The sequence below is a fragment of the Salminus brasiliensis genome, chromosome 13 (assembly GCF_030463535.1).
Source record: "Salminus brasiliensis chromosome 13, fSalBra1.hap2, whole genome shotgun sequence".
NCBI classification, from domain to species: Eukaryota; Metazoa; Chordata; class Actinopteri; order Characiformes; family Bryconidae; genus Salminus; species Salminus brasiliensis.
In genome coordinates, this window is record NC_132890.1 from 9,899,597 (window position 1) to 10,180,869 (window position 281,273).

At 41.5% G+C, this 281,273-nt stretch overlaps 23 protein-coding genes and 2 long non-coding RNA genes across 40 annotated transcripts; 16 read left to right on the forward strand and 9 right to left on the reverse strand.

Moving 5' to 3' along the window:
- Window positions 1-4,175: 4,175 nt before the first annotated feature.
- foxl1 (forkhead box L1) lies at window positions 4,176-5,913 on the reverse strand. The gene has a single exon (XM_072695317.1). It carries the CDS (start codon window positions 5,852-5,854, stop codon window positions 4,751-4,753), a length of 1,104 nt encoding a protein of 367 aa, XP_072551418.1. The 5' UTR covers window positions 5,855-5,913; the 3' UTR covers window positions 4,176-4,750.
- Window positions 5,914-9,742: 3,829 nt separating this feature from the next.
- On the forward strand, window positions 9,743-24,548 carry phaf1 (phagosome assembly factor 1). The gene is made up of 16 exons (XM_072695734.1): window positions 9,743-10,997; window positions 11,191-11,273; window positions 11,471-11,554; window positions 11,789-11,832; window positions 12,186-12,265; window positions 12,647-12,741; window positions 14,626-14,690; window positions 15,327-15,439; window positions 15,663-15,796; window positions 15,905-15,988; window positions 17,540-17,622; window positions 18,015-18,058; window positions 18,203-18,252; window positions 19,049-19,107; window positions 19,690-19,762; window positions 20,485-24,548. The coding sequence occupies exons 1-16, from the start codon at window positions 10,934-10,936 to the stop codon at window positions 20,572-20,574; spliced, it is 1,245 nt and encodes a 414-aa protein (XP_072551835.1). The 5' UTR covers window positions 9,743-10,933; the 3' UTR covers window positions 20,575-24,548.
- Window positions 24,250-30,571, reverse strand: b3gnt9 (UDP-GlcNAc:betaGal beta-1,3-N-acetylglucosaminyltransferase 9). Its single transcript, XM_072695733.1, has 2 exons — window positions 30,377-30,571; window positions 24,250-28,430 (listed from the first exon to the last, which is right to left on the reverse strand). Exon 2 carries the CDS (start codon window positions 28,103-28,105, stop codon window positions 26,744-26,746), a length of 1,362 nt encoding a protein of 453 aa, XP_072551834.1. The 5' UTR covers window positions 28,106-28,430; window positions 30,377-30,571; the 3' UTR covers window positions 24,250-26,743.
- Window positions 30,572-32,101: 1,530 nt separating this feature from the next.
- On the reverse strand, window positions 32,102-40,147 carry bbs2 (Bardet-Biedl syndrome 2). The gene is made up of 18 exons (XM_072695732.1): window positions 40,051-40,147; window positions 39,324-39,477; window positions 38,776-39,003; window positions 38,029-38,154; window positions 37,878-37,940; window positions 37,498-37,575; window positions 37,285-37,389; window positions 37,056-37,142; window positions 36,813-36,948; window positions 35,480-35,619; window positions 34,555-34,693; window positions 34,266-34,437; window positions 33,971-34,100; window positions 33,596-33,715; window positions 33,338-33,475; window positions 33,049-33,161; window positions 32,785-32,933; window positions 32,102-32,596 (listed from the first exon to the last, which is right to left on the reverse strand). Exons 2-18 carry the CDS (start codon window positions 39,438-39,440, stop codon window positions 32,490-32,492), a joined length of 2,148 nt encoding a protein of 715 aa, XP_072551833.1. The 5' UTR covers window positions 39,441-39,477; window positions 40,051-40,147; the 3' UTR covers window positions 32,102-32,489.
- On the forward strand, window positions 34,778-36,257 carry LOC140575428 (uncharacterized). The gene is made up of 3 exons (XR_011980815.1): window positions 34,778-35,048; window positions 35,579-35,642; window positions 35,871-36,257. It is a non-coding gene; the product is annotated as an uncharacterized lncRNA (long non-coding RNA).
- A 3,237-nt stretch (window positions 40,148-43,384) lies between the features above and the next one.
- Window positions 43,385-43,894, reverse strand: LOC140574769 (metallothionein-like). Its single transcript, XM_072694725.1, has 3 exons — window positions 43,815-43,894; window positions 43,639-43,704; window positions 43,385-43,537 (listed from the first exon to the last, which is right to left on the reverse strand). The coding sequence occupies exons 1-3, from the start codon at window positions 43,837-43,839 to the stop codon at window positions 43,446-43,448; spliced, it is 183 nt and encodes a 60-aa protein (XP_072550826.1). The 5' UTR covers window positions 43,840-43,894; the 3' UTR covers window positions 43,385-43,445.
- Window positions 43,895-44,775: 881 nt separating this feature from the next.
- On the forward strand, window positions 44,776-45,402 carry LOC140575371 (metallothionein-like). Its single transcript, XM_072695669.1, has 3 exons — window positions 44,776-44,884; window positions 45,027-45,092; window positions 45,200-45,402. The coding sequence occupies exons 1-3, from the start codon at window positions 44,860-44,862 to the stop codon at window positions 45,289-45,291; spliced, it is 183 nt and encodes a 60-aa protein (XP_072551770.1). The 5' UTR covers window positions 44,776-44,859; the 3' UTR covers window positions 45,292-45,402.
- A 1,774-nt stretch (window positions 45,403-47,176) lies between these two features.
- On the reverse strand, window positions 47,177-47,670 carry LOC140575373 (metallothionein-like). The gene is made up of 3 exons (XM_072695670.1): window positions 47,591-47,670; window positions 47,410-47,475; window positions 47,177-47,302 (listed from the first exon to the last, which is right to left on the reverse strand). Exons 1-3 carry the CDS (start codon window positions 47,613-47,615, stop codon window positions 47,211-47,213), a joined length of 183 nt encoding a protein of 60 aa, XP_072551771.1. The 5' UTR covers window positions 47,616-47,670; the 3' UTR covers window positions 47,177-47,210.
- An 897-nt stretch (window positions 47,671-48,567) lies between these two features.
- Window positions 48,568-49,101, forward strand: LOC140575374 (metallothionein-like). Its single transcript, XM_072695671.1, has 3 exons — window positions 48,568-48,646; window positions 48,780-48,845; window positions 48,943-49,101. The coding sequence occupies exons 1-3, from the start codon at window positions 48,622-48,624 to the stop codon at window positions 49,032-49,034; spliced, it is 183 nt and encodes a 60-aa protein (XP_072551772.1). The 5' UTR covers window positions 48,568-48,621; the 3' UTR covers window positions 49,035-49,101.
- Window positions 49,102-53,656: 4,555 nt separating this feature from the next.
- LOC140575375 (metallothionein-like) lies at window positions 53,657-54,224 on the reverse strand. Its single transcript, XM_072695672.1, has 3 exons — window positions 54,153-54,224; window positions 53,959-54,024; window positions 53,657-53,851 (listed from the first exon to the last, which is right to left on the reverse strand). Exons 1-3 carry the CDS (start codon window positions 54,175-54,177, stop codon window positions 53,760-53,762), a joined length of 183 nt encoding a protein of 60 aa, XP_072551773.1. The 5' UTR covers window positions 54,178-54,224; the 3' UTR covers window positions 53,657-53,759.
- Window positions 54,225-55,546: 1,322 nt separating this feature from the next.
- On the forward strand, window positions 55,547-56,187 carry LOC140574756 (metallothionein-like). Its single transcript, XM_072694705.1, has 3 exons — window positions 55,547-55,651; window positions 55,794-55,859; window positions 55,961-56,187. Exons 1-3 carry the CDS (start codon window positions 55,627-55,629, stop codon window positions 56,050-56,052), a joined length of 183 nt encoding a protein of 60 aa, XP_072550806.1. The 5' UTR covers window positions 55,547-55,626; the 3' UTR covers window positions 56,053-56,187.
- Window positions 56,188-59,005: 2,818 nt separating this feature from the next.
- LOC140574726 (metallothionein-like) lies at window positions 59,006-59,563 on the forward strand. The gene is made up of 3 exons (XM_072694657.1): window positions 59,006-59,111; window positions 59,211-59,276; window positions 59,384-59,563. The coding sequence occupies exons 1-3, from the start codon at window positions 59,087-59,089 to the stop codon at window positions 59,473-59,475; spliced, it is 183 nt and encodes a 60-aa protein (XP_072550758.1). The 5' UTR covers window positions 59,006-59,086; the 3' UTR covers window positions 59,476-59,563.
- Window positions 59,564-65,091: 5,528 nt separating this feature from the next.
- Window positions 65,092-65,693, forward strand: LOC140574727 (metallothionein-like). Its single transcript, XM_072694658.1, has 3 exons — window positions 65,092-65,189; window positions 65,307-65,372; window positions 65,480-65,693. Exons 1-3 carry the CDS (start codon window positions 65,165-65,167, stop codon window positions 65,569-65,571), a joined length of 183 nt encoding a protein of 60 aa, XP_072550759.1. The 5' UTR covers window positions 65,092-65,164; the 3' UTR covers window positions 65,572-65,693.
- Window positions 65,694-68,055: 2,362 nt separating this feature from the next.
- Window positions 68,056-68,651, forward strand: LOC140574758 (metallothionein). Its single transcript, XM_072694708.1, has 3 exons — window positions 68,056-68,164; window positions 68,262-68,327; window positions 68,435-68,651. The coding sequence occupies exons 1-3, from the start codon at window positions 68,140-68,142 to the stop codon at window positions 68,524-68,526; spliced, it is 183 nt and encodes a 60-aa protein (XP_072550809.1). The 5' UTR covers window positions 68,056-68,139; the 3' UTR covers window positions 68,527-68,651.
- Window positions 68,652-69,694: 1,043 nt separating this feature from the next.
- Window positions 69,695-92,991, forward strand: nup93 (nucleoporin 93). Its single transcript, XM_072695654.1, has 22 exons — window positions 69,695-69,783; window positions 71,307-71,495; window positions 71,844-71,961; window positions 82,029-82,091; window positions 83,389-83,517; window positions 85,755-85,829; window positions 86,672-86,764; window positions 86,932-87,071; window positions 87,226-87,358; window positions 87,646-87,803; window positions 88,247-88,412; window positions 88,549-88,642; window positions 89,807-89,998; window positions 90,211-90,337; window positions 90,793-90,865; window positions 90,977-91,021; window positions 91,325-91,441; window positions 91,528-91,646; window positions 91,891-92,008; window positions 92,108-92,191; window positions 92,285-92,413; window positions 92,705-92,991. Exons 2-22 carry the CDS (start codon window positions 71,317-71,319, stop codon window positions 92,813-92,815), a joined length of 2,463 nt encoding a protein of 820 aa, XP_072551755.1. The 5' UTR covers window positions 69,695-69,783; window positions 71,307-71,316; the 3' UTR covers window positions 92,816-92,991.
- A 2,259-nt stretch (window positions 92,992-95,250) lies between these two features.
- Window positions 95,251-107,848, forward strand: slc12a3 (solute carrier family 12 member 3). Of its 2 annotated transcripts, none has more exons than XM_072695737.1 (26): window positions 95,251-95,535; window positions 95,707-95,826; window positions 96,078-96,153; window positions 97,010-97,105; window positions 97,239-97,378; window positions 97,492-97,602; window positions 98,553-98,664; window positions 98,838-98,968; window positions 99,210-99,294; window positions 99,803-99,963; window positions 100,174-100,281; window positions 101,485-101,608; window positions 101,747-101,848; window positions 102,007-102,162; window positions 102,257-102,356; window positions 102,472-102,583; window positions 103,497-103,634; window positions 103,804-103,910; window positions 104,001-104,089; window positions 104,185-104,247; window positions 105,291-105,392; window positions 105,561-105,672; window positions 106,093-106,179; window positions 106,338-106,473; window positions 107,444-107,511; window positions 107,707-107,848. In XM_072695737.1, the coding sequence occupies exons 1-26, from the start codon at window positions 95,251-95,253 to the stop codon at window positions 107,846-107,848; spliced, it is 3,063 nt and encodes a 1,020-aa protein (XP_072551838.1). The 2 variants fall into 2 exon arrangements, with proteins under 2 accessions (XP_072551838.1, XP_072551839.1); XM_072695738.1 differs by having other exon boundaries at window positions 104,001-104,083.
- A 2,211-nt stretch (window positions 107,849-110,059) lies between these two features.
- Window positions 110,060-118,733, forward strand: herpud1 (homocysteine-inducible, endoplasmic reticulum stress-inducible, ubiquitin-like domain member 1). Its single transcript, XM_072694855.1, has 8 exons — window positions 110,060-110,465; window positions 111,406-111,483; window positions 113,183-113,260; window positions 113,739-113,932; window positions 114,148-114,258; window positions 114,642-115,001; window positions 115,932-116,055; window positions 117,505-118,733. Exons 1-8 carry the CDS (start codon window positions 110,310-110,312, stop codon window positions 117,682-117,684), a joined length of 1,281 nt encoding a protein of 426 aa, XP_072550956.1. The 5' UTR covers window positions 110,060-110,309; the 3' UTR covers window positions 117,685-118,733.
- On the reverse strand, window positions 113,308-132,425 carry LOC140574835 (uncharacterized). Of its 4 annotated transcripts, XR_011980777.1 has the most exons (8): window positions 132,234-132,422; window positions 123,314-123,475; window positions 120,437-120,526; window positions 117,482-117,696; window positions 115,909-116,022; window positions 114,635-114,999; window positions 113,689-114,006; window positions 113,308-113,596 (listed from the first exon to the last, which is right to left on the reverse strand). It is a non-coding gene; the product is annotated as an uncharacterized lncRNA (long non-coding RNA). The 4 variants fall into 4 exon arrangements; XR_011980775.1 differs by having other exon boundaries at window positions 113,308-114,006; window positions 114,635-115,011; window positions 132,234-132,425; XR_011980774.1 differs by having other exon boundaries at window positions 113,308-114,006; window positions 132,234-132,424.
- cetp (cholesteryl ester transfer protein, plasma) lies at window positions 119,300-129,693 on the forward strand. Of its 2 annotated transcripts, XM_072694853.1 has the most exons (16): window positions 119,300-119,531; window positions 120,269-120,383; window positions 120,665-120,796; window positions 122,537-122,607; window positions 123,369-123,456; window positions 124,435-124,504; window positions 124,625-124,685; window positions 124,805-124,896; window positions 125,191-125,370; window positions 127,001-127,051; window positions 127,254-127,403; window positions 128,003-128,070; window positions 128,154-128,193; window positions 128,319-128,388; window positions 128,497-128,582; window positions 128,719-129,693. In XM_072694853.1, the coding sequence occupies exons 1-16, from the start codon at window positions 119,387-119,389 to the stop codon at window positions 128,794-128,796; spliced, it is 1,497 nt and encodes a 498-aa protein (XP_072550954.1). In that variant the 5' UTR covers window positions 119,300-119,386; the 3' UTR covers window positions 128,797-129,693. The 2 variants fall into 2 exon arrangements, with proteins under 2 accessions (XP_072550954.1, XP_072550955.1); XM_072694854.1 differs by lacking the exons at window positions 119,300-119,531; window positions 120,269-120,383; window positions 120,665-120,796 and adding an exon at window positions 120,834-121,067.
- On the forward strand, window positions 131,990-158,585 carry nlrc5 (NLR family, CARD domain containing 5). Of its 6 annotated transcripts, none has more exons than XM_072694847.1 (44): window positions 131,990-132,148; window positions 133,389-133,702; window positions 134,209-134,286; window positions 135,797-137,519; window positions 139,340-139,423; window positions 139,513-139,596; window positions 140,227-140,310; window positions 140,447-140,536; window positions 140,715-140,765; window positions 141,402-141,449; window positions 141,846-141,929; window positions 142,374-142,457; window positions 142,588-142,677; window positions 144,188-144,235; window positions 144,507-144,554; window positions 145,155-145,238; window positions 145,327-145,410; window positions 145,490-145,579; window positions 145,664-145,723; window positions 145,859-145,942; window positions 147,165-147,248; window positions 147,679-147,768; window positions 147,940-148,005; window positions 148,299-148,382; window positions 148,506-148,589; window positions 149,334-149,417; window positions 149,502-149,588; window positions 150,590-150,640; window positions 150,765-150,815; window positions 150,967-151,050; window positions 151,153-151,236; window positions 151,322-151,402; window positions 151,612-151,695; window positions 152,178-152,264; window positions 152,793-152,876; window positions 153,059-153,151; window positions 153,296-153,379; window positions 153,654-153,737; window positions 153,958-154,041; window positions 154,455-154,538; window positions 154,716-154,793; window positions 154,898-154,981; window positions 155,066-155,149; window positions 155,309-158,585. In XM_072694847.1, the coding sequence occupies exons 2-44, from the start codon at window positions 133,396-133,398 to the stop codon at window positions 155,379-155,381; spliced, it is 5,238 nt and encodes a 1,745-aa protein (XP_072550948.1). In that variant the 5' UTR covers window positions 131,990-132,148; window positions 133,389-133,395; the 3' UTR covers window positions 155,382-158,585. The 6 variants fall into 6 exon arrangements, with proteins under 6 accessions (XP_072550948.1, XP_072550949.1, XP_072550953.1 ...); XM_072694848.1 differs by having other exon boundaries at window positions 133,392-133,702; XM_072694850.1 differs by lacking the exon at window positions 131,990-132,148 and adding an exon at window positions 132,435-132,456.
- A 1,004-nt stretch (window positions 158,586-159,589) lies between these two features.
- cpne2 (copine II) lies at window positions 159,590-207,502 on the forward strand. Its single transcript, XM_072695706.1, has 16 exons — window positions 159,590-160,195; window positions 167,792-167,994; window positions 176,594-176,773; window positions 179,273-179,347; window positions 179,433-179,504; window positions 179,628-179,711; window positions 181,836-181,925; window positions 183,152-183,250; window positions 184,751-184,837; window positions 185,390-185,449; window positions 192,740-192,873; window positions 193,704-193,758; window positions 194,456-194,507; window positions 195,618-195,751; window positions 206,083-206,319; window positions 206,953-207,502. The coding sequence occupies exons 2-16, from the start codon at window positions 167,821-167,823 to the stop codon at window positions 207,058-207,060; spliced, it is 1,641 nt and encodes a 546-aa protein (XP_072551807.1). The 5' UTR covers window positions 159,590-160,195; window positions 167,792-167,820; the 3' UTR covers window positions 207,061-207,502.
- Window positions 207,503-208,070: 568 nt separating this feature from the next.
- psme3ip1 (proteasome activator subunit 3 interacting protein 1) lies at window positions 208,071-217,156 on the reverse strand. 5 transcript variants are annotated; one of them, XM_072695788.1, is made up of 9 exons: window positions 217,140-217,156; window positions 216,217-216,279; window positions 214,160-214,239; window positions 213,914-214,039; window positions 213,673-213,771; window positions 213,017-213,139; window positions 210,803-210,938; window positions 210,304-210,398; window positions 208,531-208,989 (listed from the first exon to the last, which is right to left on the reverse strand). In XM_072695788.1, exons 4-9 carry the CDS (start codon window positions 214,026-214,028, stop codon window positions 208,781-208,783), a joined length of 777 nt encoding a protein of 258 aa, XP_072551889.1. In that variant the 5' UTR covers window positions 214,029-214,039; window positions 214,160-214,239; window positions 216,217-216,279; window positions 217,140-217,156; the 3' UTR covers window positions 208,531-208,780. The 5 variants fall into 5 exon arrangements, with proteins under 5 accessions (XP_072551892.1, XP_072551889.1, XP_072551891.1 ...); XM_072695791.1 differs by lacking the exons at window positions 216,217-216,279; window positions 217,140-217,156 and adding an exon at window positions 208,071-208,439 and having other exon boundaries at window positions 208,834-208,989; window positions 214,160-214,848; XM_072695790.1 differs by lacking the exons at window positions 216,217-216,279; window positions 217,140-217,156 and adding an exon at window positions 216,068-216,168.
- A 169-nt stretch (window positions 217,157-217,325) lies between these two features.
- On the forward strand, window positions 217,326-228,618 carry rspry1 (ring finger and SPRY domain containing 1). Of its 2 annotated transcripts, none has more exons than XM_072695784.1 (15): window positions 217,326-217,735; window positions 219,088-219,601; window positions 221,937-221,989; window positions 223,145-223,257; window positions 223,776-223,902; window positions 224,394-224,452; window positions 224,592-224,658; window positions 224,769-224,900; window positions 225,732-225,847; window positions 225,938-226,081; window positions 226,303-226,414; window positions 226,592-226,694; window positions 226,870-227,022; window positions 227,178-227,282; window positions 227,526-228,618. In XM_072695784.1, exons 2-15 carry the CDS (start codon window positions 219,240-219,242, stop codon window positions 227,620-227,622), a joined length of 1,743 nt encoding a protein of 580 aa, XP_072551885.1. In that variant the 5' UTR covers window positions 217,326-217,735; window positions 219,088-219,239; the 3' UTR covers window positions 227,623-228,618. The 2 variants fall into 2 exon arrangements, with proteins under 2 accessions (XP_072551885.1, XP_072551886.1); XM_072695785.1 differs by having other exon boundaries at window positions 217,327-217,735; window positions 219,278-219,601.
- Window positions 228,619-228,899: 281 nt separating this feature from the next.
- Window positions 228,900-237,539, forward strand: LOC140575416 (uncharacterized). Its single transcript, XM_072695721.1, has 10 exons — window positions 228,900-229,012; window positions 229,487-229,580; window positions 230,807-230,890; window positions 231,274-231,374; window positions 231,588-231,711; window positions 233,388-233,587; window positions 235,644-235,919; window positions 236,133-236,315; window positions 236,553-237,131; window positions 237,292-237,539. The coding sequence occupies exons 2-10, from the start codon at window positions 229,522-229,524 to the stop codon at window positions 237,327-237,329; spliced, it is 1,644 nt and encodes a 547-aa protein (XP_072551822.1). The 5' UTR covers window positions 228,900-229,012; window positions 229,487-229,521; the 3' UTR covers window positions 237,330-237,539.
- A 3,847-nt stretch (window positions 237,540-241,386) lies between these two features.
- Window positions 241,387-277,057, reverse strand: LOC140575456 (plasmanylethanolamine desaturase 1). The gene is made up of 6 exons (XM_072695786.1): window positions 276,526-277,057; window positions 260,104-260,223; window positions 258,712-258,803; window positions 252,600-252,744; window positions 250,009-250,221; window positions 241,387-244,214 (listed from the first exon to the last, which is right to left on the reverse strand). The coding sequence occupies exons 1-6, from the start codon at window positions 276,683-276,685 to the stop codon at window positions 244,093-244,095; spliced, it is 852 nt and encodes a 283-aa protein (XP_072551887.1). The 5' UTR covers window positions 276,686-277,057; the 3' UTR covers window positions 241,387-244,092.
- Between the last annotated feature and the right edge of the window lie 4,216 nt (window positions 277,058-281,273).

Sequence of the window (281,273 nt, forward strand, 5' to 3'; positions counted from 1 at the left end):
TATATATAGGTGATAAAGGTGTTAATGGTCAAGTGTATGAATCTGAGCAGCTTTGACAAAAGCCAAACTGTGACGTTAGATGACTGGGTCAGAACATCTCCAAACTTCAGGCAGGTCTTGTGGGGTTATCCCTTTCGGCCCGTCGGTGGTCCATAGGTGTTTTGAAAAACAAAAATCAACCATGGCGTATCAACTATGGACTAAGCAAAAGCCATCTGAGAAATAATCCTGTAAGTAAAGTTATTTATCTGGACAGCAAGTGCTTATTTATAAGTTCAGCAACCAAACCTATGTTCTAACCAATATCTCAACCACTTTACTGACACAAAAAAAAAGATTCATCTTCCTCCTAGCAAATACACACTGCTGATTATTATTTTTTAGTACTTGTCCTTGAATGGTGATTACAATGTTTAAGTTGATATGAGTAAAGTCTGTGCATTCACACACTGACACTTGCATAAACTTCCACAGAAGATTTTTGCCGAAGGTCCAACAGCACCACGGTTTCTAGGCCCAAATGCTTTTATCTGGTCTTTTCTTGCAATGAGTTTTCCACTGGAAAAGCCTATCTACCATTTTACTCCACTAAACAAACTTATATAAGCTATATTTGAATAATATAGCTATTTTTATTTTTTACTAAAACTCAAAAAAGAAAGGATTGCTGTTTTAACTGTCATAATGTTTGGCCTAAAATGAGTTTTAGCAAGCAGATTTGCTGGCCCATATTCCAGAAGACCTAATTTCCCTATTTTGAAAAGGATGGCATCCTACTACGATATTGTTAAAGTTTCAAAATGTACTTTATACCATATGTGTCAACTAAACAGCAAAATCAGGCTGTTCAAAAAGAACTGTTTTTATAAAAACTATATATACACACTTTATACACTGATCAGCATACACTGATAACAGCATGCACCATCTACCTAATATTATGTAGGTCTATTCAAGGCATGACTCCACAAGACCTCTGAAGGCGTTCTGTGGTATCTAGCACCAAGGCGCTTGCAGCAGATCTTTTAAGTCCATTTAGTTATGAGGTGGGCCTCTATGGAACTCTATGGTGTTGTAGGTACCCATGATGCTTTTGCTAGTTCACTGGTTTGGCAGGTGCTGACCACTGCATACCAAATAATGCAAACCTCTATTACCACAGAATAGCCCCACCAGTTTGTACAGAAGTCCCTGTAGATATTGAATAATACACCTTAGTGTAGCCTTGGAGTGATAAGGGGTTAAAGACGTTTTGAGTGTTTGGAAAGAACCACCCACAGTAGATGTCCTGCCTCAAAGAACCATTTTTTGGTACCTTTATTTTTAAAGGACCCAGACCCTATATTTTGATTGTGTGCATCTGAGGTTATGACATGTGCATGAATTTATGTAGTAAAAACTGTTAAGTCACTAATCACATCAAATCAGATTTATTTGTATAGTGCTTTTTACAACTGCTGTTGTCACAAAGCAGCTTTACAGAATCAGTAATAGAACAAGAGATCAAAACAAGACATAGCCAGGCAAGCCAAAGCCAAAGGCGACAGCCAAAAACTCCAAAACCCCAAAGCTGGAGCAAGAAACCTTGGTAGGAACAAGAGGGACCCATCCTCCTCTGATCAGAACTATTTCTAAATGATTAATAAAAGTCATGGTACCTCCACATATAATAACAAAATATAATATAACTAATATAATCATAGTAGAGATGGTAGGAATAATGAAAGTAATGGTGGTTAATGGTGGCAATAATAATAATAGTAGCAGATAGTTAGACTCCATGTAAATGAACAGGTATTAACCTCTGTTCTGATTGGATTCCTTATATTGTGGCAAATATGAAGATTGCTCTAGGCCTTAACACTGTTTATGACTTAAGCGTGGGGGGTGGTGTTAAACTGATGTAGGCTGAATAGGTGGATTTATGGAATTTTTGTAAATGAACTGTGTGAACTGGTTAGACTGATCTTCTTTATTTTACATAAAAATATAAAACAAGGTAAATACAGCTTTGCATGTAGTATACTGTAAGGTGGCTGTATCCTACAATGGTTACTTGAACTGGATGTGTGGTTCTAGGACAAACCTTAAATTTAAGACTAAATGAAAAATTCAGATAACCTTTAGATTGGTTCCTCCATCCTGGTATCACTCCAAATTACCCTTTTCAGCAGCTTTCTTCTTAAGTGTTTTATGTCCAACGAAATCAGGCTGGGGTCACTGTTTAAAAGCCTACTCTCACTGTTTATTAGAGTTGAAAATTCTAGGGCAGTCTCTACAATTTGTAGCCATGGGTGTAGGGCGTTAATGTTGACAACAAGTCCTAATGAGCTGAAATGACTATCATTTTCCTTTCATTACTGGCTTATGAGATCCTACTGGCCGACCGTGGAGTGGGCTTAGTGGTCCGGGCCTGGAGAGCAGCGAGCGTCACCGTCTGCTCCATCTAAGGAGCCCATCTGTGAGGAGGAGGACAGATGGGAGCCGCTGATTGAGAGACACTGCCTTTTTCTCTCTCTCTCTTTCTCTCGCTCTGTCTCTCTATCTCTTTCTCTCTCCCTCTCCAAACCTCGGGTGGATGTCGTTCTATTTACACTTCTGACCAAAAGAATCCTATACACAGGAAATGCTTGTGAATGTGAGTTCCCCTTTGCTCAAATGTGGGGAAGTTTATTTATTTCCACGAGCATTCCTGATTCGCACTCTCCGAGGCTGCAGTGTGAGGCCACTGCAGTGTGAGGCGCTGAGTGAGAATCATGGCTATATATAGTGGCAGTGAACACGGCGGCGGGTACCGAAGGGGCCGGTTTCTCGTTCTAAGATTAGACTTTGTCCTAAAGATAAATGTAATTAGTCGAGGGATTCTTTCTGAAAACGCTTTTGGCTTCGGTATTTTGGTCCCACAAAATAGGCCCCAGGCTTCAGGTTCAGGTCATGGAATTTTAGGCCTAAACTGTGAGCAAAGTGTCCTTGTCCTCGATAAGAACGTGTCCAGAAAAGCTGTTGTTGAAAACAAAGTGTAATGAAGTTTGCTAGGGTTCTAAAAGACAACTGTTGGGCTGTTTTCTTTAAAGGAAGAGTTCTGGTGGTGAATAATCTGAACACAGAGATTTTTATCAAATATCTTTACTTGTGTGAAAAAAGAACAAAACTTTATTCGTACAATAGAGGCATCAGTTGCGTCCGCGTCCCAGTCTTTCTTCCCTTTAACATTCGCATCAGAGAGGTTCACCCCTGCTGTGTTTCTTTTCCCCCCGAAAAGCTTCACAACTGTTTTCATCCATGAGGTACTTAAGGAGAGGAGAGAAGCTACGGCATTATACAATTTGTAATTTGTCTTGTATTCCTATTACAAGCGCAGAAAGGAGCATAATAAAAACCATAGTTCAAATAAACATTTACATTTACACAGCAACATCCGCGAGGGTTTGCGTCGGTCGGCTCTCCGCGGGTAATACATCAACCGGAGTAACTACTGTCAGCCATTCATGAACCTGCAAATGGGCCACCCAGGCTGTGCCAACCCTGAATAATAATAATAATAATAATAATAATAATAACAATGTTACATCATCATTATACGGAAGACACAATTCTTGTTTTTTTCAAGCGTTTCTGCATGATTGTCAAGAAAGGAAAACTGTTGAAGTTACTGAATCTCATCCAGTTATTACAATAATAAAGCCATGGCTGAAAGTTTACTAAAGAGTTCAGGCCTAAAGAGTTCCTGTGCTGTCTTAATTCCAAAGCCACAGCACGGGGTGGATTCAGGTACTGCAGGCCATCAGGTAACATGGGACAGTGTGTTACACGGTAATATGGGGCAAACTAATTGCAGGACATAAATGGTGCTGCTGCTGCGACACTTAGAGTGCATCAATCCACATATTGTCATAAACTGCACCAGCTGACATTACATGATAGAAGGGAGATTCGGGGCAATTTCTTAACACTGGGAACCATACATATATATATATATCGCTTCTGTCCAGTGAAAAACATCTATCTCCATTTTGGTCTATTTTTAGTTTAAACTGAACCATGTAGCTGCTTCTGTAGACTGTGTAAATAAATAATTCTGGATGAATAGACCAATAGAAATGCTAAATTACTTTGAATAAACTCTGATTCATTTTACACTGATTTCCATTCAAAGCAAAGAGCATTTTTGTACAGACTACATATATATATATATATATAGAAACACAAACAGCATTAATGTAAAAAGTGGTGGTTTTACATCACTGTGTTCATATAAACATCGCCAAAGTTCTCATCTGGTTTGGTAAATCAGAGCTTAGTGATGTAGTGATGTTAAATCAGGTGAGCTGCTGATGGATTTGAGCCCATCCATGCTCTTAAAAAAGGTTCCTCATGGAACCAAATGAGGTCCTTTTGTTGAACCTTTTGTTAGAATGCATGCTCTGATCAATCTGGAACTAAGCTTTGTTCTTTACACGAGTTTAAAAGATCTCAGCTACTTTCTTCACAGTGAGAAATACTCGCTCCTTTTACAGTATTTATGTTCACCTGCATCTGATGTGATCTGGAGTTTCTCCAAGCAAAAGGTCTCTTATTGCTCAGAGAAATGCTTTTACATGATGTGCTTAGCCTCTATTGGGCCTCCTAATCTGGTGATATGTGCTCGTTTAGAAACAGCACCCTATTAGCTCCGAGTGGCTTTCTAAACTGACCCCTATTACCTGATGGTCCATAACACCTCCGTCCAGCCTCTGTCCACAGCTGCTCATCAGTACAGTTTCTCTGCAGCCTCCTCGCTGTAGCGCGCGCTCTCAACAGGCCACGTCACGCGCACGTATGAGTGCAGCGGCTCGAGCACGAGCGGCGGCGGAGGCAGCGGCGGCGCGCGAGCCCCGTCTGTGCGTAAGCACGCGCAGTTCCGCTGGACGCCGCTGACCTTCCGCGCTAAGATGCTCTCGATGCTGAACGCCTTCGCCCTGTCCGTCGCCTTGCGCGCCTCTGGCTCTGGCGCGCTCCCGACCAGCGGGGCGCGCGGCACAGGGCTCACCGGGTCCGTTTTAGCCCTTTGCAGGAAACCAGGGTCTGACTGAGTTTCGGATGAACTCGGTCTCTCTGTCGGGGGGCCATAACGGAGCGCGCCACGGCCAGGCTTGCCAGCCGGGGAGCTCTTACGCACGGCCGTGTTCAGAGCGCGTCTGTCTTCATTACACCGGCCAGCAAGTTCGGGACTCTCTCCGTACTCCTCCTCCTCCTCCTCCTCCTCACGCGCCTCTTCTCCCGCCTCTCCCTTTGCCTCCGCCACAAGCCCCTCTTTCTTGTCGTGAAGTCTGGCGGCTGCGGCGACGGCGGCCGGACGCGCTCCCGTCGGCGCGTGACCCCGAGCCCTCTTGTGAGCCGCCTTGTCGTCACGCGTCTCCTGCCCCCTTCCCTTCCTTTTCCTCCGCCGGTAGTTGCCGTTCTCGAACATGTCCAGGCACTTAGGATCCAGCGTCCAGTAGCTGCCCTTGCCCGGGCGCCCCTTCTCGCGCGGAACTTTTACGAAGCAGTCGTTGAGCGACAGGTTGTGGCGGATGCTGTTCTGCCAACCCTGCTTGTTGTCGTGGTAGAACGGGAAGTTGTCCATGATGAACTGGTAGATGCCGCTGAGCGTAGCGCGCTCCTCGGGCGCGCTCTTGATGGCCATGGCGATCAGGGCGATGTAGCTGTAGGGCGGTTTCTGCGGGGGCTCCCGGCGCGCCGAGGCGAAGCTCAGCGCGGGGAACACGCCGCCCAGCTCGCCGCCGTACACGTAGATGAGTGGCGGCGAGCCGCTTAGGCCCAGCGCCGAGGCGCCCAGACCGGTCTGCGCTGACCGGTGGTGGTATAAACTCATGACCGGCTGCTGGACGAGAGTTTCAGCCCGCCAGAAGACACTGACATTGAGCCCATAGAGCTGCCGTGGTGGCCGAGCGGCTCGCGCTGCCTTCTCTCTGAGAAATGTTAAATAATCGTTGTACGTTTGCTGTTTTATGTTGACTTAGCGCTGGAAAATAAATCGACTATGATAAACACTCGCTGGCTTTTCAAGCCCACCCACATTAATTAAAAGTTTCATTGGGGAGAGCGGGAGAATGGGCTTTTTTGTTTCGCACCCGTATTGCGACAGACCCCGCCCACACCGAGCAAGCACACCCGCATTCGCTGTTTTCCCACCCATATTGCGGTAAGCCCTGCTCACAGGCTCATCTGTGATCGTCAGGCCCCTTTCAGAGCAAGTCTGAACTTCCAGCCAATACGAGCTCAGGCCTCCTAGCCAATCGTGGTCCAGAAAGGCGGAGCTTGCCGGAATACAGGTGGGAAACGCCCCAGCTCTCAGACCTCGTGCCCCCTTCCAGCCAGCCAATGGTGTGCTCGCTTATTCCCCTCATTTGTTTACAGAATTAGGCTGTTGATAAGTCTTGCCCACCCAAGTCGAATCAAGCTGTGTTTATTTGGAAAAATTTCCGGGCACCCAATACATAAACGCGCTGATCTGATGTTTGAAATATCACGTCCACCCCTCGACGCTGAGAGTTGCTCGCACAGAGAGAGAACAAGCAAACACGACCGCGACCGCTTTTTTTTCAGGGACTTTCTTTTTGGGACTGGCTGGAGAGAAAACAAGAGAATGTAAAGGGGGAAATAACCAGCACTTTCCCAGCTAACAGAGAACGTTATACGAACGTTCAGCAGCGCGTTTTTAAAGGTCACAGGAATGTTTGCCTGTAACGTTACGGAAATGGAAACTAGTATTGACGTAATAATTGGTTAGTAGAACGTTTCTCACACAACGTTAGACAAGTTACACAAATACTAACGTTATGGAAACGTTTTAAGTAACATTCTGAAAAAACTGATACATCATGTGACATCAAACGTTTTTTTTTAATTGAAATGTATCAATTTGAACATATCTGAATTTACAATGATAATATATATATATATATATATATATGTCCTATATGTCCTATAAATGAAATTTGAGAGGTATACAGATAACTTGACAGATTGAATATTTCAAGAATTAAACGTTTTTGGCTTTGTCAGCCACGGATCTTCTGAGTTTCATGGTTTTCACTGAAACCCTGGTGAGCACTCGCACCATCATTCATATCTTTTGATGTCATCGTATGAGTTCATATGTGTTGTTTGTGATTTGTTTGCAAAAGACTTGAGGAAAGGCTCTGTTCACAGGACGGTCAGCAGAGCTTTATCAAAAAAGCTTGTAGAAAGCTGAGCTGGACTCCAATTCTGCGTAAAGTTTTAACTAGGTACACATTTGATGTAGCATCCCAGTTGTGAGAATGGGGTGGAAGAAAGGGCCTATGACAGCAGCCATTTCCAAAAAAGGAGAACTTGGCTGGACACTGGGGTAAACTATATTATTTGTGGATGTGTGCATGATGCTTTATATTATGTATTTTCCTGTTTATAGGAGCGAGGGGGATTATAACAACTTTACAAGTGCACACAGCTGGCCCGTGATTACATTACGTGTTTGGAGGTTTCAATGGATAAACTTAGAAGTTTTCCTGAGTTTGACTTTTCCCTCCACAGACAGTGATTCATAAAGTTTCAGACCAAAATACCAGACCCAACAAGCAATGAGCCTCAACGTGTGGGGACCGAGCATGTTCTCCTGCTTGACAGCAGTCACTAACGTTACTCCTGAAGATGAGTTTGGCTTTGTATGGTGCTGTTCGTGTGTGAGTTATTCTACACAACTAGTACTACAAAACTTTTGGCAAAATCACAAAATGCCATCTTTGCCACTCCGGGCTGGAACACAGCTACTGCACTACAGAACTGCGTAACACTGTGTAATCCGTTATATTTGTGTAAAATATGGTAATATTACTTTATTCTTTAATGTTCACTTAGTTCTTTCACTTCTGATGTTGTCTTTGCCTGTTCTGGATCCTTGAGCTTGTCATCAAATGCATGTTTAAAAGCTGTCCATTAGTGCAGGTCAAACCACGATTTGTATTTACAACAGTGGTGTATAAGTTAATTGCACTCCCCAACTCTAGGGGGTTCATCCAGCACCAAAAATAAGATGTAAAACCGAAGTGCGTTTTATCCACAAGTGGTAGTTATGTTGGACGAGGCTGTAGCCGGCGTCCTAGAACTGGGGTAGTGATGTTGGACAAGGCCGGTAGCCGGCATGCTAGCACTGCGGTAGCGATGTTGTACAAGGCCAGTAGCTGATGTGCTAGCACTGCTGTAGCAATGTTGGACAAGGCCAGTAGCTGATGTGCTAGCACTGCTGTAGCAATGTTGGACAAGGCCAGTAGCTGATGTGCTAGCACTGCTGTAGCAATGTTGGACAAGGCCAGTAGCCAGCATGCTAGCGAGTGCACTTTCTGCTTTACTTTAGGACTATGCCAGCATTGGTTTGCTTCATGATGATGCTGAAGTTGTGGCATATTTGTAATAGTGCGCTTTAATGGGAGGGAAATTGAATGTAAGTGAAAGCTGCAATGCTAATGCTTTGAAATGACATACAGCTTCAACTTACTGTAAGGACTGTGTTAGCCTAATTTTATCTTTAGCTTGAAAATAGGTAGCTTTGCTGACTGTACAGTGACAGTGATCAATGACACTGTTCTCCTATTTTCTCCAAACATGTGAGCTTAAATAGGTTACTATTTTCATTTTATCGTCATATGATCAGGTTACAATTAACATTTACAGGTTTAAATCAGTCTTTCTTTACCCTGGAGACCACTGACCCTGCACAGCTCAAACCAGGGGGGCGAACTGTGGTCCAGCACAGCTTCCTGCTTTTAACTACTAAACAACTAAACATGGCAATTATCTGCTAAGTTGAATCTGTGAAACTGTTGTGAGCTCAGGCCCTCCAGGGCTGCAGCATTTCAACACATGGGATCCAGCTCATCAGCTGATCCAAAGCTCCTTATGAGCTTGACCAGGTGTGCTGAGGCAGGGAATAGTTGAAACTGTTCATGGCAAGTCCTCTTTAAGTGTGATTTGTTCTTTCAGCTACTTTCTCAAATGAGGAGTCGTGGACCTACCATAATACCTACCGGTCTGTTAAATGCTGCCCTCTGGTGGAGGAAGAGAGAGAGGGGGCTCTCCACAACCATTGTCAAAATGCCAACTGAGGAAATATCTTTAATATGCAATATGATTATTGTTTCGAGTATCAAGTATGTTGATAACAGCAACTCGTTAAGTAATTATTAACCCTTTCATGACACAAATTAATATACTGAGGCCACAAATTAATGCATTAAAACCACAAAATAATGTATTGTATCCACTAGATAATACATTGAGGTGACAAAATGTTATGCTGGTCACAAAATAATGTATTAAAGGCTACAAGATAATATTTTGAGGCGACAAGATAATATACCAAATTTACAAAATAATATGTTGAGTCATGACGTAATATATTATCTTGTGGCTTTAATATATTATCTATTATCTCATGGACTATCTCATTATTTTTGACGCATAGAAACGTAATTTGTGGCCTCATGATATTATCTAGTGGCCATGTCTTATGCTAAATAAGACAAGAAAAAATAAGGCATGTAAATGATAATCTATAAAATGGAGGTAGTTATATGTAGTTTAACTTTCAGTCGAACTGTTAAATATAATAGATTAAATTAAATGAAATTGTGGACATATCTAGCAGCCTCTGAAATGACTGTTAGTTTGAAAACGCACCGCAGGAAGTGCTCGTGCCGCCGCACAGGAAGCTGAAGCATCAGCTGATGTTGGTGTTTTTGATGGAAGTTGCGGTGGGAGCTGAGCGGGGCTCTTTATTCTTCTCTCCCCGAGTGGGCACTCGGCTTCGGACACACACTGAAACACGGCCCGGCTATACGCAGCACGGCGACAGCGCGGCGCAGAGCCCCTGAAGAAGGCGGAGAGGAGAGCGGTGTGATGAGGCGCGGGTTGTCGGTGTTGCCTGTCCGCCGCCGCCGCTGCTGCTGCTGCTGCTGCTGAATCCCGAGCTGAGAAAAGAGAAAAACAACAAGGCGAGGCGGCGCAGGGCTCCCAGACCTGTCTGCTCCGGGGCAGCTACTGTTAGCGGGTTTAGAGGAGCGGCGGTAGCCCGAACCTTCGAGCGGGGGGCAGAGCCAGTTGTGTTATTTATGTGAAGAAATGCGACAGGCTGAAGAATAGCGGTGTTTTTCTCATTGTTGGTGAGAAGCGACAGCTGCCGTGTTTTCAGTTTAGGAGACGGGGCTGGATTGCATCATCGGACTGGATATCTGGTTATAAGTTTGGCAGTCCTCGACTTCGGAGTTCAGAGCTGCCGTGTAACCGCCGACTTTCAGCGGGTTGGGTTTTTAAGCGGACTCGCTTGTTTTCTTTCACTGTAAGACTGTAAGATCGCCCATATTTAGCTAGTAGCTAGGATATAGTCTGGCAGGAGAGCAGACAACCTGCGCCGTTAAGTTAGCTATAGTTAGCTCGCTAGGTTAAGCTAAGTTTGCCGTTGGATTCCTGCTGGCGATCCGATCATATTTATTAACACGCTTTTATGTGTTTTTACAGAGTCGATCATTTTTGACCGTGTTTCTAGTACGTGGGTTTGGGTAGAGTAGTAATAGTAGTAGTAGTTACTTTCCCATCACGTTATTATTTATTTAGTTGAACGTGGGAAAGTGAAATAGGAGGGTAACTTGACGTTAACTTATTCGATTATTCGAGATTATTCGGACGTGTGTAGCATTTACAGTGTTGTCCACGACGCGACGTTGAGTGTTGTCTCCTATAAGAGAGGCGGAGCTAAAAGCTACTGTGTAACAGGAGTCCGTCTCTCTCTCTCTCTCTCTCTCTCTCACTCACTCACTCAGTCAGTCAGTCAGTCACTCAGTCACTCAGTCAGTCAGTGTTTAGTGAGAGGACAGGTCCAGATCTGGCACAGTCGGAGAACCTCGTTGAAAACCCAATGCTGGATCTGGAGGTGGTTCCTGAGCGATCTTTGGGAAATGAACAATGGGAATTCGCATTAGGTAAGAAAACGTGTTCAAGGCGACCGTGGAAATCCCACAGAACAAAGGTTGAAGTACCTCATGTCCCTCATGTCCCTCATGCACTCAGTGCTTCACATATTGCCTAACTGTTACTCTCTGTTGATCTGATCGCTTCTGTTCTGGTGCACATGTGTGCAAACACCTCACTGCCTGCCCCTGTATCTGTTTGAAGGGATGCCATTGGCCCAGGCCATTTCCATCTTACAGAAGCACTGCCGAATCATCAAGAATGTCCAGGTGCTCTACAGCGAACAAGTAAGACGTAGCAGAGCGTTATTAATGTGTGAGAAAAATGGATGGGCAAGCAAATCTGGTGTTTGGCCAGAAGTAGTTGCCGTTTAACAGGTTGAAGTGAAAATGAATAATACATAGCTGTGTGTCTAACTGGTGTCTCTGGCTGCCTCTTGACTCATTTGCATCCCCTCCCCCAGTCTAACCTGTTGTTCTTGCAGATGCCACTCAGTCACGACCTCATACTCAACTTGACTCAGGATGGAATTAAACTGCTGTTTGACGCCTGCAACCAGAGACTGAAGGTTGGGGACAAATTGTTTGTGTGTGTGTCTTAAAAAAAAAAAAAGAAGGTTGTCATACCGCCGCTGTCCAATGAAAATCATTTTAGTTTTCTCCATCATTCAAGCCCTGTGTCTGTTCTGTACACTGTGTCAATAATTCTGGATTAATGGACTAATAGAAATGCTCCAAATTACTCCAAATTACTTGTAATTGGACAGCAACGATATTCACTAAATGGGTGTTGGTGTTTGCAGGTAATTGAAGTGTACGACTTGAGCAAAGTGAAACTGAAATACTGGTAAGTGAATTTATTGAAAATGTCTATCTGTGAGCATATCAGTTTGAGGCCTAAATATTCTCTCCACCTGGAAGGAGGAGAAGAGCACCGCCAAGCAGAAATAGGTCACTGACAACGGTGCACTTGTGTGTAAAATGTTATCACCAAGACACGCTTGTTCATTCACTGGCCAGTGAAATGGCAACTTGTTCTATGTTAAACAGATCTTTTGAAAAATGCATGAGAGTCGCACAAGAGGCTTATTGGGATGCGGCACCATCTGCTGGACAAATGCTCATAGTTTTACTTCAAGTGTTGGTGTGTCGCCTCGGTACTGCACGGACAAACGTAACTGCTTCCTCCTTGTCTTACAGTGGAGTACATTTTAACTCTCAGGCAATAGCACCTACCATTGAGCAGATTGACCAATCCTTTGGCGCTACTCATCCAGGAGGTAAAGCTTTCAGTCTTTCTCTACTGGTCTTAAAGGGAAATCTCAAAACCCAAAGATTTTGTCATTCATTTCTGTGCAGGACAGTTGTTTACTGTTGCTTACTCTTAAATGTAGCATTGAAAAAACACGTACCGATGTTCTTAACAGTGGTGGTGATGGGAACAAAGGGCTTGAGGTCAATCATGCAAATATAGGCACTTAATTTATTATCCAAAACCCCACATTTTTAATGTATATATTTAATGTTGATGGTGATAAAATAGCTGTTTTAAAATGATCCTGTTTTACATGAGAATGCATGCTAACTGTTTCAGAGAGGAGGTTTTAATTTAGGTTTAATTTATTCTCTTTTTGTGTTTTGTGTTTTTGCTTTGTGCCCAGTCTACAATGCTGCAGAACAGCTCTTCCATCTGAACTTCCGCGGCCTCTCCTTTTCCTTTCAGCTAGATTCATGGAGTGAAGCCCCCAAGTATGAGGTAAGCTAGCCAAAAAACCCCAGTCGGCACTGCTCCAAATGTTTGTGGTCACCCATTCTAATGAATGCATTCAGCTGTTTAAGGTTGCACCCTTTGCTGACCCAAATGTCAAGAAAATGCACACACAGCTCGTCTAGTCCCTGTAGAGATGTATTGTCAATACTCTAGTGTGGGCTATGGGGGTATAAAGTCCCACAGCATTGAACTGTGAAGCAGTGGAAATGTGTCCTCTGGTGTTGAGAAATGAGAGGTGGTGCTCCATCCAATACTTTTGGGATGAGTTGGGTCTGAGAGGTGGTTGTGATCATCCAACATCCTGACCTCACTAGCACTCTTGTCACTGAATGCAGTCAAATCCTCACAGCAATGCACCAAAGCCTTTCCTGAACAGCTGAGACCAACAAAAGCATGATAAACTCAATAGTGGCTGCATGTTCTAACCAATTACTGTATATCTAATTTTTATTAAATATACAGTCAACAGGTCCTCCCCAGTTATAGGCTCTCATTCTTGATTATATTGCTTATAGATTCTTGTTACAGAAAAATCGTGAGAGGGACTTCTGCTTTGCATTTGCAGTTGCTTTTGTTTGTCTTCTGCTCATTGATTTACCAATAGGTCTCTTGTAAGCATAGCATGGTCTGATGAAGGTATTGCTTTAAAAGCATTCTAAAGCTACAAGCTAAAAGAGGGCCACAATCAGGGTTTCTCAACTAATAGATTAGATGATCTGTGTGAAAATGTCTGACGCTGATTTTGAGGATGCAGGAAAGGTTTTCTTTTTTTTCACACTTCCATTAATATTATTTATGCTCTCACTGGAGGGGGTTAACTTGCCTTTATAAAAGTCATACGGGTTAACAGCTATTTTAAAATTACACTACAAACTCTGGAGGACTCTGATACCTGAAAACGCCTTGCTATCTTCTAATTGCCTTTTTCTGCTTTGTGGGCATCAATTATTAAAATTTTCAGCTGCCCATGGCTGAGTTGAGAGTAGAACATAGAGTAGAACATTTGTGACATTATATTAAAAAACAAAACCACACATATATAATTTGAATAGCAATATGCTGTACATTCACAATTTTATTATATTTTAGTATTGTCCGCTTTCCAGTACCTTTTTTTTAGGTAAGGCTGTGTAAAACCAAAAATATTAAACAACAGTAAAACCAGACAATTCAAAATCAATTAAAAAAATGTGAGTTTCACAGTTTTCATGTTACCTAGCAAGCAAAGCTGTCAAAAAATCTGCTGCAAACTCAGTCCAGTTAGTCCAGCACTTATAACATTTTTCAGTCTGTAGATTTATGCGCTGTGATTTTCTCCATATCAAAAATGGTCTAGATTACATCTAAAACATCCTTTGTTGTTGATAGTTGTATTTGTAGCCATTTTCTTCTTGTAGATTCTTTTTTTTACTTGCTGCTGATATCATTATAAGCTGGTATTTATCTGTTGCTCTATTCGACACTATAGGCCGATAATACTGGCCAGCTAAAACTGTCACTCCAAGTCAAGCTTACTTATGTAGCGCTTTTATTAACAGCATTCTCACAAAGCAGTTTTAATGAGATTCGAGTCCAAGCCCCTAGTGAGCAGCTCGCAGGGGAAGTGGTGGGAAGAAACTTTGAGGGGAACAGGTGGCCACAGATTAGACCAAATATTGCCTTACTACAGACAGATGAAGAAATTAGTTTTTTATGCTTTTTAAATGCCTTTGCTAAAATTAGCTGCTTGATAATGCTACTCTGTGAATGTGCCAGCTTTTTTTTTCCTTGCCTTGTTTGCTATAAAGCAACACCTACACCAGCACACCATTACTCCTAGTTGTTTTGCCTTGACAGCCTAACTTTGCCCATGGCTTGGCCTCCCTGCAGATTCCTCATGGGGCTACAGTCAAACGGATGTACATTTACACTGGAAACAACCTTCAAGAGACCAAGTAAGAGCTCTGTGTGTGTGTGTGTGTGTGTGAGACAGAGACCAGATTCACTTGGATTAATTCCTTTTAGCAAATGATCTGAAATCCTTACTGTGTCTCATTGCTTTGATCCATGAAATGTGTGTTACATGTAGGGCTGTGGATTGGCAAGATTTGTGGTACTGTAAGCAGTCTTTGCATGCAAGCTATTAATTAAAAATCAATACTGTGTTTTTGAGAATTACTAAAGTACTACTGAGAAGTACTGCAAATACATTTTCACTACTTCGACATATCAGTTTTTTTTTGTACACCCCCAGTTATGAGGACAAATAAATACCCCAAAGCTCTATGTCTAGCACAATATCTAGTGGGATAGCTATGTGCACGAGTACAATCAAAGAGGGGCAAAGTAAAGCTACTGTATATATATTTTTTTTTATATATACACAGTACATTAGTTGCTGTGTGCAGTCATCAACTTTGGAGTAGTATTTGATTTGCTATTTGCTTTCAGGTGCTTAAATCACCAGGATGTTGAATTGTCTTAATGCAGCAAACACTTAAGCACACTCTCTTTCTCTTATTCTCTCTCGGATTGTGCTCTCTCTCTCTCTCTCTCTCTTTTTGCACTCTGTGTGTCTCTCTCTCCCTCAGGGCTCCAGTGATGCCCCTAGCCTGTTTTCTGGGTAATGTGTATGCTGAATGCGTAGATGTTCTGAGGGATGGGACGGGTCCACTGGGCCTGAGACTGCGACTCCTCACTGCAGGTACAAATGTTGCCATGTTGATGCTAATGATCTCTTGCTCACCTGCTTTCATACCGTGGTATTTTAAGGCATTGTAGTAGGTAAAGCAGGTAAAAGCAGTTTTATCTCTTAATGGTTCAAAATACTCACTAAAAGTGAGTTATCTAAAACATTTTGTTTCTTCCATGCCACTAAGAGGCGCTGTGCATCAAACAGTTTCCCAGAGTTGCCTGTTCTTTCTCAGGATGTGGTCCAGGAGTGATGGCTGATGCGAAAGTACGGGCCATGGAAAGGAACATCTACTTTGGGGATTCATGTCAAGACGTCCTGAGTGCTCTGGGCTCTCCACACAAGGTCTTCTACAAGTCTGAGGATAAGGTAGTGAAGCTAGGACAATTCAGTGCTAGTTTCAGCCTTTGTTTGGTTGAGAAGCATGTAGGGAGATTTCCATGTGTTTCTTCAACATCTTTCTACCTTGCATTTTAGATGAAGATCCACTCTCCTTCTCCTCACAAGCAAGTCCCGTCCAAGTGTAATGACTACTTCTTTAACTACTTCACCCTGGGAGTGGTGAGTGTTGTTGACAGAAATTTAGCAGTTTTCTTGTAGTGTCCTGGAGCTTGGACTCGGGATGCAACAATATGGAATGTTTTGGTCAACAGTAACTGATTTAAGTGACTGACTATAGACCCCATTTACGCTTGGTTCCTTCAACGCACCCAAGACGCATCTAAAACAGATACAAATCTGCATTGGAGCTACATATTATAGCAGTGTGAACACATCCGTCTCTCCAAAGCGCAGTTGACAACCAAAACCCCTCTCAATACAGCCAAAATGCTAGTAGTTATTGCAGTGCATCGAGTGTATTTGCATATTCCATTCCACACAGCATTAGGATTTCAATTTGACTAACCGGACTCATTGGACAACCAAGTGTAAACGCTTGTGTCTTCTTATTAGGACACAATCTAGATTCTAATCTCATTAAGTGACGGGTTTTTAAAAACGTTTTTGCATGTATGAGCGTTGTAATCCATATTTGAAGTGCACTGAGAAACAGAATTATGCTGTGTTTGTATGATGATACATGAGCAACAGCAAACTGGGTATTCCATATTGTTCAATGGATCAGCAATAGAAAATAGAAAGATGGCCACTTAATTGTTAGACCTCTAAATATACCTGGTTATGAACAGCAAACACACACTTTTGAACAATATTTCACAACATTATGTAACCTTACCATAGCAGCTTCAGTTACTGTGATGCTCCATAGACCTGTAAAAGGGTAAATAGCATCTCTATTGTTGCGGTTCTGGGCTTGGCACGCAGCTGACTGCACTATGTAACTTTGGTGAAACGGATAGGGCAACACTCATGTGAACCATGTAGTGCTGCATAATCCATATTTGCGTAAAATCCTGTAATTTTACCTTCAGTGATGGTTCTCCCGGCTTGTCTAGAAATGCATGTGCAAAGTATGTGAGGTTGAAGGGTTGCTCAATTGCTCAAATCCCAAATTACATGTTCTGATTGTAGGGGGAACCCTACATAATGCTCTTTTGGAATTTAAACAGTGGCCAAAACTGGCCAAAACTCCCACATTACAGCTACTTCAGTAATGCCATGGTAGTGCATGTCCCCATCTGTTGTGCATCACCATGTTCAGAGAATTACTTTTATTTTTAATGTAAACATAATATTAACTATGAAAAATGAAGTTCTTAATTTTACATGGTCATGACCGTTATATCAAATGAGTATAACATTGAGAATGTTGCCACCATATCTTAAATGCTGCTGTATACATTCTTGCCTGGATGGAAATCAAATCCGATCTTCTGCATACAGTGGTTTTATACACTACGCCATCCATTTTATTGAATTTGAACACCACTGTCTGGCTATAATTCCAATATTGGATGGAAAAGCTATTATCAGTTATACACCAATAACATTTGACACCAGATGTCAGACACACCACAGAGTGGCATCATTATTTTGTTATGGTTTTGTAAATGTTTTCTGAGCTGCTGTTGGCATTGACCCTGCAGCCAGTCAGTTCCAAATTCCCATTTTTGTCTAAATCATACTTTGTTGTCCTCTTTTTCCCCTCAGGACATACTGTTTGACTCTGTGACTCACCTGGTAAAGAAGTTTGTTCTTCACACCAACTACCCTGGCCATTACAATTTTAACATGTGAGTTGTTTTAGCTGTGTTGCTGCATCTGTTTGGACTGATGTTTGTTTCCCAAGGTGAGGGATGTGGAAGGCTAGTTGTGGGGTGTAGATCAAAAGTAGGAAATTGACAGAAACTTTTTCGGGATGTTTCTCTGGTGAAAATACTGAAGATAATGTTTCAGTATCGGAAGACAACAGATATTCCACATGCAACACTTGTACGCTAGTTAATATTTCCTAAAAATATTTATTTATTTATTATTAATCTTGAATAAGGCTTAAAACCTGAAGTCTTTATACAATACAATTCTTTATACAATTCACCATAATGTGCTGAATTGTTCAGTTTTGTTGATGACAGACTGTAACAAACTGCAGATAAATTGGTGTTTACCTTTTCCATGATTCTAGATACCATCGATGTGATTTTAAAATTCCACTCATCATAAAAAAAGGTGGGTGAAAATCTGTTGTGTTCATGCAGCTCTTTCTCTTAAGATATTTTTATGCATCCCCTAGAGCATTGACTCTAATAGCTACTAATGGACCAGATGTTCTGCCTGGACTGTGGTATGCTTAGCAGTGTGGTTGTTTTTCAGATGGAGCTGATGCTCAGGGGGAAGACTGCATCCTCACCACTTACAGCAAGGTGACGGCACCTAGCCCATACATATACACCATGTTTGTGGACACCCCTTCTAATGAATGTGTTTACCTAATTTAGGTTGCACTTCTTGCTGACACAGATGTGTAAATGCGCACAGCTACGACTTGTTTAGTCCCTGTAGAGACGTTTTCCCAATAGAATAGAACTCTCTGTAGCAGGTGAACATTCACTTTTAGGGTATTTAGCAGACACTTTCATCCAGAGCAAAAGTGTTTCACTGTTTACTCAGAAAAAAAATAGCTAGTTTGTATAGGTTAGAATCTTAAAGATACCCGAAGCTAGATACCAAATACAGAAGTCAGCATGGATACCACAGTTCTCATGAGCCTAATGCCTGGCGTGGACTAGTGGGGTCTAAGGCCCCCTAGCATTGAGCTGTGGAGCAGTGGAACTGTTTTCTCTGGAATGATGGTTGGCATGCCTTCCAATACTTTTGGGTTGAGTTGGGGGGTTTGGGATGAGGTAGGGTGGTGATCATCCAACATTCTGACCTACCTAACGCTCTTGTCGCTGAAGGCAATCAAATCCTCACAGCAATGATCCTCCAAAATCTAATAGAGAGCCTCCTAGGACAGTAGAGACAGTTACTCCAACAAAAGCAGAATAAAATCAGTACCCCTAATATAAGAGGAAATTGTGATTAAGCAGGTGTCCCAATACCAATGTCCATATAGTGTATGTCTGCAGTACTGAGTGGGGTTTCCCATGTTAGAGTAGCAGAAGCTTTGGGGTCTGTTATTAGGAATGTACTGAACCTGTTTTTTCCCCCCCCACTCAGTGGGATCAGATCCAGGAGTTACTGGGACACCCGATGGAGAAACCAGTGGTGCTTCATAGGTAAGATGCATTGCTTAACATCAAGGTCAGAGAGACCTTAAAAAAAAGCTTGGAAGGAAAGAAGGAAATAATCATGAATCTTAATCATGTTAATATATTGTAGAAATAATAATTAATCATATGTATTTAAAAAGGCAAATCTGAAATGTCATCTTTCTGACAAATTTACAGCATGTTGAGTATTCAGAATGGGGATAAGCCTGAAAATCACAAAATTGGCCAAAGCTCTTAAGGTCTACAGAATAAACAATATGAATGTTTTCCGTTAATCAAAAGAGCTGCTCATTCTTGTTCAATGATTATGATTTTATGCATGGACACTCTTGTCTGTGCCAGTATTCTGTGTAATAGGACTGGCTTTGCTCTCACCAACACCCAGAGTACTGGACATGTTACTGTTTCTAAATATAAACTTAAAATTACTGCCTGGCATTAATATGAAGTTGGTTTTACTACAGTGTTATAGTGTGTTAAACTGTGATGGATAAGGAACATAAAACCTTAAGAAAACTAAAAGGTTCTTTGTAATGTTTGTATTCTTTGGAAATGTAGTTTTGATCCTAATCATCCAATGCTTTTCAGGTCATCATCTGCGAATAACACCAACCCCTTTGGCTCCACATTCTGCTTTGGGCTGCAGAGGATGATCTTTGAGGTATATACAAGGGTATAGGTTTGATTGTTACAATAGTGAGGACAGAAAAGTGGTCCACAGGGGGCCCACTGGAAACTAAGGCCTTTTGCTGTTTATGACTTCTAACTGCAGTTTTATGTGGTCTAGAGTCTTTATAGATATGGAAGCCAACACACTCATACTGGCAAAATAAAAAATTCCTGAGACAATAATTAACCAACAGCATCACAGTTGGTTTTCTGTACCTTATAATAGGCATCTATGCAAGCAAACATTTATATTTGGAAAAATCAGGGACTTTTAGGTTTTTAGTCTATACTGAGTTCAGTCCTCAATTGACTTTACCTTTGACCCTGCCTCTCCACCTGTCTTTCCTCTGTTTGAGTTACTACGGGGTGGGTTACTCACAGATATGTCATATGAACAGTGAGCCTACCTGTGTAAGGTATTTCAAAAGCTCTGGTTAAGAGCATCAGGCAAATTCCATAAAATAATGGAAATGTAGCTAAAAATCTTAAAAGCACCCATATTGGAGTAAGCGTCTTTGTACTTTTCTTAAGATGCAATTTTAAGCAAGTGTGTAATGCTACATTGAGGCGAACAACAGGGCTTTTGCTGTTCTTCCCCCGCAACGTTAAAATGTCTGAAAATGTCTTTTTTTTACTCATTAGTTATTCATACTCAACTGTGGACAGACTGTGTGAAATATCCTCCTTTACAACTTAATCCCTCTTCCCTCTCAGGTGATGCAGAACAACCACATAGCATCAGTGACCCTGTACGGAGCCCCTCGCCCTGGAAACCTGCCCCGCGCCGAGTCTGGTACCCACTGAGGTGCCTGTGGAACCCGTCCCGCCCTGTAGGGCCCACCAGCGCAGTGTGCCTTCCATCACTGCAGTCGTAACACGAGCTAAAGAACTACATGCTGGGAGTTCTCCCTGAAGCACCCCTCCCTTACTACCACCACCACCCACCCACCCTAAAACTCTTCTGCTGCACGCCATCATGGATGCTCCTCCCTGGCAACCTACCCCTAACACACAGGCTGCTGGAAGCCTGTACCTCTCTCCTCCTACGTCCCTCGTCCCTCTAGCCAGCAAATGCCCTGCATCCGCAGGTTCAGCCCACCCCACGTACACCTGTGCCCGCACACATCTGGACATACTGATAGATGGCTTTCGATTTGTACATTTCTTTTTTCCCCCCACACACAAGACACTGACACCAAAGGGCAAACGTGACCTGCATTTCTTCACCATTTCCCCTGCTGCACATTAAACACTTTAAACGTTCGCACGTTCAGTTCAGTTCAGTTCAGTTGAGTTCATTTCAGCACAGCAGTGGCTGTGGGGTCAAACCCCTCCACACACACAAGTACAAGAACTTTTGCATCCATTGCATGAATAAAGTGTTGCTTTGTTTTGTTTTGTTTTTATTTGTTTGTTTTAAGATTAGCAGTGTGTCATACAGAATTACAAGCACAAATGAACTGCACAGTATGGGAGTGTACTGGTGGATTAATCGCTGCGAACGTGGTTATTTGGCACATGAGGTTTCTTGCATACTTTGGATGGACCTAACCGAGACCCAGACGTATACACCGTACATGGCCCAAGTCAACAGCACGGCTTACCTCCCAAACTTCAGCTTAACGTCAAGTTGGCAGTCATATTTCGTATTGCGAACTAAGGTGATTAGCATTATTATTGTTATTATTTTAAACATTTGCACTAAAGAAAACCACACCTTATTTACTTGACAGTTGTTTTCTATCCACTGAAGACTATTGGTATTTTGGGAGTGCGAGAGGGGAAAGTTGCGAGTGGTGGAACGGAGAGAACCATATCTTGTGAATTATGGAGCTCTTTACGCTGATCTTCTGGCAGGACAGAAAAGCCACTGATCCATCCCTTTTTTGCCACCTGGATCTCCAGCAGTTCTTTCTGCTCGTCTACCTTTCTCGCTCCCTTTCCGAGCCGTCTCGCTGTTTTCAGCCAGAGGATTTGATCTCATAACCTTCTCATAATCTCTCCCTCTCTCTCAGCTCATAATCTCTTCTTAGGATATTTTGTTTCTTGCCAAAATGTTAGCCAAAGAAATACCAACGATTATCTGTCCATTTTAAAAATATCCTCAGACTTTGACCTTAACGAACATTCCCTCTTTGTTTGTTTCTGTTGCCCCCTGGAATGCCCCCCCCCCCCCCTCCCTCTTGTTTTTATTATACTCTTTTACTCTTCAGTGCATTTTAATAGTGGATATGCCACGTTCTGTCGCTCTGTGCTTTCCGATTTCAAGCTTTTATCTCCTAGTTTCTGCTCTACAGAAGATGTCTGGTGTTGTTTCTGTACCAGATAGACGTGAGGCTTTCCGCAGCACTCTGCTGTGCTTCTGTGTATGTACAGATCTGTAAATAGTGTGCTCTCTTGTCTTGTCCGTTTAAGCTTGCGGTACCACATGGGTTCAGATTGAGTTGAAGTCTGAAACTTTCCTGTAGTTGTTAAATACGCCATGTATTGTCATTTGCTCGGCGAGAGTTGTGCGTGGTCCTCGAGTGGACACTGTGGCAGCAGCTATTCTCTCTAAATGTGGAGGAAAGAGGCCATGTTTGATCACTGATGGAGACTGATGGCCCAAATACGCTCCACAACAGTGGAGATGACTCAAGTGCTTACAGCACAGTCGGAGGTTCCGGGTATGCTCCTAACTCTACCATCACTGTGCCGTCAGAGCCTTCAGATGGACAGCTGTGTAATTCTATCAACCTCCACTAATGCTGACCACTACGCCACTCCACTGCATCTCCCCTCCTGACTTCTGCGGTGTGTGATGCAGGCTAGTCCTGGGCATTGTTGTCCTTTTTGCATTGACTTGGTCTATAATTTGCAATGGAAGGCTGCTGTTGATGCTGTTTTTTGGAATTTTATCAAACCAAGCGAAATAAAATGACAAAACTTTAAAAAGCGGAACCGCTGTTAACATTGTGCCTCATCTCCCACCGAGCCTGTCTTCTTCTGGGTTTTTCCTCTGTAACTGAAATTGTTTGAACTGCTTTGTGTATGGTTGCGCATGTACAACTAAACTGATGGACTGTCCGTTATAGATAGTGGCCGTCCTCTTGCTCCAGGAATATAGCTACATAATAAGGAAGTACAAGGAAAAGTCTCATAGACCTTGTTTACACCTGGTCACTTAATGTGACTTGTATTTGGATTGTATCGTGATACGATTTTGGCCAGATGCAATCACACTCTGCGGCCCCTCATAGTCAGACTAAAATCTAATCACTGTGTGAGACGGAATATGCAGATTTGCTCATTGCTAGACAGTTATTCCTGGTGTTTCTGCTGTACTGGGAGGAGTTTTGGTTGCAGAATGCTTCTTGGAGAGATGGATGCTTTAACATGTAGCTCAAATGCATCTCAGACCACCTCCTGAAGTGGTTTGAGTGATCGAATTTGGATCTGGTTTAAATACGTCTTGGCTGCGTTTACAGATCTAATCCTGATACTCCAGACGCATGAATTGGCCAGGTGTAAATGGGGCCATAGTCTCTGAACTCACTTCATGAAGGGCTAGCTTGGCATGCGTTGGAAATCCGATGATAATTTATTAATTTAGCTGAACTATGAAAGCAAAACCAATAGGTGTAATGCAGTTGTTTAGAGGGGGATGGAGGTTTGCATTCATTGCCCAAATTTGAAGGTTCTAGCCTGACAGCCCTCTATGACCTGAAGTTCAAACTGGTGGTTGTGATGTTTCTGCAGAACAAAATTTGCACTTTCCTAAAAAGAAAAATGTGTTTGAAATTCCTGTGAATAGCTTTTGCATTCATAAAGGTGCGCGTTGATTTGGCAACATATGATCTAACCTGTACGTGGTTATACTCTACCAGTGTCTGAGTCCTGAATGAGGACCCTCATGTCATGCACAACTGGAGTCTCAAGTTCGGAAATGTTCACTCTTCCAGGAATTTATGAAAAGAAGCAGCACAACCACTGCAGTCGTACCGTTTAGAGAATGTTACTGTTAGGAGAGTGTGGTTTGATGGGCTGATTGCCTGTCCAATTCTCAGGTGGATCTTTTTTAAATGCCAGGAGCAAGTGAATGCTTAACTTTCATCAAACTGGGTTCTGGCTCATTTTATTTCCTCTTCAGACTTTCTCCTATTTTTGCATCGGAATGAATGAATGAATGAATGAATGATTGTCCTTAAGATTGTATCTAGAAATGGACAAACTCCATTCAGTGTAATGTGCATATTAATGCTATGTATTGTATCCCTTATATATTGTATGTTCCTCCCCCCTCCCCCCATTCTACTTTCCTTTAAAGTGATTATTTTTTTGTGAATTTAGTACATTTTGACCCATTTCTGGAAATGGGATCCTTAATTAAAAATTGTGAATCCAGATTAACTGCAATGTGGTGTTTTGTATCTCTGATATTTTGTCATCAAAGAACATCGTTAGAAAATCAGTATTTATCAGACATGCATCTGTTGTTGTTTTTTTGTTTGTTTATTTGTTTTTAAAGCAATAACTATAGCTGTGGCAAATAATTCAATGAAAGGGTCAGCTATAAGCTTGCACAAGGCCTCTGAACCCATGCAAAAATGCTGTGACTAGTTTTTTTTTTCCTTTGTTGTTTTTGTTTTGGGTTTTTTTTTTTTTTTTTAGTCTAGTCTACTGAAACCACAATATTTGCAATTTTATAAACTGCATTGACTTTTGTTCATTAAACTGTTACAGTGTGTTCAACAAAAGTAACATTTGAAGACTGGATGTAATAAATATGGGGGAAATGATGGAGTTTTTTCTTTTCCTTCTTTTCCACGACAAGGTTAAATTAATACATACAAGCTTCATACAGGCTTCTCCACCTGGAACAGTTTCAGTGTTCTTGCATTAATGCACTTAGTTTTGGCTACAGATATCAATAGAATAGAAATACAGGAGAATTATCCTACAGCAGAGTGTCACAGATAAAGAACACAGTTTACAATATGAAAAACAGCAGATATGAAAACACCAATAAAATATACCATAACATCAGCCATAACTTTAAAACCTCCTGTTTAATCTTGTCATGATCCCTCTGCATGCTGCCAACGCAGCGCTGACCTGTTGGGGCCTGGACTCCATAAGACCTCCAAAGGCATCCTGTAGTATCTGGCACTAATACGTTAGCAGCAGCAAATCCTTTCAGTCCAGTAACTTGAGGTGGAGCATCAATGTGCTGCCTTAGGTCCACGTGACCCTGTCACTGGTTGTCCTTTTTGGACCACTTTTGGGACGTACTGACCACTGCATACCAAAATGCTCATTGAAGCTCATGCTTCCAACACGTCAACTTTTAACAACTGACTCTTCACTTTCTGCTTATATGTAGATCCTACCCCTTACCAGCTTCTCCACTTCACCTGGTAGTGGTTTTAATGTTATGGCTGATCAGTGTAAGCACACATTTACACTCACAGTGTTAATCAGTGGACTGATTCAGTTCTGAGAATAGTCAGGATCCAATATGTCATTAGAGCTCATAGTTGCTCAGCCAGTGGTTTTTGAGAAGGCAAAATGGGCTCAGTTCCCAGAGGCTTAACTGTCCTTATAAAATATGATCCGAGATGTCCTTGGACTCTGCAGTTTGTTTTTAGAAACTGTGGCAGTGTCGTTGTAGACCAAAATATTGCGTTGATGCCAAAATCCATAAACAATTTAGATGTAATATATTTCTTACCATCACTCTTTTCAAGTGCAACTCAATCTAACCAACACAAATCGGGGACCTGCTTACTATGTAAAATGAACATAAAAGGAACTTAGTAGTGGTGTAATGGATCACAAAACCCACAGTTAGGATTGGATCATTTTCGAAACAGCAAAAAGGAAAAATAGGAGAAAAATGAGAGACAGTCATTTTGGCTTATTATCATTAATACAATTATAATTAAAAGTATTTAGTGTTACTTTTTTGTTTGTATTAGTGACTTTAATTGTGATATTATTTTGTTTTGTGTTAATTATCTTTATTTTGACCGTTTGTTCTTTGCATTATTGACAAGTGTTCACTTGTATTAATGAACTTTTTTTGTATTCGTGACTTTACGGTTTGTGATTTATTTTGACACTGTATTAGTGACTTTCATTTTGACAGTTTGTTTTTTGTATTAGTGACTTTTATTTTGCCATGGTCTGTTTGTGATGTAGCAGCTGCGTGCAACTGCCTCGCTTGCGCTCCACAATAAAAGTTAATAGTGACGTTTGTCTTTTTGAGGTTGACTCACTTGAGGAGTTCTCAGCACGTGTCGAGTATGAGACTCCCACACCTCACACTAATATAACTCTGCTCTCCACTCACACACCAGAGTGATGTTGCTGCAGACATGTGGCTGTGTTGTCTTATGGCTCTCGTGGCTCAATGTAATAGACAGTCTTTGTGTTTTCACTAGAGCTCTGCATCCAGATTAAGAGAATTATTACTGTAAAAAGTAACAGCAGCAGTAAAATTGTATTCCACACTGTTATGGTTAAATTTCTGGCAAAAAAAAGTTAACGTGTGTCCCGATCAGTACACAACAGGGATTATCCGTGATCAGTTACACCACTAGCACTCAGTATAGCCTACAAAATACAAATACATTCATAATGACTAAACAGCACAGTGGTTACTAGTCCAGGCCAAACCTCAACCCTGGACAATTGTAAATCAACGAGTTCAAACCGTTACATCATTGATTTTTGTACCGTGCCGGTTTTTAAAAACACAATAGGACTACCAAGACCACTAGGGAGTTGCTCAGTCTGTCCTTATTTCACAACACCATACAGTAATGTATAGTTTACTGGGATGCCAAAATGTGATGTGGGATAAAAATTCCAGACAATTCTGGAAACTGGATTCAACCTCTGATATAAACCTTTAAACTGCAAATACCAATGAATGATTCAAGTCTTCGAACCTTCACCACTCAAATTTCACAGTATTCCAAGCCTCAAACGGTCAGTGCTTGACAAAGACTTGTATACCATAGTCATGTTTTCCAGGATCCTCGTTTGACTCTCTTTTAGCTACTGCAGAAATCCTACCTCTCCACTTAAAGGGCAGAGCTGTCGGACCCTGACTGGAATGGCAGCGTACACTAGGGTCATGCAGGAGGTTCCACATGAGCCAGATCTGTGGCACAGTTAAGCTGTGCACCACCATCAGTTCCCTGTAGAAACATGGGTCGAACACCTGCAGGTGGGGCGCTGCAGATGGTCGCACAATGCCGAAAGTACGGAAGCCCTCGTGGCGGCTCGGCTGAAGACCGATCCTGAGCAGACACATTCCCAGGAAGACGTCATCTATGGGGAAGAGTTCCACCTCCTTGCAGGCTTTGTGCAGTCTCAGAGCAGTGTGGCCTGACATGACAAAGCCTCCACCACCTGCATACGAAGGGTAAAGCCCTTGGCCATATATCAGTTCAGGCACAAAGTACTTACTGTTGCGCCTGCGAATGGGTTTTGCATGGACAATGATGTCCCCGACGAAAAGGTCCTCATCGATCTGTTTACCATCTAACATCTCAAGTATGTTCTCAATGTTCACGTAGACATCTGCATCGCCCTTGAAAATGAACTTCACTTTGGAGCAGCTTGTGTTGACCCACTGAAGGAAGTGGGTTTCTTTGAGCGTTAGGTTGAAGAACGTGTCCTCAAAGTCCCACAGCAAAATGTCCCTAAAATAGTGGCTCTCGTATTCCAGCAACCTGTCCCACAGTGGAAGCGCCGTAACATTTCGAGGCACTCCAAGAAGAAAAACGGTCTTAATGGTCTGTCCATGCTGCACTGTACCTTCTTGTCCCCAGGTACGTCGCACTACCTGACGCTTCTCAAAGTCTGCAGCAACAGATTTGATGGCAATCAGCAAGTAGGGTGCACCTTTAGGCCCAGAACACTTCTCTGGCTGGTCAATCAGAATCCTAAAGTCACGTTGGTCCTTCTTGCGAAGGTAATCCTCAAAGTCAAATTGTGGGTGAGTGGGCATGATATTGTCTTTTGTTGTGGTGGCTTTCCTTTTCTTGTCTTTTTGCTTTGATTTCGTTGTGTTCTTCTGACCTTTAGATTTACTCTGGGACTTAGATTTGCCTTGCACTGGCAGTTTTGGCTCGGGATTACACTGGGGCAAATTGGGAGGCTTAGAAGGAAGTGACCCTCCCCTCGATGGTGCTCCTAAGAGGGTTCTGGAGCTGGTAGAGCCATGCTCCATACGCATTGTCTCCCAGATGGGTGTTAAGGACTGGTGGGCGTACAACAATATGCAGAGAAGCCCCAACAGGACCAATGTGCAGAGCACGTCTCCCTTTATGTGGATTCTCCTCATTCTCAGTCTCTCAGTTACAACATTTAGGAACTAGGGAGTTTGTAATCTAATCATAATGTCAGGATTCCCTTATTGCTTGTGATTCCTATCCAATAAGAGTGCGTTTTGGAGCAATGTTTATCCATTTCTGTGAGTGTTATCTTGATTGCTTCCAGCTGGGATGACTTTCCTCTCCGTGCTTTTAAGTGACCAGTGCAAACAGTCTTGATGTTGTAAGACCTGTTGTAAGATCTGACCATTCCTCACAAAAGCAGGGCTGTCGGTGCTAAGATGTTTTCATTTAGTAATGAGTCGTTTCCCATGTCCTACACTTAAAATGCAGCACCTAGAACACATAAAACATAGTATCAGAAGAGGAGCAGATAATCAGACAACAATTTGCCATTAACAACTGTATGTCCAAGAGTTTTAATAGCTTTACAATACATTATAAGGTACAGACTTAATTACCTTGATCCTCTAAGTCGTGGCCACAACTTAATTATCTTGTTCCCACAAATTAGTTTTATTTCACCAGCAGGGCTTTGTAAGTTGTGGCTACGCCTTAATTATCTTGTTCCCATGACTTAGTTTTATTTATGTGGGATGTTACCAGCGGGGCTTTGTATTAAAAATATATAGTTATATGATGAGCTTTTAAAAATAGAAGAGTTATAGATATCGTTCGTGTAGTTTGTTCATTTTCAGCTGAACAAAACATCATTCAAAAATACAGCAGACTTTTAGAGATTCACATTGTGTTTGGGGTGGGTTTTGGAAAAATGCTGCAAAATCACAACAATGTTTTTTAAGATACATTAGATTTTTGTCATTCTGAAATAATGATGAAAGAGGGCTACCTCACAATCCTTCAGCATAACTTCAAACCCACAGCTAGACAGTTGAAACTCAGACACGATTAGGTGTGCCAACTTTCCCAATTTTGCCAAGAAGAATGGCTAGAAGTTTGCTGATGGCTACCAAAAGCTTCTGGTCAAGCTGCAACTTGCTAAGGAACAATTATCCAAAGGTAAGGTAAGGTAAGGTAAAGGTGCACATATTTGTCACTGTACAGTGTACAGCTAAATGTGTCCTCTGCATTTAACCCATCTGTAGTAGTGAACACACACACACTAGTGATCTAGGGGCAGTGAATACGCACACCCAGAGCGGTGGGCAGCCAACTCCAGCGCCCGGGGAGCAGAGAGGGTAAAGGGCCTTGCTCAAGGGCCCAACAGTGGCAGCTTGCCAAGCCCGGCAATCAAACCCACAACCCTGTTATCAATAGCCCGGCGCTCTAACCGCTGAGCCACCACTGCCAAATTAGGTAAGTTTGTTCTTGTTGATTTAAAAAAAATCTGAAACCCAATACTGCCATGTCATTTGTATAAGGCAACTGTATAAGGCAAAATGCATTTGATATCTCTAACAGTGGTATTTCTCTGTCTGGGTCTGGACAAACTTATTTCGCATGCTGTGCGTTACAGTATTGTAAAACCCATACAATGAGGTTTCTTTCTGTTTCACGAAAACCTTTTCATGATTCTGTGGCCAAACCATGAGTATCCCAACACAGGATATTACTTTCCCAAAAGTTCTGCCTCAGCAGATGCTTGCTTTTATCAACTCTATAATACAAGGTCTGTTATGCAGCCCCTGAAGCAACAAGTAGCCTATAGCCCTCATCTTTTTACAGTTATGATATTAATGTTTTGCTGTTGGATGTGCACAATTCATTTAAACAGAGGCAGATGTATCGTGAGGAAGTTTTGTGCTTTTCAAACTATCAAGCCCTGCAGATCTGACTACAGATGACTGTCTAAAACTGTAAACTAGCTTTTGCTTGTAAGTTTATCATTTTCTACTTTCCTTGTAAATCATCTTTTTTTTGGGGGGGGGGGGGGGGGGGCGTGTCAAACATCCTTTTCTTCATTTTTAGTCCAGAACTTTACTTCTACTAGTACAGACGAACTGCAGGTAAGAAGAAATCGTGCTTATTTGTTTTCCAGTGCAGTTTTTGGAGAATACAGGGTTCGGGGTAAAGCTGCTGTGGGCAGAGGAGCCAGATGTTCAATTTCCTGCTCGGGTCTTCAGCCAGAGGCGCTTAGACAGCAAGCTAACGTGTAAAGTTAGGCTTAACGTTGTCCAAAAACCTAAAGCTCTGAATGCACACATTTTAAAGCACTCTTCCTAACATTGCCCTCAAAATGCCGTGGCCTACTTGAGCCACCTTTTATGCTTTCGAGGTGTTTGCTGACAGAACCGAGAGAGCACAGCATCTTTAACACTCACCGAGAGAAGGGGAATCTCACCAAAGCCATTCCAGCCCAGTGCTGCGAAGTTGCTGCTCCCAACATCTGGATTCGGGGGTGGCTAGATCTGGAAGACTGGTTCTTACACCTCCAGGAACATCTCACTAACTCTCCAGGATCAGTACTGAGGTGACTCTTAACTCGGAGGAAACCCGTCAAGGAAAACCAGCAGTTTTTTCCCCCCCTGACGTTTTTAAGAGGCTGTGTTGGTCACGTGACCACATGCCAGCGCAGCAACCTCAGGGAGAAACACGGGCTGGATGAAGATCCCCAAAACTACACTGGCAGCTGAATTCCGATCAGGGGTGAGTCAGTGTCTGTATGCTCCTTTACTCAGTTAGCTATATGTTCAAGGGTTTGTACCTGAGAACTTGTGTTAGTGGCAGTATTTTACTTCTGCTCAAGTACAGTCTTGTCAATGAATAAAAATTTTAACATATTGAGAGATGGAGGTAAATAGGATCATTTCAAATCTGGGACTGAGCATCAGCAAAACATCAGGTCTTGTAGGTAGTTCCCAGTGTGCAGTGGTCAGTATCTACCAAAAGTGCTCCAGAGCCATGGGCTGTCAAGGGTCACTAATGTGCTCCATGGAGGCCCCACTTCACAACGTACAGGTCTTTAAGGATCTAAAGGGAAGAGGGTCATTTAAACCACTCTTCCATTAAATGTTGGTCTATTTTCTGCTGGCTGCCAAAAACACCCAGTTGGTTTGTAGTTGTGAAACGACAAAATATTTTATTCCATTATCCCATCTTTACTCTTCAATTACGCCTGATCAGCTAGGAATCTGGTAGAAATGCTCTGTTTATTGGATCGGATTGGGGGCACAAAACCTTGATTAGAACATCTGTCCTAATAAATAAGTCGGTAATTATCACAGCACTCATTTAAGATCAGAAGTTAAAGCTTGGATTCATAGTGTGGTCTATATACAGGTCTCTTTAAGGCAGGGCTAATCAATCCTGGTTCTGGAGATCTACCACCCTGCAGAATTTAGCTCCACCCCGAATCTAACACACCTGATCCAGATAATAAAGGCCTTCAGGAGCAACTGAACATTAGAGTCAGCTGTGTTGGATCTCCAGGACCAGGATTGAGCAGCCCTGCATTAAGGGGTTCAAATACTTGTTTGTGAAACAGAGAGGGGTATCATTTGTTCCATCATTCTTTTTCACTGACCAGCAGACAGTATGTCTTCATGATTGGTCACACTCTGGACATTTGAGATTTATCATTTAACAGTAGATGAAGACTGCAGATAGAGAAGAATGGCGCCCAACATGAGTTCCTATGCTGATAGGTGCTGGATGTACTAGGACGTTTCACTGCAGTCGTTTATTGAGCTGTTACTTCTGTAGTTTTACTAAAGTACCTTTTACTCTTATTGGAGACATTATGTCACCAAAGTTAACAATACATTGTTAGAAAAAGGGTACCAAAAGGTCAATGGGGTGGTATTTCCCAGTTATGCCGTAGGTACCTTTAATTTAGGAATGTAATCAAGTCATATTGTTGTTCTATATTAAAAAGTTATACACATGTAATGAAAACATAAATTTACCCTCTTTCCTCTAGGAAAGTGAATGTAATGTACCCTTAAAAGTCATTAAGGTACACAAATGCATATTAAGGATATTTGTGCACCTCTGAGGATATATTTTCATTGTATATGTATAAGCAGGACAGCAGTGTTATTGCAGTCTAGAAAAGCGTATTATATTTCCCCAATAATTTAATCAACTTTTACATCTTTCACATACACAAAGTCAATATTAAGTGCCTATAAAATGTAAACATCTCACCTATAAAATGTAAATATCATCATACATTCCACTGTTCCCTGAACAAACGAAGGACAGCTTAATCAGCTGCCACTTCTACAGCATCCAGTTAATCCTCTACATACAACTGCAGCCATAATAAGGCCTGGGGTACATATTCTCTCTGGCAACTTTCCTCTGGGATTACGGGGTTCCCATTCTCCACAGAATGGTTCGTTTCATACTCCTCCTCCAGGGGACTTAGTCTGATCTCCCTAGGGCCAGAATTCCCTTCATGTAACTTGCGTAGGTGACCACCAGAGGGCTTCCTCAGGATGAAGCAGTTCCTGCTCTCATGATCTTGAAGAGAGCATTTATGTTATTGTTCTTGATTGCGTCTCTGCAGGCAGTGATGACCTGGTTCTTTGGTTTCCCCACTGTGTGAGTGAGAGAGAGATACAGAGTGGGCGGCTATATTTGGACACTCTAAATGCAAATGAAATCTTGTGTATATATACTTTCCATTACAAATACAATTTATTTTACCTGCTCTCTGTATTTACAGAATTCAGAACAAGAAGAAAAAAAAAAGTTCCATTATGAACTTAATGAACCCTCTACCTACCTCTCAGCCTGCCTGCTCGCTGAATGGCTTGGTTGACAGCCTTAAGGCAAGCCAGGAGAGCATTGTGATTGTTGGAGCGTATTTTGTATTCATTAATCAGATCTCGGTTGAGGTCATACAGCTCAATATAACGCTTCTTCATGTTCCTTCTGTGAGACAAGAATGGAAAGGAAGTTATGTGTATGTGAGAGAATGCAAAAGAGAGAACAGAGAGAGAAACATAATTATGTTATCATGTGGGTGGATAAGCGATGAGACATTTACAAGTCTCCCATGAGCCGTGCGTCCTCTGCCTGCACCAGCATGTTTCTGATGTGGTTGGAGTGATCTGCCATGGCTGCTGTTAACTTCTGATGCACTGAGTGGAACTCATCCACCTAATATCACAGTAAAAAAAATACATGTTATAAACTATATGACTAAATGTTTTGGCATTCAGCTACATTTAGTTGCACCCATTCCTGACACAGATGTGCAAAGGCACACACATAACTTTATAACATATTCTTATCATTAACCCACAGCCTCTTGTGAATTTCTGCTATTTACTAACCTCTGTAAGAGTGACTCTGAGCTCCTCAAAGTAGGAGGGGAAATCAGCCTCAGCCTGTAAATCTTCAATGGCCAGAAAAGAAGCCAGTGACTGGACCAGATCTCCTGCCAGGTCAATGTCGTCTGTATTCAATGTTATCTAAGAATGCAGAAAAAGATCAGTTTAAAAAAGGTAGTGTATTCATTCTTGTGACATGCTGTGACAAGTGTGCTAGATTTCAGGCAGTTTGAAAGACAAAAATGAACACAGACAGCTTACCTCCCCACTAGAGCGCATACTGATGGTCAGGAGTCCTCCTCCACGCAATGAAGTGAACGTAACATCTGGGCTGTTGATGCCTTCTGGCAGCAGAAAGTTCTGGTTCAGCCACATTACTACCTGCATACAAATAAACTGCTTTAGCAATACCAGGAAAGTGCAGATAAATTGATGTGCTACTGGAGGAACTTAGAATCTAGCAGAAATCTTCAATTACAATAGCCTGTCTTAAATGCAGTAAAGCAGTAAAAATTAGGTACACAATTTATTTAAAAAAAAAACACTCCTCACTGTAAGCATTATGAGAACACTCTAATGTGAGTTTGTTTTAGTATCAGGAGATGAACTTCATTGATGTGTATGTATATGCATCACCCTTTGAGGCCTGTCGTTGATGCTGAATGTCACTCTTCCTGTGGGTTGTGAGGCTGAGGGTTCAGCATGAAGGTCATACATGGAGAAGCGAGGCAGCTGACGAGTTATCTCAAACACATGAAACTGTGTACTGAAAGGAGGAGGAACAAGAAATGGCTGACATCAGCATATCAACTCAATATTTCTACTTTTCGTTATCAAATGTTACTCTTTTATATAATCAACTCCCCACTGGACCCACTGCTTTTAGCTACATTAATTTCTGTCACAGATATGCAAACGCACACAAACACACCTGGTCCTCCCACCCACAAAGGCCTTGATGTGTAGATCCACAGGAATATCTTTAGGAGGAATTATGGGGACACAGACGCAGCCAGACAGGTTCTGAGTGCTGGGGTGCACCACATGACTTTCCCCTTCAAAAATCCCCTCAGCAAAAATGAGCACAGCCCGAATGATGGTATCTGAGTGAGGACAGAATGTAGATGGAAAAACATGCAAAGACACTCCAGTACTACTTTGAAAGTGATGCAGTTTGCAGGGTAGTCTAAGTGGGAGATGTGTGTGACAGAAAATTTTACCATTCGGTGTAGAGATACTAAGCTCTATGTGGGCTCTTTGGCTTTCAGTGGCTGCGCGCACAGACAGGGCTGTCTGCAGCTGTGTGTTGGCGGGAATGACACCCATTTGAGCTTCCCCTTCGGAGGCACCAGGTACAGCCTGAAACAGCAAACCATCTTCAGTGACAACTCTTCAACATATGCACCAATAGATCTCATCTGTGTGCTCTCTCCCCACTATTTTGCCACTGTACATCACAGTAGCTTTAAAATAATTTTTTTACATAGTCCCTCCATTTTGGACTGCTGACTGATAATCAGAGAGATTAGAAACTTTAGAAATGCCCAAATCTGCAATTTGGTACATTTTTTAAAAGACCAAATACACTGGTGAGCTCAGCAACACCAAAATGCCTGGAAGACCATGGATCGCAAATAAAGTAGATGATCGCAGAATTCTTTCCTTGGTGGAAAAAAGAACAGCATCTAGTCAAGTCAAGAACACTCTCAAGAAGGTAGGCATATTATTGTCAAAGTCTCCAATCATGAGACACCTTCATGTAATATGTAGCATGTAATATAAACACAACACTGTACCAGAATGATGCAAAGAGAAAAGTATGAAGAGTTCATGATCCAAAACATACCACATTATCTGTCAAACATGGTGGAGGCACTGTTAATGGCATGTATGTATGGCTGATAGAAGTAGCAGGATGAATTCTGAAGAGTATAGAGCTACACTTTCTGCATAGGTTCATAATACACAAATCCATGTAATTCCCAAGCAGAATGCAATGCAATATTTTGGTTAAACATCATCAGATTAAGACAGAAAGTTATGAGATTTCAATGAAAGTGGTCATTTTGGTTAAACATCATCAGATTAGGACAGAAAGTTATGAGATTTCAATGACAGTGGTGATATATGTGTACATATGTGGACCTTGGCATTTTCCTCATAGTTGCGTAGCTCCAGTAGCAAGTTTTGTTTGCGCTGGCTTAGCTCCCTAATAAGGTCTTGTTCCACACTTGCATCCATTAGGTTCCCCTTCATTTCCTTGCTGGCTGGCAGGTAGCCACGTACTGTGAGACAACATACCACAAAAGTAAGGTCAGATGCATTTACACTAAATGCACATTGTTTTACTTACCACAAATGCTATTTAAGAAAAGCAGTGAATAAATTATTCATTTTAGCAGTAGGATTTATATTGATGTGAAATATTAGCCTTCATGATTTTCTCTATTATTATATATTTGTCACAGTGAATTCTGGAAATACAATCTTAGCTTAATTATTATTGAGCTGGCCCCCCTTCTGCCTGTCACAACAGATCTGACCATTCGAGGCATGGACTCCACGAGACCTGTGGGATTTTGCACCAAGACATCAACAACAGATCCTTTAAGTCCTGTAAGTTGTGATGTGTGGCCTCAATGGATCACATCAATGAGCCTTAGGTGCCCATTACTCGGTCACTGGTTTACCAGTTATCCTTTCTCCTGGAGCACTTTTGGTAGGTATTGAACACTGCATACCAGAAAAAAACCCACAAGACGTGCATGATGTTTTGAAGATGTCCTGACCCAGTCAGTCGTCTAGCCATCACAATTTTGCCCTTGACAAAGTGGCTCAGATCCTTATGCTTGTCCATTTTTCCTGCTTTTTACACATCAACTTCAACAACTGACTGTTCACGTGCTGCATAACACCTTAACAGATGCCACTGTAATTGAAGATAATCAATGTTTTTCACAGCACCTGTCAGCAATGCTAATGCTAAGGCTGATCTGTGTAAAAGGAATGTTTAAAAACATATAAAAAGTTTTTTTTTCAAAAGACAGAGAAGCGCTGATGCTTCTCTTTCATGTTCTTCCTGGATGATTTGCCACATTTTGACGTTTTGGCAGGTCGTACACTTCTGGGAAGCATCATCAATGTTCCTAGGGTTTTGTGCCAATTACATCACTCTGATGGTAAACGTGAGTCAGTACGAGCAACACTTTTATTCATCTGGGCTGACAGCATTTAAATTTGGTTACTGTGTTGTTTGGGTAAATAAAGCGGAAATGACATGGATGAGTCGTGATTTGAATAACTTTATTCCTGAAATGAAAGATCATTAAAACAGCGTTTTGTGTTTGCTGTGATCCCCTTTGTTTAATATTACAATTCATAATTTTGCGACACTGCAAGAACAGTTTCTAGAAAGTTCGAGACCCGCTTACCTTTAAACAGTACACTTTTTTTATTCAGGTGATGTTAAAATACAGACCTTCTCCTTCTACTGAAGTGCAGATAAGCTGGATCTGTCCGTCCATGCGATAATCTCCTTCCACCACCCCAGCCACAGACGAGGAGAAGTTATCCTTGAAGATCACCTCACCAGTACGGTCACTGCGTGCATCAATCTAGACAACACAGCCAGAGAGATGAGCTCACAGCAACTGCAGAGAGCGACACAAAGCAAAATAGTCAGTTGAAAGTGTTAAAAAAAATAAACAAATAATAGCTTCACCTTCCCATTGGACCAGCCAGTTATAAGCTCCACAACTCCATCAGCATTCAGGTCAAAGGCATGAATACTCATTGCATGATTTTTTGACTGTGTAAAGGAGAAAGGAAAGACAAATCTAAATCATCCACCTTTAATAACTTCTAAATTACATTTTCTCTAAACTACAACAAAGGCAACTAATGTTTTGAGAAGTGAGCAGCATGTTCTGACTGGATGGCAAAAAAAGTACCTTGATTCTCCAGTAGCGGGCAGTGCGGTCATACACTCCCACTGTTCCGTTGGCCAAAGCATAACCAAATCTGCTGCCATGCATGTGACAGAGAGATGTTACTGTCTGTGGGGAACAGAAAACAACTAGTAAGCGCACAGTTACAATTTTCCCACAAATTTAACAGCCCAGAATGCTGCAAAAAAGAACTGTACACAAGTGCCACATGATTACCTCATTCTCAGCCATCTCAGAGAGCAGCTCGTCCTCTCTAAATACCCTAATGTCAAAGTCTTCTGATCCCACTAGAAGCTTTGGAAACATGTGTGAAAACGAGACTGACATCAAATATGTGGATCTACAATTTTAAAAATAAAGGCTTCTTTGAGTGATGCCACAGAAGAACCACTTTAGGTTTAATAAAGAATCATTATACTTGTAACAAAGATGTGTGAGTGTGAAGGAACTTCTTCACAATCATATACCTCTATTACAAACATTTTTATTGGACCAAAAGTGTTTTTTCTATGGCATCATCTTCTAGACCTCTGCAGAACCAACTCAACCGTATTGTGTGACACATCACATACAGACAATAGGAATAGGAAGCTTACCTCATTCTTCCCATCACCAGTGAAGTCACACAGCACCAGCGATCGCACATTATCTCCAGTCACCTGTCAGCACAAACACATCATTCAGAATGTTGATCTCTTCAAATATCCCCTAAGAATGAAGCCAGTTTGTCTTTGCTGTTAGCCTTACTGTCCAGAACTGGTCGTTTCCCTCATAGTCAAAGCCTTGAAGAGCACAATTCCCTCCAATAATGGCGAGAGGTGACTGGATGTCCCCTAACCGTCCCAGAACAATGGCATTGGCCCCATCTGTCACCTGCCACAAATCATCCATATAAGGTTATTTAGGGAACATTTCATAGGCTACATGACATCAGAGTGTTTCATTTCATTTATATATTGTACATACAATGTACAATACTTCTTCGAGTAAATGGCCACCCAGCCCGACCTCTTCGAGTAAATGGCCACCCAGCCCGACCTGCTGGAAGATTGCCCGCTGAGATCCCCTCTACCTGCGTCTAACCAGCTGCCACCTACCAGTCCGGCCAGCGGGTCTAATTTTTATCATTAATGTTTAAATATTCTGGCCAGAGGAGGATGGGTCCCCCTTGTGAGTCTTGGTTCCTCCCAAGGTTTCTTCCTCCAACTCTGAGGGAGTTTTTCCTTGCCACTGTCGCCGTTGGCTTGCTCACGGGGGTCTTTGACCCTTCATGTTATTTCTTCTTTCTTCTCTGTCTCTGTCCTTTATTAAGTACTAATTATGTAAAGCTGCTTTGTGACGACAACAGTTGTAAAAAGCGCTATACAAATAAATTTGACTTGACTTGACTTGACTTGATATAATATTGATGAGATTTATCAGATATTAACCTAGGAAGGTTTTAAAAATATTTCAGTTAAAGATGCTTGAAACTATTATGAGTACTTCACATACCTCTTTGTAGAATATGTCAGCATTGTCGTGTACATCGTAGGCCAGCAGATTGGTTTGCGAACCCACCAGAAGTGTGTCTCCTGTAGTGCTGGGCCCTAAAGTTCCTGCTGTCAGGCAGCTTACTGCCTGGTTAATGTTAAGCAAGGATATATCGGTGTCCTGGGTACTCTGACTGAGCCGATGAGATGTTTGCCTCTGGCCTCGAGTGTGAGGGTTATGGATGAACACCTGCAGAGTTAGACAGATTAAACAGGGACTTGTTTGTTTTCAATTATTTCTATTTTAACTTCATCTGTATTTCAGATTTATACACTATGTATTTCTTTGAAAAATTTAAAAATAATTCTAGGATTTAAAAGTTTTTTTTATATTCACTATCTATATGAGCTCTGATATCAAAATATTCAAACATGTCTGCTTAAGCTTACTGTCTATACTGTCTATGCAAACTCATCTCATCACAGCACAGCGATAACCACAAATGATATTTCGGACCAGCATACCTACAGATAAGTCCCACCACCCATTCATTAATTCACTGTTCTCACCTTGCCTGCTTGTGTAGCTGCAGTCAGACATGGATGAATTCCATCAAACTTCCCAATTGTAACCATACGAGGGTTAATCTTATGGTTAAGCTTGAGGGTGAAGATTGGGACCAACATGGTGGCAGGGTTTAAAGGGAAAGCAGACCTCTGCAGACTAAACACAAGCAAAGATTTAACCAATATGATGTTTTAATATTCAGTGACTTCGAGTTAAGGTCATTTGTGTACACAGTAACTGTAAAAACTATAATAATGCCAGCTGTCCTGCACATACCTGATCTGGCTCCTCTGTCTCTCTCTCTCTCTAATAGAATAAACAGCTTACTGTGCTGCTCTCTCTCCCACTGGGCTTCCGTTACCTAGCAACAGCCAGGAGCTTGTGCAGGCTTTTGCTAACGTGCTAGCAAGACAGCTAGCTAGCTAACTAGCGCTAATCCCTGCGACTTGCCCTTCTGTTCGCCTCTCTCTAAAAAGCAACAGTTCTTGATATTTAAGCGATTATAAGTTTTACTACATAACATCAGAAAACATTTGAAACATGCACCGACTGGAGGGTGAGGCTAGCCAGAACGGACCACCAGCGCTAAACTTAGGCAGCTGGAGATTAACGATACTTCAGCAACCTACAGCCGTCTACAGGTAGCAAACACAGGGCTTGTTAGGAGTAATCCAGTGAGTCACTACATTTTATTTACAGCAAAAAAAAAAAATACAAACAACCACCTACCACAATCCTTCGTTTTCTGACGGACGGGAGGTTTATTTGGGTAGTGACTAGCTAGCCTACTCGCTAACTAGCTAGGCTCCCTAGTTCTGACACTACAGTGGAGGTTCTTCGCGCATGTGCAGAATCGTAGAGTCCGTGAAGGGGGGAGAGACACCCCAGTGCCTGAAAAGTCGTGTATATGGATCTAGATTAGTATGCTGTTTGTACGTATGTATCTACGTTTATTAAACGGTATTAATTAGTCAATTTACCTAATGATATTTACAATGTGCTCAGAAAGAGAACATTATCTATGGCGGAAAAATGATCTGGGCAATATTACAGTTCTGTTACAGTTAAAACAGTGTAATTAGTCTGTTTTAACTGGACGAGGTGCAGCACATTTTGGATAAAAATCAATGTACAAAGTATGGGAGAGTATTTGAATAGTTTTTAAGAATCTGTAGCCACAGATGCAGATTTGTCTGTGATCATGTGTCACCTGTAATATTGTGTATCGTGAAAATGTCTTTAATAGTCCTTATAGAATATTTTTAACCTATTGCCCAGCCCTGGGATACAATAAATAGTCATATTGTCCGCTTTCATGCGTCTGTATCATCTGCCTTTTATTCTCTAAATTCTTATTTCTAAAGATGTTAAACCTTCATCCTGACTTCAGATTGAGTGCTAATCTAATCTGTAGCATTCCAGCCTTTAACAAACAAGACTTTCAACACGCTTCTCATTAGAATCTCATTGTAAATTTAGGCAAGTATGTGTAGTTTTTACCACAAGGTGGTACACAAGTAGCCTGCTAGAAATCACCATCAGGCAGTAGAGCATTATTGATTATTGTAAGAGAACAATGTTATAGGCACATCACATAATTGTATTATAGATTGTCACAGTATTACTGCAGACGTTTTGTAAAATACGCTTTTTAATGGATATTTAGCTGTTCTGGTGTTGTGACAGGCTTATTATTCCCATGTCTGGACTCTATGTGAGGGGGCATTTATCCAGATAGCACAGACAGCCCCTTACTTTTAGCCTGTAATACATGATAATCATTAACAATAGCACGTTTGCGTTTCTGTACGTCAATAACAAGACGATAATAAGTCGATCAGAGAGGAAAAGGGCGCTCAGTCGCAGACACTCAGCGCGTGCAGACACTACTGTTTTGGTTGGTGTACTCTGCTCTCGCGCGAACAAAGCGGGTGCACACGGTCTCAGAGCGCACGCGCTGCTTCACCACAGCGAGTCCAGTGGAAGTGTCGTGTGCAGTGTGCGACCACCAGCAGCACGATTGTCCGTTAAGTGTCTTTTCTATATAAAATGTGATTCTGACAGTCATGGAGAGCCGAGACTGATCTAGTCTACTCTCTCTTTCTCAGTTTATACTGGAGTAAATTGAGCCAAAGTGAAACAGTGAAACTATGGACATGCCTTGTCAAACGAGACAAACATCACCTTGTAGAGGGGTTCACACTTTTGCATACATCCATGAGATAAACATTTTTACATCTCATGAGATAAATCTGCATAGTTATTGGGGTACAGAAATGCTGGTGTGAGAATCTTACTTATTCATTTGTTTTAATATACACATTAAAATAATATGGGGCAGCCTAGACAGATACAACATAGGGAAATTCCCCCTCACATAAGACAACATGAGAATGATAAAGTCTTCTCAACCAAGTACAAAACCAGAAGTGCAAAATAACCAGTTAAAAAGTGCATGGTCAGTGCATGAAATGTATATTGTCAGATTGTCTTACAAAAATGTCTACAGTAAGATGTCTGTAGTGCTTTGTAACACTTGTGGGGCAGTGGTGGCTCAGCGGTTGGACCTCCGGGCTATTGATGACAGGGTTGTGGGTTTGATACCCGTGCTCTGCAAGCTGCCACTGTTGGGCCCTTGACCCTTTCTGCTCCCCGGGCAGACTGTGTGTGTTTCACTGATGTGTATGTGTGTGTTCACTGCACCAATGGGATAAAAGCGGAAGCCAAATTCCATCTCTGTCCATGACACATGGTAAATATAGATATAGTATACATGGTAAATATAGATATAAATATATAGATATAGTAAATATATTGTCTTATCATAGATAAATGATTGATTTCACCCCCTGTGATAGTGCTCTGCTGTCTGAGAGTCATCACTAGTAGACTACTTGTGTAGTATCCTGTAATAAACTGCATAGATTAAATTCATTGTACTCAGGTCACAGAGACACGGTACGTTTGAGGCAGAACGGTGGGTTGTGTATAACCAGAGTTCAGATACTCTCAAAATATGTCATAGAGGCCCAGAGGTGGACAAGATGGCAATATTATATGTATCATATCATGATACCTCACCTGGTCCCTGAACACCAGCTCTACAGCCAAGAAAGCCCAACAGCGTCTCTACTTCCTCCGGAAGCTGAGAAAGGCCCGTCTCCCTCCACCCATCCTCACCCTCTTCTATAGGGGAACCATAGAGAGCATCCTAAGCAGCTGCATCACTGCCTGGTTTGGGACCTGCACAGCCTCTGACCGCAAGTCCCTCCAACGCATTGTGAGGACAGCTGAGAAGATCATCGGAGTCTCTCTCCCCTCCGTCATGGATATTTACACCACCCGCTGCATCCGCAAAGCAACCAGCATTGTGGATGACTCCACCCACCCTTCACACAGACTGTTCTCCCTCCTGCCATCAGGAAGAAGTACCGCAGCATCCGGTCCAGCACGACCAGACTCTGCAATAGCTTCTTCCCTCAAGCCATCAGACTCCTCAACACAACTCAACTTCTGAACTGACATCTTTCTGGTACATGTACACTCTCCCTCTCTCTCTCTTTCCAACCATTTACCCCAGATAACATGGGAAGCATTTTTTGCACAAGCATTTGCACTAATAACTTTACTACCTCACTGGACTCTATTTATCGCACATTGCACAACTTGCACACTACAGTCATTATTTATTATCCTCTGTCTGTACTGTGTTGTTCTGTCCGCACTTGTTTGTTTGTTTGTGTTGCACTTGTGTCTTGTATGCACTGTCTATGTTGCACCATGGTCCTGGAGGAACGTTGTTTCGTTTCACTGTGTACTCTGTATGTAGTTGAAATGACAATAAACCCACTTGACTTGACTTGACTTGACTTGATACACCAAGTGCACAGCTATAGGAACGGACAAGTGTTTATGGTGCATACCAGATCCACTGGTGCATGAACCATTTAAGAGTTTAATGCAGATCAATACCAACCACACAACTAATACAAAGACTCCAGACAAGAGCAGGTACAGCTGAGTTATTTTATTGACATTTCTCTTTAAAAAATACCTCATTAGATTCTACAAACTACAATAGTGATACTAAATGTACATCCTGAGTGGCAGTAACTGTCCTGTCTTCATTTGCAGCATTTGGAGTCGCAGGCATTGCCCTTGCACACGCATCCAGAAGCACACTTGCTGCAGCCAGACGGACAGCAAGAGCAGCAACCTGGGAACGAGAAAGAGCACAGAGACACAAATGAGCTAACTGTGGATCAGAGAGAGAATCAAGTGAGGAGATCTTTATGGCTGGAGGAAATCAAAGCTTACTTTTCTGGCAGGTTGTACACTGGCAGTTTGTGCATTTGCAGCTCGCGCCACAGCTGCAGCTTCCAGCTATAGAAAGATTACAGTTACAGTTAATAAATAAAAATGCTACAACTTGCTCGCAGCCTATTAAAAGTCAGCATTTGTAAACATGACTAAAACATGAAGTAGCTACTTACTCTTGGTGCAGACACAGGGATCCATTTTTGTCAGGAGTGTCTGTTTCAGTGCTAGAAGTCTCGCTAAAGAAGCTCCTGTCGTGAGTGAAGGCTGAATGTGTTTGGTGAATGAACGTGGTGAATTTATAGGGAACTGAACTCACTCAGGACGAGTGCAAAACCACCCGCCCCTCCTCCTCCTTCTCCTCCCCATGAATCGTCCAGCTTGCACACAGTTTATCTAGTTGAGTCAGAGTAACACAATCACAACACCAACACTGGGTGCAAACCATCAGACAGTAATTAAGATTTTTCCACTGTGGTCTCACTATCAGACACTCGATTCATGACTTTGCCATCAGACATTAAAAAGCAGTCGGATCTTTGAATCTGAACAAGTCAATTATTTTCTTTTTCTATATGAATATGATGCTGACAGTCATAAACAGCTTAGATTGCCCTACTTTACTCTATATCCTCTAGTTTCTCTAGTCCAGCAAGTCATGTCCTGTCAGAAACTTTACTGTAAACTGTTAAAGCTATTTTACAGGTTTATTAACTGACTGTGTGAAGCGTGATTCACAGTGTTTCACACTGTCTGTGTGCAGTTGTGCTCAAGTTGCTAAATTAAATGGATAAAAAAGAGTAAAGTAGAAAAATCTCAGCTGTTTATGTATAATATTTTAGCAGTATTATATTTTATATAGAAATAGAAAATAAATGGCTTGTTCAGAAGATCCAACTGCTCTTTAGTGTCTGATGGTAAAACCAGGAAAATCAAAAGTCTTACAGTAAGACCACAGTACCTAAATCTTAATTATTGTCTGATGGTTTGCACCCAGTCTTTTTGTGTTGGTGATGTGATTGCGTCAACTAGATAAATGGTGTGCAGGCAGGAGGACTAAGAAGAAGGAGGAGGAGGGGCGGGTGGTTTTGCACTCGTCCTGAGAGAGTTCAGTTCCCTATAAATTCACCACATTCATTCACCAAACACATTCAGCCTTCACTCACGACAGGAGCTTCTTTAGCAAGACTTCTAGCACTGAAACAGACACTCCTGACAAAAATGGATCCCTGTGACTGCGCCAAGAGTAAGTAGCTACTTCTTGTCACTATTGTGTTTAGTTTAGCCTACTTTTTAGTTATATTTCCGAATTATTACATTTATTTTAATAGGCTATGAGCAAGTTGTAGCATTTTTATTTATTAACAGTACCTTTCATCTCTCTCTAGCTGGAAGCTGCAGCTGTGGTGCGAGCTGCAAATGCACAAACTGCCAGTGTACAACCTGCCAGAAAAGTAAGCTTTGATTTCCTCCAGGCATAAAGATCTCTTGACCCTCACTTGATTCTCTCTCTGATCCACAAGTAGATTATTTACATCTGTGTGCTCTTTCTCGTTCCCAGGTTGCTGCTCTTGCTGTCCGTCTGGCTGCAGCAAGTGTGCTTCTGGATGCGTGTGCAAGAGCAATCCCTGCGACTCCAAATGCTGCAAGTGAAGACAGGACAGTTACTGCCCCTCAGAGTGTACATTTTGTTTTGTATCACAATTGTAGATCGTAGTATCTAATGAAATGTATCTTTTTAAGGGAAATGTCAATAAAAGAACTCAGCTGTACCTAATGTTGTCTGAAGTCATGTGGTGTGTAGCTCTTCTCAGGCCCACCAGAGGTAGCCTTTTTACTAGTCTTAAACTTCCTTTACTCAGACTGTCTTATAAGTATACTGTGTAGTAAGAGGTGAGACTGTTATCTTGACTCTTAAACAATGGATCTGTGATGCAGCATAAACACTAGCCCATGCCTACAGTTATGAACTTGGTACTAGTCCAGATTCTTCTGAAGTGATAAGCCTGATTATTTTCCCAGGTTACATGGGTCCAGTAGCACCTGCACTTAAACTCTATGAAATGTAGTTCTGTTTCAAAGAAAAGGTTAAATTTCCCATATGTAACTTTAGTATGGGGCAAGTTCTTGACTATGCACCTGCCCTTGAGTTGCCTTTAACAAGCCTGATCACTTCTTATTAAATAAATAAATAAATAAATTATCTGGGTACACCATTTTGGAGCTCAAGTCCAAAACTGCAAGCCTACAACATGCATATGATATGCATTAACACCTACACCCACCCACTTTACCCATGAGTGCATACAACCTGTCTTCAATGGCCTTGAAGGGGGCATTCACAACCTCTTCTGACCGAAGGCAGAATGGCAAAACTTACAAATGAAAGTCATAGCAAACGACTAACATTATTCTTTACATTTGTGTCTGTTTATTGTATGAGAATACGACGACTGCTTTACAACTGCTTTGATAGTAACTGTTAAAACATGTAAAAATGTTTTTTTATTTAGTTTAGGTACTTTTTCTTGAGAAAGTACTTTGAATACTTTGAAGTTTTTCTTAACAAGTATATTCCAAAAAACTAAGTCTAAGTTGCTTTTTTGCTTTCTCTGTTTATAATTATTAAAACACGTTGGAGACTTCTTGGGCTGCATCTAAAACATCCTCTAGTATCAACTGTCTGATCCGTAGCACAGAGCCTCACTAAAGACAACTAAAGACACAGGTAGAAGGATAGTATTTGGGTATCACTGTTTTACATCTGCAGCTACTGGTGAGTTTTGTCTGTGTGTTAAAATAGCATGCTAAATATTCTGTATCATGGGAATGTCAATGAATATCACAATGCATTTTTACCAAATCGCCCACACCTATAGACCTACCTACCTCTACTCTTAACCATAACAACTATTTTAATGCAAAGCAGCAAACTCCAAGGCAATCTAGTAAATCCATATGAAACTCATTTGTGGGGGCTTTACTGTTGGGTTCTGTCAGAGGAGGTTGTGAATGCCCCTACAAGGCCCTTAAAGGTCATATGCACTCATGACTGGGTGGTCATGAGGTGGGTGGGTGTAGGTGTTAGTTCAAATCAGATGCATGTTGAATAGCTTTGAATATTGGGTTTGTGCTCAATTTAGCCTATATATCAGTTTCAGGGCTTTCTTCATTTTAAAGTTGTGTCCGACCGTTTTCTCCTTTTCTCCGAAACAGACATTTCACAGGGCTTACTTGCAGATGCTGCTGGACTTAATGATACCTGGAAGAATAAATCAGTATAAATCATAAATCATAAAACCCTTAGGAGCAGCCTGGACAAGCACCAAGTGCACAGTTTAAGGCATTGACTTGTGTTTATGGTGCATACTAGATCTATTGGTGCATGATTATGTCTTGACTCCCCAAACTCAATGCAAACCAATATTACCCACAAAACTAATACAAGGACTCCAGACAAGAGCAGGTACAGCTGAGTTATTTTATTGACATTTCTCTTTAAAAGATACTACGATCTACAATGGTGATACAGTGGTAAATGTACATCCTGAGTGGCAGTAACTGTCCTGTCTTCACTTGCAGCAGTTGGAGTCGCAGGCATTGCCCTTGCACACGCATCCAGAAGCACACTTGCTGCAGCCAGACGGACAGCAAGAGCAGCAACCTGGGAACGAGAAAGAGCACACAGACGTAAATAATCTACTTGTGGATCAGAGGGAGAATCAAGTGAGGGTCAAGAGATCTTTATGACTGGAGGAAATCAAAGCTTACTTTTCTGGCAGGTTGTACACTGGCAGTTTGTGCATTTGCAGCTCGCACCACAGCTGCAGCTTCCAGCTATAGAGGGATTAGAGTTACAGTTAATAAATAAAAATGCTACAACTTGCTCGTAGCCTATTAAAATAAAAGTCAGCATTTGTAAACATGACTAAGACATGAAGTAGCTACTTACTCTTGGCGCAGTCACAGGGATTCATTTTTGTCAGGAGTGTCTGTTTCAGTGCTAGAAGCCTCGCTAAAGAAGCTCCTGTCGTGAGTGAAGGCTGAATGTGTTTGGTGAATGAACGTGGTAAATTTATAGGGAACTGAACTCACTCAGGACGAGTGCAAAACCACCCGCCCCTCCTCCTCCTCCTCTTCCCCATGAATCGTCCAGCTTGCACACTGTTTATCTAGTTGAGTGACACAATCACAACACCAAGACTGGGTGCAAACCATCAGACAATAATTAAGATTTCTGTTCTGTGGTCTTCTTTTAAGGCTTTTGATTTTCCTGGTTTTACCATCAGACACTAAAGAGCAGTTGGATCTTCTAACCTGAACAAGCCATTTATTTTCTATTTCTATATAAAATATAATACTGATAAAATATGATACATAAACAGCTGAGATTATCCTATATCACTCTTTTTTATATATATATTAAGCAACTTGAGCACAACTGCACACAGACAGTGTGAAACACAGTGAATCATGCTTCACACAGTCAGTTAATAAATCTGTAAAATAGCTTTAACAACAAAGTTGAAAGGGCAATTTCTCACTTTACATTAAGTTGCTGACAGGACATGGCAATCTAAGCTGTTTTGACTATAAGCATCATATTCATATAGAAAAAGAAAATAATTGACTTGTTCAGATTCAAAGATCCGACTGCTTTTTAATGTCTGATGGCAAAGTCATAAATCGAGTGTCTGATAGTGAGACCACAGTGGAGAAATCTTAATTACTGTCTGATGGTTTGCACCCAGTGTTGGTGTTGTGATTGTGTTACTCTGACTCAACTAGATAAACTGTGTGCAAGCTGGACGATTCATGGAGAGGAGAAGGAGGAGGAGGGGCGGGTGGTTTTGCACTCGTCCTGAGTGAGTTCAGTTCCCTATAAATTCACCACATTCATTCACCAAACACATTCAGCCTTCACTCACGACAGGAGCTTCTTTAGCGAGACTTATAGGACTGAACCAAACACTTCTGACAAAAATGGATCCCTGTGACTGCACCAAGAGTAAGTAGCTACTTCTTGTCACTGTTGTGTTTAGTTTAGTCTGCTTTTTAGTTATATTTCCAAATGCTGACTTATTTTAATGAGCAAGTTGTAGCATTTTTATTCATTAACAGTAACTGTAATCTCTCTATAGCTGGAAGCTGCAGCTGTGGTGCGAGCTGCAAATGCATAAACTGCCAGTGTACAACCTGCCAGAAAAGTAAGCTTCAGCCATAAAGATCTCTTGACCCTCACTTGATTCTCTCTCTGATCCACAAGTAGCTTATTTGTGTCTGTGTGCTCTTTCTCGTTCCCAGGTTGCTGCTCTTGCTGTCCGTCTGGCTGCAGCAAGTGTGCTTCTGGATGCGTGTGCAAGGGCAATGCCTGCGACTCCAACTGCTGCCAATGAGGACAGGACAGTTACTGCCCCTCAGGATGTACATTTTGTATTGCCATTACAGTTTGTAGAATCTAACGAAATATGTCTTTTTAAGGGAAATGTAAATAAAAACTCAACTGTATCTGCTCTTGTCTGAAGTATTAGTTTTGTGGTGTGTAGTGTTTCTCAGGCCCACCAGCAGCAACAGTTTTCCCCTATAACTTGCCTGGTTCACATGCTTATCTAAGCGCATTGTGAATCTGTGAAAACATGCCTAAAAGCGCCTATCCTGATTATTGTACCAGGTGATGTGGGTCCAGTAACACCTGCACCTTAAGCCTCATGAAATAGCTCTGATTCTGAGAATAGGATAAAATAGTCATCCACAACTTTACAATAAGGCAAGTACACATTTAAACAAATTTCCCTACGATGCCTTATAAAAACAATAATAATGAGTATACCATGCTGGAGCACAACCCTAACAATTCAACATCTGATTTCTACTAACAAATACACCCACCCAGCTCAGCCATGCGTGCACACAATCAGTCCTCAAAGGTCCTGCAGGAAGGGTCCAGGGAACAGGTGGAAATAGTTCTCTGCTTTGTGTAACAAAAGAATGCTAAGTTTAATGCATCCACATTGAAACTAATCATGTAAAGCAAGATTCTTAATACAATTTTGCTGAATTAATTTTAGGGAAATTATTCTGCAGCAGCTCTAAAGGCTTTTTCAATCTTAATTTGCTTTGTTTTGCATTCTGTATTCATATTGTGCCAAAAATAGACATTATTAAATACAGTTTTTAGTTTTTGTTGGAATTAAATGATGAGATGGGATTTTAGTTGTTGTTAGTGCTTTGTAGGTCTCCATAAACAGAGGCAACTAATGGGGGGAGTTTGGACGATTCTACGGGCCTGTGACTGACTACCACCATAATAATAATGTATTATTGAGTATTCTGGCAAAACCGTTCGATTTTTGGGGCCCAGTGTAATATCTTTTCCTGGGGCCCAAAATCCCTGGCAGCGCCCCTGTCTATAGGTTTGAGCAATTTACTAAAAATATTATAGCACAATATTTAAAGAGGTTTTCATGATACAGTATAGTTAGTACAATATTTGGCACACTGGATGTCCAAATAGTACCCCATATTTGAGTTTTATTCAGAATTTGCTGAACTCAATCAAATAAACTTCCAACTGTTTTATATATATATATATATATATATATATATATATATATATATATAAGAATCTCATTGTGAATTTGGACAATTAAGCTTCTATGTATAGTTTACTACAGGATGCTAGTGATAACTAGCAGACAGTAGAGCAATTTTACAGAATGTAGAATCATGTATAGCAGTATTGCACAGCACTGCACGCATCTTACTGTGGCTTACAGTATTACTGTAGACAGTTTTGGAAAGGAAGCTTCTGATAGAAACTAATAATATGCTTTTCACTCAACCTAACATTATTCATTGCTTTTTTGTGGTTCTGGTGGTTCTCCTGGATGCCTTTTCAGTGTCATGTTTTTCAGGACTCTTTTGTGAGGGAAACCTTCTCCAGGTCATAGATCATTACCTAAGATCACCTCACGTTAGCGTCTCTGTACTCCAGTAACAGTGCAGATCTATCTCAGGTGATCCAATTGTCACTGAAGCCCTGATTTGATCAGAAATGTTCAAAGGTGTTGGTGATACCCGCACTTTACTTAGTGCGGGGGGATGGAAACGTGTGCTCAGTCACCAACACTCAGCGCGTGCACAAACCACTGTTTTGGTTTGTGTCCTCTGCTCTCGCGCGAACAAGGCGGGTGCGCACGATGATAGCGTGCACGCGCTGCTTCTCTAGAGCGAGCCCAGCAGAAGTGCCGTGTGGAGTGTGTGACCACCAGCAGCACGATTAGCCTACAGACGTTTCCCTCAGGAACTTCGGACCTGAACACGCTGTAGTCTGCCCTCTTTTTTTAGTTCATCTGAGAAAACCGAGCACAACAGCGAGCGAATAAAGCAAAACACAGACTGCAACTACGAATACGAAGCGCCAAAGAGGACATAATTCACACTGTAGAGGCGGTTCTGTAATAAAGCAGTTTTATTTATCATGTAATAATTTATTGTTACAATCAAATAAAAAAAAAGAATTCTAAAACATGTTTAACTGATCTTTTGTTTAAGCACTGATTTATTGATTTATTGATTTATTTTGCACGCGCTAGCTGCAGCCGAGGTAGGACTGTCCAATGAAGACTCCTTCTCAGTAGCCTATTGGTCACGCAAATGGAACATCACTAGAAAGGTCCCGCCTCTTATAATTGCGGGGCGTAACTTGGTGCCTCTTGCATTGTGGCTCTTGTATTTTTTTGTATAGTGGAGAAACGGTGGCTTACCATTTTCATGGTGCAGTTTGTACCCCTTAGTGTTCTGTGTGCACAACGAACTGGGATTAATGGGGAACTGAGGGCCAGAAAGCATATGCCAGTTGCATCTTCAAATTTGCCCCAAGCATAGGCTACATTTCTAGGCTGTATATGAAGGGTCCTTCTATGACAGGCTGATCCTAACAATATTTATTTCTCTGGTTCAAAGCACCACCACAAATTCCCACTCATACGATCATGTATCTTATATCAAACCACTCTGACAGACTTTATTTCCTAATGAATTAGATAATGTTTAATAATTTGAGTCTGAAATAAAACCTCTTTCACATGAGAAATCTGTATTGTAATGGTCATACTGTTGTATTTAATGATATGTTCTTCTTATAGACTAAGAGAATATGGGGTTGCCTAGACAGAGGCAATCTAGGAAGATTTCAGCAGGTTCGTTTCAGATGTCCTGGTCTTGGTCTAGATGTTCTCTGTAAAACAGTAGTCTAAGTCTGATGTTTTTTGCACACCTCTCATAAAAATCAAACGTGTGTGGTCTCTTTCTGATGGTAGATGCTGTACTTTGGCTTCAGCTGTAGCAAGGTAAGATATCTGTAGATTCCATGATGATATTCTGCTATTGAACTGAACTTGCTAGGGCGGCCTGTTGGCAGTTGTTGTTGTAAAATATTTTTATTTTATATAGCGGACAGTGGAAAGGCTGATTTCTAATTGTTCTGTGATCTTTTTAAACCCCTTTCCAGACTCATGTGCATCTACAGCCATTTTTCAGAGAGCTTCTTGGATCACGCCATGGTAATAACACTCACTTTACCAATCAAGAGCAAACCAGACTAAATGTCTGAGGTGTAAATAAGACAGGCTCCTCCGGAATCCTCTCTAACCATGTTCTAATCATCTGCAGGTAATGTGGTGCACCTGACTCTAATTTTAGATATTTTAAGTAGTAATTAATGTGGGGTGTCCTAACTACTATTTTGAGTATTTACATTTTATAGATGATTTAAGTATCCTAACTTTTTAACATGATTGCACAGTAAGATGTCTGTGGTTTTACGGAACACTTATATAATACTTTTAATAAAACACATTTTCTGTAATATTATTCTACTGTCTCATAGTAATCACTAGCGGACATCATACGGTAGATTAGCGGTCATTGGTCAGTGGTCATAAAGCAAAATCTTTATAAGATGTTAAAGATCGTGTAGTATTACTTTATTAGAGTGTGATAGCACAGTACAATTCCCAGCACACCATAACTTCCACAAAGGAATAAAAATGGTCATGTTTTCTCAGAGATTAAACCAATGTTTAACAACTGTAGACCCCAGAGTACTCAGGTCACAGACACAGTGAGTTTAAAGCAGATCTAGAGGATGGGCAAACCTGATTATAGAGGCCTAGTGGTGGGCAATATGACTACAATATATTGTATCCTATCATGAAAAAAAATGTTCTGCACTACACTTTTTCTGAGCATGTTGTGGCTCTCATAACTGCCCAAAGAACTCTGACCAACTGCATGTTTCATTACAAAGAGTGTAGTTAGCCCTGTTTAACTCAGTACAGCACAGTCTGGCAGTATGGCAGTATGGCATCAATTTGCAGCTACTGGTGCTATGTGCATTTAGTCTGTGTGTTAAAATATCATGTTAAATGCTGTTTATTATGGGAATGTCGTTAAATATCATGATGCATTTTCACCAAATCATTCACACCTATAGACCTGCCCCTAACCCCAGCAAACAACTACATAAACAACTACAAAAAGAAGGATATCACAACCTAGTAAATCCATTCAACTGTTGATGTTAAAGACTGGTTGCATGCACTCATGACTGGGTGGGTCATGAGGTGGGTGGGTGTAGGTGTTAGTTCAAATCAGATGCATGTTGAATAGCTTGGTGTATTGGGTTTGTGCTCAATTTAGCCTATATATCAGTTTCAGGGCTTTCTTCATTTTATAGTTGTGTCTGACCGTTTTCTCCTTTTCTCAGAAACAAACAGGGTTTACATGCAGATGCTGCTGGACTTAATCATACCTGGACTATTAAATTAGACTAGGTCCTTAGGAACAGCCTGGACAAACACCAAGTGCACAGTTTTAGGCATTGACTTGTGTTTATGGTGCATACTAGATCTATTGATATATTAGTCCAGATTACAGACTTGTACTCCCAAAACTAATGCAGAGCAAAGCTGGACACAAAATATGGACACAGATAAGGACTCCAGACAACAGCAGGTCCAGCTGAGTTATTTTATTTACTTCCCTTAAAAAAGCCATACTTCATTAGAGGCTATACAAATACAAAATGTACATCCTGAATGGCAGTAACAGTCCTGTCTTCACTTGCAGCATTTGGAGTCGCAGGCATTGCCCTTGCACACGCATCCAGAAGCACACTTGCTGCAGCCAGACGGACAGCAAGAGCAGCAACCTGGGAACGAGAAAGAGCACAGAGACACAAATGAGCTACCTGTGGATCAGACAGAGAATCAAGTGAGGATGAAGAGATCTTTATGACTGGAGGAAATCAAAGCTTACTTTTCTGGCAGGATGTACACTGGCAGTTTGTGCATTTGCAGCTTGTACCACAGCTGCAGCTTCCAGCTATAGAGGGATTACAGTTACAGTTAATTTGTATCTCATAGCCTGTTAAAATAAAAGTTATAATTCATAAATATCACTCAAAAGTAAAACTAAACTAAACAAATCAGTGACATTAAGTAGCTACTTACTCTTGGCGCAGTCACAGGGATCCATTTTTGTCAGAAGTGTCCGTTTCAGTGCTAGAAGTCTCGCTAAAGAAGCTCCTGTGTTTGGTGAATGAATGTGGTGAATTTATAGGGAACTGAACTCACTCAGGATGAGTGCAAAGCCACCCGCCCCTCCTCCTCCTCCTCCCCATGAATCTTCCAGCTTGCACACAGTTTATCTAGTTGAGTGACACAATCACAACACCAAGACTGGGTGCAAACCATCAGACAATAACTAAAACTTCTCCACTGTGATCTCACTATCAGATACTCGATGTTCCTGGTCTCACCATCAGACACTAAAGAAATGAGATCTTTAAACCTGAAGAAGTCATTTATATTTCTCTGAAATTCATTTACTGACTACATTTAATGACTTGATCATGATAGTGATAAACTAGGGGATATGTCAAAACTGTTGTCACCTAAATAACAGAAACATAATTTCTTAAACAAATAATACAAATAAACTCGACAAATGAAATTAAGGTTTATAACAGTGCAAGACTTGCTTAATCACATTATGCTGATTGTGTTTAGAACTAAAGCTAACTAAATCAGTCACTGAAGAATTAATAATTAGTGAACACCTCCAAAAAAGTCAGTAACATTGTCTGAAAGTAAGAATACTGACAGTTGCCACTTGTTTTGCCATAGATATGAAATATAACTGTTTTTGAACACAATCAGTATCACATGCCACAACAGGACATGTCCTGTCAGCAACATTACTGTATTACATAACATTACAGTAATGCAACAGCCTCAGTAATGGTTTTGTGTAGCTGTAGTTATTAAATATCCTATCATTTATAGGACATATGTGTGTGACACATGTGTGATAAGGAGAATTTCTGCTATTAGCTTTGTTGGCTATGTATATATCATGGCTATATTACAGATTTCAGTAACTTAACTGAGGTGACAATAGTTTTGAAATGTGGACTAGTTTCAACACAGTCAGCATCAAGTGGTACTGCAAGTCATGCCCTTTGTAAGGTGGTTTTACCATGTTTCACTCTCGCCGGGTGCAGTTGTGCTTAATTATTTAGCTTAAACGTAGGACAATCCCAGCTGTTTATCATATTTTATATAGAAATAAAAAAATAAATGGCTTGTTCAGGTTAGAGGATTTAACTGCTTATTAGTGTCTGATTATGAGACCAAGAAAATCAATTATCTGATAGTGAGACCACAGTGAAGAAATACAAATTATTAGTGATGGTTTGCACCCAGTCTGGGTGTTGTGATTGTGTCACTGAACTAGATAAACGGTGTGCAGGCAGGAGGACTAAGGAGAAGGAGGAGGAGGGGCGGGTGGTTTTGCACTCGTCCTGAGAGAGTTCAGTTCCCTATAAATTCACCACATTCATTCACCAAACACATTCAGCCTTCACTCACGACAGGAGCTTCTTTAGCAAGACTTCTAGCACTGAAACAGACACTCCTGACAAAAATGGATCCCTGTGACTGCGCCAAGAGTAAGTAGCTACTTCATGTCACTGTTGTGTTTAGTTTAGCCTGCTTTTTAGTTATATTTCCAAATGCTGACTTTTATTTTAATAGGCTGCGAGCAAGTTGTAGCATTTTTATTTATTAACTGTAACTGTAATCCCTCTATAGCTGGAAGCTGCAGCTGTGGTGCGAGCTGCAAATGCACAAACTGCCAGTGTACAACCTGCCAGAAAAGTAAGCTTTGATTTCCTCCAGCCATAAAGATCTCCTCACTTGATTCTCTCTCTGATCCACAGTTAGCTCATTTGTGTCTCTGTGCTCTTTCTCGTTCCCAGGCTGCTGCTCTTGCTGTCCGTCTGGCTGCAGCAAGTGTGCTTCTGGATGCGTGTGCAAGGGCAATCCCTGCGACTCCAAATGCTGCAAGTGAAGACAGGACTGTTACTGCCACTCAGGATGTACATTTTGTATTGCATCACCATTGTAGCATGTAGTATTGTGGCATTTAGTCTATAATGAAGTATGTATTTTTTTAAAGAACTGTCAATAAAAGAACTCAGCTGTACCTGCTGATGTCTGGGTGTTCTTATATTAGTTCTGTGGTGTGTATTGTACCTCAGGTCCACGGCAACCTGTCTGACTGTAATTACATGCCTTAACATGTCTACATTAGTTATTCTCCCAAGCCACGTGTCCAGTAGCACCTGCACTTACACCCTATTAAATGCAGCTCTGTTTCTGAGAACAGGATACAATGGTTTAAAACACTTTAAAATGCCAATGCTCTTATGAGACCTAATAAAAAACAACATGGGTATATACACCACGCTAAAGCACAAACCCAATACTCTAAACAATTCAACATCCAGAAATTACCATACACTACATCACAGTACATTATGTTTAAACTCAAAACAGACATTTTTTTGCTATGTCTATTTATATTATGCAAAAAAGAACTTACTTATTGTTTTCATATTATTTTACTATGTTGTGATTAGCTTTTATACATGTAGTTACAGGATGAGATGGATTTTGCAGCTTTGTATTAAAACGGTTGTTGGTGTTTTGTAGGCCTCTATAGGGGTGGGTGGTAAAAAAAAAATGATAAAAAATAATATCACAGTATCTAAAGGCATTTTCATGATACATGATATTTCTGTGATATTCTGACACAGACAAAAAAGCACCTGTAACAGCAGAATTTTTAAAATTGATATCCAAATTCTATCCCACACTTAGTACGGTGTTTTTTATTCAACTTTTTATTCAAATTAAACAAAGATATCTGCTTAGAAAAAGGACATTGTAAATCACAATTTGATAAAATATGGTTATATAGCCCCCAACCCCTACTTCTGCCTAAAACCCAGTAAGTTCTCTTCGACCCGAGCAGTCTGGTGTCATTTCTGTGTCCACAGTGACCTTACAGATATTACCTAAATTTGAGAGGGGATTGCTCTGCGCTATACTGTGCTGTATTTTAATTAATACCACATGGTTTTCAACCAGTTTCTTATAATAATAATAATAATATTAATTAATTAATTAATTAATAATAATCTCATAGTAAATTAGTCCAGTTCAGCTAGTGTGTAGCTCCAGTTCATAGGATGCTACACAAGTAGCCTATAAGCGATTACTCTCAGACAATAGAGCACTATTACAGGAGATGAGATGACATCTATTATAGAAGTGTTACACAGCACTTCAGACATCTTATAGTTTATTATAGCCATCAATAACTAAGATGACCCCATACCTGCATTTCTGTACGACAACAACAATACAGATCGCATCATTTGATATGGCAAACCCGTTAAGATGCAGCCAGCTACATAAAGCCCATCACAGCCGCTTTAATGCGGGGTAAGATAGGAACCTGATCTGTGAAGCATTGTTTGGAGCGGGCTGGTGGAAAAGTACCCTGAGTCAGCAGCACGGCGCGTGCAAACAATGCTGTTTTGGTTTGTGTACTCTGCTCTCGCGCGAACCAGGCGGGTGCACACGGCCTCAGCGCGCACGCGCCTCTTCGCCAGAGCGAGAACGGTGGAAGTGCCGTGTGCAGTGCGGGGCCGCCAGAGGCACGATACACTCAACTCACTATGAACATTAAAACGAGTGTATTTCTGACTACAATTACAAATAAGCGCTGATGTTTAATCTACATATATAAACACACAGATATAGAGTTGCAGTCAGAAGTTCATATACGCCAACTATCACCAACATACACATAAAATGTCACGGCAATATTGGGCATCTTCCAAACCATGGCAAACGGAATCCACCTGCAATGAACAATATGAACTGTGTGTTGGTCAATCCAGAGCTGCCATGCTGCCCCTTTTTATGTGAGCACAGGGAAACCTACCAGCTGTAGTCAATCATGATCACTAACAGCGAGTCAAGACACTTAAGCACCACTGGATTAATAATCTATTAAAAAATAAATAATAATTCATAGTTTAATTCTGTGTCTGTAGATTATGGACACTGGGCACTCATTCTATCCCTGAAAAAGAACCGTTCAAACAATTAACTAAAAGCTCAATATTGTAATGATATTCATTAGTTATCAAAGCCAATAGATTGGAAATAACAGAATTCACAGAATATATTATTATGCTATTTAAAAAAAAAAAAACATTTTACTGGCATTTTGACAGTATTTTTAAAGCATAAGCCAAATTCTCATCCAATCTATTTCTTCACTAAAGGACATCAAATAGAAAATTTGTTTCTGCTTAGACAAATGTTATGGATATGCTTATTATTACATTTCTCAATAAATATACAGTTCTGCTCCTAAAAAGCAAGGGGGCAACTGCATTATACCACTTTTTCAAGATTTTTCCATTTACATAAGTTTTAATGAGGTGAGGAAGGCCATCAAAAGTAGCTCTTATCATGTCAAGAGGCTTTTATTGTCATTTTAGCTCTATACAAGTACACAGTGAAATGAAATTATGTTTTTTCCAGAACAAGGGTGCAACATGGAACAAAACAAGAACAAAAACACTGTATAATACAGGAAAAATATGTTCAGTCATAAATCGCTCATATGAGATCACACTGCCATTTAGAAAAAAACATAAATTATTCCTAGTGGTTACATCCAAGTTATTCCATAACAATGTCTTATTTGGTGAAAATAGTACAAGCAAAGTCTCCAAGCAGGAAGAGCTTACTGATAAAACCTTTTTGTTACGGATACATTTTGTTACAAATACTACTGGGTCTCATAAACCCTCTCTTTATGCACCCAGCCTTGTGTCACTCAATGAGATAAACTGTGTGCACTGAGGAGGAGGAGGAGGAGCGGGTGGTTTTGCACTCGTCCTGAGTGAGTTCAGTTCCCTATAAATTTCCCACATTCATTCACCAAACACATTCAGCCTTCACTCACAACAAGAGCTTCTTTCTCGAGACTTCTAGCACTGCAACGAACTCTTCTGACGAACATGGATCCCTGTGACTGCGCCAAGAGTAAGTAGCTACTTCATGTCTTAGTTGTTTTTACAAATGATGACTTTTATTTTAATACACTACAAGCATTTATTAACAGTAACTGTAATCTCTCTATAGCTGGAAGCTGCAGCTGTGGTGCAAGCTGCAAATGCACAAACTGCCAGTGTACATCCTGCAAGAAAAGTAAGCTTTGATTTCCTCCAGGCATAAAGATCTCTTGACCCTCACTTGATTCTCCGTCTGATCCACAAGTAGCTTATTTGTGTCTGTGTGCTCTTTCTCGTTCCCAGGTTGCTGCTCTTGCTGTCCGTCTGGCTGCAGCAAGTGTGCTTCTGGATGCGTGTGCAAGGGCAATGCCTGCGACTCCAAATGCTGCAAGTGAAGACAGGACAGTTTCTGTTACTCAGAATGTACATTTTGTATTGAATCGTCTTTTTAAAGGGAAATGTAAATAAAATAATTCATCTATACCTGCTCTTGTCTGGAGTCCTTGTATTAGTGTTGTGGTGTGTAGTTTTTGACAGGCCCAGTACTAACCCCTTTTCACTAGTCTTGAACTTGCCTGAATAACACTCTAAACTAAGCTCACTGTGTAGCAAGATGTGAGACTGTGATCTTGACATATCATACACCAATGGATCTGTGATACACGGTAAACAATTGTCCATGCCTACAACTATGCACTTAGTGCCTGTCCACTCGGGTGTCAAAATTATCTCTAGAGATTATGAAATTCTATAATCCGATATCATGTGACACTACAGTAAACGTCATGAAATTCTTGCTTCCAAGACAAATAAAAAACAGGGTCAGACAGTCATTTTACTCACAACCGTCTGACCTGTTGCACACAGCCTCATCACAGTGGGTAGAGCTAAGTGGCATATAGATCCACACCACTAACACATCAGGCAAAGGTTTGTAAATAGTTACTAAAAATAGTTTGTAAAAATTTTGAAACCGTGTGCACATTCGGGTAGCATGCCCAAGCCAATCAGTGCTGCCTTGAAGTGCTGCCATGAAGTTAAATAGATACAAAGGTATGTTTGAAGAATAAAAGGGTTCAGAATGAAAAAAAAAATCAATAAAAAGAACACCTCTCCAACTGTTACACACAGGGTGGATCAATTATGCTGTGTTTTGTGTTGCAGCCAGTGGCATGGGAAATGAATCACTGCTAGAGGAAAGAATGGATTCGATGAATCATCAGCAAACTCTGGGGGCAAACATCACACTGTCTGTAAAACAGCTGACGATGAAAAGAGACAGGCTTCTACAGCAGAACAAAGATCCTAAACACATTTACATTTACATTTATGGCATTTAGCAGACGCTCTTATCCAGAGCGACTTACAAAGTGCTTTGCTATTTACCCAAGAAAACCCATCACACAACACACATTGCCAACATCTCAAAATCCATAATACATTATCTTAAGAGGCGCAAGCCGAAGGCTTCACCGGGGCCCTCACAGTCCCCCAATCTAAACATCATTAAAAATCTGTGGCTAAATTTCTGAAGAGCAGTGCAGCAAGATAGCCCAAGAATCTCACAGAACTTGCAAGAAAGACTTTTACAAGACAAATGGAAAAGAAAAAACACCCAAATAAGAACTTGGCAAAGGAGGTGTTACTAAGCATTGACCATTTAGAGCTCCTTGCATGTTCCCATTGAACGATGTGTTGGTCAATCCAATAAGTGCTGTCAAATAACCCCTTTTATGTGGGCACAGGGAACCTACCAGCAGTAGTCGATCATGATCAAGACTCAAATGAAAGATGAATGTTGGGCACTCATTCTGTCCCTGGATCAGAACGGTTTAAACAAGTAACTAAAAGCCCAATATCATAATGACAATTCATTAATAATTCATTTCATCAGTTGACAGTATTTTGACAGTATTGGTGTCAAGTGGGTTTTATTGTCATTTCAACTACATACAGAGTACACAGTGAAACGAAACAACGTTCCTCCAGGACCATGGTGCAACACAGACAGTGCATACAAGACACAAGTGCAACACAAACAAACAAGTGCGGACAGACAACACAACACAGTACAGACCAGAGAATAATAAATAATGACGGTAGTGTGCAAGTTGTGCAATGTGCAATAATAGAGTCCAGTGAGGTAGTAAAGTTATTAGTGCAAATGCTTGTGCAAAAAATGCTTCCCATGTTATCTGGGGTAAATGGTTGGAAAGAGAGAGAGAGGGAGAGTGTACATGTACCAGAAAGATATCAGTTCAGAAGTTGAGTTGTGTTGAGGAGTCTGATGGCTTGGGGGAAGAAGCTGTTGCAGAGTCTGGTCATGTTGGACCGTATCCAACACGATACGGTCCAACACGGTCTTGTTTAAACCGTTCTGATCCAGGGACAGAATGAGTGCCTAACATTCATCTTTCATTTGAGTCTTGATGATCTGACCACTTGGTGATCTGACCACTACCTTAAATCAATCAATACATCAACAGAACAGGTTTCTCTACATTTAACAATTCCACCATGAAAACACACTGAACGACTGTTTACATCTTAACTTGGTGGAACCCCCCTTTCATTCGAGCCGTGGTCCAATTTCTCAGTGTCATGCTGCTTCCACAGACTGCTTACATATTTAAGCCCTAGGCACAGAGCTGCAGCAGCAGCCTGGTCGAGTTTCAGATCTTTAATGTTTCTTCACAGAACAGGATTTCACAGATTGTTTGGGAAGCAATGGCTTCCTTTCCAGAGACACTGCTTTCTCTCAACAGCAACCTCGTGGTGGTGGTACGTTTTCTGGAGTGGGGGTAATGGAAAAGTACGCCCAGTCATCGCTACTCAGCGCGTGCAAAAACTACTGTTTTGGTTTGTTTACTCTGCTCTCGCGCGAACAAGGCGAGTGCACGCGGCCCCAGCGCGAGAACAGCGGAAGTGCCGTGTGCAGTGTGTGACCGCAGGCAACCCCATTACTGCACAGCACTGTATTACAGATAACTGCAGACATAAAATGTAATGATCATTAAAATTTACCGTATTTCTGCTGTAAAATCATAAATAAACAGGATGTAAAAACAAAAACAAAGCATATAAAGTGTTATCAACTATTAACAAATCTGACATTTTACTACTAAACATGTAGCTCTAAATATTGGTGATCAGCCTGTTCTTTAGCATACATATAAGTGGATTAATATTTAGGTTATTAAGGCTAAAACCAGATATCTCTAAGAACTTTTCATTCATTAATCAATAGATTTATACACATACATACATACATACACACACACACACACACACACACACACACATACATACATACATACATATATACACAGTCATGCCCGAAAGTATTCATACCCCTGTCAAAGTTTGACTTAAATTTACTTTTATTTAACCAGAAATTATATTTTTGCCTGGAAATGACACAGGCATCTCCCAGGAGATAACACGATGATGTACAAGAGGCATCATTGTGGGAAAAAAATATTTCTCAGCTTTTATACACATTTGAACAAAAAGTGGCATGTCCAAAATTATTCATACCCTTCTCAATAATTAATAGAAAAGCCTTTATTGGCTATTACAGCAATCAAACGCTTCCTGTAATTGCTGACCAGCTTTTTGCATGTCTCCACTGGTATTTTTGCCCATTCATCTTTAGTGATGAGCTCCAACTCTTTGAGGTTCGAGGGTCTCCTTGCCATCACCCTGAACTTTAGCTCCCTCCACAGATTCTCAATTGGATTCAAGTCAGGGCTCTGGCTGGGCCACTGCAAAACATTAATGTTTTTGTCTGCTAACCATTTCTTCACCACTTTGGCTGTGTGTTTTGGGTCGTTGTTGTGCTGAAATGTCCACCGGTTCCCAAGGCCAAGTTTCTCTGCAGACTGCCTGATGTTGTTGTTGAGAATCTTGATGTATTGCTCTTTTTTCATGGTGCCATTTACTGCGATCAAGTTCCCTGGTCCATTGGCTGAAAAACACCCCCAAAACATTAGGTTCCCCCCACCATGTTTGACAGTGGGGATGGTGTTCTTAGGGTTGAAGGCTTCTCCTTTTTCACGCCAAATGGTGCACACATCATTGTGGCCAAACAATTCAATTTTTGTTTCATCTGACCATAAAACAGAACACCAGAAGTCTTCTTCTTTGTCCAGATGAGCATTTGCAAAGGTCAAGCGGGCTTTTGTGTGCCTTTTCTGGAGAAGTGGTGTCCTCCTTGGCCTGCGTCCGTGGAACCCAGCAGTGTGCAGTGTCCGTTGAACTGTCTGCCTTGAGATGTCGCCACCAGCAGAGTCCAGATTCACCAGGATGGCCTTAGTGGTGATCCTTGGATTTTTCTTCACCTCTCTCACTATTCTCCTGGCCAGCACAGGTGTCACTTTTGGCTTCCGACCACATCTTCTGAGATTTTCCACAGTGCGGAACTTCTTGTATTTTTTAATAATACTTTGCACTGTAGCCACTGGAACTTGAAAACATTTTGATATGGCTTTATAGCCCTTTCCTGACTTGTGAGCGGCCACAATGCACAGCCGCAGGTCCTTAGTGAGCTCCTTTGTCTTAGCCATGACTGTCCACAAACCAACTGCAGAGAGCTGCTGTTTTTCTCCTGTTGAGTTGATTAAAACAGCTGTTCCCAATGAATCAGGGTAATTAGGATGCTTTAAAACAGCTTGGACTATTTGGAATGGTATAGAACTTTGGATTTTCCCATATACTGTGACAGTTTTCAAAGGGTATGAATAATTTTGGACATGCCACTTTTTGTTCAAATGTGTATAAAAGCTGAGAAATACTTTTTCCCACAATGATGCCTCTTGTACATCATCGTGTTATCTCCTGGGAGATGCCTGTGTCGTTTCAAGGCAAAAATATAACTTCTGGTTAAATAAAAGTAAATTTAAGTCAAACTTTGCCAGGGGTATGAATACTTTCGGGCATGACTGTATATATAGGCATACACACATGTTCAGACATTTGTCACCTCAGGCCTGTTTTCAACACTATTACATATATATTGCCCCTGGAAGGCCCACCGAAAAGGCCCACAACCAGATAGCATAACCTACTCATGCATTGCCTTCACCAGCCTTTATAACTGTACAGAGACATTTTTTGATGATTCCTCTTACCAGATTCTGCTGCTATCCTCTTTGGGTCCTTTCGGTGGCCAGGTGGTGCGGTGTGCAGTTAGCTTTCTGAAGAGACCGTAGTAAGGTCTGTTAGGGTTACATTTTAGTCTAAGGTTTAATTTAGTGGCCATTTCTCCGGCTGCTGCTAAGCTTTCTCCAATTGTTTCATCTGCGAGAAGTGCTTTACTCAGTGAGGTGTTAGCTCATAGCCTTTTATTAGCCTCGTATCCATATTGTCCCAAAGTAGCTGCTGCATGTAGCCTTAAAAGGCTTTTGCTGGTGGTCTGGGTGTATGTAACTTTTGGGGGGGGGGGGGTAAATATAGTGGGTGAAAACTGTTCCGTAACAGTTTAAGGGTTTGGGATTTGTACAGTTGTCCATTGTACAGCTCTGTGTTACTTACTTATGTTTTGCTGCTGTAAGGAAAGATTATTCAACTATGCTAGGCTAGGCTGTATGCTGCTGTAGATTGACATGGTGACGTAAAATCTGGGCAATTTTCATCTCAACCTAAGTCAGATATTATTGATATTATATTATTAGTCACAGAACAACTTTAAATACTATTAATAAATGCATTCGTTCAGAACTTGTAAAATGGGTGCATTAAGTTTCTGTTTAGGCTCACAAATGTCATGAGTAAGCTTAAGCCTGGTGAAATGTCCTGTATTTGCCACTGGTCTGAGTGACTCGTGATTGTTTGCCAAAACCACGTGACATCGTCACTGAAGGAATCTCCACACCGGGGTTCCCTTTTTAGTGACGTAATTTAGTCACTCATCTAGACTAACTGTGTGCAGGCAGGAGGAGGGGCGGGTGGCTTTGCACTCGTCCTGAGTGAGTTCAGTTCCCTATAAATTCACCACGTTCATTCACCAAACACATTCAGCCTTCACTCACGACAGGAGCTTCTTTCCCGAGACTTATAGGACTGAACCAAACACTTCTGACAAAAATGGATCCCTGTGACTGCACCAAGAGTAAGTAGCTAGCAACTTAATGTTGAGCCATGTTCACAAATGACGGTTTAGGTTTGGTAAACTACGAGCAAGTTGTAGCCTTTAATTTATTACCTGTACATTTTAACCCCCCTATAGCTGGAAGCTGCAGCTGTGGCGCGAGCTGCAAATGCACAAACTGCCAGTGTACAACCTGCCAGAAAAGTAAGCTTTGATTTCCTCCAGTCATAAAGATCTCTTCATCCTCACTTGATTCTCTCTCTGATCCACAGTTAGCTCATTTGTGTCTCTGTGCTCTTTCTCGTTCCCAGGCTGCTGCTCTTGCTGTCCGTCTGGCTGCAGCAAGTGTGCTTCTGGATGCGTGTGCAAGGGCAATGCCTGCGACTCCAACTGCTGCCAGTGAGGACAGGACAGTTACTGCCACTCAGGATGTACATTTTGTATTGTATCGCCACTGTAGCACGTAGTACCTAAGGAAGTGTATCTGTCTTTTTACGGGAAATGCCAATAAACAACTCGGCTGTACTTGTCTTTCTCTGGAGTCCTTGTATTTGTGGGTTGATTGGTCATCAGTCCATCACTAAACACAATAACCATCCACAACTTTAAAGTGATGTAAGGTAGCTATAACAGATGCAACTGCTGAAGTTCCTTTAAAATTGCTGAAGTGTTTTATTGTGCCAACAACTGCATCCAAAACCTCCCAGCAACTGTGTGAATTTTGCCAGATCTGTAGCACAGGGTGCCATTAAAAATACTGATGGGGCTGACTAGCGTTCAGAGCCACCTGCCTACTGATTAGGCGAAGTTGAGCGAGTTTTAAGAGGCGTTTTCAGCTTTGGGGGACTCAAGGGTTGTAAATAAAGTTATGGTGAAGGCGCGTGCACGTGCCGAGCCAATCAGCGTCGGCTGCGCTGCTGAGATCACTGTGTTTCAGTAAGCGGTGCAAACTAAAGACCACGAGGGAAACGTGATTATGTAATATTCAGTGACTTCGGGTCAAGCCACTTGTGTTAGTAGTCACTGTAAAAACTCCAATAAAGCCAACTGTACTGCGCATGCCTGATCTGTCTCTCTCTCTCATGGAATAAACCGCTTACTGTGCTGCTCTCTCTCCCTCTGGGCTCCCGTTACCTAGCAACGCGAGAGCTAGTGCAGGATTTTGCTAACGTGCTAGAAAGCCAGAGTTGCTCTTCTCTAAAAGTAACATAATTATATAGCGCTATATATATATTATATATATGATTATTATAAGCCATTATAAATCTTATCTAACCTCACAATACATTACAATTTAATCAGCTGGAGACTAGTAAACCATACTTCAGCAAACCTGGGTTGTCTATGGTTAGGAAACGCAGGGCTTTAAATGCTCACATTGCCCTCATTCAACTTGTTGCTTCCCTTTAGAACAACAAACTCACGATGCACAATATTTATGGCAATACTTTTGCGTGACCCTTAATTTATTCGGACATTGCCAACCACCAAGGTGTAGTTAGCACGAGCTAAAATAAAGTCTATCAGAGTGGCTTGATAGGAAATGTTGGAGCTGTTCAAAGTGGTGGTGATTTAGGGGGGAAATTCAAGCTTTTAAATGTTCCTAAAAAGATACACTAGTAAACACCACGAAACAAAATGGCTATATAAATATGTTCTGAGATCAGATTTGGGACTAAAACATATTTTTATAAATAGATGATCATGGTGGACAGATACGTTCATTGGGCAGTAAAGCAAATGGCATTATTAATAAACAGGCTTGCTGGTTGTTGGAGGTTTTAAAGTAAAACATTGTGACCTCTCTGGTTTCTATCACCGCCAAGAAGCATTCACCATCAAACCACACTGTAATTATTGAAATCGCAAAGAAATGTGGCGTTTTCTCTTTAAATGGAGCCAATATCTCAGTGTTATCCCGATTCTACTGACGAATCTGCTGCAGCAGAAGCAGCAGCAGGCTGTTAGCTGCAGTTGAGCTCTTTCACATTTCTCCCCAAAACAGGATTTCACAGTTTGTTTGGTGAGTGATAACTTCCTTTCCAAAGACACTGGGTTCTTTTCACAGCAGCCTCATGGTGGTACATTTTCTGCAGCCGGGATAATGGAAAAGTACGTGCAGCCATCTCCTCTCACCGAGTGCAAGAACTACTGTTTGGGTTTGCTTACTCTGCTCTCGCGCGAGCAAGGCGAGTGCACACGGCGCACGCGCTGCTTCCCCAGCGCGAGCCCAGTGGAAGTGCCGTGTGCAGTGTGTGACCACCAGCAGCACGAGCACAGCACAGCACAGCACAGCACTGTAGTACAGACAAACTCAACTCACTATTCACTGCAGTTATAAAATATAACGATCATTAAAGTTACATTACAAATACACGAAATAAAAAACAACAACAGCAGCCATATTAAGGCATAAAACGTTTTAGAAGAAACTTCTAGAGAAGTTTAGAGAAGTATGACTTTTTATCATTCAAGTAGTTGGTCTGGAGATCGATTCTCAGCCTTTTTTATTCAGCATACTGGTGCAAACTAACGCTTAGGCTAAGCCCAAATATCTCTGAGAACTTTTTATTATATTATTATTATTTATTATTATATAATCTTGTTTATAGGCTCACATTCTCCTGCTGAAAGACAGTTTTAGAAAATTAGAGCAGTTCTTATGTAACTACACAAACAATGCCGACATTTCAGAGGGGGGCGTGGATGAGGGGGGGGGGGGTCTTCATTATTGTCTAATAGTTTGCACCCAGTCGTGGCGTAACCGTGGCACTCAATGAGATAAACCGTGTGCAGGCAGGAAGGTGGGGAGGAGGAGAAGGAGGAGGGGCGGGTGGTTTTGCACTCGTCCTAAATGAGTTCAGTTCCCTATAAATTCCCCACGTTCATTCACCAGACACATTCAGCCTTCACTCACGACAGGAGCTTCTTTCGCGAGACTTCTAGGAGTGAAATAAACACTTTGAGAAAAATGGATCCCTGTGACTGCGCCAAGAGTAAGTACCTACTTAATGTCCCTGTTATCTTTTTTAAGAATTATTTATTTTAATACACTACAAGCATTTATTAACAGTACCTTTCATCTCTCTATAGCTGGAAGCTGCAGCTGTGGCGCGAGCTGCAAATGCACAAACTGCCAGTGTACAACCTGCCAGAAAAGTAAGCTTTGATTTCCTCCAGCCATAAAGATCTCTTCATCCTCACTTGATTCTCTCTCTGATCCACAAGTAGCTTATTTGTGTCTCTGTGCTCTTTCTCGTTCCCAGGCTGCTGCTCTTGCTGTCCGTCTGGCTGCAGCAAGTGTGCTTCTGGATGCGTGTGCAAGGGCAATGCCTGCGACTCCAACTGCTGCCAATGAGGACAGGACTGTTTCTGCCCCTCAGGATGTACATTTTGTATTGTAGCACGTAGTAACTAATGAAGTATGTGTTTCTTTTTTTTTTTTTTTTTTTACGGGATGTCTCAATAAATAACTCGGCTGTATGGATCTGTGTCTGCGGTCTTTATTAGTGTTGTGTAATGACCAGATTAACTGAATCAGGTGTGTGTGGTGGGAGCAGGACCTCTCTGTAGGGGCATCCAGCCCCAGTCTTCCAAACAAGTCACCATGCCTCTATTACCCACACTCCCACCTCGCTTATTTGGCCAGCTTTACCAGTGTTCAAGGGAGTTGAAGATACGTTCACAACTGAGAAACTTACGAGTTAAAAGACATGACGAACACGTGGACCTGTTCATCAAGGTGGTCTCATTAGTGTAATAGTCACCTCCACTACCCACCTTAGCAGTTGGGCCTCCCCTGTATCAGTGCTGGCAGGATAATGGCTGGCCCGTTCCCTCATACACATTATCACTAGCTTATTCAACCTTATTGGACAGCAGAGAGCACTAACTACCACGTGGGAACTGATGAGGAAGGGGCATCAAACCCACCCAGAGAAATCGAGGCCAGCTATGTCCTCTGGAACCCATTGCACTGATGGCCGGGGCATTCCCATGTTGCTGTTGATCAGCAGAACAATCTTGGTTGCTTTTTGCTCCCCAGGCAAATGTATTATATCTGTACATTTTAAATAACATTAAAATGTATATACATTTCTAAAATATCCAGATAAACAAACATCGAATAAATTAGTCGTTCCTTCAATTTAAAAACATTCCCTTACTATTAAATTGAGGCACTGCATTATTAACTGTAGGAAATGTAAGTATTTAAGTAGTATTTTTCTACTTTGATACTATCGAGGCTCCGTACTATTCATCTTGTGCAACAAAAAAAAAAACTTTGGAGGTGTCTTGGGCTTCCCATCAGCTGTTTTTTGATTTTACCTGATGTATAACTTACAGTCTCACTAAAGAGACCGGCTGGTCTGACTGGTATGTAGATCCACATGACTACCAGATCAGGCAAAGTCGAGCTCCTTACTACAGCAACAGGGTTGTAAATAAAGTTATTTTGAAGGCGCGTGCGCGTTGGGGGGGAGCGCTCAGCCAATCAGCGACGCCGCGGAGAAGAAACCGGGAGTGAAAGAGGAATGAGCGGCAGCTCCAGCTCCACTGTCAGAAACAGAGTTTGAGGATTAACCTGTGGACTGTAGGGCTTAGGAGCAAAGAGGTGAGGAGGAACTACTCGGTGTAACGATTCGTTAATGTTAAAGTAGTAGTTATCGGTCCAGGGGTAGTTTATTATGCTTCCCTGAGCTGAAGCATGTGCTCACAGTTAGCTTCAGCACCTTCATCCACACCGTGGTCATCGATGAGCTCCAGGCGAGCAGCCAGTTAGCCTGGCTCTTTACTGCTGTTGTGGTCGTCTCTCAAAATTCTGTCAGATATTAAAATTGAGTACTTTCATATAGGAAACGTAAGAACTGACAGCGACCGTGTCAGATAAGACCTCAGGGCTAGGAAGCAAAACACGTTAGCTTGAGGAACGACCACTGTGCTGCTGGTTAGCAGCCTTAGCATAACTTAGCTTAAGTTGGGTCTGTGGGTGGTGGGTCAGTGTAAACATAACTGTAATCAATTCAAAGTTAAGCTAGTGCATTAGATTCAGTAATCCCACCACTGTCTTCAGTCTGATATATCATTCTCTTAGCTTTGAGGGGACAACTTATACATTTGAGAGTCCAGTTAATTAAATTGAGGGAATGATTTGCTACATTTATTTTTTTTAACCTAAATGTTATTTTTCTACATTGATGATTTAGGGGCTCTTGTCATGACTGCAATAAAGAATCATATTTCATCTTTCACCCTATGTGATCTCAGTATTAGGTAGTTATAATAATTGTCTGTTATGGACCTGTGGTGACATGTTGTCCATGACTGTTGCATGTGTTTGTTAAATAAACAATGAAGATGTTTTGACACCTAAGATATTACATCTATTTGAACAGTAGTAGTATTCACGTTTTAAGGTTCACAGTTTTCAGTTTCAAGATTAACTTTAAGTGTTAAAATGGCAAAACTGCAACTTGATCGCAGTTAAATTAAGATAAGATAAGATAATCCTTTATTAGTCCCGAAATTCTCAGTGTCACAGCAGAAAGGGATAGCAAGACACTCAGTTACAAAAATGTAGATAAATAATTTACGCTATATACACAATATAAATAAGAATTTTAAAAAAAGCAATAACAATATTATTTACAGTAAATGACTCTTAATTGCACATGGGGGGGGGGGGATATTATGGATATTGCACCCATAACATAACTTTTCCAATGCCTCCCTCACCAGCCCTATAACAAAAAAAGTCCCCAAAATACTCTGATAACCTATAAACAACTTTAAAGTAAATGATTTGTGGGTGTGTACATTGCATAAGTATCCAGATACATAGTTTTTATTATTGATGACTAACAATTATCTCAATGAATGATTACATATGAAAGACCCAAAACAGACCAGGGATACCATATTAGCCGCACATTTTAAAATTCTCATATGCATTTCAGTACTGTATACAAAATAATAATGTCTTACCAGTAGTATGTTACAGTATATTACCCACTTTTTGGGTTATATATGCTGCAGTGCTGAAAGTAGGTGTATTTAATACCTTGGAAACATTTGTTTAAAGAAGTAAAAGTGTTTGCTAATAATTGACCAGATTAGATCTGTTTTGTGGGCCGCCAGGTGTTTGGGCATGGATGCCGAGGGCTTCGGAGAGCTCCTGCAGCAAGCAGAGCAGCTAGCAGCAGAAACGGAGGCAGTGTCTGAGTTGCCCCATGTGGAACGGAACCTGCAGGAACTTCAGCAGGCCGGAGAGAGGCTGCGCTCCCGCACCCTTACACGCACCTCTCAAGACACAGCCGATGTCAAAGCGTGAGTTTTCACCTGTTTGTCAGATTTTTTTGCTTTTTGCAAAACAGTGATTTAAGTTGTTTAGTTCAAGCAGACAGTGGGTGAGGAGAAAAAAGGTTATTTTGGTAAAATTTAACTCCAATTATCCATTTATGAGTCTGGTGCTGGTTAAAACCTCTCTGTTTCCTTTTATAAGCATTTTTGTTTATAAATAGTCCAAAGTTGGCTAGAACTATCTGCTCATTGGACAACTCTTTGACCTTTAAGAAAAAAAAGAGACATTTCACTGCCTCTTGTGGCAGGGGAGTGTATTTATTTGGGAATTAATGGAATAAGTTTTAATACACTCATTTCCTTTATTCCGTCCAGCTCTATTCTACTGGGCTCCAGGGGTCTGGATATCTTTCATATATCTCAGCGCCTGGAGAGTCTAAGTGCAGCCACAACCTTTGAGCCGCTGGAACCAGTGAAGGATGCAGATATCCAGGTAAGGAATGTGCATTTACGTAGAGGAAATGAAGGTATGGTAATGTTAGAAAGCTAGTTAGAAAGTATTTGACAGCGTCATGTAATCTACAATGTGGTTGAGATTCTGGATCATTCTAATTAAGGCTAAGAAAGCAATAAGCATTTATTTTCTTAGCAAATAAAATATTTTCTTATGCGCATATAAATGCATATAGTCTAGACATACCGTATATAGTATACTATAATACCGTGTATATTATCTTCTAGTCTGTTGAAGGAAACTGTGGCACTTGAAAATGTAAACACCGGATGAGTTGGCCATCACACTCTGCATTGTTTTGTAGACTTTTCACATTAAAATGTGTTAGAATGTCAGCTTGGTTTTGTCAGTTATTAGGAGCCTAATGAACATGACTGCAGAGATTGGCATTGCCATTGGAGACGGGAATTGGTGAATCTGTGTGTCCATTAATGTTGAATTTGAGGATGCACACCACAGCCTGGTTTAACTGATCTGAATAATATATATATGTGAACATTTTTGTGGCAGTTTTATGTAAGGCACAACCTGTATGACCTCTATTGGTTTACAACACTAAAATTCTGATTAATAGTTGACGGACATTGCATATGATATGAAAATATCATATACATATGATACAATGTTAAACAAATTCTAGTAGTTTAGTTAAACAGTGCTTTACTGATGAATGTCAATAGTTTGTGTTGCAAATGGTGAATTGTCAAATATGGCAGTCATTTCAATATTTTTCTTTTTATCCTTATATGGAAGGTGAGGTTTGGATGCATATTACATGCTATTATTATAACCATAATGTTTTTTTTTTTATATATAGGAATTGAACCTGAAACATCAGTGTTAAAACATGTGTGTGTACAAGCATATGTGTAAACATACAGGCATGCAAACATACTGCAGTACTGATGACTGATATAGCTCCCCACCACAGAAGGTCAGTTCTAAGTATTTGTTATGGATTTTTGTGGAAATACAGCTTAGGTGTTGCTTGGTTTTGGTTTTAATGGAGTGATTCTCATTACCTGGAGTATGTGGGGTTCTTGGGGTGATTTAGTTTGTTTTCAGCTGATGTCAAGATTATGGTTTTATGCAGCTCTCACATTGAAAGCTGTTTCTTACCATTCAGCCTTTCTGCTGTGCACACAATTCTTCTGTCTGGCATTTGAGAGGGAGGAGGCAGGGCTGAGCCACACAGTTATGGATGGCGTCAGGATTCTTTCGGTGGTGGGTGGCTCTATTGAACTGAGACAGAACTGTGTTGAGAAATGCTGTGTTTTTGCAGCCCTATGGGAGAGAATATTTTCTGATGAGCTTTTGTTCATGGCTCTAGTGTCCGTCCCCCATGTGAAGTGTTGACATTGTTGTGGCTAGTAATTTGAACACAGCTCTGAAAGGGTAGATGGAGAGGTGTGTTTCAGATAGGTGAGCTGGGATTCAGAACATTGCATAGTCAGACTGAATAGCTATCTCTAATATGCAGAGTCATTATTGTTGCTAATGAGGATTACTGGGGTTCTGTTGACTTGTTGGGTCACTGAAAGTCCACTTGTTGAAGTTCAAGGTGTAGAGAAGATGTGTAGAGAGCAAACAACCATGAGGTGCTTCGGTGCTGATGGGTAGACGTTCTGACAGGTAAGGGCTCAGCTGCACAAGCTGCCTCCTGTCTGAACAAATTGCACTGAAAGATGGAGGGGTCCAAGCCATGCAGCTGACCTGCCACAATCGTGTTAAAAGCAGAGCTACAAACAAGTCTCTGGCGGAGGAGCTAGAGTCTCCAGTTGACTAGTTCAACATGCATTGCTGTAAGACAAGTGAACAAGTGGTGCGTATAAGCTTAGCAGCCTCTGTAAAGACATAACTGTTGCTTTTGAAAGCTCCAGTTAAGTTAAAGCCCACTCTGTATATATTCTCTTTCTTAATGAGTGAACAAGGAATATTCTGCTGCCTAATCATGGAGAAATGGATATTTAAAGTAGATCCGCAACCATGAATAATACCTCAGTGATGTACAGCTGAATAGAGACTAGAAGATATTGGTGGCTGGTGCAGTTCTGCCACCTCCTCCTCACCTCTGTTGAGTGCCACTTACATTTCTTTAAGAGCACTTGTGTAACAAAGCAAGGAAAAGGTCCTTGAAGGAGCGGTTGGTCTGGATTGATTTCAACTAGGCTAAGAAATTCTCCATAAATGGATGGCAACTAATACTTTTACATTTTATTCTCTTGTTTTTGTCCCAGTGAAATAGTAGCTGCTGTAGATGTCTGCTGTAGATCTCTCATTCTATGTGATCCACCTCAACCTAGGAAGACAAGGCTTACAAGCTCTTCTTCTGTGAAGCGGTCACCTTTTCTATTTGAGCAGTGTCAGAGGACTGCAAAAAATTCCTGGGTCCTGGAGGAGAGCATTGATTGCTCTGTACTTTCTACATGAGCTCACAGACACCCTCTGTTGGTTCACGTCATTGCCATTAGAAATCAAACCCCAGGAAAAGTACCCAGCTTCTAGCTGTAGATCCTGAGCCTGTAGGCAATTATATGTAGTCAATGTGTGATTGGTCAGCACCTCCTTTAATGCGTGCTTCTTGTAATTTGCTGGCTGTAGATCTCAGCATGGTCCTTCAGTTGCAATGCAGCACGTCTTGTTCAATATGAAGGGCCTTCTGTTTTTCCACACAGCAGCTGTCTAATCTACTGTGTGCCCTCTCAACAGCACAAGGGGGCGTGAGGAGACACAGCACCAGGCTGTAGTGTGCACTGTGCAGTGTTCCCTGCCTCTGGAGAATAAGAGGGAGTTGAGGAGTTAACGGTAGCTTAAGCCTGTTTAGAAACACGAAGCATGTTTTTCTGCAGTAGGTTTAGCTACCTTTGTGGGGCGTTTCTAAAGCTATGTTCTAGTAGAGATGTAAAATAATAAATGGCAGTTAAATCAGTATTGGCAAAAAAACATGTTTAGATTTCACCAATATTTCAAACCCATATTTTGATATATTATCTTATTTTAGAAGAGCAGAATGTATAGTGTGTATTCATTTTGAAAACCAAAAATTAAAAGAATCTATCTGAATTACAGAATGTATCTGTAATGATAATCCAGGTGCATATAGCATCAGTTTCTATGTTTCATACTTGATTATGTATCAGAGTAAGCAGATATGCACATGAAAAATACTAAGCTTTGGCATTGCCCCATTCCACAATTCCCATATTGAACGTTTATATATATATATATATATATATATATATATATATATATATATTTGAATGTTATATATATATATGTATGTGTGTGTGTGTATAAATATTATATTTCTAGTTGTAAGTTTTCAGTGCCCTTTTGCTGTGCTCATGTTTACAATATCCTTTATAATTAACCACTAAACATGCTCAAGCAGTGTAGTTAGTCCTCCGGGACTAATGCCATCTTTTCAAAAAAGTGGCTACTTTACAGTAATCAAATAAAAATATACAAACCTTTTTGATAAGTTTGCAAAGAGCTTCTTTTTTTCCACTAGGATTTAAAAAAATCCCATTAAAACCAGAGAACCTATGTGCAAATGTACACACACACATAGCTTGTCAAATCCCTGTAAAGATGTATTGACAACACACACACATTAAACTGTAGAGCAGTGGATCGATGTTCTCTGGGATACTTTTGGGATGAGTTGGGGATGAGATGGGGTGGAGATCATTCAAAATGCTGACCTCACTAACGCTCTTTGAAAGCAATCAAATCTTTACAACAATGCTCCAAAATCTAGTATAAAGTCTTCCCTGGCCAGTAGAGACAGTTACTCCAACAAAAGCAGAATAAACTAAAAAATATTTTGGAAGAAACAATGAATGAGCAGGGGTCCCAAATACTTTTGTGCATACAGTGTATTTAGGTGCAGTTTCTTGAGGATATGAATGCTTTGAATGTTATTAATTGATACTCCGGATGGATAGATGGCGCTCTCCCCTAATCACTCTTGAGCAATGGTGGCCAGATGCTGAAGGCGTCTGGAGCTAGGGACCTTGCACTTTCCTCTGAGCGTGACAGCTGCCCGGCAATGCCACAGCCACAGTTTAAAAAGAGGCGGTGGCTAGCTTCGCATATTTTTTGAGGACATGCAAGGACATGCAAGTCCTTACCCTCCTAGTGTCGAGAGCATTGCTAGTTCTAGGGTGAGCTATGTAAGGTGGGTTAATTGGCAGTGCCAAATTGGGAGAAAAAGGGAAAAATTAATAAACAGATTTATAGAAATGAATGAATGAGTAGATCAACTCTCAGATGAAAAAACTGTCTGACATCTTTCCTTGGTCACATATGGACAGTTTTGATTTGATGACAGAAATCACATGCAGGGGTAAATGAAACCCTTCCAGAAGGGTGGTGCCCAGAATCCAGATAGTAGGCCCATTGCTTGGAAATCAAGGCTAGTCATGCTGTGACACAATAGTGACCACATAGTGAGCATGAAGTCATGTGTCTGGATGATCTGATATAATTAATAGACTCGATACGTCCTCAGGTGTTGTCTTCCAGCCAATACCTGAGGACCTGATGTGAATTTAACTAGGCTGTTGTATTTGTGTGTAGCATTTGGCCTAGTTTCCTGTCTCAGCTCTTAAAGCGCATCAGAAGCGGATGAATAATTACATCTAGACCATTTCTTTAGTGTCAGTCTTCTGGCTCCAGTCCTGTTCATCTTACATGCAGTAGGGAAGCTTAAAGTGGTGGCCTGGATGTGGAGTTGGTGGTGCAGACTTATACAGATTAAACGTTCCGTGTCTAGGTTTAACGAAACCGTGTGAAAGATTAGCCCCTGCATATCTATCCCGTATTCTCACTTTTAGGCTGTGTCCTACTCACTGCCCAGCAGCTGCGGTGTTTGGTGCATGATTTTCTCTTGTGTGAATGTATATAGGTTATACAGTGGAGGCTCTCGATATTTCTCTCCGTTATCTGTCATATGTGTGAATTATAAATGATGGACCATGGGATAGAAGCGGGACTGTGGACTTGGATTTGTGTTGATTCATCAGATTAGCTTATTGATCCCTTTATGTTTTTGTATCGTATCCTGAAGGCACAGTGCCTCCCCCTCCCATGCCTGCACCACCCTCCCTCCTCAGCCTCCTCAGCCTAGATATTTCTGTGGTAGGGCCTGCCAGAGTGTTCCTCTTACTGGAAGTGCACTTAGTGCCTGGCAGTGAAGCTCATTCCCTCCCTCTCTTTCTCTCTCTCACTCTCTCTTACCCTGGAGTCCCCCCCCCCCCACCCTGGATGGTCAGGATGGACTGTGTCTTTGATCCATTGCTAGTATTTCTCAGTGAAGCCTAATCAAACTTCACTGTGTGGCGAATGGGACTGCAAATTTGTTGTCTTTTATGTAACTGTTTAATCAGGATTGAATTCATTTGTATATTTAAATAAATTACTAGTATTCTCTTTGTGCATCTTAAATGACCCTAGTCCCTCTAGTCTGTTGAGTGTCTACAGTGGAGTCGGCTCCAATCTTCTCCTTCTATGCAATTTAATGAATGAGACCTTGCACATGCGACATTCTTTAGGATGTCATACAAGTGTATGTGTGTGTAGTAAGCCTGCTGGAGAGATCAATCGCTTGAAATCTATATATATTAAGTTATTGTGCTGTGTGCTGCTCTCTAAGGCTGCTGAGCTCCTTGTCTCAAGACAAAGAAAACGCGTGCTGCTGATGAGGCGTAGCCGCTCCTGTCTTTCTGCGTGCGTGCATGCATGCATGTGTGTGTTTCTGGTAAATTCGTAGCGTAACTTATTTTTGTCTTTGAGGTACGAGATGAGCTTGTGTATTGATCAATGATATGGGTCGCTGTGCAGCATAATATGATGTGTAATGGGTGCTATAGCGAGACAAAGAAGAAGAAGAAAGAGCTGGACTGATTGAGAGAAGGCACACCTATAGCGAGCCGGAACAGAGGGGTGGTTGAGAAACCCAGAATAAGCGATGGATAACGATGGACAGGAGCGAGTAGTGGAAGTGTGGAGAGATCTCTCACTATAGCGGACTAAGATGGCGGAATCATACCAATGCATCTCTTCTTTCAGTTTTACTCTCTTTTTCCCATCTCTCCAGCCTTCTGCTCCCCCCCCCCTTCTCTTTCACACACACTCTCTCACACTCTCACGCTCTCTCTCTCGGTCTCACTCACTCTCCCTGAGAGCAGCCCCTGTTGTCTGGTTCCACACAGTGATAAATGCAGGCGCTCCACCACAGAGGGTGAAATTGCTGCACATGTGGTTGTGTGTGCCCTGGCGAGCCCTGCTCCTCCGAAAGCCACTGCACTCTTCTCATTAACTAAACATGACTCTTAAGAGGATTATTAGCCCAATTTCTGGACAGGATGTCGGAAGCCATCAGGAGAGGGAGAAAAAATCCATTACCATAATTGCATTGCGCTAGGGGAGGGGGGGTGGTGGTGGTAGTGGTGGTGAGGGGGGTTGGAAAGGAAGGATGCAGAGATGTATAAAAAAGGAAGAAATGAGTGAGACTGAAAGAGGAGGACGGCAGGGATGCTGGAGGGGAGTGGAAAGAGGGAAGAGAGGAGGAGGAGGAGGAGGAGGAGGGGGGGGTGGATGGGTGATGGAGAGCGGCAGACGGCTGAGGTTGAATAATCGCTCCTCCTCGGCACCCCCCCTCGTCTGAGTGCCGACTTGGTACGCTCCTCCTCCGACAATAAAGCAGCCCACAGGAGCCCTGCTCGTGGCACATATCTGGGTTCAGACCACTGGGCCAGCGTAGGGTGGGAGGGTATGCATGGCAGGCGAGAGCGCAGGCCGGCGGCGAGCAAGCGAGGTCAGAAAACGCCCTCGAATGGCGCTGGCCCACTTCCTGAGGCGAGGCCAGGGGAGAGGAGAGCGAGGGCACTGGCGGCAGCGGCAGCAGCCACACACGCCGCTACCGGCTACCTGCGCCTCGCTGCACTTCTGCGCCGACAGGTTGAGTCGTGGCATGAGTAAGTATCGCCCACACACAGACACATGCGTGTTCTGCATATACAGTATATGCATATACTTGTGCAAATGTTCAGGAAAGACTGGGATAGTTGCATGTGCAGCGCAGAAGTCGGACAGATCACACAGATCCCACTTCTTCCTTCAGTTCTTTTGCACGTCGTGTTCTCCAAAGAGGAGGAGAAGGATGATTGCAATGATGAAGATGATGATGGTCATGATGGTGAAGGCTCATTCGCCATACAGGAAGTGGTGGCATTAGGGTGGGGTTTCTCTACTGTTCATTGTTCAGAAGTGAAAGCAGGGAAGTAGTGTTAAAGGGTATGGAGGTCTTCCTCCAAAAAAAAAAAAAGAATTCAATTTGATCCCATTGCATAAGCGCAGGTAAGGAGCATGACTGTGGTTCAGGATTATAGTCTACAAACTGATTGTCTTTGTGATTTTTAAGGGTTAAAACATTTTTTCCTGTGTGTCCGACAGTGCGTACAAGTTGCATGAAACCAATTAAGGGACCATCTTATAGAAATATAGGTTGATTGTCTGAAGAGGCTACTCCTGAAGAAAACCTGCGCAGTCTGTATGTGCTGTGCACCACGGACACAGTAGAATCATGTGTAGTATGTCAGCTCTGTGGAACACGTATGAACTATGAGCTTATGCTGCCAAACCGCTCTTGAGATCCGAAAACGCCTGTCCAGTGCAGGGCGTTATATATTGAACCTCCTAGAAAATCTCAGTAGCTTCTTGTGTGGGTTACTACACCCTTTTTCTTCCCCACCTACGTGCAGTGCTCTGTACGAGTGCATGGCTGCTTGGGTGTGAACTGCTGTCTTTGTGTGCCATATACATATTTCTCATGGTAAATGTGTGCATATTTTCAAATATGTGTAAGATAAGAAGGCAAGGATTTTAAGGTATGCAGTAATAGTTTGAATAAAGCACAACGCCCTAGTAATAACGTGATGCTGGAAGGATATATCTCTATAGTTTCTGCAGTTCTTCTGAGAAGCCAGCTGGTCCCTGCTGAGACCTCACCCAAGCCCCTATATATTTAAAAATGAAAGGAACAGAAAGAAAAGGGGGGGGGGGGGGCTCCAGGCTTTCAGACTGGGTAGAACCTGTTCTGTAATAGAGAAGCTTCGTGACCAGTGGGTGGCGCTAGTGTCTCCCTTGGCCCTGCTTGGAGGACAGGGCCACAATGACTGAGCAAGAAATTAGCTGTTCGAGAAACCAGCACTGGGTCGTTTTTTAATTTGATTCCACTTTTCCTCAGAGTGTAGAACGATGGAGAAGTCACATGCAGTCGTGGCCCCTGAGAAGAGAAGGTCTCTATCCAGCCACTCCAGCACACCCACCTCCCCCACCAGCTCCACTCCTTCATCCACACATGTCATTTAGACTACGTGTTCCCCAAGTCACAATAAATCAATCCTCATTTGCAGCTGTCCATCAAAGGGGCATCTGAGGCACCGGCAGGCTATGGGGGTCTGAGGGTTTGAGCCTTCCGGGGGGAGGGGGCTGGTGGAAGGAGAAGTAACAGAGTATGGAAGGGGGGGAGGGGAGAGATAGGCTTCAGCCTGGTTCTGAAGATGGAGGAGCAGAGAGAATGACTGGATGAATTCATACATTCATCAGCTGCTATTTCGCGCTGCTATCTTTTGTAGAACGTTGATTCAAGAAAATGCGCGAGGGGAAGCGTTTAAAAAAAAAAAAACGCCGTAGCAGAAGATGAGGATGGTCAGAAAGGGGTGTGGTACTTGTTAAGAAGGTAGTGCCTTGAATGACTCAGACCATGGAATGGCACAAGAGATGGCATGTGATGTGATGTGTGTAATGTCCCTCATTCTCGGCGGGTGCGGTGGATACCTGCTGAGAGCTTTGCAAGGGGTCCAAAAGGCGCGTGGCATGGCAGTATTCGATTGCTTTGCCATTCAACCCCACCCATCTGCATTCGGACTCTCTTTATTGTAACCTCCAAGCTGACCACTGCCAACTGCCCTCAGATATGTGTACCATTGCCTCCCCCAACCCCCACTGTGCATGTTGCAGATGGCTTTCTTGTGCCAGTGCGTGGCTCCGCTCTGAGAGTGAATGTGCTCATTTTGTCTGCAAAAATGTCTTCTTTTTTTCCCCTTCCTATCTTCAGGCACAGCAGACGGGTTTTCACTGCTCCATGCTCCGTCGAAATGAGCAAGCGAGCGAGTGTGCGTGCACGTATGTTCGGCCGCCTGCCTTGGTACATTTACTATACGTGTTTAATGTTAAAGCCACACGGTTTATTTATTTATTTTTCCTTTTTTTTTTTTTTTTTTTAACCGAATCTTACTGCGGCCAGCTATCTTCCAGTCCATCTGGTGTGACTTGTGTGGGTGACTTCCCATGATAAGTCTAGGTCCGCTGGGTAATAGCGTCCCTCTGTAACCCCTGAAGATGCAACTAAGCCAACATGCAATCATGTGTTTAAGTATTTTCATCTGTGGTTTATCCGAAGAGATATCATGACCCACCCAGAAACTGCAAGCAGATGCTTTGGAAACTCACCTATATAAAATGTCTCATTAAGCTCCCAATCCAGAAAGGATTGGTGGATCTTTGACTGAGTTTTACGGAGAAAGATCTTTTGTTCCTCTTGAGTCTCCCTAATCAGAGCTTTGTGGTAAAGCTTTTGTAGGCGTCAATTAAGACGCCCAGTGGGTAGCTCTTCATGTACGCTAATGCGTACATTTGCGTAAGAGCGGGTTTGTCGAAAGTGCGCAGTTCTTTTAGAACCTTCTCGAATGTAACTGAAGCTGTTCCAAAGTGGCCGAGGTTAGTCTGGCGCCGCCGGTTTGGAGGAATGGAATTGCAGTATGGCGCAGGGTCGATTCTAAGCACATTTTTAGCAGCGATCATGATAATGATGGCAATTCTCCATCTCTGGCCTGTGGCGCTCTCGCCCTGGAGGATGAAGCAGAGAGAGAGTGAAAGAGAGGGAGAGAGTGAGGGAGAGAGGGCGTGTGCTCTGCATGCGGAGAGGGGGAAAGTAGGTTGCGGTGCGTTTAACCTCTAGGCCGTGTCTCTTGTTCCAGGGCTTTCTGAAGAACGAGAGAGACAATGCGCTGCTGTCTGCCATCGAGGAGTCTCGACGCAGGGTAAGTCTGTTACTTTACTTCACGGTCAGACCATCTTTACTGCTTCATCCTAACTCTGTCAGGTTGATATCTGAATTTTATGTATTATCTGTATACTTTTTTTTTTTTTGTCTTGTCCTACCCAACCTGAACTGTGGACACAGGGTACAGCATCATGCATCGCTCTCTTTGTTTTAGAGAAGACTTTATGGGCATAGCTGATTTTAGGTCATTGCCTCTTCTGTCCATATTTTCTCCTCAGCAGCTATCAGAGGTAAAAATAGGAAGCGCCCGCCTGCCATTATCCCCCACTCAGAGTCGGGAGAGCAGACCTCTGCCGGGTCAATATCCCCTCTGTGTCTCCACTTAATCTATTCAGTCCTCTGATTTGGGAGGGGTGGAACACAGCCAGAGGAAAGCGGAAAGCAGAGGGCAGTCATAAGACCTGTGCTACCTCACTGCAACACAGAAGCGCTTTGTCAGATGCCTAAAGCGCAAAACTATCTGTCTTTCCTAACTTATCTGTTGTCTCATAAAGATGGGATTGATACAGAATAGTGCCTCATTTTAATTCTTCCACCATGTTTTAGTTGAACAATGTTGATAAATTAGAGCTGCAGTGATCGTATACGTGACTGCAGTTTTGATTAAAGAACCACAATTCTGCTATAGATGTAGTCAACAAGCCTGAGCTTCCCCTTAACTTGGCGGTAACTCGTCACCTTGCTGATGTTATCTCCTCCCCCCCACCCGCTGGTTCTCTACTCCAACATCATTTGCTTCGCAGTTCAGAAGCCGTTTTAATTAGAACACTCGCAATTATCACGCATAGATCCTTTGGGAGCAAGTAAAATAGACAAAAGGTCTTAGAATTTAATCAGGGCCTGGGCTAAATCTGTAGCAGGCGTGAAGGCAGACCCAGTTAGTGGCACACTTCCCTTAGACAGGCATCCACGCCATCAGGCTTTAGAGGAGCAGACCCAGATTGATGCTTTAAGCCATTGTCTTTCTTTCTCTGGCCTAGCCCTGGAAGGCATGGCCTGAATGTAGAGGAAGACAGTGATTTGATAGCTGTTAGTATTTATCGTACGCTGCAAACTCGCAGGTCCAGGCCGCTCCCTCTGCAAGCTATTTTTAATGCGTCACATGGTGGATAACCTATTTATTCAATGGGGCTTTTGAGTCTCTCTCATACTGTTCTCCTTCATGCATGTTCTTTCTCTGTCTCTCACTATCTCTCCCTCCCGCCCTCCTTCTGGCTTCCTCTCTCCCTCACCCTCTCTCCCTCACCCTCTCTCCCTCACCCTCTCTCTTTCAGACATTCCTGCTGGCAGAAGAGTACCACCGCGAGTCTATGTTGGTGCAGTGGGAGCAGGTGAAGCAGAGAGTGCTGCACACCCTGCTGGGAGCAGGAGAGGATGCATTGGACTTCAGCCAGGATGTGGAGGTCTGCAAACACACATACACACAAACACACACAAAGCTTACACATTGCACATGCATGTGTGGATATGATTCAAGCAGTGAATAAAACTCTATATAAAACTATACGTATACAGTACATGGCCTGGCATTATGGTATTATGTACGCAGCCTCTGGTTATGTGTGGCCTAGATCTTCCCTAGATTAAAACATGCATAAGTGAGCATGATGGAGTGTGAATGAAGAGCGTGCAAATTCTAAATGACCTCCTCTTATAGACATGTATCATGTTAACTTAATCACAAGGCCTCACTCAGACATTGCTTAAAAAAAAAAAAGCTAGTGCTGATTTGGTATATATAATCATTCCTGTTAGTAAGCCTAGAAAAAACGTGGCTTCACACTAAATGCAGGTTACAAGCAGCTTTATTATTGAGTGGATAGGAGAGAAACTGCAAGGTATAGGCTGAGCTCGTAAGTAATAGGCTGAGCTCTCAAGGAATGGTCTTTGACTTTGTGAGTCTAGGGTAATTCATTTGGCTGATTTCTTTAACTGTTGGAGTTTTGTACATGTGTTTGTTTATATGTCAGTGTGATCAAAATAATCCATTTAAATTACTGTTATATTACTATGTTATTGTACACATATATTTCATACTTAAAGGACCAAATGCTCCAGAATGATTTGGAATTAAATCTTTATACATTTACTTCTCTTGTAAAGTTGTAAAGGAAAATCAGGTCCAGACATTTTTCACTGTTGCCCTTTCACACATCAAAAGTACATCAATGAGCTCATTTTCACTACAGGATATGTTCTGAAAAGTTTAGGTAAGGGACCGTGTGCAGGAAGAGCAGCATGACCCACTGTGAATTCCCAGGAAACACCTCTGTACACACTTGGGCTCACTCTGACATCACCCGGACTTTGTGCTTGGGGGCTGGCAGAATAAAGTCTGGGTAATATCCAGCACAAATAATTTGGACATTTGTGTTCACACATGCAGCTCCTCCGGGTAATGTCTGGAAAAGTTCTAGGTTATCGTACATGTATGAATGAGGCTCAATTGAAATGCTCCAAAATGCCTTGGAATAAAATCTTCGATAATTAAGGTTTTGTCCTTCTTCTGTATTGGCAATAAGTGTGTTAAAACATTGTTGGACAGACATTATGGTTTAGCAGATAATTTAAACCTATTTGAGGACATTCGATAAAACGGGGCTCCTGACGCCTTGCTTTGATTTATTATACTGCATTCATGACCCTCTGTGATAGTGTTACTTTGATAAAATGGTAATTTCTGAAGTTCCTATTTCGACTACATTTGGTCCAAAAAATTGTATTGGTATCTCCATGGACCAGGAATATGGCCAGGAATTCATGTAATGGTGAATTCCTGTTTTTGATATTAGTACAGCATGTGATGTACTGGACATAATAAAAAGAAAATGCATGTCATGACTAGTATAAGGCAGACTACTCCCAAATCGGTCCTACTGTGAACAACTAAAATGGCTGCCATTATCTTCCAAATGGTCAGACGGAGAGAAAGAAAACACTGTGAAACATTTTTTTTTTATTATCATGCGTTTGTCTCTTTTGGGGGGGGGGGGTGTTTTTCTTGTATGTGTTCTGCATTTTTCTTGCGGCTTCAATTATTAAGCAGCAGTTAAATTTTCCATGTATGACCTGCTGTTCACTTTCTGTGCCAGGATCATCCCCTATCCCAGAAAAACCCAGTCTGCTCCTCTGTTTTCCTTTCCTTTTCTTCTTTTCCTCACTGACCTGAGGTGTTTCCATGGCTGTCCTTCTATAGATATCCACACAAACATCTAAAGACTCTCTGCATTTAACTGCAGGTTGCAAATTCTTTGATTCCTTCCAAGCTTTCCTCCGGAGAAATTGTTGATTTTTCTTCTTTTGAAGGGATAAATTCACATTTGGCCGGAGGTGTGTTTGTGTGTGCGTACTCACGCTGTTGAATAATGTGCAGTCAAGCGTGGGTTATGCTCTCCACAATGGCTTTCATGCTACATTGCTCGCTGCGTTTAGATTTAAACAAATTGGAGATAACGCTGGCTCCTGCACTCGGCAGACCCCCCCTCCCACACACGCATACATACACATCCATATGTTTACAGACAGTTTAGTTTAGCTCTTTCTCATTGCCTCATACTGCATGTGAATGATAAGACTGCTAATGTGTGTGGGTTTGTTTTTTTGTGTGTTTTATTTTTTTTTTTTTTTGTTATAAATGCAGCCAAGTTTTGTAAGCGAAGTCGGGGCTCCTGGACGCAGCGCTCTGGACAGTGTGGAGGTGGCCTATGGCAGACAGGTGAGTGTGTATACACTTATTTCAACCAGCTTTAACAGTAGTCCAGCTGTAATCAGTATTGTAAGACAGAAATCCAATATATACATACTGTAAATGAAAATGTATGCCCTACTTTAAGGTATTAAGTGGCTGTGCACACTCTTAAAAATACTGGTGCTATAAAGGGTTCTATGAGGGAAGCCATAAAAGAAACGTTCTAGGAAAAAAAGAAGTGTTTTATGAAATACACTTCTTTTAACTTTTTAAAAGGTCCTTCATACACCACAGTCTTATCCCAAAAAAAATTATTCCCTATGGTACCAAAAATGAGTGTTCAGTGGCTTCGTTCAAAGAAGAGTTCTTTGATCCATCTTTCTTGGATGATGAGCTCAGCTGGTTCTGAGTTGTCCTTCACTAACTGCTGATTGCTCGTCTGTGTACCACTTGACTTGGCGAAATCAGGTCATGTTATGCAAGCCAAGCACAGTGATTGATCCGAAAGATTGATTGGCTGCAAGAGGCATTATGGGTAATTTTTCCACAATCCGTTCACAAAGGGAAAGACAGATTCTCTGAGTCTGTCTATCACATTCTTTCTCTCCCTCCCTTTTTGTTTTATTTTTTTCATTCATTCATTTATTTTTATTTATTTAAAAAAAAATTGGTTGCTTTGATTATTTAGTGCGGTCACCATGTGCCGTCACATCGCCTGTGGGATCTTGTTTCTCCTCTTTGTGGTCTTTTTCGACGACCTTCTGAACGTGTTCATTGTCTTTATCCTGTTTTTCATTGTCCACCACTTCACCGCAAGGTCTTAGCCCTCCCTTCTCAGTATGAAAGTGTCTCCCCTATCTCTCCCTCAGATCTACGTCTTCAACGAGAAGATAGTGAACGGCCATGTTCAGCCCAGTCTTGGGGACCTGTGTGCATCAGTGGCCGACAGCCTGGATGATAAGGTAGGGCTTGTGCGTAGCTTGTACGAGGAGAATGTCATCTCCGAGCTTACACTGGTGATCTGTCATTGACTAAATTTGAGTCATTCTGAACAGTGTTTTGTGCTCCATTTAAACCCTAAGAAGGCTATATGGATTGGTATGGATTAGTGGTCTTACTGTGTTTGTAGAATGTGTCCGACATGTGGCTGATGGTGAAACAGATGACGGACGTGCTGCTGGTGCCAGCCAAAGACACATTGAAAAGCCGCATTGCTGTGGAGATGCAGATGGCTTTTGTTCGACAAGCTCTGACCTTTCTGGAGAACAGGTTAGACAGAGGAAAACAAGGGAACATGATGGAATATGTTCCGTCTCTATAAAATGCATTACAGAAGAAATACACATTGCCTTTAGGCGTTCCTATACAGCACGTCAAGCTAAGATACATCTCTGACTCCTGTATTTGTACACACTTTTTGCAGCTACAAGAACTACACCATGGTGACTGTGTTCGGGAACCTGCACCAAGCTCAGCTAGGTGGCGTGCCTGGCACTTATCAGCTGGTGCACAGCTTTCTCAACATCAAACTGCCCGGCCCGCTGCCAGGCATGCAGGTACTGCACCAAACTGCGCAGCACAGCAGACTGTAGAGCCTCCAATGCTGCACCGCCGCACATCACACGGCCGCGCATTAGCAGGACCCTACAGTAAACCGCATGCTTTCGAGTGTGCCTGTGCGCATTCTAGATAACATGGCAAAGGATTCTCCCAGCATGAGCAAATAAGCCTCTTAGTTCAGATGCGCTTCAACATGCACTGCTGAAAAGAGGGTAACGGAATGCAATAAGACCGAAAGATGAACCCTGCTGTGTGTGTTTGCTATGTGTGTGTGGGGAAACAGGACGGGGAGGTGGAGGGGCACCCAGTGTGGGCTCTGATCTATTACTGCCTGCGATGTGGAGACCTGTCTGCAGCCATGCAGGTGGTGAATCGGGCGCAGCACCAGCTGGGAGACTTCAAGACCTGGTTCCAGGAGTACATGAACAGCCCCGACCGCCGGTGAGAACACTTAGGAATGGATCGCACACTTGAAGCACTGGCTCTCTTCTTCTTCTGTTTCCCAGATGTTACCATTCCAATGTTCAGAAGCAGTGTTTTGAATAGCTGATGACCAGTTTTGGTGCCGATAGATGTATTGGTTAAAATGACTTTTTTTTTTTTAAATAAATAATATGACTAGTTTTTAAGAATCTGGGCATTGATGGACAGAGCTGTAGATGACTACGTAATGACTAAGGAAGCTTAATCATTCATGGGGGAAAAACATCTACTTATTGAAGCATTACAGAATATTATACATTATTTTATTTGATAATATAAACAGTGTTCTTATTAAATTAAATAGCATTATTTTTCTTATGAATACAAAATAATTAATATAAAGTATTGTACCTGTTTCAGCATTTTTTCCTAATATATGTGGTATTTTTCTTGTCGATCAGCCTGGCTCCAGCTACAGAGAATAAGCTGCGACTGCATTACCGCCGTGTGCTGCGCAACAGTGCTGATCCCTACAAGCGTGCCGTTTACTGCCTCATCGGCAAATGTGACATCGCCGACAACCATGGAGAAGTGGCAGATAAGACAGAGGACTACCTGTGGCTGAAGGTAAGAATGTCTGCTCTTCAGATATGGCTTTTTCCTACTGAGTTGTGTAAATGAGCTTAGTGACTGTATGTATGTTGGTGGTGTCAGTGCTGTGGACGTAGTTGTCGTGCATTAAGCCCTTTCCTGTCTCCTGCAGCTGAACCAGGTGTGTTTTGATGATGACGGCAGCAGTGCTCCACAGGACAGGCTCACTCTGGCCCAGCTACAGAAACAGCTCCTGGAGGACTACGGTGAGGCTCACAATTTTAGATTCTAAATTCAATAATTCATTTAAATTTGAGAGACTGTGTTGGGACAGACCCATGTAGAGGGTGAGTGATCTCTCACACTTTGTCTCCTGCTCAGTCTTTTTGTGCTCTCTCTCGCACTCCATTTCTGTTGCACACGCTGTACTGCTCTCTCTCCTCCCTCCTTTTGTGCTTTATAATCTTTTTAAAATTTTCGTAGTCTCTCATTATCGCTCATGTTGTCTCTTGCTTGCATATTCACTCTCTCAAACATTCAGTAACATGCGTTCACTCACTCTTCTCTCTTTCTTTCTCTCATGAGCTCTTGGCCATGTTCTCTCCTTCTTGTGCTTTCTCTCTTTTATGCTCTCTCTCTCATTCCTGCTCGTGTTCTCTCACTCTCTCTGTCTCTATGGCTTAAAACTTCCTCTCGCGGTATTTTAAAAGGCGTTGCTCTCCATTCTTCCCCACCTGCCTGATGAGTCAGGCTTATCTCTCCTGCTGCTCCTCCACTAGGCCACATTAAAGACTCTCTCTCGATGATAAGGGCCGCTGCACTCCCAGCAGCTGCAGCTCTTTTCATTGCTCTTTTTAAAGACGGCAGCTCGAACCGCAGCCTAAATGAGAGAGGATTATTTCAGCTCATGCAAATGGAAAGAAAGCAGCCCATTTAAGAGCTTTACAGCCACGGACGTTTGCACCAGAACCTATTACTCGCTTAAAGAAGCATTTGAATTTCCTTAAGGTGCAAACCCTCACTTCACTGGATTTACATGTAGATGTTGTTCATCTCCTAGAGCCTTGGTATTGCTTTGGGCTTGTAATTAGTGGTAGGCAGCAATATAGAAACACAGTGTCATTTTGTACTAGATAATAATTGGAATCTGTGGTCTGGTGTCCATTAGTTCCTCTTTCCTTTTAATCTACACCTGTGCTGTCCAATCGTGAACATCTGCTCATCAGCTTGCACACACCGAATCGGGCAGCTGCTTTTCAGCGAGTTCGGCTGCATGAGCAGTCTTGGAAAATTGCAGAGGCTGGCTTCACATGTCAGGGAGAAAATGCACGTGTTAGCCTTTCAGATTGGTCAGTGCCGTATGATTCAAACTCTCAGAGCATCACTGTTGCTTAGGTGTTGTAATTGTTCCCATTTGGTGACTTCCACAGGCGAGTCTCATTTCTCGGCCAGCCAGCAGCCCTTCCTCTACTTCCAGGTGCTGTTCCTGACTGCGCAGTTCGAAGCGGCTGTGGCCTTCCTATTCCGTGTAGAGCGCCTGCGCAGTCATGCTGTGCATGTGGCCCTCGTCCTCTACGAACTCAAACTTCTGCTTAAGTCATCGGGGCAGAGCGCTCAGTTACGTAAGTGGTGGTCCGACAGTACCAGTAGCCTCTGTTAACTTTCCTAGATCCTTAAATCTACAATACATTTAATTGAGAACCGTTTAAGAAAGAGAAACTGTATTGGGATGGATTGGACTGAGACTTGAGATGATACTACATTTGAAGCCAATTAAATGATTTTTTTATGCTTGAGCATTTATTTCTTGTCTCATTTGTTGCCTTTCTCTTAGTGAGTCAAGAACCAGGAGATCCGCCAATGGTTCGACGGCTAAACTTCATCCGTCTCCTAATGCTCTACACACGGAAATTTGAAGCCACAGACCCTCGAGAGGCCTTGCAGTACTTTTACTTCTTGCGGTACGTAAACCCACCCCACCCAGTCCAATCACAAGGCCTTGTGAAGCCGGCCTTAGATCAACTTCTGGTTTGAGCTCTTTTGTTAAGGGCCAGAGGTTTAACTGGAAGTCGTTTCGCCTTGACTTCAAGAACTGCTTTCCTTCTCTGAGAAGGGATGAATAATTCATTAGCAGCTCTGATTGCTTTCGGAATGCTCTCTGACTCTCGATGATCTCCGTGAATAATTAAACCATTTTCACACACCAGGATTGCGTGCAACTAGGTCCATTGTTTTTGGAGACCACATGGTTGGAACGATTATTGAAAAGATGAACCCGTTTTTAATCTGTTCTTCTTAGGTGTTGTTACCTCCTTTACCACCTTCATCAAACCAATGTCCTTATTGCCGAAGTTAACCTGTATGTCTTCTTAATACGCTTAAGACTACATCTGTGCCTTGTGCTGATTGATTGCAGGAATGAGAAAGACAACCAAGGAGAGAACATGTTTATGCGCTGCGTCAGTGAGCTGGTCATTGAGAGTCGTGAGGTAGGGTGGGGCCGGCAGGCTGAGTGAGCAAGCTCAGGCATTTCGCTCCTTTAACCATTGCTGTTTATTATACCATTTCTTTGAATCCCTAACTCTCCTGTTCCCTTATAGTTTGACATGCTTCTGGGAAGACTGGAAAAAGATGGAAGCAGAAAGGTATGCCTCTGGCTTCTGTGCTCTTTTATGTAGTGTTATCTAACTTGCAGCTGGAACAACGCTTTCAGTAATCATGCCTCTATTCAAAGCGTCCCCCGTGGCTTTATTTCGACTCATTGTACTCGCACACGTTCATTATTGTACCCATTCAGCTCTACACGGGTTGCAAAATTGTTCTATTGTTTCAGCATTCGCAGAGTACAGTGTTCTTTTGTTCTTTTGGTGGCCAAAGTCTTAAAATACAAACGTGCGTTCTGAAACACTGCCCGGCTCTAAAAAAAGGGATTGTGTGAATCCTTTCAGCCTGGTGTGATTGACAAGTTTGCCGGAGACACGCGGGCTATCATCACCAAAGTGGCCTCAGAGGCCGAGAACAAGGGCCTGTTTGAAGAAGCCGTCAAACTGTACGAGCTAGCCAAGGTGAGCAAGACTTTTAAACAGTAGCAGTTTTAAGATTGTATGAAATATCTCATCTCACTTTTTTTATGCTGTCTTGCTTGTGATAGAACCCAGATAAGGTGCTGGAGTTGATAAACAGGTTGCTGAGTCCAGTAATCTCCCAGGTCAGTGCACCACAGTCCAATAAAGAGCGACTGAAGAACATGGCGCTGGGGATCGCTGAACGGTGAGGTTCTTCCCCCTTGGGGCACGATTCATCTGCATCTTGCTGTGAACTAGATTAGCGTATTAGACATGGTGCTAATAATGGAAAGAGGCTTGAGTGTGAAGTTGCTATGGTGTGGTTAAGCAGTTGGTATAGCAACCCCACTGCCCTTCGTGTGGCAGACTGGGGATTTCATTCCACACTTTACCAGTAAGAGTCACTGGGATAGGCCTCTAATGCTACGATCGCCCTCCCTAACTCACAGGTTCCGCACTAATGGTATGGCCGGAGAAAAGTCTGTGGACAGTACCTTCTACCTGCTTTTGGACCTCATGACCTTTTTTGACGAGTACCATGCTGGCCACATCGACCTTGCATACGACGTAAGTTCAGATGTCTTTTGCCCACCTTCTTGCTGGCTTTTATTGTGGATTATTCTAACGTGTATCCTTTATATATTTTTTTACGCTTGTATCTGTCAGGTGATTGAGAGACTGAAGTTGGTTCCTTTAAGCCAAGACAGTGTAGAGGAGAGAGTGGCAGCATTCAGAAACTTCAGTGATGAGGTAAGGCCATCAACTCCAAAGGCATTTCTTTTTCACATTCAGTCTCCATGACCATGAAGCTCGTTCTCACGCCGCTATTCCATTTCTCTGCAGGTCAGACACAATTTATCAGAGGTGCTTCTCGCCACCATGAACATTTTGTTCACACAGTACAAGCGCCTGAAAGGGGTGACAGCGGGTACGCCAGGCAGACCACAGCGCACACTTGAGGATCGGGACTCGGTGAGGAAAGCTTAGATCATACGCAATTGGATAAGAGCAGCAAGAGAGAGTGATTTATAGCCATTAAACTCTTGTTTGTTACCTAAAACCCATTTTAGATTAAATTACCTGGCAACAAGCCATCTGATATATCATTTTCTTAAAAATATTAAGTCTGTGCAGCTGACACATGGTAAAGGTCAGAGCGGGATGTATGCCAAATTGCCATTGAAATATCACTGATGTTCTTGTACGATTATGTATCCATTCATAACTGTCAATATTCTTTGTGTTCCACATTTGTATGCGCAGCTACTGCGCAGCCAAGCCCGGGCACTGATCACCTTTGCCGGGATGATCCCATACCGCATGGCGGGAGACACCAATGCCAGACTGGTACAGATGGAGGTCCTGATGAACTGAGCAAGAGAGAGAAAGAATCTTTTTTTCTTTTTTTCCCCCTCCTGCTTCTCCAACTGTCCCCCATGCCCTATCTGTTCCTTTTGTTTCTCCATGCTCCATACACCCTTTTGTGTGAATTTGTATTTGTATTTCTTTTTCATCATTTTGAGATAATAAAAAATAACTCTCGAACTTCAGTTCCCCATATGTTTGCTTTGCTTTTGTTCTGACCATAAACCCATCTTTATTTATTTGCTTTTATGGTAAGACTTTGTGTTATGTTTTATCATCTTGCATCCAATTGATTAATTTTCATTATTGTGGATTAATTTTATGATTTTGGAGTGAAATGCTCCGCGGCTGCATTTTGTAAGGTAGTAGCTCTCAAATCGGTGCTCAAGGTCCTTCAGATGGTCAGCTTTTTTTGCTCTAACATCATAAAGCAAAATTGTGGACCAGCTGGAAGATCCCTTAGGACCAGCTTGAGAAGCACAGGTTTAAGGTACAGACCAACCTGCTTGCAGCTGTCCATCTATGCAGGAATGAATGTCACTACACATTTCTGTATGCACCTTTCCACTGCATATAGCTGATATCTCATGCTGAGGTAGACCCGTGCCAGTGTACCACAGAACACAACTCTGTCACAATTTGCAAGAACAAAAGGAAGGGCGGTCGACCACAAGTCAGCTGTAGAAAAGAGCATGCCCTCATTGTGGAGCACTATGAGCTGCCATATTGTCTCAGACAGAAACGGAAACGTGCTCGAGGATGCACAGGAAGAAGGTGTTTAGTGTACCCCACTGATTCTCTCAGCAGATGGTGAGTTAAGGAGTAAATGCCTGCAGCGTCCACAGATGGACGTGTTTGCTTTGCCTCGCCTGGCTGCATTGTCTCAGGCCCCCCTGTTCGTCATCCCCGGCATTGCTCTGCATTTTTAACGCTAGCATCTGGAGCTGCTACACTTGCTTTACTGTGCACCACTTCCACATTACCTCGACCAAATGTTTAAGCAACAGCCCAAGTTTCTAAGGTTACTTTTTTTTTTTAACTTGTAAGAAATCCAAAATGAAATTGGGAATGGCTGTGTGGTCCTGCTAAACTGCTCATCTCTACCAGTATGATCATCGGAAGGCCTCGTACGAGTCGCAAGCAAGATGATGCCCGTGAGTGGACAAGGGGAGCAGTGTGTGAGGTGTGTGTGCTGCAGCTGGTGTTGTGAATCAGGCCGATGCCACACGTCCGCGATAACCCGGCTATTTCACAACACCAGGGTGGCCCCACACCGCTACCTACAGACACCACCACCACGACGAGGAACTGTGAAGATGTCCTCCAGCTTCAACAGCTTGCTGTAGCCTTTTATTTTAATGGGTTTTTTTTTTTTTCGTTGTAAAAGTGACGAATTTAAAATAAAAATAATAAAAAAATACACCAAGTTGTGGCTTTACTTTACAGTTAAAAAAAAAAAAATAAATAAAATAATAAAAGTCTTTGTGTGGTTTCCCCCTTAACTTTTTCTGCTGCGTGAACGTTAGAAACTCACCTGCGATTTACAGCCACCTGAGACCTCTAACCACTGCAAAACTGTAACATGGAGCTGTGAAGTGACCAGTTAGCAGAACCCTTCCTCTTCACCTCTTTTGTGTGCCTAATTATAGAAAATTAATCAGAACACTTGAAAGGAAGACAGCCATCAGGGGAGCACCTGTGGACAGATTTTGTGAGATCTGCTCTAATTACACAGTAAAGGCCCCAGCAGTGGGGCTTCCAGAGCAATTTCTGTAGAAATAATTACTTAACCCAGAGCTGCACCCTGGGTCACATGTATTTGTGGACTTGAGTGTGTGAGTTAATGAGGAACTGAAAGAACGATCAGTCGTCGCTTTAGGGGAAAGTCTTTCAGCTGAAACTACATAATGGCTTGTCGTTGTGTTTTACATGCCTGTATGACCAGCTGAGGTGAAGGTCACTGAAGATGGATTTTTGGAAAGCTAGCTTCAGCATTTGGGTGGGGTGGAGGATCTCAAATTCATGTCTTGTAGGACAGTCATTTATCTATATTTAAGCCTGTATCCTTTCAGTCCTTTCAGCCATTAGTCTCATAAGTCAATAACTAATCTTTGTAGTTATGTGGTTCTATAGACACTCAGCAAAGTGGAGGAGAGTGGTGGTCACACTTTGAGGAAGCAAAGTTGTCCTTCAGATGCTCTGTGAAGGTTATCCTGCCGTAGATCTCTATCACCCTGTCCTAATAGTGTTTACAAGCTCAAATACCAGCCAAAGGCCCCTCAGGCAGCTCTTCAAGAGTTACTGACCGTTACAACAACAAAAAAAATCCCAAATGGCCCTGGTGTTCTTATACTCCAAAACCAAGAGCAGTTCCTTCCGGTCCAGGTACCATATAACCCTTCCACCCAGCCAGTCCTGCCAGTCACATTGCCGTCCACTCACTCATGGAGGAGACCCCACAGTCCAATGAGGTGATCAACCTCACTACGTTCAGAGGCCAGTATTCCATCTCTCCACCACTTTCCAATGGAGGAGACAACCGCAGGTTTGCTGTGGAGGAGAACGGCAGTTATGATGTGAATGGAGTGGCCTCGCGCAGCTCTGCTGTGTTGTCTGGATATGATACACTGGATACACCGCCAAACTATGACTTCTATGCCAACACAGAGGTGTTCGGGAGAACACGGAAAATAAGACCATCCCTGTTCCAGCTTCACTCCAACCCTGAGGTAGGAAGTTCTGGACAGTTCTGTAAAGTGGAGTTGCAAAATGATGAATCTGGGAAGCAGGCAGTTTGAAGGTGGCCTTGCATACTTATTACCATGTAACCAAGCTTGGTGCTTTTGGTGTAATGATGTTTTTCTAATTTTCTAATTGAAGTTAGTGAACATCTGTTGTAGGATGACTCCTCTCCACCTCCCCTGTATGAGGAGACGAGTGGTAACAAAGAGAGCCCAGAGGATGAACTAACAGAACCTCCTCCGGAGCCAGCTCGCTTTGGTTGGGTACAGGGAGTCATGGTAAGGACCCACTTTTGCCCCTGAACACACCTCGGTTTTTGGTTAGAATCCAAGAGTTTCAGGGGTTTGGAGCAAATTGCAGCAGTGTTTGGCCTGCAGGTGTCAGTTCTGTCCTCAACCAGATACAGTGCACAAGTCAGTCAGTCCATAAGTGTAAACCTGTCTGTAGGAATTCACAGTTTCTCTGTAAATGAGTGGAACCTGCCTCTTAAATCTACTGCGGCATCTTCTGGGACTTGTTTGCCCCGCAGGTTCGGTGTATGCTCAACATCTGGGGAGTGATTCTGTACCTCAGGCTTCCCTGGATCACAGCCCAAGCTGGGATTGGTATGTCAGTCTTTCTCTCCTTTTTTCCCCTAATCTATCCCTCGAGAGCACTTCTTCTAAAAAGAGATGACATGACAGTGTTTGATCAAGTAACACACTGTATCTGGGATCCCTCATAAACTCCAGAGATAAGAGAGAAAGAATAAAACGAAAACGAGCCTGCAGTTGTTAGTAATAGAGCTTATTTTTTCACACTTACTGTATTTCTTTACAGTGTAGCCTCAGCAAAAATATAACCATCATCATCAACCTTTCATTATCCTCACCATCACAACAGTCTTATGTGATAATACAGTGACAACTGACAACAGGTTTCAAATAATCAATATGACATTAATTATATATATATATATACACACACACACACACACACACACACACACACACAGCAATATGATTGATCAAATGTCACATTTTCACACACAGATACGATGTAATGGACATGGAATAAAAAAATAACTAAATGAATAACTAAGATACTAGAAACAAACAAAAGAAAAACAACAAAATATAAACAAAATATAAAAATTATACAAAAATATTAATTAAAATACAAATAAACAAGTGTCAACTGTGAATAATCAAACTAACTAATTAATAAGATTCAGTAAAACTGTAAATTACAGAGAAACCTACTAAGATGCAATGAAACAGTATTAATAAATGAATAAATTGCTGTTGCCAAAATATTCCAAATGTTTTGAATAATTGAAAATATTGAATATCTGAACATCTAAAAATACCATTTAGTGTCTATTTTACAATATTCAAATCTACATTGTAGATTGTTATTACTGTACATGCAAAATAATGTTTTTTCAATTTTGCACAGCGAGTTCTTTCTCTTGCTTCTCAGGTTTGACTTGGGTTATAATCCTGTTGTCCTCCTGCATCACTGGCATCACCGGCCTCTCCACGTCTGCCATTGCCACCAACGGCAAAGTCAAAGGAGGTAAGACAGCTACTCATTTCTATTCAAAACATCTAAACAAGATGTTCCATAACTCCATCACACTACAGCACATTACATTTGATCAGAAAACCCATTCTAAAGATTGTCCAAACTGCCCCTGATCCATCTCCAGGTGGGACGTATTTCCTAATCTCACGCAGTCTGGGCCCAGAGCTGGGGGGCTCCATTGGGCTCATCTTTGCATTTGCTAATGCAGTGGCGGTGGCGATGCACACTGTAGGCTTTGCTGAGACTGTACAAGCTCTCATGCAGGTAGGCATTATGGCCTCTATATATATATTTAGTAAGGATATACAGTACTTTTATATGAGGCTTATACTAAGGTTTTATTTCTCCAACTCTCTTGGTTCTTTATCCAATATCAGGAGAGTGGTACAAGCATGGTGGACCCTTTGAATGACATCCGCATCATCGGTGTGATCACTGTCACCTGTCTGCTGGCCATCTCGCTGGCTGGTATGGAGTGGGAGTCAAAGGTTTGTGTTGTCCAGCCTGCCATTCGTCATTCCTATAGGCTTATAACTTATAAGAACACAATATTTGGCATTGTTTTCCATATTGATATCCATATTTGTATGACCACATCCTGAGGCTTGTTATGTGACTACAGTGACCACAGTACTGAACCTTCATTTATTTCATTTTCAGGACTGCATTGGTCAGTCCATTGTTCTGAGAACATCAGCAGCATTATCATATCTAAGGGCTTTTTGATCAGCTCCACATTCTCTCAGACCTACAGCATAGACTGATCTTCTCACAGTAGAAGGTTGGACACAAACATCTGTGGATGGTCTTTCAGATCTTGCTTGGTTGTTAGGAGTCCCATTTTCTATCTATTTTTCAAGGGAAATTTTGGAAACCACCTTTTTCCCCCATTTCGTATGCAAATGATATGATATGATATGATATGGACAAAAGTATTGGGACACCTGCTAATTCATTGTTTCTTCCGAACCTAAGGGTAATTTTAAAAAAACAAATCCTGCTCTTTTTGGAGTAATTGTCTGTAATGTCCAGGAAAGGCTCTCTACTATATTTTGGAGTATTGCTGTAAGGATTTGATTGATTGCATTTAGCAACATAGTGTTAGTGAAGTCAGGATGTTGGAAGATCACCACCCCATCCTATCCGCAACTCCCCAACTCATCCCAAAAGTGGAGCACAAACCATCATTCCAGAGAACACTGCTCCACAGCATTACACCCCTCCAGCCCATGCCTGACATTAGGTAGCACAGTGCCAATAGGTTCATGTTAATTTAACAAATGAAAGAGTGGTCGTACTGAACTGTGCTGTATGATGTGGTTGTACAAACTGGCTTAAAGGTTTTACCGATCCTATGGTCATTTTCCCAACGTCTGACATCTCAACCCTTCACCCTTAACCTAACCACCCTGAATTTCTTTCTGAATCAATCCCACAGGCCCAGGTTTTGTTCTTCATGGTTATCATGGTCTCCTTTGCAAACTACATTGTGGGTACCATCATCCCGGCTACCCCACAGAAGCAGGCAAAAGGCTTCTTCAGCTACAGAGGTCAGCGGCGCTGCCCATGTGTTCCTCAAAACGTTCACAGCTCCAGAAATTTTCCAGACAAGTTTTGCTTTCACACATTTGGTGCTGAGGGAGAATTGTGGAGCATATGTTTTCTGTCAGCAGATTGTATAAGCTCATGTGTCGCACAATATGCTTCTCTTTCTGCCCGACAGCGGACATTTTTGCAGAAAACTTTGTGCCCAACTGGCGTGGGCCAGGGGGCAGCTTTTTTGGCATGTTCTCCATCTTCTTCCCCTCAGCCACTGGCATTCTCGCAGGAGCCAATATCTCTGGAGACCTGAAGGCAAGTCTAGATTTCCTCCTCTTTCGCTTACAATTTACCCTACCAGCTCAGCTGCTCATTCCTAAACAAAGCATGTTTATTTGATGAAGTTATGAATGGATATTTTGTGATGACACATCTGGATAAATCTCCTGGAATTCCTTTGGCATACATACAGTATGGCTGTTAGATCATTGTGTCTCTGTCTATTTGTTATTCTCTGTCTTTTTAAGTGACTTAACACGCAACCATATGCTTGTAGGATCCCAATGTGGCTATCCCCCGTGGCACAATGCTGGCCATTTTCTGGACCACCGTGTCTTATCTCGCCATCTCTGCTACCATTGGTGAGTGCTGGTTATACAAATTGGAACAAAACAAATTCTCTACAGGAAATAATCATTTATGTAATGCTCTGGTAATTTTACAGCACTGTTTCTGTTTATCTGTTGAATATAACAAATTGGACAAAACTCAAAATATGAACAGATCAGCCATAACATTAAAACCTTATAAAGTCTAAAATTGGGTAGATGCTGCAGCAACAGCTCTGACCCATTGAAACATGGCTACCACATATCCAGCACTGACTTTTTCAGCAGTTTGATTTTGAAGCATTGCTGTGAAGATTTGACTGCATTCAGGGACAAGAGCATCCCCAACTTATCCAATAGTATTAGTTAAAAAAGAATGCAGTTCCACTTTCCACAGGTCAATGCTGGGGGGCTTTATACCGCTCTAGACCATGCCTGGCATTAGTCACTATATATTTTAATGCATTGCAGTACACTAAAAAGCAGTATGTTTATGTTACTTGGTTCCATGGTATGACTTGAATGGTCTTGTCTGTCTCAGGCTCTTGTGTCATGCGTGATGCCTCTGGTTACATTAATGACACCATCATGACTGGGCCTGCTGCTGGAGACTGTCTGGGGCTGGCCTGCAGCTATGGCTGGAACTTCAGTGAATGCATCACCAACAAGACATGCAATTACGGCCTCAGTAATAATTATCAGGTACTGATAACTCCTTGTACTCACCAGTCTCAAAGCCTTTCACCAGTTTTGTCATCATTGTCATCATAAAGGATGTCGTGCATTAAATGTTGACCCAGGCTGTACAATATTACATTCAAAGTCCTTGTTAAGTGAATTTAATTGGGAAAATATGGCTAGGTGTAAAATCTGTTGAGTTTTAATAGTAATGTATGTTTTCTCTCACTTCAGACTATGAGCATGGTGTCTGGATTTGCGCCTCTGATAGCAGCTGGTATATTTGGGGCTACTCTGTCCTCTGCACTGGCTTGCCTGGTCTCAGCACCTAAAGTCTTTCAGGTGATCAGTGTGTAACCTAATGTCTCTTTTTGTTTAGAGCATTGGTGAAAACAACTAACGATACATGTCACATTTCCAGATGTACACTCTTTAAACTTCTTTGATTGATGCCATAGAAGAACCATGTTTGTAATAGAGAGGTGTAAGTGTAAAGAACCTTCAGATTGGTAAACAGCCTTTAAATCAAGCGATGTTTCTTCAGACCTGTCAAGTAGGGCTTAAACCAGTCTTTTCAGAGAGTTCCTGCCCATTTTAGCCCACCCTTCTATTACCTGGGTGCACCTTTCAGCTAGAGATCAAGTGTGTACCTGTTTCAGCAGTTGCTGTTCCAAATTGAGAATTAGGATTGAGGTCTGGTGATTCTGAAGGTCAGAAAAAATCTCCCACTCATGTGGATGTTGAACCAGTCACATGCAGATGTCACCATATAATATAACAGCTGTCATATAATGTGGGAGTGTCAGTGTGGTGTTCTGCTTCAGCACAAACCCAAGCTTATGGGGAAAGTGGTGGCTCAGTGGTAAGAGCACTGGCTATTGATCAAAGGGTTGCAGGTTCGATACTCTCCCTCAAAACCCTCTCTCAGGCTGGATACCTTCTGTCAGAGTTGCAGGTTCAGTACCCTCTCTCAGGGTTGCAGGCTTGAGACCCTCTCTTCATACCCTCTCTAAGCAGGTTCTATATCTTCTCTCAGGGTATTTCTCAGTATTGGATATTGGGATATTGATCACAGGGTTGTGGGTTTAATACTCTCTCTCTCAGGGTTGCAGGTTTGATACCATCTCTAAGGATTGCAGGTTCAATGCTTTCTCTAAGAATTGCAGGCTACACTCCTAATACCTTGGCTCTCAGTAACCTCTCTCAGGGTATCGAAGTCCCTTGAGCAAGGCTCTAACCCTTTTTACTACAGGGATGCTGTAGCATTGCTGACCCTGTGCTCTAAGCCCTGGTTTCTAAGCTAGGAAATGCTAAAAGAACTCCATTGTACAGTACAGGTCTAGGAGTATAGTGACAAAAAAGGTACTTAACTAACCTAAAATAAACAGAAACTCTCTCAAGAAACAGGTATAATTCTTACATGACAGGCTGGCACTGTCATTAAGGCCAGGGGAATCATTAAATTAACCATTAGAACAGAAATGATGTGTATGAGTAATTCAATTTTGCCTGAGGAGCTTATTTTTCACCTGCTTTATTCCACAGTGCCTCTGCAAAGACAGGTTATATCCAGGGATTGGCTTTTTTGGGAAGGGCTATGGGAAGAATGATGAGCCATACAGAAGCTACCTCCTAACCTACATCATTGCTGTTTGCTTCATTCTTATCGGTAAGCAGAAGTGCTGGTTTTGCTTACTTGTTCAGCCTTTCAGAAGCAGTACATTAGCATTTGTATATGAACCTAATCTAATGTAAAGACAATGACACTGGACAAGTCTTAACAAATGCATGAATTGTGCTGTTTCAGCTGAGCTGAACACCATTGCTCCCATCATTTCCAACTTCTTCCTGTGCTCCTACGCCCTCATCAACTTCAGCTGTTTCCATGCCTCCATCACCAACTCTCCTGGTGAGTCCCACCACACAACACCCATTTGCTGTGTAAGAGACCTAAATATTACATGACATTTAAAGTTTAGTGGAGTATGACTGTGGTGACCCATTTCAAGGCAGTAATGCAATACATAGCTGCTTGACACGTGTCACTTCCACTCTGTGCATGTGCAGGCTGGCGTCCCTCGTTCCGGTTCTACAGTAAGTGGGCATCTTTAGTGGGGGCTGTGGTGTCGGTGATCATCATGTTCCTCCTCACCTGGTGGGCCGCTCTCATAGCCATTGGAATAGTGATCTTCCTGCTTGGATACGTGCTTTACAAGAAACCCAGTAAGACAACCACACACTTCAGAAAAATCCATCCACTGAAGTTTATACACTTTCTGAGGAACTCTCAATTTCTTCTTTTCTTTTTTCATTCTAGCTGTAAACTGGGGCTCCTCAGTGCAAGCAGGCTCATATAACATGGCACTGTCCCACTGTGTGAGTCTCAACCATGTAGAAGAACACATAAAGAATTACAGGTGATCCATTTTTCTTTTTGTATATATGATTCTAATCATATTTCTGCATTTTATTGTGCTTTGTTGCTACCATCCTCTGTCTCACTGTTAATGCTTATTTTTTCACCTCTATAAGGCCACAGTGTCTGGTTCTCACTGGGCCACCCAGTTTGCGGCCAGCTCTGGTGGATTTTGTGGGTACCTTCACCAAGAACCAGAGTCTGATGATGTGTGGAAACGTCATCATTGTGAGTCTCACACTCTGTTGACCTTAGTTTAGCCAGTTAGTTTAGCCAATAAATGCTTTCATGCCAAATAACAAGTGGTATAGTTATGGTCTGCTGGGCTTCCGTGGTAAACCAATTAATGAGCCCTATTAATTGGCAATGGGCCAAGTCCATTTGGTTGTTTACCTGCTCTCGCAATGCCTGGTAACACTATATTTAAAGGCCAACTCCTGGAAATAGAAGCTTCATATCACATGCATAAGCACTGAATAATTGTATTTATAAAGCAATGCTTATTCATGAACTGCATTACTCTCATATATACTATATGTCCAAATGTTTCTGGACACCTATTCTAATGGATGCATTCAGCTACTTAAATTGCACCCATTGCTGACACAGATGTACAAATACCCACACACTGCTTGTCTAGTCCCTGCAGAGAAGTATTCCCAATATAATAGGGATGAACATAATGAACATAATGAACATGAACCTATTGGCACCATGCAATTCTAGATGTGGGCTAGAGCAGTATAAATCCTCCAATATTCTCTGGAATGATGGTACTCTGTCCAATACTTTTGGAATAGAAATGTCATCTTGTAATTTCTGCCATAAGTTGTTCATAAATGCATGTGCTATAAAGTCTCTTTGTAGGTAGCCTTGAAATATGGTGTAACTCTATTAATGTAGGCCATTGGTTCAGTTACCCATGAGACATGAGTATAAAATAAGTAGTAAATTAAGGGGTCCAATTAAGAGTCGGTCACCACAGGACCCCAGAGCTACAGGCCCCCTACAGGCCACATCTGCACTCCCCATATTTATATATACATTATATATCACTGCCAGTGCCATAGTACGCAACTCATCCCAAACTAGATGCTACATCATACACACACACCTCATATGTGCCAAACCTTCCCCAAAGGGAGGACCTTCGCCCGATGCTGTGGATGCTGCCAACAGTAGCAGTCATGTGACGTGGCTCAACAAGAGACGCATCAAGTCCTTTTACAATGGAGTGGTTTCTGATGATCTGCGCACTGGAGCACAGATGTTGCTACAGGTCATCCACTGCTTCCCTGCACAAACACATTTGGCATAAGCAGAAATACAACTCAATTCAAAAGTCTAACCTTGTTTATTCAGCTTCCTGATCAATCTTTTGAGCTGTAAAGCTGTTCTGATGTTAGTTAGACTTCGAAAGTGTGGTTGATTATGATGTCTCTCTACAGGGTTCAGGTTTAGGTCGGATCCGGCCTAACATCTTGGTGTTGGGATTTAAAAAGAACTGGAACAAATGTCCACCAACTAGTATAGAAAATTACATTGGCATTTTGCAGTAGGTGCTATGTTTTATTACCTCACAACACACACTTTCTAAGATTACAGACATGTATTACATTATGACATACAATCCTCTCTCTCCTAGTGACGCATTTGACCTGCAGTATGGTGTGTGCATCCTTCGGATGAAGGAAGGCCTTGATTTGTCTTATCAAATGCAAGCACACGGTAATAGTCATCTCAAAATTTAAATAAGCATATTTTAATTCAGAATTTCTAATCGTTTATCACAAGCCTTATCCAAACATTTTAATGCTATTTTTCTGCAGTTAACCCAGGGTTTGAGACAACCACAGAGCCGGGACTCGACGCTAGAAACATCAGCACCACAAGTATGCATGGAAGAGGTTGAGAATAAAGCTAGGTGCAGACATCATATTAGACAAGACAAGACAAGAATATTCACCATTAGTGTTGGTCACAGATGGCCTTTAACCCATCCATGCAGTGAACACACACATACACACTAGTGAGCAAATGTGCCCAGAGTGGTGGGCAGCCATAGCTGTGGTGCCCAGGGAGCAGAGAGGGTTAAGGGCTAGCTCAAGGGCCCAACAGTGGCAGCTTGCCGAACCCAAGTATTGAACCACCAAAGCCCTGTCAGCAACAGCTCGGTGCTGTAACCACTGAGCCACTACTGCCCTGCCCTAGAACATGAGAACACTGTAAGGCCTGCAAGTGAACTAAATCTTAAGATTTTCTTGTGCTGACTCTAAGGGAAGGTCATATTTGTGTAGGTGTCCCTGCACAACCACTCTAATGGTGCTCATTCGTCCTGAAGGCCTTTTGCAGACAGATTTTTTGACCTTCCTTCCTACAATCAGTTCTCTATGAGAGTTTTCTTGGTCCTCTAGACCTCAACTTGACCTCTTGTTCTTGTTCTCGTTCTTGTTAACTGACATTTTTTAATGACAATGAGAACTGAAACAACAGCTAACTGAAAATGTTTTGCCATCTTGATAGAGCCTTCTCCTACTTTGTGGACATCTGCAGTTGTAGGGTTTTAGAGTGGTGCTTAAACCTTTTGCATGCCACTGTAAATATACTAATTTAGTAAGTTTGGACCACTAGATCTAGTTAAAGTAATCCTAGAATGCCTAGAAATGCCTGGTATGGCCCATGTTGAGCTAATTCAATGTTGCTAACTGTAGAAAGCTGTACAATTTGAAACAGTTAAAAAAATACATTTAATATTTAAGTCAATAATGTTATACTATGATTTTAAACCTTTAGCTACAATTGTTTAGACATTTAATACATACATACATACATACAGAAAATGGTCTTACTTTATATTACCTATAGCTAAACAAGCTGAACACTTTTGTGTTGGGGTTGTGTAGAAACTGATGAAATGTTGCTGTCTCTGTTGCAGTGGATCCTGACTCACTTATGGCCATGACTCAGCCCACCACTGTCTTTCAGTCCAAGCAGGAAAAGAAGACTATTGATGTGTATTGGCTGTATGATGATGGAGGTGAGTACACACCTAAATTCGAATCAGACATTCTTACAAGAAACAGTGATGACCTACAGACTACAACATTATGCACACTAATGCATTAATGTAAGTTAAGATGGCTAGAAATGTATAGGGTTTACTTTTACACGAACTTGAGGGTGTATGCTGGGTGTGTGTTGTCAGGTCTGACACTACTGCTGCCATACCTTCTGAAGCGTAAGAAGCGCTGGGGCAGGTGTAAAGTGAGAGTGTTTGTGGGAGGAGAAATTCAACATGCTGAGGAGCAAAAACAAGAGTAAGTCAAGCAAAAAAACACAACACTTAGGTGTCTGGGCGTATTCATTTATCACTGTGAACAGGAAGTACAGTAGTGTAGCAATATGCAAAGTGTAATTACTCAAACACTGTAAAACGCAAAAGCCAGTATTGCAACATTAACACAGAGGGTCACTATTTAACCCTTTCGCAGTCCTGTGTTTTAGGGATACACTGTATGTTGTAGGAGGACTAATTGGTTGACAGATTTGATGAATCTGTAAAGATAGTAGTTGTATCACTTTCGAAGCTGAAAGGGATAAAGGTGTCTCACTTTGAAACCCACTTAATGGGAAGTGTACATTGCATAGTACAGGTTTAGTCCTAGCTTAAGTCCTTTGAACCTTTACGTTATCTCTGTAACCTCTCAGAACCTCTGTTCCTCTCTCTTTCTCTATAGGCTTATAGCTCTCATCAGCAAGTTTCGCCTTGGATTCCACGAGATCCAAATCCTCCCTGACATCAATGAGAAACCTCAGCCTGAACAGTATTAGCTCTTTTATTATTCAGCTCTCACACTGTTTTTTACACCATTTTATTAAACGAATGTTTGTGGTTATTTACTTGACATGTGTACGTATTTAATTCTAAATGCATTTATATGGTGCAACCACTGTTTATCACTATTCTCCTGCATTTTAACAGTGTTAAGAAATTTGAGGACCTGCTAGGACCATACAGGGTACATGCAATCCAAAAGAATGGGGAAAGAGGTGCCCAGATGTCCAGTGAGTGTCCGTGGACGGTGTCTGATGAAGAGTTTGAAAAGAATTTGCCAAAGGTAAACATTTCAATATATATTAATATGCAGATAGGTTAACAGAATGGCCATTAGTCTGTTCTTTTCTAAAGAAAAGATACATTGAATTTAAGTAAACCTGAGTACTAAGTACTGAGTAATTTGCTAATAATAGTAGTGAGCAGTTGTGGCCCAGTACTGGGTCATTGACCATTTCAGCCTGAACTCAACTGCATTGTATATTATATATTATATAAGTATAATGACAATAAAAGTACACTATGTGGACAAAAGTATTGGGACACCATTATTGTTTACATATATTGTTTCTTCAGACATCAAGAGTTTATCTAACTGTCTGATGTTGGATGATCACTACCCCACCTCATCTCCAACTCCCCAAAAGTATTGGATGGAGCACCAACCATCATTCCAGAGATGGAACCACAGTTCCATTACTCCACAGCTCAATGCTGGGGGGCTTTATACCCCACTAGCCTATGCCAGGAAATAGGCATGGTGGCAATAGATCCATGTTTATCTGATCCTGAGTCCTACTCTATTGGCAGTACTTCTCTACAGGGACTAGACAAGCTGTGTGTGTGTGCATTTGTTGTGTCACCAATGTGTGCAACCTATAGTAGTTTAATGCATTCATTAGAAGGGGTGTCTGCAAACATTTGGACAAATAGTGTACTTGATACATTATCAATGCATCAATAAATATTATTGTAGATAGTCAGTGTTTTTTTGAGTTGGTGTGGCATAGTGGGCAACAACACCGCCTTCCCTGTGGCAGACTGGGGCTCGTCTCCCTGGCTGAGCAAATCCCACCACGCTGCATCATTACAGTAGAAGTCCTTGTGCTTACTTGTGTAACATAATGATATAAAAAGTGGCCCTGAATAAGACAATATTTGATGTATACATAAAAATTACACTTTTTAATTTTCAGCCTTTTTTAAATTGATTGATTAGTAATGTTTCTATGCATTTCTGTGTGTTTGTCCAGTCCTTTAGACAGATCCGCCTCAACGAAGTCCTAAAAGACTACTCGAGAGATGCTGCTTTGATTATTGTGTAAGTCTTTGTTTGAATATTGTCCTGAATATTGTCTTAGTGCACTTACAGTTTCTTTTATGGTTTCTGCATTTGTTGGTATTCGACAAATGGGGGCCTCCTCATAGGATCATGATCCTTCCCTGATCCTAGCGTAGCATATCATAGAAAGCTGTTTTCATTTCCTGAAGGAGGTCTCTGCTTTTTGCTTGGCAGGACCATGCCCATAGGCCGGAGAGGAGCCTGCCCGAGCGCTCTTTACATGGCTTGGCTGGAAACCGTGTGCCGTGACCTACGACCTCCAGTCTTGCTGGTCAGGGGAAATCAGGAGAGCGTGCTCACCTTCTACTGCCAGTAAAAGCAACCCACTGAAATCTCATCAGCTGCAGCTGTGGGGTGCAGGACAGGACACTGGGAGTCTCTCTAGAATAGTGTGAAATAAGATGGTACATTCTCTAGCACTAGAATCTACCTTTTTTAACCACTGGATGGAGTTTTGTGCTGAAATGTTGGAGTCATTATATGACAAATTCAATGAATGTAATGTTATATTTGATCCCTATAATTCGGTTCATATCTTTTTTCTATGATCTGTTATATTAACTGTGTAGTTTAACATATGGTTGTGTGTAATTTATATCATTTTGCAACCCATGCACATGCATCTGTTTTCATTAATGGTAAGTTTCTGACCACAGAGATGCACTTGGGTGGATATTTTGGGTATATTGACACTGACGTATGTAAAAAACCCAGCGATTTACATGTTCCACTTATACCAGCACCACACACACGCCAGCATGTCAGTGTCTTTGCTGTGCTGGGGATGCTCCATCAGCCAAATCACATCTGATCAACACCAGCCCTGTAGTCTTAAACTGACCAGTAATGAAATGTGGATGACAAATTGTGCAGCATCATATTCTGTCCAGCCCATAAACAGTGGACAGTGAAGTTAGATGGGCCTTATAAAGAGGCCTTCACAATAAGTAGCAGTTTCTGATTGCTCACTATCTGTGAAATCAGTCATGTTTAACCATCATATCTATTTTTGATAAATTATTAAAGTGTATTAAAGAATCAAGCAATAAATCAAGCTTTTTGCTCACTGACACCACCTACGTCTATAATTAGACTACATTAAGGCTGCATTGAGGGTGAATTCAGGTCATTTTGGGCACTTTAGAATTTTCCTTATTGGCACAAACTCAAAAAAACATAATATATTTATACAATGCTTACATTTTATCATATACATTTTTAGATGTAGTGCTTAAATAACAATTAGTTAATAAAAAGTATTAATAACTATCTTACTATCTTACTAACGTACAGCATAGTCATAGCTAATATATAAGCTTTTTTTTTTTTTTTTACTAAAAATAGGCCTTTATAAAGGTAGAAAATAAAATAGTGGTCCTGTCATTAGGAGTGTGAGTTCAATCCTCAGTAATGCCACCTGTCTGTGGCCAGGAGTCCAAGATGACATAACTGGATGTCCCTATGGAGTTCAGCTTTCCAGCAATGTTGCGTTAGTGGCAGTTCACAAGTTTCAGTTACTTATTTGGAAAAAAAAAGAGTGAAGTAACATTAGATGTGTGCAGAATGTAGATGGGCTGTAGATTATTCTAAAATGACTGAGAAAGGTGTACTTCATCAGGAATGAAGTTAATATCCAGGATTCACTGTGTTAAGTTTTTTAGAATTTTTTGTGCATTGTTGTTCTGAAAATACTTGAAAAATTGAATAAAACATGAAAAAGAGGCTTTTTGGTGTGCAGTTTATAAGTTTTAACTGTGCAGAGAATGAGTTATCGAATATAAAATAATAAAACTACCAAGTGTTTATTACAGCTATGGTTCAGGGCCCACAAAATCTGTTTAACTTGTACACTGAGTGTCTGATACACTTGATGTTTGGCCATGTCCTAGCATCAACCTAGCAACACTATAGCAACCTACATCATCACCACAGCAACCACCTAGCAACTACCAAGCAAACCCATAGCCACCACCTGGGATACCATAGCAACTGCATAGTAAAAACAGTTTCAGCTAATGACCACATAGCAATGGCCTTGCAACTACCTGGACATGGGACGCAGCTGTACCTATACATACGCTATGGTAGGACAATGTGACAATGACCAATGAACACCTGCCCTAGATAGTTTGAAAGATGAGGTGTGATAATTATTGTTTAGTCTTTATACATAAATATCCTGTTAACACTGTCCTGGAGCATCATCAGCATACTTGTTATAAAAAGTATGAAATAAAATGTTACATAATTAATTCTCAAACTTTTAATTAAGAATTATAATTAAGACTTTTTTAATCACATGGTCATTAAGAAATGTACTCGGTGGCGCTAGATTTGAAGGACACATCAAGTCAGGAACTGAATAATCGGTGGTATCAGCAATGTGCTGTTTCGTCAGGCTATAGGGACGGGACTCGGTGGAGTTTATCTCAGCAGGATCTCCAGCGAGTCTGCGCACTGCGCTGCTCACCGCACAGGCTCCACGTCGGAGCGCGAGCGGCTGTCAGCCAATCAGGCGCGGCCACACTGTGTTTTGGAAACAACACGCCCGAGTATTTCTCCTCCATCAGCTGCGCTCAAGTACGACTGTGAAAGCGGAGGCGCTCTTCTTCCTCTTACCAGCAGGCGAGGGCTGCTCTTTTAACTCCGGCTGTGGGACTCTGGACGTATTTTTTGAGCATTGTGGTAACGAAAGCCTAACGTGGACGGTAGCTACATTAACGTTAGTTAGCTAGCTAGCTGTTGACAAAGAGAGAGAGAGAGATCGGTGAGTGAGAATGGAGGACTCGACTGTTTCAGAGAAAAGCCAGATTTCTCTTTTGATTAAGACGCCCAATCAGGTTCATGGCGATCAGTTGATCGAGGGCGTAAACATCAGCTGGACGGTAAAGGATCTGAAAACTCATCTGACAAGCGTTTATCCATCCAACCCGGTAAGTCCTCTGTGTACTGTGCTAGCTAGCCGGAGTTAGCAATGCTTAGCTGGCCGGCTAACCCTGACACAGTTATGTAAGGTAGCTAGCCGGACAAGTTGGATTAGGCTGATAGCTAACATTATTAGCTAGCTACTGGGCTGGTTTGTCGTTTAGATGCAAATATCTGTGTATGTGCTGTGCTCAGCTAGCACTAGCAACCTAACTAGGGAGCTAGGGAGCTAGTTTAGTTTTGGACACCTCGCATTCCTTCGCTCTCAGCACACACTGTTCCTATCCGTCAGCTGACTGTCAAGTCAGTTAGCCACCAAAAACTAGCCTGCTGGCTAAGCTACTACATGTTGTTTTGTTAGCTAGCTAGCCTGCCTGGCAGCACTACCTAGCATAGCTATGTCCCCTAGGGGTATTTCCAAGCATGTCCAGTAGAAGAAGAGCTGAGGGTCATCCCTAGTCGCCAGTCCTGAAGGTGTTTCACAAACCAGGATGTAGCTGTATCTGTTTAGGCAGATAGCTAGCTATCTAGCTAGCTAACTCAAGCCCAAAGTAAACATGTCCAGTAGGAGACCATTTGGGCAGCCCTGAAGTTTGGGATTCATTTAGCTACCTGTTCCAAGAGAGGTGTTTTACCAAGCAGGGTTTCTCAGTTTGGACAGATAACTCAAGCCCAGTGTCGAGCCTCAGCAATAAGAGAATTGAAGAGAATCTATTGGACAGTCCTGAGGTTTGGCCTCCCTCGCTTACTGAGCAAAAGCAGGATGTAGCAGTTTAGCCAAATAACTCCAGCCCAAAGTCAAGCCTTGCTTTACACTGTGAATGTCCAACACCCCTCAACAACATCTGTTACACACGTCCAGCTAGCAAGTTAACATTTGTGCACTTAACGTCAGCTGAAAGAGGAGGGTTGACTTGTCTTGACGTGTCTATTTCTTCTTCCTAACAGGCTGAGAAAGACCAGAGACTTATCTATTCAGGGAAGCTACTTCTAGACCACCTGCATATCAGAGATGTTTTCAGACAGGTACGAGACAGGCTGAGATGTACATTTCTACTGGCGTTACATTGTAGTGATAATTTATACCTATTAAAGTATATGTTTATACGTGTGTGTGTGTGTGTGTGTGTGTATATATATATATATATATATATATATGTATATGTGTGTGTATATATGTATGTTAAGAGTGGTCTGGTGCTTAATATGGGGTCTGGTGTTGGAATCTCTTCTGTGTAAGCAGTGCCTGTAATTATATAACTCAAAGCTATAATAATAACTAATGCTAATTCAACACAAACAGTAATAATACCAACATTTTGTCATATTTCAGTTCATTCAAATGAGAAAAAGGACATATGTGCCCTAGATTAAACAAAGGCTTTCATAAAGGCAAAAAAAGCTTGTCCCTGTGTTGAGAGGACTGTTCAGTGAGATTTGAGTTACTTGAGTTAGGTAGGGCCTGTAACATCAGTATGAAGGGCCCCAAAGAAGCCTTTTGGATTCAGTGTTGCATGTCCTGACAACAGTCCTATCCACCAACTATGTTCAGAGGTCCAGGCTGCTTTCAGTGCTGTTCCAGCTGCTACATAGAATCACTAAGTAACCCCTTGTGGTCACTCAGGCAAAAAGCACATGTGGACAAATGTTTACCCTCTAATGTGAAAAAGTTGTGGTATTTATTCTGCAGTGACATTTTTATTTTTAATTGTATTGTTAAAAGAAAGTTTAGCTTTTTGTGTCTTGAACTTCTTAACTTTTTGGCCACCTCTAATCATTTTGGTTTCTTTAGAACTTGAGCTTCAGTTTTAACAGCATGTGCCTCGCCCTTAAAGAAATGAAGAGTTTCATTTCAGATTATTGTATTTCAGACCTGTTTGTATACCAGTTTTTGATATGAAAAGGGTTGAAAAGGAAAAGAAATGACATACACTGATCAGCCATAACATTAGCACCACCTCCCTAATATTGAGTAGGTCTCCCTTGTGCTACCACAACAGATCTGACCATCTGGGGCATTTACTCCAAAAGACCTCTGAAGGTGCTCTTGCAGATTCTTTTAAGTCCTTTAAGTCATGAGGTGGGGCCTCTTCCATGAATCGTATCAGTGAGCCTCAGGTGCCCATGACCTTGTCAGCAGTTCACCGGTCGTTCTTTCTTGGACCACTAGTTACTGGCCGCTACATACCAGAAAAACCCCACAAGACCTGCCTGATGTTTTGGAGACGTTCTGTCCTTCTAGCCATCAGAGTTGGTTCTTGTGAAAGTTCTTGTCATTTTCCTGGTTGTAACGCATCACCTTAAGAAATGACTGTCCACTCCTTGACAGATATCACAGTAGATAAAGATAATCAATGTTTTTCTTTCTACTTCACCTATCAGTGGTGATGATGTTATGGTTAAACGGCATATCATTAAAATACAATTTTTATTTTTTAAAAAGGTATTATAATCCTTATGTAACAGTATTATTTGTGTAACACCCACAGTTAATAGAAGTGATTTCTTTTAATGCATTTGGATTAAAATCTCTCAAATGTAATTTGAATTGTTATATAACCACTGTTGACAAATATAAGATCTGACATCTGACCATTTTGATTACTGCTTTGCTATTTTGTTAAATTTTTTATTTACCTTTATTTAACCATGAAATTATTTTTTTAAAAACAGTGTCAATTAAAAGACTCAAGCATATCTTAACTTCTTGTTTATATCTTTACAGACGGACACCGTACCCATTATTCACCTCGTTTGTGCTTTTAAACCCCAGCCTGGTACTCAGCTGGGTGCAAGACCCAAGGTATGCCTCACCAAACTTCTCTCCATCTTAAATCAATCCATAACAGCCCATTTAAAAATATTTATGATTAAACATACAGGTGAATGTAAATTCTTTAAACACTGACTGGAATATATACAGTATATAGGGAACTAAAGCTTTTGAGTGCACAAAAAAGCAACTCCTCACACAGCCAGGCATTCCTCACACTTCTGCGAGGTTCTGTCTCATTAACAGCACCAGTGTTGTTCTTCGCAGCATCACAGCACGCTGTGCTTCAGCGAGAGCTAGAGCCTGTCTGCGGAAGGCAGTGGGTGGCAGGGAGCACGCTCGCACAGCTGCACTCATTATAATCCCCTGGAGAGCACAACTTTGCATCAGACTTAAACTGCCAGTTATTTTCAGATTTCAGAGTTTCAGTGCGAGTGTGTTGTGTGTCCTCATTGTACCTCAGATTTTCAGTATTCAAATCAACTTTTGTCCCTCGTTTCTGGTGCAGGTCAAACCAGCAGAGCAGCAGCCCTCTCCGGCTTCAACTCCGACTCCCGCTCGGCAGAGCACAAACTCTGCCGCTCCGGCACCATCTGTGCCTACTGTGCCCTCCACCAGTGGCCTCAGACAGCGGGGTCACCCCGCCCCTGCTGTGACCGATGCAGCATGGCCTGCCACAGGCGCTGGCACGAGCACATCCGCGTGAGTTCCTACTGTTTTCTGTCTGGCTGATAATGACTGTCAGTGGTTGGTACAGGCTCTGGAGGTGAAATGTACTAAAAAAAAAGCCAACAAAGAACATTTTTACCTGTATAGCATTTGAACAAATGACAGCATCAACTCTGATTCCACATGACTATCTGTTTCTCCAATACTGTTTTTCTGTGCTTGTTTAAGTGTATGCTTTCTGTGTCCAGGCCAAGACCAGCAGCAATGAACCATCCAGCATTCCCTACATACTCCCTCTACAGTCCACAGCAACTTCTGTGGCTGCAGCATATGTATGCTCGCCAGTACTATATGCAGTAGTAAGTACTGACCTAATTAATGTCTTTTTCTGTTTATGACATGCATGTGTCAGTCACTACAGTGCAGATTTTAACAACACTGAACAATAACAGCTGCTCTTTGAAATTATAATTATAATATTAATGATGATCTGATCATATGGCACATGATTGTTCATGGATGTTTATGTTCATTGGAAATGTCAATAAAACAGACTTCAGACATGGACTGAGTCTGGCCCTGGGCTACACAGCACTTTGCATCAAGATTTTTCCATTTAAAGAAACATATATTCCATGGCTAGGCTAGGTTCTCTGACTGGGAAATCAACCCCCATGTCCAGTTGCTCTGTGAGTTGTGTTGCCAACTTTCTAAAGACTTATTGTTGTAATTTACCTTCCAGCCAAGCTGCCATGGCTGCCGCCACTACTCCTGTGGCCCCTCCTCCTCCTTCTCCACTTCCTGTTGCTCCACATCAAGCTGCTGTACCTGCACCTCTTCCCAATCAGGGCCCAATTGACAACTTGCCAGCCAATCAGAATGCCCCAGACCCTGCCTTTATCAACCCTGAAGGGGCCAATCAGAATCTGCGGATGAACGCTCAAGGCGGGCCTGTAATGGAAGATGAGGATGATATGGAGCGGGATTGGCTGGATTGGGTGTACACCGTCTGCCGCTTTGCAGTGTTCCTGAGCATCGTCTACTTCTATTCCAACCTGAGTCGCTTCATCCTCGTGATGAGCAGTCTGCTCCTTATGTACCTGTAAGTGGCACTGACATTTCATGTTTCATACTTATTAATCGGGAAAAAAAAAAACAAGCCAGACAAGTATGCTTTGTGGATAAACTAGACCCTAGGGCGAAGAATTGTCAAGACTAGTCTTCTTGTTAGATTCGTTTACCATTCATGGCCACCATGCTGTCATGAAAGAATGCTGGATGCTATAACACTGGCCAATTACTTTGCCAGAAAATAAGTGGTATGTCCGGTACAGAGGACAAAGCTTTGTGTTTATAGTCCTGGAAGAGGTGTCCTCTGAGCCTTCTTGTATGTAACTTTGGACTGTGACTCAGCATTCCCCTACGCACATGAGGGAAGGAGGGGGGTTAGGTTTAAGACAAAAAGAAAGAGTAGACAGTTGACAAACAGCACGTCCAGTGCCTCTCTCCAGTCATTATGGTCTCTATACTCTTGTCTCTATATGATTGTCCAGTGGGTCTCTCACTAACTGCAATGCTAGCAGTAATGCACAGTGTGGGACTCTCTTCTTCACCCTCCAGCTGTTCCAAGCAGATTAGGGCTGTGTGGCTGCTCAAGGACCCACTGCGACAGCTTCAGATAAAGTTTATCTGTGTAGACGTGGCACTGCGGATTGCAAGCTTTTCCATAGGCTCTCTATGAAGGCAATTATTAGCTTGGTCACACCAAGTGAAGTTGACCTTCTTGTACCGTCTGTAAACTTGACCTTATGGTGTAAACATACTCTGTGGATATTTCCAGCCGCACTGCTGTAAAAGCAAGTTAGTCGTGATATATGGTCGAGCTACAAAAAGTGGAGTCAGGCAGCTGTACACATGGTGAACTATTTTTGCAATCACGGTGTCTTATAACAGGCAGTGAGTTCAGTGAGTGTGTCTATGCTTATATTTCCTGGACTGTGTCTTCCTACCTATTCTCCTCTGCTTTCCCTAGGCACACTGCAGGGTGGTTCCCTTTTAGACACAGGGCTCAGGCCAGGGCTCCAAACCAGCCTGCACCAGAGGTCATTCAAAATCAGCAGAACCTGAATCAGAACGAAGAGGATCAACCAGAGCCGGTGAGGGATCCTAAATGTGTAAAATGCTCTACTTAATATTCTTTTCCAAATCAGGATTGCACAATATGCACACATACTGCAGATTAGTATATCCCCTAAATTATATAAAAAAAATTGATCCACTGACCTGACATAGTTATAGGCCTGTATTACTATAACCAAAACTTGGGTTTTTGGAAGGCTTGAATGTCTTGATTCATTCAGATACTGACGAACACACCTGGACTATTTCAGAATTGGTCAGGAGGCTTACTATGTTCACAGCATGCCATATAAACACTATTTGTTTAGGGATTTATTTACATGTACAAGTCTATTGATAACTAGATCTTAACTAGGTTTTGTGGCCGATAGAGATTTTAGGGGACACCATTTTAATACCCGACTGATGTTATATGTTAGTATATTTAATGTTTGTGGACACCCCTTCTAATTACTGAATTTCAGCTATTTTAGGTTGCACCCATTGCTGACACAGATAAATAAACAAAGGAACGTGCACACACCCCCAGCTAGATACAGCTTGTCTGGTACTTGTAAAGAAGTACTGCCAGTACAATAGGACTTTCTGGAACAGGTAAACATTAACCTATTGGCAACCATGCATAATGCAAGATGAGTGCTATTAAGCCCCCCAGCATTGAGCTTTGAAGCAGTGCAGCTCTGGAATGATGGTGCTCCATCTCATACTTTTGGGATGAGGTGGGGTGGTGATCGTCCAACATCCTGACACAACTCACTAACACTGAATTCAATAGAATCCTCACAGAAATGTACCACAATCTAGCAGAAAGCCTGTTTATAACATGGTGTGAGGTTCTCTAGCTGAAGAGGTTGTAACTGGCTGGGTTAGGTTTTAGCCTAGCACCCGGTCGATCATTCTCTCGCTTTCCTGGTTGATTTGTGTTACATTTTAGCATATTCTCCAAAAAGTAGCCATTGTGTTTAACCTCGAAAGGCTTTCACTAGTGGGCTGGGTGTATGTCAAATCAAGGCTGTTTAGGTTGGCAAATGCATTTTGAAGAGACTGATTTGTTTACACTGCTATAACATGACAAATGCATCTCAGACCACCTCCTGAAGTGGTTTGAGTGATCAGATTTGTATCTGCTTTAAATGCATCTTGGTTGTGTTTACAGTAGCAGTTTGTGGCTCGGCCTTATCCACAAAAAATATTTTTATATTTATTATTGTTATTATTATTATTATTATAAGAGACCAGATGTAAATGGGTCAGTATGTCACAAACATGTACCAAACTCTTATTATTTAGTTAAGCCAATCGTGTTTTCCATTCTAGAGAACCTTTTAAATTAGGGAATTGTGATTATTAATTAATACATTTACATTTATATATGTGTATATATGTATATTTCTGCATGCTTGTGTATGTAGTTTTTTTTTTTTTTCTTTTTTAAATATTTACATGAGTCTTCTGTGTTCTTTAAGGTGGCAGCCCCTGCTGAAGCCGAGAACAGTGAGGCAGAGGAGGAAGCTGTTGTTCAGCCCTCTATGACTGCAGTTCCTGTGTCCCCAGTTAGACCTCCCATTCTCTGGACAGCCTGGATCTTTTTTAAAGCCTTCTTTGCCTCTTTAATCCCTGAGGCTCCTCAGGGCGTAGCCAACTGAGTGCTGTAAAACCTGAAGGTAGATGGACAGATATGGCAAGAGTTACACCCACACTGAGGGAGCGCCATCCCTGCCCCCTCTGGAAGGACTCTGAGGAGTCTGTGTTGATTTTGATGGAACTTTGCAAACATAATGTGTTTGATTTCTGATCTAGTCTTCACTCTTTTTCTCAGTGAAGCTTCAGAGTCGCCCATTCAGCACTTTTGAGCAGTTTGGCGCTGTGACCAAAAACCTCATCTCTTCCCTTGGCCAAACAGTTGTGTGTGTGTATATATATAATGTAAATGAGTGCTGGATACAGTTGTAAATATGTCTGTACAGTTTTGCACAGCACTTTAGATCATCCTAATGGCAGCATTGGCCTCTTAGTCTTATGCAGGGCTCATGTCATCAGGACTTCATTTTCCTGGAGTGCTCAAAGATGAGGGTCCAGGGATTAACCCACGAGTGGCCCATGGCTTATCTAACCAAGACCAAGGCATGATCAACAATAAAGTCCATTCATTAGTTCCTTGTGTACAAAAGCCTTTTGTGACTAAGAGCGCCCATGTTTGGCACTTTGACAGTAAAGGTTTCAGAGGATTGATTTCTTTTTTTGTTGTTCAGAATGAATGAATTATGTTCCAGTTCATGTTTGACTGCTTGTTCTGTATCTTTGAGCTAAAGGAGATGTGCACAAATGTGGAGAAGTAGAAGAAGAATCCTATGAGTGAAATATTAAGAGCACAGTAAGCGGTTTGTTGAGCAGAGAGGAGCTGAAGTTGTGATCAAGGAAAGTAGGACAGACTTCCATTTAAATACAGCAGCTCTTTTACATGAAGCTGCTGCATGTGACATGTTAAAGAAGTGAGCAGAGACCCGAAAGCAAATGTGGTTCAGTACTTTGAGGAAGCAACTCATAAATGAAGGTTTTGATCCAGAATTTCAGATATTTTTTTGTTTGGTTGTTTTTTTTCCCATTTTCCTTTTAAAGGGAATCAGCTTGCCTAATGCTGTTAAGATACGCTATTTAACTTTGTACCATGAACTGAAATAATAATAAACTCATTTACACATAGTCGTGGCTTCTTTGTGATCAGGATTACAGGTTGCTGAACAAGATGCTGCACCAAGAATTGCACTTGTGTCATGGTAACACAATAGCAATGCTTTGTGTTTGCTAATTAAACCATTCAACTAGTCTGATTTGGCTGTCATGGAGTTGAACATGCGCACTCCCTCACTTCTGCAAAAGGGATGGCTCTCTATAGCCATGGCTTGAAATCATTTCTTTTTTTTTTTTTTTTTTACAGCTTTGGGCTTACTAGTGGACATGCTAACCCTGTTAGCCTTTTGTCATGTCCTCAGCAGAGCCTAGTGCACTCTAGAGGGTTTCTATTTGTGCTCTACAGGTAAATGCCCTCTTTATTCTTTACTGTCTCTCTGTAACCCATGCTGGTCGAATGCTAGTGGACTCCGGCCGAAACATCAGTTCACCCTTGTACTCCAGCTTGTTTTGGAGCTGTTAAAAGAACTCTGTTTAAAGCCAGCCCCTTATGGTCCCTATCCACCCCCATTTCTCTTGAGGCTATGCTTGCATCCCTCCTCCTCCTCCTTTCAGCTCTCTCATAACAGAGGTTTTCAGAACGAGGGGTAAAAGAAAGCCAGTATCAGTTACAGCAGAAAGACACTGTGAGAGTGTGTGTTCAAAAGCACTGTGGAGATGGACAGGAACATAGCAGCGTTTGGCCTTGGACTGTTGCTGCTCTTCTGCTTTGTTGGAGTGGGGCACTCATGCCTGGATCCTGCTTCGGCCTATAGGTTCACCGGAGCTGTGTGCAGGCTAACCTACCCTGCTGCTGTGGTCTGTGAGTAGAATTGACACTGTATTGTGTATTGTGCCATTCAGCGTGTTGTTATTTCTACTGGAAGAGTTACTGAGCTATTGTGCTCTTAGTAGACTTCACTAGTCATTAAAGCAAGCAGAGCAAGATGGTGAAGGATAATTCCCCACCAAAAGGTCTTTCTAGTCTTGGTGTAAACATGATCTGGGTCTGGAAAATAAGGATGTAACAACTTCAACAACAGTATTCAACACAGATATTTAGGACTGTATCACTAATACACCCAATGGTAGCCCCCCAAGGGTCTCTCGTTTGCTGTCTTTCATGGAAACCTCTTGTCAATTATTAAACCTAGGCATCTGGCTGCATCCTATCAGACTAAAGTGGGCTGGGGGATGGATGGTCCTATCCTGTGGAATTCAATTGCATAATTTGAGCTTTGTAGGAACATCGAAATATTAGTCAAATCAGATACGAATCTCAGAACCTGAGAATACGAATATCTTTCAACCCCTACTGGGAAACCAACCCGAAGAACAGCAATAAAAAAAACTTGAGTGGGCCATAAAATACGAGCACTCAGAATGTGAACCTTCGAAGCCCTCTGAATTCTCCTGACAGTCATGCCGGCTCACGTTCTTGTCTATGTCTCCTCCTCCATGTTTTTATGACCTCTGTGTTCTTTTATTAGTGTCCCAACTGCATTGTTTTGCCAGTTACTGAGAATTATTGAGAAATAATGACAACATTAAACTCTGTAGTAAACGAGAAGACCACCGAAGTAATCAAGGCTGCTTTCCAGCACGCAAAATATCCCAGCATTGAGGGAGAGAAGTCCATTCCATTCGCGGGGACGCTGGAATATGCATTGCACAAGTAAGTGAGACAACATTGCCTGTGTACACACAATGTTTGTTGTGCATACTTACATTCAGCTTACATCATCACAGAAGTACACAATTTGAACAACCAGGACTTCATGCCTTGAATCAAGCACTAAAACCACCACCTCAGTGAATCTGAAATGAAGGAATCAATATGCAGTGTTATTTTATGTACAGAGGCAAAATGATCAAACAAATCTCACTGTCCAATTACTTATGGACCTGGCTGTATTAGAGGACCAAACTTTATATTTTTTTAATACTCAATTCTAGCTTGGAAATCTACAACCTGTCTATCGGTCAGAGTGAGTTTGAGCTGCGGGAGAATGAAGGCATAGGGATCAACATTGCCAATGTTTCTGCTGTTTTCAAGGGAACCCTCAAATACTCTTACAAGAGTCTTCTGTGAGTGCACACACACACACACACACACACACGCACACACACCTGAGATAAAACACATCACACACACATCATGATACGTTCATTCAGATGAATAATACAGTGCTGGGATTAGCTCTTCTTTTTTACAAACAAACATGACCATTTTATACAGTACTGTCTGCAAATATATTTGGACAGTGACACCTGGTTTGGTTTTGTATTCCAACACAGTGAATTTGCAGTATCTACTGTATAAGCTGAACTGCAGTCTTAATCTGAAGATGTATACCGGGTAAATCACATCTCCTATGTCAAAAAACATTGAGTATTGGTCAGATTTATGCAGTTAAAGCAACATATGTAGTATTTCTTTTTAATAAAATAACAGCTTCAAAATCATGCTGATCTTCAACAGACTTGTAATAGAGAATGTAATAGTGTTGTTGCTACTCTGGGCTCGGCATGCTACTGACCATGTCAGTCCACATACTTCCTTCACTTTCAGTTGTCTGTTCTGTATCTCTCAGCATGTCCAGAAATGCGTGTTCTCAACTCTCAAAGACTGACTAATTCTCACATGATCACATGATCACATGCTGATCACTAGAATTCCCCCACTGCTGCTGTTGACAGTCACATCAGTAAAGATAAGACAAGACAAGCCAGTTTGACTGGTAGGCTTGTATGCCTAAGCAACCCTGTTTCAGGCACAGTTTGATATCTACATCACCTGACTTTAGTAAGACTTAATCCCAGGAAACTACAGGAATTCAATATACTTCCAAGCAAACAGTAAATTGGCCTTCCTGATGTTAGGATAGGCAAACCCTCCACTGGTGAATTTTTCTTATATATTATATATAATAAATACTAGCACTTATGTCTTACCCTCCTCCAGGAGATCTTCTTTCCTGCAGAGGTTAGTTCCATCTTGCCTTACACTAACCCAAGGGTGCACAACTCCAGTTCTGGAGAGCTGTTTTGTCCTCCAGTAAGTTTGGTAGTTGCCCTATTTAAACACTTAACTCTCATCGGTTAATTGGCAGACAATGTCCATGTGTTTAAATAGGGCAACTACCAACCTTTGCTGAAGACCAGTCCTAACCCAGAACCTAACCAATGATTTAGCATTAAACCCAGCCTGTTAGTGAAAAGCTGCAACACAGTAAAACACAATGGCCATTCGGGAGAATATGGAAACGAGTGAATATTTAAATATTTAGAATATGGAAACTTGGGGGGAGGGCCACAAGAAGATTCACCAGAGGGTATCCATGCTAGTCTAAAAGGTAAAATACTGGAGAAAGCATTACATCTGGTATATGAGCTAGGCTAAAAGGTAACCCTAGCTGGCTGTCTACAATCACTTTAGCAAGCCATGCCAAGAGAAAACAGAGCAACAGCAACACTATCCTATTCACTTATCCATAGACTTGTGAAAAATGACAAAAATAATAAGCCGTGTAATCTTGTTACACGGCTAAAAACAAAGCCAATAAGCCCGTAAACCAGCCAAAGTTTTCTGCTATAGAACAAAATACCATAATTCCATGCTTTTTCTGACCTGAATTAACCCAGCACTGCACACTTTAGCACTTTGCACTGATGTAGCTCACGAAGGATGTGATTATTAATGGAGGAGCTGGGTGAGGTGGTGTTAGAACAGGAGCAGCATGAGGCTGTGACACTTCAGAACTAGAATTAGAAAGCACTGCTTTAAGTGAAAGTGGATGTTGTAATGTTGTGTTCTCTGCCACACAGGTTCATAATAAACCAGTCAATTGATTTCGAAATTGAGTCCCAGATTGATCTCGTCATCAATTCCAAGCTGTGTAAGTTTTTTGTTAACACCTTATTGTCTCTGCATGGTGTTTACATGTCGTAGCTGCCCAGAAAATATGTATCTCCATTTATTATTTTCAGATTTGAAATTTTCTACACTATTTGAACACAACAGCTGCCCTTTACTTTAATTTAAATTCTCAAAAAAAACTTTTTGCCTTCCCCTGTGAAGTTACTGGTTTGGAGATCCATGTTGTCTTTTGGACAGCAGTGACTTGAATGGTTCAGTTCTATGATGGATAAAATAGTATTTTCACTCATTTGTTTTCCAGTAAAATAGGTGGAAAATAAGCTTTACACAATTTCAGTGCTATATGATTATTAGTCATTATTGTAAAAAAGTGTAATTAAATGTGTTAAATGGGTTCACCATATGTAATGAAACTGAGTTACCTGCTGAGTTGGTACTCAGCAATGGTATGTTACGAGTGTAAAAGCTGAGAAACTAAAGAGCTATTTTTACAGTTCAGCTTAGCACTGTTGGGTTGCAAATATACTCTTGCCCAAATATATCCAGCTCACAGTAGTCCTATGGTCAGATACTAGCCCCTGATGAAGGCTAGAGTACAACATTATAGCTTCTCACAGCAACAATGGCTGATACGTGTAGATACAAGGTAGATGAACCTAATAAACTGGCATCTTCTGCGCTGGGCTGTAGCAGAATGTGGAGAACTAGGATGTTCTGATGCTTACCTGTGGGTTCACATGGTGGCTGAGATGATGGCAGTATGTTCTCTGTGTGTGGCAGACTGTGGAAAAGGCAAAGTGGCTGCAGACACTTCCGACTGCTACCTCACTTTCCACAAGTTGAATCTTCTACTACAGGGCGATCGAGAGTAAGTCAACGAGTCCAAACTGTAGAAACAATGCACACATGTTCAGATGAGTATTTTTGATGGGGTTGGGGGAGGTTCTGGATACCACCACCAAGTTCCTTTATCATCCAGTGGATGGCACTAAATCTCCAGCTACAGTCCTTAATGTCCATATTTTCACACTTGTCTTCACAGCTGGACTGTACACATTGGCCATAATGCACATTGTAATATTTCATATGTGATATTTTTCACGTTATTCATTCTCATATCTGCATTGTTACACAAAAACCTTGTATCTCCATTTTTCCCATTATTTTCTCACTTTTTTGGCTTAATAGGAATCTGCACTGTGTCAAAACTTCATAATGAAGGGAGCAATAGTAACACTCCAAAATGTTCACTTTACATCTGTTTTCCATTGATTTCCATTTGAAGTTAAGGTTTTCTCCTTCTCCTATAAAGCTGCTATTTTCCAAGGTTTTTGTGTGACACATTATCACGTGATTACATTTTTTAATATTGCATTGGGCTGCATGTAATAACACATAATTCACACACATAAGTCCCATATTAACCATGTGGTTTTAGACATCACATGTAAAATGCATGTTTTCATGTTTTCTTTACAACCTTGATGTCCAGATTCCAATATGGTAGCAATGCTGAATTAAATTATATTCTTGAATAAGGGACGTAGACGTTTTACAAAATGAGAATAGTAAGGGTAGGGCTGGGCAGTAGGACCAAAAAGGTGTCTCACAGACTTCTAAAGGTCTTATAGAATTGAGAATAAAGATTGAACCAATTACCAAAGAAATGCTGATGCCACTTGGGAGTCCCTTCTGTGGGTAATGTTACTCCACAAAGCAAAGCATGGTTCATCTGTGATGTTTTCCTCTTTTGCCTTTAGGGATGACTTGATGTTTGGGAATCTAGCATGTATATTCATTGCTGATGCATGACATTAAAAGAACCGTCTTATGTAACTGTTTGCAGGCCTGGCTGGATGAAGAGAGTGTTCACAAATTTCATCACCTTCACAATGAAGCTGGTGGTAAAGGGGCAAGTGAGTAAAGTGTTGCATAGCTCTGCACCCTGGTGTTCTCTTTGAGGATCCCGCAATTGGAAAATACAGTGCAGACGCTTTACACAGTTACTTACTGACAGTTTTCTTTGGTAATTACAGATCTGTAAGGAAATAAACAAGGTGGCAAACATACTGGCAGACTTCATACAGGAAACAGCAGGTTGGCTTTGAACATTATTTGCATGTAATTTGAACAAGTCTGTAGGTGTGTGTGTGTGTGTGTGTGTGCCTGGAAGACTAAACAAATCTTTTTATTTTTATTTCCTTCTAAATGAGCAGAAAAGTTTCTGAGTGATGGGGACATCTTTGTGGATATTGGCGTGACCTCTGCACCAGTCATTACTTCCAATTACGTAGAGTCCTATCACAAGGTAGCCCATAGTGTCGAGTCATACATAAGAAGTGATGCATGTTATAGTTATAGTAATACATGTTTACAGTGAGAGAATTTCAACATGTGTTGATTTAGATAGTAAATGTGTCAGGTGTTTTTGCAAACCAGCTGTTTTAGGTTATTGAACACGCAAATGTATTGTTCCTACATAGTGCAGTGAGTTCTTAGGGCAATAGGTCCAGTGTGCTTCATGTTCTTCAGATAGCTGCACAATGTTGTTTGTATTCTGGTGTAGTACATGGGCTTGTGACAATATTTCTGTGATTAACAGGGCCTAGTGACCTATAATGGCTTGACCTCAGTGATCAATGCATCCAGATTTAACCCAGACCAGCTCACGGAGAACCGTAGTCTTTACTTTTGGATTGGCGATGACCTTATGGACCCTCTGATGACCGCAGCCTACAACGATGGACGACTCATCCGCAACATTTCGGGAGAAGAACTTACAGTATGTCATTCTATTTGCACAAAAAAGTTGCTGCACATCCATAATATTACACCCAGCTGCAGACCTGAGGCAGAACTGTAAAGAGGATGTATAAAATCTGCAGTTTAAGCTTCCAAACCCACAAGTGCTTAAACTTACAGTTTTTGTCCAAATGTTTGTGGACACCCCTTCTAATGAATGCATTCAGTGCACTTTAAGTTGCAGCCGCTGCTGACACAGATTTGCAAATGCACACAACTCACAGCTTGTCTAGTCCTTGTAGATCAGTATTGCCAATAGAATAGAACTCTCTGTAGCAGATAGACATGAACCTATGAGCACCATGCCTCCTTATGCCAGGCGTCGGCTAGAGGAGTGTGAAGCCCCCCAGCATTGAGCTATGGAGCATTGGAACTGTGGGATGAGGTAGGGTGGTGATCATCCAACATCCTGACCTCATGAATGCTCTTGTTGCTGAATTCAATCAAATCCTCACAGCAATGCTTGAACAGTCTTCCTTGTACAGTAGAGACTGTTACTTCAACAAAAGCAGGATAAACTAGCAGGTGTCACAATACTTTTGTCCATACAGTGTTCAAACAGCAGAGCCATTTTAGAACTGGGGCCTAAAGCGATGATTTTTTTTTCTGCCATCATCATAGTTGAAATTAATAATAAAATTAATTACTAAATGACTTGCTTAGGCGGACCCCTGTGGCTTGAAGGCCCTAAGCGACAACTTGTACTACTCATAGCGACCCCTTATGTGGGTAGTGTTGGGTGGAGTAGCCTAAACCCGTACTGTTACTTAAATTAGTACTGACACTGTTTTAACACACAAGCATAAAAGTAGATTACAAAACTACTGAGTACTAATAAGCAAAGTACCAGGGTTCCCATTCTATTTTGTTCAGGACATATTCCATACATGACAACATGCATACAATGAGTATCTGTTTTTACACACATGGTAAATGGATCTACTATTCAGTACTATTTCAAAATCCTTTCTGTAAGATGGTAATTCCTCTGTAAATCCTTTGGTGGAACAAATGACACACAGCTAAATTCCACATAGCTGATGTATGCTAGATAGAAACATGTGTGCTACAAAGTCCCCTCTTCATCAATGGCAAAAAAAATTATAATTAGTTATGTATTCATTTATAGTGTTAAATGTGGCTAACAAATGACATTATAAGATCATTCTGAAAATGCTGACAATGTTATTAGTTATTACACACAACATCCCTAGTAAGACAAATGTTATAAACGTTTTAAAGTAAATTTATTTTTATATTATATTATATTGTATAGACTTGATTAGATGTCCAGGTTTTCCAGATTTTCAGGATGGGTACTGAGTAACTGTTAGTAAGTAAAGTCTTAATAGATCCAGTCTCTGTCAGCAAAGAGAGTTTGTTAAATGTTAAAATTTCCTTTTTTGATGTAATCTTGACCTAAACCTAAAATCACAAAGCAGTGTAGATTAAATAAAATTTAAAACTTGAACAGTGAAACAGTATCAGAAAATGTCTTTCCTAATAAATGATGAAATCCTCTGCATGTGAGTCATACCCAACAAAGCTGTTGCACTGCACTTTTACCACAATTATGACAGAGTCTAAATTTGCTCATTTTTTCACTGCAGGGTCTGTTTTTGACAGAGCTATCTGCAACCAGGCCAGAGTTACTGAGCAAGGTACTGTGTTTTTTTCACTCTGAATGATCTGATCTATGAACCACAGTACCTGTGGTTGTAGCCATGGAATATGAAAGCATAACCAACACAATAGTTTTCTGCAGCAGTGTTGCACTGCAACTGCAAGGCCTACAATGAGAGGCCTAATTTTTCCAACCAACTAGTCAGCCTGGTTCAGTGAGCGTTTTTGTGCTTGTTTCAGTGGCTGTCTTCTGAGGAGCCGTTGTTGAAAGCGTGGAGTGCCTCAGTACCTCATCTCTGGACGACCGCTCAGGGTACATCGGTCAGAGCTGTTGCTGCAGTGGAGCTCTTCTCTGGCAAACAGGACATTCCTGCACTTTACTTTGAGACGGTCAGTGAAATGTACATAAAACCAAGGCTTGAAGAGTTTATACACATTATTATGATAGACATTGAGTTGGCAGTTTATAAGGAAACATGAACTCACACTAATAGAGGATGTTATGAGATAACACCTACTATTTTGGTGAACTTGGTAGGTTTACAATTACTGACTGTAGCCCACCGGTTGCCATCAATGGACCGCTACCTCTACCAGGTTATTTGTATGCTGGATCATCTCACCAACACCAGCATGGAAAAATGGGCAAACATAAGAATCTGAGTGACTTCGATAAGGACCAAGTTTGGATGGATAGAAGACTGCCAGATAATCTCCAAAACGGCAGGTCTTGTAGCTGGTGCACTGGTTGCCTGAGAAAGAAGGCTAGCCTGTCTGGACCGATCCCATGGAAGAGCTACTAGTTTATCATGGCAAATGGTGATATGGTGGTCCCTTTTCTATTAATAGGGATTACTGACAAGTGCTAGCTTCTAATAGTATTACTACTACTTTCAATAGATAGTAAATAGTAGCTCAGCTATTTCTGTGGCTGCCTAGGACAAGCATTCATGATAAAAGTTACCTCAGTAATCTTGGTCTCCCTTTAGGAGGTGCAGGTCGTGGTGAGAGCCTCCTACGCTGATAAGAAGCTCATCCTGAATGGCACACTGGGGCAGTGAGTGTGACTCTTGCTCTAAACATTGACTCCCAGTTCTAATTTGATTACCTCTAACACATTCTGTTCTTTGTGGCTTGTAGTATATCCATATCAAAGGTTTCCTCCTCCGCAGATTTTGAGGTAAGGGCTGGCTTGTGAACTGGGTTTACTTTAATATTAAATATATTATTTAAAGGAAAACCCATGTTGCTTATCTTATGCTTCTGATTTTGCTGAAGCCATGAATTCTCTTCTTGTCCTTTAAGATGGAGAAGAACTTAAATGCTTATCTTCAGGAGGCCGTAGAAAAGATTGGCATCCCCAAAGTCATCTCCTGTGAGTTTGTGTGTGTGTGTGTGTGTGTGTGTAAATGTGAATGTGTATGTGTGTTCGCATTTATGCCTATTTGAGTATGTGTGACCTTGATAATATCATTCTCCTCAGACCTAGAGCCAGGATTAACTGCTCTGATGGACCGGCAAGGGCTCAATCTCTTTGACCTCATTAATCCAGAAGTAATACCTCAAGAGGTGAGCGTAAAATCTTTTATCTATTCTTTTAATACTCATTTGTCTACAATAAGCCAGTAATACACACTTTATGCAGTGGTTGGCCAGTTTGTGGACATCAAGTGTTTTTACCATCACAAACTCTCTCTTCATGCAGGGTTACGTTTTAATACAGATGGACTTCGGTTTTCCTCACCATCTGCTGGTGGAGTTCCTCAGGAAGACTCTGGACTGACACACATACAATCAGAACCAGATGCTAAAAAATACAATTACACATACACCAATCAGCCAAAACATTAAAACCACCTGCCTAATATTGTGTTGGCCAAATCAGCTCAGAACCGTCAAGGCATGGACAGCGTGAACCTTTTCAGCAGTTAGTATATAGTTATAGTAACTGTTTTGTGGAATCAGGCCAGACTGGCTATCCTTAGGCACCCGTGGTCCTGACACCGGTTCTCCAGTTGTCCGCCCTTGGCCCACATTGGGTAGGTACTGACCACTGCATATTGGATACACCCCACAATACCTGCTGTTTTGGAGATGCTCATGTCAGAGTGGCTCAGATCCTTATGTTTGCCTATTTTTCCTGCATACAGCGCATCAACTTCAAGAACTGACTGTTCCCTTGCTGCCTAATATGTATATTCCTCCCACTGAAAGCATGTATTATGTGACTTTTGAGTTCTGACTATTCATATTACTATAATATCTGTCAAATGTATTTCACATTTAGGTGTTTTGATAAAAGCATGAATGCAATTGTTGTAAAATATATGTCCACATTCATTACAGGTAGTCTTTTATGCTAGGTAGTAAAAACCATGCTGGATTCCTCTCTCCTGTCTGAACATGCAATGCTTTTTATCGAAAACAAATAGATGTGCCTCACAATCACTTACACACCTCCAAAAAGAAAGCATGTGATTTTGTTACTTGAATGATTATCATTTTGAATTATTATCTGCAAACAGATGATGTTCACAGTAAGGTAGCTTATCTAAAAAGAATGATTTTGACTTGTTTTTTGTTTGAATCTAGCTGTTCTTTACGTTGTGTCAAAACTTCATGATAAATGGACCAAAAGAAATGCTCCAAAATGACTTGGAATAAAATATTTTTAAACTGAGTTCCTTTAAAAGTTAAGAATGTTTTTTCCCTCCTTCTGTAAAGTTGCCATTTTGGAGATGGTTTTTGCATGCCAGTGCAAACTTGTTTATGGTGGTTTAAGGTGGCCTCAAGATCTCACTGAGGCAGACATTGTATTCAGTAAATATACTTATATTAACGAGAGAAAAAAACACCCTGTATAAACTAAACAGAGCAAGTCATTAACATACTGCACTCTCACACACAATTACAAGAACATTTACATACACGATATGTCCAAATGTTTGTGGACACCCATCTAATAAAGGCAAATAATCTCTGGATCAGGTGTACATGAACCTGTTGGCACCATGTCTAATGACAGGCATGGGTGAGAGGGGTATAAAGCCCCCCAGCTTTGAGCAGTGGAACTGTGTTCTCTGGAATGATGGTTGATGCTCCATCCAATACTTTAGGGATATGTTGGGGAGTTGGGGATGAGTTGCAGTGGTGTGATCATCTGATATCATAACCTCACTAATGCTCTTGTTGCTGAATACAGTCAAATCCCCACGGCATTGTTACACAATCTAGTCAAAAGCCTTACCAACAAAAGCAGGATAAAGTCATTTTTTAATACCCTTGATGTTGGAAGATGATGACAATGAATGAAAAGGTGTCCCAATAATTTGGACCATATAGTTCATGCATGTGTAAATGAGTGTGAGAATAAAGTTTGCAATCACTTTTTTTTTTTTTATTTGTCATCGTATATACAATATCTTACAAAAGGTAGATGTAAATGTTATAAAAGTAACCTTATTTAAATTAGTTTAGGAAATGTAAATGTTTTGACATTGATCAGGCATTCTGCATATAATTTATTATAACTATTAATTTATTTATTAGAACATCCTTGATGCTACATAGAAGTTAAAAGTAGCCCAGGGCGAGCTTTATAGAATGGTTTATTTATGTATTTCTTTCTTTTTGGAACATTTTAAACTTGTAAGTGTCAGACCCCTGAACTTGTTAAGTATATACATATGTAAGGTATACTATCTAAGTGTGCTGGATTGATACTTAGTTTATATGTTAGTAACTGGAAGCTGCAATGAGAAAGTAGCACACATACAAGCCCGAGCAAAACACAACACAGGAGAGAACTGTGACCGCCACACTAGGACCAGCTCAAGCTCAAGCGCCTGCCCAGCCTCAGGCAAAGGGTTTTGGGCATTGTAGATTACTTCAAGGCCTCTGATTCTGACAAATGTCGGCAGTTTCTCAACATCATGTGGATGTTTTGTGAGAATATTCCCTTGGACCTGGAAATAAAGGTGTTGTCTGTAGCAGGATGTTCAGTGGGTAAGTTTATGTCCCTTTCTTACACAGTGCTCAGTCTGACAAAGACGTTTCAGGACATACAGGTTTGTATATACTTTACAAGGGCATACAGTTATTTTTTCAGTGTTATGGCTAAAATATTGATTGTGATAATATAGGTTAACACTGTTTTTCGATGTTATGTAAGACATGTATATGTAGTGTAGGTTGATGTGGCGCAACAGATAACACCACTACTTGCCACTGAGTTACAACACCATGTGGGAGACCGGGGTTCGATTCTCGGTCTGGGTGACTATGCTGCGCTACACCAATAAGAGTCCTTGGGCAAGACTCCTAACACTACACTGACCCACATCTGTAATACGGGTAACCTTGTAAGTCGCTCTGGATAAGAGCGTCAGCTAAATGCAATTAATGTAAATGTATATGCACGCAGACCATATTTAACTAAATGTAATTAATAGTAATCTACCATGACAGACAAAGAATTTTAGATGCATGTATTAGGATGAACTGTTTTTATGTTGCTGTGGTATATGATATGAAATGTAATGAAGTATCTGCCACACTAGTAGTACCATGTTTTAGCACGTGGTGTCGCTGCGGGGTCCCACCAACTATAGGAAGGATCTGTAAACATGTCCTGACGTGACCCCTCTTGCTTCGTGCAACGTTTTTATAACGCAGCTCATCGGATGCTGGAACGGATTAAATTTATTTAAGATGGGAGTTTAGTCTCTACATATCCACGTATCCTTTAAGTTTACTTAACTAACTAAGTTATAGAAATCAGCCCTATGTGCGAAACAGCGTCTCAGTACCAAAGTTTGAGTACGTCCATTGAATGCGCTTGCTGTGGGCAGCCACTACCACAAAATAATCAAATAACACAAACAGCACGAATATAATACTCGTTCACCTCTAAAATAAATAAATGCATTTTTAGCCTCCTATATTTTTTTTAATGTCGTTGAAGTGCTGGCGAGGCTGAATTCTGTCTAGCACTGTGCGTCAATGTGCGTTTTAGCCTTGTGGTACCGTCAGCTAGTTTTATGCACCCGAATTAAAAAAATCGAAACCGACGCGGTCTGCTTTACTTTCGTTTTCTCTTCATCGCCTCGCTGGGATGCGACCTGATGGGAACGGTGGTAAGTGGCACCAAAACGAAGCTCTTTTACTGAAACACTGGGTTTCTCCCAATGCTCTCCTCGGGGTTTGAACGTTACACGGTACCTTCTGTGTAGTCTGGTCACTTGAGGTCCGACCGTTTCCCCCAGGGGTCCAGAAACGTAGCAGGAGGGGGCTCGCGTGGCACAAACCTGGACTCGTGACATCAAAGACAAATCGCGCGCTGCAACTTTGGCGTTTTGGCTTTGTCTGCAGCTGCAGGTTCGCACCGTGTTAGCCGTAGCTCCCCTCGCCTCCTCCAGGGTGGCGTTCCCCTCAAACTACGCATGTGAGTTTCTGAAGGTTGTAGTGCGTTGTGCAGGCACACACCCTGTGCTCATAATGCTCCTCAATGTGGCTTTTTTAACTTGTATTTTGACAAAAGTACGACGATTTCAGAGTCTCCTCAGCGATCTTAAAGAGCTAATTCTTTAGAATTTCGCTTAAAATCTGGTGGTAAATTCAGGAAATTACTGCATAGTTTACTACAGGATAATATACAGGTACTACAGTGTACTGGCTATAAAACTAATGCAGGCATGTAATAGGAGGAAAGAACAGAAAGTAGTGTTAGTATAGAGATTTTATACAGCAGTACAGAAATGTCATAATATAGCTTCTTATAGGACTATTAAATATATTTACGTTTTTTTGTAAATTATTAATCGTGTAATTTCTTAATAAAAAGCCCAGTTGCAGTTTTTAAAGGACCCAACATTTGTTTTGCCTTTAATCCCCCCACCACAACCTCCCTAGTTATCTCTTAGACTAAAACTAAAGGTTGTTTTTGTCACTGTGTCTTTAAAATTTAATGTATGCAAATGACCTCCATTGTGATTGGCTGCTCTGTATCATGTCTCAAAAAACATTATGTGCTGAAACTCTCTTTCTAGTTTAAATAAGATTAGACTCTATGGGCTGGGCTGTGAATGGTACCTTTTGAATTGTGTGTGTGTGTGGGGGGGGGGGGGGGGGTAGTAATCCCAGAGATGGACATCATGTTGTCCCATTTGGTTCATGTATCATATATTTTAATATATGCTTACGGGTCATTTTTTGACTGTTAAATTACATTAGGTACCACGAAGATGTATTTCCTATTTTCCATACACACACACACATACACACACATACACATGTGCTCACACACCCACACACCCTCACTCACTTCTCTGGCTTCAAAAATATTATAGCTAAGAATTAAAGCTGATGTTCCCTCAGCAGATGGATGAAGATGGAGGAGGTGGAAGATGTTGTGGAGGTGGTGGTCCAGGAGGCTGCCATAATCACGGACATTCTTTGTGGGCAGAGAGCTAATGTTTTGGAGCAGATCTATGGCCTGTTGGATTTTTGTACGCGGGACCAGCTCAAGCGCCTGCCCAGCCTCAGGCAAAGGGTTTTGGGCATTGTGGATTACTTCAAGGCCTCTGATTCGGATAAATGTCGGCAGTTTCTCAACGTCGTGTGGATGTTTTGTGAGAATATTCCCTTGGACCTGGAAATAAAGGTGTTGTCTGTAGCAGGATGTTCAGTGGGTAAGTTTATGTCTCTTTCTTACACAGTGCTCAGTCTGACAAAGACCTTTCAGGACATACAGGTTTGTATATACTTTACAAGGGCATACAGTTAATTTTTCAGTGTTATGGCTAAAATATTGATTGTGATAATATAGGTTAACACTGTTTTTCGATGTTATGTAAGACATGTATATGTACACAGACCATATTTAACTAAATGTAATTAATAGTAATCTACTATGACAGACAAAGAATTTTAGATGCATGTATTAGGATGAACTGTTTTTATGTTGCTGTGGTATATGATATGAAATGTAATGAAGTATCTGTAAGAAAAGGTGTCTTTACTGAGTGCCGATCAGAGTTCGTTATACAATGGGTTGAACTGAAAGTGAAAGGATAGTTGCTGAAGTATATTCATTATATTTTGGTGTCTCTTGTAATAGCGGCTGCCACTGTTGTGTAATTTAGAGCTGGAATTCACCTAAGAATCTGCTTTGTTTTCGTCTGTCCTGTGTTTGTAGGAACAGGGTTAAACAACAGCTATTCACCAGACATTGAACATTCTCCTCGATCACGCAATGTGAAACGTGTGCGCCTAGGTACTTTTGTTTTTCTTCCAGATTTGCACACATACCTGCGTCACCACATAGCACAGTATTTTAAAATGGCCCATATTGTACATCTTACTTGCATTTTTTCTCTGAGGTACATTTTTGGGATTAGTGTAGTGTCGAAAGCAGGTGTAATTTATTTTTACATGACCACTTATCAATCTCTCTTCATCCCTTTCAAATAGACAGGTTTGTTATTATATCTTATTGTGCTTTAAAGGGATAGTTGTGAAAAATCTAATGATCATGATTGATCACTCACCCCAGATGCAGTCAATCACTCGCTATTAAATTGCACAAAACATGCAGTTTTTCACTTGTTTCGCACAGTGTGGTTTAGAACACAAAAATAAAGTTCTCAGCATGGCTGAATGGTGAGGCAGCCATTTTGAATAATTGGTCTAATTTCATAATGTTTAAAAAAGAAATATATGCCATTTTACGAAATCATTTTTTAAATGTTTATATGTAGCTTTTTACAGTTTTTTATAAAAAAAAAAACTGTGTGTGTTTACCAAGATAAGACTGTTGATAGTCTAAATATTATGGCCAGGGGTAGGACTCTCAAGGCACCTCATGATTTTATTTGATTATGATTTTAAAGGCAGCAATGCAATTATAAATCAGATATTTTCTATACATAAAAAGAATTTATTTTTCTCTGCTGTGTGACTGATTGGCACTTTTACAGCAATGCATTTATTTATTTATAATGAATTTACTCTTATAAATAAAACTACAACCAGGTATTTTTCATTGCTGCCATCCAAAAAGCTTCCATCCAACTTGGAAAGATTGAAGTGAATTACAAACTCTGTTGCAAGTTTTATTGCCCAGGATTAAGTTTCTTGTTTATTCATCTGTTATGTGCATGCCACAGACTATCTGGGTGCTGCACTTGCTGAGTTCTGACTTTTGCGTTATGTCAACATTGTTATTAATTAACATTTAGGGAAACGATTTTTGACATTTATGAATCAATTCAGATCGTCCATGTCCGCATCGGGAATCAGCTATAAATACACCCCCCCCCCCCCCCCCCCCACACACACACACCTCTAGTCTTAGCTGATCTAAGATGATGCATCTGGGGTAGTGATAAATAATCTATGTTTGATTTTACACCTGGCTGTTTCTGTGACCTAAGGTCTGATTGCCTTGCATTGTTATTTAATTTAAAAACAGTCTGGGTTGACTCCTTATAAGTCCAACATGAATGAATGAGGCTAAAATAAACAGATCTATGTAAATAAATAATTTTTTTGTGACAAAAAATTCATTTATAGATTGCATGGAGAGGAGCATAAACATTAAATTTAAATCTTAAACTAAGTCTACCTGCTACAGTACATCAAACGTATTTACAAAAATTTAGAATATTTTTATCCTTCTCATTCCTCATTACAAAATATATAAAATATATATTCATAAAATATACTTGTTCTGACATGCTAACATACTGATGCTAACATATTCATGCTAATGTTTTCTCATTTAGACCAGATGCAGAGTTACAGAAATTCTCTTAAGGTGTTTCTGCAACAGAAATTTGAGAGGGTGACAAAGGATGTAGTCAAAAAGGTTTCCCTCAACGAGGCATGGCTGTATTTGAGGCACCGAAATTCTGCTCGGGTGAGAGAAAAATCTGCACAAACTCAGGAGGGGGAAGAACCTTCAGAGCATAAAGAGTCAGTCGAGTCTCTCTTGAAGACAACTGGCCGAGTGGTAGTATTGTTGGGTCAGGCTGGTTCTGGTAAAACCCTACTGATGCACTGCTTGGCCCACCACTGGGCCCAGGACTCCTACCCCTCCATTAAGCTACTATTCCTGCTGGAGTTCCGCCAACTCAACCTTGTGTCACAGCCACTGTCCCTGAAGGAGCTGCTGTTTAGATTTTTTCTTCCACCCGAGGGAGGTGATGAGCAAAGTGAGGCTGTGTTCAATTACATCCTCTCCAACCCGGAGGAAATCTGCTTCATATTTGATGGATATGATGAGTTTGGGGCAAAGTTTACAGATCCAGAGAAGCTTCCTAGTCCTTTCGACCCCTGCCAAAAGCTGCCGATGGCAGATCTCCTCTCTGGGCTCTGTAGTTCTAAGATCCTCCCCAAGTGTACTGTGCTGGTCACTTGCAGACCACGGGATGTAATTGACCTGTTTGGAAGTTCTGGCTACTTTGTTGCAGAGCTACTTGGATTCAGTCAGCAACGTGTTAAGGAGTACACTGAGGAGTACTTCCATGAAAAGGGAAGCGAACTTAAAGAAAGGGCGGTTAGTTTGCTGATGAGCAGCCGTCATCTACTCTCCATGTCTCATGTTCCAGCCCTGTGCCATGTCTGTTGTGTCTGCTTAGATCACTTTCTCTCCAAAGATTCACCTCAGTCATCTGTTGAGCTACCCACCTCCCTGACTCAGATCTACCTTCACATCTTGTCTGCCTTCCTTAGTCGTTGTCCAGGTAGAGGAAACTCTCAGGGTACCATACCTTTACTGCGGAGGTACAGGGCTCAGATTGCTGAGCTGAGCAAACTTGCAGCAAATGGACTGGAGAAAAGTTCCATCGTTTTCCTTGCAGAGGAATTGTCTACAGAACTAATGAACTTTGGCGCCAATGCTGGAATTTTGTGCCGCATGGATCTCACATGTGCAGATGGATCCCGAAGCTTGGGCTGTGCCTTCATGCACCTCACCATGCAAGAGTTTCTGACTGCTTTGCACCTTATGACAAGCCCTGGCATCTCACAATCACAGCTCAAGAGGAAGCTCAACCTGAAAAGTCGCTGGACCACCAAGACGGATCCCAAAACCGTGTTCACAGATTCCCTTCACCTGTTTATGTGTGGACTTGCTGCAGAGGCCTGCACATCGAATCTCGCCCTGCTGGAAGGAAGTGAGGATGCCGTGGCTGTGGTGAAAAAACGACAGGCTACAGTCCTTACGATTTTGAAGAGCTTTGTGGGCACTTCCAGCCAAACAGGCCCCAAGATTGTGGAGTTGTGTCGTTGTGCCCACGAAGCACAAGACATCGGCTTGGCCAAGGTCATTGGGTCAAGAACCCGGTTTGAGCTGCGCAATATCAGACTTTACTCGGTAGACATGGATGCGCTGGCGTTTGTAACCTCGGCTGCAGATCAAATGGTCTGTCTGGACTTCGGTGGCTGTTCCATTGAATTAGAATGCTTGAACATCATTCCCAGCTGCAAGACCCTTGAACATCTCATGTGAGTTCTGAATCATTTTATATTTAATGCATTGATTAGAGATTTTAACAGAGCAAACTTTTACTGTTAGAAATTTTACTGTTTTCTCTATTTAATATATGTTTTTTTACATGCTTTGGAATCATGACACATGAAGCATGTGACCTTAAAAGGGGAACCCAACAGCACAGTAAAAAGCAAAACAGGAATAAAACAATACTGAATTAATAGAAAATGGCAAATGTTAAAGTCTATGCAGGTAAACAGTCTCAAGCAAAGTCATGCGATGAGGTGAGGATGAAGTGCTGCTGTCGTTGCTACTCTGGGCTCGACACACTGCTAACTGCACTTTGTAATTTTGGAAAGCTTCCTGAGAACTGCATAGCGTAGCATAACCCAAGTCATATTTGTATAAAATCTGCCAGTATTACTCTACCGTGTCAGTCCCCATGCTTCTTTAACTTTCAGTGACAGTTCTGTATCTCTCAGCTCATCCAGAAAAACATGTCATTTAGCAGTTGCTCAAAACGCATATTCCTGACCTCCTGACTGTAGGGGGAGCCCAGAAGCAAAAAATACCAATTTCCATATTGTTGCTTTAATAAACTAATACAATTAATCAGCTTTGTTTAGAAACAGTTTAGGGGGTCAAAGTAAACATGCGGTATAAAGAAAACCCAAAAATTACAGCTGTGGATTCTTAGAAAAGAAGTAAAAGTACAGTATAAAAAAATCTGTAAAAGTCAATCTGTACTCAAAAGAATGACTAAAAAGAAAGAGAAGAAAAGAAAAGTGAAAGCACCCAGGTTACCACAGACAGTGCCAGTGCTTGCACAAATATGGAGAGATTATAATGTTTTTTTTGTAGCCATGGCACAGCAGCAGTGCAATAGAATTTAACTTCTTAGCTATTAACCCATTCGTGGCATAAACACACACAAGTGGCTAGGGGCAGCAAGCACACACAGGCACCTCAGTGCCTAGGGCAGTTGAGGGTTAGGTGTTTTGCTCATGTACACGGCGTACAGTGAGTTCAGCACTGACTATAAAAACTAAAGGAAATAAGGGATCGTTTCCTACCTGAGCTATTTTAGTAAATTGAACTTTAACAATGGCTTCCACAAAAGGCTGCAAATGAGACACCCTCAGAAGAGACTAAGGGGTGTACAATTTTAAACTAAACACTTTGGTCTGTATTGTCAGAAATGAGTCTAGGAAAAACAGATGTGTCCATATTACAAAACCCAACAGTTCTAAATGTTTCATTTTGCTTAAACTTTCTTTAAAACAAAATCCCAGCATAGTCAGTTAAACAATCAAAAGTATTTTATTTTTTTAATTTAATTGTGAAAATGCAGTACCTAGTTTAAACTTTGGTTTTTCATCTTTTTGCTTACCATTTTTTACTTTTTTACACTTTTGAATTTTAATATGGCATTGTGTCAAAACTTTAAAATGAAGGGATTAATAAAAATGATCCACATTCTTTTGCATTGACTTCCACTAAAAGGTCTTGAAAAAGGTCTTTCTTTTGTAAAATTACCATTTTGGAGATAAATGTTTTTTGTGCTACAGTGATGATACAGAAACAAATGTCCATATACCTTTTGAAATAATAATAAAAATAATAATAAATAAATAAAAAGAATAAAAGTGCATATATGCAATAGCATATAAAAGAATAACACATTTAATATGAATCCCAAAACTGAATAATTCCAGTAAAATGGTTTGTTAGTTTTGGTTGTGCATGCAGTACATGCGTTTGCTACTTTAGAATATTAATAATAAAAAGGAAAGTGTTATTGATCAATTTCAGTTTGCTGTTGGTTTCATTTCAGTTTTCGGAGTCGGAAGTATGATGACAAGTTTGCTGAGGCTTTGTCTACCATCCTGCCAGACCTCCATGCCTTGAAGCAGTTAGAGTAAGTCTTCTGGTTTAAGTGAAACAATGTTTTTGTAGTGTGAAGCAGCTGATGTGTATTATGTTTTTTATATGGTCCCTTATCCACAGCTTTATCAGTGGAGGCCTTACTGATACCGGCGCTGATAAACTTGTCAAGGCGTTGGAGTGCTGCCCACAAATCACACACCTCAAGTAAGAGACTGTGGTCATAACTGCTGATTTAGGGCTGTAAGAATTACCAAGTTATAGTATCATAAACTCCAATTGCTTCAAATGTAGTAACAAATCCTCTTTAAAAAGTGAATGTACACCTAGCTTGTTCCTAACTCAACATTTAGTAATTCTTATACAGGTGCTGTTGTACATTAGCATAATTGTGGCAATGGTACTTAGGTTTCTTACAAAGTGAAGATTTTTACAATAAACACTGCTGTAAAATTATGTATAGCTGTAAAAAGTTAATGAAAACGAAGTTTCCAAATTTTAACATTTATTTAAAATTCCTGCAGATACCCTGAAAATGCAGATTTTACGAAAATTTGTAAGAAACTGTGGGTGGCAGATATTTTAAATCTTTTTTATAAAATATTTTTTTAACAAAATAAGTTAAAATAAGTTAACATCAGTGTTTCATTCATTGATTCAATTGATCATTAAAACAATGTGCAGATGTACTTGATTACTAATATAATCGATAATAATAGCACTGATGCTTATGTTGCATATTTTGATGCTTGGGCAATGCAGTATTATTCTGACTGTGTCACAAAATGGGTAGTTTCATACATACATGCAGTAAAATGTATGTTTTATTTTTGTCAGTGTCAGTGATAACGCCCTGTCAGATGTTGGTGTAAGAAAGATTGCAGATTTGTTCCCCAAACTGACTGGCATCACCTCTGTCATGTATGTAATGCTTTTCTTCCTGGTGTTCGGTATGTTTTCAGTCAAAACAACTTGACATTCAGAAAAAGTGGATTATCAGTACATTACATTTATTGACATTTCTAATGCATCTAGTTCATCACTTTCTACTACTCAGGTTGGGGAAGAACAACATTACCAGAGAGGGAATTTTCATGCTTGTCGAAAAAATGTCTGCTGTTCCTAACATTGAGAAAGTCCATGTGAGGTAGGCTCTCCTGTTTCTTTTAAAAACCTGTGTTTTTAATACAAGTAAATTGTAATACAGAGACTATATATAATTGAGATTTTATTGTACAGTTTATTGAGTGTTTATTGTATTTTTTCTATTTAACATTTTTTAAATAATACAAAGGTATAATCATGAAGGTTTTGTTTGTTTACAGGGGAAAGAAGGACGTCTGTGTTCTGTTCACTCCAAATACACATACCCCAAGGTGAGTGCTGACTGCCATTGGATTAAGATTTAACTGCGTTTACTGTTTTAAGGGTGTGGGAATCACATAAAGAGTGTTACACAACAACAAAAAATCGTTCTGATAGCTCAGGTCTACTTTTCTGAAAGTTTTCTAGATGCTGCACTTTCATTTTACTGCTTATGATGGCAAGGTACAACCACCTCATGTGAATGAATTGGAAACAATTCTTGTAGCTGTTTTTACAGTAAAAATAAAGAAATTACAAAGGGAAAAAAAGAAAAGCAAAGTGTAGAAATAATAAACTAGAAAAAACTAGAAAATTCTGTTGTGCATTAACACATTTCTCTAAGCTTGGTTGACTGAATTCATGTTGCTGAGCCACCATTTAACCCTATGGCTTCCTGTCACATTTCAATTACTTCCTCTTATGAGGCCAATTCAGCATGAGAACAGGAGTAGCACTACTCATGCGTTAAGATTTTAGTTAGATTTATGATTCTTTAGCTGACAGATTTTGTTGTATTTATATAATAAATGTTTAGCTGATTTTGGAATTTTGTGTCAGTCATCTAACTTTTCTTTAAATTTATTTAAATAATTCTCAAAATCCTGTTTCTTTATATAATTTATATATTTCTTTCTGCTCATTTGCAGCACAAGCGTGAACGACCTTAACAACACTGAAGCCTCAAAGGAATTAAGGTATGTGCTGTTTAAAGTACTTTATTACTTACTTGTCATTCCCCTTTAAATTACCATTTGTCAGAAGTGTAGGGGAACTTGGGCATCAAATAAATATCAATGCTCTTCCTTGTGTTTCCGTTAAAGTCAGAGCAGGGTGTCTGTAAGTCTTACTTTTTACATGTCTTTATTTTTACAGTAACTACATTAAATGGCCTCAGATTTAAATTGTTCAATTGCGTTCGATTTTGAGAATGCCTTCAGAATGTAAAGATGCTCATATTTTGTTTGACAGTTTGTGTAAGGATAAATAAATAAGCTTTTAATGAGGTAAATGTATGCATTTATTTCTGCCATGTTTAGTGAAATTACAAGTCCAATTTAACAGTTTGAACTTTTATTTGTGTTTGTGTTTAGCTTGACCAATTATGATCTTAAACTGACTCATTTGGACAATCTGTTCAGCAAACTCAGTGGTTGCACATCTCTGGCTATCCTAAAGTAAGCATTATGTTACAGTTCACTTTCATTATCATTTAGTTTTAATGTGATTTCCTATTTTATCTTTTATTCACAACAAAACCCTTTCATGAGTTTTACAATTAAGTGGAATTATTTCTCAGTACGGCACTGTTTAAAAGTCACCCGGTTAACTTCCACCAGGTAAAAGCAATGGAACACAAAACATTCCTGCACTGTCAGAGCATTTGCATCAGGGTTGGGTGTGTTTGATCATATCTTCATTAACTCTGAATCAGAAAGGAATGGTTTCAGTTTTAAAGCAAGACTCAGCAACACTCAACGACATGTTTATTTTATACAATCAATAAATTCAGTTTCACGTTATATTGCTCTTTTACAAACCTTACAATTCAGCTCAGAATACATTTTAGATGCTGTGATACAGATTCAGAATAATAACTTTAAACTTTTTTTTCTTTTCAGTTTGTCTGACAACTCACTTGGTAACAAAGGTCTAAGGAAGCTGCTCAACCTTCTGTCTAGGCATGGGACCATTCAGGAAGTCAAGTGTGTTTTCCCGTACACTAATAATTACTTTATTATTTTATTTGGCTTTATTTGAAGTCTATTTGGCTTGTGTCAATGAAGGCTTTTGTTTATATGTAAGTGACCATGGCATTGTTGACCCCTCTTGTAGTGTCAGTAACAATGGAGTAGATATGGATGGACTAGTGCATCTGTCAGCTTGTCTCCATACCCAGACAAACCTGAGAGAAGTCAATGCTAGGTAATTATAATGTGTGTGTGTGTGTGTGTATATACAGTGGGGAAAAAAAGTATTTAGTCAGTCACTAATTGTGCAAGTTCCTCCCACTTAAAAAGATGAGAGAGGCCTGTAATTGACATAATAGGTAGACCTCAACTATGAGAGACAAAATGAGAAAAAAAAATCAGAAGATCACATTGTCTGATTTTTAAAGAATTTATTCGCAAATAATGGTGGAAAATAAGTATTTGGTCAATAACAAAAGTTCATCTCAATACTTTGTTATATATCCTTTGTTGGGAATGACAGAGCTCAAACATTTTCTGTAAGTCTTCACAAGGTTGGCACACACCGTTGCTGGTATGTTGGCCCATTCCTCCATGCAGATCTCCTCTAGAGCAGTGATGTTTTGGGGCTGTCGGCGGGCAACACAGACTTTCAACTCCCTCCAAAGGTTTTCTATGGGGTTGAGATCTGGAGACTGGCTTGGCCACTCCAGGACCTTGACATGCTTCTTACGAAGCCACTCCTTTGTTGCCCTGGCAGTGTGCTTGGGATCAATGTCATGCTGAAAGACCCAGCCACGTTTCATCTTCAATGCCCTTGCTGATGGAAGGAGGTTTGCACTCAAAATCTCACAATACATGGCCCCATTCATTCTTTCATGTACACGGACCAGTCATCCTAGTCCCTTTGCAAAGAAACAGCCCAAAGCATGATGTTGCCACCCCCATGCTTCACAGTTGGTATGGTGTTCTTTGGATGCAACTCAGCATTCACTCTCCTCCAAACAGAACAAGTTGTGTTTGTACCAAACAGTTCTACTTTGGTTTCATCTGACCAAAAGACATTCTCCCAAAACTCTTCCGGAACATCCAAATGCTCTCTAGCAAACTTCAGACGTGCCTGGATATGTACTGGCTTAAGCAGGGGAACACGTCTGGCACTGCAAGATCTGAGTCCCTGGCGGCGTAGTGTGTTACTGACGATAGCCTTTGTAATGTTGGTCCCAGCTTTCTGCAGGTCATTCACTAGGTCCCCCTGTGTGGTTCTGGGATTTTTGCTCACCGTTCTTGTGATCATTTTGACCCCACGGGCTGAGATCTTGCGGGGAACCCCTGATCGAGGGAGATTAGCAGTGGTCTTGTAGGTCTCCCATTTTTTTGATTATTGCTCCCACAGTAGATTTCTTCATACCAAGCTGCTTGCCTATTGCAGATTCAGTCTTCCCAGCCTGGTGCAGGTCTACAATTTTGTTTCTGGTGTCCTTCGACAGCTCTTTGGTCTTCACCATAGTGGAGTTTGGAGTGTGACTGTTTGAGGTTGTGGGCAGGTGTCTTTTATACTGTTAACGAGTTCAAACAGGTGCCATTAATACAGGTAATGAGTGGAGGACAGAGAAGCCTATTAAAGACGAAGAGAGAACTTCGTGTGTGTATATATATATATATATATATATATATATATATATATATATATATATATATATATATATATGATTGTCACTGATTGTCTTTCTCATTTTTCATAGCCACAATGGAGAGAAGAATGTGATCTTGAGGTTCGGTGGGTGCAAAAGGTATTGTGGTAACAATAGCTGTAATTTTACAATATAATACCAGGCATGATAGAACAATGATATTAAAGTATGATAATATGATGAAATTCTATGATTTGATGTAATTTGTTGTGTGTCAACTTTACTGTAGTGTTTACACTTTTACACTTTTAGAATAGTGATAGAGAGTGATTTTAGTGATAGAATACAATAGAAGCTACCAGTAACTTTCTTCACAAATATACTGTATATGTTACAACATATTTACACTATATATATTTTTTCTCCACAGAGATAAAAACCCTGATGGACCTCAATTACACTTGCAAAAGAAATTTAGGTAAAATATTAATACATTTAATGCTGTATTGGCATCATATATATTACTCATATCAACAGATAATAGATAGATAATACTTTATTGTCAGATCAAAGATCTGAAATTTGTATTGCACAAGAAGAATAGCTCTCTTAGAACACAATACATTAACATCACAACACATAAAAATATTGTATAAGTCTCAATTATACATGCACTGTATTACTGAGACACCTGCTCATTTCTACCAAAATGAGGATTTGATTGCATTTAGTGACAAGAGCATTAATTAGGTCAATATGTTGGATGCTCCACCACTCTACCTTATCTCCAACTCTCCAACTCCCAAAAGTATTGCATGGAGCACCAACCATCATTTCAGAGAATATAGTTCCACTTCTCCGCAGCTGGAGGGCTTTATACTCCTCTACTGCCCACATACTGTGTGTGTATTTGCACATCTGTGTCAGCAATGGGTGCAACTTAAAGTAGCTGAATGCATTCATTACAATTGTGGGTGTCCACAAACATTTGGACATAGTTGTATCAACAGTGTTTATCTCTATGTTATTTATAAGTGTCTTGGGGATGCAATCATACTTTTGTTTTGTGATGTTTTAGCTTAACCCAAAGTGATGTCCAACCTTTCAACATGAGTAGGCTGTGTAGGAATCTGGCAAAGTGCCCACATCTGGTAGAACTGGAGTGAGTTAACAGTCATTTCTCTTTCATGTCTCTATAATTAGTCTTTTACACTATTCATTGTAAGTTATTTTACTGCTTTGTGTTATAGCTTCTCCCATGGAACCTTAAGGAATGACTCCATTGAGAAGCTCCTGATGTTCTTTCCAGGAATGAAGTCTCTCCTTGTGTTAAAGTAAGATTCTATGTTCAGTGTACCTCTGCTGAAACTGTAAATGGGTCTGTTTTTGTCATGATCTTTTTGTCTGTCTCAGGTTAAGTCATGTCCAGATGTCTACAGACGGTACTCTGTTATTGTTGCAACTGCTTGCTAATTGCCAACGCATCACAGCGGTGGAGCTCAGGTAGATCACATAGTAGCCAACTGTGCATAAATGCAAAACTATACCACTAGTGGTGTGCTTTACTTTAGATGTTCTGATTCTCAGACCTCAGGGAGAAGCAGTAGTCACGTTTCTGCAAGCCAAGGCACAGGCTGCAACTTGCAAGTAAGTTCTCTGAAAAAGAAACTTAAATGCTTTACAATTATACTCCTGTAATAAGGAATCATGGGTAATACCAAATTCTATTTTCATTAGTTTGCTTTGATTTCCCTTTTTAATTTATCTCAATAATATCAACAGGCTTACTGAGTATACGCTGAACAGTGGCAACGTGGAGAAACTCTCAGGGATACTAGAGCAATGTCCTCACCTTGCCTATCTGGAGTAAGTGCTTTGCAGTTCAGAATCAGCCTTCAGTATTTCTTTCACTTGAAGGTCTCTTTTTTGACAGAGGGTCTATATGTCTCCTCTGAGACAGAGGGTCTATATGTCTCCTCCACTTGACCTGTAAATGTGATTGTACCTATTTAAATGTGAACAGTTACAAATGTTTAACTGCTCTGAATCGGGAGAAAAGCAGTCTGCTCACCACAGAACAAATTTAAAGTCCGGCTGACCGAAAGCCCACTTACAAATGTTTAGATGAAAATGACTCAAGCACATGGTGACTAATGATAGAGTGACTGCTGTTGCAAGGACAGAACGCTAAATGTAAAGTTTTTCCCCATGGTTTTGGTTCTGTAGCCCACTTGCTAAGCTAGCCTTTGCTTAACTAGGTCGGCTACAGCTCCACTGAGTATTAGACAGCCAGCTGAGACACCCATCAGTGCAGCTGTTAACTAACTGCTGAGCTACCGACACAAGTGTTGACTATAAAAACTTGTGTCTGAGAGAGCAAAGTGGAGCGACAGAAAGGTGAAATAGGAGACCGGTTCTGCTGTGTAGTCAGTCGTAATCAGTATTCTGTTAACTACCAGGTAAAACACCACAGCACAAACCTATTTTGTGGAAAAAGCCTCATATCTGGGAGCACAAAGTCGAGTGAACGGTATTCGGAGTGTATTCGACTGTTTTCAGACACTTAGTGTCAAGTTCTAGACTTGCACTTACGGTGGGCTGTTTTTTCCCCACCTCGTTTCATATTGTGACATCAATTATCAGTGAGCACCCACAGCGCCCCAACCCTGTGGCTCTATTAAATGTCAATGGGGGAACAAGCTTATTTGGCCATGTACTAGATACACACAGAACAGAAATTTAACACATCAGACACGTCGTAATTTAATTTTAAAATACTTAATATTTTGAGGTACCGTGAACATTTTTAAATACCGCAATATATGGTATTACATTATTCCTCAAGCCTACTGGTTACTATATGCTTGTGTTATTTAAATGTGATTCTTACCTACTTAATTAACTGCATTTCCAAAATAAAGACCTTTTATTCCTTACATTTTCATTTTGACATTTACAGTGCTCATCATGTATCTTAAACACTGTGAGCTTTTACTGCTGCAAAATGTTTGGTACAACATTCTCATTCTCAAGTACTTAAATACAGGTTCTCATGTCTTGTTTTAATCCAGTCCTTTCTTTTCTACAGTTTGTCCAGTAACTTCCTTAGAGATGAGGGTGTGAAGAGCTTTGTTGATTTTCTGCCCAGGCTACAGATCTCTAACTCAGTGAGGTAAAAGCATTGTCTTTTGTCACTGGTCTACTGCCTGTTCAGTACAGGGCTGAACTGCTACAAACTGTCTCTGACTGGATATACACTATATAGACAAAAATATACAGAGTATACACATATATTTAGAGACCTCTTAATCATTGAATTTAGGTGTTTCATTATTCAGTCCCATTGCCACATGTGTTTAAATTTAAGCACCTAGCCATGTAGTCTGCCTTTAGCTACAGACATTTGTAAGAGTATGGGTCATTCTTAGGGCTGCGAAAAGGGACAGAGCTGCGAAAAGGGACAGACTTCATATTAATGGAGAATGAAATATCATAAAAGCTCCTGTAGGTGTAATGTGTAGGTGTCCCAATACTTTACAGTCAGTATAGTGTAAATTTTTAATGTATCTGAAGGTTATGTACTCTATATACCTCCTCCACAGTCTCGGCAATAACATGCTTACTCAGCTTGGAGTTCTCTACCTGGTGAACTCATTGAACACGTGCAAGACAGTGGTTTCTGTGGAAGTCAGGTAAAAGCATGTTTGACTGGTTCATTATCTTTTTTTCTGAATGTAAGCTGACTCTGGTGCTGTAAAACAGCAGATAAGATTGTATAAGGTGTTCTTTGTCTGTAACTGGTCCTGAAGTTTATTCTAAAGTGGCATTCAAGCACCAATATATGGTCTGTTATTTCTTCTTAGTGTTGGAGCGTATGAGCAGGCCCTTATTCGCTTTGGACAGGAGAACGGCACAGGCAAAACTCTTAGGTAGGCACTCTTGACCTCGGTCTTTATCAACATGCCTGCTCCACAAATCTTTTGTTTTAATTCATAGTGAAGCTCCCCTCAATGTGACTTAAAGTAAAAGTGAAAAAAACATTTTCAGACAAGTTAAAACTGGTATGCAGTTCCAGACTATTAGATTTGCTCACTGACGTGTGTCTTGTCTCACAGCAGACACTTTTTAACTGCCTGTTGTCTTATTTTCTTCTTTTCCATTTCCTTCCTCTTTTCTTGCTTTTCTTTCTCTCATGCTCCGGGTCTGTCTTACCACACTGCAGTCTAAGAGGATGCCATTTTGAATCAAGCCACTGGCGAATGCTTTTGGAAATACTTGGCAAATGTCCCAGTCAGCTTAAGCTAGAGTGAGTGTGATTTCACTATCCAGTAAAAATACAGAGCTTTATAAATTAAAGAACAATTTACCGTTTCTTGTATTGCTTCTTCTGTGGTGATCAGTGGCATGTTCTTGCATGCCTTGGCTCTAGGTTGGCATCAAGTGCGCTGAACAGTCAAAGCCAGCATTTCCTATTGAATAACTTGGCCAAGCTGTCTTCTGTACAGACTCTACAGTAAGATTATTGACACACCTACATTCACACATCATTAACACACAACTACTGGAACGCACACTACTGTGCAGAAATTTGGAATTTCACATTTTAACATATAGTCACTGTCACACTAAAATATCTCCAAAATGGTAACTTTATAGGAGAAGTCTTAAATGTCAGTGGATGGTAATGGTTTGATTCCAACAGTTTGATTCCAAGCAATTTTGGTCATCTCTGTTGGTTCATTCATCATGATATTTTGATTCAATGTAAAGAACAACTGTCAGATTAATATTATGTGAAATTATACAGAAACCGAGATATAATTATATATTTATTTAAACAATATTTAAAGTATTTTGGAAAACAGGGAGTTATTAAATGATAAACAATGCCCCTGAAATGACTTACAGTATTGTTTTTTACAATAGAAAAGTGATGTTGTTGAAGTACTTCATCCTTGATGTAACACTGCTTTCCCAGTCATTTCATAATTATTTACAGCTCTCTCCATCACTCTAGACACTTCATCTTCTACCAGCTGAAATGTGAAGTTGCACAGGACTAACTTATTAGAATAATGTTATACATCTATGTGCATCCAGACTGGTTTAGCATTATTGAAAATATTCTTTCTACACTTTTGAACACTGATTTCAAGCATTTCTAATGTAAATGAGACTGGGATGTTGCTATTATTTCTTACTTAGTCTCTTCCTGTTGATTTAGACTGTAACATGCATGGTATTGGTGCCCTTTTAGGCTTAGAAACAACGATTTGGATGCTGAGGCGATTAAGCATTTGGTAAAGCAGCTGTGTACTGGAAATGACTTCAGAACTATCCGGTAAGCAATATGAAACCAAAGAGGATTTTTTTTTTGCCTTGCACGGTCTTGTGAACAATGGTTGGTCCTGTCGTTTCCTTTTAGGATTGAGGAGCCATGGATAAAATCAGAAGTCGCTGTTTGCCTTGTGTCCAACTGTCTGGATCTAAACCCACGCACAAAGGAGATCAGGTATAGAAGATGTACAAAATAAGACAACCACATTCACAATAATTGATGATTTATTTTGGGTACAAATCCAAAAATGTGAAATTTATCTAAATGTTTAATTTATTTAAAATAACTAGATCTTATTTAATGATAGCATTTTAAATGTAGGCAGTGTATTATATATTTTCCATTATAAGATTATTGTAAACATTCAGTACCATTATTAACCTATTTATAGACATACAGCATCTACTTATGTATGATGTGTATCTTATGATTGATATGTATGAAGAAAAATAGTATCTGAAATTCATGATGTGATCAGAACTGCACTAGCAGAAAGGATTTCCAACGGTAAATATTTACTGCCAAGAAGCATTGTTACAACACAGAAATAATCTACCAAACACAAATTTCCTTACTTTATGTGCAAAGTTTCTTATATCTTATATATTCTAATTACAAATATTAACTGGAATGTTTTGTTTTGATGTTTTGATACAATATATGTCCAAATGTTTGTGGACATCCCTTGTAATCAATGCAAGTACTGCCAATAGAATAGGACTTTCTATTGCCTAGGCGTGAGCAAGAGGGGTTTAAAGTTTCCCAGCATTAAGCTTTCAAGCATTAAGTACTTTTGTGATGAGGTGGGGTGGTGATCATCCAACATTCTGACCTCTCTAACACTCTTGTTGCGGAATGCAATCAAATCCACTCTGCAGTGCTCCAAAATCTAGTAGAAAGCCTTCTTGCCTGGGCAGTAGAGGCAGTTACTGCAACAAAAACACAATGCAGCACAACAAACTTTTTTTGGAGAGCAGGTGTCCCTATCCTTTTGTATGGAATACATCTTAAATGGGTTATTTTCAGCTTTTCTTGAGCTCCACAATTAATTTAGTACCCCCTTCATAAAGGATGTAGTACTGTAAATTGCTGTTTGATTGCGTCTGCCTGTCCAGGTGGTCAGCTATGCCTATGGATTTTTGCCATCTAACAAAATAAACAATGTCTTTTTGCAGAGTTGAAAAAACATGTTTTCACCTTTCTGTTCAAGGCCTCCCCTCTTTCAGGTAAGTGCTAAGGTTTCTAATTCTGAATATTTACATTTATAAACATTTGCATAAACAGTTTACATCATGACTGTTTTATACCTGTTTTTGAACTCAGCAGAAATACTGACTCATTTTCCCTCAGGGTTCCTGACGAAAACAGGGATTTCTCTGTGTCAGCTTTGCACTCTATAAGGTCAGTTGTTTTAATTTTGTTTCATGGTGCTATTAGTGGCATCATTTTTATCAGGTCTTTGTATTACAGTAATTTGTTGTAATCTGTTTGTTAACGGTTATGTTGATTTATTATCAGAATATTGAGCGTAATGTGACTTTCCTTCTTTTAGCTTTGACGACTGTGAAGTGGAGGGGCAACACTTGTCCGCACTGAAGTCATCTGTCCAGAAATGTCCATCCTTGCTGGAGCTGCAGTATGTTAATTAATAAGTGCTCACTGGATCTTAGGCTGAGTTCTGTTGAACTGTTAGTGTAATAGAATTGTGTAATAAACACTACATCCTTTTTTGTCCAAGTTTCTCCCAGTTGACAATGGGCACAGATGGGGCGGAGTTTCTTACTTCAGTTCTGCCCATCCTAAAGAATCTCAAGAGCCTCAGGTGAGATAGAACATCCACGACTACTTATTTGCACCTCAGGCTTCAGTGTCATTTGACATGCTGTGTGACTTTACTGTTTTTGCAGTATTAATTCCAAAGGTGAAGGAGTGGATGAAGCAGTAATGTTTGCATTACAGCATACACCAAAACACCTGGAACGTCTAAGGTATAACTCTCACCTCCTTACTTTTTTACTCTTCCTCACGTCTAATATTGGTCTTACGCTCTTAATCAGAGCTCAGCTTTTGCTCAACACAAATTCTACTATCCCAATCCTGTATTTTTACTTCTCCTTTACACTGCAGTACTTTTAAGGCCGATGTTCTTACCTATAGTTGTAATCAGTTTTCTAATATGGTTGAATTCCTCCTTTAGTTTGTCTCATCATGTAATCAGTGACAGTGGAGCTGCAGAATTGGGGAATGCCCTTCAGAGTCTGACGCAAATTAGATCACTCAAGTAAGCAAAGTGTTTAATCCTCCTTCTAAAATATATTTTTAACTTCCTTCTGCAACTCTTCAGGAGCACCAGAGACGTTAGATGTTGCTTTCTGGAACAATGTCAAGCTGACTGGCTTCCGCAAATGAAAGAGGGATTTAGTATTGTCACTAGCCTAGGCCTTCCACATTTGTTGCAGGAACTTGCCACCAGTGTGGTTTTGGTAACCACATTAGAAACAGAGTGCCTCTGTGGCTCAGTGCCCCGTCTTGTGGCTGCAGGGTGATATTAAATTGAACCTTTAAGTGAGTCTGTGAAAGTGCCTGTAATAAGTCTTACTAATCTGACTGGCACTTTGGAGTTCCTTATAATGTAACCTAAAAGTAGTCATCTAATCCTTGACATCACTTCATCCAGGTCATAATGTTTTGGCTTTTCTGTGTATTTTATATCATGCGCATCATAAGAGCCCTAAAAATATACTTCGCTGTTGTTCATTCTAGTCTCTCACATTGTGCTGGTTGGACAGAAGCAGGAGGGCGTAACTTGGTCCATGCTCTGGTCCAGTGCCTCTCTCTGGAGGAAATTAGGTAAGAGCCTTTTCTCTCTCCACCTCCTAAACATTTCTGAGCACTTTTTAGACCTTTTCTAAATCATACATGCAGTCTCATTATGTAAATTTCAGTAAATGATTGCTATTAGTTGCCATAACTGCCAGAGTTTCACACTCACATTGCTACAGGCATTTACTGCATTTGGGAAAAAAATAACACACAAACAAGAGCCAATGTACAGTGTTAGTGAGGTTTGGAAAGAAAGGAGATACAATGAAGAGATGCAATGCTCTCTTCTAATGGCTGTATAAATGGTTCTATAGAAGAAAAAGCTAAAATAGCAGTAGGAAGCCACACTGTGTGTTATAGGTTAGAGCAGGGATTTCTAAGCCATGCATTTCACAACACTTGGTCCTTGTACTGCAGCAAACCCAAACATTAGAGAAGACAGCTGTTGTGACTAGCTGAACACCAAATCCAATGGGTATTGTCTGAACGGTCATCACTGATATTTAAAGCTAAGTGTTTTTATAGCATAACAGTTACAATACGTTCTCTCCTAAGGTTGGACTCCCTGCAACTGAATAAAGAGAGCACAGTCTGCCTGGCCCAAGGGCTTCGTACCATGACCTCACTTAAGAAGATCAGGTAGATGCTCCTGACCACTTAATTTCATGATTGGTTTAATAATAATTATTTAAAAATTCTGATTCTGACCATCTAATGAGTTCATCAGCAAAAGACTTGTCAGTAACAAACCAGCACTGCATTAGGAGACACATTACACCGTCAAAACCTTTTGTTTTTGATTGTGTGGTTTTTCTTCTTAGTCTAAATAAGATGGTATTGGCCTCAAAGGATAGCAGTGGGGTCCTTTGTGTGCTGGCTAGTCTGCAGGTTCTGAGTAGGCTGGAGGAGATAGAGTGAGTGCAAGCTTCTGATTTCTTTTTGCTTAGTCTGTGTGAAATTGTGTTTACAAAATATACATTTTAAGTAAATGGAATACTTAATGCATTAGCTTTCAGAAGTCTCTAAAATGTCAGTCATTCTTTATCACCTGTCTACAGGTTGGAAGGGTTGCGAATGGCTGATCGAGGAATCGAAGAGCTTGTAAAATACATCCCTAAATGGACCACATTGAGGAAGATAAAGTAAGTGGATGCTTGAAAGGACTTCCTATAACCTATTTCTTGACAGTTTTAATACTTCCTGAATGTTTAACTCTGGTAGTGTGCATGGTGATGGAGCACCCTCTAGTGGAAACGAAAGGACAAGGCATTGGAAGATTTGCCTTTTTGCTACCACTGTTTAAGTATCTGGACATTCCTTGTTATTTTATAATTTACAGTGCAGTTTACTGTCAGTGACATGATGTTTTGTTTCTAAGTAATTATCAGTGATCACCACTGTCTCTTTGTTGTGCAGTCTGTCAGCGAACTGTGTGAGTGACCAAGCAGGAGAGATGCTGGTGAATGCGTTGTCCCACTGCAGAGCACTGCAGCAAATCTAGTAAAAACGAACACATTTTCTATGCATTCTATGACACAGTACTTGACTGTGTTCCTTAGTAACACTGAGTAACTTATGCTTGCTTTACTTTGTCATAAATGTTTAATGATAGTCCTCACTGAGTGCTATATATTTAAATTACATGATTCAATAAGTTGAATGGTTTTAGAAGGAGCTGACACACATACATTAATGAACCCTTTGACTCCTTCTTTTTCAGCCTCTTCAGAAACAATCTTAGTCATGGTTTTGCTGCTAGACTGGGTCAGATTCTCCCATCACTGTCTCAGCTCACTGAACTAGAGTAAGTCCTCTAAGAATAAACCAAGATAATAATGTCAATTTAGACAAATGATATATATATATCCATAAATATATTATATTATTATAAATTATATCATAGATAAACAGTATTATTGTGATTTAGATTCAGTCATTAAGTACAACATGACTGTGCGTGAGTGTTACAGAGCCTTACTTTATGGTATGGTCTAATAATAACTTATTATGATTTTAAATGATATTTTGCACCAATGGCTCTTAACACTGTTAACACTTTGAAAAGGATGGTAATTTGCTTAGTATCGGCACTAATTTAAAAGTACTATTTTATAATAGTAGTTATCAGCCCACAGCTATCTATGACAATGGTCCAGTGACAAACTGATTTTGTTTTCCTTTCTTGCTTGTTACTTACTTTATATTGTTTTGTAAAAGCCTGTCTGAGAACCAGTTGGGTCAAAAAGGATCCTTAAGTCTTTGTGAGGGTCTGGTCAGTTTGAAGGCGCTCAACAAGCTACGGTAAATACCCATCCGATATGTCGTTCATACACTAAATATAGGATTTCTCAGTGTTTAGTTCATCTGTACTCCACTTAAATTGTGTGTGAACATTTGTGTCCCTCAGTGTATCCATATCTAATTGAACAGTCTGACTTCTGTTGTTAAATTTTTCTTGTTAAACTTTTTGTTTTGCAGTTTGACTTCCATTGGAGCATCAGACTTGACAGGTGTTGCTTCTTGTCTCAAACACTGCACCTCTGTAGAATCCATCAGGTATTTTTGCCATGGATCATAACTTGTTTTTGAGCTCAGATGCATGTTAATATTTATTATAGGTCACATTGATTCCTTCATGTGACTGTACATGTTTTTCTCAGCTTGGCATGGAATAAGTGTGGAAATGACTTGGCGCTGAAACTGGCTGAAGTTCTGCCACAATGCAGTAAACTGAAAACACTTGAGTGAGTGTTGCTTAATATCCTTGTACCGGAATAGCGAACCAGGAACCGGGGCAGTATGCAGATGATATGTCTTTTTGTTTGCAGTTTGGAGGCCAATAATATCAACTCAATAGGAGCTAAGGCCCTTGCTAAATGCCTGCAGTCCTGCCCATGGATTGAAATCATCAGGTATTTTTTGCAAATAATCAATAGTCTCTTGACCAAAACCTCACAAATATTCACACACACACACACACACACACACACACACACATATATATATATATATATATATATATATATTAAATACAGTATTAAACTTTGTGTGTGTAATCTCTGTTTTAACAGGCTTTGGAAGAATCCCATTGAAAAGGATGATCAGATTTTGAGGGACCACAGGTTGAATTTCTCATCAACTTGAATCAATTTGAAGCACCTTTGAAGCACCTTATTTAAGATCATTTGGGCATGATCTTACTCTGTTGTTTTATTTAAACCCTTATTTATGAGTGTCTGTGTTGGGTGAGATGTGGAGATATTAGTTTGTTTACATGGAGAACACATTACCTCACTTAAAGAATTAACATATCAAACAACACAGTTTATCTACTAGTCCAGGAGTCAGAGGTTAATGGAAGCAGTTTTCTCAATCCATTTTCACACCTTAATGCAAGACATTGCATAACCATGCCTACAGATTATTACAAATAATGATCAGTGATGCCAAATCTGATTTGATTGTACTTTTCTGTCAGCTTTGCAAACACAGTTTGTGCTAACCACAACAACACTGTAGTTCTCAAAACTAACGAGCAGTATACATGATGATACAGTTCAGCAGACCCACTTGTTAATGTTCTAATGTTCCAGACTAATTGTCCTATTTATATTAGCGCACAATTTATGCAGATTGACTTTGGCATGTTCAGATTTAGCACACTGGTGAAGGCAGCTATTAATTATCATCAAAAAACACTGTTGACTCTGTAGAGCCTTCTTCCATTGACCTTGCCTGGACATCTCTTTGTTGTGTTCTCCAGGGACTCTTATTTATTCTGTATACAATTTGAGCTGTATGTATTTGTCTGATTCTTTTTGTAAAGTCACTAGCTTTACAAAGCTGTTAGCTTAGACTTACAATAAGGAAGTGCACACTGCATGCTGATGGGTGTCATGTGGTTTGGCACCTGATCTGAAACTGCATGTCCAGCAGTTGATGAACATAAACTAGTTCATAGTTTCTTTCTGTGCTGAAACTAATGACTTAGTTCTTATATCTCTTTGGGAAACTTTACTTTAATTCCACTTCTTCTCCCACTGCTGGTAGACAGCACACAATTATATATACTTATTCCACCCCCCCCCCCCCCCCCCTTTGTTTTTAGTGTGCATTATTACACACTCTGAACAGGAAGAGGTCTTCAGTTTGCTTTGAAATTGATTATATTACATTGCATCACAATAGCATGTCAGCCTTAAAGATACCTCAGTGTATGTATAATGACTGTTCTGGAGGAGTGGGAAGCAGGTGCAGGAAAAGTCTACAATGGCGATTCAAAGGGCAAAGAAGTCATAATCACAGTCAGAAACTCCACCAAGGCGATTCATATCATCATTAAAAGCAAAGCAAAAATGGAAAACAGAGTAATGGCTCAGCATGCTAATGGTATCTTGCAACTTAAAAATTGCAAAGGACGAGCTTCCTAGAAAGTCTAAAAAGCAGGAGCTGGTGGTTAGAGAGCCGGTGAGGTGGAGTGGTGCTAGGCTTGGTACAGGGAGGCCTGACACTATGCACTGAAATACTACATAGCCCTGTAACAAATACTGTATATGATGAGGTTGGGAAGGGTGCTTTTAATTAGCAAAGGATGCTTTTAATCAGTATTTCAAGTTGTTCTTCAAATGTGATTTTGGTTGGGGGTGAAATATGGCCAGATGTGGTTTTACCAGCTCGTTAAAACCCTGTTATTTTACCTCACACCGAAACACTGAATTTTCTCTTATGTCAGGCTGTTTTAAATAAAATAATAATATATAAGCTCTGCTTATATTTGCTGGTTCTCATAATTCCTGAGTCTTTCCAGACACTATAGATGTCTCTTGACATTGTACGTGGTTTGACAGCTAGGCATAGTTGCCTAGACTTTTAGCTAAGCACAGATACCCACTAGCTAACTTTCCTCGCAGGGTGGTTTCCTCGCACAGCGCTTTGGAGTTTCCCTTCTAATGTGTGGTTAGCTCTAGTATGAGGTGGTCCAGTTTGTCTTTGAGGGGGCAGACGGTGGAGAGCAGAGATGGGTTTTACCCTAGCCAGACTGGTTTTTACCCTAGCAGGGACACCTTGTCAGCACGGAATGTGAGCGGTTGAAAGGCTTTCTGTAGTGGGCTTGGATGTGTGAATACAATGAGTTAAGACTGTTCAGTTTTGGAATTGAGCCATTGTACAGCCCTATTATTATTATTATTATTATTATTGTTATTATTATTATTATTATTATAAGACCAGAACACACCACCTCTGAGACAGTGCCTCTTTTTCCGAACTGCTGCTGATGACTTGTTACTGGGCAACCAGCACGCTCGGATGAAAGCTTGTGTACCTGGCTCTGATGCTTCGTCCAGTAGACGCCGGTGCCAGCCAGCAATGCGCTGGAGTGAAGTGGGGAGAAAGCACCATCTACCCAGCATGGGGAGAGAAAGGATAATTATTCTTTTTAGGGCCCCGGCTGCAGATTGCTAACGGCATAACCAGGATTTAAACTAGTGATCCTCTGGTCATTGTCATAGCAGCATAGTTTGATAGACCACCTGGGGCATTTGCTGGACCACTTGGGCCACTTGGGGAGTTTTCGTCTTATTCTTCTTATTCTTCCTTCTTTTTTTGAGACATCAGATAACTCACATATGTCACACCAAACTCTTATTTTTTTCAGTTTCCAAGGTTAAATGTTTCCTTTTTAGACCACCTTTAGGTTTGTACTTAATTAGCTTTTTTATATTTAGTTTCGACATTTGATAATAGCATTAATTACTTCTTTTATGCTGTATATTTTTAAGCCATGTTTTAAACCTTTCTTTTATTGAGAACGTTGAACAAGCAGGACAAAAACAGCCCACAATACTGCACGTCTCTTCTCACATTTGTATGTTCTATAAATAGGAAAAAAGAGAAGAGAGGAAATTTAGAAGACAGTGTCTAGTATGGGGAGGAGGGGGGCAATTTATACCTATTTCCACCCCGTAAAATTTAATGATACTGGTCTCAGCTTTACTCACAAAGGGACGGTCTGGCAGTAGATTTTCAACCTAGTCAAACATGAGCACATCTAATGTCATTTGTTTACTCAGTTGGTCTCATTCTCTAATTGCTTAGTTATATGAGGTTGTATGAGGTGTTCTCCTACTTGCTTAAAATGAAAACCTGCTGCCACTCTGGCCTTTTGTGAGCTCTATTCTGTGGTCTTACCAGTTCTGTTATGTGCTGAAAATAATCCAAATTGAATGTAACTTTGATGGGCCTTTGTGTTGCGGGATTTGTTTATATGACTTGTAATAGGAGCTGTGAGAGGTGATATGACATGTGAACACAATTGTCCTTTGAGGTATTAAAGCACTGAGAGAAAAAGACTCTGTTCTTCATGGTAGTACATTAGTGTATCTTACTTTCACCCGCACTGCTTCTAACTCTCTTAACATATGTGTAATAATATAAACTGGCAAATTTATAATAATTGAATAACATGTATAGAATTTACAAGACTTGCAAATATTCTTAAACAACTAAACCTACAAATGTGTTTTATTACAGGGGAACATTTAACTAAAGGAATATAACTATTATTAATGTCCATATTTTACAGTTTAAAAATAAAAATATTAAAAATAACTTTTTACTTCCATTATGGCCATATTTGTGCAGGTGTCACTGCACAGTAGAATAGTGTCCCACCACTCTAGAGTCAGCAAAACTGTTATGCCTTTTGGACGTCAGGTCATAGTTTACTTGCTTGGCTATTCGCTGTATCAGAAATTCCAGCCAGTGAGTCACACTGTATCTATAGGTACCTATCTAAGTCATATCTAGTTTTACACTTTCTAATTATTTAATGCTATTTTGTGTCCCTGTTTGCTGGATATTTCTGATTGCTGAACTATTCTGAATTTAATATATAATATATTTTCTTGTCAGTTTTCATCTAACAATATTTTCAGACATTTTGGATAATTTTTTTTCTGTTTGAGCACTTAAGCACATTGACTGAAAAAAGCACACACACACACACACACACACACACACACACACAGATTCGGTACAGCGGCCCCTGTACTCCCTGCTTTTCACACTAGATGGCAGTAGAGGCGCGTGAAAACGTGTTGCGTGTTTAACGCTTTTAAATCTTTTTTATTATAATTTTATTTTTTATTTTTTTTATTACATTTTTCATATCTGAGTTGGTTGGCCTGATAAATGTGGTAGTAAAATAATTATTGATATATAGATCAAATATTTATATATAGATATAAAAAGGAACGAGCCAAAACGTTTAACGAGGTTTTCACGAGTTATGATCTAGCTAACGTTAGCGCGCGCTTCAGCCTAAAGTAGCTCATTAACGTTAACCGAGGCGGTCGTGCTAACTAGCTAATGTTTACAATAAAGAAGAGCCTCATTCAGTGAATGTGGTCAACAACAGGTGGTTTCAGCCGAATTTCTCCACTGTCATCTTTTCTTTTTAAGCACCACAAACATACATAAAGAAGGTATGCTAGCTAACGGTCTCCTCTAGCTCGTCTTGTTTTGCTCTCGTCCAGTGGAAATGCCTTTTTTCTGAAGTGTGACCGGGGGGTGTGCCTGAGCTCAGCTTCGACGGCAGGACTCAGCCAGGCGGAGCTGTTTGGAGCCGTGTGAAGCCCTCAACTACTGTGCGTTGGTGTGTTGTGGTGTGTGTGAGAGTGTATGTATGTGTGTGTGTGTGTGTGTGTGTGTAAGCCGCGGGTGGAGACTGCCATGGTTCACAGGGAGCCCGCCCAGCCTCAGCCTCAGTGCGGGCTGCTGGAGTGACCCGCCTGCCTGCAAGAGAGCAACGTGTCACCGTCTCCGTCCGCTCACCGGCGCTGCCGTGGCCGGACACACAGCTCGGACGCACAGGTCCTCACTGCGGCTTCTCGGTGAAGCACTGCGGGACTGACGCGCAAGAAAAGTACGCGAAGACAAGCAGAAACAGCCTTTGAGAGGTGAGTGGTGGGTTTTCTGAAGTACAACAGGATGCTCTAGTTTGTTACAGGCAGGATTAGCTGAAGGCATGAACGCTGCTGAGGACCTGGAGAGGCAGTGAGCGCGCGATATACTGAAGTTGCTCATTCCGCTAATGGCTTCGTTTCCTACCAAAAATAGTAGCTAAATGAAAACAGACCAGGAATTGGAAAGTCTTTTGAAAGCATTTTCAAGCATGTTTTCATAGACATTGAGAAATCAAGCTACTGTCAGACCAATCTTGCAGCCTTCAGTTAATGCATTTGGATGCCTAAAGCATTAAACAGTGCCCTAAAAGTTTCATTTTTTCTGCAATCACTGCCACACTGACCTATTTGTGCCCGCGTGCAGCTCTGCTCCTCAGCAGCACGCTGAGCTCTGCTCATGTGTTTTAACGGTTAGTGGTCCTGTCAATCTGTGTGCAGGATGGGCTGCATAAACACAACAACACTGGAGACAAAAGAATGGCCTGAAGTGGTAAATAGTCTTTTCCACTTCATCTATTTTCAGCTGTGCATACGACATGTTAAGCCCTTCAGCTGCTTCAGCACCACAGTTGGGCTGAAAAGAATTCAAGCAGCAGCCTAATGAGGACTTCAAGTGCAGCCTGCTTTAAAAATCAAGTGGTTTTAATGGTGGAGATGAAAATAATAACTGTTATTACAAAGAAGGTGAGAGATGTTGGTAATGGCAGTTGGGGTCTGATGGAAGCAAAAGTCCACTTTGTACAGGTGTTATGATGCTGCAGATTGGTCTGGCTCAGGTTAATATCAGCTTTCTCCAATAAATTAAACATGCAAAGCAAAGCTTACCTTTGTAAAACGGTAATCATATGAGATCATGAGAGTGTACATAGTAGAAACATAGGCAAGATGCATAAGGTCACACACATGAGAGACCCTCGGAATACATGGAGGGGTGTACTGGCGGTACAGTGTTAAATATATAGATTTACATTTACATTAATTGCATTTAGCAGACGCTCCTATCCAGAGTTACTCGTATTACACAGGCCCAAGGACTCTTATTGGTGTAGCGCAGCATAGTCACCGAGACCGGGAATCGAACCCTGGTCTCCTACATGCTGTTGTTGTAACGCATTGGCAGGTGGTGGTGTTATCTGTTGCGCCACACCAACCACATATAGATGCTGTACTGAAATTGTTGCACCCTAAACACATTATTAAAGCCATTATGTGTTTCTGGGTCTGAAATCCTCAGTGGGTCCTTATGGCATCTTGTCCACAGTTGAAATACATCAGTGCATGAAAGTGCTTTCATTGCCGTGACCTCTGCTCTAGCAAGAGAGACTGAAATCTCGACAGTCTAAAGGAATCCAGTGGTTATGGAGGAACTCTGCTCCATAATGTGCTTCATGACCCATTAATTGTGGGGTCATATCTTGATGAGCTGCAATAAGTGAACGATTTGTGGGTTGTTTTCCTAAAAGGGCGAGGGCTTAATCTGGCTTGGAAGGAGAGTGGAATAATTCTTGGAAATGACGACAGGAGAACTGGTCTATTCTGTGTTTTTTTTTTTTACAGTAGTAAGACATGTCTTTTTGTTATTGGTTTAAACTGATGAGTTTTTTCACCAATCAGAAGGCACCAGTTCAATCATCCAAATGGTTCTTTGAGTAGTTCCATATGGCACCAAGAATCTTTGAAGAATCCTTTTTTTAAGGATTTGGGCTGCCCTTAGCAGCATTGATTACGCTTTGATTACTGATGGAAGTTTCTAAAGTGGTACTCAAATATTAATTCTCAGTACCAACCTTAAAATAGTAATGTTTACATCTCATAATTATTAATTGCTTTCATTTTAGTTAGTCCTCTTGCTCCAATTTTAAAATGTTTAAGTCTCACCCACTATTTAGGACTATTTAGGTATCTACAGATATGATGGCAATAAATCCTGATATTCATAGTATTACACTTTTTATATGTTGTACTTTTTATATCTTATCCCAAATAAATTATAATAAGCTTGAAAAAACAGCATTTACTGGTTGAGTAACTGCACATTTGAAAAGTTTCAGAATGCAGAAAGACGTGCCAGTAGAGAAGCAGTAATCTTGCTAAGCTTCACCAAACAGAGTTTTAATTGGTGTTCATGTTCAGTGCAGCAATTTCACATTCAGGTACACGTCTCTATGTAAGAAAAGTACTAAACTTCAGTGTGTGGCCACAAACTCTGCTTAAACTCAACTTTTGGTTTCAGAACCAAAAAAGCACCACATGGACGCAAAAGTGCTAGTGTAGAATTTCCTGACTGTCTTTTACTTGTTGTTTAAATGTTTGGTTTCATAAAATATGCAAACAAAAATGTTCTATGTTTAAAAAAAATGTAGGGTGTCAGTAAGCTTCATGATATTGATGCTCTCTATTGCCGATACCGATACTGTATGTAAGTGCCAGTATTGGCGCTGATACAGATACGGTATTGGTATCGGTGCAACACTGTTTATCACCCAGTGTTACCAGTGCTACCAGTGCTGGAAGGGTGAACACTGGCATGTGCTTTAGTCACCACAAACTGCAGCAAACCCGACATTATTGGACAGCTGAACACGCTTGGAGAAAAACTCCAAGTTCTGCAACCATCAAGTTCTGTGACATTAGCTAACAGATGCGCCCACTCTGACTTGCATCGCACTGTGTGATGGGCCAGGGAGGGCCACTGATGGCTGTTTGGACCTGCATACTCCTGATGTGAAAACATATGGTATCACCACTCAGGAGCCCCTACGCTTGCAATGGATGTTCTAACAGTGTTGAGACACAGTTTTTAGTGTTGTAATGTCTTGCCAAATAAGTGATCAAATCCTACTGTGTGTTTTCAAAGTCAAGTTCATACTGCATAGTGTTTGTCCCCACCCTTTTTTCAGCCCAGTTGTAAGTCATATCCCAGTTCCTAACCATTAACTAAGCCACTTTATTACACACTTATAGCCACCAGGGAGGGTGCAAGCTTGTATGTGCATCCTCCGAGTGTGGCATTAGGGATTAAACCAGTGATCTCCTGATGATAGGCTCAGTGCTTAGACAGCTGCATCAATCGGGAACCCTTAGCTAACTTGCTAAATTTAAATTCCATCCCTAGACAGTAGAGACAGTTACTCCTACAAAAGCAGGATAAACACATTTTTAATACTTGATTTGGGAAGAAACAATGAATGAGCAGCTGTCCCATTACTTTTTTATCCATATAGTGAACTATATGTAATCATCAACATAAAACCCATACAGGACTAATGACTCTTTGAGATTTTAGTGTTTTTTACTAAGTTCGTCTTGATATATTGACTGTTTATATCTTGTAGGAGTCAGCTGATTTGGAATAGCCTATCTCGGATAGTGTACTAGTTAAATGAGTGACTGAGCACATGCTCAGCTTTCCCACCTAGATGTTCTTTAACAGTCAAACATGTCAATGTGTTTTTGGCTGTTTATCTTCCAGTGTATCTTGCATCAGTTTTTTTAAGGCCTAATATTGCGTCTTATATTAAATAATTGCAATTTCCTCTGGTTTTATCATAAATATCAATATTTTGCTTAAAACAGTAACCAGTAAGCCTATAACTCATCATTAATTCCTTAAATGGCCTATTGACCACCGGCGGGCCAAAAGTGTTATTACAAACTTCTATTACCAAAGAATAGACCCACCAGTTTGTACAGAAGTCCCTGTAGTTACTGAACAATACACCATAGTGTTTAATAATTTAGAATGGTTTATTGAACACTAAGGTGAGGAGTATAGGCTGTTTAAGTGAGGAGTATAGGCTGTTTAAGTGAGGAGTATAGGCTGTTTAAGAGTTTAAGGGGTTAATCCATACCCCATGAGTGGTCATCTTCCTAACTTCTGGTGGGCTCTGAGAGAGTAACAAAATACGAAGGTGCATACTTAATACAGTAGTGAAAACCAACATAACAAACATTAAGTATTTGAATGAATCGCACCAGCCGTGCTGTTTAGGAATCCTATATCATGTCAAGAATGAAAAATAAAGACAGAACAGATGAATGAATCAACTTGACACACTGCTGGAACTCATTATTATGCAGAAGCACTTTGGGGTTATATAATTAGTCTAAGGATCTCACACAGATTCATACAGTATAATCTTCTCTCTCTCGCGCTCTCTTTCCTCTCTCTCATTCACACTCCCTTTCACTCACACCCCCTTTCGGAGAGATTTTAAAGAGGACCTGGTGGGGATTTATGTTTGACCGCGTTTCCCTAAATGCCTGGAGCAAAATATACCCATCCAGACTCTCCAGAGAGCTTAGTAAGAGTGCTGCTTAGTGAAAATCATCAGTGATCAAATTAGTTTAATTTACAAGAAAACACTTTTGAATGACAGCAGTGGTTTACCTACGTCTAAGAGGTAGGTAACCCAGAGGTATTAAGCAGGATGGAAGGCTTTGAGCTTCATGGCGATGCAGCAGTACGCAGACAGGTGATTAAGCTTGGAGTTGATGACCATGTAAGTGCTGTTTATGATGTGTTTTTGGAGAGCATGAGGTGGAGTTTCCACTATGGCTGTGGATAGGTTGAACTGGGTGTGTGTTTGTGTGTGGAAATGTGTGTGTGTGTCAGTTTCTCCAAGGCTTTTTGTTGTGTCTGGAGGCCTGGGCTTAGAGCAGCTGAATGTTCCATTACGTCACTGTTAGAAGTAAAACTTGCTAAATATATTATTATGCTGAATATCATACTTAACTCAGTGAGGCTGTATCAGACTGCTCAGTTGGTGAGAGACCTGAAGCCTAGAAGTCAAACGCTGGGTAATATGGGATGTTTGGCCTCATTCGGTGAGTTCTGCTCTCTGTTTTGTCTCTTAAAATGTACAAAAGGGACCATTTAAAAAAGTTACACAATTATTATAAGGAAAACAATGTAAAAAAATATTATAATATAATAAATAAAACTATAATAACTATAACTGTAATATAATATAATAAAACTTCCTTGTTCCTTGCTGTATTATTAGTAAGTATGTGACTTTGGTTGAGGCAACAAATGCTTACCATCTATATTCCACCCTGTAATTTTACCTCCAAAAGAAACATGCTGATTTTCCTGTTGTATTATTCCTGTAAAACAGAAAAAATAAAACAAATGTTTATTGGCTGGTTTACAGCACCTCAACAGGCTTACAGAAGCCACATAGTAAAGCATATGTAACAAAAACCTTGTACTACTACTTTTTTGTAATATTATTGCGTATTACCTGTGCTGCTGTCCTCTTGGTGTCCTTCTGATGCAGTATGCAGTTTGCTATCAGAAGAGATTGTAGCTGGTTAAGCTTTTAGCCTTACGTCTGCTTACTTTCCCAGATTTGGCTTCCTTGAGTCTTACCATGAAAGAAAAAAAAGCCAGAGCTTTCCCTTTTCATATGTGTTTAGCTCCAGTTTACAGTACGGGTTGTTGCATTAGCTTTTAGCCAAGTGTGGATCCCCATTCACTTCCCTGGCTTTTGTTTTGTTGTGTTCCGAGTTTAAACCCCCTCTCTGTGGACACTGCTGTGGTCACAAGGTCTGGTTGATGCAGCAACCCGTATTCTCATAACTAGCAGAGCTTGGAGGTGATATGCTGTCCTTCAGTAATTTATGAACAACACCATATTCTTGGAAGTTGCAATGCTGCTGCAATTGCCTCACCAGCTTTGAATAGGGCTTTCGTTAGTGGGTTAGCTCTGTTATTCAACCAGACCAATGTAAACATAGCTTTCCAATGTGTGTGTTGTGCAAAGCTGAAGTGTTCATAAAAATCTTTAAATGAATCCATAAATTAAACCAAAAGGCATCACAGTAGTAATCAGAACAATGTCGCAGTGCTATGAAAAAACACGCACTGCATTTTTTCACGCACTGCATACAGTATACTGCATTCTTAAAAATAAAGGTGCTACTAAAAGAATTCTTTGAGTGATGCCATATAGGCAGTTTTATAAAGATCATTTTTTGTAAAGATATGTGTGTGAGGAACCTTTTCACAGTTTAAAGAAGTGGATGTAAAGATTGTTTACCAATTTAAAGGTTCCTCACGCTCACATCTCTTTTAAAAATGGTTCTTCATGGAACAAAAATGGTTCTTCTATGGCATCGCTCAAAGAACCTTTTGTAGCACCTTTATGGTTTTTAGCACTATTACAGAGTAACTAGAAGATAACAGTGGAACAGGGAATCTTTGACTCTGTTCACACCTGGTCACTTCATGCATCTTGAGGATTAGGATTATATCTGGATATAAGACCAAACCACATAAAATGCAAGTGGTAACACACCGTAGACACATTTAACACAGATCCAAGTCTAATTTCTCAAACCACTGGCAAGGGTGGTCTGAGACGCATTAGAGCCATTTTTTTTATCAGTGTAAACGCATCTGTTGCAAGCGCAACAAGCAGATTTGCATATTCCATCCCACACAGCATTCAGATTTCAGCCTGACTAACTGGAGACCGATTTGACCACCGAGTGTAAAAACGTGTGCCTAAAATCCAGATACAGTCCAGATATTACATGAAATGATGTGTACTCTTATGCTCCCTACTCAAGAACATACCCATATTCCACCATACTGTTACAATACTACAACAGTTTGGTTCTGTTCTCCTTGGACTGCTGTCAGACTGGTTGTCTCTAGAGTCTATTTCTCTGTGCACTGTTTCTGTGTTATTGTCCTCATTGAGGTTTATACACTTTATATTTAGCAGTCTGGCTTTAAAGGTTAAAACATCATATGCTGTATGTCACCAGGACAGCTAAACCCAGATCTGTGCCCACTACATCCTTTCAATAGTGGTGGTGTTACCCATTCTTTATAGCAATTTCAGTTTGTTTGTATATGCCTAAATGTAATTTGGCACTTGTCCGTGTAATGACAGGACATAACTGCATGTAGCATGAATATTAATCACCAATATTTGTATTCTCTGTCTATGGTGGTCATAGCCTATTTATGGCTAGTGACACTAACATAGAGAGAAAGACATTGGTACATCAGTATCTTAGCAACAGGAGCCCTAGCTGTGTTCCTCATGTCCTGGCATGACGTTCTTGTTCTCTTTCTCTCTCTCTCTCTCTCTCTCTCTCTCTCTCTCTCTCTCTCTCTCTCTCTCTCTCGCTCTCTATTTCAACGCCTTTGTGTACATGTGAGTGTTTGCATGTATGTGTTAAAAAAATGAATTATTCGCGCTGTTGTTCATTATCTCGCCCTCAAACATGTAAAACCCTTTTAGTTCATACTGTATCTTGTAAGTGTCTTAAACAATAAGCCATTATTTCGTCCTTTTTTTCGTCCTTGTTTTTTTGTTCAGTATCTGTTTTTCTGTTCTTTTTTAAGTACATGGAAACAATAATTTACAATTATTGTTCATGATAATCAGCTGTTTTCAACAGATAAAACACTCATAGTTTGCAGTTTGTCGTTTAGTATTAAATAAACTACTTAATGTTGTGTACATAGTGTTTATTTAATAGTGTATATGTTATTTTATAGTGTATATGTTTTGTGTAGTTATTTGCTCCCTGTTAACTGATTGTTAACTGATGTTTCCTATTTATCTGCAGGGTGTGGGAGAGGAGGGACTGTAGCCTGCATGGCCTACACACTGGGGTCAGGGCCCAACGCAGGCCCTGCCATTGGCCCTCAGCACTGCATCACAAAGGTGGAGCTCTCCGTGTCCTGCGCCAACCTACTGGACCGTGATGTGGCCTCCAAGTCAGACCCCTTCTGCGTGCTCTTCCAGGAGGTGGAAGGCAACTGGGTGGAGGTGTGGCGTCCCTTGTGTTTCTTCTTAATTATTTTCTTTTTTTAGACAGATGAGGCCTTTAGTGGGAAGTGGAGGGTGCAGTTTAATCCTTTACGTTTAAAGTAACAGATGTGATTCATTTGTGGAAACGTTTCTGTCTTTATCAACTGCAGAGCTGTAGACTTAGTACTGTAGAATGTAAATTAAGTGTAGATACAGTTCATTATGTATTTAACTTAATATTCAATTTAGGGCTGCAACAACGAATCGATAAAATAGATAATAATCGATTATTAAAAGTGTTGGCAACAAGTTTCATTATCGATTCGCTGTGTTGCACAATTTATGTGTTATTCGCCTTGTCTTATCAGCTTACGTCTCTTGTGGTGCTTTGTCTACGCTGGGATAATATTAAAATTAATTTAATATAAAAAAATAAATACATTCCAAAAAATTAAGCATGAACGACGCAGAAAAGAAGGTTCTTAAATCCTCAAAAGTGTGAGAGGACAGTCACTGTCTGTTTGGAACAGCGGAAACGTAACAGCGCATTCACACTATGTGAACAGCACGGCACATGCAGTTTTTAGCTTGTTAACTGGACAATGACAGTGATGGAGTGTGTGTGTGTGTGTGTGTTACTTTTATTATCAATTTAATTAGCTTAAGCAGTGTTTAAATGTGCTCTATAAAAACATGTAACTTGTACACAGTGGTGGTAATTAATGATTAAGCTTCAAGTTTTAAGTATGAATGAAGACACATACAAACTACACATACAAACACTCCTCTCTCTAATACAGTGCAGCGTTTGCATCAGCAATGCACTTATTTTTCTTTATTATTTAATTTTTTTTATTTTAAATTTATGAATAAATTTGATTTAATATAATGTAATTTACTAATTTATTCTATTATTATAGAATTTTTATACGCATTTATTTGCTCTGTTATTCAATGTTCTATTTTTAAATAAAGACATGAAATTGTATTTTTAATCTGATTCATCGATTAAAACAATTAATTGATTATTAAAATAATTGTTAGTTGTAGCCCTAATCCAGTTATCTATAACTACCTACAATCTATAGATCTATAGATACAATCTATTTCCGTTATTCCATTCTGGAGCACTATATAACCACGCACACAGAGTTTAACTGGTCCAGCATCACTGGGTTATGTAAATAAGCCAATACGACGGGTCATAAATGTTACTTTAATATAAATTAATTTTACCCATAACTGAGTTGTTTTTTTTACCTTTTATTGAGTTTTTGTTTGTGACATTAGGTTACAATGAAATATAGCATTGATTTCAAAAAGATCTGATTTGAAAAGATCTGATTTTGACATGTCCACACAGCCCTGACAAAAATCTGATCATGAAAAGCAAGGGATGCCCTCTGTAGTACTGCCAGCTGTAGTCGATCATCTACCACTAAATGAGTATAAATGGCAGGTTGTGCACATACACACACAGAGCAATAGGGAGGAAGGGTGATATGAAGTGAGACTGAAACAGAGCGCGAGAGAAACATGTTTCCATTACAGTCTCAATTACTCATGTTAACTTTATTTAGACAGGTGTATTTACGCTTGATCAAGGTATGTCTCGATCGTAATCTGGTCACAGCGTGTCCTGGCTGGGTTTTACACCTGGCTTTTCATGTTGTGGTAAAATCACGACCAAAAACACCTTAAAACCAGTGTTCTTTTTACACCAAACATACACTGTATGTCCAAATGTTTGTGGACACCCCTTCTAGTTAATGCATTTAGCTACTTTAAGTTGCACCTGTTGCTGACACAGATGTGCAAACAGATGTGAACGCACACAGCTTGTCTGATGGCTGGTGCTCCATCCAATACTTTTGGGATGATTTGGGGATGAGGTGGGGTGGTGATCATCATCCAACATCATAACCACACTAATGCTCTTGTTGATGAATTCTATCACATCCTTACAGCAATGCTCCTCCAAAATCTATCAGAAAGCCTTCTTCCCTGGACAGTAGAGACAGTTACTCCAACAACAGCAGGATAAACTAAAATAAACTACTGTTAATACCCTTGATTTTGGAAGAAACAATGAATGGGCATTTAGTGTCTCTCTGCTGATTGAGTACTTTTAGAGGGATGCAGGAAGAGACTGTATAAATTAGATTTCTGACTGATCCATCACTTCACAGCCACGCAACAACTAGTGAGAAACAGAAACAGGGAAAGAAAGAGCAGGCTGACCAGAGCAGTTGGTCACTGAGGAACGCTATCTTCACTCAGTGGGTTTTGTGTGGAGCGAAATACTTAAAAAAGGAGTTGGGGGCAGAGTAGGCTTGGCTGTGCTCCAGAGGGCCAGAATGTGCGAAAGTGGGTGTGTAACGTGTGTGTGTGCGCACCCGGTCTGCTCTTCGCCGCACTCTGCTCTGGGCGCAATGATCACTGTGGGCCTCCACTGACGGTCAATAGTGCAAACCTGAAACATGAAATCAGTGTTTCTCGGCGAACAGTAACCATGGCAACAGCATGGGAAACAAAAGGCTCCTGCTTTTTAAACAGAGATGTATAGAGAGAGGCAGCTCTGTGGGTAGGGGTTAGTGGAAGAAATGTGTGTGGAGTGGAGGGCTAAGGCGGCTCTGAATGTAGAGCAGTAATAGATGCAGCGTGTCCACAGTGAATTCTGAGCTTTTGGTGGATCAATAAAATATCAAATACTTGAAATCCACCGGGCTTAAAGGTGTGCATGTATGCAACTAATGCATCACTGCAGCACACACTCTGATTGAAGCATAAAGCTCTCTCTCTCACAGATAGGTGGCTTTGCTCTACTTCCTTGTGCAAACAGGTCAGTCATCAACCTCGAGATTAGCACCCTTCAGATTGCATTACATCATCTGGTAGAGATGTGTAAAAAGGCATCAGTGTTCAGGATGTACAGTAAGTGTGAACGCTGTCTTACAAACTCCGATGCACATCATACAAGCAGACCAAGACCTCCCGAGCAGATGGGTCTCGATCTGTTTCTAAACGAACTCTTCGTATGAACACAAACCGAACGCAGAGTTGTGCACGGACACGAGTTCAGTTCAGTCTACAAAATCTAATATCAACTCTCGCCGCTCGCTCTGCCCGCATCTGCCCACTTCATCACAAGTAAGTTTCCGTGCAGACCTGCCCACATTTCTGTGCTTTAACTTCTTCAGCTTGGCGCTTTAGTTAAGCGGGGCTGTGTCCCAAACCACACACTAACACACTTTGACAGGTTCAAGGATCCAGCTAGATATTACGTTTTTAAGTCACACAGGAACTGCGGACACACCCGCCTCATTCAGACCTCTACTTGCAGCCTTCTGTCATTTGTGCATCTTCAGTCACCTATTTTTCCTTTTGGTCTGGCTGCAAATATGTCAATATGAGACTAAAACTTAGTAATGTAGTAATTTTTATTGCTTGGTCTGGACCAAGGGAACCAAACTACCAGTATAAACACACATATACTTACAGCGATTAAAAGAATGACTGCTGATTATACTTGCTGACTTCAGGCATCTTGATTGATCTGGTTAAGGCAAAGCAAGCAATTCAGATGTGGGTCTGAGACACAATGTAAAGGCATCCGTCTCTTCAAGATGCATTCCACAAACAGAACTCCTCCCAGTACAAACGAAACACCAGTCTCTCCGACTAACCATTTTACTATCGAGTGTAAACACATTGTGGCTAAAATCTTATCAGAAAACAATCCAGATACTAGTCACATGAAAAGAGTGGGTGTAAGTGAAGTACTTCAAATAAAAGCAGCTGAATATAAAGATAGAAGTGTTTTTAAAAAATATTAGATCTATAGATTTATAAATCTCAAGATTCTAAAATTGGTGCCTAAAAATACAGTAATACTGTGCCTTTTCGAATTATACTATAATTTAATATAGTATACACTCATTCTTGCAGCAATATAGGCTATTTTATATATTCTTAAACATAGTAAAGCTTGTTGTTTTATGTTCTGTATTCGACTACTGAGTTCGTAGCTGCTCCTGGGGATGCACTGACAGGAATTGTGGGCTGATATCTGTATCTATCTGTATCTATATTTATCATGTACATAAAGTGACATGCAAACATTTGGGCACCCCTGGTCAAAATTCTGACTGAATATTGAAATAAGTAGAAGATAAACCGATCTTCAGAAGGCATGAGGTATTACAATGTTAGAGAGAAAAAAAAGAAAAGGACACCCCAAGAGATTCCATCCTTTAAAATAAGTTTTAGACCTTAGAATTAGCTTATTAAGCTATGGCTTGTTCACAGTCCTCGTTAGGGAAGGCCAGGTGGTGCGTGCAAATTTCAAAGATTTATAAATTCTTTGACTCCTTAAACCTGGTCACAGCCAAGAGCTTTTCTAAACAACTGTTTAGCTTTTTGAAATAATTAATGTTCACAAAGCAGGAGAAGGCTCTAAGAAGATAGCAAAGTGTGTTCAGGTAGCTGTTTCCTCAGTTTGTACTGTAATCAAGAAATAGCACTGTGGAGGGCATGTTGAGGTCTGGAAGACTTGCAAAAGACCTTTAGAAAGGTTGTGGTTGTGCACTGTTCTACTGTGCAGCAGCACCTGCACAAATATGACCTACAAAACAGCGTGTTTTTAGAGATACATCTAAACACACCTAATGCATTTTTGAAAAGTCCTTAGGAGAAGAGTAAATAGGTCTAAGTAGAGAAGGTATCTTTGGAGAAAAACTGCTGGGGGTTGGTATCACAAAATCACCAGAAAGTCTGTTCCTCTGGAGTGCAATGCGTACATCATTAAATAGTTTAAAATATCAGTCAAATTTAAACTTCTGTCTGATCATTTTTTAAAGAGAATTTCTTCATTTCTTCATCGATATGATCTCATGCATCCCCAGTTCCCTTTTATTTATCAGTACTTTGTTTTTAAAAGTAATTCTGAATTGTACCCAATCGAAACATAAAGCATAGTGACATTCGAAATGCCATGTTTCACTGAATCGTTTCCTAAAGTATTGTAATTGAATTGAACTGTTAGGAGGTCAGTGATGTACAGCTTCATTGTCTAGCCCAAGAGCATTCACATACTGCATGTTTCCACAGAAGATGCATGTGAGTCATGACACAGGAAGTCAGCAGTTTAACCACTTAGAAGCTTTAGCACTTTGCAAAGGGAGGTCTTTAGACAGGCAGACACTTCAGAAGAACAAAAAGACAGCCCAGCTGCTCAACGTCCTACAGCACTGAGCGACGGAAATGGAGAAGTGTGAACTTATAGTTCCTAATCAGGTTTTTTCCAGCTTCATTTACCACACCTAAGTCACATCATTAGATGATTATCAAGTTCTTTTTGAGCTGAATTGAATGTGAAAACACAAAACTGCAGGTGGACCTTAAACATCTGAAATAAAAACCCAGTTGTCTACATGGGCAGTTGTAGGCAATGCAGAAACCAACCATCAGTGGTACGTTGAGCCATGTTATGTGGCTTCCTTACCAGGGCCTAACCCAGGAAAATGTTAATGTGATAATACCAACACAGTCATAAGTCATATAAAGCACTGGGGTGGATTTACTTAAAATGCTTTGTGGTTTATTTGTCTTTTATTCGTTATTTGTTCTTTTTGTGATACTGTTGTTCTCACATGGGAAGTTGGGTTTTTTATTTTTTACCCAATTGTCCTCCCCAATTTTAAATAGCCAACTACCCAATCCTCTACTCACCCCCTATCACATGATGCTTCCGACATTGGGAGAGTGAGGACTGACACATGCCTCCTCCGACACATGCGCAACCAGCCACTGCTTCTTTACGAACTACTGTCGATGCAGCATCAACGGGCAATTAACATGCTTGGGGGAAAGTGCCAGGTTCCAGCTTTGATGCATCTGTAAGCAGGCACCTGTGCCAGGCAGCCTCCTACTGAAATGATGTGAGGAGAAAGAGGGCCATCTTACCCACTCAAAGAGAGCAAGGCCATTTGTGCTCTCTCGGGCACTGCTGATGGCAGGCAGGGATTTAAACAGTATTCGAACCTCAGGTCATAATGGCAGAGCCTTAGTCCACTGAGCCACACTGAGTTCAGTTTCTCACCCGTATAGTCATTTCTTATTTGGACTCCTATGTCACAAGATGTTAACAGTGCCTAAATGCCCTTCCTTAGAGCCAGCAAACCTTTCAAATCTTTTTGAACTGTTTCTATCTATTTTACTATGTAAAGGGGCTATGTAAAAATATCTACAATTGCTGAACATTAATGCAGTTACATTTTAGTCAAAATAACAAAGAGATGTCAAAAATACATTGTCACTATGGAAGTATTGTGTTTTTTCATTTTTGACGTAATTTAAAAACTCATCATAATCATCCAAAATGACTTGGAATACAATGTATTTACAGTGGTTTATATGGGAAGTTAAAATACTTTTTTCCTTACCCTTATGGAGGTTTTGTTCCAAAGTGCTACCCTATTTTCAGCAGTGCCTCGTCAGTTATGACACATGATTACCAGTAACATGAACATGATGAACATTAACATGATATTCAGGAACATCAGCAGTCATTACATTAAGTGATGACTTCGAGAATGAGCTTTCCTGAGATCATCTTGAGGTTGCTGGCCTAGAGTCCCCAATTGGCCTTGCTCTTTCTGGTTGGATTGAGGATGACCCTCACTCTCCCACCCTCACTCAGCGCAATGCTTCTCAGTGCAGGCATTTGTTAGCTGATGTAGCAGTTTTGGCAGCTGGTGTTCTCCTCTGAGCATGTTCAGCAGTTTAATTACATTGCATTAGCAGCAGTTTGAAAAGATGTGGTTGGCTGGCTTTATGTGACTGGGAGACGACAAATGCTAGCCCTCAGCCTCACAGCACTGGTGGCTTTATGTGATAGGGGGTTGGGCTGGGCAATAAAAAAAAACTGACATTCAGAACCTTTAATAATATGGCATAATCTTGCTCATGTTGTTCTGTTAATACTTCCCTTATGTATTCATGTACTTTCCCCTTAAAAACATGCTACCGTGTGTGCAGTCATGTGACTCTGCCACGTCCTGTCTGCGATATGGAAGCAACATGGAGGAGAACTTTTTCATTCATTGCTCATTCATTAAAAAGAAGTTTATCCTGCTTTTGTTGGAGTAACTGCTCAATGCTGGGGGAATGTCTACCCCTCTAGCCCACACCTGGCATTAGGCATGGTGCCAAAAGGTTCAAGTTTATCTACTCCAGAGAGTCATATTTTATTGGCAGCACATTTCTACAGGGACTAGAAAAGCTGTGTGTTGTGTGCATTTGCAAATCTATGTCAGCAATGGGTGCAGCTTAAGGTAGCTGAATACATTCATTAGAAAGGGTGTCCACAAACATTTGGACATCTCTGTAAACATGTGTGCCTGTGTGCTCCTTTATAATGCTGGAGCAGTGATTCTATTCTAGACTCTGAAAATGGCTTGGTGGTTCTCAGTAGAAAGCGGGGCACTGACATCATTCAACTCTCTCTTGCTCTCTCAGTTTCTCTCTCGCTCCTAAAAGGGAGCATGCACTTTGTTATGTAGTTCTGTGGACCGTCCATGTAGCTTTACTTCTCAAAGCGTTTGTTCAGTTTCATCTAGGGGTCTGCTTGGGTGTATGTAAATATGCATGGTGTGTGTGAGAGAGAGAGAGGGAGAGTGAGAGAGAGCATGTTTGTGTATCTTCATGTTAATTTTGATTACCTAAAAAAAAGATAATGCGCTGCGTTGCCTTGGGCTGTTGGCAAGCATTTAATCAATGAGTAGCAGCTGAACTCTGACTCTCTTCTCACTCTTTCCTCCCCCTCTCTGTGCTCTCACCCCCTTTCTCTCGCTCTCTTTCTCTCTCTCACAATTTCTCTCTCTCTCTTTCCCTGTCTTCCCATCTCATTCTCTCTCTCCACCCATCTCTCTCTTTCTCTCTCACTTGTTCACCTGTCTCTCCTTACTCCATCTTTCTCTCTGTCCATGTCTCTCTCTCTCTCTCTTTCACTCCATCACTCTATTCTTCCCTCTCCTCTCTCCATCTTTCTCTCTGTCCTTGTCTCTCTCTCTTGTCTCTCCTCACTCCATCACTCTCTTCTTTCCTCTCCTCTCTCCATCTTTCTCTCTGTCCATGTCTCTCTCTCTCTCTCTTTCACTCCACCACTCTCTTCTTCCCTCTCCTCTCTCCATCTTTCTCTCTGTCCTTGTCTCTTTCTTGTCTCTCCTCACTCTATCTGTCTGTCTTTCTCTCTACTTCTGTCTCACTCTCTTGTCTCTCCTTTCCCAACTCCATCTTTCTGTTTGTCCAACTGTCTCTCCCTCTCTGTCCTTCTCTCTACCTGATGGCCTTAGACCATGTCCTGTTAAATTTCTACTTCCTTCAGATGGACAGAAATCATCTTGACCCGTCTGCTGCTTTTCTGTGGAGGCATGCTTAGCTGCTAACACAGAGACATGAGAAAAATCAGGCTCAGATGAATAAAGATCATTCTAAGCACTGACATATTGATTACTTCTCATTTACAAAAATTGAAAATTGCTTCACCCAGGTGATAGAATCGCTTCCAGGATACTGAGTAATTCCGTTTCTGTCTCTTTGCATGTCGTGGCTGCAGCTGGGGCGAACAGAAACGGCAGTGAATAATTTGAACCCGGTATTTGGAGACAAGTTCCAGGTGGACTACCACTTCGAGGAGGTCCAGAAGCTCAAGTTTGCCATGTTTGACGAGGACAAGTGCAGCAGCCAGCTGTATGAGCATGACTTCCTGGGAGAGTTCGTCTGCACGCTGGGAGTGGTACTGCATCACCCTTTTACATCTCTTGCATCCACCACCTGCTATATGTTGCACATCTAGTCGTATACAAAGTTCTGTCAGCTGGGTGTTTATTTAACCTCCTGACCAATTATCCCAAAAAATGAGTAGCACTTTGCATATATGACTTTTAATTTCTATCATATTTGATACATCTAGAATTTAAACAAACTAAAACATACAGAGCACACAATTGTTTCCCCTCTTACACTCTGAGTTGCCTAAAATTGTACTAAAGTTATTTTAAACTTAAGCTGCTTTGACATATAAACTCCAGAAAATGTCTGGAGAATCAGGTCCGGACATTATCTGGAGTTGCCCTTTTGCACATGTCGCGTACAGCCAGGGATTTTCCGTGTCAGACACGCTCTCATTACAGGAAATGTTCCGCATGGAACATGTTCCTAGAGACTATGATCGACCTCCCTCTCTTTAGGTGGGTAGGAAGGCCCTTCCTTTCACCCCTTTGCTCAGCTGTCCAATTATGTTGCACTGTGAAGTTGCACATCAGAAAGATTGGGTACATCTTCACATGATTTGAAAGACATACATGCTAGACTTTCCCCTCCCAGCTTGGTGGGTGAGCTTTGGCAACACAGACTCTAATTAAAAATGGTATTGAGAATTATGGTCTAAAAAAATCTAAACTTCAAACTAGAAAAATGAGAAACCATTTGCTTTAGCATATAGAGCTGCAGTTGAACTACTAAACTATATGAATGTTGTTTTTCTGCCTGATGATTATGCCACTCACTCGTATTTATAAACATGGTTTATAGCTGTTTGATGAGAATAAATAAGCCAGCTGAATTTTTGTTGTCAGTTAGGGTTTCACAAATAATTGTATAGCATCATGGTAGGATGACAAGTCTCAACAATATTGTAAAAGGATACACTAACAGAAGTGATTAAATTACTTTACATTAACAGTTGTGCACGGGTGCAGGTGTGTTTTCAAGAGTGGTGTTTGAAGACTTCTCAGATCAGGGGCTATATCTATTGCACATTCAGTCAGAGACATTTTCAAATAATAAATGCTCCGGCTACTGTCTGCAAGTAGTTGTGTTCTCCCTGTGTCCACATGGATTCCCTCCCACCTCCCAAAAACACATGGTAGGTCAGTTGGCTATGCTTAATTGCCCCTTAGGTGTGAGTGGGTGTGCCCTGCAATGGACTGGCGCCCTGTCTAGGAGGCATTCCTGCTTTGCACCCAATGATTTCAGGTAGTCTCTGAAACCACTATCAACCCTGATTAGAAAGAAGGGGATAAGATGATTACTTGCTGCATGTATTAGTATGGCACAAGCAGCATACACTCCACGTTTTTGACTTGTGAGTCACAAACCATTGAAAGCAAACCTGTCACAGAAACAATGTGCTTTATTCGCCATGACAAACGGCCAGTAAACAGAAACAGGATGCTCAAATTGAGATAAAATGGTCAGTCAGTCAGAAAACTTTCCAGTATGTATTGATTTGCAGTGACCGGTAAAGCCACCCCCTAAAGCATAACTAGATACCATTTCCCCCCACTGTAGATGTCAAGCATTCAGGCCTGTAGCGTCCTCTTGGTCTAATCCATACATGCACTCGCCCACTTGTGGAGAATGTGGTGAAGGATGACTCATCTGACCATATCACGTTTTTCCACCTCTCTGTAGAGAGCAGCACCTGTGGTTTTACACCACTAAACTGTTTATTTGTGGATGGACTGTTCTTGCTGATACTGTCAGGTCGTATAGTCGCGCTAATAAATGAGAATCACATTCATTAAACTGTGAGCTTTCAACCACAGTTTGATGCCTGCACTCTGATGTCTACATTTACATTTACATTTAAGGCAGTTGCTCTTATCCAGACCAACTTATAAAAGTGCTTCACTGTTTACTCAGGAAATATCCATAGCTAGTTTTAATCAGCTAGTATCCAAAAGATACCTCTAAGCTTAGATGCTACTAAATACAAAAATCACTAAGGAGCACTCAGCACTAAACTTCGCCCAAGTACTCTTGAAAGAGATGGGTCTTCAGTCTGCATTTAAAGACAGCAAGTGACTTTTGCAATTCAAACACCCAGGGGAAGTTCGTTCCACCACTTCGGTGCCAGGACAGTCTAAATGATTCGTAACTTTGTATTTGCAGCTCAGCTTCTCATATCAATGCAACATTGAACAACCTTATTGCACATTGCATTGCATGACCCTATTGAGCAGCTCTATTCACTGGAAACTCTGGCGTGGGTCTAAATCTGTCAAGCCACTCTAGAACCGCCGCAGGCTCTTCCTTGTGCCATCACACATATATTTCACAGACACCATTTCCATAAAGTAGCATTAGCTAATGAGCCAGGCCTTTTTTACTTCTCAGTGCTAAAGTGCTTTTCTAACTGCAGCCTGTGCAGTGACCTTTGATTAAAGGCCACTTTAGCCAGAGTCTCTGTCTGCTTCTGAGATGATTTAACTGAATTTCTTTTACCACACAGATTGTGTCCAATAAAAAGCTTCATCGGCCTCTAACCTTGGCCAATGGCAAGCCAGCGGGGAAGGGAGCCATTACAGTAAGATATTTTTTTGAAGTCCAGACTGGTGATAATAGCATTGGTGTATTTCTGGTTCACCGAGATGTGTCATTTTGTTTTGTAGATAACAGCCCAGGAGTTATCAGACAACAGAATAATCACCCTGTCCATGTGGGGAAGAAAGCTGGATAAAAAAGTAAGTAAGAAAAAGCACCATGTTCAACCACAAGTTCAAATATCCAGTACTCTCCATCACATCCTCAAAGGTCTGAGTCAAATGTCTACTCTTTTTAAAATGTATTTGTACTCTGGCTTTCAGGATTTCTTTGGCAAATCGGACCCTTACTTAGAGTTCCATAAACAAGGAGAGGACGGGAAATGGATGCTGGTTCACAGAACAGAGGTCAGACATACCACCATACACTATAGAAAGTTCCACTTTTGGTTCCATAAAAAATGTGTAATACAGATTTGTAATACAGATTTGTGAATTTGAAGAACCTTTTAAAGGTCAAAGGAACACTTGATTTAATGTTCATTGCCAATTTGGTTCTTCTGTGGAATCACTCAAAGAACCATTCAAATCTTTAAAGCCCCTGGGAACCTACATCTAAATTTTCTTTTTAATTAAAGTAATCTGGCTTCTCAGACCCCCTAGTGTTCTTCGTCTATGCCATTGGTCAAACAACCATGTGAAGCACCTTTTTTTCTTCAGAGATAATATAAGCCTCTTCTGCTGTGGCTTGGTTACCTACTGCAGACCCTCATGCTTTAGAGGTGAACTCAGATAAACTTGACCGTCTGGAGAAGGATTTTATTATTAATGCAGAATTTGAGTATGTTTACAATAGCTGTGGGTGCTGTTCAGCAAATTAGATAAAAAACAAAATATGGAGAGCAAAATTAGTTTTACTCTGTTATGATTAAAAAGAAGAATTAAAATCAGGAGCTCCGAGCAAATATGGGACTTTTTTTATTTATGATTAAATATTCCAGACAAATGTATTGTTATGTTTAATTGACCAAAGAGTGCTTCTACTTGTTCTATTAGAATCAACTAGAATCCGTTCAAAAACTGTTTTTGCTGTCAACAAAGCCTATGGTGGCAGTGTGTCACCATGATCATGTGAACATTGCACACATTAGGGCCTGTGATACAGTTAAAGAACATCTAAATAGCACAGCGGTATCTATGTGCATCAGCGTAGCATTGTTACCCACATTTTCATGGCAACAGTTTATTCACACTTAAATGCAAAGCAGTTGCAAGTAGTGTCACTAGTAACTTTCTCGGCCCTGGCTAATCTGTAGCAGTCCAGTTTGCATTAACTGGGAAGTGCAGCCATTTCCATTTGGTCAAGACCATTCTTGCAACGTTTCAACCATCCACTGTCATGTAGAATCCATGGCCAGGTGAATTCATTTAGTAGGGGAGTAAGAAAATATTGATGTGTCGAAGTAGTGCAATCTGTACTGTATTGTATTCTCTAAAACAGTATTGATTTTTCATAATTATTTAGTTTATAGTTTTCATGCAAAGATTGGTGGCAGACAGTGGTTCAGTTTGTGTTATGTTTAAACCCCGATGGCCCTATCTTACACCTTGCGCAAGGCGGGTCGCAAGGCTCATTGCTATCTTACACCCTGCCAACAGTCTATTTTCATGCCCACGTTTAAATAGCAGCGGTGCTTGCGAATTTATCTATGTCAATGGGGCGTGGTGGTCTTGAAACCAACCTAGGCAGACGTCAACACTCAGACGTTCATTGCTATCTTGGCAGTGAATTGTCAACACAGTTGCATGCAGCCCAACGTGCGTACACCCCTGCTTGTTACGCACACATGGCCCTGCAGCAGTGCACAAACCCATAGTGCATGCCATTTGGCAGCTATGCAAACTTTTACATCAGGAACATATTCTTGCTGTTTCGGTAAAAGCCATGCTCGCTGACCTTTCCAGCATGAATGAGCAGGTCAGTTTCCTCTGCTGAGAAGTGTTGGACGCCTCCAGGTAGCTGCGCCATTAAAATAGCAATCCGCTAAAGTCAGACCTCACCTGGTTCTTAAAGGGAAGGGCAAGTGACATGCTGATTGTTTTCATGCATGTTTCGAGCCACGGAAGGCGCACTTTTCCTGTCACTATGACAGAACTATAGCAAAGACGCACTGACACGGCCTAAATCAAGCTGTGCTGTGCACGGTTGACGGTTTGTGTAAGATCACTAAAATAGCGCCCCGACTGTGTACAGATTCTACTGTTCTGAATGCATTAAAAGTAAAAGTAATATATTTACTTACAGTGTCACAGTATATCACCATATATTGGAATTGTAACCCCTTTATTGTGAAATGTATTACCAGGTTCTTGCCAATACACTGCCCTGTCATTCATTCAAGGCCAAAGGAAGTGCAGCATGCTACTAGATCTAATTAACTGCCAATTCAGTGCAGTTTTATCTTTCAGAGAAGTTGTTAATGGAAATGTTTTTTGATCACCTTGATCATACTGTCCTATTCTGTGAGACAGGTAATAAAGAACACTCTGGATCCAGTATGGAAGCCCTTCACAGTGCCGCTGATCTCTCTCTGTAATGGCGATGTGGACAGGAACATTAAGGTAGGTCTTACTGCTTGCACTGCAACAGGCATCTTTTATCAGATGCATCTGTACAAAGCACACCTGATCACAAAAATAAACTGTGCTCTTGCTTAAACAAAAACAAAAAAATCCTATGATTATTCTAATCTATTTCCTGGGTCGGCCATCACTGGCTCTGAAAGTATTGCCTGCAAGGCTGCTCCTAACTGTAGTGAGAGTGAATGGTTGAGCATTCTCTGAGTCAATGTTCGCAGCACCTGCTCGCGCCTTGCTCCCTGAGAGTTTCCTCTCACGCTCCTATTGACTGTCGCTCATCACTGTCCTTACTACTTGTTGTTCATGTACTCACACTACACAATTGCTGAGAATTTCAAACACGCTCAAAAGTGTCTCTGAGCACATCACACTTCTAGGGGTGGGTGATACCACTAATTTTCTTTTCAAGTTTTGTCAAGTTATTGCTATCCTAACAGCAGTGCTCCAGAATCTAGTAGAAAGCCTTTCCTGAACAGTAGAGACAGTTACTCTTAACAAATCCTTTTTTTTTTTTTTTGATTTTAGGTGTCCCAAAACTTTTGTCCATATCTCCCAAACTATTATTAATTAAAAGTTTATTTTGCTTTAAAGGGGTGCAATAACATTATTATGCTATTATATAATCATTATAATGGGCTTAAAATGACAATAATATTTACAATATATTGTCCAAAAAACTGAAAAACAGGACTGGACTAGACTGAAAAACAGATATTGGGCTGGTTCCACAGAAAGGGTTTGAGCCTATTATATTTTCCATTTGGTTCAGTTGGTTTCACACTGCAGTGACTAAAATGCACTAGATGCGCCAACTTTTTAACATGGCATTTTCTCTTAAAACCCACTTACACACTTTATTGTCATTATTCTTGTAAAGTGAAATTCCTCTCTTTACATATTCTAGCTTAGAAACCCAGGGTCAGAGCACAGGGTAAGCCATGCTACAGCACCTCTGGAGCAAAAAGGTTCAAGGGCCTTCTCAAGGACTACAGAGAACTACACCCATTTGGTTGGAGAAAATAGAAATAGATATGCTTTTGTTCCATGGAAATAGTGATGTTTAATTCTTAATAATCAGTTTGTTAAAAACATACAGGGTAACCAATCAGGTCAGCCAATCTATCAAACTACTCTGCCTTTTTGTGATTTTAACCGCCACTGCATTCCCATGGATCGCCTCAGCCTTAAAGAAGTCTTTATTTTCTCAGGTGCTGTGCTACGACTATGACAATGATGGCGGCCATGACTTCATCGGGGAGTTTCTGACCACAGTCACCAAAATGAGTGAAGCACAGAACTCTGTAGAGGTGAGCTGAGTTGTAATCCATACCTCTGATCTTATCATGAGCCTTAACAAAGATCTTATCATGGGTCTTATCCATAAAGCTTTCACCAGCAATTCAGCTCCCTCATTCTAGAGACATTTGTAAGGAGAACTCATTCCTCATAGGTTTGTGGCACTCATCCTCCTGCATTCTGTGGGAATGTTGTATGCGCTTCATTATCTGACATAATGACGCTGAAAGAGAGAGAGAGAGAGAGAGAGAGAGAGAGAATTAGCAAAAGACAGAGATGTGCTCAGACAGTCAACAGTGGAAAATGCGATAGAAACAGAGTTTGTCTGAGAGACTGAAACTAATGAGAGCAGGAATTAGAAAAAGAGAGGGAGATACGGTAACAACCTCTTTTGCCATGCAAATTGCTCTTCTTCAAATGCTACCCTGTTTACCAGAGCAGGCATGTGCTGCCTGTTGCAAATGTGTCCGCATTCTTATGGAAAACAGCAGTAGGTGGATCGCAGTACCTCAGCACGCCTCAGAGCTGACTGTTTTCAGGCATCTGCAGCAGTCTGTTTAAGCAGTTCTCCGCCATTACAGCCTGTTGATTTCGTGTCATTTCTAAAATGGAGCTAGTCTTTTCTGTCATTTCCATTTTACCCTCTCAGTTCATCCCATATCCCGTAAGCCCATATCTCACTTACAGAAAAGCCTGGGGGCTGTCGTTTCTGAACACAGGACATGTTTGTATGAGAGGTTTACAGTCAAGAATGCTCTCAGATGCTACTCCCTCACTTACACAGATGTGCCCAAAAGACTGTTTAGCATGAGGTTTTTCTGACTGTGTGGGGTTTTAACAGGGGTGTAATACTGCTTGAATGAATCAGGAGAATTTTGGAGGAGCCTGTCTTATTTAAACCTCAGGCATTTTGTTTGGTTTGAAATTTTTTGTTTTTGTGAATGGTGCCATCAATGGTGAGATCCAAAGAGAACTCTGAGGCTTCCAGAAAGAAGGTTGTAGATGCATATGAGTTTGGTAGGTGGACCATGCAACATGACAATGACCCAAAAATGGGCTGTGTATGCAAGCAACACCCCAAATATCACACAGCTGAAAGAATTCTGAATAGAGATAAGAGAAAAACTTTTGAACTCCTAGTTCATGTCAGAGACTGGTAGATGGTTAAAGAAAACATCTAATTCGTTATTTCAGCCAAAGGGGGAAATACCAGCTGTTAGGTCATAGGCTGTCCTAACTTTTACCTCATTAGGAATTGGCATATTTTCCAAGATGTTTTGTAAAATAAATTATTTTTCATTGTTTTAGCAAATGTGACGTATGTACATCATCTTCATTTATAGATACTGTTTGAAAATAAAAGAAAGCTACTGTGTTCAAATTAAAACATTAAAGGTTTTCTGTAGGGTATAGTGGTTGGTAATGCTTAATGGATAACTCCAGTCAGACTGGGGTTACCTATGCCAATGTTAAGAGCACCCGCTGATGTTTTGTTGTGTCACATGTTGCAGGTGGAGTTTGAATGCATTAATCCTAAAAAACAAAAGAAGAAAAAGAACTACAAGAACTCTGGCATCATCATCCTGAAGTCATGCAAGGTAAAGAAACACAAGTGTCATTCACCCCTTCCCCCCACCACCCCACACACACTTTACCCTCTAATGAATCAGTTAGAATTAACCAGCAAAAATGAGGACAATACGAAGCAGCTTTGATATTATATGTACGCATGAAAGTGTTTTCCATACAGCTCATACTGAGGCTGCTTACTTATTTGAATTTTTCATGACGCTGGCTGTAATTGTGGCTTTGCTGTAGGCAGAGATTAATGTAATGGTTCTAAATCCCCAATTAAAAAACACATATTAATATCAGCACAAAACACCTGTCACTTCTGAGCTGTCAACCGTGAGCGTAATCGCCTCTGCTTGTATGGCCAGCCAGAAAAGTGGGGAAATGACTTAATCATTTTCTGTTGTCACCAGTTCAGCTTGCATCACATACACACACATGAACATGCGCACACAGGGTTACCATAAAGCCCACTCTGTTTGTTGGGTGTTATTCTGTAAATAAAAACTGAACAAAAAGATGCTCATTTCCGTGGAGTGTGTGGCAGACCCACCATGCGCTGTTCTGATGCTCCCCAGATCACGAGGAATTACTCGTTTCTGGACTACATCCTGGGAGGCTGTCAGCTAATGTTTACCGTGAGTATATAGTGAGATCTTCGTTTTAATTTTTTGTGTGTAAATTAAGTTTCTTGTAAAAGGTCTCATATATTGTTTCTTAAAGGTCTCATGTTTTCTTATGGTTTATTTTCCTTTAGATGTTTGTGTGGGTTTCTGTAACAAAAACAAAAAAGTCCTAATTTATTTTACATTCCCATTTTCCAAGCTTCCAATCCCTTAAAAATAAACAGGCCTTTTGGTAACTATACCTTTAATGCAAATATATGTTAATTACCTCTGATTGGTTGTGCTGTATTGCACCTCATTGGTAAGTGGATGTCAGTGAATATAAATTTTAACAAAGCTTACTTGCTATACACTATATTAAAAAAAGTATTGGGACAACTGCACATTCATTATTCCTTCTGAAATCAATGGTATTTCAAAAAGAGTTCATCCTGCTTTTGTTTGAGTAACTGTTTCTACTGTCCAGGGAAGAAGGCTTTCTGCTTGATTTTGGACCATTGCATTGAGGATTTGATCATTGACAAGACCACCCCACCTAATCCCCAACACCCAAAATCCATCATTCCAGAGAACACGATTCCACAGCTCAGTGCTGGGGATCTTCATACCTCTTAAACCCAAGCCTGGTGCCAATAGGTTTATGTCTTTTGGCTCCTATTCTGTTGTGAATACTTCTCTACAGGGACTAGACAAGCTTTGTCTATGTGCATTAGCACACATGTATCAGCAGTAGCTGAATGTATTCAATAGAAGGGGTGTCCACAAACATCTGGACATATAGTGTATTAAACCTGATTATTAAACCAAATGCAGAAATTCAGTTCTCCTTGATTTAAGCCCTTAAATTATAATGTGGAAGAGGTGTTAACTCTTGGTCAACTGATAACGATGTATTGGCGCAAACCTAAGCGCACCACCCTGCATCGTCATTGCGAACCTAATAGCACACCTGGCTGGTTAGTGGTCATTATAAGCAAGACATCACTGTGTTACTCTGATGTCATTTGACGTTGTTATCATTAAGAGGATGTTTACCTCCAGTGGAGCTGGAACGTTGTGTTCCAGGGATGTTTTGCGTGCTGCTGTTGTGGAACACATGCTTTTTGAATGCAAGTGTGTGCTTAAAGTTTCACAGGGAAGGGGTGACCTACTCAGGCTTCTATTAGTACATGGTCTTTTATGTAACTCAGTCACTGGGAAGAAATGACACTGAAAATGAGTGAAGAGCACGGGTTGCTATAGTGACAGTGTTCCCGCACATGGAGGGCTGCGAGAGACGGCGAGAGAGATGATCTGCTGGAGGCTCGGAGGAAAGAGGTTTTGAGGCACCTTCATCGCGTGTCATCTCCTAAGACGCACATATTCCATAGACCCGTTGTTATTTTATTTTCGGGAGATTACCAGCCGCCTTGGCTTGGTAGGATACTCACACTTGTGTCCGCAGCTCAAAAATCTGTGTGTGGATCCCAGGCTTGAAGTGGGAATGCTGTGAGGAAGGGTGTATGAAAAAAAAGGAGTAGAATAAGAAAAAATAAATGTGTAACCTAAATCCATGATTACTCCAGCAGCCGCTTCTGCCTCATGGATTTATTTCCCGCCTTTAATAAGTCAGGGATAGATATTCACATGTGTGAAACTCAGTCCTCAAATCCCTTCTCCACAGCTCGCCTAATCTGCTTCTTTGTCAGAAAGAGAGAGAGGGAGAAGAGGAGTAAAGCAAGAAGTACTTGCAGCGAATTCATCTTCTTTAGTGCCATGACGTTCAGTCAGTTTTATGCTGGATAAAAAGAAGGTTGTTGGGCAATTTGGGCTCCTGTGGCGCAGATATATTCTGCCTGCTATAACGATACATGAGTGAGCTAACCAGTTGTTAGCCAACAGCGCTAGAAAGTGTGAGGGTAAGCGAAGAGGCTTGCAAACCCTCTTGAAGATAAAGGTGCTAGAAATGTCTATTCCACAAAAGAACCACACGTGTAAGAGTTGTGTGAGTGTGAAGAAGCTTGTAAAGGCTTAAAGAACGTTTCATCTGATCAATGTAAAGGTTCTTCACACTCGCACCAAAAGTGGTTCTTCTGTAGATCAAAGATTTGTAAGAGTGTCGACATTTAAAGCAGAATAGGTGATGAGGCAGGACAACGCAGGGGAAGTATCGAGAAGTAGATTAAATTGCATGAAGTATCTGCTCTATTCTAAAACGCTGATTGCTGTTAAACACAATACAGGTTCCTGTTTACCTGATATTATGGGAACAAAGCATAACCTGTTTTGTTCCTGTGGGCTGTGCCAAACAAAAGCAGAATTCCTGTGCCCAGTTTTGACCTGCACACACAGTCTGGCTAATCAGCTAATGAAAAGCCTCTTGCTGAGATGTGTCTGTTAGATTAGGAAAAACACAATAAATAGGATTGAGAATCTGCCTAATATTGTGTAGATTTCCTTCATTCCACCAAAGCATGGACTCTACAATAGGCCTGTCATGACAATTACATTGATGAATTATTATACAATAAATGGATATGACCTTAATCTGTTCTTGCTGACTGTGATGTTGCCCATTTTGTTTACTTGTGGGTTGACTTTTATAAGTACGAACATCACCAATATTTTAGCCAGTCGTGCTATTCTGTTCTTCTTCAGAAGCAGGGCTTGAGTCTATGAGCAGGCAGCGACATCTATTGTGGGCACCTTCATACTCACAGCGTGGACTGTGCCACATGAAGACATGTTACTCTAGTTTTTTTTTTAGTCCATCTACATGGACGCCGCTTCTAATAAATGCATTTAGCCACTTGTTCAAATGCATACACATGCATGTCTGTAGAGAAGTATTGCCAATAGAATAGGACTTCGGAGCAGATAAACATTAACCTATTGGCACTATGCCTAATGCCAGGCATGGGCTGCAGGGAGCAGTAGAACTGTGTTCTCTGGAAAGATGGTGCTCCATCCAATACTTTTGGGTTGAGTTGGAGAGTTGAGAGTGAAGTCAGGTGGGGTGTTAATCATCCAACATCTTGATCTCACAAATGCTCTTGTCACTAAAGCCTTCCCTGGATAGCAGAGACAGTTAGTACATCAAAAGCAGGATAAACAAAATTTTTAATACCCTTGATTTCAGAAGGAACAACTGTACTTCTCCCAAACTATTATTTATTTAACTGCTCTTTTAAATGGTATAATTGCATTATTTTTGTACACATGTGGAAAAACTTGTCGGTACCCCTAGGTTAATGAAAGAAAAACCCACAATGGTCACAGAAATAACTTGAATCTGACAATAGTAATAATAAATAAAAATGCTATGAAAATTTAGACATTGCTTTTCAACCATGCTTCAGAATTATTTTTAAAAATAAACTCATGAAACAGGCAAGGACAGCAATTATGGTCCCCATAACTTAATATTTTGTTGCACAACAAACCTTTTGAGGCAATCACTGCAATTAAACGATTCCTGTAACTGTCAATGAGACTTTTGCACCTCTCAGCAGGTATTTTGGCCCACTCCTCATCAGCAAACTGCTCCAGTTCTCTCAGGTTTGAAGGGTGTCTTTTCCTGACGGCATGTTTCAGCTCCTTCCAAAGATGCTCAATAGGATTTAGGTCAGGGCTCATAGAAGGCCACTTTAGAATAGTCCAATGTTTTCCTCTTAGCCATTCTTGGGTGTTTTTAGTTTTTTGGGTCATTATCCTGTTGTGAGACCCATGACCTGCAACTGCGACCAAGCTTTCTGGCACTGGGCAGCACATTTCTCTCTAGAATCCCTTGATAGTCTAGAGATTTCATTGTACCCTGCACAGATTCAAGACACCCTGTGCCAGATGCAGCAAAGCAGCCCCAGAACATAACAGAGCCTCCTCCATGTTTCACAGTAGGAACAGTGTTCTCTTTTAGATATGCTTAATTTTCCTGTCTGTGAACATAGAGCTGTGTGGCAAAAAGTTCAATTTTTGTCTCATCTGTCTATAGGACATTCTCCCAGAAGCAAATCCCAGTCTGGCTTTTTTATGATTTGTTTCCAACAATGGTATCCTCCTTGGTCGTCTCCTATAAAGTCCACTTTGGCTCAAACCACTTTGGGTTCACCTTTGATCTCTTTAGAAGTTTTTCTGGGCTCTTTTGTTACCATTCGTTTTATCCATCTCTTTGATTTGTCATCAGTTGTCCTCCTGCTAGGGAGGTTGGCTACAGTCCCATGGATCCTAAATTTCTGAATAATATGTGCAACTGTAGTCACAGGAACATCAAGCTGCTTGTAGATGGTCTTATAACCTTTACCTTTAACATGCTTGTCTATACTTTTCTTTCTAACCTCCTTCGCTTCGTCTGGTCCATGTTGAGTGTGGTACACACCATGTCACCAAACAGCACAGTGACTACTTGTAGCCCTATATATAGGCCCATTTGCTGATTACAAGATTGTAGACACCTGTGATGCTAATTAGTGGACACACCTTGACCTTGACCTTGAACATGTCCCTTTGGTCACATTATTTTCATGGGTACCATCATGTTTGTCCAGGCCTGTTTAATGAGTTTACTTTTTAAAATAATTCTGTTAAAGCTGGTTTAAAATCAGTGTTGGAAATTCATTTGTTCATTTTCATAGACCATTGTGGGTTTTTCTTTCATCTTTATATCAGTGGCATGAAATTGCCATAAAATGACAATAATATAATTTTTTGCAATTATTTCTGGCACGATGTATTGTCCACAAAAATAATTATTGTGACAGGCCTACTCCACAAGACCTCAGAAGGTGTCCTGTGGTATCTGGCGCCAAGATGGTCGATGCAAATACTTAGTCCTATAAGTTGCGAGGTGGGGCCTCCATGGACCGCTTCAATGAGCCCTGGGCGCCCATGACCCTGTCGCTGGTTCACCAGGTTGTACTTTCCTGGAGCACTTTTTGTAGGTATTGACCCACTGCATACTGGAAATTTTTAAGATGTTCTGACCCAGTCGTCTAGCCATCACAATTTGCCCCTTGTTGAAATGGCTCAGATCCTTATGCTTGCCCATTCTTCTTGTCTCTACTTTCAAGAACTGACTGTTCACTTGCTTCACTATGTGTATACCACACCCCTTCGGCAGGTGTCGCTGAAACAAGACCCTTCAGCACATTTTAATTAGGAATCAATTAGGAATCAATTAGATATATTTGTATTTGTGTATGGTGAGTGTAGCACTATCCTGCTGCACTGTGATTTGTTGTCATCTAACATGTGTTGTAGTGTATGACTGATTTTCAGTCATAATTCACAAAAGGGTGGCAGGAAGGGTCCGGCCAAGGCCTGGTCACCCACAGGCCAGTCTAGGCTGTGTGAGGCCAGCCACATGAAATGGTACCCTCATTCTGTCATACCCAATATCCTTCTCTCTCTCTCTCTCTCTCTGTCTGCATATCTCTCTCTCACTCTTACTCACTCTCTTCCTTACACATCCTCTCTTCTTCTCCTCCCATTCTCACGCATCTGTCTCTCAAGCCCTCTTTTTCCATTTCTTTCTGTTTGCCCTTTCTCTCCCTCTCTCTTACTCTTTCCCATTTACACTCATTTAAACTCGCTCTCTTTCTCACTTTTTTATTTTTCTCTTTTTATATTCTCTCTGTCCTTTCTCTCACTCTCTCTCTCTCACACTATTTTATTTTCTCCATTCTCTTTCTGTTTCTCTTTCCATACTATCTAACTATCTCTCTCACTCATTCGTCCACTCTCTCTACATCCTCAGGCTGGATGGTGGTATAGTAAGTAGGTGTGTGTAGTGGGGATTGTGACAGGCCGGGTTAGCAGTGGAGTCATGGTGGGTTGGTAAACACCTTTGTTGTAGGAAGGCAGCGGGGCTGTGGGTTTGCGAGTGCCTGAGGATAGAGCTGTCAGAGCTCAGCTTGAGCAGCTCTGACTTCTAAACCTCCCCAAACAAAAGCAGCACTGCCTCTGGCAGCGAGCGTTTGATCCACCTCGAACCGAAGGAGACTCACACAGCATTGCCGTGTGTCAACAGCTGTGTGTGTTTGTGTTCTAATCCAGCCTAGTCAGCCGTGATTGCTGGCTGAGTAGCACAGTGCTGCTGGCTCATAGTTGCGATAGTAGTTAGAGCTGTAAACCTTGTATCTGTGTTCTGCACAGTATTGTTGCTGTAGCACCAAAGAATGGTGAGGCCGTCGTGCTAAAATGACTGCAGAACAGTTTTCTGGGTGCTAATACATCAATATGACCTGTCCAGGGAGTTCTAAGAGGTTGGTGGTCATTTTCAGTATCACTGAAAAAAATAAAGCAGCATTATTGTTTTTTTTGCTTCTGGATCCCCCATTGCAGATGAGGAGTGTCATTGAAAGAAGCATGTGATCTGAGGTGGTAGAGTAAGATTACAGGATTTTACACAAATGATTCGAGGATATGCAGTGTTTCGCAGTTCACACAAGCTGTGTCCTGTCTGCTCTGCCAAAGTTACATAGTGCAGTTAGCAATATGTTAATCCTGGAGTAGCGTTTCCATAAAATTGTAAAATTGCAACATAATGTTGCTTTAACAAAGTGTCTCATTAGACAATCATCCTGACAAATGTTTTGAGACAGGGAAGAGTACAGTCTAGAGTACAGTTTAGAGTACAGTCTCTTTCTCATAGACAAACTTTGAACCTTACCTCTGATGATGCACGATTCATGTTTGAAGATTGTTAGCTTGAAATAGCTAATGCTAATGCTAATTGCTAGTGATTGGAGGACAAAATACTAAGCTGGGTTTTGGAAATGATTTATGTATGTTCATAAACAAAGACCAGAGTCTGAGCGCTCACAGAAAACTAATGTCTGAAACAGCTTTTGTAAAAGCTTAAACAAGCATGGACGTTTAAAGAGGGGGCTATGGCCACCCATGCCCCACCTTGATGCCAGACCTAAACATACAGCCCTGTGTTACCCACCTATTTTTCTCAAAAGTGACACATGACAGGCAGAGAGCTAATCCATGAAAGATTTCCAACTTGTTCAGTGAATATCTGCCATGTAATGAGCAGAACAGGCAGAATATGCTTCCTGCTATGAGATACAATGGTGTATTGAGAAGAATAGCCTCCGCCATTGGAACACTGTGTTTAACAAACCGCTCTGAGTAGTAGCGCTAAGTGAAGCTCAAATCCCAAATGTGTGTGAATGCATTGTTAAAAATTCCATCATTGTAAAACAATAGTATTCATGAAAATCAGCAGTGTTCCTAGATTACCATTCCTCTGAGATCTAAATACATAAATACAACCTATTATTTATATGTGCGTGTGTGTGTGTGCATGCATCCCACCAGGTTGGCATTGACTTCACAGCCTCCAATGGCAACCCTAGGGAGCCGTCCTCTCTACACTACATCAACCCGCTGGGCAGCAACGAGTATCTTTCTGCCATCTGGGCTGTGGGACAAATCATACAAGACTATGATTCGTAAGCGTCCGCATTATACTACCACTACAAACATGCTGCAGTTCCTTTGTTTATTTATATAATACTCCTTCTGTCTTTAAATCTGGGGCTTATTATTCAGTTTTTATATCTTAAGGCTTATTATTTACTGGCTGCTATGAATTATTCTGTAACTACTGTGAGAAATTGTTGTGTATATTGTTGCTGTCTCGCAAAAACCTTACATCAACATTGTTGACGTTTTTGACTTTTTGACACATGAATCTTTCAGTTTCTTTCAGTACATTGTGTCAAAATTTTGTGAATGGACCAATACAAATGCTGCAAAAGAACTTGGAATAAAATATGTTTACATTGACTTCCGCTGAAAGTTACGAAGCTTGACACTGATAGTATAAATACAGTACTCTGCCGAAGTCTAAGACACCTGTGAAAATTAAAGTAAAAAGCTACTTTTATGGACAATAAGAGTTTGTTTGCTCAGAACATTAATATTAGAAATACCATTCATACAGAAAATCATGGTTTTATATCACTGTGTTCTTTAAAACACCTCCAAAGTTCCCTTTATGGGAGTATTTGCTCTCCAAGCTTTGCTCTTCAAACTAGCTCACAAGATCTCAACTACTTCCTTTATAATGACACATTCTTGTTATTTTTTACTGTATTTGTTTACCTGCATCTGTTCTAATGGAGTGTGGAGTTTCTACAAGCAACAAGCTCTTATTGCTGTGCTTTTGAATAATGGGCTAAGGTGCACAGTATTGCGCATATATATGCAGTATATTGTGGGCCACAATATTTTAATGATCTGATAAGTTGTGGTTTTCTTTTGTGCTCTCCGTTCGCAGAGACAAAATGTTTCCTGCACTTGGATTTGGGGCTCAACTCCCACCTGACTGGAAGGTGAGAAAGTGTGTGTATGTGGGTGAGTTTGTTTGTGTGTGAGAGAATTTGCAGTTTTAGGTGTAAGCGTGTAAGTAATTCAACTTGGAAGCTGAATGGAAATGAGGAAAGCTAAACAAAAACAGCGAAAGACACTGTGGAAGGTAGAAAAGGCAGAAATGGAGAGATGAAGAAAACATATAATACATGCATATCTCAGTGATTATGCAACTGTCATCCCATCTGGGTTGCCATGGCATTGGACTGATGAATAGGACAAGTGAGAGAGGGAGGAAAGGCGAGGAAACAGGAGGGGTGTGTAGTGCCCTTTAAAGAGAAGACTTTGGGATTTGTAGACCAGAGAATAACAGAATTGGTTCATCCTTAAGGAAAACAGTGTCAGCAGCCATCCAGGAAGAATGTGGAGCAGGAGCAAAGCAGAGACCATATGTGATAAAGATATTGGGATTACATATCATCAACCTGGCATCCAAAACTTCACGTTTTACATGATGCATTACAACATTCGTAATTGCAAGTTTTTAACAGAAATCACAAAGTCATAATACTCTAAGCTACTTATAAGCAATCATACAGGCTTATACCAGGCATTATATATTGTTACAAATGCGAATAAACGATTGTTAATAAACTGTTAAGATCTGAGTTATCTTTTTATACATTCTCATATTGTTTACACTGTCTTCTAATACAACAGGTGTCCCATGAATTTGCCATAAACTTTGACCCTACCAATCCGTTCTGTGCAGGTGAGGACACCATCCTCTACACACATATGTTTAAGACAACAGAAATACAACTTAAACTTAAAATTCTAAGATTCATAAAATGCACCAGATTTTGTTCATAAATGCAGATTGTAAGGTGTTTTAAAGTTTGATTTATACCTATACTAATACTGGTTAGAGCCTCCTTTTGCTCTCAGCTTGGATTGCATGAATTGCGTCATGTGCTTCCCAGAGGAATTGCTGTTCCTATTCTACCAAATGCCATCAATATTCTATTGGATTGGATTAGATTTGGTGACTAGGAACACTCAAGAACACTGAACTCATGTCATGTTCATGAAACCAGTCTAAGATGACTTTTGCTTTGTGATCAGCATGTGGAAGTAGCCTGGACTGTTGACACAAGGCAGGTTTGTCCGTAGATTCAGGCTGTTACTGACAAATTCTGACCTTGCCATCTGTGTGCCTCAGATGAGATACATCACAGCAGGCTGTATTTTTCTAGTATTCTACTGTTCAGTTACTGTGCCTGTGTCCACTGCAGCCTCAGCTTTCTATTCTTGGCTGACAGAAGTGGAACCTGACGTGGTGTTTCGCTGTTGTAGCCCATCCTCCTCAAGATTTGATGTGTTGTGAGAAGCTTTTCTGCTCACTACATTTGAGTTACAATACAGAGTTGCTGCCGTTTTGTCAGCTCCAACCAGTCTGGCCATTCTCTGTCAGCCGTTTCCATTTGCAGAACTGCCGCTCACAGGATGTTTTTGGTCTTTATTGCACTTCTCTAAATGAGCTCTATAGACTGTTGTGCTAAAAACGCCCTGAGATCAGCAGTTCAAGAAATAATCAATCCAGCCCTTTTGGCACCAGCAATTGAACACTGAAATTCACTGAAACAGTTTTGCTATTGTGGTTTCTAGCACTGCTATACTGGTATCTGTAAACAGTCACAAACAGCTGTCATTAAGCCTGAATTTTATTTGTACCTCTGTCTGTTTTTTATGGCTGATTGGATTTTTCCAACCAAACCATTACTTTAAATGCAGACATGACAAATAGAGAATCCCTGAAATTACTGTTTGGAATCAGGAGCTGTAAGGGTTGCTAACAGCTGCTTTTGTGTGTTGTATGCAGGTGTTGAGGGCATCGTTCAAGCATACTCAACCTGCTTGCCTCATATCCGCTTTTACGGCCCCACCAACTTCGCCCCCATAATCAACCACGTGGCTCGTTTCGCCTCCCAGGCCCTGCAGCAGGACACAGCAGCGGTGAGACATGGCTACACCCCCACATAATTAACATTGCTGCTTCACTCACATTGGTCTTCTAGAGCTACTTACAACACACACACACTGTTAGTGCTTTTAGACGCAAATAAAAAAAAGATACACAAACAGCAAATCTTAAAGCTTAAAGCCATCTCATGTATCTTAGTTCATCTCAGTGCATGGATGGAAATGTGCATTTTTGGTCAGGTCACTGGTTATTATGAGCATAAGATAAGGTCCTGGGCAAGACATTAGCGGCTACTTATTTACATGAATGGAAAGGTAGTGAGTCACAGGCTGGTGTGTGTGTGTGTCTGTGTGTGTGTGCCTGTATATGTGTGGGAGTGTTTAGTGTTTGTGTGTGCATGATTATATTGCAGAGCACACTACAGTACTTAAAAACTTAATTAGTTTAATGGCATTCCAGTAATTTTTTTTCATCTCCGTTTCAGAATCACTCACTTCCTTTGTGTTAGTCCCTCACTTCACAAACAAGAACATAAGAAAGCAGAGTCATGGATCCACACTCATCTCGTATAAATCCTCTCAGAGTACTTTCCATCCTCTTTTGCCAGTGGAACAGTATTCCTCTGTGCACATGTTGCCAAGGGGGCCTCTGAAAGGTCGTCAATGTGCCGGCTGACTACAACACTGCAGAAATGTGTAACCAACCTTCGAGAGTAGGTTGATGAAAACAATGTGTCTCTGTTGGTCCGGATAGCCCCATAGCGTTGCGCTAGTCAAGTTCAGCTCACTGTGTGGGCTCTTTGTGAATGCATGCATTCTCATCCGCAGTTTTAATAGGGGAAGTCTGTAATGCACCCTGTAACATAGACGTGGTGATTTAAGTTTTCATTCTAAGACTAAGTATGCTTTTTCTGCCTCGCTCTTCTTAGTGTTGTCTCATTTTGAAATCTGCATAAACTTCACTATATGTCCCAGTGTTAGTGGACACTCCTTCTAATGAATGCATTTAGGTACCTTAAGTTGCACACACTGATGACACAAATGCGTAAATGCACATACATACACACAGAAAGTCCCCATAGAGAAGCATTTCCAGTATAATAGGACTATCTGCAGCAGATAAACATAAACCTATTGGCACCATGCCTAATGCCAGGCATGGGCAAGAGGGTATAAAGCCCCCCTGTGGAGCAGTGGAACTGTGTTCTCTGGGATAAACATTCAGTACTTTTGGGATGAGTTAGGGATGACGTAGTATGGTTATCATCCTACTTACCTCTCTAATGCTCTGACTGATTGAAGACAATCAAATCCTTACAGCAGTGCTCCAAAATCTAGTGCAAATGTTTCCCCTGGACAGTAAAGAAAGTTACCCAACAAAACCAGGACCGGATAAACTCTTTTTATTAGCCCTGCTTGTGAATGAACAGGTGTCCCAATACTTTTGTCCAAATGGTGTACTACATTGCACCATATGGTTCTTTTCCAGGACACTCCAAAGGTGACTGACATGTTTTATTGTCTCTGTCACAGTCGGTATTAGTTAAAGGGTATTTACAGGGTGTGAACCATATAGGTTAATGTATAGTCCCACCCTGTGCTGGGTTGTTTCTTGGTGAGAATGGCACTGCATCAAGGGAGTTAATGAAAAGCCTAGAGTAACTTCAATATGTGGCATTTGCATGTAAATAAGTTTTAATACCATGGGTTGGTGATAAGAGCTCATAATATCACTTTTTATGTCAGTTATATATTAGTTATGTATGTCATATTGTTATGTACTAGAGATGGATCGATTTGTGTTTTTGGGGCCAATACCTATCGCTGAATGTTCTTTCAGCTCAAACGGTCATTTGCAGATATCAATCTAGGACGCTGTTGGATACTACAAGAATCTTCCCAGGCAGACTTTGTACTTTGTAGTGTTCTGTACACTGTTTCACTTTGACACTTTGAGCACTCGTTGCAAGAGCTGATGAATTCCTGGGTAGGTTAGAGTGGAAACGGGCTGAAAACGGCTGCTCACCTTGCAATAAAAGCTCCATCACTTTGGATGTGATTCCTTTAGCTTTTCAATTGTTGCTGCTGTTCTGTTGGCTGTGGTTTGAACATGATCTTTGCTGTTTGCTCTTTTGTGTGGTTAGATGTGTAGAGGTAGAGCTCCATCAGTCACTAAGTGTTGGACTCTCGAGAGGGCCAGTGGTGTTAGAAGTCTTTGCTCTGCTTCCTCTGTGAGGCGTGTTAGTTTTACACGTTCTACAAACATGTGACTTTAAGAAAAAATAACCCCAAAAAAAGAACTCCAAGGAAGCCAGTTATTTGGCCTCCTCTTGCACAGTCTCTTTATCTGTTTGTTTCCCTCCTGTTTTTGTCTCACTTATCCTTAACTCTGTTATGCGTATTATAGCTGGTTGCCTCAATAGTGTTCCAGTTTGCTACAGCTAAAAAGGGCAGGTCACTGGTTCATGTTTGCTCTAGTGAACTTTTATTCCAAGCAAATTCATTCAGGTGCAAAAAGGAATGAAAAGGTGTTGTGTGCAGCAGCATATCCCGGTGACAGGGTCATGCCCAAGTTTTATCTGATGGGCGTAGGAAGCAATGGCTAGCTGGTTTGGCCTGATTCCACAGAAGAGCTACTGTAGCACAAATTGCTGAAAAAGTGGTCTTTTGGAGTCTATACCTCGTCCATATGAATGCCACCAGAGCTGTTTTGGCAACACAAGTGGGACCTACATAATGTTAGGCAGGTGTTTTTTATGTTATGGGACAGTGGTGTATGTACACTGTCAGTTAGTAAAACTTTGGTATTGTGTATTGTTATAATGAACAGAGGTTTTTGTAAAGATTTGCTATGCAAGTTTTCTTTTTTCTGGAAAACCAGCCCTAAATGGTCTGCACAGCACCTGCCCAATCAGCAGCTTAAAAGAACATAAGACAGCATCTTCCATTATCTCTGTAGGCACTGTTCATAGTAAAGGCATGAATTCAGGTAGCGATTCATTAGCAGCTGCTGGATCTACAGCTCATTAGCAGCATCCTATGGGGCTTCTCACTTCTCCCTACATGGGTGTACAAGTGCCTGTGATTGAGTCATCTTAAAGCAAATCCTCTTTCAGAGCAGTGTGCATATGCAAATGGGAGTATGTTTATTCAGAAGTGTCCAGTGGTACGCTTAGGAGGTGTGCGGGTGCACCCATGTGGCCACATGCACACCAGAATCTCGTACAACAGAGCTGACCCTACATCGGCAGCGCCTAATTGCTTGGTAAGAAAACCTACAAAATGCGCCTCTGGTTGTCAGTTCAAAGTCTGCTGAGGTGCTTTGAGCGGGCGCAGTCGCGCTCGCAATTTCTCCGCGCTCTTATTATCAGCCCAGCGGAGAACCGCCATTAAAATCCCTTTTCAATTAAAGCTATTTATAGAGGCTGATTCAGTGAACAAATGTTCTCCTTTTTTCTCCCCTGTTGTTCATGGGTTTTAATGACTAAGCGCCCTCAGGTCTGCGCTGTTTGCCGGCCAGCGGTGCGGTCAGCCCGAGACAAGCAGAGAGAGAAAAAGAGATTCAGAGAGAGGGGCGGGGGTGCTTTTGTTGTTTTTTGTTGCTTTGTTGAGGTGCTGCAAAAAAACATCATTACAGACAGAACCCAGGTAAACAGTTGGAGGATTCTGATTACAGCTCTGGACACACAGCCGCTCGCAGAGTGGTTAGTTTAGAGAGCGATGGACACCAGGCTAGTTCCACGCCTGTCCGACGCAGATAACGCTGCCTGACATGAAATCAAGGAAGCAGCTGCCAGTGAGCAGTACACTGTCATTCTAAGCATGTTGAAGCACAGTGAATGTCCAAATTAGGCTGTGGACGGCGGCTTTGTTACGTTCTCAGGACAGCAGCAGCAACACCGCCCAGGTCAGTGCAAATGCCCTGGAAGGATGACCTCTCATTGTCTAAAGGCAAAGGCAAGCGCACACACTCTGTGACTAATGTGTTGTGCCGAGTAGGAGGATATAATAGTTATTATTTAACCTCCTTCAAGAAGGCCTTGAGTGCTTTTTGTCCCTAATTGCACCCTGTCGCCCCACAGAGATAAAAATGGGTAGAGAGAGAAGGAGTCTTCTGATCTATGCTAGGTGGAGGGGAGGGGACTAGTGCGGCTATACTGAAGAACAATTCAGGAAAATGGGAAAAAGATTTATAGTTTTACAGTTTTTACATCTCATTGCACCATTACACATTGTATTTATAGGAAGGGGAAACAATATAATCAAATCTGAAACATAGTCTAAGGGATTTATCTATTATTTTAAGTTGTTCTTTGATGTAGAAATAGTATGTATGTGACTTTGGTTGAGGTATGTGACTTTGGTTGAGGTTAAAAATCCAGTCTGGTTCATCTGAGATAGACTAATTTGTTTTGTAGAGGAAGTAGATGTTGGAGAGATTATGCAAGTGTTAGCTTTTAGCCTAGCGTGGACCCCCATTTGCTAACCCACTGGCAAAGGAATATCGTGGTCACGAGGCCTGGTTCACTTAGCAACCCATATTCCCATAACTAACAGAGATGAGGTGATGAGCTGCTCTCTATTATCAACAACATCATGTTCTCCCAAATTAGCCGTAGCACTTCCCTAGTGGGCTGGTGGTGTAAATAAAATGAGTCTAGACTGTAGACTAAAACTGAGGGTTTTAGTACTGGCCTGTTTTCCAGCTCTGTTTTGGTTATGCCTGAATTTCTTTTGAATGCAGAGACAACAGTGTCCGAGGTGCACAATATATCATGTCCATATACCAAACTCTTATTGTTCAACTATGGCAACATTAATACAGTTAGACATTCTAGAGCAGCCCTTCAAGCAGCTGTTCTGGTTTTCTAAAATTCTGAAATAACTGACTCCATCTTTTCCTCCATAAATCAGATAAATAGGCTTTTAGTGGGAAACGTCTCTTAATTGACCACCACAATAAATTATTTTCCAGAAGCTGGATTACACAACAGCTCATTTTGAGTGTGTTAATGTTGCGCTGCTGAACACATCCCTCGGTGCGCATTACAGCGTCTTGCTTCTGAGCGCTGACTTGGCGGACCTTTGACTGCATGTATCTGTATGTTCCCTGCTTGCCGCAGTGTGTGTGTGGCTCTCTAACCGGGATAATGAGACACTAATGAGCCCAACTGTTAGCACATTAAAGGCCCAGACTTCAGAGAGGGCCCGGCAGGGAATGCAGGGATGCTGTCGTACACAGCCCAGTGCTGGTGGCTCCTCGCAGGGGAAGTGGTCTGGTGCAGGAGGGCGGGAAGCTGGAGGATATCTGAGAGACTTGGTTTGTGTGGGAGGAAACGATGGAAGGGAAAACAGACGTGAGTGGAGCCTAGCAGTTACAGGTGTGTGTGAGTGTGTGCGTGCACAGAGCGTATGTGTGCGTGGGTTTCCATGCCTGATTGGTCTTCTGTGTGTCAACTATAGTAATATTGGTAGTAATATCTCTAATAATGTTTGCTATGCTAGAGCCATCTAAACTTGTTAAATTAGCAAGTGAATTGTATAGAACTGTATTCACATACAGTCATTTGAAAAACATTTGGACACCCCACACAAACCTTGACATACAGACATTCATCATCTTCATTTTAACAATAGTGATGGAGGTAATATAACTAAACACATACAACTGAAGAAACGGCTTTAAAATGTTAAAATGTAATTAGTAGAAATGTAAATTTCTTGTGAGGCAAATGTTAGAACACCCTACATTTATTGCTACCAGGTGCAGCACGTCAGCTGCAGACGATTAGTGTGTGGTTAGAGTGGATTTTGGAGGAGCCGGTCTTTTTTAAACCTCAGACCTCAGATTTGGTTTGCTCTCGATTGGTGACTGGGATCACCATAGCAAGATCCAAAGAGCTCTCTGAGGCCTTCAGAAAGAGTGATGCAGATGTTTCTGGGAAGATATAAAAAAAAAAATCCAGAAAATAATGTACATGTGAAACAACTGCCAACATGGCCAGGTCAGGCTATCTTTGCAAGTTCAACCTAAGAGCAGACCACAAAATGTAGAAATCATTCTCAGACAATTCTAAAATGTCACAGGATCTACAGGGAGCTCTTGCCACAATTTAGGTGACCATACCGCTGTCAAAAAAACATCACTGCATGACTCAAAATACACAACGCGCGAACCCCTGTGAATACTGTAGACATTTATACCTCACTGTCTGTATTTGTAATGTTTTCTAAAATGAAAGGTGACAGTAAACAAAAAACTCACTTTATATGAAGCCAAGTTACAAAGGTGTGAGTCAATGCGTCTCAACAGTGCAGTGGGCCAATGGGTGGGGCTCAAGCACAGCGATTGTGTTGTTTTTGCGTCATTGTTACAATAATTAATTTTTACACAACCTTTTTTCAGCTTCTGTTTATCCAGCAAAATTGAAAAGGCTATTTTTGTTACTGCGACTTTAATACAGATATAAGGTGAAAGAGCTATGTTTCTCATTGGCTCATTGGTCCTTTTATTGTACCTCATTCGTAAAGCATTCTAAGTTGAAACCCTGCTGACAGCTGCTGTATGAATGATCAGAGCTAAGCTGTGGGAGGATGAATAGGTGGCGCATAACTTATATATTATATTAATTTATTTATATAATAAATCATCATTTATTTATTATTTACACAAAACACAAAAACTTCAACAGAGAACATACCTAAAGCTAGGTTCATGTTAGCTAAATCTTTGCAGCCAGAAAAGTAGCACGCGGTGTATATGTTGAGCAGGCAGCATGGAACAGTTAAGCAGCTTGTCCGTTTCTATCCCACCCTGGGTGAGGACAGTGGGGAAGCTTGACTCAGTGCCTGCAGGAATTGTTGCTCATGTCCTCCCAGCATTACATTGTGCCCTTAGGGCAGGGGGCATGGCCTTGGCTAGCTCTGCAGTTCTTTTCCACATGAACACACTGCATGGCTTTCCACAGCTTCACATAATGGCCTTCGATTTAGTCCTCTGTTATTATCAGGGCTATGTTACGGCAAAACGAAAGCTAAGCGTTTGAACAAGCAGTGCTGATTACTCACTTAATTATACGGGGCTCAAGGAGGTCGTTTTGCTTGTAGTTTTAGAATACATCATCCCTGAATTGCTTTGCATATGCAGTGAGCATCGTCTCTTAGATGGAGGCAAAAATGTGATTTTTCCACAATGCAATGAGCAGTAGAAGGGCGAAGGCGAGGAGAGATTTCCACAGAAATATGGGTCGCGGTAAACACTCAGGTCTGAGTTAGCGGTTCAGTGGAGAAGAGCTCACCACTTCTCCTCTATAACAAGATTTATTTAGGTCACACTACAACAGCAAACTCTGTATAAGGCCATTAAATCTTAGTCTGATGATTGATGATCACAGAACATATCCCCTTCCCCTCCCAACAACACACACATACACACACACTTCATGTTATTTTTTTTACCCTGTGATTTTCAGCAATTGTTGAACTGCAAAAAAGAACACGATCTGCTCTGACATTTGTGTGTAGGCGGGCGTACAGCAGGGCTCTATTTCAGGGCCCTTGCTGTTGTAGTACCACAGGACTCCAAAGAAGTAATGCGCCATGGGTGTAGAGTAGCAGCAGTTGTGCAGCTGGAAAACAGATTCATTATATGGGCACGCTGAGCAGAGGCAGCGCTCCATGCTAAATGTTAGGGCTGAAGAAGTGCTGCCACGGAAAGCAGCAGGAAGAGGGAAAGTGACAGTGCAAATTCTCTTCCCATACTCACGCCCTCCCCCTCTCTCTCGCTGCCTGCTGGATTGTGAGAAGGGGATGCTTGGGTATTCCCAAACACTTCATCTTTCGAGGACGCTTCCATGATGTACGCTTTCATCTTTCATATCTCACTCAGGGGCTGATTGTGGTTCTGCATTTGAAGGAGACCTTTTTTACTTTCTATTCCCAGTGTATTACAGTTCAGTACTTTGAAAGACAACTGTAAAGAGTATACAACCAATATTGCTTTAATTCAGCATTTTACTGAGCTAATGTGATGCATTTTGCTGTCATTAGGTCTCTGTGAAAATTTTTTAGATGTAAATTTTGACCACTGCTCCCATTAGCTACAGTGGGCAGAGAGGGAAAGTATACAATGGCTGCCTCTCAGGCAGACTGTACATGTTCAGCTTTTAAGCTTGTTTGCACTAAAAGACCAAATACAGTCACTAAATGCGATTACCTAGTGATGCTTAACACAGAAACCTTTGTAACTCTCTATTAAAAAGTAGTTTTTATTTGTGTTTGCCTTGCAGACTGGTGATTTCCATTAGCCTGATTATAGGGAGTTGTCTGTTACATTAGCATAAAGCTAACAGTGGTAAATTTTATAATATATATATATATATATATATATATATATATATACAGCAGAAAAAGGAGAATGAACCACAGGAGAGTATAAACTGGTGATGTGTGAAGCTGAAAACATATTCAGCTGGTTGTTGCTCTGCAAGCTAATGTTATTAGCAACCAGACCCGAAGAGCTAGCCCAGTTATTATTACAGCAACCGCAGCTAGTCATCAGCCACACATTCAACTAACAAACTAGTAGCGTTAGCATTAGCCTTAGCTAATGTCCTATAGCAAGTAATGAAAATAACTTTCTTGAAAAATGCTTCTAATATATGTTACAGTTATATGTCAGTTATAAACATTAGCTAGTGCTAATATGGCTCAGCGGTTAGAGCGATAACAGGGTTGTGGGTTCGATTCCCGGGCTTGGCAAGCTGCCACTGTTGGGCCCTTGAGCAAGGCCCTTTACTCTCTCTGCTCCCCGGGCGCTGGAGTTGGCTGCTCACCGCTCTGGGTGTGTGTGTACTCACTGCCCCTAGATCACTAGTGTGTGTGTGTGTGTGTGTGTGTGTGTGTGTGTGTGTTCACTACCACAGATTAAATGCGGAGGACACATTTTGCTGCACAGTGACAAATATGTGCACCTTTATTTATGTTTTATATACTATCATTATATACTACACCACTTACCTGCAGTCTTGCCAGTTAGGTTTGAGTCTTTTAGGAAAAGTTTCACTGTCAGTCCAACATTGTACTGACCCAGGCTGGAAAGGCAGACACAAAGCCTGCAGGTTTTAGCCGAATGTAGCTGCGACGTTGCCATCAAAAACAAACTTTATCCACTCAGCGCTTCTGTCCTCTGAGACTGGTGGGCAATGTAGCAATTTGCGCTGGTCTGTGCAGCCAACAACAAAACTTAGCTCTTAGCTTCAACAAAATGCTAGCGGGATTGATGCTTGTGATGGAAAAAGGACACTACTTTTGCTAAGGTACTTTTCAAGGAGAACCCAATCTTAACGGCAGGGTGAATCTTATATTTTTAAATGTAGGTAGCTCTTATTTCTCAGTTTGTGGGTTGGCTGGCACCCCAGATACCTAAATGTATGTGCACAAGCACTGACAATGTGATTTTTTAAGCATGTCTCTTTAAAATTGTGATCCTAGCTTATCATCTTGGCATTCCAGTCTTTAGATCTACAAACTATCCGAAGGCATGTTTAGTAAAAAACGGAGCTTTGTAGTAAAGAGATGAGGTCCGTACTGTGGGTTTGTGCCTTGATTCTTTGCTATTTGAAGGCTGTGGCTCTTGGTCCCTTGCTGCAGGCTCATTTGGAAGTAAGGAGGAATGGGGTCTATCTCTCCGCTGTTGCTATGCAACATTGTAGGAACTAGGGATACGAGACAGGGGTGTGCAGTTAGCTGTCTCCTCTGAACATGTTGAGCTGCTCAGGCATGCTGCACGTCTCACAGTTTGCTAAGGTAAAATGAAAGGTGTGACTTGGTTAGGTTTTGGCCTTCACCCTACAAAGACTACAAACCATGTAATACATGCATAATAAAAATAAGCAAAATTTGCTAAAGGTTTGCAATGACAGTTGGAAAGACCTGACCTCTCTAAGGGGGCCCGTCTCACTCCACCCACGGTGCACACAGACTCAGAGAATACAGGGTAAGCAGGTTCTACGGTTCTTCTGCGGTAAATTAAGTGATCTTACAAAAGCATGTGCCACCCAAAAACCCTGATTTGCATGATATTCGGGTAATTGTAGTGGTTTAGGAGCATTGCTATGCAACTGTATATGCTATGTTAACTGTCCCATACTGTGTCAGAATCCCCCGAAATTACTTAATAAATGCCCCAAAATTACTTAATAAAACTGAATAAAATCTTCCATTGAAAGTTAAGGTTATTTCTGTCTCCTGTCTGATATACAGTATTGCATTAAGTATTAAGGTCGTCCTTTATTATCATTAGTATTTAGCTCTATTTGGACCTTCTCTCATGTCTGTGTTTGGGTTTCTCTTCCCCCCTGCAGCAGTACTTCACGCTGCTCATCATCACCGATGGTGTGATAAGTGACATGGATGAGACCCGCCACGCCATAGTGCAAGCTGCCAAACTGCCCATGTCCATCATCATTATCGGTGTGGGCAATGCCGACTTTGCAGCTATGGAGTTCCTGGATGGAGACAGCAGTGTGCTGCGCTCCTATACGGGAGAGGAGGCTGTCCGGGACATAGTGCAGTTCGTCCCGTTCAGGGACTTCCGAAACGTGAGTACTTCTACTTTGCTCTTCTATACACTCATTCTCTTTTTCTCTTCATACCTCTGTCCCTTGGTCTCACCCAGAAGCTGCTTCTTCAACTTCACAAGCAGCTCTTCCATCTCTGGTCCTGTTATGCAAGAACCCATTTAAGTACTCAGCTCCTTAAAGGCTCTGCGTTATTATTCCACAGTTAGGTTACAGGTTGCTGCTCTAAGGTATTACGCTATCAATACTCAGCTGTTTAATTTGACCTCAAGGTATCAGCTTACTCATGTAATCAATAGTGCTGGTGCTGCTGCGTAGCTGCGCGTAGTTTGCTTGTTGTTCTGGATGGGCTCCAGTTCCGGAGCGCACACGTAAACAGAACTTGGCGTGGGAGTGGGGGAGTGGGCGTTCTGAGTGGGCCATGTGACTTCCTCAACAGCAGGAGAGAGCAGACAGCACTCCCTGCGGCACCATTCGCAGTAAATTGAAATTCATTTGAGTACGACAGCGCATTACCCAATCAGCGCGCCTGACATGGCTCCAATTCCGTTTAGGTGACAGCAGCTCTCAGTAAGCTAATGAGCAATTCCGAGGCCCGCGCTGCTTATCAGATGTGCGTTTGACTGCGTTTTCGTGTGTTTGCTGTTTTCACAGGCTCCGAAGGAAACTTTAGCCAAATCAGTATTGGCCGAGCTGCCTCAACAGGTCACACAGTATTTCAAACAGAGGAACCTGTCGCCTAGCAACACAGTGCCGGAGTAAAAGCTTGAGGCCTTGGGTTCACACTGCATGTTGCCAAAATCTACTGTTTACAAAAACCCTTGACCAATTTAAAGGACAAAGCGCATGCTTTTTTTTCTATAAATAATCGTTTTTAATAAATAAATGTTTTTATTTATTGGTCGACATATGCCACCTTATGAGTCGAAATGCAACGTAAGGTCATTTTCTTTTGTGTCAAACACTAACTGCTTCTGTAATATATAGGAGGGAAGAGAACCTTTGACTGAATGTAACTTTATACTTTATGTTCTGTGTTTTAAGAGACGAAGATTAACGGAAGTTTTCTGTACCTTTTCCGTAGTGCTTTGTAATTTTTGTTAATTGTATAGTATCCCAGTCATGGTGATGTTCTTGCTTTTATACAGTTTGGTCAGTCATTTACTTTACAGTACTCAGGTCAATAAATTTCGATTGAAGTGTCGCTTGTGTTGAAGTTTTGACTCGTTATAACCCTTGTTATTAACCTGGAAGTGTTTAAATAATTGTAATGGTGAGCACAGGTCTGATATGACACTAATCCAGTGGTTCCCAGGGACCTCCAGATGATCCACACTTTGGCTCCAACCGCAACACTCAACACAATGTCCTGGAGGGCTGGATTCCTGCAGTTTTAGCTTTTTCTGCTCAAGCACACCTCAACTCGCTTGTTAATGTCCAGGTTTCATAGATCTGTTAGAGCAGAGAAGTCATCTAACTGTGCTGATGCCAGCTAACCATTGCCCACTCCTGCCATAGATTTGTATTACTTTTCATTCCTTAAATAGTTGCTTGTAATAAGAGAGTTTAAAGGTTCTTCACACTTACACATCTCGATTACACATGTTTTTTTGAAGGAATCATAAGTGACTATTTTATGGTATTGCTCAAAGAGCCCCTTGAAGCACATTTTTAGAGTGTAAGGTACCGGTTTGAGAACCACTGCTCTAAAAACAAAAGCTTATTGAAATGGAACTAAGCACCAGAGAGAAAAAGAAGGAAAAAAAGCAGAATCACATGACAAATCAGCTTTTATTTTTTCTTTTCCTTTTGGCTGTAATGTCCCATCAAGTTATCACAGTCTCTTATCCTTATAGGGAACAGTTCATAAAAATTCCAGCATTTTTAGCATTGCAGCATTAAAAAAAAAAAAACGCTTCGAAAAGTAAACCAAGACATTTTTTCCCACATCTTCTGACCGGCACTGCCCAGAACAGTCTCCTTTCTCATCTGATGGTATTAGAGATATCTTATTGGTGTGACATATAGCAGTCTTCTCCTCGATCCACAGACGTCAGTCACTGTCCCCTTGGCCAATAGCACTGCAGAAGCCGCGGGGGCTGGGTGGAGGCGTCGTCAGGTATAGGTGCCAGAGGTTTAAACTGTATGGAATGTAATATGGGGAGTATGGGGGGAGGAGGGGGGGTGGGGGTCACGTTTCAATGCACAACACATCAATGACCACAATGGCAGTTATCATTAAAGAAGCCTTTAATTAGCATTAAGGCAGATAAAGAAACAGACTTTATGTTTAAAAACAAAAGCGTACACACAGCTCAAACTGAGACGCTCCAAATTACGTAGTACAGAGCGTCACTAGAGACTGAGCAATAATAGTGATTCACACAACTGAGAAGGCAAAGGAGTGCACCTAAGCCTCGAGATCAAAAGAGGTAATGAGGGAAAAGTGAGAGTGGGTGATTGTGTGGCTTTGTTAGTGTGTCTATCGGAAGAGCCTGTGGCGCTTTATGGGAGAGTTGGTCCCGTCCACGCTACCTTCGCTGTCGCTGCTGGACTCAGAGTCGCTGCTGCCTGAGTAGGCCCCGAGCCCTGGCAGGATGCCCACACACACTGCTGCGGAGGGCAGGTGCAGCTTGCCCCCCCGAGCCACCTCAGCCCTGGGTACCTGCTTCTGCTCACCCGTCTCCTGTTCTGAACAAACACATGCAAAAATGAACTCAGAAATACACACACACACACACACACACACACAAAATACAGATAATACAATACAGAGAATATTGAGACTCCAAGAGACTTCTGTTTGTAACAAGGCAAAGTTGTATAAATGCATATTCAGAGATACTGATAGAATGTCAAACTGTATTTATCTTAGCACAGCTGAATACTTAGAGTTCAGTACATGGAGCGGATATACAGTGAACCTCAAACACTGCAGTTGTCTCTTCATTCAAAGAAAATCCAGCATAACCAAAACAGAGCTGGAAAATGGACCAACGGCAAAACAGTTCTTAATGGTCCTGTCTTGTTATATTTACACCCCCAAACCTTACATAAACCCCACCCACTAGCAAAAACCCTAGTCGAAGCTGGCAAAATGGTAGAACGTGACTGCGACTTCAGAAGCATGTTGTGTTGTTGATACTGGAAAGCAGCTTATCACCTCCAGGGCGAAAAGTTATATTGTTATATTGTTATGTTGCATCTGGGGATTTTCCACCCTGACCAAAGTCACATACCTAATTTTTCTATGTTCTATTTATATACATCAGTATTCATACAACAACTTTAATGCTCAAAAACCTTCAAAAAAGTAGAAGTGTTTGTGGACCCCACTGTACTTTTTTTTGTCCATTTCTACTGATGGCCGTATCACAATGGCAGAAAGCCTTTTTTCAATGCCAGAAAGTCTATTTAAAATGATTAACCATTTAATAAAGTTTGAGACTAGTTAACTAGTGGAGTTCCATTCTTACTTTTACAGCATTCGGCCGGCGCTCTTATCCAGAGCAAATTAAATTTCGATCACGTTACACAGGTAAGTGAATGCAGTGTTAGGAGATTCGCCCAGAGACTCTTATCAGTGTAGCGTGGTGTGCTTGCCCTGGCTGGAGAACCGAACCCTAATCTGCGACGGTGGAAGCTGGTGTTAGATTTGCAATGAAGTTATGAACGCCCTACAGAAAACTGCCACTACACTACAGCTGGTGTAGAATACTGGGTACACTGCCTTCATATTTTTGACTAAAGCAAACCTGGGCCACCAAACATGATCTTGGCTCATCTACTACATTTGAGGGATGACTGTGTAAATATGATTGACTGCTTCCTTATGTCTCTTACTTGCAGCTAAATATTTCCTGACATTTGAGCATGAACACACCTACAAGAGATCATCCACATGAATATCACCACAAATTGGAGAATATTTAGAGCTATATGACATGTAACAGTCTGTTCACAATTTAGTCACAGGCTCCCTTAAGAGCCCAGCCCCCTGCCCACCTGTCTGACTGCCGTTCCCTGCTGCTGCGGCCGCCGTTGTCGTCGTCGTCTCCTCCACCTTCTGCTTCTTACTGCTCTCCGAGGATTGAGAGGAACTGCGGGCAGGCAAGAGACAAAACGACACTGAATGGTTGCCTAAATCCAGCTTCAAATTCCCACACAACTGTCATAAAACCTGCTGCGGTTCAGCTTTGGCCGTCTGCAGTGCTTCAGCTAAGAGGATGTCAAAATCAGAAGTGGTTAGTGTGAGTCACTGGAATCAGAACAAAATGAATTAGCACAAAAAGAAAGGGTAAGTGGCTTTTGTGTAAGAGTGCAGCCTTTTTTTGGTCTCTTGCGTTCTGATATTTAAGCACAATGACAGCATGTATCTGCAGAACAATGCGCTGAACACTGAAGCCTAAAAGAGCTTTCTAAAGTTTTCCAGGGATGTATGATATGTAGCCTGATCTCCCCAAAGTTTTACAGCTATTCCTCACCCCCCCCCAGCCTCCTTTACCTGCGGCGTTTAACTGCCCCGGCGAGCAGGTGCGCCTGAGACAAGTGGCTGGTCTTGTGTTCTGGAGGTTTGGGTCCTGCCCTTTTCTCCGGTTCCTTCTTCTGGCTCTCACCGGCTGCCAGCTTCTTCAGAGCACTGTGAGGGCCAGCAGTTAAGGAGAGCTACATGGTCAGCCATGAGGGTATTCATGGTCATTTGGACACATTTTCTAAGCAATTTCGGGACAGGCTCAAATAAGCCTTCTATTAAGTTCTTCTAGCACACTTACTCACAGCCCTGGTTCTGGAGGACCCCTCGCTCTGCACATTTTAGAGGTTTCCTGCTCAAACATATCATACTTCGACCCAGGAAGGGCTTGTTAATTAGCTGGTTAGGTGGACCAGTGATCAAAAAAGATCTTTAAAAAAATGTGCAGGAGGTGGTTTTTGCTGGCAGAAATGATCTCAAACAAGTTCAAAGATCAGTTGATGGAACGTCAGTCCAAACCACAGGCACGCCACCTTTCCAATCACCGAAACCAAAGCTGCTTTCTCTCTGAACAACTTCTCCTAAAGCCGTCCTGAAACAGTGACACACTTAAAGCTACGAAAAAAACCTGCCGCCACTGGGGGCTAAGCCAGTTGAAATAGGCCATACTGCTACATTACACTGAGGAGCAGAACTTCACAGCTCTCAGCAGTGCCATTACACACCGTTATCGTTCCCGCATGCCCGTCGAAGGGTTCTGTTGCCACGACAACGCATCCTCCAACCTCCTATGCGCAGGCATACCTGATTGGCAGCTGTGGGGGGTGTGGGGTGTATATCTGCTCTTCGAAGGATTGTGTCAGTCCTTCCGTGCTGGGAACGATGTCCACATAATGTGATTAAGTGCAAGCACCAGCTCAGCTTCACCAGTTTCTAACTAACCACAGCAGCTCCTAGTGCTGACAACATTACAGAAGTGCAGTCAGCTTTGCATAAATTAGCTTTTTTTTTTTTTGGGGTGGACATGATTTTTGCGCAAAGCACAGGAACACACTGCCTCCAAAAGTCTCTTATGTACTGATACAGCTCAAACCCAGCAGGCCCCTACACAAAAGAAGGCACCACAAATAATGCAGGTACACCACCAACAGGTCTTGTGGTACGTTTTACCGGAATCAGAGCAATTTCCACCTGGTGCAATTTAAACAGCAAACAAACAGTACTGTGCAAACATCAGACAGCACCTTCCAGTTACTTCGCCTTCAGTCAAAACAGCCATTACATACAAGTTAATAGCAAGAATAATAGCTGTAAGAGAGTGTGGATTCACTAGATACTGAAAATTTTTATATTTAATTATTGAATGAAACTTAATTCCTGCTTAGTTTACTGATGGAAAATACTGAAATCCTCCATAGATACTGAAAAAATCTGATTTCATATTTAATTGTTGAAGCTGTAAGAAGCTGTTCTGCTGTTTATAAATAAAAAATACTAAATACAGAACAATCTGATATTTAATTATTAAAGCTGTATAATTTCTGCTGTTCCCAGATGCTGAGAAATATTCTTTTTTTTTGGTTTCTTGATACTGAAAAATACTGGAACCCTCACTAAACATTGACAAATCTGATATTTTAATTAGTGACCATTTTGACTTTTGCACAGTATTGTGCCCAAACAAACAGCAAATATAGACTACTCAAATGCTTTGTGTATTACATTACTAAATTAGTCTATTTAATTAGCAAACTCTCTATGTGATCTAAGCAACACACACACACACACACACACACACACACACACACACACACACACACACACGTCAATGGAAACTGCCTGCAGAACCATATTAACACTATTAAGACTGAGAGCATGGGGACCCAATTAAACCATGCGTTCCCTACCAGACTAACCATAACTGTATTATCATTCAACCGTTCTCCAAGTCTCTGCTGACTTCCTCTCAAACCAGAACTGGCTCCTCGTTGTTTCAGGCCCACCGTGGGCTGCCTCGTTTAAGAATGTGAGCACTAACAAGGTGCAAGAGGCCTTTCTCTGACCTGACGACTAGTGTGTCTGACAGCTGCGTCTGTACCATCAGCTTAACGAAGACGAGAGAGCAAGCAGACGGCATCAGACGGAGCACCACTCCCAGGCAGACCTTCAAAAGTTGTGTGATGGGGCATGCGATGTGTGTGTACGTGTGTGTATATATGCTGGAAGTGCAGGAATGGAAAAGGGATATCCTATATTCCTGGATCTCTTGATGGTCCTCGTCTCTCCTCTGCTTCTCAACAAGAGATTGTTGCCGTGACACCTCGTCAAGAAAGTTAGACTCGTCCTCGTCCAGGCCTTTCACCATGTTCTCTGCGGAGAGAAGACAGACGCGCAAATCTTAAGGGCCAGGAAGTACTTTCAGATTGCCTTCACGTGAACACGACCCTGTGAAATGACCGCTGGATGCCTTGTGTACAGCTATTGTGCGGATCAAGTGACCTGCCCTCAAAATTAACTTCATATCAAAAGCAAAGGAATGGAGCCGCTGGTCGCCAGGGAGACTGCCGATGGGTTGGTCTCCAGGGATACGGAGAAGGAGCGGAGCTACGGAGAGCACGCCAGTCTCCCGTCAGCAGCCGCACCAACACAACTGCCCCTGATCTCCAATAACATTCAACTCTTCATGCTCACATACTCACTTGCTCGCTCTCTCTCTCTCTCTTTCTTACACACACACACACACACACACACACACACACACACACACACACACACACACACACACACACACACATTTGCACAATGGAGCCTAAATGGGGTCAGATAAAGATCTACAGAGACTAATCTGAGAGGTAGCAATCACAGTTTGGCGAAACATGAAAATGAACCGAGAGAGTTCTTACTAAATTTGAATTGCTCCTCAAACTCTTCCTGCTTCTTATCCTTCTGCTCCTGCAGCCTCTCGAACAGTGACCGAGGATCATACTCCTCCTCTGGGACCTCTTAAGGGTTGTGCAAATAAACACACACAGATAGAAAAAGACACACACACACAGGACAGATATGAGTGAAGTTTCTTTTGTTGCACAATCTGTAATGCTGGAGATCAGGTCACAGTGCCTTCTGGCACACAGACCATCTCACCTTCAGGGTCATCTGGCTTGCGGACCTTCTCCCATTCCTCCTGCCGTTTTTTCCTCTTCTCCTCCAACTCTGACTCTGAAACAAACTTTCGGCTGAGGTCCACACCGTCCGCCATGGCTGCAGCGCCTTTATGGAAGAGAAACACAAGAACACACCACAGCCTAAGCACATCCGACCAGTGTCTTAAATCCTTAACAGGTCACACAAACTATCCCTAATAGCCTTAGAACACCCATTAAGACTTACCTCACTGTGTCAGTTTTACCAAGTGGAATACCGAATTCGGTTCATGGACTCGTCCGGTCAACAGCTTCCGTGCATCAGAGCTGAAAAAAACAGTAATATCTCTCATAACACATTAAAAGCGGCACGCACCACAATATCAGTACATATGCACTATTTTGGTACTTGGCACATGTCCTCAACTCCCATATCGGTGCATGATGTTCCTTTATTGTCTTTTATACTTGTACAGTACAATGAAATTCTTCTCGTCACATATTTTAGCTTGGAAAGCCAGGGTAAGAGCACAGCATCACCCATACAACAGCGCCCCTGCAGCAGGGAAGATTAAGAGCATCGCTTAACCCAGGACCCGGGTTTTAAACTACAACCCTGTGATCATTTTGTGTGTCTTGTATACAGTACAGTACATTGGGCTGGGCAACAGGCAACAGTACTTCTTGTTATCTTCATTAACCACATTACTCAGCTTCTCTCTGTCTCTCGTGGATATCATCAGTACTTCTAGCATCAGTATTTCTCCCTGACCAGCTGTTTGCTGAATGTAATGCAGTGCAGTGTGTGAAATTTTCAATAAACATCAGTTGTACTTTTGTAACAAGTTTTTGATAGTATGTTTTTAAGTGCAGTCCAAAGATGAATCAGATGTCAGAAAATAAATTAATACATTATTATGAAGTCATAAACATGCCATATCGTCTTTACCACTATACTCTTGTAGCGGTTCGATTCCCAGTTGGCGCACTGGTGGCTTAGCAGTTAGAGCTCCGGGCTATTCATGACAGAGTTGTGGGTTTGATACCTGGGCTTGGCAAGCTGCCCCTGTTGGGCCCTTAAGCAAGGCCCTTCAACCCCTCGTTTCCTCATGCACTGCAATGATGTTTACCCACCACTTTGAGCACGTGTGCTCACTGCCTGCTGTGTGTGTGTGTGTGTGTGTGTGTGTGTGTGTGTGTGTGTGTGTGTGTTCACTGCACGGATGGGTTAAAGGTGGAGGCCAGATTCCACCTGTGTCCAGCACAAATAGTGTACACGGGTGTCCTGTCTTGTAGTTGCCTTAAAGCGCCTTGAATAGAGTAGAAACGAGGGTGAATGCCTCCCTCTAGTGGTGGTTTCAAGCACTGCGCGTTCCCGTCATTTTCAGAGTCAATGTGCGTCGACACACGTTTCTGACTTGGGCACTTTGCCTGCCCAAAAGAATACGGAGAAATGCACAAACACTAACCTGTAAATAGTTTTTAGATAAAATATATCTTATATATTCAAACATGAACCCATAAAAAGGCTTTCTATGATTTATTCCCAGCTGTGTATGCACTGGGGCCTTCTTATTCTGTGTCAACTAGTGCTGTGCGTCTGTCTGTGGGCACACAATAACGCCTAATAATGAAATGATTATACACTCCATACATTCATTCATTCAGTAGTTAATACACTCAATCATCGGCTGGAGCAGCAGGCCTGATGCAATCCTTTAAAATATTCAGTGGCATTTCAGCTACGTAGCGACGGCCTAGCATGAATACAAGCAGCAGCATCACAACTGCTAAAAGTGGTCTGCAGGTCAACGACATTACCGTGAGACCAGAAACGACGACACAGCCAGTAAACAGAGCAAACCTACATAACGCAATCAGCGCCGACAGGCATGGCTACGCTGGTACATCCCACGCAGGCTAGTGCTACCTAACGGTAGAGCTGAGAAAAATAGAGGATCACATGCAATCTAATATGCAGTCAACTGTGTCTGCAAATACGTAAGATGCATGATATTACATGGTGTTTTATTACACAGCATTAAACAGACTGTATCCGACACAGTCCGTAAATCCATAAGCATGCTATCTAGCTTGCTAGCTAGCTATCGCACTGCTAGCCAGTAGCTGCAGACAGCAGCTCGCACATACACACCAAGCACGTGCAGTGAGACCGTCCCTTACAGTCCACAGCACTGACGAACACACGCTAAAACCATGAACCTGTAAGCTGTTCTGTACATTTCAGAAGATCGACGAGGATATAGACGCAAAGTGCACAATACACAGAAAATACATATTTACCACCCGCTCCTGTGCCACTGTAAATGTTGTCCGTGTTCCGCGGTTGATCATCAGATGTGATTCCTACGAATGAAACATGGGAAATGTAGTATTAATAGGAACATGGGCGCGTGTAAACAAAAACCCTGCTTATTCTGGTGTAATAATAATAACAATAATATGTATATGTATGTAATTTACTGCACGCTTTTTATGCATTTTAATTTGGATATTTATATTTAATATTTGATGTTTTTTTTTGTTTACAATGTTTTTTATCTGCTCTTGTGATCTATCTATCTGTCTATCTATCTATCTGGTTGCTTAAAAAAAATCCAGGTATTCTAATTATCACATATAAAACTAATCTGTCTGTTAATCACACGAGTAAAAAAAGCTGGTTGCAAGGAGGGGTTGGAGCTGGGGGTCTGGGAGGAGGTCATTTGCTACATTTTAGACTGTAACTAGTGCTCTTGTGTTCCCGATAAATAATAAATCAATATATAAAATATTATAAATTATAAAATATTATAAATTATTATTTTAAAAAGCTAAATTTATCGACACGCTCCCAAAATGCGAGGTTCCACTAGTAAATATGACACTGCGGGGCTCTAGTCGTCAATACAGTAGCTATATCTAGCTATAGCTAATTCCGACATGACTGGCAGGAGCGTTACAGCATGTATTTGAGCATTTTCGGTGAATTCCGACTTTCCGAGGTGGGGCATGTCAAAAAACCTCCCAGTTCTGTTGTAAACCAGTTGTATGTCAGTTGTTTAGCAGCAACAATGTTTTTTATTAAAAAAACGGCAAATAAACTTTAAACTATTCCCATTGTTTAAATAATAATAATAATAATAATAATAATAACAATTACAAAAATCTCATGATGTTCATGTTTCCGACCAAAACCTCTCAAACTGAAATCACGTCGTACTTACGAGCTCCGGAGTCCGTACGTAGGAACTTATCTAGGTTGCGCTGAGCGAAGGGGGCAGACAGCGGACACTCAGCATACACTTTTCTACCGTTAATTACAGCGACTCTAATTACCGCATGTATCAACCCGTCTGCAAACGACGTGAGCAGTGAAGTTGTTTGAATGGGAGAGCTGCGGGTTGCTGGGAGGGGTTGGGTCTGGGAGGAGGTCGCTATAGAAATATGTGATGAGCTCACAGCTCCGCTCGGACTGAGCCTCTGTAACGGGCTCTTCACCAGGTTATGACAGAAACATCTCATGGCTCGACACGGAGAGCTCGGTAGCTAGCCGCTTTGGTGGATTTCCAAGGGGACACGTTAGACGGTAGACCAGTGCCTCAACAAATGCTGGCTTCAGACTGGTGGCGTATTCATGTCTGTGGGCTTACGGCTAGTCGCGTAGTAGACTGCTAACAGTTAGCTAGCTAGCTAGCACTAGCTGTAGCTTCAGCGAGACACTTCCTGTAGCGCTCTCGGGCTGGGCCTGGATACCAAGTGGCTACCGCTGCTCTCGGAATAAGGAAAACAGCGCTGGAGAACTGCTCTCTTAATGTTACCGGTAGGTCATGTGTTTTGTTTAGATGTAGAGTTTAGTACCGGCCTCTCTTCCTTAATCGCAGTTGTTTTTCGCATGGCTAACGCACTATCCTACATCTATGCTAGCTAGGTACTTCACATTAGCTGCCTAGCTGGCTGTGGGACTTGCCGCTAGCCGCACAGCTAGCTAGCTGACGTGAATAAAAAACTTGGCTAGCAAACGTTACATGTTGGAACAGGTTCGGTCTAAGCGCAAGTTTTTTGGAAGAAGGGAAAAGGGACAGTTACTGCTTAGTAAGTCCGTAAGGCAGCGTGAGTCAGTCTGGGAGCACACGTGTGCTGTTAGGTTAGTCAGCTATTAACGTTAGCTAGCTATTTATATGTGGAGTTTGCAGAGGTGGCAAATCCAGGTCCAGAAAGTAAGAATCCACCCCCGGATTTGGTTCCAGCTGCCTGAAGGTCCTGCTGCAGCAGCAGCGCCAGCCAGCCACTGTGTAAAAACCATGTAGTGGATCTTTACTCTCTGGACCTGGATTTGCCACTTCTGGGAGTTGGTTAGGCGAACATTAGCTAGCTCTGCTAGCCTATATTGTTGTTTTTCTGCTGGTCTGCTTGGTAGTCTTTAATTTTTAGCAAGCTTGTCAGCCTGGTAGACGGGAAAAGAGTTACTTTTTAAAAGTTTAATCTCATGTTTAGCATTCAAAAACCTTTACAGACGTTAAATGTCAGATTATTTAATATGTAGGTAAGCTAACCTAACTTGACCCAAGTCGGTTAGCAAGCTTTTATGTTACTGCTTTCATACTTATACTGAATAATCCCTATTTAGTTTAGACATCTTAATATTCTTTAGTTTTGAGTCTGTTGATGTTGACAAACTTTGGACTAGCAGTTAAGGGTGTTTTCTTAAACAAGGTTATTAATAATAATAATAATAATAATATCATCATCATTATTATTATTAAGCTCTCTCTAATTAGATCTCTAATTCCAACTCTGGTCCTGGTGGACCCCCTTCCCTGCACGTTTACCCTAGTGTTTACCCTGTTCTCAACAGGCCTGATCTATTTAATTAACAAGCTCTTCATGACAGTAGCAAACCACTAAAATGTGCAGTGGAGGGGGTCCTCCATGACCAGGGTTGAGACCCGTTGTTCTATTTGTACCATTTATCATTGCTAGTAGTACCACAACTATGGTAGTGGATGCCTCTAGTGTTGTAACCAACCACCTAACTTCAAAACTGAAAGCACAGCTCCAGTTATGAAAGGAATGTTTATGCTCTTTAGTCTTGCTTAAACTGGACTACTAAGCTGTGGGGCAAGCTGTTTAACATAGTTGGATGTGCACTCATCACTGTTTATCTCCACACAGGAGTAAAGCACTTCCTGGTGTAGGATGCTTGTTGACTGCAGCACTAACGCTGTCGCTTCTCTCTGCTCGGCTGCTGACGGTCTGCAGTAGCGCAATGATTGACATGCCTCTGCTGCCCGTCCTGAGGTGCCTCTCCGAGTCCTCCAAATGATATGATAGTAGCCACCTGGATTGCATTCTGTGCCAGCAGGAGCCTTGCGCGGGTTCTACGATTGACCGTAGAACAGCTGCGGACTGTAGAGTTCTGGCCAAGCTTTGCAGGCAGTGGAGCCATGGGGAACAGCTGTGTGTGCAGAGAGGACAGCGACGTGGAGGAGGGAGCGGCGCCTCGCAGGCAGCTGAGGCGAGTGGACAACACTGCCGCTGATCCCCCCGAGGCCAGGAGCAGCCGGCCCAGGGACCCCGTCCGACCACCCAGACGAGGCCGGGGGCCACATGAGCCACGGCGGAAAAAGCAGAACGTGGACGGCCTGGTGCTGGATACACTGGCTGTCATCAGGACTCTTGTTGACAAGTGAGTGCATTTTTAGCCTAAATGACAGCAGGAAGTGAAAATACCTCATTAAGCTGGAAATATGACTTCAGCAAATTAAATAGGGTTTTTCTGTTTCTCTTCATGACTGTTGTTCCTCATTCTTCCGTCAGTGTTTTCCAGAATGAGGACACTAATGTAATTCATACTGAGTATTTATTATTTTTTGGAAACTGTGCTTTTTGCTCTACATACATTATTCTTTTCGGTTTTCGGTAATGATGGCACATGCATTTTAAGAGTTGCATTTAGTTCCTCAGCTTCAGGAGTAAATGGAGACTGGCAAGGCACTCTCACTGTAATTTTTAATGAGGAAGGCCATTACTTATTTATTTATTTATTCATTTATTTCACATAGCGTTGCCTTTAATCTTAATTTATTACTGTAGCATTGTGAATGTGCCAACATTAGCTGCTCCTCATGTTTGTCAAGTCAAGTCAAGTGGGTTTATTGTCATTTCAACTACATACAGAGTACACAGTGAAACAAAACAACGTTCCTCCAGGACCATGGTGCAACATAGACAGTGCATACAAGACACAAGTGCAACACAAACAAACAAGTGCGGACAGACAACACAGTACAGACAGAGGATAATAAATAATGACTGTAGTGTGCAAGTTGTGCAATGTGCGATAAATAGAGTCCAGTGAGGTAGTAAATTTATTAGTGCAAATGCTTTTAATGCATCGGCATTATATCAGCACTCCCTGTATGTTCTCTCACCTTCCCACATGATAAACCTACACGGATGTCCACCAGCCTAAATTAATATCTCATGGCGGATGCTCACTTTTTTAATGTTTAATTTAGATCTGTTGGATTCACAAGTTCAAGTTCTTGCAAATGAATGAACCCCTGAGCACCAACACCGGCTTTACTGTGCTCAGTCTGCTTTATAGAGATGCTAGTATGAGTACTACTACACCATACACAAACGCGCACACCTGCCGACATCTGTTGAGGTGTACACCAGAAGACCACATAGACACACTGACAGTGAAACACCTTCTTTTAACCTTTTCTTTGTGTTCTGTGCTCTGAGAGGCAGAGCTTATGAGACAAGAGATGAAGGCAATGAAGTGGCATGTATTGGCTGTGAATCACCAACCTCAATCCTCACATGCCATCAACATTACTCACTGGGCAGTACGCTTTGGCGATAGCGTAAATTTAGACAAACCATTATCGTCAGAAGAACTATAGCCAGGCACCTGATGCTAGGCTACAGATGGTAAACATCCAAACAGTAGCAGTTTAAGTTCTGCTGCAGAGGCTTAGTGTCAATATCTAATGTTTGCTGGCTCACTTTGTCAATGATGTTGACCAAATGTACACTACATAGACAAGCCCTACTTCTGTTTTATGAAGCATAAACATCCTAGAAATCACTGTCATGCTGTAGGTGTGCCACAGCTGCTCTTTTGTCCTCTGCCAGCTTCCATTTATTTTTTTTTGGTCAAATACCTCCCGCCATGTGATTCAGTAGCTAACCACTACAAAAGTGGGTGCTAATTAGGAATCAAGATAGATTTTCTCCTTAGTTTGCCAGATAAATATTTTATTATAGTTTTGAAGGTGCATGTTTTGGGTGCTGGTGAATCCCTTCTGATTCAAGGCTTTTACTTTGTTGTATGCATGCCAGTGGCCTGTTACAGTTAGCCAAAAGATTATAATTTGCATGGTATTGTTGCACATCTTAAATCATTGAGATTTTACAGTGTCAGTAATTGTCCCAGGGCTACTGGGCAGGTAGAGTAACCAGGCACCAGGGTCTTAGTTAGATTAGCCTGCTCTGTCACTCTTCCCTTGTTTCCGCTGCTGTTTTACCTCATTTTGTAGCTTTTGTGCTGTCACAAACATGTGGCCTTTGCTGCACTGATTGATGGTATGGATAACGGAAAAGACCTGTAAAGCTGCGCAGTGTAGAGAAGAGCTTATTCCTCCACTTGGGAGTCCATGTGATGATGCTGTAGTCCCGGAGGCCTACCTCTGTGAGAGTGTTCAGCTGTCACCACACAGATTTACCGTTCCAGGAGCAGTTTGAGAGATGGATGGGGACATCCTGCAGCCAAAACAACCAAAGCAGCAGCAGCAGCTGCAGCAGCCTGACTCTGTCTGCCCTCCAGTATCTATCGATCATCTTGCTTTGCATCTGTCTATAATATCATTAGGATTTCATATGTGCTGTTTAGACATGCCAGTAATAGTGTGCTAGAATTTTTAATTAGCTGGAAAGGCAGAGCAGAAGTAGGTGTTCAATGTTTTGTCATCTGTTAATTTTTTCTTTCTTTTTTTTTTTTGTGTGTGTTCTAGTGACCAAGAGCCGCCTTACTCCATGATAACATTGCACGAGATGGCCGAAACTGGTGAGTAGAAATGCAGCAGAAAAGAACACCTCACACCGCTTCCTTTACAGACGCTCAGACCTGTGCTGTGTGTCGTCTCCATGTCTGAGCTGGAGTCCAGCCTGGGCAGTCCTAACCTAGCCAACCCCTGCTTAAATAATTAGCATGTTACCCAAGTAGCGGAAGCTGTGAAAATAGCAGGGTATTAGGAGTGACTGGCTGCTGCCTTTGACAGTTCTGACCTTTACTGCCATTGTCATGACGATGCTAGATTTTGTTGCTGGAGCTAAAGTTGATTTGTGGCTCAGCTGCACTTTTAAGTCCCTTAGGCTGTTGATTTCAGACTTAAGTTACTGTGTGTGTCTGTTATGTGTCTAAAAAGCATGCTTGTTTTTCTGGGTCAATATGCAGTTTGTTGGTGGTGGGGGGGGTGCTCTACTATCTTTTTTTTTTTTGATTGTATCGAAGACAGACTTGCAGAAACTTTGCGGTGCAGCAAGCTTCCTGTTCTAAAGTAATTTTTTTTTTTTTTTCATATTAATCACCCACACTTGTTCCAGCTTTAATTCTACAACGTTCCTAAAGCACTCTCGGCCATTGTTTGGGTCTTTATTCACCAGGGCCTTGGCCACTGTGGATTTTATTGGGCAATGGAATTCAGCTGAGCTGGTCTTCACAACTGGCCCACCTGCTTCTTTATCTATCTGATTGCCAGGGTTTCCATTTCTATTGACTTTATTTATACATACATCTGTTGCTTGGTGGGGACTGATGTGGTTTGGCTTTGGTGGCGTCAGGTGGCTGGTCACGCTAGTGAAGCAAGAAATGCATACAGCAGCTAGAGCAATAGAGCACCGCTCATAAAACTATCATCTGGCCATTTCTCATTGGTGTTTGTCCGTAGTGACACTCTTAACAGTTTGCCTTATAGTCCAGAAAATGTTAGTGATAAGTGGCCTAGTTGATGGACGCTGTTATCATTTGCCATTCATCCCAGTTGAATCAACTTAATGACTGTCATTTTATTTTTGGAGATAATGACACATTGCATATAGCTAGTCAGTATTGTTGCACAGTAGAGGGACAGATGAGCAGCACTCATCTCTTAGATAAAGGGTGAACCATTTGCAGTGGGTTATATGCTGTTTAAATGCTTTTCTCTTTGTGTCTTTGTAGATGATGGATGGCTAGAGGTGGTGCAGTCTCTGATCCGAGTGATTCCTCTGGATGACCCGCTGGGTCCGGCTGTGATCACCCTGCTGCTGGACGAATGCCCTCTGCCCACCAAAGTAAGTATTATTGCATTCCACACACACACACTCACTGACACAGTGCCTCACATCAGATGCAACAGAGACATGGTTTTACATTCTGAACAGATATATTGATTCTGAAATTTCAAAAACTAAATCAGCATCACGTTTTAACAAGGGATGTCTTATCAAAAAAGAGGCACATTAAAATTCACACACCCACAACATGTCTAGTCCCTTTAGAGAAGTATTGTCAGTAGAATATGTCTCTGAACCAGATCAACATGGGACCATGCCTGGGTCAGATGTGAAGGGCTGGGGCGGCACCTGTGTAGCATGTGCAGGAGGCACAACAATACCTGCTGTGAATTCTCTGGAAAATTGCTTGCTCTATTCACACATGGGCTCACTCTGACATTACCTTGTACTTGGTAAGGTAAAGTCTGAGTAAAGCTTTTCTGGGTAGTGTACAGAAAAGCTCAGTTACTGTGGGTGTCTAAAAAAGGGACTTAGGTTTTTCTTTCTTTTGTAATGATGCCTTATGCCTTGCCTAGGATGCTCTGCAGAAGTTGTCGGACATGTTGAGTTTAAGTGGAGCCGTGGCTCGCCAGGATGCCCTCATCCCCGCCAAGCATCGCAACACCACTGCAGTGCTGGGCTGCCTTGCTGAGAAACTTGCTGGTAAACTATTTGCATAGACAACTGTCTAAACAAGACTCTGCATATGTGGATGTGGACACATGAGAAAGATGCTGTATTATATTCGCTTGTTCTGACATTTAATAGTGTGCACACTGATGCATGTCAATACAAGATGATTCCACATCTTTTATCATTCTGTTTACTGGTGCAAAGCAGCTCTCTAGCATTTCCAAATTGGGGTAAAAGAGCTGAGTCTGCAGTCAAAGAAGTTGTGTATTGGGTATGATGCTGCATGCTGCAGCCTCCCTCTTAGACCTATGGCCATGCTCAGACAGATCTGCTGAGCCCTCTAAACACACACACACACACACACACACACACACTCATTCAGAGTGCACCCAGGGGTCTCTGCCCTTTTCTTGCTGTCCAGTGGTTTCAGTGTCACGAAAAGTCTTGACTTCTCATTTTGCTTTGGTAGCTAAATGCTTGCCTAGTCTCTGTCATTTGAGTCCTTACTCACTGTCTCTCAGGCCCAGCTAGCATTGCACTCCTCAGCCCAGGAACCCTGGAGTATTTACTGGAGAGCCTGGTGAGAAAAACTTTTTTTGGGTACATAGCATGTGTCCTTGCTTCTATGATGTTAACACATACTGTCACAGAGCTGTGATTCAGTTCTTCAGGTTCTTTTGTGTTATCCTTGTCTTATATTGTTAATTTTTTCATTCCAGAGTTCTGAGGCCCACCCCACTGTAATGCTCTTTGCCCTCATTGCTCTGGAGAAGTTCTCCCAGACCAGTGCGTCTCTCCTATTGTTTTTTTTTTTTTTTTCACATTTCACACATTTCACATATTTCACATTTGGGAGCCATGAAGAATGGTCATGAGTATTGCTGTTGTGGTTTCAGGTGAAAACAAGCTTACCGTATCGGAGTCCTGTATTAGTGATCGACTTGCTGTCTTGGAGTCCTGGGCAGATCACACAGACTATCTTAAACGCCAGGTTGGCTTCTGTGCACAGTGGAGCCTTGACAACCTCTGTGAGTACTTCCAGATTTTCTATAAAGAGGTAAAAATAAAGAGTAAGGAAACACAGTACAGTCTATAAGTAAGTGTATACTGTGGTGCAGTTTAGTTGTTTTTGGCATCAGCAACTATCATCATTTGCACAGCCACAGTTCTTGTTTCCCTGTCAAGTCGTCCATCTAGTCGTGCGTGCTAGCTTGTTCTCGGTCTCAATTGTTTTGATTACTATACGTATATAATATCATGGGCATTGAAAATATTTTAAAAAAGTGCACAGTTTGCTGGCAAGATTGGTTTAAAAAAAAAAACTAACCTGGTTAACAGGATGAAGATCTGGATGTATGATTAAGAGAGACTGGAGGTAACATTGTCATAAAATAATAATAATAAAAACAGCAGTCTTTGCAGTACAAAATATATATTTTGCAAACCATTTTTCTTTGTATTCTATTCATTTTAAACAAACCTAAAATAGATAAACAAATCTATTATTTCTATAATGTTCTAGTATAGTTTTGGTTATTGTATTACTTCTTATCAGTAACTGTTTTAAATCTACTAATCAGAACATTGATTTACTCTTATGTCCCTTTATTTTAATAGAGGTTGCCCAATTAATGGTTCATCCAACTGAAAAATCACTCTTTTGAATTGTTTGGGAAATAATAAATCAATATGAAGATAAAAATCCTATATAGAAAAGGTTACTTATAGACTGGATTGTGGTGTGTAATTCTTGTTTCTTTATGTGTAAGTGTAATCCAGTGCATTTTATTTTCAGCAGATTCAGTGTCCGCTGTTTTGTTGTTGTAGTGTAACCTAATGTTATAATCCTTTTACTTTAGTTCTAAAAGATGGTCGGCAGTTCACGTACGAGAAGGTCAACCTGAACAACATTAACGCCATGCTGAACAGCAATGATGTCAGTGAATATCTAAAGATTTCTCCAAGTGGATTGGAGGTGAGAAGAAATAACAGATCTAACTGTAGATATATATAAAAAAAAAAATAAAAAAAACACAAATGCTCACGAGTGCTTACTTATCCTCAGGCACGGTGTGATGCTTCGTCTTTCGAGAGTGTGCGCTGTACGTTCTGTGTGGACTCAGGGGTTTGGTACTATGAGGTCACGGTCATCACTTCTGGAGTCATGCAGATTGGCTGGGCCACTAAGGACAGCAAGTTCCTCAACCATGTATGTCCTTCCATACAGATGAAATATGAGTAAACATAATGAATACAAACAGAAATGCATAGCAAAAGCATTTTAAAATGGTAAACTAAATTACAGTGTCAACTATGATTCAATATTAACATTCTTCTCATTCTAGGCGTAACACGTAAAGCTCATAGCTCATAAGTGTAACTGCTGTAGAGAATTTACACAGTCATACTGTTGTGTCTTGTGTTTGGTAGGAGGGCTACGGGATTGGAGATGATGAGTACTCGTGTGCGTACGATGGCTGCAGGCAGCTGATTTGGTACAACGCTCGCAGTAAAGCTCACTCCCATCCATGCTGGAAAGAAGGTTTGTAAAGTGTTTCAGTTCATGTTTCTTGGCCCTTAAACATTTAGGAACCCTAACCCATGACCTTGCAATCAGTGAACACGGTAAAACTTTCAGAGAGTAATAGAAATGTTCAGTATTTTAGAAGCTTTTTTTTAAATTTTATAGGGGGTATAGTGAGTGTTCTTTGTTCTACAGGTGATGCCATAGGATTCTTGCTGGATCTCAGCAAGAAGCAGATGGTTTTCTACCTGAATGGACACCAGCTTCCTCCTGAGAAGCAGGTGTTCTCCTCTGCCACGTAAGCAAACCAGCCTTGTTTCCTGTCTTTTTTTTCCAAAGAGTGCAGATAAGCATCCTCACAGCTGTCCCAGTTTGCATTCTATAAGCTGATGAGTGAGTGTTAATGCAGCATGTTTGTTTGTTTGTTCTGCTGATTCCAGTTTCTCATATTTACACCATGTTCCCTCCTTTAGGTCTGGCTTCTTTGCGGCAGCCAGTTTTATGTCCTACCAACAGTGTGAGTTCAACTTTGGGGCCAAGCCCTTCCGCCACCCCCCTTCTGTTAAGTTCAGCACCTTTAACGAGTTTGCCTCGCTTGCATCCGATGAGAAGATCATCCTTCCCAGGTATCTTTAGATGCTGGACGCTAAGGAGTTTTGAGCAAAAACCAGCAACTCCTAGTGAATCTGTTATGTAAATGTACACCACAAGCAGTATTCTCATGTTGCTTTGTTAACAAGACTCTCTTTTCCTCCCTCTTTTCAACTCTGTTGCCTCTCAGACATAGACGCCTAGCCCTTTTGAAGCAGGTTAGCATCAGAGATAACTGCTGCACCCTCTGCTGTGACCAGATGGCAGACACAGAGCTGAGACCCTGTACACACAGGTACAGACAAATGGAGAAATGCAGTTGTTATTGGTGAAGGCCTTTAGATAATAATTAAAGTGAGAGCTTGCAGGTCTTACTGAAGACCTGAGGTTCAGATGTTTATCTGTTTGCATAAGAAAGAAACTTGCTAACATTTGCTTAACTGTATTGGCTCAGTGCTGGATATTTGCTATCATTTGCATTTTTTCTTGCAATAATAACTAATTAATGCCTACCTGTGTGTGTCTGTCCTGTCTGAAGTGGGATTTGTATGGAGTGTGCCTTACAGCTGGAGACGTGCCCCTTGTGTCGTCAGGACATTCAAACACGAGTCAGACTCATTTCCCATGTGTCCTGACACCAGCCCAGAGCGCCAGGGCATGGACACTCCCCCTAGCATCCATCCCATCCAGTTCCCTCTGTTTAAGAGATCAACCTGACCAGTAGAACCATGATGCTGTTTCCGGACTGGAACCCACAGCTCAGAATGTTGTGAGGAAGGGTGGATGGGACCTTTCCTTCTTCTAAAGACAGAGAGAATTTTTTTTTCATCTCTTCAAGAAAGGAGCACATCTGCAAGATGGTCACACCCTCCCGCCAGACAGGATGAGAGGGCTGGAAGTAAACCTGGGGAAGTTGAAAGGTTTCTGAGAAGTTCAAAGCATCCTTTCCAGAAACATGCCATATAAATGCATGTCTAATAGTACGTGCATTGCATATACAATCTGCCTAGGACTCGCTCCCCACAGGCGCTGAGCAGCAGCGCCTGCATATCTCTGTGTTAAATGTATCTGTGACTCTTCTCATGTTTTAGTCCAACTAAAACCTTAAGGCTCAACAAGAAAGACAGCAGTTCCCTAACTACTTTATTTCCACACTGATGCAAATGCCTGACTGAGACACAGATTCAACCTAATATTATCTTCGATCATCCTCTTCTCTCCGTCTCTGCCGTACTTGAAACAGTTGTGGATTGATTCCCTTGCATTGTCAGTAGAATGGAAGTCTTGATGGATTGAAAAGCTGTGATTGCCAGAGGTATTGTACAGATTTGCATTGAATGCAATGGAAATCCCATTTAGTATCACCAACTAAACTTGGAGTCAACGTTCAGGTTTCAGTAGTGCTCATCAAATGACCTGAAAGATTCAAACATTTGTCTTGCTTACCCTGATTATTTAAGGAAGATGCACATATCTCTGTCTTGGATACTGAGAGCGAAATGTGAAACGGTTAGTGTGAGGAGGCTGAAATCTAAAGAGCTCCCAAAGATCATAAGATTGACTGAATTCAGAATCATTCTTTTTCTGAACTGTGATGTTTGTAATAAACATATGTTTTACGTGTTGCCTAATTATTTGTTGTGACTGATTTATAGAGCTGTAAGAACTTCAGATGTGGTCCTTTTAAGATGCTCAAGAAGGGCTAGGACTAATAGGGGAGGGGAGGGGAGGGGGGTTGCAATTAACTTTAAGTAAGATACCAAATCGAAAAATATGAAGTGTATGATGAGTGAAGGATATATCGTTAGGAATCGACATGATCATCTCTTTTGATTGGTATAATTGGTGCGGATGCGGCAGGTGGCGGTATGCGCTCCTATAATGTAAGCTAGGATCTTTCTGAGGAAGGAGAACCATCCGCTAACCAGCGTTAGCTAGTAAACATCGTGAGGAACCCGCCGATATACAACGGCTTAATTTTTTTTATTTTAAGGACTGCTACGAACTGGCTTTTCCTGAATACGGGTAAAGTTTTATTATATTGTAAAAAAAAAAAAAAAAAAAAACCCCACCGAGGCTGAGGTACAGACGAGCAGCCTAGCATAGCTTTGCCTACTGTTAGACTACCCAGCTAGCTAGCTAGCTAGGTCACCACCAACCATTCTTAACATAATTTCTGACCGGTTAATTTATCATTCAGTACTGTAAAGCGATGTGAACAGGTGTAGCTAGCTAAATGTGAACCGAATTATCATGTAGGTCCTTGGTCAGCTCGTTAAGACTAACCCGTTAGCTTTTAGCTTCAAAGGCTTCAGCCCACTATAGTGCTAGCTAGCTAAGCTAACGCTATCTAGCTAGCTAGCATTATATTAGTCGTAATAAATTCAGCGCTAGGTAAATACTATGCTAGTTACCAGAAGAAGGTGGGAAAGATGGATAGTTGTGATCAGCAGTGTGTATTAATGTTCACTGTGTCTGTAACTGCATTTCCCCCCTCAGCCTGAAACCTGTCGTGGGGTCCCTGTATATCTCGGATGTCGTCGTGGGCGCAGGGCGCAGGAGCCAGGCGGCATCAGCCGAGCCCAAGCGGCGGGTATGAGCTTTTAAAACTCAAGTCATTTATCAGTGAAATACTTTGCTTAAAGTTTCCATTAATCCAGCTCTTAATTGATAATGCATATAGAAATAATACAGGGGTTTTACAGTAAATTTGTAAATCTACTAGCTATAGTTGCTGCTGGGTTTGTGTACATTTGTGTTTAACCATGAATGAAAATCCTCCAGTCCGTTATGGACAGGGTTGGACTCCCCAGCTTGATATTTCACTACAGAGCAACCAAAATTATCAAGGTAGAAAAATACTTTTGTTAGGACCTCCCATGAAAACCTTTGTCTTATATATCTTATATATTTAAACATATAGAAATTTTTATCTTAATTTAAACAATATTAACAGCTGGAGGTAAAATAGCTAAACCATTAAAACGTAAATGCAAAATGTCATTAGTAGAAATACTAATAGTAGTTTTCTTGTGATGGAAAAGTTTAAATAGCTGCCCTAATAGCCGGTGTTTCCTTCTTTGCTGAAATAAGTTCAGTTAGATGTTTGCTATAATGGTGTTTGCTACCCGTCTTTGACATCTCTGACAACTGGGAGAAAGTTTTTCCACTCCTCCATGCAGAAATCTTTCAGCTGTGTGATGTTTCAGCTTCAGTTTTTAAGGACGGATGGTCTCATATTTTCCTCAAACGCCCCCCAATTCAGTACAGCATTCCTGGTGGATTCTATATTGGAGAGCTCTCCAGGCCCTACTATAGAAAATCCTTCCCAAACCAAGACATTTCCACCTGTATGCTTCACAGTTGATATGGGTTCTTGTGCTCAAATGCTGTGTGGTTTAAGCAAAACATGTCCTCTGTTACTACGGCCAAATAATTCAACTTTGGATTCAGTCGTCCAAAACGCATTGTTTCTGGTCTAGGTCTCTGTGTTCTCTAGAAAAGTCTTATGCTCATGTTTTGGGTTTTTTTTTAATACCAAGGGTTCCTCCTTGCACGCCATTCCACATTCCCTTGATTTAACAGCCTGTACCCTTATTTTAATAAATCATTCCTGTGATTTAACAGTTTAACAGCTTTCCTCAATAGGTTGTTAAAACGGATAGACCTTTAAATATTATTTTTCTACCTTGTTACATTTTGGGGCTCTGTATTATACAGAAATCTTATTATACAGCCTCACTGTAAGGTATGGGCATGCTATTACATGCTAGTATATTGTGTTTAAATGTGAGTGTTGTTTTGCTGTTCTCTTGGTAGTGGAGTGCAACCTCTTCGAGCTTTCAGAAGACAGCCATACCCTTCTAGAGAGGAAAGGAAAGATGCACACCATGAACCAGATAGGTAGGTCAGTTGCAAATTAATAAAAAGCGTGTGCATGTGTTGTACAAATAAGTGTTTGGAGATATGTCTTTTTGGCCTAATTTAAAACTGCTGCTTTAAATTGCATGATAAGTGGACCAAAATTGCTTTTTTGCTGGACCGAGACAAAACATTTGTGAGCATGTGGCATGTGTTTTTCTTTTGTTTTGGTTGTTTTTCATTTCCCCTGAGCTGATTCTCTTTGATCAGCTTCAGGTACTAGTTTAATAGCCTGTTTTCCAGACCCAGTTTAAATTTAGTCCAAGATTATGATAAATGTTCATTGTAATTTGCCATACAGTAAGATTTAAGTCTTTGTATAGATACTGGTCCCACATTTGCTAAAATGTAGTGTCTGTTTTTAGCTATGAAACTCTGGAACAGCAGGAGAATTATTCTGGAACCTCAAACTACGAAACATATGAACATTCAGCGCATCAGCCAAACCAGACTCATCAGCCCAGTGGTAATAATATAATGAAATTATATTAATACATTTTATTATATACTTTTTTTAATGTTTTATTTGCAGTGTTTTCAAACAGTACAGTTGTTGTCAGCTGTCCGTGATCCACTCACTACTAACATCTATTTCAGAATTGCTGGGTTCACCTCATGTTTACTTTAGAGTCTGAATTATTGTCAGGAATTTAAATGTATTTGCATAATGTTCTCTTAGGTCCCTCATCATCTGGAGAGGGTGAGCGCAGTGCTCTTTACCAGAGACTGTATGACCATTTTCATGGAGATGGGGCCAAGAAGCCTGCTGACTGCGTTGTCCTGTCTGTGAATAACCAGAATATGTGAGTATATTCTACACCAGGAACGTGAAATTTAAAAGATTTTAATATGTGAGTGGGCTGAATGGAGCTTTTGCCTACTCAAGCTATGCTGTCAGAGCCTCAGTGAAACTGTGGAAAATTAAAAATAGAAAAAAAGAAAATCTGAAATATGTGATGTTTTTGAACACCTTTTCTATAGAATCTTTAAGAAAGTTCACTTTGTTCTTTCTTTCTTGAGTCTTTATAAACAAATTCAATGTTTTATATGTCAAGGCATTTGCATGCATTCATGAAAAAAATATACAGATTGCTGTAATCATCATTTTTTTTAAACCTTTGCACAAATAAGTTCTTAATTTCTGCATTGTGTTCCTATGGGAAAACTTGTCTGAAAAATAGTCTTTCACGTTTTCTTATCAAATGATGAACATCATGAAAAAATCTCCTCATATTAAATGCCTCCTCCACCTAAAAAGCATTTTGCACATACAACTCACTGTACAAGTTATTAAATGGGGTCTGAATAGAAGATCTTTATTTATAAAACAGGATGCTTATGTTGATACAGGTGCAGCACCTCTGTTGCTTGTCTATGAACTGTTAAAGCAAGTTATAAACTTACTACTTAAAGCCAATAACAATATCCACATTTATCTTTTCAGTTACCTTTTTTTTTTATATCTGAAAGTGTCTGTTTAAATCACTTCACTTGGTTGCTATAAGTGACATTATGTATGATGAAAAGAAGTCAATTTTGACTACAAACTGCCTGAATTCACACAGTAAAATGCTTGTTTTCAATGTTCACGTCTTAAATGATGGATGGAATCCAATACAACACTTCAGTGCCACTGAATATAACTTCAGCTACCAGTATATAAAAAAAGAGAAATGAAAACTCTTCATCAAATCAGTCATAAGCACCATCATTTTATCACATGTCGGTCATTACCTAATATTGAATTTTTAAGCTATACACTAAACATGTTTTAGAGATTTGAACTATGTGAACACTTGAGTGAAATCAGTGAGAAACGAGCAAAAAAACAGTTTTTTTTACATTAACAAAATTACACAACCACTTTTGTCTCAAAGAACAAAACGTGACGAGAAATGTCAAACATGGTAAAAAAAAAGTAGTTATTTTCTGTACATACTATATATTTTATTTCCTTATGAAAGCAAATGTAGTATTAATAGGGAGACAATCCATGCTTTAAAGACAAAATGTATTCACCGGAATCAATAAGCTACAGTTACATAAACAATAAATTAATGTCAATTTAGGTCATAATCACTGGTGATAATTATGACTTCTAAGGGTTACATCATTGCTTTGATGTTTTGTCATCATTTTACCATTTTGTTTTTCACAATATTCACCATTGATATTCAAAGTTGCTGTGACCCCACATAATAATCCTAATATCTATATTCCCATAGCTTTCCATTTATATACTGTGATTTCTTTGATTGAATAAGCCTTACATCTGAATAGAAACATAATATTAAGTCCATCTTTAAGCAGTGACTGCACTCAAGCCCCCATAAGTTATTCCTTTGGCTGACTTCATTTCCAGCCTTCCATATTGTACACATCAGGCAACACAGTGTTGCCTCCTCTTCCTGCCCACATGTTTAACCAGTTCCCTGGTGCATGGAGGTCAATAACCAGCTCTCTTCTTCTTCTTTCAAAGGGATTACCCAAAATCGTTAGGCCACTGTTTGCAGGAGCGTGGCCTCTCGGTGGAAATGCTTTACCTGCAGGCGGAGTCAGGCCTAACCCGAGCCCTCCAAGATGTCCGCTCCGACGGTTCCCCCTTATGTATTCTCGTCGAGCAGACTAATGTAACTCTGTCCTCGTGCACAGTAATCATATTTTCAGAGTCCCTCAAAAGTAAGTCCCCACAGCCACAATGTTCTAAGCAAAGACAGTTCAGCTATTTCTAACTTCAGTATATTTCAAAATACAGTTGTCAGTTACAGTTGTATGCAAAATACAGTTACCTGGGCACTGCTTGTCAACTTGTACATTTTGTTGGTTTATTTATATATTTATTTTAAGCAAATTAAAGGTAACCTCTGCAGCAAACTAATAAGATAAAACGAAATGCTATTGTTCAAATGTTAATGCACAGCTATTTTATTAAATTAATTTATTAACATAACTAGATGTTTTAGGCAGTTTAGGCAGATCAGGAGTTCCAGTTCCAGAAGATATGTTTTGGTTTACCTGCAAAATGTTCTGCCTAAATTAAATCAACAGACTTAATCACAGATAGCAGTTTTATTTCAGAATTGATGCCCACCACCATAATAGCAAAGCCATTTTATCATAGTATTTAAAAACAAAAGGCAGTTTAGGCAAATCAAGAGTTCCAGTTCCAGAGCATATATTCCCTGACTCTTTAATCTTTATGCTAATACTCAAAAACAATGGGTTACTCTCAGTAGCTCATAGAGCTAAAAGCATTTTGACAGACAGTCCCGACTTGCAAATATGTGGGTAGATCTAAGAAAACATGCTGTGCATACAGAATTAACCAATAAGGGACTGTGGAAATTCTTGAAACGAACAGAAATACTCCTGGTTGGCTACAAAAACAAAAAGCAAGCTATAAAACTAGTGACTTAGTAGGGTGCCAAGTAACTGTGCTAAATAACAAGTATCCAAATTTTAGCAAAATAAGGTACAAATTTAAGTAATTTGCTGCAGAGTTTGTTACTACTTAATAAAAAAATTATAAAATGTGTAATTTTGGTTTTGCATACAACTGTTCATTGGTTTAGTGGTGGGCATCCTTAAGATGCATTTAAAAACATACTTCCAGTTCAGATTTATCACTATAAATGTTTAACCGGAGTGTGAGAAAAAAGGTAAAACATAATAAACATAGTAAACGTAATTACCACACACATGGGAGCTTTCTTTCAAATACAAATAAAGTACAATAAAAAAAAAACTGTTAACATTTAAAACGTTGGTCCTCATGTAATGAAATGGAAGAATACTCAAAAATCCTCAAACCGGTACAAAACTGTTGAATACTACACTTCCTTAATTGCAAAAAAAAGTCAGTTTAGTGGTTTGAAACTGGTTTATACATACTTCTTTTATGCATTACCTAACTTATGCTTGTAAAGTAGGAATGCACTGATAATAGCACCCTCTGCAGAAAGCAGATCACATGTACCACAACATGTGCATGGCAGTGGTATGTGCCAAAAAGTCAGAAAATAATAAGGCAATAATTTGCAAAATATTGTCACATGCGTTTGGTTGGATTTTTTTTCTGCAAAAAAAAAATGACTAACTGTTTTTCTAATTACCAAAATGAAATAAACACACTAAATGCCAGATATAGATGCCCACCGCCATAATAGCAAAGCCATTTTATCATCATATTTAAAAACAATCCAGATAATAAACTTGCAGTGCATTGCAGTGATTTTTAATATCAACTCCCATTGTAACTTGGAAACTGCATATTTATATTTACAAATTGAGTTAATAGTTTTTCTGATCCATCCCCATAATTAATCAAATGAAATCGAATGCGCGGTTTAACAAAAAAAAAAAAATAAATAAAAATAAATATATATATATCAACCTGTGTGTCCATATCAGGCCTGGAAATGACTGTTGATGCACTGATGTTGCAGTTGAATAAGAATGTGGACTGCTTCACTTTTAATGCTGTTTACATGAAATAATACCACTTATAATACCAATAATACCACACTTCATCATTTCCTCTCCTTAAAAATTAAAACGTATCAGCCATTAAATATAAATGGGGGTAAAAACATAGTTATAAAATCCAGAGTGTGGCACTAGCACCATCCTGCTGGTCTGATAGATCTCTCAGGCTAACCTGCAGTGGCCCTCACTGTGCACCATATGTGACCCCCGTCCTTTCTCCCTGGGCTGAGTCTCTGTTGCTCTCACACAGTTCACCGCAACATGCCGAAGGACCAGGCCATGGAGTTTGTGATGGTGGAGTTCAGACGTCTGAGCAGTGGTCGACGGCAGCGTGACACTGGCGAAGCAGCAGCGAGGGCATCTGAGCTGACCGATGACTACCTGGAGCGGGCCAAGCTAGAGCACCACTTCGTGCCTTCCACCACAAGACACCTGCTCTTTCTCATGGCAGAGGGCCTGCACCTGTACCCGGAGGAGCTGGGAACCATCGCTGAGTACATACAGAACCACCAGGACCGTCTGCAAGGTGAGCAGGCATGGACTCGTGCTGAACAGTAGACAGTAGTGTACTGGAAAGCTAGCAAATGGTACAGAATTGAAGATCCTGAGGCTTTTTGAGTGCATGTTTGTGCTAGTGTATTTATGGATTCCCATGACAATCCCATCATTATGTTGTTGTTTACCATGTTGACATGTTACTAAGCTTCCTGTGTGTTGTTTTGCCTTTGTGCCATTCCAGCATTGCCCACTAAGGCAGATAATAAAGTGGCTCCAGAGACGCTGACCAGTCTTCCTGCAGGTTTGGGGAGTCCTCCACCCCTTCTACCTAATCCCATCAGCCAAAGCCAACCACTTAGTGAGCATCCCTCCGTTCCTTCAGGAAGAGACGAGCCATCTCAGGGTCATGTGATGGGTGCACCAGGTTGGTGTATTAGTTATTGAACTTGACTATGTTGCAGCAGTTACAGATGAGATGAACATGTTAAGGCGATTGTGTGATGATGATGATGATGATGATGTGGTCATGAAATTCAGAAAAAGCTCTGTGAATTTCAGAGCAAGAGACAATGTAGAACATTGTATCTCTTCATCAGATATCATTTGTTTGTAGACTGTGATCAAACATACTTGCATTTCTTTCCTCATGTCTTTTCCCCAGACTCATATCTGAAGACTAAGCCTCCACCTCTTCTGTCAATGGATGTTCTTCAGGCATCTTCCCACAGGCCACCTGCCCCTCACGCCCCCGGCGCCCCACACATCCCTGGCGCCCCTCACGTCCCCGGCGCCCCTCACATCCCTGGCGCCCCTCACATCCCCGGTGCTCCACACGTCCCCGGCACCCCTCACGGCCCTGCCACCACATACGGCCCCCCACCTTCTTTTAGTCCCCAGTCACCAAGAGGTCCTCCAGGTCCAAGAGGTCCTCCAGGTCCAAGAGGTCCACCAGTCCCACGAGGTCCGCCAGGCCTCCGTAGTTTACTAGGCCCCAGAGAATCCCCATGTCCTCGACAAGGTCCACCTGCCTCACATGGGTCTTCTGACCACGGACCACATGATTTCCATCCACCTCGGGGGCCCCTACTTCGTCATGGACCCCCTCCATCGCATGGACCGCCTCTGCTCTGTGGGCCACCATCCCAGAATGGCCCCAGTGGGACTTGTGGTCCCCCACCTCCACATGGTCCCAGAGCACCTCCACCTGCGCTCAGGAGCCTTCACATGGGGAATCAAACAGGTGTGGACTTTAGATTAGATGATGTTCTACCACAATTAGAGATCACTGTGTCCAAGACTTGTTTTTGACTTGTTTTCATAGTCTGGTCATGAGACAGTTAAACGTTTGTTTGATTGATTTTAACTCTGAATTTTTATTTTTTTATTTTTCTTTTCGTTAGGACCTGCACCACGCCCTTTGCGACGTCTGCTTCCCTGACTCAGGATGTTTGAAATGACTTCAGCTAGTGCAGCTGCCTAGGAAGACATTGTATTCTTGATGTTCTATGACAGTGTTTCTGTTGTCTTTTATATGTTGTTGGCTTTGTTAATTGCTTTTTATACTTTTTTGTTCTTTTCTTTTCAGTCTTGTCTTGTCCCCGGCATCAACCGATGCCACGTTTTATTAAAAGTACATTTTTGTTTCCAATCTTTGACTTTTTTTATTTTTCAACTATGCACTACATTTACATCTACAGTCTTTGATTGGTCTAGATAGTTCACACTTACATGACATGATATTACAGATGCTGTTATATGATTCAATCAAGGAGGTTCCTGACAATTATGCCACTGTGCAGCCAGAGTGCATCATAGTGTTTCTGAACCCTGGTCCTGGAGACACCCACGTTTTAGTGGTTTCCCTGCTTTAACACACCCCTTGCAATTTTGAAAGGACTTGTTAATTAACCGATTAGTTAAATCAGGTGTGTTGGAAGAAAGGAATGCAATAAATGTACAAGATAGGGCTCCTCCAGGACCAGACTTGCGAAACACTGATGTTAGACATACACTATGACCAGTCTCCTAGTGTTTCCTTCACCCTGCTTCATCTGGTTTAATTATTGGAAGGATATGGTTTAATGGGTTTGTGGAAAAATCCTTTTTTTTTCTTTTTCTTCTAACTTTATGCCAATTTGCCCACCTGTGTAACTCCCCCCGTAGCACTAGCAATGCTTCTAGGAGGGTAAGGACTGAACACGTCTTCTCCAATGTAGTAATAGCCTGTATTTTTCATAGGCTACACAATTCATTACTTCATTAAACTCCATGTGCTCTGAAATTGTTGATCAAGGATGGAGAATATGTTCTTCTAAGTCCTGATGGAGAGAAGAGGCTTCCATGCCAGCCTCATCCCCATGTCTAGGTATGGACAGATGATATGATGATTAATGTCCTCATGTGCCTTCATGGTGGAATATTATATGGTGTAATATTATATATATATACATGCTTGAAAAGTTATACTGTTGGGTCAGTTCACAGTTCAATCTTAAATTGCTCTTAACTTTTGTTCTTCACAAAGCTTTAATCAGATTTAAAGTTTAGTTTGGATTTTTAAAAGCTACTCATAGGACATATATCTGTCCATATCGCTCAGTCCATTATTAACCTCCCACACTATTCTATAATGAGCCATTTGTCTATATATATTAGATCACATTGTTTACACCTGCTCCCTTTATGCGTCTTGAGTATCGGGATTATATCTGGAAAGGGCCATATCATACTCCAGAGATATCCCAACCCAAACCCAACCAATACACCAGTACAACCAAACTTCTCCCAGTACAACCAAGGAATAAACACATGTGGCTAAAATCTTACAATCCATAAGACACTGACATCCCACAGGTCTGACTCGCTCTCCTCACCTGCTGAGCTCTTATGTTGTCTCTCTGTCAGAGACCCCTTCCTCCAGCTCAGCCCAGAGTGGGGCTTGGTCTGCAAGGCCCATTCCTCTGTGGGGCTGGATAAGTTTTGCAGAAGGCCCCACTGGGGCTCTGCTGCAGATAAGGGTCAGGGAGCTGATGATTCGGACCGGCACCTCTTAGAGGTCCTCTACTGTAGGTAAGAGCTCATCATCGTGGTGTAGGGGACAAACACAGGATCATAGGACACAGGATTTGTGTCCTCACTTTTGAGTAAGATTTGACACTGCACTTTCCCTGAAGTTCAGTTTCTCGGTACAACACAGTGAGCGCAAAAGAAATCCATGGTTGGCCACAAGAGGGCAGCAAACATCACGTATGTTCTCAAGTTATAATAGGCCTGTCATGTTTTTCCAGACTTAGACAGAAGTCTGTGTGTCTGCTGGGTATCTGCGCTTGTCTGAGATCAACATCAGCACCCTCCTGCAGCTGTGCAGACAGAATGGCATTCATACAGACCTCCATTCCACCATAGACATCATCTCACTGTTTCAGAACTGTTCCTCTTCAACCCCCTAACAACCAGACCATTTAAAAAGGGTGCAAGGTCCTATGACCTTCCATGTACCCATCCGATCACCCTGGAAACAGTTATGCTGAATAACAGAAAACGTTTGCTTTTGTTTCATGGGTAAGATTTCTGCATCCAACTGAACGTGGTCTTCTCAAGCCTTAAAGGGGGATTAACCCACAATTTCCTCAGAATTGGATCAAGATGTAAACAGTCATTCAGAGATGTTTATTGGTTAATGACGAGTAATGATGAGTTATTTTATAGCAGTGGTGAAGGTGATGAACCTGACATCCAAAGTGCTTTTTTCATCAAAAGATGGTAAAACCAGTGCAATTTTTAAGTGGAAAAAAATCAAAGGAGAACCATGCATAAGTTTGGGCACCCCAGTTAAACACTCATAACTTTTTTAGGGTTTTAATTAGACTTTAATTACAGCTTTTTTTTATATTAGCAATTTAGCAGACTCTGGAGTTATGGGGCACTGTTCTACTGTGCAGCAACACCTGCACAAATATGACCACCATTGAAGAAGAATCAGTATTATTCTCTTTCCTGCGTCCTCTCTACAGAACTCAGCATTAGATGTTTTCGAGGAACATCTAAACAAACCTGACGTATTCTGCAAACAAGTCCTGAGGACCAATGAAGTTAAAATAGAACTTGTTGGCTGTGATGAGCAAAAGTGTGTTCAGAGAAAAAAGGCTGATGCAGATGTTCATGAAAAGAACACCTTTCCAACCTTTCCCCCCAAGCAGAGGGGAGGATTACTGATGCTTTGGGCTTGTGTTGCAGGCAGGAGCACAGGGAACATTTCACTGGTAGAGGGAAGAATGGATTCAAATACCAGCAAAATTCTTGAAACAAACATCACACTTCACACGTCTGTGAGAATGGCTTCTATAGCAATGTAGTGATACTAAACAGACCTCAAAATCCACAATAAACTGCCTCAACACACAAGCTGATGGTTGTGCTATGGTCTTCACAGTCCCCGGACCCGAACATCTGTGGATAGACCTCAAAAGAACAGTGCAGCAAGAGAACGGGCCGAGAACATATCAGCACTAGAAGCCTTGCAAAAACTTTTTGAATACTACAGAAGATGCTAATATTTGTGCATATAAATATTTGTGCATATACATATTATTTAAATACAATGTTTGTGAAAATAATGCAGCTACGTTAAGTTGCACTCATGGCTAACACAGATGTGCAAAAGCACACACTTAGCTTGTCTAGTCCCTGTAGAGAAGTAGAGAAGCTGTGGAGCAGTGGAATTGTGTTCTTTGGAATTACATCACTTGGAATAAGTTGGAGACGAGGTTGGCTCTTGTCACTGGATGCAATCAAATCCTTACAGCAATGCTCCAAAATCTAATAGAAAGCTTTTTCTGGACAGTAGAGACAGTTACTCCAACAGAAGCAGGATAAACTTTTCTAAACTTTTCAGAAGAAACAATGAATAAGCAGGTGTCTCAATACTTTTGTCCACATGGTTCATGCTGCAACCCCAGGTTTGTTCTACATAATATACAGAAATCAGAGCCTGTAAATTTCTCTACTACTCATCAAAATACTCAGAAGGACTGTGCTTAAATCTTATTGATTTAATACTTATTATTTAATATATGATTTAATACAGAAATGTTTCAAACTCAATAACCTTCATCCTCAGTGCATGTCCACCATTCTGCCAGTGGAGGGAGCCAGTAGGTCATCTTTGGCTTATCTACTCTTTTAATCTTTTAGCTCATGAAAGAAAAGGCAGTGCTGTTGACCACCCTTTACATTAAGTGATACACTTCTGAGCAAAATTACACCCATAAGAAATGATCTAATGAATGTCAATGGAGTGAATGACAAGAGGCTGTGAGTCACTTCCAGGCACCACTCTTGAATACTGCAGCTTTACTGTGTTATTTCCTTCGCTGCACTTCATTAGATATGAGTCACAATCATTCATGACTCATTTTAACACAACAGACTCAACAGACCTCGCCCGGATGAGGGGGGGTGAAAGGACACTGAAATAAAGCACAACAACACAGAAATTGTAACTTACTGGATCTTTATTAAATCATATAGCTAATAAAAACATTGATTTAAGGCAGACTAGCAGCAAGCATTAGCTGCAAGATGGACAGTAAGAATAAATACAAGGCTGATTGTTTAATAAAAAAATAGAAAAATTATAAAGCCATAGAGAGAAAGAACAAACTCAACTAGTGCAGCTGTAGGTATGAAGAAAAGAAAAGAAAAAAAAAAGTGTTGAGACGAACAGTTTTGTAACAGATGTTCTATGGCTGTATTTTTACTCTCACTGTCTACCTGCACGCTGCAATCTAACACAAGCTCTAAACGTGTTTCCACTGGCAGTCGGGTAGGCCTGTGTCTGTGTGTTCGGAGAGCATGGAGTGCATTTGAAGGGAAGGGTAGAGATAAGGAGATGCTGGGGTGCCTTCATCTAATGATTTATATGAATAACAGAACCAGATGACTGAAGTGCAAAGACTGTTGGTCATGTTTCTCCAAACCAGGCTTAGTAACACAGAAGGATTCTTAATATTTAAACTGACCTTCTTCCTGTATTGACCTCTATTTATCTGAACCGTATGAACTGCCAGCATTAGCCTGATAGAATCTATTCAGAAGCGCTGTGTGTGGCCCCTGTGTGTACAGAATCGGGGTCCACCTCAAGAGCTTAGCTGTTTCTCCTCAGATTTCCATGTGCTGCAGTTCCACAAGCAGTTCAAAAATCACACTCCGATTGGACTGCCTTAAAGGGCCCGTATCCTACAATTTCTCTTGTATATTATTTTTAGCTATTTTAGTTATGTGACCACCCTTTAACCTTAAAGCTTTATCCCTTAGAATGAAACAGGCTGTTTGTGACTGTGTCTTTAAGATGGATATAGTGTATGTAAATGACCCCTGTTGTGATGGGGCCCCGTATTGCACCCAATCAAAAAATAAGTCTCCAAAAAACTAAAACCTCCTTCAAGGTTTAATGTTAATATTAAAGCTAAATTGAAGGGGAAGATGCAGGTCAATGTGCTGGTTTTTGTGACATTTTAAAAAACAAGGAATTCAAAATGGGCTGTTTTTGCAGCCTAGTTTTTATAGACGGACTGGGGATCGAATTGAATGCACCAATGTTTACGTCATTGGTAGATCTTAAGAGATTAAGTGCTTTTGCCATGATTTGGGCCCTTAAAAAACAGCTGTTAAAATTGTGAAAGCTTGCAAGATTCAGGATTTAAACAAACAAACAAACAAACAGACCGGGTTGGGCCATTATGAGCCAGACTGGTAGGACTAGTCCAAACAGGAAAACAAGACCATATTCTAACCAATAATCTTTATCCCTCAAAATGACACAGGTTGTATTTATGACTGTGCCTTTAAAATGGATATTCTGTGTGTAAATGATTGGGTCTCATTTTGCAACTTATTAAAACAAAAAGAAAAAACAATAAAACAAACAACAAACAAACAAACATCTGGCATGAAACCCTCCTTTAAGGGCTTAACTTTACTGTTAAAGCTAAATGCTGCAAGTTGAATAGGCAGATAGATGTAAATGTGCAAAAATGGGCTGACCACCTAGTTTCCATTTATAAACTGGGGATAAAATTGAACGTACCAGTGTTTACATCCCATATTAAACTCAGATCAAAAAAGTGAATACATGTTTTTGCCACGATATGAGCTGGCTGGAGAAATTTCTCCCAATTTCTCTTCTGAATCCACAGAGCAAAAAGTGAAAGCTTTTTAAATTCAGGTTGTTTTTAGCCAGACCGAGCCATTATGAGCTAGACTGCTACGACTAGTCCAAACAGTCGGATGTCCTCCTTCAGAGGCTCAGCAATGCTCGACTTCAGCAAAGCTTTAACACACTGATCTGAAGAACGTGGTCTGTGTTTAAGGCCAATGCAGGCTGAGCCAGACACATTCTGGGAAAACATTCAGTTGGGTCAACAAAGCCCGGACCATTCCGGCTGGCCAACAAAACCCTTTCCCTTGTGTTTGAACGTTCAACTCGGAGACGTCTTCATTAGCCCAAAAACAGGAGGACATGTTACATGGAAGGAAAAGCAGAATCCTATTCTAGCTGTGTGCCTGAATCCCCTCTGACCAAAGGAAGTGCTGATACACAGTTGTTTCTCATCTGACCCCGAACTGAATGGCAATGAAAAGGGAGGGGGGGAGGAAAAAAACAAAAACAAAAATAAACACTAAAAATTTTTTCCACCCTCTGGAGAGCCCAACCTCCAGAGGATATACATTTCTGACAGATACAAGAACAAAGCAGCTGATGTTCAGGAGAGCACTCGTCAATGGAAGGACCGTGGAGAGTGAAGGTGAAGAGCGAGATGAAGTGCAGGAGCATTAATGACCACGCTCATCATGAGCGCTACGCTCTCAGCCACACGCCTTCTCTTTCTGGTCTACGTCTGTGTGCCAGAGTGTGAAAGAAAACTTTGGAAGAAGGGAACTGGAGGAAAAAGAGACAGACGCATGGCTTGTGTGTGGCAGACCTTAAAGAATGGTGAAGGCCTCAGTAGCAGAGGGATTCTGTGGTGGGGTGATGGAGAGACAGTAAGAGAAAGGAAAGGAGGAAAAAGGGGGTCGGGGGGTAAGGCCCATATTCTGCTTTTCTCCCTCTAGGAGGAACCCCCTCGGCTCAGAGGCTGAGGAGAGAGGAGCGAGGGATAAAGGAGGGGGACAGGGGAGGGGGTGTTGTCCCGTTCTGGGTCTTAGTCGGTCTTCTTGGCCCAGGCCATGTCGTCACACCGCGGCTTCTGGCCGGTCACTCTCTCTACCAGCCACTCCATCCTCCTCCAGAAACCTATCCGATCCAGAGGGTAGTTAAGCCAACCTAAGAGAAAGAGACAGGACAAGTACATTAGCAGGACACCATGTAGGCCTTAATAATAGAGAAGGAAGAGATAGCTTTTTGAAATGTTGTATAACAGTCTTAATTCGCTAATAATTACACCAGGGCTGTAATAATAACCATAATACCGCGGTTATGTGATGCTACTGCTTTTTGGGCTCATTACAATGGACAATAAAATGGACAGTTTTGGCTCCAAGACCTGATTGACCTAGCCATGTTTGTGGGTGGGTGGGCTGTTAATGGCTGAACTGATCTCTAATTTGATATTTCCAAATTACGACGTGTTTGATGTGTCACATTTCTGTTCTGTGTCTATCTAGTACATGTACTAGTACAAATACGCTCATTCATTCATGTGCATTTTAGATGGCTACAGGGCAGGGGGCGCTGTGGGAGCTCACAGATTGGTGAGGACACGCTCTGAAAACAGGTGAAAAAAAAAAAAAAAAAAACAGGCTGACCATAGTAGAGAGTTCAGCAACGTGCTGAGTTTAAACGAAAGGGAAAACAGATGAAAAACCCTCCCTAAGGTCGACTTTGTGGTCTCAGATATGTGATTTGAACCTCAATTAGCTTGAACTCAGTCTGTGCTGTGATGTTTAGCCTGTTAACCAACTGATCTAAGCTTAGCTGGCTACGAGTCTAAACAGGACCAGCCACGTTTCACCTTTCCGTCACTCCAACAGCCAAACAGTCGTTTGACTTTGCTCTCTCAGACGCAAGTTTTTTTTTTTTGTCAGTACTCGTATCAGCTAGTCAACAGCAGCTGCACTGAGCTGTTTGATACATGATAAGACAGTATGGAAGTAACGCATGGGCAAACGCAGGGCCATCTACAATACTTTTGCAGCTTATGCTACTGCTCCCGCGGTAAAAGTTTGAAACGATAGGACAGTATAAAAATAAGTGAATACCGCAGTAAAACAGCTACTTTGGGAGAAACAAGCAGCAAGGCTAAAAGCTACTGCTAGAATGGAAGGGCAGGCCAAAGGACCGCTTGTGCCCTGGGGAAGCTGGTGAAGTGAGAAGTTGCTATCGAGGCGTTAGGCTAAAAGCAAACCCAGCTGACCACCAACAATCTTGTCAGCTAGCTAACCACACGCTGCAACTACAGCAAACCAAGAAGACACATTTGTTCTTCTTACAATGCTAAACTAGGCTGGGCTATGTTATGCTACGCAACATGGCTACAGTGATCTGTCCTGGTGACATAATCCAGCCAATAAAAGCTCATGTTCTCCCCGCGAGCCCTCCATAAAAGCAAAATTAGTGTGCTTCATTCTGAGGCAAGATAACAGGGTTGTAAATGGTCTTACAAGTAAATGTAAAACTATTTCTACAGCAAAACTTAGATCCTCACTGAGGACCTTGCTGTAGTCAAGTTACCATTATAGATATGCACTTGTGCAGGACAATGAAAGCACATTCCACGGACATGCTGGACCGCAGTTCTTCCAGGTAGATCACGTCCCAGGAGATACAGGACAGGAGAGCTGGTTATAGCGACAGAGCGGCTCAAACACTTACTGATGTAAACACACCCCTACCACCTCATACAGCCACATCTAACACACTCACAGCTGCACATCCTAGCACCAGGCCCACAACCCTACTGGGATTTGACATAAAAGCCATTTTTGCCATACATGCAGACAGGGCGCACACACACACACACACGTGGTTCAGATGTTCTGATTCATATACTTTCAAAAGGTAATCACACACACACACACTTTCAATCTTTAAGACCCACCTTTGATGTCTTACAGAATAGGACTTCAGACTAGAAGACACTCCTAGTCAGTTGTATATGAACTTGTATATGCCATGTCTTTGCTAGGTATGTGTGGATGGGTGTGTGTGTGTGTGTGTGCGCGTGCACGCACGTATGAGTGTGTGTGGTCCCTGCAGTGGCACTGTCTGTGCAAGAGGAGAGCAGTATAGCATGTCTTGTTGTTTGATTACTCCTCTTTGTCTCCCTTTCTCTATCTGTCTCTCTCCATGCAGGCCTGTTTGTTAGCACTGACAGCAGGTTAGCATTAAATATACATGGAGACTGTCAGCCAGTGGAGCACACAAAGACAGGCCGGGGGGCCCCGGGGACCCGGCAGAGAGGGTGGAGGAGAGCCCCCAGAGGTAGAGCAAGAGAGAGTATGTGGGAGCGAGAGAGACTCTCCTTCCTTTGTCTTCATCATTCCCAAGCTGGAAAAGAGGACCAGCTCTCGCTCCCTCTCTCTCCATGTCTCACACACACACACATACACACACACACACACACACACACACACACACACATACACATACACACACACACGCTCCACCCCCACACTCACATCTGTTGTCCACAGGGGCGCAGGGTGACGCACAAGCATCCCCACTCTGCTCTCTCAAAGACACACACGCCGCATACTGAGTGTTCAAGCGATCACAGGGGCTTAATGCCTTTACACACACACACACACACACACACACACACACACACACACACACACACACACACACACACACACACACACACACACACACACACTTAAACTGTCTTAAGCGATTTTTAATCCATAACCAACATCTAGTGGAAGTGCCGGGTAACTGTTGTTCTGAAGGACAAGAACCAGTCCTAAATTACAATGAACAGAACATGTAAAGTAAGACCACAGGTCCAGCTTTATGAGAGCTGCTATTACACACCAACCCAGTCTGGATGTGGTAGTGTTAAGGCAGCACCTCGTACACTGATACGTGCATCTTCTGAACTGCTCTTAGGCTGAACTTGCAAGGATGGCCTGACCTGCAAATCAAACTAAACGTCTGAAGAAAAAAAATAAAGCCCTATTTAAAAATAATTACATTTACACTGAGTCCCAGGGTAATTCGCTTATTCACAGTGGCTTGGTGGACAGCATTATGGCCTCTTAGACTTTGGTTCAAATCCCGATCTGGGTGGAGTTTCCTTGTTCTTTTTCCCACCCTCCCTGAGTCTATGTGGGCTTCGTCTGGAGACTCCTGTTTCCTTCCACAATCCAAAAACATGAAAATCAGGTGAACAGGTTACTCTAAAGTTGCCCTGGTGTGTGGGTAAAACAGTGTGAATGCATGTGTGTGATTGAGTGTATGTCTGTATGCCTAGATATGGGTTGGTACAAGATATGGCTTGCCCTAGGTGAACCCCTCTCAGTGCTCAATGCAGTCCCCCAGGATACTTTTTTCCTTCTTTTTTTCTATTTATATTGGCTTAATCATATAAATAGAAGCTTGGCAGCAGCGTCCTAGTTACTTTTAAACTCACTGCTAAAAAGTTCAAAGGATAAATATATGCTTTTGTCCGGTAACTGCTTCCTGTTGAGATGCTGGGCCAAATCTGCTCCCCCCCATTCTGAACTTGCATGTGGTTGTGGAGCGAGAGTTATGACTAATTGATTTTGAGGTACATTAACTATACATTAAAGCCACAAAGGGTTAAATTCTTAGTTAAGGTTTACTCTCGTACTTCTGATTCTAAATATTATACAGCTATATAATATGTATAATACAGCAATATTATAGATATTATAAATGTTTTTTTTTCAGCCAACCAGAATTTGGTGGCCGTTTCTAGTTGAGAGCATGCCATGTGTGGTTGCCTGCCGCTTCTTGCCAGTGTTTGTTGGTTGGATGATCACCCATTTCTGTTTTTTCTCCCTTGTCCTCTGAGAAAACTACATGCGTTATTACCTGCTGTTTTACACTGAACTCAGCGATGGTCTGATCATTTCAGTACTGTCCGGATTCTCAATGTTGTCCCAAGTGTTTTATTTTAAATTTGTTTGTCGATTCTTTTCTGTTTTTATTCCCCAATTTGGTACTGCCACTTAACTGATCCGTTCATAACTTCCCCCAGCACTGGCAATGTTCCCAAAACTAGTTGGGTAAGGACTTAACAGCCAGACAGCGTCACACTCGGAGTGCCAGATCTCCAGCTCCACTGTTCCAGCTAACAGACACCTGTGCTGGCCAACATCGCTTTGAGAGCGATGAAGGGAAAGAGTGCCATCTACCCATCCAGAGAGAGCATGGCAATTGTGCTATCTCGGACCTCGACCAGTGATGGCAAAGCAGCATGGCTCGGGATAGGAACTTGTGACCCCAAAGCCATATTGGCAGCGTGTTAGACCGCGGAGCCACTCCTAAATATCCTAAATGTTGTACCATCCCCACTCTGCTCTCTCAAAGACACACACGCCGCATACTGAGTGTTCAAGCGATCACAGGGGCTTAATGCCTTTACACACACACACACACACACACACACACACACACACACACACACACACACACACACACACACACACACACACACACACACACACACACACACTTCTTAAAACGCGATTTTTAATCCATAACCAACATCTAGTGGAAGTGCCGGGTAACTGTTGTTCTGAAGGACAAGAACCAGTCCTAAATTACAATGAACAGAACATGTAAAGTAAGACCACAGGTCCAGCTTTATGAGAGCTGCTATTACACACCAACCCAGTCTGGATGTGGTAGTGTTAAGGCAGCACCTCGTACACTGATACGTGCATCTTCTGAACTGCTCTTAGGCTGAACTTGCAAGGATAGGAACTTGTGACCCCAAAGCCATATTGGCAGCGTGTTTGACCGCTGAGCCACTCCTAAATATCCTAAATGTTGTACCAGGTAGATGTTGCCTTTTGTGGGTGTGTGTGCGTGTGTGGGGAGGGGGGGGTTGGGGGTAGATTTTAAACACAAACAAAATTTAAATGAAATTGTTGCTAGAACTTCACTTCTAAAAATAAGCCAGCATCTTTTCAACTATTTGGAACGTTTATGAGACAACGAGACAGAAACCTTGAGGCTAGAATTGACTCCTTCTCTGGTAATATTACTGCTGTCCGGATATGAGAGTTTCATCACTGAGGACACGTGTAAAGGTTTTACATGATGTGTCCTCTTCATAAACTAATCTAATCAGAAGAGGCCTTAAGACTCTCTTCATGTTCCGGTCATCTGCAGCCGATGTGCTGCGTCTGATTTTATTTGTAGACATTTTAAGCAGTAATAAATGTAGGGTGCCCTAACTTCTTCCTTAGAAGAAAACTGCATTTCTTTTATTTACATTTTAAACATTTTACAAGACATGGGACTGGGACTAGACTTCACTGTTGAGGCTTCAGGTGGTGTCGTGGGTTTAAATCAGAAAAACACTGACGAAGGGAGATGCCTTCCTGATGACCCCTGTGAAGACGATGGACCATAAACATAGGCTTGACAAAGACCCAGAAGCACAGTATAACACTGTGTCGCACCATAGCGGTTGCTGTGTTCTGCTCACAGCAATATTTAAGTGTATAGTACTTGGTGGCCGAGGTGGGCCTAACCCAGCGAAGAACTGCCTGAGGGAGGTGCCAATCTCATTGACCCCAGTGACGAGTTTGCAGTGGGGTGGGTGAATAGAATAGGGGTAAAGGGAATGGGCTGTGCCCTGTGTGTAACCCTAAGTATAAGATGCAGGGCTTTTCCCATCTTTTCCTGTTCTCCATCTCTCCATATTGTTCAAATAAAGGTTAAATGATAAAACATATAAAAATAAATAAATAAAAAAAATGGGATGTCTTCATTTGTTCATATGACTGTAGCTGCCAATACTGTGCTTTACTGGTTAGAACACAGCAAAGAAGACACAACAACCGGTGCATAAAATATATGACAAATGTCAGCAGGACGAGTGAAAGTCTGACGTGCGTGGGTGTGGATGTATGTGTGGGTCTACCTGTAGTAATGCAGTAGTAGGTCTCATGAGGGGACACGTGGTGGATGCGGTGGTGTTTGCGGGGCAGCACTAGGTGGCAGTCCTGCAGCAGGGTGACCCAGCGCGGCAGGCCGAAGTAAGAGTGAGACCACTTGTGGATCTGATTAGTCATGGTCACAAAAACTGCCAGCGCAAAGACGAAACACTCCCAGGGGTAGGACTCCGCAAGGGCATCTGCGAGAGATAGATGGAGGGACGGAGGGAGAGATTCAATTATATGCAAATCAAAATAAATGCGTCCTGCTTTTTAATAAGCTATTCTTCTCCTCCCCTCAGCTGCGGTGGGCTGATTCCATACTGACCTTCACCTGCTGAACCCTGAGCTGAAGACTCACCTGCAGAGCCCACACACCATCTGCTGAGCCCACACAGCTTCAGCTCTACACACAGGGCTAAACTGTTCATGCAGGCTTTGCAGGCACTTGTAGGAGTTGCAGGAGAACTGTGGGTAATTGCGCACACGATTTCTCTCAGGTTTTCAGTTGTAGACGCAGCACGTTTGAGGGTGTAAGAGTGCAACAGTTTTAAAGGGCTTCATTTGGGTGTTTTTACATTGCCTTCCCAATATCCTAAAGAACAACCTTCACGTAACCAGTTATTATACAAACCATTAGACTGTCATTGTCCTGTAAAAATCTCCATTGTGAATCTGCCAGCTGTTCTTTACATTGGGTCAAAGTTATGAACAGTTATGAATTATTACCAATTATTACCAATAGAAATTATTGCTGGCCAAAAAACATGCATGTCCAAAATAGTGGCTTTACAGAAGAAGGTCAAAAATGTAATCTTTGAACGAAAGTTAATAAAAAAAATAAGTTTAATTTAGAGCAAGTATTTTAGAGCATTTCTATTGGTCTTTTCTAAAAATGATAGCAGTGAAATGCTCTGAAATGGCTTGAAACTAAATATTAATACATTTGACGTTTTATTTCCTTATCCTATACAATTTGCAATTTTGAAAATACAATGTTTTGTACGAAGTTGGCGATATGCTCATCAGTTATGGTGAAACTAATTTTATTTTAGCAATAAAAATAAATAAATAAATAAATAAAATGAATGATGTAGCCATTGGGAGGAGCTAAACAGTCTACAGACAATTTAAAATTTCAAATGTATTATTTCAAATGGTTTTATAATTAGGGATTATTTTCTAATCATATATTAGAATATAAAACATTTATGTTATACATTATAATTTTAAAAATCTAATATTGTCAAGGTATCTATGAACTTCACTGTCACTGTATGAAAATCACTGGATTCAGTCTCTAATAGAACGGCCACTGTTACAGTTTAGAGGAATGATGGGGGTTGTACAATGCGAACAATGGAACAAACTCTAATACTGATAATCTTGGGGCGTTTACACCTGCCTGACACCTGCTTTCATGTAGCTTGTGTACTTTCTTAGCTCTGTTTAGGAGGTAGCTGTAGACTACAGCATCCTGATTATAATGAGGCTGCATTACTGATGTTTGAATATTGATCATTATTATTGTTAATAACCTTAAGAAAATAAGTTACAATGCATAGACGATATTTTTGTTTTTTGGTGATCAGATTGACAAAAACACACGTTGAAGCCAGGTGTAAACAGGCTCCTAAAATTAAATGCTGAATGTTTCAAAGCCTAGAAACCTATTATTATTACAATTTAAAATACAGAGTCAAATGGAGCAGCTTAGATGCACACAGAATACTGTGTATAATCTGGATAAGTAAGCATTTAACACAACCATTAGAATTCGTTCACAGTACAAAGAGATCAGACGTGTGTTAGCTTAACCATTTCAAAACGTGTGCTTGAGAAAGCCCAGTAGTTACAGTTCCCACCCAACACTTTAGCTTATCTTATCAGTCCTTTATTAAAGTGAATTAGGTGAGCTGGTAGAACTGAAGTCCATAAAGTGGCTGGAGTTCACAGAGTGGCTGGAGTTCACAGAGTGGCTGGAGTTCACCTCTACTAACCCAGATCTAACTAACACACATTCTAACCACTGACTATTGAACATATGCTTTTGGTCTCGTTTTGGGTGGATAACCACATGAAATGACTTGACACGGCAACAAGACAATACAAAATGTCATACGGCTCAATAAAGTGGTGGGAAGGGTTGAGGAATTTCAGACAAATTAAGCACAGAGAACTTTTGGGGCTACATGTGACAGGCTAAGCAGCTTAGTTTATAAAAACTCACAATTTGAGAGATCAGATTGGTGACAGTCTAAGTACAGTGTTTGTCAGACATTGATCTGGGGGTCAATAATTCATCATCATTTGATTTTTCACCAAACTATTCCTTTACATGTTTGGACAGGATTTAAAAAAACTAATTAAAATACATAAAACATAAATGTCTGTCAAACAGGGAACATTTTATTCTGTGAAATGACCATAGCTGGCCGGACTACCCACAATGACAGCACGACACATGACACGATTTCCCGAAAGAACACCTTCACAGTACAATAAAAGCCACACAGAGTGACACTCACTGAAACTGTACAAGTTGTTTAGACACATCTGTGTGCATGTGTCTTTGTACCTGGTGAGTAGGAAAGGAACTTGTAGGCCATGTGGGCGAGAGGCAGGATGGTGATCATGCAGTTGTCTCCATTGGTCTCAATGAAGTCATGCCGAGTGATGGCCGTCGGGTCAATGTGGTGCTCCCGGAACGGGCGGATAAATGCCTGCACAGACAGTGGGCAGGGAGAGATAGAAATAGAGAGAGGCAGAAAGATAAATGGGGAAGCAAAAAATTAAAGACGACACAGGACAAGGAGGACGGGGTTTTTGTTAATGAATGGCAAACCATCTGCTACACACACACACACACACACACACACACACACACACACACACACACACACACACACACACACACACACACACACACAAACAAACACCAGTGATATAGCAGATGTAGGTGAGACCAAGGCACAAATTGCCAAAGTATTTACCCAGCCAAAACAATATGCACAGCCAAGGCGAGGGGAGTGCAAACGTTACAGCTTACCTCACAGGAGGGGCTGTAACATTAACTGACTAAGGGGCTAATCATAACACTCGCCAGAAATCTAACGGTGGAAACCCGATTAATCCAGCACAGCTCTGTCTGAACCAGACACTCTTTCCAACCAAAGTACATGAAAATACTGTCTCTGCATCAAAATAAAATATGACTAGGGTAAAACTGACTGTCAAACTTGACATCAAGACTCTTTAAGTAGTAAAAAAAAAAAGTTAAAATCCAGTCAGTCATTTTAACATGAACTGACATGGGTAAATGTGGTGGAATTTAGCTCAACCAGAGTTCTACCATTGTGCGAATTCATGTCCACAAATTTCCTTTCAAGACTCCAAAGCTATTATGAATGAGGCCAGTGTAAAAACATTGCCCATACTTTGAGCTCTACAAATGCTCTTTGTGATGCCATAGTGTTTAAAGTATGCCACAATGTAAAGAAAAAAAACTGCAATACAAGGTTTTTGCATTACAGCGACAAATATTACATTTATATGGAGGATATGGACTTCACTTATTCCCCCTTTCCTAGACACTGTGTAAAACCTAACCCTACAGTGGGCTGGCTGTGAATTCTGTGACTTGTACACAGAGATATATATAAAACACTGGTGTAAGGGACAAAACCACACTCTTATAATTTTGTGTGTGTATATATATATATATATATATATATATATATATATATATATATATATATATATATATATATATATATATATATATATATAGTGGATCTTTTTTTGTTTTTTGTCTAGTCCCTGTAGAGAAGTACTGCCAATAGGAATCTCTGGAGCAGATAAACATCAACCTATTGGCACCATGCCTCCTAATGTCAGGTGTGGGCTTGAGGGGTGTGGAGCAGTGGAACAGTGTTCTTGGGATTGATGGTGCTCAGTCCAATACTTTTGAGATGAGTGGAAGATGAGATGGGGTGGAAATCACCCAACATCCCAACCTCACTAACGCTCTTTAGTTGCTGAATGCTATCACATCCTCACAGCAACGCTCCAAATTGTATCAGATAGCCTTTCTGGCACAGTAGGTAAGAAACAATGAATGAGTATTTTGGAAGAAACAATGAATGCGCAGATGTCCCAATACTTTTGTCCATCTAGTGTATACAGAACCATAAACAAGAGCTTGGTTTTTCATCACACAAAATAATCTTTAGTCTTCAGGGTGAATCCTGAAAAATCCCGTTCTGCCCTGCTCCTTGCAAGAGTTTGTCTTTTACACCTGTGTCAGGGGGGCTTTGAAAGAATTCTGACTCAAGAACAAGTTCTACATTTGTGAACATCGACAGGCAGGAAAGCTGTGAACTGTTGCCTAAACAAACAGCTCTGAAACATGGAGAGATCTTGTGTGTTTACCGTCTCCTCCTGAAGGTCGGGAGGGGAGGAGAGGGGACGGGGACAGGGAGGGGAGAGGAGAGGAGGGGGTGGCTGAGGGTTGATGTTTGACTGATAGAGTTAAACTGGTGCGCAGGCGTTACCAGAGCCTAATGAAAGGCGAGGGGTAGGTGTGGTGTGTGTGTGTGTGTGTGTGTGTGTGTGTGTGGGGGGGGGGGGGCGGGGTGGTGGTGGGTAAGAACGCGCATGGCCGCGTGAGCTACAAGTTATGGAGCGGCGAGATAACCCGGCATAAAACAGCACTTCCCCGCCGCTCAGATCCCGCATCATGAAAAAGCTGAACCCAGCGGCTCCTGTCACTCACGCCCGGGAGCGCTGCTTTGAGACGGGCGCCCCGCCTGCGAGCGTGCGGGTGTCGCAAAATGAAAGGGAGCGCGGGAAAGAATCGCATAAGCACAAAGAGAAAAGAGGAGAGAGAGAGAAAAAAATAAAATAAAACCCCCACAAGAATGAAGGTAATTTATTTCCCACACAAAAAAGCAGGAATCGTTTGGAGCCGCATTACCATAGTGGTTTCGGAGGCGAGGCGCGAGGGGGGAAAATGTCATTATCGTGTGTTTGTGGGCCGAACTCAATCACACCTATATCTGAGGGCGCGTGGAGGCACTCTGCTGGAGCACGGGAAACTATCTGCTGATATTTCGACAATTATCTTCCCTCCCGTTCAGCTCGTCTCCCCCTCCTCTTCCCTCTCCCGGCGCAAGATTAAAAGAGCGCTAAGCTGCAGACGGCCCGCAGAGCGCATGTGTAGGACTCTCGGGCCACCCGGTGGCCCTCCGCCGCTAATCCCGCACCGTTTAACGCCCTGCCTCGCGCCTCGCCTCGCAGACGCCTCAGCCGCCTCGTGCCTTAATCACGACTCCACCATCTCCGGATTACCTTGGTAACCAGGCGGCTGACGGGCGAGCGGCCTCCCCCGCCCTTAACCTGATCCCTTTCATTCTCTCTCCCTCCCCAGCGCTCCTCACTCTTAAGTGCCCATTTAATCACGCTCATTAGCGACTCTCCCTCAAGTTGTCTCTATTTTTTTTCCCGGTGTTTGAACGTGCGGACAGAAAGCCGTATATAGGCGGCCGCTAAGTGCTGCCTTTAATCTGCCAGTTAAAGGGGGTTTAGAGAGCCGCGTTTTGAAGGGGCCCTAAATTCCCTCGCTCTTTTTGAAGTCCGATCACTCCCAGGTGGCGGATCCTAATTATCCTCGACAGCAGAAGGATCGGCAGCAGTGGCTGTGGAGCAGAGAGGAAGTCGTCTTCCTCCTCCTTACCAGCCGTGAGCTGAGCCGTTTAATGGCACAGACAGACAGACGCTGATGAAAGTGCTGAGAGTGGCCCCCTCGGACTGGGCCACGGGGGTGCCGCACGATCGGTTCACGCGGACCACTGTCTCCAGGATGCAGAGACGGTTCATCCACACATTCTGAATCAGAGGGGCCTGTGGAGGACAGCAGTGGGCCTTGGTCAAGGCAAAGCTATCGCAACATGGCCTCTTCTTTAGTCTCTATTCAGGCTACAAATCAAGAACACTGCTGGTCATCGTCTCTAATCTTCTGATGACAGGGCACCTTCATTTTTGAGAGAGTACAAGAGCGATTCACGGGAGTCCACAAGAGCATAATTGGCCTTGTGCTCTCTGGGTGGGTAGGATGGCAACACTGGACAGTCAATGTTCTCCTCCAAGTCATGTCTATATGTTGTATAAAAAGTCCATAATGTAATTATCGTGACAGGCCTACTTTTGAGATGCTTTCGGCACATGACAAACACGACCTATCCTTTTGAGCAGGGGTGGACAATTCCAGTCCTGGAGGCCAGATTCCTGCAGGGCTTTTGTGCTTTTCCTGGTCAGGCACACCTGATTCAATTGCCAGACTTAGTAGGTCTGTTAGAGGAGGGAAATCAGCAAACTGTGCTGGACTCTGGCTTGTCGTCTTGCCAACACCAGAGACAACTGTTGGTTGAGTAAGTTTGGGAAATGTTTCCCTTGTGAAAGTTTACAGATAAAGGGGAGAGGGTAAATAAAAAGGTCACTTTCACATTCTGAAACACATCGAGTTTAGTGTGCATGATATCTGAACAGCTGCTAGACCTGCACAAGCAGGAAATCACCCAAATGTGTTTGTTGGGAGTACTGCAAGGTTGGAAGCTTGATGCCTTCAAAGAGTGCACACATCTGCTATGACCACATGCTAGAATTTATGGGCTAGGCAAACAATCCATGGACAATCATATACACAGAATCTCCGCCTTAGCCTACCGAACAACAGCAGATGTAGGTAAACCTGGGTGAGTGCCAAGATCAAGCCTGACCTGGGAATTGAGAGCGTAGGCAGTTCTACAGGGGTTTCGCAATGCCCTAATGCCCCTCCCTGGCAACACCGTGTCCCTTGTCAACGGAAACACAAAAGCATCCCCAAATTCATCACTCCTACCTGTCCAGCAAAGAAAAAAGCAAAGGCCGCCTGCTTTTTTTAATTGGACAGGCAGAGGGTGACCTTTTCCGCGATTGGGCGAGAAGAGGGCGAGTACGGTCTGCATTAATTTGGGCCTCCTGGGCAATCCTGCCCCCTGTGAGCTAGACCTTAGGGGGGAGACGAGGGGGGTTATGATTCAGAGCTCCAGGAAACCAGCACAGGGGAAGTCCCCAGAGAGGATGTGGCATTTTCCTTCATCAGGCCATGGGCTTGGTAAACCACAACAGACCAATAAAGCAAAAGGCGGATATGAAAATTAAACAGGGTCATTTGTTAAAATCAAACACACTAATATGCTAAGAGGTCACAGTGTGTGTGGTACACTGCGGGATGAGCACAAGTGTGAAAATATGGCAGTGTTAATACAGATCCACAAGATCTGCCCACATTGCTAATATGGCTTTTGGGAGATGAGATTAAAATGGTAACAAGAGGGAGACTCCGAAATCAGTCTGCATCTGCTGAGCCACGTTTGTGAAATATACAAATGAACTGAAAGTAGATAAGGAAACTCTAAAATGCACAGTCTACCACAGCTCAAAAATGTCAGTGTTTACATCAGTCCTAACTCTATAACTCTATATGCAATAAACTAAAACATCTTACCTGCTTAGTCACCATGACAACAGTCAGGACTGGATTTAGGATAATAGTGATCATAGAATTATACTTTATGTTATTTATCTTAACTCCAAAAGGGAAAAGAAGCAGCATTTGCTGAATCTGGTTTAAAATGACAAGTGCAAATGGACACGTTGGGGGAGGGGGGAAAATTAGGGCCGTGGCCTATGGGTTTGAACAGAAGGTCGCTGGCTCAATCCCCTTGACTGTCAGGAAGTGGGGGCAAGGTGGAGACAACAGCGCTCTCTGGTCTGTTTTTATACATGACAGAAGTTCTCTTTAGCAAGGCACCTAATGCCAAAGTGCTCCTCCTGCACTGAGGTGGCTGCCCCCCCGGCCATGGGTTTGTGTTCTCACTGCCCCAATTCAATACAGCCCATGCCAGGTCTGGGGTAAATGTGGATGTCAAAATTCGTTGCACTGCTGTGAAAACCAGGAGCCAATTTGGCTTTGAATTGTTTCACAATTTTGAAATGTGAGAAATATTTACACAGCAGAACTCCCTTAAGTCCCAGCTCCACTTTTGCTGCTCATTTAGGCATACAGGTAACGTGAAGACGGGTGACTGCAAACACACACATGCATACACACAGAGCAGCGCAGTCTGCAGTTCCAAGCTCAAAGTAGCTTACAGTCAGTCTCAAGTGTAAAAGCTGACTATATGCACTGAAAGTCAAATTCCAAATTTAGCACAACAGAAATAACTGAACAGATAAATGGGGGGTTTAAAAAAAGTCTCTGTCCTTTGGGCAAGACATGAACAGAGGGACTTGACTAACTGTGGTCATTACATGGCTGTTTTTCTTTGTACAGAACTGCGACAGCAAACCCAATTTCCCCTTTCTCCATCTACTCTGATTCTTCGGTCACCCATTATAATTTAGACGACCTCTCATCTTCATCAGATGAGCCACCCTCACTGTTCATCGTACTGTAACTTGGTGATGATAGGCTTTACCGGCAATTACCAACACTGATATTTATCAAAACTAGCACTGAGAGAACTGAAACTGTGGCCGATATTTCCTGTTATTTGGGTCAGTGGTCAGAATCAGTAGTGACACAGTGCTGTCCTCTGAAAGGGTCATCACTAATCTGATCTGAGAACAGTCCTTAGCCATTTACTCACCTTCCCAATGACAGGGATGTCCACAGACCCCCAGGTATCAGCTCCCCAATGAACCATTCCAGAGGCAAAGTCTGCCGTTACTATACCAGTCACTGAGAGAAAGAGAGAGCGTGAGAGAGAGAGCATGAGAGAGAGAGAGAGAGAGATAGATATGTAAACAAAGGCAATTTTTGCTACGTAATAATCTGCATTACTGATCACAAAAGAACTTCAACAACCAAGCAATTTATTAGGGACACTATACTGGGAATGAATACTGGGTTGATCCTCCTTTAGCTCTCAAAACAGCCCCAATTCTTCGTGGCATGGATTCCACAAGATGTTGGAAACATTCCTCTGAGATCCATGTTGACATGATTGTGTCACGCAATTCCAGCAGATTTTTTAGGAGCACTTTCAGGCTGTGAATCTACCACATCCCAAAGGTGTACTATTAGATTTAGATCCAGTAACTGGAAAGGCCTCTGAAGAACCCTGAACTTCCGGAACTATACTGCATCATCGTGCAGGAAGTAGCCTTTAGAAGATGGGTAAACTATGGCCATGAAGGACTGCACAAGGTCAGCAACAGTACTCTAATAGGCTGCAGCATTTAAGTAATGCTTGACTGGTATTAACTGGCCAATATCTGCATGAATGTATGCATGGCACTGTTGTTACACGATTGGCTGATTAGGTAACTACATGAATGAGCAGGTGTATAGATCTTAATGTGTGAATGATAATGAAAATACAGCACAGCCTCTTTTTGTCCGTACATATACATAGAACATATACCACCACAGAAGCTCAGGAGGAACTTTCTGTCTCTTTTCCAGACAAGTCATACTTCTACAGAAAGCAACAAATTCAGACATATTGTTCCCGCAGGAACCATTTCCTCCTTTCACTGCTAATTTTACAACGCTGTAAACAAAGTGGTTAAGTGAACTGGCATGTTTCCATAACCTAGCAGTGAAATGAATACAGGCTGGGTTTTACAGCCTTAGACAACGACACAATCATTGTTTCAATATTTAATCATCAGCTTAAACCAAGCAGATCCAGCAGAACACGAGCCCTAAATACAAACCCTTGCAAAAGAAAGACAAACTAAAAGGAGGAATGGCAGATACATGAAGATGAATTAGCTCAGGCCCAGTTTAACAAAACATGTAACCAGACATAAAAAAAAAACAATATCCAAATGGCTCTTTGTCATAGTTACCATTACCTTTAGTAAAGAATCCTTTTTTTAAGTGTAATAAAAGCAAAGGTGACAGTTGACACAAATAAACACATTTGTTCTGAAGTAACATATGATACACACCGCATTTCAGAACCGGAGTTGTTCCTACAGGCTCACACAAACTAGAGTAAAACAACCTACCACACCAATCCACACCACCTTACCAATGCCAAAGATGATTCTGTAGATGTGCACTGTGGAGAAGTTGATAAGGAGGAGGAAGAAGTTGACAGCGAAGAGCGAGAGGCACAAGATTACACAGATCCACTCCTGTAGTCGTTTCCCTAAAAAACAAAGACAAAGAAAAAACACCACACCTTAGCAGCATAAGAATCAAATGCAACCCACAGAGTAACCTAAAGTCCAGTTAAAGAAGTGTTAAATGTGTAAAAAATTAATAAATAAAAATGTGTGTGTGTGTGTGTGTGTGTATATATATGTGTGTGTATATGTGAGTTTTAAAACACCTCAATGGCACTGCTGGACTGGGGACAGTCAATCAACTACAAATATCCAGCCAACAGCGTCCAGTGGGCAGCCCACATATGAAGTACCAGGGCATGACCAACAAAAACTGTGCAGCAACAGACAGGTTTCTCTGTCTGACTTTAATTTACCTACAAGGTGGACAAACAAATTAGGAGTGACTAACTGAAAGGACAGTGAGTGGACACGGTGTTTAAAACCTCCAGCAGCACTGCTGGGTCTGATCCACTTGTACCAGCACAGCACACTCTAACAAACCAGCACCACATCACTGCAGTTCTGAGAACGATCCAACACTCAAATAATCCCTCCTGACCACTGAAGAAAAAGGTAAAAGAAGGCTACAGATGGACTATAGTCTGTATTTATAGAACTACAATGTGCTCCAATGTGATAAGTGGAGCTGATAAAACAGGCATTTTCAAACCATATATGAGTGTGATGCTGGATGTGGGCGTGTTTACTTACTACAACAGGTTACATGCTCATCAAGAAGCACTAATAACATGAACATATACAGCAGTTCACAGTCAGTCATCAGTTCAGAATTTGGAAATTTGTAGTTTTTCTATTTATTAAGTTAATTATTCAGTTATTTGTCCAAATATGTCAGAGGTTCCATTGCTGTACTCTTACTCGTCCCCAAAAAAGAATTCTAAACTCAAAGCTAAAACTACTGCATATGTAAGAACAGCCAATCAGCAGTGGCATCTCATTAGTAACGGAATAATTCTGTGGTCACTGTCAGCAGCAGTAGAGTTCAGAGATAGCAGTAGACAACATCACTCAGAACTCTGAAAGGTCTTCAGGGTCAGCGGGCAAGAGACGAGACTTCAACAGGGGGAGTGTGTGTGTGTCCCATTATGGAGAGTGCTCGGGAGTAATCGGCCGGATGAAGACAAGTTGTAGAGTGAGGCCGGGGTCATGATCTCCGGTGATGCTAGTATGGGCCTGACACAGCTAAAAACACACAGGTCAGCTGTGAGGGCATGAGAGGGGGGCCGGGGCAGGGCTGGTGGGCAAGACCACCACGATCGCAGCGTGACCCAGCGGCCGGAGAGAGAGAGAAAGAGGGAGAGAGAAAAAGAGAGGGAGTGATTAAGGCCCTACTGCATTATTCACTCCAGGCCGCCCTGGACACCAGACATCAATCCTATCTCCATCTCCCCGTCTCTTCATCTCTCTCCCTTCATCCCTCGCTCCATCTCCATTTTCATTCGTTTGCATATATCGGTCGTTAACTACAGGAAACTGTTTCGGGTTCTTCTGCTCTTTTGGCTTGCTCCGCCCTTCCCTTCTGCCGCTCTTCCTCTCTCTGGCTGTGCAGGCGCGGGGCCTGGAGTGGCACAGTGGAGTCAGCTCTTCTGAAAATTTAATGCCATTAGAGGATCTGCCTTGAGAAGACGGAGAAGCTTGAGGAGGATATTGATGACCGCTATTTATAGCGCCTCATCGGGCCAACTTACGCCAAGCGTCCGAACAATGGACCATGCTAGAGCCTACTGCACACGCACAGTAACATGGTCAACAAGCATGCACACAACATCTACTATCACCTTACACACCAGCAACTCCAACGGATCTTCTGATATTTCATTTCAGGAGATCCCATGACCTGATCGTAGAGCCACACACGCTGAAGTTACAGCGCTCCAGAAAACACCTGTTTCGGTAGAACACAGAGCCACCTGACACCTGAGCCCGGAGCCCACACACCTCTCTCAGCTCATCATGACGGAGCTGATTGCAGAAAGTTGAAATGAAGGACCACCAACAGTAAAGTGTGAGCTGGAGGATCCAGAACCCACAGCCAGCAGATCAAACAGATGTTAGTAACGTAAAGCCACCCTTGTATAACTAGTGAATCATGATCTGTGTTTCACCCATTTTGTGGTTAAAATACACTATATGGACAAAAGTATTTGGCCACCTGCTCATTCATTGTTTCAAGGGTATTTTAAAAAATGGTTTATCCTGCTTTTGTTGGAGTAACTGTCTCAACTGTCCAGAGAAGACGTTCTACTAGATTTTGGTTTTGGACCATTGCTGCAATGATCTGAAAGCATTCAGCGATATGAGCGTTGATGAGCTCAGGATGTTGGATGATCACCTCCCTACCTCACCCCAACTTCATCCTGGATTGCTGTTACATGGTTAAACAGCGGAAACATCATATTGTGTTCCCAGGTGATACAGCTGTCTAAGGTTTCAGCCCATCATGAGGAGAGCATGTGCTAAACAACCTGTTGTTAAAAAGTCTGCTTGTCTGCCATCACTGATCGTCCAGGGATCCAGGGATCGTCAACATTGGACGATTTTAGAAGACAAATGAAAAACCAGTTGGGCCCTATTACACATATCTAGCTATAGCACCATAGGCCAGGCCAGCCTTGGACACCCATTTAGCTTATGTCCTCCCCTGAGACACTCCCAAGCAATTTAACTCCCAGCTTAGTCTAACCATCATCAATGCATTATTTATAGTAGTAGGCCTTTGTACAGTAATGTATATGTAAATATTATTTACATCACTGCTCATTTAATATTAAATTACAATCAGCTTAATTACAACTGGACCTAACCCTAATTACCTGACTAAGGGTGTGTGGTTGGTTGTACATTTTCCATTATTTCTTGATGTGTAAAGACTAACGGCCGGGACAAATCTAGCCTATAATACAGTGGGTCTACAAGTACACAATCAAAATCCAATTTTGCAATCAAGATTTTTTTGAATAAATAAATAAAGGGGGGAGGTATTTTGTTTTAGGATCATATAAGTAAGTTGTGTCATTTGCACTTCACACTGTGTTCAAATGTCACAGTGAATGGACTAATAGAAATGCTCCAAAATGACTTCTGAATAATAATATCAATAAATAAAATGAATGAATTATGAATAAAAACTTTTAAATCGACTTCAACTAAAAGTTCAGAAGGTTTGGTCTTGTGTAAAGCATGCCAGTATCATGATTAACTGAACATTTGATCTCGGTTATGATTCATAAACGACTACAGAAGCTGCTCGAGTTGCTTAGTTGGCTCTGCATTTGAATTCTCCATGTTGCAGACTGGACGGGGTCATCTCACTCCACACGTGGTAGTGTAGTAGGTTTTTAAGGGGACAGTACATGAACACACACACACACACACAGGGGAAAGTTTAAGTCTAACAGAATTAAAAACATAAATCTAAATAATTGTCATAGGCAAGATTATGGCAATTAGAGGTTCTGAATATCGGTTTCAATTCATTTTTGATGAATTACTCAGCCCTATGAGATATGGCAACAGAGTAAACAGAGCCTGTTCCTTTTTATTCATTCAAGGTCATTTTATATGGGAGCCATGCGTATTTTGTCACTGGGGCCCATAAGAGCACAGTTACGCCACAGGTGTGAGGAAGGAAGTGTGTCAAGTGTAGAAGGAAGTGCTCTATTTTAGAGTACACGCCTCATCTTCCATCTGCTGAGAAGAGGTGTCGTTACCATGACCAGGTTCGGTTCCATTATCATGAGGTCATTCTGAACAGGACAGTCATTACTGAGGGACCTTTCGGCTGGGCAGATTTCAGAAAGCTGGTTGTGGTGACTTTAGCACTTTAGTACGTTTCTGACTGGTAAAAAAAACACAGACACTGCAGATTTGTACTGGACTGTACAGAAATCTTGATAGTTCTCGCCTCAATTACAGCAACCCCCCTAGATAAAAAGTAATCCAGCTCCAATAAGACTCATGACCTCTTAACCAACACTTGCGCTCTCAGAGACGGAAAACTGGAGGAGAAAAGCCATTTACCCACTCTCACGTTCGCCATCCGTCTCCTGCACACACACACACACACACAAATAAACACACGAGCCTGCACAGCACTGGGGCTGCTGTCAGGTGATCAGCGTCAGTGGTTGGATCCTCATGCTCCCCGGCGAGGGCAGAAACTAGGCCAGGCCTCAGCAGAGCCGCCGCCGCCGCAGCACCGTCCCCCTGTCCGCGGGACCCGAGCCGCGCGCTCATTAATACAGTCCTGACAACAACGTGCTCCCCAGCAGCCCCCCGCGCCAATCGCTCACACCCGCGCCCCTTCCCTGCTCGCTGGCGTGGGGAATTAACCTGGGAGGGGTGGAGGGGGGGGTGGGAAGACGGAGGAGGGAGGGGGTGCTAATAGGCTGAAATTAATCAACGACGCCTGATTCGACGCAGAGGGGCGGCTGGAGTGCCAAACAACGCCCCATGAATGCTAATGGCGCTCCTGCTCTCTTTCCCTGGATCTCACCCGTTTAACTTCCACGGGCGCCTATAGCAGACTGGAACGCGGCCTCCTCCATCACTTGGCTGCACTGCGCGTTTGGCGGATGTGCATTATCGTGGCTCCGTCCAGGAATAATCTTCCTCTCTCTTTTTTTGGGCGCAGGTGAAAACGCAGATCCCAGCGCCGAATCATCTATTTCTAAAACGCAAGGTGTTTTCCAGAATGCTGTACGCTGTCACGGCCAATGTGAAAAATCTTGGATCTTCTAAATGGTACCCTTATGGGGGGAAAAACAAGAGCAATGTCTGAAACTGTGCCCTATTCACTGTATGGTGCAGTACTCTGGCGTGCTGCCACTTTGTAGTGGCGTCCGAAAACATAGGGCAGAATGTTCGGTGAACTCTAACAATCCCACAATTCACCGTAACATATCTGAATATGTACACACGACATACACTAAATAAACGTGGAATACCCATAATCCAATGCGATCCATAGTTTACTTTGAAGGTTTGAGTGCAGCTTGTCTGACGAGTGAGCTCACGCACATAACGAGGTGTCTGAAACCGTTCACTGCCTGGTTGAGTGCTCCATATACAGATCTCAACTACTAATAGCGCTCCCTCGTGGACAATCTTGTGAATGCGGCTGCTAAATGTGAGAGAGTCAGTTACAGATCAATAGCTGGAATCACAAAAGTGTTTTAAGAAAGAAATTCTTCTTATATGTAGCTTTTATCTTGACTCCATGCTTAAGAAAAAAAAGTTCTTTGAAAGCACTGAGGATTTCCTTTCATTTCCTAGAAATTATGTTTTTTAAAAATTGTGCTTAAATATTTTATATTTCTGTGCACTCCGTGATACAGGCTTCACAATTAAAATTCCTAAAAAATTATACATATATGCCCATTTCCTAGAAATTATGTTCTTTAAAAATATTTTTCTTATCTATGTTTAATTGGGTAAAATACTAGAATTGATGTCCAATTTATCTGAATTAAAATTCATTGTTCTAAAAGTACTGTTTGTGTCTATATAAGTAAAAAAAATGGCTGTTTGGTTTGATCATGTTTTTCATTTATTAAAACTGAATAATGAAAAAATGCTTACTTTAGATTCAAAATGTTTAAGATATAAAATGCAGCATTAAAAAGGCTGTGTTAAACATCTACATAAGAAAACAACAAAGAATGTCTTAACAAATCTTAAGACAATAATTTAATAATAATAATAATAATAATTTATAAGTTTTTTTTAAGGAATATTTATGAGTTTTATCCCCCATTTGAATTCGGATTTGAACTGAAGAACACTGGGCCTCATTCACCAGTATTCTCCTTTAAGAATCGTCTTACATTTGTTCTTGAAAAAGGTTTTAATAAAAGTCTAAAGTCTCAGATTCATGATCCATTGGCCTTGTTAATTGTGCAAATTCCAAAAAGAAATAAATAAATAAATAAAAAATAGGTGAATGTCATAATCTTGGTTTAAAAATGCACATGTGAGTTTAAGAAGAAATCTCTTCTTAAGAACAGAGAATGAGGCCCATTGCTATGAATTTCTTGAGTTATAGTGTTTCTCTTAAGATTCTTCTTAGAAAAAGCTTTTGTGAATACAGCCCCTGGTTTATGAGAAGCTTTGTATCTAAAAGAGGTCAATTTATATAAGGTTGTATATAACAATAATAATAATAATAATTCATGAGTTATGTATCCTCTGATAGTCTAACATTGTACCTAATGCAGTGACCTGTATAATGAGGTAAACTACATTGTGGCCCACAACCTTCTGTTGGAGCTAAACAAGCATTTACTACACAAAAACTCTGATTAGTAGCATAGTCTACTACACATTCTGGCTCCTACTAATTAAATATAATTAAGGTAAAGGAAAACATGGTATTCTGGAGAAACTGGAAGCACCACCATGTGGATCACTGTAGCGAATCAGCATCTGTTGGCCAAATGAAAGATTTGCAAATGAATCTTTGAATTTCAAGATTACCGTAACAACCCCATCCTCTCTTGAGTATGTGTGTGTGTGTGTGTGTGTGTGGGGGGGGGGGGGGGGGGGGGGTATGGGGCGGTGCAAGTCTATCAGCTGTCACACCAGCAGAAGTCAGGGAGTGTGAACAGCGAGGTGTTCTTTGTGCAACGGTGAGATGTGTGTCCCGCGCTGTCTCCTTGCCGGACCAACAAAGAGCTCCATTCTTCAGCCGGCTCTGCTGACGGAGCGCTGGTGGCTGGGCGGAGGGGTGCGGAGCCCTGTGCTCTTGCCACAGCCGGCCTAATGAAAGGGCCGCTCTCACCTCCTCTGGAGAGGCAGACAAAAAGCGCCTCAAAGGCCCAGAATAGCAGCCTTTCAGCAAGGCCGGCCGAGCCTGCCAACATGCCATGACTGAGCCATTCTCTCCATACTTCACCTCAATCACAATACCAGAGCATCTACATGTGGGCAAACACCAATAGTGCGGAATGAAGGGCAAAAAGTAGAGGGAATCTGCGCACAAGACCCACACACACGCGCACACACACACATTTCCCCCTGGCCGGGTCTTGGTAGGCCTGTCTTCAGATGGGACTTGTGGTGGGGGGGTAGGAAAAGTGGGTCAGGCAGACAGAGGAAGACAGAGAGACAGAGATTTGGAGAGAAAGGGAGGGAGGTAGAATTCCCCTGATTAGGACAAATGGATCAGTCACAGGCCCTGATGCTTTCATCTGATCTCAGTGGACAACTCAACCTGGGACACACACACACACACACACACACACACACACACACACACACACACACACACACACACACACACACACACAGAGTCTGTGTCTCCTGTATAAATTTTGTATGTTACCTGATCCACAGGAACAGAAAGGCAGTCTGGTGTGTGTGTGTGTGTGGAGAAACGGCTTTAATGCCAAAATTCCAGAACAACGGCAGGATGCTGCTTCACTGAACAACTACTGTAGGTGTAGTGAGACACACAGCTCACATTTCTGTGCACTCTGTGATACAGGGTTCACAATTAAAAATCCTAAAAAAATTAGACATATATAAAAAAAAATAATTATTGTATGCATGTTGAGGGGCGGCCTAGAGCTGGGAGGCCTCAGTGTGTCGTATGATGCAAACTAGGCTACCTCAGACTACACTGAACCACTCGTCAGAAGGGAAACTCTAAGGTACTGCAAGTGGAAACCAAACTGTGGGTGCTAACAAACAAGCAGGTGCTAGACTAAAGCTTAACCATCTAGCTGACAGGCTACTGTCACCATAACTTCAGCTAGCTAAGTGCACACTGCACTGAGAGGACACCGAGAGGACACCGAGAGGACACCGAGAGGACACCGAGAGGACACCGAGAGGACACCGAGAGGACACACACACTATCCGATAGGACTCAAGAATTTTTTTTTTTTTTTCATTACAATGCCAGCGTTGCAGTGCTAAAAACAAAGCTATGCTATGGCAGGCTATGCTGTTCTATGCGGCACCTGTGCTCTGTCGCAGTGACATAAGCCAGCCAATAAACACAGGAGCTCACCGTGTTTTGAAGAGCCAACCTATAAAAGAAATCAGTTTGTTTTATTCTGAGGCAAAAGAACAGGGTTGTAAATTCTTTAAACAATTGCAATTTATACATAAAAAAAAAAACTTAATTACTCAATAAATGCATTTTCCCCCCTCTGATCCAGCTTTTTCAAAACTGCTAGGTGCCTTCAAAGTTTAGAGCCATCAGACGTGAAGTCATATCTGAGGAGACTTGAGGACAGTGTGATTAAAATGAAGAGCGGAGTGGATTTTTAAATATTTAAAAATTCACAACGGAGCCACTTCACTGAGAAGTCGTACTAAATACAGGGCTGATTGAAGAACGCACAGGGAGTAAAGTGCTCGGAAATGGAATTCAGATAATAGTAATTATCCAGGTTTCCTACAGTCCCCATCCCCAACTGCCACAAAGTCACCTGAAGTCCCTGGGAAAACTGATGGAGAGCTCCATCAAATATTAATAACAGGCTGTGTGGTTCCAGTCCTAATGGAGTTTAGCCGCTCTGGCTTGGCTCTGTGTGCATGATCGTGCATGTGTGTTTGTGTGTGGAGGAATGCAGGAAATATATCGTAAGTATGTGTGACCTGTATCCTGAAGTGTTTGACTCTTCAGATGGCGAGAGAGAGAGAGAGAGAGTGTGTGTGGTTGCTTGAGCGAACAGCTATGTGAGTGCTGTGTATAGGGCTGAGGTCCTAATGCATTTAGCTGCCCTGGTGTGTGTATAATTGAGGAGCGCAGCAGGAGTGAGTGCAGGTAGCCTGCCTCTTTCCCTCCTATTCCTCCGGTTAGCCCCCTCTCTGCTTCTTTGCCCCTTGAGAGGCTGCTTGGCTTTTGTTTACGCTGCTGCTGGGCAGTTGAGCCTGGACACAATGGTGCAGGGAAGGCACCTAGCAACACACGGCCACTGTATACACACACACACACACTATAGATGAGGTTTATGTAATGGGTCGGATAGTGCAACACTGCAGTCACTCTCAGTCTGTCCTGCTCGTCTTATATTTATACATAAAATATAATTTATATAACACAGACTGTCCAAAGTTTGGGGACTCCATGCCTTCTTTTGACACTTTCAGATACTTTACTCAACTTTTCAAAGAACTGAGAGTATTTACAGTGAAAGGAGGCAGTAAGGGATTTTTTTTATGTATGACATAAAAGTCATTTTTTCAACAAGATCGGTCTACTTCTTTATTCTTCTTGAAATTAACTCATGATTGAGTCAAGATTTGAATTATGACAATCATTTGCAGCACCGCCCGCTTAGAAATTATAATTTCTAAAAAAAAAAGAATTTTGACAAGTGTATTTTTGATCAAATATAAATAAATATTGGACATAAAATTAAGAAATAATCAAACTAAATACTTGTGATAGATAGATAGATTTAAATATTTTGTGTCTTTTCCCTGAACAACTGCTAATAGGTCTAAACCGAAAGGCCTATAGAAATCATGTGGCACATGGGTGGTCATACTTTCCTGTGTTCAGGACGAGCTCAGCAGAGATATACAGAACCTATATTTTAGATTAGCCTGTAAATAAACTTACTGCCTGCATTAAAACTGGCCAGAAAATTGGAGATTGGCTGCCTATAGCAGCTTACCCATTTCAAGTGGTTAAACATGTTAGGATATTGTCAAATGATGAGCAAATTCCTGCAGACAGAGCTTGCATTTAAGTCTGTTAGGACTCTTCTTCAAAAATACCTCTATACTTTAGGCCTTTTCTGAAACATTGTTATTGCTAGCCTAACTATAACACCCCCTCCACCACAGCTTTAACTTGCCTCAACAGTACCAGCACAGAATATGTCTTTGTCAGATAGCCCCACTAGAGTTTACAAATAGATTTATGATTTCCATTATTTGTAGCTCTTTGTTAAAGTATAACCCTTGTTCAATTTGTATGCTTTTGTCTGTTTCACACACACAAAAAAAGTCCTGCTCGACTGACAGGACAATAATGATTCAACTCGTCAAATTGTCAATAAAATCTATGAAATCTACACATTATCATTCTGATATCAGTGGGTACCCCATTGAGAAGTTTAGGAAAGGTAAAGAATCAGATCGGTAAACCTACTGCAAGAGGCACAGCAGAGAGTCACAGAGGAGTGTTATATTAACAATGATTAAAATAACTATATGATAGGATTTCCAGGGGTGAAATGATCAGAAACTGACAAGAAAAGCACGCTCCTCAGTATTAAAAGCATTCTGAAAAGCTAGGTGTCCACATACTTTTGACACAGGGCTTTTAATGCTGACTCTGAGGTGGCCCAGGTCACCCAACCAGCTCAGGTGTGCAGAGGCCAGCTAACTGCTCAGCCGGGTCCTGAACTCATGACCTTCAGACCATGGGGTCAGGAGTCCAGAGGCGGGGACGCGTTTGGCACGCGGTGGGGTCAGCCTAGCACAGGTCTGGCGAGAAGGAGAAGGCCTAAATTATTCAACAGCTCAGGCAGCCCTGGCTGAGACTAGATCACACACTCAGAACTGAGGGAAGGGGGGTGAAAATGTGGAAAGACATCACTCTGGTGCTGACAGGGGGCAGCGTTGAGCTCACAGTGAATCAGCACATACCTGAGCTACTTATAGCACTTCCCTGAAACACAGTAAACCAAACATCCTGCTAAATAAGGGTCATGAGTTGCTACTTTTTGAGGTCTGTAAGAGTCATCACCAGATATGTAGAAATTATGCTACATATGTGCATTAGACCGATGGATGTTCTTGCACTTGAGCAAAGTTCTTGCAATGCTTCCAATCAGTTCTGTGGTCTGCTGGCTGTTCATCTATCTGCTTATTAGACAGTGTATAAACACAAATCAGCCATAACATTAGCACCACTGACAGGTGAACATATTATCAGAGCATCAGGCAGGTCTTGTGGGGTGTTTATTTTATATGCAGTAGGGACGCACGATCCAGCTTTTTCAGTCCTGATACCAATACATAAACTTTGCATATAGGTCGATACCCAATACCAGTCCGTACACCTCTACCAGATAGAAATGTACTAAACTGTCATTGTCATTTATTTATTTGCACATTTAGTGCAGTCTCACACCAATAAATTAAAGTGAAAGTATTTGTTAATATCAGATCAGTGCATCCCTAATATGCAGTGGTCAGTACCTACAAAAAGTGAGCCAAAAAAGAACAACCGGTGAAACAGCAACAGGGTCAAGGCCACCTACAGCTCAATGGTGCGATTCATGGAGACCCCACCTCACAACTCACAGGGCTTGAAGAATCTGCTGCTAAGATGCCAGATACCTCCGGACGTCTTCAGAGGTCTTGTGGTGTCAATGCCTCACGTAGTCAGGCGACAGGTGTAGTTGTGGCGACAAGGGGACCCTACACAACATTTGGCAGGTAGTACTAATGTTATGGCTGATCGGTGTATGTAGTCCAAGTATAGAATGACTGACTGTGGCAAACAGTGACAACATAAATGGCAAATGGCACAGTTTGCTGATTTTCTAAGGGGAACTACATCACATCTTCAAATGTTTGTAGACACTTCTTCTAATGAATACATTCAGCTCCTTTAAACCTATTGCTGACACAGATGTGCAAACGCACGCACACACAGTTTGTCTAGTTCCTGTAGAGAAGAACTGCCAATAGAATAGGACTCTCTGAAGCAGATAAATATGAACCTTTTGGCACAATGCCTGCTAAGTAAAAAGCCCCCCAGCATTAAGCTGTGGAGCACGGGAGCAAGCTGTGTTGTCTGGAATGATGGCTGGGGCTGAGTTGGGGATGAGGTGGGGTGGTGATCATCTAAAAACCAGACCTCACTAATGCTCTTGTCACTAAAGGCAAAACCTTATCAAATCCTCAAAACAGTGCTCCTCCAAAATTAAGCAGAAATCAACATTTTAAATACTGAGCAAGTGTCCCAATACTTTTGTCAATTTAAATTGAAGTATTTCTTAAATATTCTGTAACGCATTTTGAAAAGTGAATTTAAACAACACACCTCAAAATGTTCCTTTCTCTGAACAACTTCAGATGATGGTAAGTTTACTATAAGACAGAGTTCAAACATGCTTGGTGTCACACTCTACTCTGGCCTTGTCCGCTGTGTGACTTACAAGCTGTAACACACCCTTGACCTTATTCTCACGTCTGCGCAGAGAATTCAGCTTCAGCTACGGCAGCACTAAAGCTTGTCCTTTTGCCTTCTTACTTCTTTCTGCTCACAGCCCACAGAGCAGGGCCACGGTGAAACTGAAACTCTTACAGTAACAGGGTCAAAGCCCTGCCTATGGAAGCTTCAGGACCTGCACTGCCATTGTCTGCAGCTGAATGCATGAAGTGGAGACTAGCTGCAAAACATGCGAGGGCAGATTGAATCTGAGAGGCTGATAGGGGGTGAACTTAAGACCACGAGGCCACGGGTAGACACGGTGATCTTGGCCTGGGGCCACTTAGCCTGATTTGCTTCAGTACATTTCCATCTGCAGGTCTGGAACAAGCCCTCTGACTGTAGCAGAAGAGTCCAAAGTCAGTCAGTATGTGGGTTCTGAGCAAGGGTGGAAAAATAATTAAGCAGTTGTATTACTGCATTTACGCTTCATTATATTTAGACCTTCAAGGTTCCTACTATAAATCGGGCTAGAGGGGTATGAAACCCCCCAGCATTGAGCTGGGGAGCAGTGAAACTGTGTTCTCTGGAAGGATGGATGGTGCGCCATTCAATACTTTTAAGATAGGTTGGGGAGTTCCATCCAACATCCTGACCTCACTTATACTCTTGCCACTCAATGCAATCAAATCCTCACACCAATGCTCTAAAATCTAGTAGAAACTCTTTTCTAGACAAGAGAGTTAGTCCACCAAAGTCCCCCCCCCCCTTACAATCTACAACCACCTGTAGTCATAAAGTGACTTCCCATTCACTACAAAGGTCATAAAAAAGAAAAAGGTGTGAATAAAGGGAGTGTATATCCGAGGGTTGAGATACAAGGGTTGAGATTGACACACACGGCACGCTTCCTTATGTACTGTGTTGACATTTTGTTGGTTTATCTCGGAAGATAGACACCATAAATAAACACAGCAGTGTTTAAATAACTGATAAGCAGCAGCTCCACGTGCAGTAGCGGGTCAGTGTGTCTGCTGTCTGCGCTAGAAAGGCTGTACAGTAAGTCTGGCTCCAAAGGCTGGTCCTGGAGTAGACCTGCTCAGCATATTTTTAGTATTTTCTCAAGCTCACTATTTTGTTCAAGCTATGAGAAACTCAACTGGATAACTGGACTTCCACACGTTTTGGCAGCTGAATTGCAGAGGTTTCTGCAAATTGCAGCAATCCATTTTTCTTCTTTTCTTGAACTTTTGGCAGGCTGTAAAAGGATAGGGCTGGATTCTTGCTGAATCCATTTTTTTATTTGCAGTCAGTCGCACAACAGCTCTTTCCTGTTTTGTCTTTTTGCCACTCAGTGGGCGTGGGTGCAGTCACATGCAAGCGCTCTACTGAACCCACAACCCTGTGATCAATAACCCAACAATAACTTAGTACTCTAACCACAGAGTGCTAGGGTTAGCCAAGCTAGAGTTAGCCAAGCTAGAGTTAAGGATCTTGCTCAAGCACCCAATATTAACATGGGTCTGAAACCCACAACCTTCACTTAACCTCTATATCTGCTCTTGTAAAGGACATGGACAATACTTTTCTGTGACGTAGCTTCTAGAGGCATTAAATACTTTTGGCCATCTGGTTTCCATCATCACCACCACCACAATAACCAATTCTGACTCAAGAACAGAGCATATTTCACATCAAACACCGTTTCTATCTTAACCATTAATTTGGTGGATCGTCTGCTCATCTGAGAAATCCTGGCTGTGAAAATGTGCAAGGCAGAGCAGTAGGGTTTCTCCAGTACCAAGGTTAGGAAGTGCTAGACCCCAGACCCCGTGGGCCGCGGTGTCAACCTGACACGAACATGGAGCAAATGTGAAAGATCACGGTCATGAGCACCAGCTCTGGTAACTCGATCTTCTGGTGTAATAGTAGATTGACATCTCCTTCTCCTCAACACACACAGACACACACACACGTAACACACGCACTGACAGATGCACAAACGCACTAGGCGCCCAGTGACCAGAGCATGCTGACGGCGGCTGGTGGGTGGAAGGTGGGGGGGAGGCAGAAAGCAGTCGGCGGAATCCTGTTTACTTCGAGGCAAATCTGTAAAGTGGGATAAAGAAGCGCAAAGAGCAGTCAGTGGTGCATGACACATAGACATATGGTGGGGAGCGGGCTTCCAGCTGTTCCACTGTCCTGGGGTAGCAGTAATGAGCCGGAGACGCCATCGAGCAGACCAAAGCCTCATCAATCCCGTCTCGCCCCTGAGCCTCAACACGTCCGAACGCCAATCCTGCTTTCCGTAACTTGCGCACACGCGCTCGAATGCATGCGTGCACCACCTTCAAGACCAGCCTGGCTTGGGCCTCTGGAGCACCTGCTTAAAACAGCATTGACATTACGTCCAGCGGTTTAGGCCGCTCCTCTCCTCTACCTTCCATATGGACCAGGGCTCAAGTTTGGTATCCTAAATTCTGGTATCCTAAGCAGCCAGACGAACCGAAGCGTATCGGTTTCAAATCCCAGATGCTGAAGCAGCACAACAGCCTGGCATTTTTTAAACATGCTGGAAAAGTCAGAGAGAAGGAAATGTCTGATTGAAACGCAGTCTGATTCAGATTACATCTGAAGGATTATTCTCAAAGTGCTAACTTGCAAGCATCCACAATTAACCCTGCTAACGCCAAGTATAGGGACTGAGCATGGCGTTAGTAGCACAGGGGCAACCCCCACTCACTTTCTTTGAGATTTCTATGGATAAGCCTCTGAAACAGCTACCTCGCAGCTGGTGGGCAACTCAACCGAGCTCATCCAAAAATCCCAACCCCAATCCCCTCTAGTCAACAGGGAGACGCATTACCACATTAACTTATTAACCCTGTAAAACTCCCCTCCACCAGCATCCTCCCCAAGTAATTAACAAGGCCTGCTGGTGGCAGCAGTAGCATAACGTACTGGGTGCGCCGCCAGGCCACGGACAAACAGTCTGGAAATGAGCTGATCGCTATCACACCTGATAGCGTTTCAAATTAAACAGATCTAGTTTTAATAGGTGGCGAAGGCAGTCGCCCTCCCCTGCCACAATGAGACAAATTCCAAAAGCCTCTTTCCCTCCTAAAGCCAAGCCGGAGTTGGAGGGGTACTTTTTTGCATCACCACTGATCCTCTGTCAATGGCATGCAGAGATGGAGCAAAGTGCTTTCCATTAAGCCAAAAGTGCAGTAAAGTCAAATCTGAAACATGCATTAAGTTGTTTTGCACCCTACCGCTCTCCCCCCCCCCCCCCCCCCCGTCAGAGGACCTGCCAGCAGACCCGTGTTAACACACACACACACACACAAAAAGTGGAGTGCACTTAGTTTGCTGAAGGCAATCATGTCTCAAGCAAGCAAGTGGCAATGAGTGTTGTTTTCCAAGCGCTGTTCCTGAGTCACTTTAGGAGCCTGGCAAGCACTGCAATGATTTGGCACAGGAGCTTCACATCCGAGCCAAAAGGTCTTTAGAGGTCGGGTTCCTGCACAGTTAGCAGTTATCGGGGTATCTATAAGCTTATGGGTTACCTATCAGCCTTTCACACAGCCACAATGTGGCCTGTGGACCAAAGCTGACTCGTCTGATCTGGCTCACTAGAAAGTTACCCAAACCCCATCCACTCAGCCAGTGAGAAAACTAACCTATTTAGACTATATATATATATATATATATATACACACGTTATTAAATACAAAAACTGCATTCAGGTGTTTTAAGACTAGGCTTAGTCCCATGCCTCTAGACCTAATGACATCTGTTATACTAGCCTATATTAGCTGCAGTGCTAAACTAACACAGCCTGTCTGGAGGACCACATTTGAGCAAAACTGAGCCTGATCTGATCTTTCAGTTTACATTTACTGACATGCAGGGTGGGCTCCAGGATGGAGGCCATCTAAAATGTGTAAACACAAATCTAGTTCCTCTCACTGATGTAACAAGTGCTCAGATTAGACTAGACTAAACCTCTGCCTACCTGTTGTATCATGACAGGACCTGTAGATCCCGATTTCACAGCTCTGCTCCACTTTGGCCTTACCCTGGTCTGAATGTTGGCGGTTTAGCTTTAGCAACACGTCTGCAGGCTGCAGGCTGCATGACAGACAGGTGACAGGACTGAACCTCTATGTTTGTTGTTGTCCCCGCAGACCAACCCTCTTACCCGGAGAGTAGAGTTTGGCCAGCTGGCGCGCCCCGGCGTGCTGCGGTCCCCAGCGAGGCGCACTGCTGCGGGCAGCCGCTCCGTGTTCATTCCCGTTCGGATCCTCCTCAGCCATGGAGCGCTGCCTGATCTCCGACTCCGACAGCAACGCCGCCGCCATTCTCCCCAGCCCTTTCAGCTACACTGCATGAAACCGCGTTATCGTGTGAGTGGAGCTGAGGGAGCGGCGTGTGCCTGTGCGTCTGTGTGTGTGTGTGTGTGTGTGTGAGAGAGAGAGAGGATGATAGAGGGCCACTCCTCTGCTCTCTGGCTCAGTAAGGGTGACCAGCCCAACAAACCTAGCTACACACACCCGGAACTAAAACAGATCCGCTCTGCACGACCTGCGCGGCCAAACAGATGCCCTTTTTATCTCGTTTTGTCTGGATTTTATTTTAAAAGGAAGCAAGGACGATTAAAAACACAAGCGCGGGCTGTTAAAATCGCACACTGCTCAGCAGCTGGGGGAATATTTAGGGAAAGTTTGTCTCATCTTGTCGGTCTGGTGACTTTGCGCTTAGGGAGGGTCGTAAAAGTTTTAGATTTATCGAGACGGGAAAACAAACAACCACGCTCATTTATTTATGAAAAGGTCGAAAGGAGTATGGTTGTAATTGATTGTAATTATTTATTACTCTGATATTCTATGTTTGCGCTGATATAACCTGCTGTCGTTTAGTACAAGTCTCGACGTTTTCGCATTTTGCGTAAAACAGTGATGATCCCTGGAGTATGTGGCGCGCGTGTGCATGAGCAGTTTGTGATGGTGTCTGAAGCTGAGGCTGGAAACTAAAGCCTGGAGAGCAGCACACATTCATTTATCCACACTGAGGAAAAATTACCCCTGCCTCTCAAAACCTTTATTTGTGATTTTATACAGTTTGAAATGCTGGTAGAAAGCGTTCAATAAGAATATTGAGTGTAAGAAATTTATATTTATAATTATTAATTATTAATTAATTTCTGGGGTAAACTTAGCTAGCCAGCATCTTCTGAAGTTATTATTTTTCAGTGTATTTTTTATCTTCATAAAAAAATTCATTCAAAGTCATTCAGTGATGTTTGCTGTGAAGAAACTTCAGTCAGAATTGTTCAGTGATGGAGGAAGAAACCGGACATCTTAACCGTTTAAATGCCTCCAAACCTCCCTCAGCTAGAAATATACTACATACTATGGTTAACAGTTACAGCTATGCTGTATGGTGACTGAAACATTGTTTTAAGATAAATATTTAGACCTAAAACTTGAAGAAGTGCAGAGTTTTGTGAGGCAAAGAACGCTTCTCATTTCTGAATTAGCACCATTGTAGCATTATCTAAGAGAGCTGGCCAGTGAAAACCATGCATCTCCATTTTGTCAGTTAGATCTTATTTTCCTGCATGGCTTGAGCCCTAAATCTGCTCTGTACACTGTGTAAATAAATCTGGAGGAATATGCTAATATAAATGCTCTAAACTATTTGGAAAAAGCTCCACTTTGCCCTCTCCTGTAAAGTCATCATTTTGGATATACATGGTTTTCTTTGACAGCATCAATATGGAGATGGTTAGAGTATTTCTATTGACCGTTATGGATATTACATATTAAAATGCAGAGGATTCTTTTGGGTCCACTGTTTATTTTAGATAGTAAATAAAATGGCTACATTTTGCATGGCCTAGTAGACATCGCGACCCCTGGTTCCTACCACCACCACCATCACTACCTCTGCAAACATTTAGGGAAAAAAAAGGTCTGGTCAGGTGTGAATACCTATAATTTCAATATCTATATATAATTATATTAATTACTCAACTAACATGATCATTCAGGGTGTTTTTAGACCTGCACTTTTTAGTTAAATCATGCTTTTCTCAGGCATGTTTCTATACAGTGGACCATCTCACACCAAACAACTCTCAATGACTTTTATTCTTCTTTAAAAGACTTAAAAGAAGTCACATCATGCCAAAATATGGAACTTCAGGTCAAAGCTGAGCTTAGAACCAGCTTAGATCTAACGTTCCTTACACGTCAGGGTTGTTAAAAAATAACACTTATTTTCCAAGTCAGTTTAAAACATCCTAAACATGTTATATTGTGGAGCTATGTAATTGCTGTGTTATTAATAACCATATCTACAGAAGAAATGATACATGAGGACAGGGATATCATTCCTTGAATGCCTATCCTGTGTTCCTCAAAAAAAAAAAAAATGAAGAATGAAAGCCTGCCCATCTGCCTATACTCGCCTCTGTTGAATTTGTGCATTTAACATCTGTTGCTTTGGCACAATGTGTCCTAAAATATACAGACACCCTGTCAGACACCCTGTCCTCTAAGGAAGCTCAGTTAAACTCAGGCACATCCACAGCTTGTTTATTCTTTGTATTAAAGCTTTGCATCTAAAATGGGGTGCTCTGAAAAGGCACATGAGCCTAATGTCACCATGCTCATTGCCAAGTATCAGCTAGAGGGGTATAAAGCACTGGATTGTGGAGCAGTGGAACTGCATTCTCTGGAGTGATAAAGCTCCATCAGCTACCTCTGAGAGTGGCATACCTAAACACACTAATCTTTTTGTAGCTGAATGCAAAGTTCCAAGAACGTTTCCAGGGCCCTGCCCAAAAAATGGCTTTATGTACAGTAGCTGTAGGATGCTAATTAGCTAGAAACTGTAAAAAAAAAAAATGCAGCATACATTTGTTGGCCTATGTAGTGCTAGCAGTTTGTGTTACTACAATAAAGAACATTTTGGGGTTACAGTGTTTATTTAGTTACTTTCAGCACCTCTGTCTGCCTCAGTAGTATGAACACACTCACAACACACTCATATAAACTTATTCTTTCATCTTCTTATCCACTTTGTCCTGGTTAGGGTTGCAGTGGGTCCCAGAGCCTTCCTGGAATCATTGGGCACCAGGGAGAGGTACCCCCTGGACAGGGCACCAGTCCATTGCAAGGTACCACACACATATTCACAGCTAGGTGCAATTTAGCATGGTCAATTCACCCATCATGTGTGTTTGAGAAGTGGGAGGAAACCCACCTAGAAACAGGGAGAACACACCAAACTCAGAGACCAGCGCAAGGATCAAACCCACAACCTCAGGTGCCTGGAGCTGTGCAGCACACGCTACCTGCTCCATCACCATGTCACTCAAATACACACATTTAGATATTTATATTTTTCAGTAATCACATGGAAAATGATGCAAACTGGGTGAGTTATTCATAATGTAAGCCTGAAATCCACTGATGGAGTTTAAGAAGGTAATTGAATTGTTATGCTCAAACTACTCAAACACACAGCTAACAACATGACATCACACAGTGCGAGTGTGTTCTGTTTCAGGGTAGATTTGTTACAGGATCAGATTGGATTGATTTTTTCCCTCCCTCTGAAATCTAATCCAGAATTTTCTGCTGAGATTGATCTGATAATGATTTGTTCTGTGCCATCTCTAAATGTCTAGACATTTACGGCTATTTAAGGTTTAATAATTAGTCAGAATTGTATCATTTGGAAACCACAGACACACAATACATACCATTTTATGTCAAAGTTTGGACACCCTTGGGGCAAATCACACATTTTCTCATTTATTTATTTATTTTATTTATTTATTTAAAATGTTGTTTGACCAAGTTTCCCTTTTTCTCTCAATTTGTTAGTGCCATTTAACCCACCCATCCATAGCTCCTCCTAGCACTAGCTATGCTCCCACAACTAGGAGGGTAAGGGCTTAACACTCCTCTGATACATGCAAAGCCAGCCACTGAACTCTTCAAACTGCCACCAGTATGGCATCGCCGGGCAGCCTACACGCTCGGAGGAAAGTGCCGGGTCCCCAGCTCCACCACCAGCCAACGGACACCTGTGCCAACCAATATCACTTTAAAAGTGATTAGGGCAGTGAGTGGCAGCTTCCCACCTGGTGAAAAATTTAAATGATCAATTGTGCCCTCCCAGACTCCGGCTGCTAACGGCGATGCGGCTGTCATTTACTTTAATTGAGAATAGTAAACACAACCTCATCAAAAGAGTCGAAGAGTCATTGATATTTGATGACCTAACTACAATTGATGACCAACACTCATCCAACATTAAGTTGCACACATTGCTGACACAAACGTGCAAATGCACACACTCACACAGCTTGTGCAGTCCCTGTAGAGAAGTATTGCCAATAGAATGAGACTCTCTGGAGCAGATATAGCATGAACCTATTGGCACCATGCCTTCTTATGCCAGGAACTGTGTTCTTTCGAATGATGGCCCTCCATCCAACACTTGTGGGATAAGTTGGGGAGTTGGGGATGAGGTGGGGTGGTGATAATTTAACATAACATTTACCTTGCTAATGCTCTTGTTATGTCTTGTTGATTGCTAATGCAATCAAACCCTCACAGCAGTGCTCCAAAATGTTGTAGAAAGACTTCCCTGGACAGTAGAGACCGTTACTCCAACAAAAGCAGGATAAACTCCTTTTAATACCCTTGATTTCAGAAGACACAATAAATGAGCAGGTACCCCAATGCTTTTGTTGATATAATGTACCTCTGGCTGATTTGTTTGTCAAGGTCTGAGTAACAGGATTGCAGGATTTTATATTTGATTAGCTGCAGAGGCTGTGTTTACTACTTCACAGTCAAAAAAAGACAAAATGTGCCATTTGCTCAAGAGTGCCTAAACTTTCCCATAAGACAGTATAATATAATGTAGATA

Coding starts and splice junctions, on each gene's coding strand:
- foxl1 (XM_072695317.1), bottom strand. CDS start 5,854: ATGAGTTTATACCACCACCGGTCAGCGCAGACCGGTCTGGGCGCCTCG.
- phaf1 (XM_072695734.1), top strand. CDS start 10,934: ATGCTGGATCTGGAGGTGGTTCCTGAGCGATCTTTGGGAAATGAACAA. Junction 12,266..12,646: donor TGGCGCTACTCATCCAGGAG/GTAAAGCTTTCA, acceptor CTTTGTGCCCAG/TCTACAATGCTGCAGAACAG. Junction 17,623..18,014: donor GGCCATTACAATTTTAACAT/GTGAGTTGTTTT, acceptor CCATGATTCTAG/ATACCATCGATGTGATTTTA.
- b3gnt9 (XM_072695733.1), bottom strand. CDS start 28,105: ATGAGGAGAATCCACATAAAGGGAGACGTGCTCTGCACATTGGTCCTG.
- bbs2 (XM_072695732.1), bottom strand. CDS start 39,440: ATGTTGGTCCCAATCTTCACCCTCAAGCTTAACCATAAGATTAACCCT. Junction 39,004..39,323: donor CAGCTACACAAGCAGGCAAG/GTGAGAACAGTG, acceptor CTAACTCTGCAG/GTGTTCATCCATAACCCTCA. Junction 33,716..33,970: donor TCAACGACAGGCCTCAAAGG/GTGATGCATATA, acceptor ATTTGTATGCAG/GTAGTAATGTGGCTGAACCA.
- LOC140574769 (XM_072694725.1), bottom strand. CDS start 43,839: ATGGATCCCTGTGTCTGCACCAAGA. Junction 43,705..43,814: donor TCCCTGTGTCTGCACCAAGA/GTAAGTAGCTAC, acceptor ATCTTTCTATAG/CTGGAAGCTGCAGCTGTGGC. Junction 43,538..43,638: donor GTGTACAACCTGCCAGAAAA/GTAAGCTTTGAT, acceptor TCTCGTTCCCAG/GTTGCTGCTCTTGCTGTCCG.
- LOC140575371 (XM_072695669.1), top strand. CDS start 44,860: ATGGATCCCTGTGACTGCGCCAAGA. Junction 44,885..45,026: donor TCCCTGTGACTGCGCCAAGA/GTAAGTAGCTAC, acceptor ATCTCTCTCTAG/CTGGAAGCTGCAGCTGTGGT. Junction 45,093..45,199: donor GTGTACAACCTGCCAGAAAA/GTAAGCTTTGAT, acceptor TCTCGTTCCCAG/GTTGCTGCTCTTGCTGTCCG.
- LOC140575373 (XM_072695670.1), bottom strand. CDS start 47,615: ATGAATCCCTGTGACTGCGCCAAGA. Junction 47,476..47,590: donor TCCCTGTGACTGCGCCAAGA/GTAAGTAGCTAC, acceptor ATCCCTCTATAG/CTGGAAGCTGCAGCTGTGGT. Junction 47,303..47,409: donor GTGTACAACCTGCCAGAAAA/GTAAGCTTTGAT, acceptor TCTCGTTCCCAG/GTTGCTGCTCTTGCTGTCCG.
- LOC140575374 (XM_072695671.1), top strand. CDS start 48,622: ATGGATCCCTGTGACTGCACCAAGA. Junction 48,647..48,779: donor TCCCTGTGACTGCACCAAGA/GTAAGTAGCTAC, acceptor ATCTCTCTATAG/CTGGAAGCTGCAGCTGTGGT. Junction 48,846..48,942: donor GTGTACAACCTGCCAGAAAA/GTAAGCTTCAGC, acceptor TCTCGTTCCCAG/GTTGCTGCTCTTGCTGTCCG.
- LOC140575375 (XM_072695672.1), bottom strand. CDS start 54,177: ATGGATCCCTGTGACTGCGCCAAGA. Junction 54,025..54,152: donor TCCCTGTGACTGCGCCAAGA/GTAAGTAGCTAC, acceptor ATCCCTCTATAG/CTGGAAGCTGCAGCTGTGGT. Junction 53,852..53,958: donor GTGTACATCCTGCCAGAAAA/GTAAGCTTTGAT, acceptor TCTCGTTCCCAG/GTTGCTGCTCTTGCTGTCCG.
- LOC140574756 (XM_072694705.1), top strand. CDS start 55,627: ATGGATCCCTGTGACTGCGCCAAGA. Junction 55,652..55,793: donor TCCCTGTGACTGCGCCAAGA/GTAAGTAGCTAC, acceptor ATCCCTCTATAG/CTGGAAGCTGCAGCTGTGGT. Junction 55,860..55,960: donor GTGTACAACCTGCCAGAAAA/GTAAGCTTTGAT, acceptor TCTCGTTCCCAG/GCTGCTGCTCTTGCTGTCCG.
- LOC140574726 (XM_072694657.1), top strand. CDS start 59,087: ATGGATCCCTGTGACTGCGCCAAGA. Junction 59,112..59,210: donor TCCCTGTGACTGCGCCAAGA/GTAAGTAGCTAC, acceptor ATCTCTCTATAG/CTGGAAGCTGCAGCTGTGGT. Junction 59,277..59,383: donor GTGTACATCCTGCAAGAAAA/GTAAGCTTTGAT, acceptor TCTCGTTCCCAG/GTTGCTGCTCTTGCTGTCCG.
- LOC140574727 (XM_072694658.1), top strand. CDS start 65,165: ATGGATCCCTGTGACTGCACCAAGA. Junction 65,190..65,306: donor TCCCTGTGACTGCACCAAGA/GTAAGTAGCTAG, acceptor ACCCCCCTATAG/CTGGAAGCTGCAGCTGTGGC. Junction 65,373..65,479: donor GTGTACAACCTGCCAGAAAA/GTAAGCTTTGAT, acceptor TCTCGTTCCCAG/GCTGCTGCTCTTGCTGTCCG.
- LOC140574758 (XM_072694708.1), top strand. CDS start 68,140: ATGGATCCCTGTGACTGCGCCAAGA. Junction 68,165..68,261: donor TCCCTGTGACTGCGCCAAGA/GTAAGTACCTAC, acceptor ATCTCTCTATAG/CTGGAAGCTGCAGCTGTGGC. Junction 68,328..68,434: donor GTGTACAACCTGCCAGAAAA/GTAAGCTTTGAT, acceptor TCTCGTTCCCAG/GCTGCTGCTCTTGCTGTCCG.
- nup93 (XM_072695654.1), top strand. CDS start 71,317: ATGGATGCCGAGGGCTTCGGAGAGCTCCTGCAGCAAGCAGAGCAGCTA. Junction 71,496..71,843: donor GACACAGCCGATGTCAAAGC/GTGAGTTTTCAC, acceptor TATTCCGTCCAG/CTCTATTCTACTGGGCTCCA. Junction 90,866..90,976: donor TGGTCATTGAGAGTCGTGAG/GTAGGGTGGGGC, acceptor GTTCCCTTATAG/TTTGACATGCTTCTGGGAAG.
- slc12a3 (XM_072695737.1), top strand. CDS start 95,251: ATGGAGGAGACCCCACAGTCCAATGAGGTGATCAACCTCACTACGTTC. Junction 97,106..97,238: donor CAACGGCAAAGTCAAAGGAG/GTAAGACAGCTA, acceptor ATCCATCTCCAG/GTGGGACGTATTTCCTAATC. Junction 102,584..103,496: donor TGTGTGGAAACGTCATCATT/GTGAGTCTCACA, acceptor CCTTCCCCAAAG/GGAGGACCTTCGCCCGATGC.
- herpud1 (XM_072694855.1), top strand. CDS start 110,310: ATGGAGGACTCGACTGTTTCAGAGAAAAGCCAGATTTCTCTTTTGATT. Junction 114,259..114,641: donor CGCCAGTACTATATGCAGTA/GTAAGTACTGAC, acceptor TTTACCTTCCAG/CCAAGCTGCCATGGCTGCCG. Junction 115,002..115,931: donor AGTCTGCTCCTTATGTACCT/GTAAGTGGCACT, acceptor TGCTTTCCCTAG/GCACACTGCAGGGTGGTTCC.
- cetp (XM_072694853.1), top strand. CDS start 119,387: ATGGACAGGAACATAGCAGCGTTTGGCCTTGGACTGTTGCTGCTCTTC. Junction 120,384..120,664: donor CTGGAATATGCATTGCACAA/GTAAGTGAGACA, acceptor ACTCAATTCTAG/CTTGGAAATCTACAACCTGT. Junction 124,505..124,624: donor AGCTGGTGGTAAAGGGGCAA/GTGAGTAAAGTG, acceptor TGGTAATTACAG/ATCTGTAAGGAAATAAACAA.
- nlrc5 (XM_072694847.1), top strand. CDS start 133,396: ATGAAGATGGAGGAGGTGGAAGATGTTGTGGAGGTGGTGGTCCAGGAG. Junction 144,236..144,506: donor AGGTTCGGTGGGTGCAAAAG/GTATTGTGGTAA, acceptor TTTTCTCCACAG/AGATAAAAACCCTGATGGAC. Junction 149,418..149,501: donor AATGACTTCAGAACTATCCG/GTAAGCAATATG, acceptor GTTTCCTTTTAG/GATTGAGGAGCCATGGATAA.
- cpne2 (XM_072695706.1), top strand. CDS start 167,821: ATGGCCTACACACTGGGGTCAGGGCCCAACGCAGGCCCTGCCATTGGC. Junction 185,450..192,739: donor GCTGTCAGCTAATGTTTACC/GTGAGTATATAG, acceptor GCATCCCACCAG/GTTGGCATTGACTTCACAGC. Junction 206,320..206,952: donor CGTTCAGGGACTTCCGAAAC/GTGAGTACTTCT, acceptor CTGTTTTCACAG/GCTCCGAAGGAAACTTTAGC.
- psme3ip1 (XM_072695788.1), bottom strand. CDS start 214,028: ATGGCGGACGGTGTGGACCTCAGCCGAAAGTTTGTTTCAGAGTCAGAG. Junction 213,140..213,672: donor TGAGGAGCAATTCAAATTTA/GTAAGAACTCTC, acceptor TTCTCTCCGCAG/AGAACATGGTGAAAGGCCTG. Junction 210,939..213,016: donor AGAGATCCAGGAATATAGGA/TATCCCTTTTCC, acceptor CTGGCCCTCACA/GTGCTCTGAAGAAGCTGGCA.
- rspry1 (XM_072695784.1), top strand. CDS start 219,240: ATGATAGTAGCCACCTGGATTGCATTCTGTGCCAGCAGGAGCCTTGCG. Junction 223,258..223,775: donor AATGCCCTCTGCCCACCAAA/GTAAGTATTATT, acceptor TGCCTTGCCTAG/GATGCTCTGCAGAAGTTGTC. Junction 226,082..226,302: donor ACAGCAAGTTCCTCAACCAT/GTATGTCCTTCC, acceptor TGTGTTTGGTAG/GAGGGCTACGGGATTGGAGA.
- LOC140575416 (XM_072695721.1), top strand. CDS start 229,522: ATGTCGTCGTGGGCGCAGGGCGCAGGAGCCAGGCGGCATCAGCCGAGC. Junction 231,712..233,387: donor TCTGTGAATAACCAGAATAT/GTGAGTATATTC, acceptor CTTCTTTCAAAG/GGATTACCCAAAATCGTTAG. Junction 233,588..235,643: donor ATTTTCAGAGTCCCTCAAAA/GTAAGTCCCCAC, acceptor GCTCTCACACAG/TTCACCGCAACATGCCGAAG.
- LOC140575456 (XM_072695786.1), bottom strand. CDS start 276,685: ATGGCGGCGGCGTTGCTGTCGGAGTCGGAGATCAGGCAGCGCTCCATG. Junction 260,224..276,525: donor GGCCAAACTCTACTCTCCGG/GTAAGAGGGTTG, acceptor TTTGTTTTTTAG/GGAAACGACTACAGGAGTGG. Junction 252,745..258,711: donor ACATCCCTGTCATTGGGAAG/GTGAGTAAATGG, acceptor CTGTCTGTGCAG/GCATTTATCCGCCCGTTCCG.